This window comes from Melopsittacus undulatus, chromosome 6, assembly GCF_012275295.1.
Source record: "Melopsittacus undulatus isolate bMelUnd1 chromosome 6, bMelUnd1.mat.Z, whole genome shotgun sequence".
Taxonomy (NCBI): domain Eukaryota; kingdom Metazoa; phylum Chordata; class Aves; order Psittaciformes; family Psittaculidae; genus Melopsittacus; species Melopsittacus undulatus.
Window position 1 is genome coordinate 50,344,335 of NC_047532.1, and position 206,842 is coordinate 50,551,176.

Consider the following 206,842-nt stretch of genomic DNA (forward strand, 5'->3'; position numbering starts at 1 on the left):
AATATTACATCTGCTTTTGAGAAGGTATTATCCTCTCCATATAATATGGAAAAATAAATTCTACATGATACACAACAGATACCCCTAGTTGGCAGAGCTGCTTTAGGAGATTAAATCCACAGACTCACCAGTGCAGAGGGCTGGTTTTGCCTACCTTGTCCCCAGACTCTTAAATTGTATTGTAGGAATGGTAAAAGACAAGAATACATAAAAACAGTAAAATGTTTATTTTCTTAGAAAAAAAGAGATTCAAAATGATTGTGATCACACTCCCATTCGTGCTCAGCAAAGCCAATACTGCAAGCTTAGTCCTTGATTAAGATACCTATTAAACAAAACTCTTTTTCCTCTTAAAATACAAATTCCTGCTCCTGCATCACTTCCAGTATTTCAGTGATAACATGCTTTTAATGGATAATAGTTTCTCAACTTCTTCTCAGTAGAGAAACAAGGCCTGCCATGGCAAAAAACATCCCATCTCCAAAGCTTGCCATCACCAGCATTAATAAGTGCTCCGGCCTGAATGCGGACTGACAGACAGCTTAAGGGTGTTTCTTAGATGCTTGAATGTTCACTTATGGAAGCTTTGTATAACACTACCTCATCTGATAGAAAATAGGCCAGAAGCCTCAATAAAATCAACAACGTCTTTTGGATTAACTTTAAGGATTTGCTGCATATCTGGACACAGAAAAAAGTGAGAAGTTGCAACAAGTTTTAACTAGCAGCAACAAAAACAGTTCCTTACGAGTTCTTAGCAATATTCCTCATCTGTTCATTAAGAAACACTGTAACTGAATGGAGCATATAATGTGGAAATTATCTTCTTCTGTTATGTAGTGCTGTTCGCTCTAGAAGACTTCCAAAAGGTCTCGACTGGGTTGTAATCTATTTACACAGTAGTATTCCTGGTGTGAGTGGCAGAATTGGCACTATGTGACATCCTCCTCTTCTGAACAATAATCACGACCCTGCAAGGAGAAAAGCCAGACAATTTTTAAATGACTACTTGAAGAGAGGAATAATATAAATCAAGGGAGCCCTTACTAATGCGTATCAGTTCTCTAAACTTATTAGATTTAAGTTCAGAGCTGGGTAGAAATCCTAAAAATAGGAAATAGAGTTTGCACGACTTGTCCAACTATCTCTGGAAGGTCTGCATGGAACCAGGATAGGAGACCCTTCCCTTTCTGTCACTATTACTCTCATGAATTTCACCCCCTCTAGTGAATTCCGGGGCGAGTCCAACAAACTGATTTATAAAACTATTTTATGTAAAGATACATCTTGATGGGCACAACCCTACAGATTCATTGCGAAACCAGAATCTCTGAGGCAAAAGCAATGAAGCACACAATCCTATGAGCAACACAGCTCAGCTGCTGTGAACAGGAATACCTCATCCGATAACCTCATCAAGGGTTTAAGGTAAGAGCCAAAAGGATAAGCTTCACTAAACACAGACTTCTTAGTCATGTTACGCCTTCTGTCCCATCCCAGACACGAGACTTGCAGCAGCACCCATCTAGGCAATACCTGCAGAAAGGTCTAGAGAAGGTATATCCCATTCCTCACTAGTTGTTTCTTGCAAAGCAGCAAGAATTGGACCTCACAGGACCCACTGTCACTGTTTCTCTACACAGAAACAGCTGGAGCTGAGCTTTTCAATACACAAGCCACCAATGATAACCTGTGTAAAACAAGTACCTCAAATGTAATACCAAAAATCTCAACCTCTGGACTATTTCCATTGTTCCTATGTGCCAAGTGTATCCCAAGTGCTTGTGTGGAAAATCTGAGTAGCTGAGCAAACGGTTGGCAAAGAAGAAAAGGAGAAGCACAGATCTCAGCCCTGCAATAACATGTAAAGGCCTGACAACACCCTGTAAGCAGGAAAGACCAACTGAGCAGTGGTAAAATGTGTGAAGCTCCCCTCAGTCAAGGTGGGGTACCCAGTTGCCCAACAGTCAAACCTGTCACTGACCTGTCTAGGAGGTGTGGGGATCAGCTCTGCTTTCAATTCAGCAACCCCTGACCCAGAAAGGAAAACCAGACATTTTTTTTCAAGTAAAATATCAGACTCAGAAGGAATGCCAAATTACTTTGCAGAGAAGCCCAAATGCATTGTTTTTTTCTATGCCAGGGACCACAGTGCATCCAGACAAAACCATGAGACTAAGCTGTGGTGGTGATGAAGGCTTTGTCCAACATATCCACCCCTTGAAGGGCTGTGAAAGCCACCCATAGCAAATGATGACTGAGACTCAGGGCATTTCCAGGAGATTCATTTGCCTGGTTCCCCAGGCTACCGCTTGAGAGAGAGACCACACAATGCTCCACACCAGTGGCCATCAGTGATATTAAAGGCTCAAACAGGCCCAAAACACAGAAGAAAGCTGTTATGGACTTTTCCTTGCCCATTCCTCCTGCCATTCTGCTTCCGGGTTTGCTCTCTGGCAACCAAGTGCATTGCTCCTCAACAGGTTGCCAAGGAACTGCTTAAAACACACCATGCTGAAGAAGCCCTTGCCAGCGTGTGGAAATACCACCTCTCACCCACTGCCTGAAGGCTGCTGAGAGCCACGCTGCTGCTGCCAGACACTTTATTTCCATCTTCACACCAGCGGGGATGGAGACGTGTTGGTGTCTTAAGGATGGCCCCGGAGCCATGGACCTCAGTCACTGGTGGGCAGGGAGCTGCCACCACACCAAGCTTCCCGCCAGCCTGCACCTTCCCGAGAGCACACGTGGGCAGCAGTGGCACAGCGGAGATGGGGAGGAGAGTGAGAGCTGCCACAAACACCAGAACACCTCCCACCCCTTCCTGCAGTGACACAGCCTCTCCCACCTGCACCTGGCACGAACCCACAACCCCGAACCCACCGGCTCATTTGATGCCCAAGCTGTGGTGACACCTGATGGTGAGGCGAGGAGCCCTGCTGCAGCCCCAGCCCACTGTGCAGCTCTGCAGGGAAGGTTTGCACCTGCTTCAGAAGGGGTGGCCCTGCCAGAGCACCAGCTGGTGGGAAGGGGAGGATGTGCTGAGGGAGCGGGGGACCAAATCAGGCTCCTGCAGCCACTCAGCAGCAGGCTGAAGGCTTCACATCCCTTTCCCTTCTCCGCCACAGAGCCACATGGAGGAGCACGCCGTGAGGCAGGGGAAGGGATCCATATGTTACACACCAAGAACCATGTAGCAGCAAAGGCACAGCAGGCTGGCAGCTTGCATACAAAATTAGGGGTTTTGCTCTCACTTGGGATTTACAGCAAGTTAAGAGGATGTTGCTTTTCTTCACCTAGAGAAAGAACCACATCCATCCTCTCAGTAGTGGGATGCAAGACAACCTATGGGACCACCCTGGTCTGGCAAGTTTAGTTTGTCAGGGGTGGGAATCAGCTGTGACAGCAAAAAACCAGCCTGCACATAGTCCTGCACCCATCCCAGCTGTCCTACAACCACTGCCCTGGCTACACTGCAAAGGCCTACACCAACATGTGGCCCACATTTAATCCCAGCACAAACAACAAACATGGGTCTCAGCCTGACAAGGCCTAAAGCGTCTTGGCCCAGTTTAGCAGGGTTAAGCACATACTTGCCTTTAAAGACAAGGGAAACAGCACTTAAGCCCTGGAGGTGCTCATGAGCAGCGAGCTAACAGGTGCTTTAACACCTTCTTGAAGAAGGGCTTGTGATAAGTGATATCTCCTTGAGTAAATACACAGCAATGGGTATTTACAGCAGTGGGTATTTATCCTCCTAAAAAGAGCAAGAATGGAAGAAACTATACTACAAGGAAGCCCCAAAAATTAGAATTCCCCCTTTTGTCTAAACTTATTCCCTAATTAAATTTTTATCAGTAATACAAGGTGAGTATTCCTCAGAAAGATCAGCAAAGGAATAAAGTGCCCTGTGGGGTTTTCTGGGCGAGCAGATGTGTGTCAGGAAGAAAAAGAAGAAATCAGAGAAAGTAAGTGACAACCCCCCAAACAGAGCAGAATCATAGATGGAAAATGAGGGTACAGGATTGCTGACCAAACCCTGTCCCCTGCCACCCAGGGGAGCAGGCTCCTGAATGCAGAGGAACCACAGGCACAGAGCATGCAGCAAATAACAAAAATGCATGGGTCTTCCTTTAATAGCCCTTAATAGCATAGGCTGTTAAGTAAGTTTTAATGATTGGGAGTGTAAATGAACTGTACCAAAGAAGATGAGAGCAGGAACACATGCATCCAAGTTCAGGTAAATCCCAAAAAATCCTATCTTCCTCCCCTGCAGTTTCAAAATCCAACTTTCAACTTTTGTAGATGTTCTCAGAAAGACCTTAACACAAGTGTGTGAATTTAAAGTAGTTTAAAAAAAAACCCTTATGCTCCTTTCCTGCTTCTTGTACCCAAACCAGAAAAGCTCATTCCCCTGCTCTCTCGCTGCATCTGCCAGGGCATGCTTCATGGCTGGTGATACCCTCTTAGAGAAAAAAAAATAAAAAGAGAAAAAAGAAATCACAGGAAAAGCCCTTTCCCCCATTGTTGCGGGTGACAGGCCAATCAACAAAACTCCATGCCTCGGGAATGCAGAGGCCTTCCCACTTCAAAAGCCTTTTGTGTGGCTGGCAGGCTTGCCGAGGGAGAGAAGGCAGCTAAGGAGATGCTTCTTCCGCCACAGCTCTGCAGCTTGGCACCAGCATCCTCACACCGTGGCCCTGGGTTGGAGAGGAGGAAGAGGAGGCCAGCCGGCCCGGGAGAGGAAAATGTGCTGCACCAAGCAGCCCTTTCTTCTGCAATGGCTGAAAGAGCTTGTGGGACACAGTGGCCCCTTTCAGAGGGGATGGCCGATGCTGGGAAATGTTAGCCTGGCTCTGTGGTGGGAACCCTTTTCATCAATCTGGTTTTGTTTACAGTGCTCACAGAAAGGATGGGAAGAAAATGCTGAGAGGCAGCACTAAATAATTGTATACTGTGCTAATTTTTGTCCATTTCTGATTTTGTTAGAGAAATATCAATCGAGTCATTAAGAGCAATCCAGTTTGCTAATGAGTTTTAGGCTAATAATTCCACCCTTGCATACGTTTCAGTTAGCAACCCCCCTTTTTCTAACAGCACTCTTTAAATACGATACAAGGAGCTGCACTGTGTCTTCCTCCTGCATTTCATGCCCAGTTTTACTAACAAGGAGATGGAGCGAGGTGCTGCCAGGCATCCCTCCCATGGCCTCCAACAACAAACTGGTAGTCTCCAACCCAGCTCCCAGTAGCCAGGTGTGTGGATTGGCAGAGAAGCCCTTGCAAAGCCATTTCAACACCAGTGCTGCTGATCAAGACCAAGTTATGTCTCGACCCAAAATGACATCCCCTGTGGCAGTGGAAACAATGCCCAGGGACTCAGGATATCCACCAGCCATGTGAGTTTGTAGCAAGACATCTTCACATGCTATGACATTTCTTAATCTCTTTGTTTTTTCACAAGCACGTTTGCATTGTGATTACTTACAAACCACTGTATCTATGTAGGAAACAGCTTACGATGATGGGACCAGTGAGAATTTCCCCTGGTGCAGTTTTACCTGGATTGTTTTTGGTTTGTTTTTTTTAAACTACAAAGCCAGACTTGCTTCTCTTCTGGAGTTACAATCCCCATATACAATCCTAGAAACCGCTTGTCGACTGTTCAGTTATACCTCAGCCTTGGTATTTTTTCCTACAGTGAGACAGCTGCCTACACACTGTGCCATGGCTTACAGTAATAATATATACTTAAAGGAGACAGATAATTTCTGATGATTGTTTCACTGCTCTGTATGTAGGATTCAGAGAAAGCAGTCATTTTTCAGATCGTTCTCCATGATAGCTATCATCAATATGTTTTCACTAGCAAATGCTGAATGGGGTAAATTTACTGCATTCGGCACTTCATGCATCATAGCTTTCCATTTTGCTTTTATTTCATATTTTCATGCAAGCCCTGGTTGTACAGGGCTCCCTCAAGTCTATGGACTTGAGCCTGCAAAGACTGTGTCCACGATTAACTCTCTCTTCTGAGTCATCCTGTTCAATTAATGGGATTTCTTCAAATTTTGGTGCCTCTGGGTTGACTCTAGCAGAACCATCTAACCCTGTTGTGAGTCTGACTTTTACATTCTCAGTCAGTCCTACCTCAGCATTCAGTTTTGAGACTTTGTTCCAGCATTTTTCCTTTCCAGCAAGCTCCAGGAATTGAAGTATTATAAACATACACAGTTCCATACGTACAAGTTCAGCTCTAGCTCTCTGAGCAGGAACACACACTCACACAGAGATAGGAACAGATGTCTCACTCTGAGTATCTCTTGGTGTTTTGACACCAAATTTTGGTAGACAGAAGCTCCGTGCATTAGGGTTGGCATTCTGGCTTTTACCTTTGCATGGTATTTGCAGAAGGCAAGTCAGCTTTGTACAGGCAGCCAGGAACAGAGGTGCGTGCTGGGTACCAGCAGGCATTAGACTTTCAGAGAAATTCTGCAGATCATTTAATTAAGTCTTTTTTTTTATCTCCAGGATAACAATAATACTTCATAATAATAAATACTTTGTATTTTCAGTTGCTAAAACATCAGCCTGTGTTCTTTCCATTTCACACTTTGATTGCAGAAATTCTATTTCAGCTTACTTTCCTGTTCATTTGTTTTGATGAGTCTGAAATGCCCATTTAATTTTCCTCTCTAATTTATAGCATGCATGTTAGAGTTGTTGTCACTTATTTGTACTATGTGACCTAACATCCCTTGGGATTTCAGCACAAGTTGAAATCTCTCTGTTCCATAGTTTCTGTAGACACAGCCCATGGAGGCAGTGATGGACAGCATGTCTCCATTACATATCCAACACTACTCATGGCTAGTTAACATGTGAACATTACAAAATGTTTTGGGACCTCATCAACACAGGCAATGACCCCCATCCCTGCATATTTCATCTGCAACTGGCAAGCTGTTCAGTGATATAGTTCTTTTAACTGTTTGACTGCTGTCATCCATTTCCCTGAAGAAGGGATTCAAAATGGTACTTAGGAATCAAATAAAACCCCTCATATTTTCCAATCTTTTTGGCACTTGTGGCAGATACCTAGAAAAATAACATATTGTGGGCAAAGATTAATTAAAAAATGCCAATATTCTCTTAGGAACACTATTTCCTTAGACATAGGAATTCCCCAGAGAAAGCAAATCCCATGTTCAGTTGTGCATTAACTCATGCCAATCTCATTAACTGTCAGCAGCTTAAAATGCATGGGAGCTGTTTCCCTGACTTTGATAGATAAACCCATGTATTTGCTCTAAATAGGCAATCTCCTAATCTAGAAGATAAATTGGTATAAGAGCCCTGTAGAACACCTGTAAACATCTGAGAATATGATCCAAACAGTGAGGAGACGCAGTCAACTGCATCTCAATGTGACAGCTGGTGAGTGAATGCTATTACTGCCCTGAAACAAATCTCGAAAACAAAACCTGACCTCAGTTCATAAGTAGGTACAGCCATCAGATGGTCTGGTCTGTAGATAAGATAGGTCTTTGGAAAATCCATTTCACTGGATATTTTGTGTTTGACATTATAGAAAGCGGTGATGTCCAGGAAAAGCAGAAGTAAAATGCGTTCACCCAGCAAAATACAGAGTGAATGCATTTATTCAAAGGAGATGTAGCTATATTATGGATACGTAGAAATTCTACTTTCAAATGCATATAGGCCAGGTAAGATCCTACCCCTGTGAAATACTGGACTCCTCCTCACTTCCATTCAGGCAATGACCACCTCTGTAGGAAATCTGTTCCAATGTTTGATCACCCTCTCAGTAAAGACATGTTTTCTAATGTCCAGTCTAAACTTGGGAGTACAAATTACTTCATTGTAATTGGGGAAGCAAGTATTAGTATGAAGTATTAAATAAGACACACCATTCCAAAATATAAGTGTAAAGAGTATATTGGTGAGTGAGCATCAACTCAAGGAATACGCAAAAGCTGAGCTCCAGACTCAATCCAAGCAGCCCATTTAATTACTTAAGTCTCAATTTTCCATCTATGTTGTGGTGCCATTATTTACTACTGTCTCACAAAAAAGCAGAGATTCTCATTTTAAAGATTTGTGAAACACATGAAAGCTGCTATCAGACAATGAGATATACAAAGAACTATCCAACCTCTTCTTCAAAACATCTCCAGCATCATTATTTTACTCAGTGTATGTCCTTAGGCAGGCTTATCTGAATACACAGCTACACTACCCCTTGGAGCCAGGAGCTATTTTGAAAAGATTTTGCAAGCAATTAAAAGGGTATCCCAGGTGCTACTTGCATTAAGATTCCAGTTGTCTCCCACAGAAGTTAAATGAAAGAGCAAATCACTAAGGGCATAAACCCCCACTTTGTTCTGCTTTATCCTAAGGTTAATTTGCCCTTCATCTTAGACTGTTCATTTTGGATTTTCTTCTGCAACCTCTTTTACCTTTTTTTTTTCTTTTTGCACTTGAACTACTTAACCAACAAGCTTTACCTAACCAAGGGGGATCTCAGATCAGAGCCCCTCCAAGTAGTGAAGAACATGGAGTGCTGCAACAGGCAATGTTGGGTTGTCCTCCTCACGGAGCCAGAAAACCTGTGTGCCCTCCCCCCTCCCCCCCCCCCAAGTGAAAATGTATTTCTACTTTATTGTGTCTTACCTTTTCAATCTTTTCATCAAGCATTCTGAAGAATTCTTGCTGGCTTTCAGAGATGTGCATGCTGAAAGGCAAAGGAACAGTATGAGTACCAACAGTATGTACTCAATTTACTCAATAGGCCAAGGTTGTCGAAGGGCCACCTGTAAGCTTTTACCACTGTGCAAAATAAATCAGTTTTCACTTTCATCTACAATTACAATTTTTTATTTTTTTCCCCTTTTTTTTTCTTTGCCCATAATAAAAATATTACATTTAGTTTAGGGTATACATGCTACACTTGGGATGGTAACTTCATCCAGAGCAGACTATTTTCTTTCCCAGACAGACTGCGGAAAGTTTATAGCCCACTACCATTTCCTGGGCTAATGAGAGCCCTTTCTGTATCAAGAGAGAAGGTTTTCTAAGACTGCCAAACTCACCACCACAAAATGAGATGCCTACAACGAGATATGAGGTTAAGCCTTGCACTGGAAGATCTGTGTGCCCTGCTACAGCTGGGCTCTGCACTCAACACCCAGAAATGTCTACAAGCCCAGGCTGGTCCTTCCCTCCCAGAGAGGTAGTCCTTACTGCTCCCTAAGCAGACCCAGCAGATGATTCACTTCAATTAATTCTGCAGCACCAAGGGGCTCAGGGTTAGTTATATGATTTTGCAAAAAAAGAATGGAGGCTGGTGCCAGTGGTAGCAGTGATGTCAAATGGTTAGAAGGACACAGTCTTGGAGATTTTCTCTGACACTGAAAGCTGATTTGGATTGCTGAATTCCCACCCCAGTCCTCTCTTCCTCAGCATGATCCTTTCAGCTGTAATGAGCTAATACTTTTTCTAAGTGCCCAAAATGATGCACTTCCCTACAAAGCTCAGCATTCATACTTCACTTGCTATCAGGATGAGCGTATACAATGATTTGCTTATGCTGGACATAAATGAAGGCTCAGTTTCAGAAGGGAAGGTCTCAAAAATGGCATTAAAACCTAAAGCTGGCAATTCAGGAAAGGGAACAATTCAGCTTTCAGAAGCTGTGGGATTTTGTGCCCCCAGCTGTCTGCCTGTTCCTCAGGTTTCCACCTACACCTGAAATGGGGAAAAGATGTGTTTGGGGTAGCTGACCCCCTTGCCTGTATATTCAGGTGTCTCGGAGAAGGACCTTAGGACTGTACAGCCCTTTCTGGCTAGGTAAGTGCTAAAAAGATATTCTTGCCTTTGCAACATCATAGATTCCATTTCTAATAAAATAATACACCCCAACCATAATTTATAAGGAAACTAAATGAAGGGGGGGAAAATGGAATACTGTGTTGCCATACACATGAAAAGCCCCACAGGAGGTCTTCAAGCCCTTGCAGGCCGCAGTCTTCAGAAAAACACTGGGGCTGTTCAGTGAGGAGGAGGCTCCAGGAAAATCTTATTGTGGCCTTTCAATATCTTAAAGGGCCTTATAAGAACAGAGGGCAACCATTTTAGACTGAAAGAGGACAGATTTAGACTGTACATAAGGAAGAAGTTTTTTATAATGAGTGTGGTGAGACATTGGAACAGGTTGCCCAAAGAAGTGGTGAATGCTCCATCCCTGGCAGTGCTGAAGGCCAGACTGGACAGAGCCTTGGGCGACATGGTCTAGTGTGAGGAGTCCCTGTCCATGGCAAGGGGGTTGGAACCAGATGATCTTAAGATCCTTTCCAACCCTAACTAGCCTATGATTCTATGATTTCCCAAACCATTCTATGACTTTGCGATTTAGGAGGGTAAAAATGTTATCAAATACTATTTTCATTTTATGCTTCAGGCTGCTGTTACTCCATGAGTTATGTCTCTGTGTACTTGATGCGGCATACCTGATCACATAGCAGTTTTGAGGATGATCAAACACATTAAGTGTCTAAGAGGTTGGGGCAGGATGCAAGAATGAAGCCCCATGAAGGTATGGCAGGTATCAGGATGCAGTATAAGGGTGAAGGACCAATCTCTTGGCCTCTTTCAACGACACATGTAAAGCTGGCTCCCTACATACAGTGGTTTTTGAGTCCAGGGTTCTAGAAGTAAAAATCTAAATCCTTCTACAAACAGGAATAGCCCTCACAATCTTACTTTTACAGCCAATGTATCAAACTACCTCCATTGTAAATTAACTTATCATGTGGTACATAGCCCATGTTTTGTTTTGAAATACCACCTGTCCTACAGGAACAGTCTTACAAGATGCATCTAGTGATTTATCTATTTAATTTCTGCTCTTTTAGCTGCCACCCATTGCCACTTCTCCTTGCAGTCAGAATTACCAGGGCTTTTATAGGATAAACCTTTAAAAAAAAATTGCACATTATAACAGATATTCACTGGCTTGGTGCTTAGCAACTCAAACACATATAGCCAGTTTATAAACAGAAACCCAATGGTAGGTTGGGTAAACAGCAGAGGCTTGGGCAAACAGTGGAGGTTTTACCCAACAACCTCATGTTACATTCTGTAACTCTGACAAGTTTCCTTATTTTTGCAAGGACCGTGACAGAAACATTTACCTCTGCCAATGCAATGTCTTTAGGCTTTTTGGTGAAAGAAGGTCAGTCCTGATTTCTGTGAAGACTTTCAAAAATATCAGATTTTGACGAAAAAATGGACCCCTTGACCCCATGCAGTTCCTCTGCCTTCGATGCACTAGAAGAGATGACCCACTGAAAGAAACAGCTGTTTTTTAAGCCCAGGTTCATTAGCCTCCCATTAAAGCATCTTAAATACATTTCTAACCTTCCTGGGAAAGACCAAGCCACAGTTATAAAGCACAGCTTTGCTGAAGGGTGATTTTATCTCCACCTCCTTACTGTGAACTTCATTGCAATTACATCGGAAGCACTCCATTTTTCCTTTTGAAAGGAAGCTGAATTATACTGTCAGTTGATTAGAAAATTACTAAAGTTTCCAGACTTGAAACAGTGTACAATGAACTTGGTATGCAGCAAGTTTTAGTTAGTAAGTGCCCCAAAGGCACGGCATAAAGAACAGCATTTCTGCTATTGTTTAAATTCCAGCAGCAAAGCTTTATCACTTCTTTGTTATGAATCTGATACACGTCTTCATGTAATCTGTTATTTTCAATCCAATTATGATTTAGTGGTGATTTAGATAAGAAATGAGTTACTAAATATCAATGACTAGCACAAGAATTGAGTATTTCATGGCATATGTAACACTAACTGATATCAGCCAGGGTACAGCCACAGAACAGCAAGCAAAGGATGAAAAAAGTATCAGCTACAAAACAATCCTCATTTTAAGAAACAAATTGACAATTTTCAATGGAAGAAGTTTACCATTTCTAATCCTAGACAGTATAGCTTCTAACCTAAGCTAAGAGCTAGCAAAAACTTTCCTGAGAACTTAACTGATAGCATTTAGAAACATCAGTGCATATAAAACTTTTGGTTATGAGTAAGTTGCACAGAAAGCTGAAAAGTAACAAAGTATGGCACTCCTAAAATGCATGGCAAGATGCATCTCACGCAATTTTAAATCCTGCTTCTTAGCTGGGCAAACGAGAGGATGCTGCAGGGATGCTGGCACAAGTGCTGTCCAGTTGTGCTGCTGGTCTCAGAACACAGGTGACCATACCTATTTTATTTAAACTGAGCATGGTTTTAGGGCTGCTGGAACCACCAGTTGGTTTTCATTAGGCAATAATCAGGAATCTTACAGACACTGCTCAATCCTGAGTTTATTTGTATTACAATCAAAAAAAAAAAACCAACACCCCCAAAAAACAACAAACTTACTTTGCTCTGGGCTGATGTACTAATCCTGGGATCTCTTTATTAGATTTAAGTCTTGCATTTGAACTGGCACTTTTTTCCTGAAACACACAAAACACACACAACAAAGATACCATTAGTATTTATTAACCACACAAACTGCAACAGGCATTTGTTATCATGGTGTCACACTCTGCTGGCTCTTGTACCTGTACAACCAAGTAAGAAAAGATCATTGAAAACAAAATTAAAGACAACACAATGCAATGACCCTAGGCAGGCAATTTTTAAATGTCACTGGCTTGATGGCCTGGGAGATTGCCTCTGGGTTACCATGCAAAATCCATCTGGGACATATAGCCATCAAACACTGCGCTACATAGTAACTCTCCAGTGGTCCATGGAAAACAAGGTGTGCAGCTGCAGCTTGGCTCCTCATACAGTCATATCAATAATACCAACTGGCAGCCTTAACAGAGCAAGGCAAAGCACTGAAAAGACAGAACCCCAGATCATCTCAGACCTGTAGGTTTGCTCAGAAGAGAGGTGAGAAACCTCAGCACCATGTGGAATACCATATGTAGGAGAAAGCATACGTTGAACATGCCAGTAAGAAGAGGAGCAATGGCAGACCTGGCCAGTCAGAAAACTGGACACAGAGGGCCAAGAAAATTAACTGGGGTATCTTTACAGGCAGGGACAAAACCACATCCCCCGCTGAAGACCAGAACCATTTAAAACATCTAAAAAAGTCATGGGAAGGGAAGAGTTTAATTGAGAGCCTACGCTTCAAGGCAACATGTTGCCCTCACATCAAAAATGTCTGCAAACCAAAGCTTAGTGCACACATGCATCTATTGTCTGCAAAACCCGGAGAATGATACAGCCCCTTCTGGAAATTCCCAGCACTGTGTTACAGCTCACCCACTCCACAAATCCATCTGAATTTCTTAGGCACACCATACCCATGACAATTTAAGAGATACAAACCCAAGAATTAATGCTTTTGTAGGTAATTTTGGTGGTTTTGTTTTGTCTTATTTAGTCTTTTATGTTAGTCTGAATCATACAACATGATTTTTAAGAGGGCTCCTAAACCACTGAATAGAAACAAAAAAAAAAAAAAAAAGAGGCTGTCTAGCAGTTAATTTTTTAACAAATAATTCTACAAGGGCTGTAAACATCAACTGCCTCAGTGTATTTAACACTGTTTAATACATATCTTCTAATCCTCCTAAACAGAAAATAGTGTCTTGCATGAAAATAGTGAAAGAGAAACAAGCCTTTCTTCTAAGCCTTAACAAATATCTCTAAGTAACTCTATGTTTGTTACATCCTATCAGCCACTGCCTGCCCATACCATGATGTGGAGTCAAAGCAGAACAGAAGGCAAAATCACTTGTTTTCAAAGAATCTTCTAATTTTAACAATGTTAAGTGGAGACTACTATGTACCTGCATGTTGTGTGTGTGGTAAACATGCATGTACTTAGTCATATGATGACTATGTGCTCATACAACTGCCAAGCAACTCGTACAATTGTCAACCAAACTAAAGAGAGGGGGATATGTCTCATGGAGAAGACACCACACCCAGAAATCAGCTAAATGCCAACCTTTATCCTCAAATCTGCTCCACCAGTTTGACACAGGTCAGGGGCAGAAACTGGGAACAGTCTGCATTACATATGTGGAATGGTACATCTGGATGGTCCAGCCGTAGTACTTTCTGCAGCTGTAGCACTTCCTGCCCACCTACCACATCACAAGTTTGGGCCACCTTCTGTCTTTGCACACTGTCACCCTGGAGGCACAGATCTCTCGTCAGCAAGAAACTGATGTGAATCCACTGTGTTATTAAAAGGGAAGAGAAGTTCTGATTTACAGCTCCTGCAGTGAGAGCTGTGATAAATCAGGACAGTGCCTCTGTGGCTTTTCACACCTCAGCTTGAGGCTTGGTGTCAGTGCAGCTCTATCAGTAGCTGGAATCAGCACAAATCACAGCCTAAATAAACTTTTGTCACTTAGGAGCAAATAGAAAGACACAAGTAAGATATATCTTGCCTTCTCTCTGTAGGTCCCAGGGCAATATTCAGAATATTACTTGAGTCACGTAGGAAGAGGGAAATAAAATTCCAGTTTACTTGACTTCAAGATCCCAAAGTTTGCTTTTCCTGCTATTTCTTCCAATAATTAACATAAACTCGATTACCTATTACGTACAATTCTTCTACTTGAGCAGGAAGTATGTTACCTTCTCCATCTGTTGCCCAGCAGGAACAAAGAGAAAAAGAGGACTTAAGAGAAAAATAAAACTCAACCAGGTCTGGAACTGGCTTGTTGCTTTGTTTATAGCTGTTATTTACAGCAGTGAAATTTCACTGCACTGACTGAAATACTGGCTTCAATAGAAATAGATATTAAAAAATAATTCTTCCAAATACAAACAAAAAGAATATTTTTTTCCACATCACTTTGAAGACAAACTGACTCATCAGAAATTAATGGTCTGGATTCTATTATTGAGCTTACAGAAAAAAAAAACCCCAAACCAACCCAAAACCAGACACAAAAATAAATTCTTTAATGCAGTCAGACTGTTCTTCCAGGCTGACTTTGATTGAAAGGTCACTTCTTTCAGTCTAACCTCATTTTCTCCCTTAACATTAAATAAGATACCATGAATCAACAGAACTGTAATTGGTTTAAGAGACATAATCTACTGCAAATAGAAATTAATATACAAAAGTTTGGTTTTAATCTAGTTCTGCTTATAAGGATTATTTAAAGTAAATGCAGTAAATGATACAACACAACAGAAGTTTAAAAAGTGAACTCTCCAGGATGCTGTACTTGGATAGCAGCATTAGCTTGTCTATAGTAAAAAGGCAAATAGTGGACATTTTACTTCCCATTATTTTGCAATTAATCATTATCAAGATAAGGCTGTGATCAAATCAAGGTGATTTCATTTGATAGATTCATTAATTATTGTTAATTCCTCCATAAAGGATGTACTGTATTCAGAATTTCAGGGCATTAACAGATGGCAGTGACTCTGCTGCCAGATGCTATTAACACTGCAACAGCCACTACTGCCATAATAATTAAATATCTGTCAACATTTCCCTTGATGCTTCCCCTCTTACAAACCCATTTCTACAGAAATGTGAACTTCATTTGAAGTATTTCACTTTTTTTTTAAGACTGCCACAGATGGATTCAGGTAAGCTGCTAATGGTCCTTCTCAACTCAACACTCATGGCTTAGTAGAGGACTGATTTTTAAGAGATGCTTCCATAAGTGCTAACACATTTTATGAAGAGCCTATACATTATTTTATGCATTTTGAATTGATGGAATTGGCCAGGAAAAATTGAGTAAAGATGACAGCAGCAATTCTACTACCTAATGTAATGGCCAATTTTCACTAACTTACAGTTACATTTTGGTCTTTGTGTTTCCTCTGAAGTAAGAATAACTAAACAAATACAGGTTCAAATGGCAAAAAAAAAAAAAAAACCAAAAAAAAACCAAACAAACAAACCCACATAAACCAGTAAAATGCAGTATAAGTAAAATGAGGGTCTTAGTTTCAAGGCTATTTTTTGTTTAATTTGGAAAAGGCTGAAGTATCCAACTTCTGTCTTGGAGCCACCAATGTTTGAAGGTGGCATGCTCCCCCAGATTGGTATAATTTTTATGATTAATTTGTCTCTGTAGATTTACTACTAAAATATATTGAGGTTGGTACAGTCACCAAAGGTCTCTCCAGACAGTGATCATGTTTTACTCAATATAGGTTTACAGCTATTCAAATATTTATAAAATAATATTGATTTATACCAAGATGACACTTTTCTTCAAAGGAGCCCTGAGTGCCCTTCAAACTGCTTTATGGAGCTATGTAATTCATTATTAAAATAATGTTATTTGAAAAGAACAAAATCAAATGCACCAGTTAGAAATGGTATGAAAGATGAGATGTAAAAATTCAATATGCCAGCCAAGCACTTTTTATGTTCTTCAGCTATGAGGACCAGCCTCAGGTAATAGCATTTTACATGGACTGTCTTGGTGTATCAGGGTGAACGAGAGAGAAGTACTGACCTATGAGATTTTACTCAAGTTCCCTTGCTTTATACATACATGAGAATTTATTTTTTGTATTATAATTTGGCAGGAAGAGAGCATTTCTGCTTTCTCTAGCTTCCTGGAGGCAAAACCACTCAAAAATGTTATTTGGGGTAACTTTATAATGAAGGGGAAATCAAGCACTGAAAAATCTCAGATGCTGGTCAAAGAAGGTTATTCTTGGATGCAGTATCAGAGGAATCACATTCTCCCTGCCATAATCTGTATATGCGTCTACATCTGTGCTGTGCTGTCCAGAAGGGAGTCTAGGGTATGATTGATGATGAAGCAGGGAATGGTATGGATTGTGTATGTTGGCTGGCACTAACACAGGGAGCCCATTCCCCTTCTCCTCTTGTGATCCTGTGCATGGGATGAGATGATGAAAATCGTGAAATTATCTCACTATGGAGGCAGGTGCCTGCATGGGCTGAGCTTTGGAAACCAGGATGGAGAGGGCCTCAGTTTGCACATACTCCACATGCTCCATATGCACACTGGCTCCAAAATATACACTGGACACTGAATCTTTACACATTTAATCTTCATGGCATATACACAAAGAGGCACAGAGAAATACCTGGAATAAACAGCTCTTAGTGAGAAGACACCTATGAAAGATGTTATTATCACAGCCATCAGAAGGACCTTCTATGTTTCCAAAATAAGTCTTTCTTAAAAGCAACCTTCTACCAGCAATGGTGATGAGAAGAGCCAGTACTGGAAACAGCATCCCCTGATCTCTCCAATACACCTTCTAGTTGGCTGCAACAGCGGATGCAGTCACACAGACTCCTGAACACACAACTGTGACACAAATCACCAAGTGCCAGCATCACTGCACTATTGATGCCTGTCTTGCTCTTGGGCTCTTCTAAAACATTTGCAATTCACCACAGGAGCTCAGTTTTAAGGAGTGCCTTATAACTGAGGCAACAATGTTCAGCCTGTCTATTTGAGCAAATGCTCCCATCCTACTGCCTGAAGCACCCTGGCCTTCACAATGATGACTGGATAACACAGCTGTTATTTGTGGATCTGAATGAAGCTTGAAGTCATGTTTCATAATAACATTTTAGTCGTAAGTGGAATATTTAATAAATATTATTTCTGTATCATGCCAAAATTTCCGCAACCATGCATGAAGGATTTGCCCATCATGCCTACCCCTATAGATACCTCCATCCTTGTAGATGTCTAAAAGCTATCTGGACTTGGTCCTGGGCAGCCAGCTCTGTGTGGCCCTGCTTGAGCAGGGAGGTTGGACCAGATGACCTCTGAAAGTCCCTTCCTACCTCAACCACCCTGTGATTCTGTGATAAAGTATCTTTCTTAATAAATTGGACAATTGGGGTGAGAGGAATGTAGGTTTGTTGGGTTTTATTCCAAGATAACAGTGGGAGAAACTGAAGCCTGAAGACTTCAAAAGTTCAGTATGCATGGCTACTGAGGCATGCAAAGGGAAGGCAGATGCCTTTATTTTGGGAAAAGATCAGATTCTGCAGACCCAGCCAACATCATGCAGGGAGCCTGAACTGATGCTGGATGTATAACCCAGGTTTGCTAGAGAAAAAACCTGTGCTTTCACTAGAGGTTGATGGTTTTCTCTTAATTTGTCCCAAAGGCAGGCCTCATCCTGAAATGAGCTCCTCCTTCCCAGCTATTTGTGGGAAATTTTGCTGTAGCAACTCCAGCTACTGAAATCCAATATTGATTTGGAAAGCACACGCACACACAAAAAGAAACTCAAAATACTCAAAATGGGATAAAACCAGCTTAAAAAGAAAAAAGAAAAAAAAAGGAAAGTACAAATCCTGAGGAGCCTTCTGCAGGCCACCAGAAAAGCACCCATATGCTGCAATCTGAGGAATTAGATAATCCTGCTTTTAGTGTTTATTTACCAGTCATACATACATGGATGCACAAAACCTAAGCATCTTGCTCAGCGAGACCCAGCTTAAAATCAGCAACAGTCTTTCAACTGAGTGCAAGGTGGCTTTCAGCCAGGCCTTCAAAACACAAAAGAGAAATGCTTATTGTGCCTGTGCAAACTAAGTACAACCTACACGGAGATCCTTCACCAGACTTGGATAAAAAGAAGTCAACATAGAAATTCAGGGCCACTGCGAGTGAGAACAAAATAGTGCCATAGAAGAGCATGGAGTACAAGGAAACTGGGTGAATGTGGAAACCAAGAAAATGGGTGCTAGTTGAGAACATGCTACAAAGTCTGAGAGCAGTTCAAATGGTGCCTAATTTACCCCTCGAAGGTAGAAGCAATCAACCTCCTTGCATAATGCAGCACTGGCTAGAGGCAGGGCAATGGATTTGCTCCGTCTGCATTTCTGGTCTCATTTCAGTTCTTGCCATGCTGTCTCTCTCATACTGAGTTCCCTCCTCAAGGACATCTGATCTGAAGTTACTTGCTTTCTGTTCAGGTTGTCACCGGGCCTGCTTATTTTATTTTCTTGGATCAGCTGTTTGTGTATTTGGCTGAAACTGGTGTAGTAACTAACGTGTAGTTGCTTTTTAAAAATGCCTTTGAGATGTTAAAAACTGAGGGGGAAGGAGGGAACTATTAGAAGAACTTCTAACATTACCATTACGCTCAACTCAAGCTGCTGGATATGCCAAAAAATCTGAAAAATCCAACCAGAAGTGTGAAGTTGAAATAAAAAAAAAAGAGAGAGAGAGAGAAGGGGAAGAAAAAGAAAAGAGAAAGGGAAAGAAAAGACTGCATCTGGAGAGAGGTACAGGACTTCTCCTGCAGTATCTAAATATAGTTCACCCTTAGCCAAAGCTACTGGTCTTTGAACTTTGACAGAGAACATCATTAAAGAGCAGGGAAAAAAAATGAAGGGCAATATCCAGCACTAAAGGCTTTTCAAAAAGACATTAATACTTACTAAATCTCATAACTACAACTTTATAAATGTTCCCATCAGCTTTTCAAGTCCTTCTCCCTCCCAGACAATACTGAAAATATTAGAAAGCCTGGATTAATCGATTATGGCAATTTCAATTAATTCTGTCAAGTAATTAAGTACCAGGAACCCTGTAGATGAACTGAAGCAGCTGGCACCAAGACAGGAAATTAAGGGAGGTGAACAAATGAAATTATAAATAAGGAGCATGAATGATACATAAGTATGACCTTGCCATCCTAGACAATTCCACAGCTCTGTAGTTTTATCACCCCACACATTTGAATCCTCTCCTTTTTATCAGATTGACACACCAACGTCCAGAAAAAAAAGAAGCATATTTCTATCTCAAAGTTATTTCCTGCAGATGGATTGTTAAAGCTCAAAGTGTTCCCTACAGAAAATCAGTATTGTGATAATTAGAAAAATGCCTCTACTGTGTTTCTCTAAACATCGGGGTTTTCCTGGTTCCTTCAGCCTCTGTGGTACTCTGAAAGGTCAGCCAGGATAAGAAAATGAACATCACAGACATAAACAAAGCCAAAACACCTGTATCTATATTACCGCATGAAGTTTCATTTAAAACAGGAAATTATCTTGCCCCTTCAGCAGGAGTCTTATATACACAATAAAACTCTGCATGGAAACAGAAATAGGAAGCAAGATTTCCATTGGGAAGCAACTTGTAAAGTGAAGTTGAAGAGTATCCCCCTCCAGGAACAACTTTGCAAGAGGCTGAAAACTGTTCCTCACAGTTATATACACCAGAAATTAAGGTGATAAGGGATTGATTTAGAGCATGAAGAATCTTACATCAAAAGATAACCAGAAATACTGCAAACAAAATGCTTTGGGCAGAAAAGAGACCTGCTCTCCAACTCGCGTTAATGTACCGTATCTTTAATGGCTTTGGTACATCAGAGTGGTTGAAAGTTTTATCTAGCAAATAAAAAATAGATGGATAAAACTTAAAAACTGCTTTACTGATAACTTGGCAAGACTAGACTGACTTTTGAGGAAACTTCAGGGGCACCTGGCAACAAAAAGCACAACTAACCTTGCTCTTTTGCAGGTATGTCACTCTTCTGGATTGTACAGCCACCCTGGACAACAATACCTAGCTCAAAAATTAAGTTTCTGCTTATTAAGCCTGTGTCATAAATTATTCTCTCTTGCTCAATAAGCTTTTACATAAATATAGTTATTTATAGTTAATGTACATATTACTCACACTCTTAATTTTTCATGCATGTCTCCTGAAGGCTGTTTCCACCAAGTGGAAAGAACATGGCATTAAGCATGAGACAACAGTGTTGCGTGAAGTCTGTAAAACATTTATAGCCAGGAATAAATGGTATAGACAGTCTTGAAAGTAACATAGAATCATAGAATAGTTAGGATTGGAAAGGACCTCAAGATCATCTAGTTCCAACCCCCCTGCCATGGGCAGGGACACCTCACACTAAACCATATCACCCAAGGCTTCATCCAACCTGGTCCTGAACACTGCCAGGGATGAAGCATTCACTACCTCCCTGGGCAAACCATTCCAGTACCTCACCACCCTAACTTATGCAGCTGGCCTGCAGCAAGGCATGTATCCATTAGTTTTTGCTTCAAGAAGGCACTTTGCTGGGATGTCAAGCAGGTTATTGCTACTACAATTTTTGCAAAGCTTTTTTACTGGGATGGTTTTGAAAAGCTTTATGCCTTTCAAATATATACAAGAGAACATAGCTGGAGAATGGGATGTACCCAATTTTGTGGCTTTTTAAATAGCTGGGCCTAAAATTTCAGCAGCTGTAGTGATTTATAAAGCTGGTTTTCTAAAGGCAAACCTGAACTTTTTTCAGCTATTTTTTGGAACATGCTCTACACCCACCCTTTGTAAAATCAGTTCTCTGAGAGATGCCTTTACATAAGGCACATGCAAGCAAAGCCTCCAGAGCTCTTCCTGCACTGTCAAAACCAACCAAGACTCCCCATGTGCACATATGCCACCTCGCTGACTTAATAATAAGTTTTAGGGTACATTTTAGACTGGGCTTATTAAAAAGAAGGTGATCATCAAACAGCCACTTTGATGAGATTTTCGAAGTAACACTTGCTTTTCTTCATCTGCAAAACAACAGCATGTTGATGGTGTCTCCTCTTGTAGAGTCTGCAGAGTCCCTGGCTTTTGTCCATAAACTGAAAGTTTGACTACATTTATTGCATGCAAGCAGTCCCACAAAGAGCACCAAGATCCTCCTAGATGTTAGGACAACAGAAGTGCCTCATTAACCCAGTATTAATGGAGAACTTTGCAGGATAAATGAAAGATACTTTCCCCCTCTTGTTCAAACCTGATGTTTACGAAAGATGGAACAAGGGAAAGCAAAGAAAAAGAAAGTCTAGGTTTGCCGTTTACAATGAAGAGAAGAGGAAAACTGGAACTAATTTGAAGAAATTGTGGAAATTAAAAGACACTGTGAAGCCAAATGTAAACAGAATAAAATGGTAGCAAGAAATTTTGCTCAAAGCAAACGTGAGAACTGAGATGACAGAAAACAGAGAGTAGCGCTACTTATCAATACAAATATATTTGCATCAGGAAGGTTTTGGGCACTAACAGCCTACAGGGGTAAGTCTCAGGCATAAAACAAGTGCATAAATACAACCTTCTTCATATGTCCCACTAACATGCAAGCATTCTCACACCCATTATTCCCAGAATGTGTTTCCAGTTCCCACAGGCTGACATCATGCAAACACCTATGAATATGTGGAACATCATGTGCCACACGCACTACAGATGGACACTGCTTGCTAACTGTACTTCTCACTTGCAGAATTGTGTGGCTGACAAATGGAAAAAATTGCTGTTCCAACCAGCAAGAAATCCCTACAATGAGCTCTCATTCTCTCAGTACTGTCCAAGGTTCAAACTTTTAGAATTTTGGTAGACTGCAATTATGTAAATGCCATTGCTGGAACATATTTTCAATGTCTCTATTTTGCTCCTCTTCAAGTCTGTTTTATTTGCATTAATTCTCAAATTTGCACAAATGTAAGATTTAAGACCTGAGAGAATGAAGTTACAGTTCTTGCTACATGGCAAATTTCGGCAAATACGGATAACATACTGTCGTGGTTTAAAACCCCACCTCAGTCTCCCGCAGTACCACACACCCCTTTTCCCCCCCACCTCCCCACTCCCGGAGGGAGGGGGAGGAGAACCGGAGGAATATAACTCCCAAGGGTTGAGATAAAAACCAATCCAGTAATTAAGGTATAACACAAATCACTACTGCTACCACTAATAAATCTATGATAGAGGAAATAAACAAGGAGAGAGAATACGATACCACCTGCCGAAACAAGCCCAACTTGGAAGGGAGCTAAGTCCCCCCCTCCCGGCCAACTTCCAGTTACCTCCCCAAGCATGACGTCATGTGGTATGGAATACCTCCCCAGCTAGCCCAGGCCAGGCACCCTATCTCTCCCTCCTCCCAGCTTCCCCTCCTCCCTGGCAGAGCATGAGCTCAGAAAAGGCCTTGGACAAAACCAACCATTTGAGCAGTAACTCAAAACGTAGTACGTGCCACCAGCAACCGCTCCCAGCCTGAAAGTCAAAACACAGCACTGCACCAGCTACCAAGAAGGAGAAAAAATGACTGCTACTGCTGAACCCATGACACATACACATTTTAAAGAACATAAGAGTTTGAGTATTACTAAATATGATCCTCTCCAACCTTAACTGTTCTATGATTCTACATGTACTATAATACATATGAAAAGTATTATGGCTGCAGGAGAAGCCCTAAATCTGATTTATGTATTTTGTAACATCTTTTCATTGGTTGGTTGTTTGTTACTTTTGAACAGTAGAAAGGTTTATTATTATGTCACAAAGAACATAGTAGCCTGCTCACTTACTGAGTTTCCAGTATATAGATGTGTAAGAATAGATTTTGCCTGGATTCTCCAAGCAAATTTTTCTGAGAGTAATACTGAGAATAGATACCATATACATCAGAAAGACAGAGATCATTAACAGTTTAAAAATTTTATAAGCCATTTAAATCAGTAATGCAGGCTGAGCTTTAAGTGTTTATCTCTTTAAAGTTTCCTTGAAAAAAGAGCAGATAAAATAAGCCTGTCTCCTCAGTGTCAGCAAAAAGAGGCACCAATAAGTAAATATATTCCATCAAGGATGTATAAAAATAGCTTTGATGCTCAAGATGCTGCAGGTTAGAGAAAGATATCCAAGCTAATAGCGGGTAAAGAACTACCTGTTAAAATCCAGTAACAGGCCTGAAAATACTCATGTGAACATTTAAGATGTCCAGTAGCTAAGAGTCTCAAAATGACTGTATGTATGTTATGGCCTTTCTGTCCATTCTGATTTTAATGTGTCCATCATCTTACCTTCTGCAAAGCCACCCCTTTAGGTGAGAGGACATGAAAAAGACTCAAAATCAGCTTACCCCTCCTTTTCCAGAAAGCAGCAGATCTTTTCTCAAGGGAAGTATCAGTACCAGCTGAGGAAGGCAGCTGCTGTGCATCAGTCCCAGCAGCGGCATAGCCATGAGACAGGCCAGTGCTGGGATAGTTTCTGCTCTCTTGGGAGAGATTAGCCATGGAAAAGGAAGTCTTGTACAATATCAGACTGGCCAGGGATGGATCCTTCACTCACCCACAAAATTTCAATGGCTCCTTGATTAGACTGTGAAATAGCATTGTGAAACTCTACAAGATTAGTTTCCTGAAAGTGTTACATGGTATCAACCACTATGACTGGAAGATATTTCAAAATATCACCTAATTGCATCACCAGAGGGCATGTATCCAAACCACTTCAACAGATGTGTCTTACCTGTTACTCAAATTCCTATCCTGCAGGTTTTCTCAACAGTCTGCCTTTCATTTTGACACTTCCCTAAAAGTTCAAATGTTTATCCTACTGCCAAGCTCAAATCCTTGCCTGATGTCTTCTTACATCTCTCAGCGGTCACAGAAAAATAATTATTGTCATGCTTTTTAAAGCAACCTTTTATATACTGGGTGACTTGTGTTTCTGTCTGTATTTTTAGGCTGAACAAATCAATTGCTTCCACCTTCCATTACAGCTTACATTTGTTAAACCTCCTATTCTTGTCACTCCCCTTTGGGCTCTTTCCTATCTGCCTACATCTTTCCTACAGAGCACATTCCAATTTCAGTCACAGTATTTAAAGCCTTGCTGAAGTCAGGATGTATCACATGCACTGCCATATTTAAGAATAAGAGAAGTTCCTGTTTTTAATGCAGTTATCTCAAACCAGCAAGGTTAACCTACTGTATTCAGAGATGGCATTTCTCTGCAGCAGTCCTATCTGAGACTCATAAGCAAATGGACGTGGTTCTACCAACTATTTTTACTGTTCAGGTTTCCCTGAAAAAGGAAAGCAAGTTTATTTTGAAAAGCATTTCAGATTATATATGTGGGGATAAGAGAGCCCAACTCCAAATCCAGAGACAGCTCCTGGTTCAAATCTCTCAGACTTCTACAAACTCTCTCTGAATGTACCCATTATATTACTGTAAATCATTTTCTGCCACTGAAATATCATCAAGTTTTATTACCACATATACAGGGGACATCTGTAAACTGGGCATTCATACTTAAAAAAAATGGGGTAAATAAATACTGAAGAAGAAATAAGCTGAGTTTCTCTAATGGGTACATAAAATTTTTGGTACAGTACTCAAAATCTCTCTGAAGCAAAAAAGCTGGTAGGGATGAGCTATTTTCTAGCCTCATCCCTTTGATTATTTAACAAAAAAAAGTATTTGGTGCTAAAAGAATTATCAGAAAGTAAAATACCTTCATGTTCCATGACTCACAGTCCAACAGGTCTTCCTGCAGTTAACAAAATTCACATGAACAAGCAAAACAGGCATTCTTGAACAATTTCAATTTGGCTGTTTCTAATCAAAGCTAGCTTTCGAGTCTACAAGTTGGTTTCCAGCCATTTGCAGATGCCAAGTTTTAACACACACTCTTATTTTCTTTTCAAGTCAGGTGGGTGCAAAGACAGAGGAAACTGAGCAGGTGTCCACCTTGCCTGGTCTCCCAGTAGGGAGGACGGGAAGCCGGGAGGAAGCAGAGACAGGACACGTGACCCAAACTAGCTAAAGAGGTATTCCATACCACAGCACATCATGCCCACTATATAAACTGGGGGCAGTTACCCGGAAGGGTTAGATCACTGCTTGGGTTGGGCTGGGTATCAGTCGGTGGGTGGTGAGTGGTTGTATTCCCTTCCCTGATTTCCATTATCATTATTATTATTGGTGGTAGCAGAAGTGGTTTGTGTTATACCTTAGCTACTGGACTGTTGTTATCTCAACCTGTGGGAGTTACATTCTTTTGACTGTCTTGGAACTCCCAGAGTTTATGAATCATTTCATCCATTGTTGGTGGTACTATGTCGTTTCAGCTTACTGCTGCCAGTGAATGGGGATATGATGATGGTGCATTCCGTGTAAATTACCGCTACGTGGGTCATCCGGTGGGGGCACTGGGAAGGTAAGGTAATGTCTCCTTCACAGGTTGGCCACCCGAGAAGGGGAAAAAAAGATGTGTAATTGCTAATCTAAGTCCATCTGAGCCACTTCAATCTTAGCAGCTTTATCCACTTGTTGGTTGTTCTGGTGTTAAGCATTGGCAATATCAATTGTGGCATACCACTTGGCTGCCTTTGACCTCTAAAATTTAATAGTATTGTCCCATCACTGGAATGTTCAGAAAACGATGGACTGGTATGCTACTACCAAGAGATTCAGCACTGCCAAACACAAAAGCTTTCTGCCTAAGTCTGAAGTATACTCCAATGCATGTTCATAGGCATGGTACTTAGAACAAGGAGAAAACTAGAATGTAGTATGGAAATACCACCTAATTTTTCACTGCAGTGCTGTAGTATTAACATTCAATTACTTCCCTACACTTACTTAGTTCCATGCTGAATCTTATGTGATAATGAGAACTTTAATTCAAACAATATACCACAACAATGGTATGATAGTAACAGCAAAAGTATTTTTACTAAAGTTACCAAAAGCTTCACTGCTTTTCTATAAGACTGAGAGCACAGCAGCTGCCAACAGGCCATCTTCCCTGATTGCTACTAAGAACATTAGCAAACAAAATGTATTTTGAAATAAAAGTCAGTAAGCTGTAATTAATATTTCTCACTTGTTCATCTCTCCAGCAAAATGAAAAGCAGAAGAGACACAGCGATCAGGGCTCTCTGCAGATCCTCTAACTGTGCTCAATATTAAGTCATTTGTTCTGTCGATACTTTCAACTTTTGAACAACCCATAGCAGAGACTCACGATATGTACTCCTTCTTTGGCCTTCCTCTGGCCCACATTTTGTAAACTGTTTAAAACAGACTAGAGACATAGCAAGTTCTAGAAGATCATGACCTAGCAAGGAGCATACATAACCTTCAAGCAGGCTTATCGACTCTACAAGGAACACCAGCAAATGGATCATGTAATCTTTACAAAGACAACTGAAAATACCATGCCTGACACTTAGCAGCCAACCTGACAATGCTTACCCAAAACTTCTCAACATGAAGGATTGCAAAATCCGTTTTAAAACAAACTGAGGCATGAACTGTGTGTCAGGATCACTTTTTCCTCTATCAATCAGTGAAATGTAGAATTGCTGGCATTCCCTGACTCTTCATGAAAAGCACAGCCTCCCACATCACTTAGGCTATGGATGTGATGGAGCACATCTCTAAAAAATCATGTTCTGAAACTTATTGTTAGTAGCTTTCCCCAACACAGACTTTAACCTAGGCACATTTTGCTCCTGGATCTGCAAAGCACTTAAGGGTCCATTCCATCTCATGAAGGTGCCTAAATCCTCCTTAGGTCAATGGTGCCTATGCCCATAACGCTGCTCTCCTGAATTATGGTCTGCATGATTCTTCTAGTATAAGACCACATGTGCTGAAGACTCATTTTGCAGCTTTTAAACATCATAATGACAACAAATTACTTGATGCTGGAAGGACTCTTTGCAACACTGCTATGTATGTTTAAAACAGCTGGGTAACACATGCAGGGAAAGTAAACTGAAGGGGAAGACAGGCAACCAACCAGCTACAGTTACAGCATGGAGGCCAGCTCAAAAAGCCAGTGCTATGTATAGGCAGAATTGATAAAATAACCTTCACCAGAGAAGAAAAGGGAAAACAGCAGATGGGGGACCACAGAGATGGGGCCATATTTTATGATACTTAAACCTCACTTAAGCCAATGGGGATCAACTGAGTGTAATGAGCAGAAGGAAATAAGCTCATTTCAGCTAAGATTCCTCTACTCATTTCTTCCAAAGGAAAGACAGGCAGCCACACATCACCCTAAACTTTCAGTTATAAATAGTGGGTAGTAACATGGCTCTATCCTATTAAAGTTTAGGACCATTAAAACCTTTCTGCTACTATGTATAAGGGCTTGCTCCTTTGCATCAGCAAACATAATGGCCTGGCGTGCACTTGCTTACAGATGCACTTGCCTCAAACTTCTGCATCCGTGGTCTCTCTTCTCCAACCTATCTAGGGACTTTCCTGCCGCTCAGACAGCACCAAGTGAACTATCTGTTGATTATATCAATTCCAGACTGAGATGATGCCCAGCTATTTCCCTGGTTCGCACACTTCTGAAAGGGCACATTAAACAATTTGCTAACCAGCCAGCAGGTCAGAGACCACTCAGGATGCTGTCAAGGCTTAGCTGGGAACACAAACACTTAGAGGATTAGGTGGTCCCCTCCTAATCCTCAAATTCAGAGTTTAGTTTAAGCCCCAAATTCCTGGAGCTTAAAATCACTTTCAATTAATATTAGTTGAGCTTGCTGGGAGGCTGGCTTTTGGCCAGGCACAGCTGCCTACATGGACATTCAGCACATTCTCTCCTGGAACGATCAGAAACTCTGGCTAACATTAATAACACAATACATGCTCAGAGAACATTTATCGATACTGAAAGGTATTTATTGACCTCTTGGTAAGTCTTGCTCTCATTAAGAGTGCAGTTACATAGTAAATTGATGGCTGTTCGACTGAGGTCTTCCACTCAAAGGGTCCCAGCCATGCACTTCTGGTATGTTCCTTCTCCCAGGACTCAGACTTGTCTGGCCCTATAAGGAGTCCTATTAATTCACTGATCTGTTTGAAAAAAAACAAAACAATTTTAAGTCTTTTTCCCATGGCTCATTCACCAACTGACTCAAATGGCTGTGCAGCCTGCCACATGCCAAAGCCAAAGCACCAGGGAGGTGGCATGGCCAAGGGAAACTTTCCCCCTCTCTTGGCTACCACCACAGAGCTCACCTCCTCGGAAAGCTGCACATTGTTAGTTGTTCTCCCCTGTTCCCACTCTTACCTTGTCAGCCTTTAATTACTTATGTATGAATGCTACTGTGAGCAGGAACAAAGATGTCTCTATTGTGGTAGATTCATGGATTTGCATTCACATTAGACTTCTCCTTCCCTTTCCTCCTACCCATGAGGTACTTTTGCAGACTTTAAACTATGCCACTTGTGTCTTTGTGTGATTATAAGTAGCGCCCATTGACATGGCTACAAAGAAGGTTTTAGAGGAGAAACCATAGATGTATCAGGAGTAAGTTCTACATCACAGAGGTTCAATAAACTGGACTTCCCAAGTGAATTATGAACATAAATTTCACAGTGTAATTATCTTGCTGAAAGACAAAAGGATCTTCCAAATGTTTTGTTTAAAATTATTTAACATCTAAATATTGATTAAAACATTTTAGAATGATTATTTATCACAAAGCCCATAATATAGTGAATAATTTCAAGATAAGAAAACCATTCTAATAATGAGCAACATGGTTTAATTCTACATGCTGTACTCTGTCTCTTGTTATATTTGTTCTAAGCTGTTGGCCTACTGTAAAAGCCAGCCAAGAATTCTTCAAGCCCTGCCAGAGCTAGAAATACTGGCCAGAAATATTTGTCATATCATGGCTCAGTTTCCAGAAAGCAAGTAGCTGGAATTCCATAGCCAGGAAAATACAAGGTGCGAAGGACAATAAAAAATGGACTTATTTAATATTGTTGGAATGCAGCAGATCAAATGAATCCATGTGCTCTTAATCCTGTAGGACTGCAGCATGACAAATACACTTCATTTAGATACTTAGTCTGCCTGAGTCAAATCAGTCTAGAAGATTCAGCCACACAACTGCTAGATGCTATTCAATTAGCATGAGGCAATGATTTCCAGTCCTCAGCAATGGAGGCAGTCTTCTCCTTTAGAGAGCCAGGCAGTTTTATCTTGGATTAAATTTATCGATTTTTCCACTATGTATAAATAACAGTGTTGTCAGTCTATTCCAGATGAGTTCACTGACCACAGTATTAATGGATTTTGCTGATTTTTTCAAAGCACTCATGAAATCAAAACAATGGTGTCTTGTAACAAGGTGTAACTGCAGATGCAGCTTCTACAATGCATCCACCTCCAAGAAAAATGTGTTGGCACAGACAGGCCCTTAAGAAGTTGGGGCTTTATATTTACATACTGTAGGGTGCAATATCTTCAGCCACAGATAGCCCTATTAAAAGCTTACCTGTTGCACTAAGCCCTGCTCCCAGGAGAAGGGTACTGGAAAGAATTAGTATCTCTCAAAGAAACCATACCTCTGCTGTTTTATTCAGGGCTCAGACCTTCACTAATTCTAGTCAAGATAAGATCCAGTGTATAAACCTATCAAATTAGGAAATTGCAAAAACTTAGAAACAAACCCTAATTCATCTTGGATCACGAAATAATTAGGAGCAAAACCTAATTTTTCACCTTGAATCAGTCACAGGTGTGCAGCCACTTAGTCTCAAAGCCAGGAGAGCTGCTGCAAGATCGTGATTTTCACCCACCATACTTTCAAGAAGCAGCAATGCTCATTCATCCAGATAGCATATTTACTGATCTACAGAGAAAAGATGCCCTGAAAACTCTGATTGGAATCAGGAAGGTTCTCCAGATGAGTTCAAGTGTAAATATATCGGGGGTACTGATTCTGAAAGAAATGTATAGCAAGATTTTTATATTATCTGAAAGATGACATTACCCTTTTTCAAGCTCATTTTGACATCGTTTAATGATAAAGCTCACTACTTACCTATCTGTGTTAAACTGATCAGACTGACTGAGCTTTGACTAATACTGAAGGCATTCAATGCTCTTCATTCTGCAGCAATAAAACCTGCTTCCAAAATTCACCCTTTTCCTTTCAATTATGCTTCACAACCTAAGCTTGTATTTTAAAGAAAATATCCATTCTGTGGTATTAGTATTTTTAAGGAGAACATGGAAAATACTTTGCAATCTATCAGTACTTGAAACTTTGGTTTAGAAAAAAGAAAAGAACCAAACTCACATTAATGTAAATACCGTATTTCAATTATACTGGTTACAGTCAGCACATCATACATCTTGATTTTTGTAAGCTTTGTCACCACCATCTCTCTGGTGGGCATCTTCAAAAACAAGTTAGGAACATCATGTCTGTCTAGACCTGCTAGTTGAAAGCACTCTAAGATAAGTGCAAAGCTGGCTGAGAAGCCATGCAGAATGTAGTTTACAATGGCACATTGTTAAAATGAAAGAATATATCAAGCAAGATTTTGTTGGTATCTGTCCTGCAGTTGGATTTTCATTAGGGACTGAGATCACAGAATCATAGAATAGTTAGGGTTGGAAAGGACATTAAGATCAACCCCCCTGCCATGGGCAGAAATAATGAATAATAATGTAGAGACTACAACTGCTTTCCAAAACCACAGAGAGCATCAAGTCAGGATGGACTCTGCTTTGCAGGATTCAAAGTTCTCCTAACAAACTGGAAAGATGTACTGAAAAAGATGGGACATAATTCAAACAGGGCACAAGTGCTAGGTATAGGACTTTGGCAGGAACAACCAACTGGATATATACAACATGGAAACACCAGCTTATGCAGTAATTCTGCTGAATAGGGTCTAGAAGCTTGCTGAACAAGAGCCATCAATATCATGCTCTTTCAAAGAAAAACAAGTATCATACTGATGCATGTAAAAGGCATCATGCACCAAGAAGGTCTCAAAGAACCACAAGAGCAATTAGATCTACACAAAACATGACCACTGAGAAAACACTTCATGAACTACAGCTACTCAACCTAAAAGGTGTCAGAAGTGAGACACAATGAACTTCTGTTCTCCAAATTTACAGTGACCCCAACAACCATGATGACATACAACTTGACCATCAACTTAGAAGTTTGAATGGCAATGCTGTTAACTGTTTCACTACCCAACATTTTGGTGCTGGTATTCAGCTGAAGTCCCTGCTTCACAATCCCAGTATGCCTTTCCTTTCCTTACAGCTACTGATCCCATTCTTAGTCCACTTCTACAACTTTGTTCCTCACAACTTCTTTATTCACATAAGGCAATGAGCTTGAAGCAAGAGCAGAGTAATTATTTGGTGTTTCCCACTCTAGTGTTAAGTTCTTCTAAACTCAATTAATCATGAAGAACCTCTGGTTGCTCAGAATTTGCCAGAAAGATACACCAAAGTAATAAGCAATTTCACATTCTGCTTTTGAAGACAAGCTATTAAATTCACATGGTGTACTAGTTTAATCAGGAATAGTTAATTAACCTGTTCCCTTGATAAAAGTTTTTATCATTCTGCACCAGATATACATCACTTTCTTAGGATTCAGACTGTGGCCATGATGCTTATTTGTAATCTGTCTTTCCAAATTAATCTGTCTTTCCAAATTAATCTGTCACCATCTGTAAACTCAAAGTGGATCCAATACATTTTGTTTCACTGGTAACTGGGCCAAGTCTGGGGACACTGAAGACTGGAGGGTGAGTGATGCTAGAGAACCATTTCACAAAAAAGGCGTCAAGGGAAAGCTGAATTACAAATCCCTCCACAGTTTGTCACCCAACATGACACAAAATACTTTTTTATTACTTTAGTGCTATGTGTTATTTCCTTAAGTGAACTCAGCATTATGCTCTATGCCACCATCATAAAATCAATTTAATAACTTATATTCGCATAGTAGTCATCAGCATACATAATGCACGAGCCATAAGTATAGGCTATAAAACTAGGGAGATCTGTAGTGTCAGATTATTAAAAACATTAACATATGATAAGAATATAAGTCTGAATTTATTACAAGCCAAAATTCCCAGTGATTTTCTATTACATTGCCTGAGCTCAAAGACAGGCTAATGCAATGTTTTTCTAACAAAAAAAAAACAACCAACAAAACCAACCAACCAAACAAAAAAAAAAAACCAAAACAAACCCCAAAACCCTAGCAACAAAGAAACACCAAAACACATGCCCCCCTCCCCCCCCAACTTAAAACATAGCAGTCACGGGATCTAGATTTGAATCTCTTCTGTTTTAAAGCACTCACAGAAGTATGATACCAAAAAAACGTCCATCACTGCTTGGCTATGTGACTCAACTATTCTATGATTAACTGTATGAAAAGAGCTTTATGAAGTTAAAAAAGTGAACAAAATGGAAACTTGGCCAAATTTTCCATATTGGTGCAGGAATCCTTAACTGGGAACACTGATATTCTGCCACAAGAATCTGCTAAAATTTACCCCCTTGGAAAATGAGCAGTGTAGACAAAGAAGCTGCAGAAAAGACATGTCATCTCATCTAGCCTTTAATGAATGTATACCATCAAGTCAAATCAAGCCTTCCATACAGTCATTTGACCACTTTGATTTAGGTTTTCTAGAAGGCAAACTTATGAGTTGATGTCAACTGGCTCTTTTCACACCCTCACAATTCTACTGATAATTTGAAGGAAATACAACTAGAGGAGGCAGTTTAATATGGGACAACTGTATCCCTGTCTCCATTAAGACTCCACGAGCTGGCCCCAGAAAAGCCCTATCTATGGAGACAAAAGGAGAAGTATGTAAGGGCACTTATTCAGGTCACCTTACTTTATTTTTTTTTAATTTTTTTAAAAATTAAGATAGGAAAATAATCTATAGTGTTTTATTTAAGTAAGAAATCAAGTACAGCCAGAAGATCAGCCTCCAAACACAACCAAGCCCACAAGGAATATGCAAGTCCACTCAATAAGCCTTTGAACTGCCTCGTAGCTCTTGGGCCTTTTATGTGTTTTTCCCATTTAATAGTTAGATTTGTTTAGATAAACTCATAAATACAGTTATTTACATAGCAGGATAGAATGGTGTATTTAGGGATTTTAAGCAAACGAAAATTCTTTCATGCTAATCGTAAAACAAAAGCATGCCAAACTTTAACTAAAGAAACATGTTCTAACACTGAGAAACTTTTATAATTAATCCTTGCCTTAGATCATCTCAGAAAGAGTTATGAGTCTAATTAACATCAGTTGAGAAATTGCTCATGTTTCTGAAATCGCTGAAGCTAGACACTGAGTAACAGACGATCTGTATGCTTTCTATCCCATGACCAATTTATGGCTAAGCCCTGACTCACCACATTAAGTCCGAAAATATTTCTCCACATTAGCAATAGCTCAATGCATAGGCACAGGCAAAACAATGGACACCATCCGTTGTGGGGGGAAAATAATCCTTTCCAAAATCCCCCTCTGTGGATCAGGGATAAAAACAATGTATTGCTAAAATCTTTTGGCAGGGAGGATGGGACCTTTTTTAAAGAGCACCGGTACTATTCTTAGAGGAGTTACATGGTGTGCAGGTTGTGGCTAGCAAAGGCTTGGCTGGCAGCCAGTCGTGGCTGGGTTTGCTGCAAGGCAGAGCAATGCCTTTAGCTCAATAGAACAGTAGAAGTCTTCTGCAGATAATTCAATACACAATCCCATAAGAACAAGCTGTACTTTGGAAAGACATGCCACGTTGTCCTTGCTTCTGCCATTACCACTTCCACACTGCTGCCTAAATCTTGTTTCATTGCTGAATGTTTTCCCTAGGAAGGAAATGAATGTAAACATTGCTCCAGAAACAGTGTACCCATACAGATGTTAAACTTTGGAAAAGCTGGGAAGGACAGAGTAACTTAAAGAGCTAGGAGACCTCCAGAAGAAACAAGTCCCACAAATATACACGCTGCTAAACTCGTGCATCCAGCCAAGCCCTTACAAAAAATAAAGCATGATTTGACGTTGACTCATTCTTAGAGGCTATGAAGCAACTTGAAGCCAGGTATTTAAGAGCCCCACCAGTCACCTGAGAAAGGGCTGAGGATTTCCTACGTTCAGCTCACGTACACTTGCTAAGGCAGTGTGCTCTCCAAACCTATATAGAGAAGTCAATCCGGCAAACCCACAGTGTTTCACCAGCATTTTACCAGCATCTCTCCAACCCTGAAATCATCCTCTACTTTCCCCCACACCTCACAATCAAATCTGTCCCTCTTCTCTCTCTTATGGCAGCTACATTCCTCTGAATGGCTAAAGGAAAAAGGAAAATGGCAGCTTGATGGTGTGCTCCCCCTCACATTCATCCAAACTGTCCTCTCTCACCACAGGGTCTGACATTCAAATACTGGGTGTATAGGATGGCAGCACATCATGCTCAGCTGCATAGCATGCCTTTACCCCCTCCAGTGTTTGGCTTTTAATACCATGGAGTTTGGAAACTTACCCCTAAATCACTCCCCTGGAAGTACACAGATTTTGGAATAAAAGTGCTGGTTTAGACAAAATTTTTGGGAAGAACTGGCAATATCTGAACCCCTTTTTGCTGTGTTTGCAGGTAGAGCAGCTGCTTCTGATTCCCAGCTACTGCCTTCAGGTGCTGCTGCGATACAAGCTACATTTAAATATATATATATGTGCACACACACAATTATAATATTATTACATTATTAAAACACATTGGTTTTGTGTTCCCATGCATAGACTATCCAGCAGCTTGCTTATTTTAGTTAAAGCTGCCTGTCTTTGATGCTATCCCATGGAAAGATTACATATGAGATAGAGCAGCTCACAGAAGTACACAGCCAGTGCGGTTTGCACAGATCAAGTGTAGGAGATGAAAGTGGAGCACCAGAGATCTGTGTTTGAACTCTAATAATGATTCTTGCGGGAGCAAGGAGCAATTTAAGTCAAAAAATGTTTTCTTCCCAGTGAGAACAAACACAAGACTGTTTGGTAAGCTGCATATTAGCTTAGTTCAGTATTACTTTGCTACCTGTGAAAACTAGTGCTTCACATTTAAAATTATTCACGTATATAGATTTATCTTATAACATACCTACATGTAACTCCAAACTGCACCATTCTGTGTATGCACAACAGCCTGAATTATCTGTACAGCATCTTCCTAATACCAAACTGCTTGCTTTTATAAGCATAAATTTATTTTCATAGGGTTTTTTACTCCCTGACTTAAGTAATTAAAAAAAAAAACCAAAACAACCAACCAACAAAAAAAACCCTGAACCTGTGACGGTTATAATCCTATACTCATCCACCTTCTCCCAGTCTAATTTTCTCTTCCTCTTTCCACCAGCTGAAATGTGGAAATCCCTTCCAACGTATGTACTTGAATCACTCAGCTGCTTGCAGAGCAGATGGTCTTAGCTATCTTCAAAAGCAAAGGGGAACAATTGAAGCTGAAAAGTAAGAATACAGTTAAAAAAAAATCAGACTAAGCCCCTTCCAGCCCTGGTTTAAGCATACGTAGTACAGATGGACAGATACACTCATTGTTCATCCTTAGAAGCGGCTGAAGCACTTCTAGTTCAAGTGGAGGTAGATATCCAACACAGAGAATTTCACAATGACTAGCCAGAACTGGTAGCAATGCCAAAAGCATCAGCAGTGCCCCATCCTCTGCTGAAGAGGAAGTTTATGGATGCAGAGGAAATGAGAACCCCCAAAGTTTACACAGTCCCATGTCCAGCCCCTATCAGTCTATTTAAAACAGAAGCATAAGCTGCCACCTTCAGCTTCACAAGATTAAGGATTCTTTATGCTTAACTATATTTGGCAATGTTCCAGGCATCACAGAAACAACACCACAATTGAAAAAGTTTTTCATTTACAAAAAGAAAAATAAAAATCCTTCAATTTCAGTTGATATATTTTAAAAATAATACTGAAAAAAAAGAGCCTGCAAGCATCACCTTTATTTTGGCCCCTTCCCCTTCATAGGTCTATCATGTTTCTAGTTGGGTTTTTTTTGTGAAGGGGTGCAATGAGGCTTGGGCTGTAGAGGGCATCAGTAATATCTCAAGAACACCAGAAATGTCATTGGTCTCCCCTGTATGGGTGATGTGTGCATAGCTTACATGACCTTGCTTTCATCCACCACTGGGAATAAATCCCCCCATCTTGGTTCACTTACCTCCCCACTTGGATTATTCCATGTCTTCACATTGCCCTGGAGATTTCTGCAGTGCCTGTCCTGGCACCAGTAACCTCCCTTAGCAAGATGGGTCAATGTAGGCTGAAGAATGTTAACTTCTCAATAGTCCCAAAATGCATGGCAGCCAAAGTACAAACGAGCAAGCGCCTTCTGAGTTCTCTCTCTTGAGGAGACCTGGATTTGCCAAACCTGTTACCCCAAGCATGCAGTAATTATGGCTAAACAGACATTTAATACAGCTAATGAGCTTCCCCAGCAGCCATGTCGTTCTCTTCCACTTTCTCTAGAGGAGACATCATTAAACCATGATGTCTTCTGCCCACATGTGGCCTTTACTGCAGCACTGTCCCAGCAAGCCTAAACTGATAAAATGCCTGGGTAGCGCAGCCCCTGCAGAGATCCCTCATTTCCCAGGGAGCATTTAAAAAAAAGAAAAAAAAAATAATCCACTTTAAGATGTCTACAGTGTTTTAGAATAATTTTGTACTAAATACCACCATTTTCTCCATGGCAGATTTTAAATATTTACCAACTTAGTTCACATATTGTGATGAAGCACAATCAAAATATCAAGCAAGCAAACACAAAACAACTGATGAAGCAGTGGAAAATGTTCCAGCTCAGTAACAATGTGAGCATACAATTGCCTAACAGGTGGAAAACTTAACAAAAGCAGTGGCTATTGAAACAGGAAAATAACATTTCATACTCATTCAGTACAACAGGCGTTGATTATCTTTTTGAGCATTAGTTGATTAGCTCTCTCCTGCTACAACTTTTACTCCTGTGAGTATTCCTTATTCTTGATCTTCTACTGTATGTGCTTCTAAAAGTATTTTTTTTTCTATTTCTTACTAAATAATCAAGATAGGGAGAGGGGGATGGGAAAGCATGCAAAAACAATTTAGGTGATGAAGAAACTCACATGGATTGGACAGTGGAAGACACTGCTTATGTAAAAAAGGAAATAAAATGCAAGAGTCTCAAAACTCAATGTTGCAAAATTGATTGGGAGCTCCTGGTTTTCTAATCCTAGAACAGAGGAGAAATAGAGCTTTTCAGAGAAAAGCAGCAAATTCAAACTGGTAATATTAATTTGTTCATTTGTTCAAGATTAGTTAGAAAACTCATTTTTGAATAATGACAAATCTGCTATCACAGCTGCTATCACACACTGTCCATTGCAAAAGCTCAGACCTGCTTGTTGAAAGGCTCTGCCCTGATTCGACTAGAATGAAGACCACCAGAATGAAGCACAGACACACACAGGACCTGACTTATCTTATACAGGACAACAATGGGTTTGACCACAGCAATCCCTCTTGGATTAAACTAGGAAAGATCACATAAAGTCACCAGAATGTTCACTAAACACCTGGAAAGAAAAGCTATGAATAAGATCCCACCTACATCAGAAAGGCTGCATCAAAATTGTTTTTAGAGCTGATGAGTGCCCTCAGCTACTGCTATGTGGATTTAACACCAAGTAAAACATTGGCTGGTGGTATGCTACCTTTGCTGAACAAAACCTGTGTGTTTTCCTACGCATCCATAATAAGGTGTAGGTCTCATTAAGGTAGACCTATGGGCTACTTGGGATGCCCCATTTATTGTGGGAAGCATGTCTCTCCTCAGCTACAGCAAGCTGGGAAGTTCAGAGCTGTAACAGCCCTCTGAATCTCTTCTTACCTCTCCCTGTAGTATTTCTGTTCCTTTTCCCCTTTTTTGCTCACCTTTCATGTTTTGCCTCATTCTCCTTTTCCCCTCCAACCTCTTCCTAGGATGAGTCATTTAACTCCCGCTTGCTTTCAGCAGCTGCTAATACAGATTCCTTTATGGGGCTTTTGGTTTTACTCCCCCTAGCAGCACTGCTGGCCACAGAAGATGCCACCTTTCTTGCCTGTCACTCAAGAAGATGCATTAAAGTCCACCCAAGAGAGACATCCAACACAGATGTTGAGGCCTACTTTGCACAAGAGCTGTCAAGCATCATCTGTTTCACTGCATCTGAGATCAAAGCATCAACAACCTCAGAAGACTGCAGAAGCAATCTCTTCCCTAAAAAACAGGAACAAATCCCATCCTTTCATACCAGTCCTCGCCTTCAAATTTGATCTCTGAATGTATACAAAGCCATCATAATTAAGCATGAGCAAGCTGAGTTCCCAGCTACTATAAACCACTTTAAAGATTTGTTTCTTTATAAACAGGCCAGGTGATCAAAGTGCTGGCATTGGTCAAAGAAACACAGGATAAAGGTAGGAGAGAAGGAAGCATCTGTCACAGGACCCCAGCCACTGCAGAGCATCAAATCCCGAGAACTGACTGCTGGAGATATTTTATGTACAGGAGAGAGTAGTGCATTTGACTGGTTTCAAGTTCACCTATCAACTGGTTTTAAAGACATCAGTTAGCAAAGTTCATAGAAGAAAACACTTTCCACTGCAAAAGATAGCCACAATATAAAGAGTTTGCAGCAAAAACCACCTCGGCTTCAACAAATCAAAATTAGTAAATCCAGTACTGGTTTGGAGTCTAAAATGGCACATCCCATCTCTCAGCACCTTAAACTTCTTTTCCAGGTGCAATACTATATGCAAACTGAGAGATTGATATGGCTGCATGGTTAAGCATATAATGAAATACCTATGGATAAATTTGCTTGTTATCTCTTTGTATGTAAGTAGTCTGAAACTAGCATCTCACCAGATATATATATCCTGGGCATTATGTTTTCTCCACAATCACCTTAACTGAAGGAGTCTTATGCCTGAAAAGAAAGCTTGAGCAAATAATATCATCTACAACTAAATTTGAACAGATAAAAGGGTGAACTTCTAACCTTGCCATTATCAAAAGGAGGCAGGAGGACAGGAGACTGAGGCTCAGCAGTGGTCAGTGGTACTCTCACCCAGGACTCTTGGGCTAGCAGTCAGCACAACTGCCTGGATTTGTCACCTTTATTCTCTGACAGTAGCTTTTGATGATTTTAGGCATTTTTGTGTCTTCATTTCTGCCTGCATATTACTTTATCTTCTGTTCCAAAACAGCAGAAGTAATACTCAACACCTACTAGGCAAGGTGTTGAAAAGCAAGTATCAGAGGACACAGAGAGCTCCTATTGTTGACAGCTTTCAAAATCTTATTGCCCCTCCTTCTTAAAATTTCAGTTTAAGTTTTGAGACACTCAAGCTCTTAAATAATAAAAATAAATAATACAAATAATGGAAAATTACCTGCTTTGACAAGTGATGGGAACATCTTCGCAAGTTTTGTGAGAATCTTTTACACCAATAATGCAAGCCAGTCCTGAAAATTTGCTCTGGACAGCTGCCCAAGGCTCCTGGGCATTAGACCTTCACTAGGTTATTTTTTTTCTCCCAGCAAATGATAGCAAGACTATGCTTACATGCTGCTTCTGGCTACTATTATTTTAATATGCTTAGAAAGAAATATCATTATACTTTTTAAGTTTTCTACTTTAAAATCACTTTCATCAAGAGCCTTATAAATTGTATCATTCTGCCTCTCAGTAGGGCAAGATATGGGTGAAGACAGAAAGTTTAGCCTGAAGAAATGTACCTGGAGCAATTACTTTTTATGTTATTTTATGACTTGCTAAGAATATTTATTAATAGCATTCACTTATTTTCTAGATTTTCAAAAATTAACTAGAGGAAAAAATTCATCTTCCATCAAAACCATTTTTAATCGAATCCTGAAGAAAAAGAATATTAATACTCAGTGCAATCGTTTACTTTGATGTCTATATAATATGCAGTGACCAATAAGCGGAATGAGCTAAAACTGACGTAAATTCATTATGAGAAACTGTTCTTTGAAGAATATCACTGCAAGTTTGAAATTAAATGGGCAATATGGAAATAAGCTAATTGCATGGTGTTTCAAATAACTAGTTCTAGCAACAGTATCTTTCCTGTGCACTTCTATTCCAGCTTACAAATGCACCTCTTTCAAAAAACATTGTAGAAACTGGTTTATGAAAATTAAAATGTTGTAATTACTTTGCATTGAGTGATAGGGCAGCATTCATTTAGGATCTCATTCTTGAAGGGAAAAAATCCAAAAGGTGATATTATAATTTTAATTTCCCTGGGAAAACAACCTAGGAGTACATGCAGCATAAAATGCACCAATCCAGATTCTACCAATGAAGACTAGAAGGGAACACATCCAATAAACAATTGTATATTCTCAGCAGAATTTCTTAGGTATCATCTTACAAAAGCAAAAAGCAAAATTCTTCTTTACTTGCTTTGCCTGATCTGTCCTGGCACTGCTCAAAGTTGCTCTGCCTGGAGGAAAAGACAGCTTTGCCCTTGCAGCTGCTTGGGCAGGAATGTTCATGGGTGCTGCAACCTGCCCGCCTGCCTGCTGGGGTAGGGGATGCTGCCTCCTTTATACTAACACGAACCTTATCACCACTGGCAGAAAGGAGTTTTATATTAGGCTCATCACTCCTTCATTTAGTTACTTTTAAATTTTACTCACTGGTTTTTGTTTACTTATTCTGTAGCTGCCTTTCAGAGTGGTGGCTTTTGTTATATGGTTTATTTCTTGAACTTGAGAGAGGAACAGTCCAGATGTGGAGCACCTCTGCACTGGTCTGTGAAGAGCCTGTGAAACCTGTTTCCCACAGACCTCCCTTCAGGGCCTCAGGATTTGGCTGATTCAGCATCTAGGCAACCTGCCTTTCCTTGTGGGAAAACATGGGGGAGCAGCCTTGCTTTATAGCCCTCAACTTCACTGCTCTATTTTTCAGCAATCAGGATTACAGGAGATGCAATGGCTAGGTGGCACAGAAACCCTTGCATATTATCAAGCTTTCAAACACATCTGGCAGTGCTCGCTTTGTTCTTTTATTATTCTTATGCCCCAGGAGCCAAAGAGAAAAGATGCCTCAATTTCTTCTTTCTCTCAGAATGACCCAAGCTGTATTTTCCAGTGTGTTTGTGTGTTTTCTCCCTGCCTGGATTCCAACACAAGAGACAACAACATCTTCAAGCTGCCGAGCTGAGGCTTTAGATCTAAAAATAGAAGAAAGGAAAATAAGGTGGCAAGAGGCAGACAAGTAAATAGCCTCTCCTTTAGACATAGAAAATATCTAGATACCCATCCTTGACAGTGGATGAACCAATACGATGCAGTCATTACAATGCTCATACCTGCAGCTAACACCATGCCAGCGGTGGGACATGAGCTCCTTCATGCTGGATGATGCTGCATACAGCACCGAAAGCAAATGAGGGATCAACACAGGACTTAACAACAAAACTCTTCAGGATAGACAAAACCTGAGAAAACCTCTTCTTTCTAAGGCCTGGAGGGCTGTTAGTCTTGGTCATTTCTGGTTTCTTTCCCCTTCTAAGCAGAGCACGAACAAGTTCTATTCTGAAATCATGTGTTTCAAAACATGCTATCATTGCAAAATGGTTTAAAATAAATAATTAGGTAACTACAGCCTGAAATCTTACTACGGTACTATATGTGATTATGATACTAATTTTAATTTTTAAAAAGCTCTTCACCAATGTATTACAACAGTGCTGTAACACATTGTGCTGACTGTATTACAACAGTGCTGTGATAAATATATAATTATGCATTTAAAACACAGTAAATTCAAAGCTTATCTAGTACCAGTAAGCAGCAATGGCTTTAAAGACTTAAAAGTACTAAATTAATTGTGTTCCCATGCTTAAATTTGCACTTTCCCATGCTTAAATTTGCACTTTTAGAAAGGAAAGCACTACAAATACACAAATAAATTTAACCCCAGAGAGTGGTGGCTAGCTGATTTATTTTAGCTAGCTTATTCTTCATATTCTTTTATCTCCTAGATTGGACATCTTGGCAATAGAATTAGAAAGATATTTTCCTAAATTGATCTGGAATTCAGCCATACTCCAATATTTGCATTGCACATCACAAAATATTTATGATTTTTGTATCTGTAATAAATGTTTTGTATAATATAAATATTTAATAGACATCTTTCCTTTCACATATTACATTTTATATAGCAATTGCAGTTGTTTCATTCCTCATTTTCTGCTAGGGTTTTAATTTCATACACTTCATCTATCAGGTACTACAGTCTACTTTAACTATATAATTGCAGAAAATAACTGGTGTTAAATACAGAGCTATGGAGCCTGAAGTTTTGCAATACTAAGTATTATGGAGCTGGATGATAAATGGCAAAAAAAGTGGCTGGGCAGAGATGCTCAAGACATAGGAAATAACAGCACATGCAAGTCTGACAAAAATTACATTTGCAGGTAAGTAGAGTGGAAATTTACACTTACTGGGAAAAAAACCCAAACAACAAAAAACATCATTATTAAAGGCAGAGTGAGAGATAGGAAGAGCAACAGAGAGAAACAATTTTCTTTCAATTCCATCACAAATTTGTCTCAAGCTAACATGCAATTTCACTATGGAGCTTCAGGACAAAACGGAAGATTATGCCCAATTGTTTTGAGGGTTTGGATAACAAAGCATAAAAATCCCAGTAAGTAGAGCCTTCTGTGCCAATGCAGACCAGAAAAAGTTTTCTTTACAAAAACATCTAAAAACTGAACTGCAATAAATATCAAGTTAGCCACCTAACACACACAAACAAGTAGCTTTAGGTATTTGATATTTTCAGAAGTATCTGCGCTACTACAGACCGTCTCAGAGGAAAACTAATCAAGCTCATCAAGCCTCCTAAAGCATTGCTAAGCTGCATGAATACAACACACCTTCTTGGTTTATCTTTTCTGGCAGTAAAATTTTACAATGGAAAGCCATTAGTGCTGCAAGAGTATGGAAATGAGAACAATTAGATTTGTCCTTATTATGGAAAAATTATGAATGTAAAACAGGCTGTTACGATTGTAGCCTGTATATTTAACATGATAGTGTAGACCTGAACAGCGAGTCCTTTCCAAACTAAAAAAATAAAATAAAATAGCTCTTTAGAAAAGTTAAAATATATTATTTTTTTTACCTGCTTGTAGCAGGTACATTTTAAAATAGATTCAGATTGATTTTAAAGTATTAATAATCCCTAATTTTAGCATTTTAGCTTTCCAAAGCAACAAAACCAGGTAAGTTACATATGTGATCAGTTTTGGTAATATTTAGGGTCAAAAAACCCCATCCAGAGCTGCTGAATGGTAAACTGAAAGTTGGTAAAACTCTCTTTGCTTTAGAGAAGGCTCATCATAAATCCTCAAACAGCCTATAGTCCGCCCCAAGAAGATGCAGAAATGCAGAACTCATCTTTGTGGAATCACTGTGGATATGCAGGGAGCTGAGGTTTAGTATTAACACATGTGGGTCCATTACTTCACTTGCCATGCTGGCATGTCCAAGCTGTGCATGGAGACACGACCGTCTTGGCTTTGCCTAAGCCAACAACCTTCAGAGCCTGGCCCACAGTGGGCAAAGCCAGCTCACCTGCCTTGCCAGCCAAGCCAACCCTGGACCCCGATACACCACAATCACCCATGTGCTTCTCAATGCACAAATAACCATCACATTTGCTTATTTACCTCTACAAATAATAACACACTTGAGACCTTCCATGCATGCTCACATCTCACAGGAAAATTACCATAATTTCAATTTTTTCTTTATATATATATACAGCCCAACAGTTGTGATTAAAAAATGTACATAGTACAAACAACTTCTTCCTTTCGCCTGTTTACTAGTTCTTTACACATCTGAGTCCAAATATCCCTGATTTAGCTGAGCAGCTCTTAAAGCACATGGTACATAGTGCCAGCATGCAGCACAACCCCAACCCTCCAGCACCTAATCCTGCTACATCCCATTCCTGTCTGCAGGCTACAAGGGTATGTGTGATGCCAGCTCAAGACTTTTCCCACCCAGTGCAACATGTCTTGCTTTATTTTGATGGAGGACCCAGGCAGGATGCTCAGGAAGGTACTAGGAGCCAGAGAGATCCCAGTGGCAAGTAGAGAAATAGAGAAACAATCTGGGTAAAGAAGTGAATCAGGCTGAAAATAAAAAGTGACTTTGGCAGAGTCTGAAACAAGCTTCGCATTTTTATCTTTTCTTATTTTCTACACACACACCCCCTCCTATCCCATCACCTCCTTTTCAAGAGCCTATATTTTAATTCAAAGACTTGATTATGCCAGAAAATGTCTTCACATGCAGCATTTTCTGTTTCACCTGGCAGACAGTTCTAGTGCAGCCATTCTTGTTAATACATCTTAGGAGTATTTCTGCTTTACAATTTCAGACTTACTCAAGTTCTGAGCCTTGCTTAAGTCTCAGGTTGAAGTGGAGGAGATTGTGAATCACTGACAGAGCCCCATTTCTCCCAGACACCCATGGCTTGTACCAGCCCTTCTCCAGCTTTCTCCTTGAACAGAGTAAAAGCCTGGAAGCCTGAATACATTACCCCAGTACAAAATGGAAATTTGCCTAGTGTCTGCCATGTTGTCCCATTCTCTTTATCTACTTGTGTGACCTTTTTTCTTTCTGACTCAGAAATATCGCAACACCAAAGGCAGAGATGACACCACATCAAAGAGCCTAAGTTATAAGGGAAGCAGCTTTATTTTCACTTGAGCAGAGATTTTTTTTTAAAGCAAGACTTCAAAATACCTTAAAAAAGTAACAGTGTTGATAATGAGACAAAAAATTTCGATGGCATCTGAGTAAGCTAATTCAAAAACAAGTTATCAGAGGATAAGACACCCCACACCAGGGCAGTTCCCAGGGAACAGACTATAATGACATTCAGGTTACTCATCTCATCTGGGCCACATTTCTGAAGGAGATGTGAATTAGCAGCCCTCTGACAATAAAGAAACGTGGGATTAAGAAACAAGAGAGCAGAGAAAAGAGCCGGTCGATTCTCCCACTGCCTTTTCATGTTCCTAAAATTTCTGTTGCCTGGAAATGGCTGATGAGAAGATGGGATTATGTAAGTGCTTGCCAACTTTTCACACGTTAAGAAAATTAAAGCCTGAGTGATGGGTAGCTTAACCCATCTTCTAAGCAGTGAACTAAAACATGTTTACTAAGGAGAACTCGAACTGTGAAACCCCTTTCAAAATGCTGGAGTGATGAGGACTTGACAATTCTCAGGATTAAAAAACTGCATACCTTACAATGTAATCTCCTTATAGTAAGATGAGGAGAAGGAAAATAAAGCTTTTCTGGTGTGCAAGATGGTTTCTGTTTTAAAGTATATATATCCTGCCCAATTGAAGACTTTCTTGTGTTGTCCTTTTTTTTCCTTTTCTTCCAATAGACATGACAGAGAGCTATACCAGCGCTCCAGCTCCATATTAAGCTATGTTTTCCAAAAGCCAACTGCTCCCATTAAACATGATCCATCAATAATAAAATAAGAAGTACTCTGCTGTAGAAATGTCTCTTCCTAAACTTAATCAGGCTAACATTTAAGTGTTAGAAGCAAGCAAGCACTAATGAAAGTGCAAAATAGCTCTATCTAGTTTTGAATACAACTTCAGCAACTGTGTCACCTCAGCAGACCTAAGATGTCCTGAACTATTTGTTCTTATCATGTGATAAGATGGCATGTTATCTTCTGCAAATATTCTAATTTCATTATAGCTGAGGGACAGTTTAAAATTTAGCCTGCTAAACTTTTATCACTTTTTATATTAATTAAAAAAAAAAAGAGGCTTGCGCTCATTTGCTCATTTTTCCCTTTTCTCTGTTTGTCAGCAAAGCATTCGGGTCTCTACAATGAGGAAAAATTCTTGTAGTCACATTTCTTCCAGTTCAAAACAAACGTGCTTACATTGGCAATAAAGCTGAATGCACTGCAGATGCTGCTAGAAAAGGTGATATTCTCAGCAATGTTTCTGAGACTGGAAAAAAACCCAAAATCCTGCTTCAAGCTGAAGTTGCACCATCCACCAGGGCATCAGCAGTTCAAAATTGCAGGTGGCAAATATCTAACCTGGAGATTGAAATAGAAATTGTTTCCTGCTGTTCAGCCAGTACTTGAGCAACAAGGTTAGAGCAGCAAAATAAACCCTCTTTATTATAGGAATACATGTGTCGTTATGTAATGCAAGTATGTGTGTCTAGAATATGGAATATGAAGTATCTAAGTTGCCTGGAGCTCACTTGTATCTTCAGGAAAAGAAAAAAAAGTGAACAGTGGATTTTTGTACAGCTGCCCAATGACAGCAAAAGGCCAGTCCTCAGCTGGTGATAACAGTTATGGTTCCACTGAAATCTGATGATGACATTTCGCCTTTGGTCATACTGACAGAAGGGATTAAAAAAAGCAATCCTACATGAAGAAATGCTGCAATGAATGAGTGCAACCAGAAGCAAAATTTTTCACCCGAGTATTGTAATTGTGGGATAAATTTCAAAAATTTAAACCTCGAACCCCCCAGTCAGCCAATTACAAAAATCTATGTTCCTTCAGCTTTAGAAATGAAAAAACGACTTCTCCGAAATGCCAGATGTGACTCACCATGATTTTTAAGTGCTTCAACAGCATCCTGGTCATTTCAAATAGCACTAAGTTTACCTGCGACTTCTTTCCAGAAAGTGGAACTACAAGCTGGCAAGGTGCTCAAATCAAGGAAAAAGAAACTTGCACAAAATTATTCTTTCAACTACTGTGTCACAAATATATTGCTTTTCCTATTCTGAACTGCCTTCTCTGTGAATTTTAAAATATATAAAACCAGGAAGTATAGAGCAAATACCACCTGCGCAAGTAGGTAATTTTCTTAATGGTAGAGCACTGCTAGTTTACCACCAGCTTGTCTGCAATACAGACACATGCATTTCAAAGTGCGTGTATTTGGGTCTGTAAAGGAGGTGAGTGAGCGTAACTGTGGAAGCACTCACTCCAAGATAAAGTAGAGCGTAATTCAGAAAGACAAGCAGGAAAAAATCATATTTTGCACCTTCTATGTGAGCTTCACAGAGAGTTATGACATTTTGAAGAAAATCCTCTTGCCGCATGTAAGCTGTAGTTTGAATGTGCTGCACGTTGCATATTTCATTACAAAAGCAGAGCCATGTTATTTCATTAGATAAGTGAGAAGTTCAATCCTTACCAAGTTTTCTTGGTTCCTGGCTGCTATTTTCTGATCATCTTCTCCCCCATTTTTCATGTATTTGACCTCTTCCACTGGTTTGATCCTATACTCATCTGAGCACCAAGGAAAAAAAACAAAAAAAAAACAAAAAAAAAAGAAAAAAAATTTGAACCAGTGTAGTTCAGCAGCTGGGATAAAAACCAAACTAAAACCAAAACAGCTGACTAGAAAGGCCCTAGTTAAGCAAAGCAACTAAAATCACATGTATATAGTTTTAAAGCCTTAAGTGTGACTGATAACAAGGAAATTCTTCCTGACTGAAGCTTCAGTAAGAATTTCTAGCTCTGGCTTCCAGAAATTGTTGTGTAGCTATCTGGTCTGGTATAGCCACAGCACCACGAACAGGGGATGTTCAGTATGTACTCTCCCCCAGATCCATAGTTTTCTGTATAATACATTCAATACAAACAAGTTCTTGCTCCTGCATCATCCCTGGATTTCTATTATCAGTGGGCAAACAAGCGATGTACAGTAGTTACTACGCAGAGAAGTCTACTCATGGATGTTCCTTGCATTGAAAAAAACTCCTTTGAAATGCAATGCTGATGGATGCCATTAAGTTTAAAGCTGGGAGAGGGGGATCCCATACCTAAACCTACTGTACTTATTTATTTGTTTTTCCTGCACTGTTTGAACTGAGCTAAACCAAAAGGTACACACTACAAAGTCATATTAGCAGTTTCTGGAGAAAAGACGTTATATTGAGCATCTTCCTCCCCCCACTCCTCCCTCCGTCTGACCATTTTTCTTGCACATGGTATCCAGACAGAAATCCTGCATGAAAATAACTTACAAGAAAATAGAGATTCCTGATTTGTCCTTAAATATTTATCAGCTAGGTGTTTCAGCTCATCAAACAATAAATTCCCAGCTCCAGTGTCAGCATGAAAATATTATCTAACATACATGTGCTATCCCACTGTAAACAGCCTCACTAAAGGAATTTTTTCTTTGGTAGGACAAGATGGGATTTCAGGAAAAGTGATTCTTTTCTCCAGCCTGAGAATCCACTGCTTGCAGTACCAACACTACCTTTTCCCAACTACTTTTTGCTCTGGTTATCTTTATAGCATGTTAAGTCTATCGGATAACCACCCAGAGTTTTCTGCCCACAGTCCTCCAGCCAGGATATATAAAACAGAAAAGAAACTTCACCCCACAGAGGTGGAAAATGTTAATACAAAATCAAATGAGACACAGTACACTGGGAATAAAAGAAAAAACCTCAGCAAATTAAAAGAAACTGCACAAATTTCATTCTTCTTCTTTGGGTTTTCATGCAATTTTATCACACTTGCTAAGGAAAAATCAGAACGTAAATGGATTTTTCTGGGTTACTGTATTGTTAAAAAAAAAAAGAAGACAAAAAACCCCAAACAAACCAAAAAACCAAACATCAAAACTATTTAGAAGGAAGCCTATTTTCAGGAACCTGTTAACCACAGAGTATACAAGTTAAATAAGCCTATCTTTGAAAACAATCTTTAAAAAAAAATACAATATGGTTTTGCATTTGGCCTAGTCTGTTTCTATATGCCTTTTTTATTACAGAATCTAAATAAAACTGTGAGTTTATGAAATAGGAGCTCAGATGCAGTCTTAAACAGATGGAAGAATTTAAGACAATATTATTAGATCAGTAAATGTGAGCAACACGTTTTTTTTTCCTTTTTAAATGTAATTGAGCTAGTCTAGAGGTGTCAATTCATAAAACCAAAAAGGCTGAACACAATAAAGCCTGGGAATTAGAAGTACTTGATTGACTGCAATTATCTAACTTACATTTTTCTCACTGCTTCAGTGATCTCTGTTGTGATTAGCAGTAAAACCCACATGCAGAAAAAGCATAAAACTCCCACAATGGCATGTAGGGATTTGAACAGAAAAACAGATGAGAAAGAGAAAACAGCATAAAGGAAGTTTGCACAACCTGCAGCTAGTCCACATTAACTAAAAGCAAGAGGCATGTTCAACCCAGGCTTGTGAAAAAAAAGTAAGGTATGGACGTCCTGATGTTCATTGGCAAAAATAACCTCTGAAATATGTCTCCTGCTTAATCCAAGAGATCAATTGTGACTGAACACCAAGTGCACACCCAGGAAGCAGGCCATCCTATGTGGACTGTATGTAAGGGATGCTTTCTTGGAAGACATAGTCTCTTGTAGCAAGTGGAACATGATGAGCCCATGACTAATAGTATAATCAGATTCATAGATGAAAGTTTGAGACAGCTTGATAGGATGGAGGCAAGACAGGAAGGAGGGTTTATCTTGGAAACTTAATTCTGTATTTTTTTCTGGAACTGATCATATGAGAGTGCGGCCAAGTGTAGCTGTTTTGGTGCCTGAGCTGAGGACTTGCTTGTACCTGGCTTCCCAATATTCGTCACCACCATTGTGACAACACACTTGTAATTGCTGCAATATTACCACTTATGAATTTATGCTGCTTTTACCAGGTGAGTACAACAGAACAGAACAGGTCAGTTGAAAGGGACCTACAATGATCACCTAGTCCAACTGCCTGACCAGTCTGAAATGACCAAGTTAAAGCATGTTATTAAGGGCATAATCCAAATGCCTCTTAAACACTAACAGTTCCGAGGCATCAACTGCCTCTCTAGGAATCCTGTTCCAGAGTTTGACCACCCTCTCAGCAAAGAAATGCCTCCTAATGTCCAGTCTAAACCTCCTCTGGCACATCTCTGAGCCATGCCCATGTGTCCTATACCGCTCGATCTCAATGAAAAGATAGCAGTACCTCAGCCTCCACTTTCCCTCCTCAGGAAGCTATAGGAAGCAATTAGGTCACCCTTTTAGCCCCCTTTTCTCCAAACTAAACAAACCCCAAGTCTTTAGCTGCTCCTCACAGAACATGCCTTCCAGCCCAGCTTGTCATGCTGTGTCTAATGCACCCCAGGATGCAGTTTGCTCCCTGGGCTGCCAGGGCACACTGCTGACTCCTATTGAGCAGGCCCAGATCCCTTTCTGCAGGACTCTTCTTCTAGTTTTATACTTGTGAAAGCATCACTCTACCCTAGGTGCAGAATTTGGCATTGGCTTGTTAAATTTCATCCCATTAATCATAGCCAAATGCTAAAATCTATCTTAGATACCTCTGCAAGGCCTCCTGTCCTTCACAAAAGGCAACTGCTCCTCCCAGTTTGGTATCATCAGCAAACTTGCTAATCATGCTTTTAACTCCTGCATCCAGGTAGCTGATAAATATATCCAACAGCACTGGCCCTAGGACTGAGCCCTGAGGAACACTACAGGGTGACCAGTTACCAGCCAGCTGTAGTCACCCTGTACATTACAACCCTTTGAGCTCTGCCTTTCAGCGAGCTCTTCACCCAGTGTGCTGTGAAGCCACTCAACAGCTGTATAACTTGTGCAGAAGGATGCTGTGAAGGACAGAATATCGTGAAACCATGTTGGCTGTGCCTGATGATTGTGTTATTCTTTAAATGCCTTTCAGTGGTACCCAGTAGAATCTTCTCCCTAATTTTTCCAGGTACTGAGGTTAGACTAAGAGGTCTGTAGTTCCCTGGATCTTCCCTCATGCTCTTTTTGTGAATTAGAGTAACACTAGCTAACTTCCAGTCAGCCTGGATGTCCCCAGACTCCCAAGGCTTTGGTAGATGGTTGTAAGGGATCCTGCTGTAATATATGCTAGCTGCTTCAGAACTCTGGGAGTCCCATCAGGCCCCATGGACCCAGTGAACATTCAGCTGATACAACTGTCCCTCAGGAGAATGTCAATTCTAAAAGAAAATCAGGAGGAACAAGTAGAAGGCACCTGTTTCTGTAGATGTTAGTGGAGTCAGTCTTTTAATGGAAAGTGTCTCACAAAGTTAATATTAATGTCATGGCTCTACTATATGGTAGGTGTTTGAGCATGAGAAATATCTACCTGTATCTCAAAAAGCAATGTGAACTTCACAATCCTAAGCTCTGACCTTAAAGGCCAAGAAACTGCCTCTTGGGGATGAGGCACATTAAGGAAGAAGCAGGCTGAGTGGCAAACTCAGGCTTCAGTGCCTACATAAATGATTAGCAGACAGGAGTGCCAAGCAGCTAGCAACAACATTAAACTCCTGTGTTTTGAGCAAGAGGTGCATGTACCAATTGCAGCCAACAAGGCAAACACAGTGCTGGCCTGTGGAAAACAAGCAATTAAGATAATCTGGTTACTGGGAGAAGAGAGGACTGAGCCATGAACAGCTGTTTTATCAGATACATGCAAAGATGAAAGGAATGGATCAGTGATGTTGAGCTTGAAGTGATATTATTACTTATAAGCTCCTGTAATTTCCTATCACAGGCAAAATATTTTTCTTGAAACCATGAGTACAAATACAATATATTGGCAACATTTGTTCATATTAAGTAGTCACTTGCTGGAGGCAGGTATAAACAAATAAGATTCCACTTTCAAAGGGCAAAAAACCAGCCAAGTAATAATACAGCCACAGAAAGAAAAAGGAGGAGTCTTCAGCTGACTACAAGCCCTATAGCTTGCCAGGTATGACAAGGCACACCTGGAAGCATCCACCTTTTGAGCCAGACAACACCCTGAGGAAAAAACCCACCTCCAACTAATTTCACTAGCCAGTGAAGTAGGCTGCTTAAATATGAGTAACTACCTGAATCACAGTTAAAATGTTGATATATTTATAACTGCAACCTTGCTGCTATATGTAGAAAAGCACTGAATTTTGCTACCAGGTCTCCCTCTAGCATTTACAGTACTCAGTAACACAAATTTTACCCTTGACGTTCATGTTGAACTCTCCCTTTTTTTTCCCCCTCTACCTTCCCTCCCCAGATCAACCTAACTTGTAAAATTGCTTTATTTTTATGGATCACTCAAAAGTCTGTTAAGTAGAGACCTGACATGAGAAATGTAGAACAATTTATGAAGGCAATGGGACCAGTCAATATTTAGCATGTTCCCCCAGTCAAGACTGTTTACTGCTATGAGCAGACAACCAAAAGGACAAAGGATGCAAAAGAGAAGGGGATAGCGAGCAGCTTAGCTAGGGAAGATATGGCTAGTTGGTGTAACAGGGAAGAAGTGAGTCTGATGCATAACACATTATTCACTGAGAAAATAACATTGATTATTTCAAATATACTAAATATAGCAATTAAATTCAAATGATTATTTGCAGAAGACAGGTCTTGCACTATTATCATTGCACTCCCATATTATTGGGAGGACAACTATATATGAACTTTTTGACTAGGTGATGATAACTTTTATCTTTCATAGATAAGGTGTTCAGAAACCACAGATTCTGAGCTATTTTTGAAATTGTTCTTGTTCTAAAGTTACTGTCAGAATGGAAGTGCTGCAAATGCAAAAGAACAGATGTTTAAGAAACAGACAGACCTTTAAGTATGTCATGGGAAGGATGGGCATTAACAGCTTTAAGTGAATATGAAAATTAAAGACAGGTTAGAGGAATGTGCTTTTGGTACCTTCCCTAAAAGTAATACCTTTAAGCATTTACAAAAAACAGTTAACCAAGTATTGCTTCATAGGGTAAGAATGCACCTGGAATTGAAGAATCACGTTTTTATTTTTATCTTCTTATTTCTACTGAAGTAGATGCAGCATTTTGAGATATTTTGGCCTGAGTGATCAGAAACAAATTCAAGAGAAAACCTGAAATGCTGAATAAGGTCAAGTAAGACCTAATTAAGTCTGACAGTCAACAAGACCTTCAAAATTGTAAGAAGTTCAGGATAAAGGAAATTATACAAAGTTCTATGCATATTTACCTTGCTCTACCTTGCTAAACAGCAATACCCTTTTTCTTTTTCCTAAATATAGTTTTACATCAAAACCAAAAATGAAATATCTTTGTGCCTCTTTCCTCTGCAAAACTAAAAATTGGGTAGTGAACACGATAAAAATTTTAGGACACTATTACTATGCTCCTTTCATGCGTAAAAGTAAAAATCAAGTACTGTCTCCCATTATGTGCTACATTACATAAAAAGACAAAGTTTCCAACAACTTAAATGGGTGAAGAATGGGTCTACAAAACTGCTACAGCAAATACCAAGTTGAAGAAAAGGAGCCCAACTGAATCGAAAGAAAACCAACATAAAAAACCCGCAAATAAAAGACAGAAATATTATTGAGCATAACACCCACCAAAGGATATAAACGAGAAAGCAGTAACACCTCTAGTATGAAACTCTTTGGAAGGGCAAGGGAGTAAGAATTTTTAAGTTGAATATTCTACAAGAATTCTCAGTAGGCAAATCTTATGAATGAAGATCTCCATCTGGAAACAGATTATTCTATTCAAACATGTCACCCAGTTGCCATGACAATGTGACAAAGAAAAACAGCACTTATTAATAATTATTTCAGTGAAAAATTAGTATATCAACTTATAATATTGAAACAATAACTGGGGGGGGAACTGTGGCTGTTCCTATGAGAAAAATTTCTTCAGCACTTCCAGACGTCTCTATAAGTGCCATTACCGCAGCAACATCAGTAATGACTATTTCTGGCCCAGATAATGAAAAAACAGAAAACAAAGAAACAAACAACTCCCTGAACAAACTACCACCCCCCCAAAAAAATACCAAAACACAAAAAACAGACAGAAAAAAAACTAAAACCCCAGCACAACAGCAGAAGAAAAGCATAAATCCATCAAATCTATATCTGCACTCACTGTGCCTTTTGGAAAAAGCTTTTGTTAAACAAAGTCTTGAAAAAAATATGCTGATTTACATTGCATTCCCATTTCAGACATCTAAGGACAAACCAATTTGGTTCTGCTGTCATCAACAGAGATGATGGGTGAGTCTCCCTTCTCTATTTTTAGTGATGTATCAAGTATCAGGCAGGAGATAAGTGGTACTTAAGTAACACCGCAAAGAAGAAAGTTTCTAACCACACCTTCATTTTCCTTGCCTTCATGTTTTAATTTAGTATCTCTTGCCCTTCTATCAAAGGACATGCAAAGATTTAACCTTCTTTTGTAATAAAACATATGTCTATCCTATAAAATATGAACTTTTGTCTAACAAATTTCTTTGTAACATACTTATTCCTGCCAGGTGCAGAAAGCCACAAATCAAAGATTCATGTGCTCTTGTCTCTCAAACACTTGAAAGCTAAAAACTATATTTAGGTAAAGGGCTGAATTGCTCTTTCTAAAAATATTTGTTAAAAATCATAAGATACTTTTATGCAATTTAACAAAAACATACAACAGCAGGTAAGCCACTTTGATGCTAAACACAAAACATACCAAACATCAACTGCAATGCCATTGAGCTTCACAGCTACACCGGTAGGACATGAGCAGTGATGGGCTTAACTCTGGAAAAAGCCAGGCTAGGCATAAGGGAAAAAAAAAAAAAAATCATTGACCCCAGGGACAGTCAAGAAGTAGAATTAAACTGTTTGGGTGATTGCAGTTCTGTCATCAGAGTGCTCAGCCCTGAGTGCCATAGGTTCAAGTCCATCCTGTTTTAGAGCACAAGATGGATGAGATGAGCCACTCAGATTGTTCCAGTTCTGTTACTGTATGCAGATATCAACTGCCTGGATGACAGCAGAAGCTATGTCAAAGATTAAAAAATAAAAAAATAAAAATAAAAGTCAACAGTTAAAGAAGTTGCCAAAATCTTGTAGGCAAATGTTTCTTGAACAAAATACTCCGTAATGGAGGATATCCAAGTTACCTTCTTAGCTCTAGCTTCAAGTACACAAAGAAAACAGTGTCTACATAGTTCTTTTGATTCTACATCCTTATTTTGATTCAGTCTTAATTGCCAAGATCCGCAGTTGTGGGGGTGGATTTCCATCCACCTGGATGTGGGTTGAAAGTGAAACTTCATCAGAGATCAACCAGCACTGAGTGAGCAGCCCATTGTCTTCCTCTGTCATCAACCCTCTAAGCTATCAACTCACAGGCAATTCTAGACCCCAGCGATCATGTTGCTTTTACTAAGAACCAAATGAATAGAATAGCTTAGAAAATGAGCTAACCATTTTTTTTTTCTAAAAAGACTATCTGAAAATGCTCAGTCAGATTTCCCAAATGAAGTTATCTTACCTTATCCAACCTAAAATAGAACCACTAGTGGAAGATGAGACAGTGGACACTACCAGATATTAAACAGAGAACAGGTGCACAAACACCACACCAATTTTGCTAACAAAATACAAATCATCTGAAGAAAAGCTGTTTAGGAAACTGAATGTACCACACAGATCACAGCACATCTGGAAAGACCACCCTCAAGTATTTGTTTTTTTTTCCTACACAATCCCAACATGTGCCCAAAGAATGCTAACAACTGCTTCTGCAAAAGACAGCTGGTACTGCTAGGGTTGTTTTTTCTGGAGGAAAAAAGCAGGCTGAGACATTCAGTATAACAAAAAACAGACCCTACATGTAAGACTCCTGCAGTATTGAAAGGACACTTGCTCTGAAGCTAGGCAAGATAAGGGTAGCTCTTTTCTAAGCTACCAAGCAGTTCCTACTATAGCCCCATGTCACATCTAGTAGTTTATAAAACATAAACTCCAAGGGCAATGTCTACTTGAAAAAAATCAGCGAATTCCCTTCTACTTTATCACACTACCCCTTCCCAGGCCCAAATGATGACAGATTTCAACAGTGTTCTCCTGAGGCCAACAGGTTTGACAGGAGTGCAGCTCCATTAACATTAATGGACATCATCTTGATCTTTGCTGCTGCAGAAGCACAAAACCTCATATTGCCATACTAACCCATTCTTCATTAGTGCTGTCAGAAGCCTGCAGTACTGCAAACCACTTGCAGCTCTCAATCCTTTGGCTATCTCTGTCATCTCCCAGGATTCTGCCTGTGGGAAAAGGTGCTCTTTCCTTGTTTTTATAGGTTTAATTTTTGGATTTTGTACATGACTTGCAGAGACAACACTAGCATACACAGATGTGCAGCTGAATCAAGGTCACCATTACTTGTTTACTTCTACAACTTGTTTTCTTCTTGGTCAAAAAGCTCCAAAGGCTACTCTGCATTTAGACTACTACAGACTGTGAGAACTGCAGTTGTACATATAATTTTCTATCATATTATGCATAAAGGATCATGTTAACTAGCCTTGCACTAGAAGCACAGGCCCACTACTGTGTATCTTGCTAGGTCTACCTCAGTGGTAGGTAGGTCAGAGAAGCACTTTAGCAGGGGAAAAAAAAATGTAAGTATACACAGATGTAGCTGTGCAACCAACACCCAAAACCACTTGAAAAACAATTCCTGAGGACAAGGAGGCTCATGGGTTTGTGTGTGTGTTGTAGGGGAAGGAGCAGAAATTTTTAAAAGACCTGGACCCTACGAAGGAAGATGACACTCTGCTGCTGTTCTGCTCCATCACAGATCCCTGACAAGATCAGGACCCTCCAGCCAGTTCCACCAGTGGATGCCTCTGGCCAGGTACCTGCCACCAGTGGCTGGCTCAAACATAGAAAAGTGTACTACAATCTCAGAGGCCATATCATTACCTCAGAAAAAGACTTAAAAATACAACCTCAATATCCTAAACTAAACATGCAATTTCTGCCATGCTTGTACCATCTTTAATGATACAACCTCCAGATCTTTCAGACACCTGTTTGTATTTAAGATCTGAGGAAACTCCTTACACAAGCTGGTACTGAAAAAAGCCACAAGATTGCATAATTAAAGACTTATGTACTAGTCTGTAATTAAGAAGCCAAAAAAATAGTGCTGGTGGTGTGCACTCATAACTCTCTTTACACTACACAGATTTTTGCTTGTTATAACTATGTAACTCACATACACACACATATACATACACTTTTTTCACCTTTTCTTTGGTCTTTTTCTTTCATTTAATTACAACAGAACTTTGAGCCAGATACAGGTTGTTCAAAGAAAACCATTTGTCAGGTGGAGGAGATTACAGCCATGGTGCTTGGCAGGAAGGATACCCAGTAAATGCAATTATCTAGCCCACTAAAAAGACCAAATTGAGAAGTGAAAGCAGGAGAGGAAACAAGCAGCAGAGAGATTAATTAAAGGAACAGACAGGAGGAAAACAAAGGGTCTGTGCCTTGAAAATAGTGCTGTTCATATGAAGCCACGAGGTAGGTTTTTGGATCAAGGTTGCACCACCCTGCCTCAGCATCCCCATAGCACAACAGGGGAGCAGCACAGGGCTGGCCCCACACAGCACTCCCTGTATCTTGAAGGAGCTGGAAGTTCAGCATTTGCAATCACTTACTACATTTAAATACCACAAACTTACTTTTAAACAAAATCGTGTGATCCTGCCCTGAAGAAAACTCTTTTTCATGCTCAGAAACTGTAAAAGTAAAGCTTGAAGAACTGGCTTCACTGCCATAAACCTCTTTGTTGTGGAAGGGAGAGATGTGAGAAGAGGAATAACTGGGGAGCAAACCTGCAAATATAACATAAACTACAACACAAGAAGAACTTAAACTTATGATTCAATCTAATTAGGTGGCAAAAAGCCATCAAGCTTGTAAGTAGTGATGGTAAGACCTTCTCGGATGTGTAGGAGAGGTGGGTGACATCTTACCTCTCCACGCCACATTCTGGAAACTATCTTGATACAAATCCAAAGGATGTCACCTCAGCCAGCCTAGACAGCACAACGAAGCCAGGTCAAACAAGCTACTTCAGCTCCACTTTACTGCTCTGCTTTTAAATTCTCACTTAGAAAAAACAAAACAAAAAAACTAAATATTTCATTCTTTTCAGTTTTTCAACATCATTAATGAAACTCCAGGTCCCTGCTGACTCTCCCTGAGCCAGCATCCATCTACCTTCTCCACTGCAAAATACTCACCATTTTAGCACAGAACCTGTCAGGGTCTAGTCAGAGTTCAGAAAAAATACTTAATTGACAATTACTATGAGCATGCTTTTGTACAACAATGGAGGTCCTGCTCCTTACAGCCCCATTAATATATCAACCAATTGCTTCAGATACCAAAAACCTCTTGGGATGTGGGGGAAGACATTACCACTCCACACCCCAAAATTCCATATATACTACTGCAAATACATGACAAGGTGTCTTCGGTTTCCTTGTTGACAAAACAGCTGATTCCTCTTTACTTAACAAGTTATGCCATTCTCAGTCAGCCAACCATTAAATGAGACTGTTGCCCTGAAACGTATGACTTGAAATGGATTTCAACATCCTTTCAGGCATAGTAGTTTTCTTCTATTAACATCAGTCTATCAATTTTTCAGTGCCCATGCACCTCAAAGAGTATTTGTAAATCAACATCTCTTTCATTTTTACTAATTGCATTATGAAAGGGACAGAATAATAATACAGGACCAATAACATACTGAAGATTCATGATGAGCACAAATGTCTTCTCATTGCTAGTACTCTGTAAATCAAAAGGGAAGCGGGGGACTAATGAAAACTTCATTAATACAATACAGCACAAATTTCCAGTGCAAAAGATACAAAAGTTAATCGCACTACCTACAGGCCCATCCAAAGAGATTTCTATTTTACTGGTTACAATATTCAGAGTTAATTTGTTACCTCTGAAGGATGCTTATTTCCCTCAGTAGCATCCATGTTGCAAAAGCTTTATTTAAAGCAACACCTACCACCCACAGGGTGCTGATGGAGGGAGAGGTATAGTTGAGGCAATCAATGGTTATCGATGGGAACACCTAAGAAATTCCCCAAACCAGAACAATACTGGGCAGCAAGACACTGCCTGACTCACAGCCCTGTCCAGTCATAGGAAATGTCTGATTTAACAGCTCCATCCCCCCATATACACCAAGCTACAAATAAACTGCCAGTTCTCTGTAGCATATAGTCACTGCCCTTCCACATTGTCTTGTACCGTTAACAATCTCCTCCCTTGTCCCTACTGTCATCACAAACATAACCTGCTTATGAGACTAGAAGTACTCATCCACATTCATTGCCTGCTGTCTTACAACCACATTAAAGCCACTCTGTGCAAATAACACATAAACACATACATTTAAGATACGCTAGAAGAGTAAAGATGACTGGGTGGAAAAGAAAAAGAAATTTCAAAAAGTTAGTGATTCTCCATACCTCCTCCCCTCCTCTGGGCAACGCTGTTTAAAAGAAAGCAATGTATCAGTGTGTGAGAAAAGGCAGTTTTTAGTATCAGCTAAAAAAAATAAAATAAAAAAAAATAATAAATGTGTGCTCAGAGGACATATATCAGGCAAGTACTTTCAGCCTAAAAATATCTCAAGATGCACCCAGTTCCTAGTTAAAAATTGGATATATCACTTCATGACTTGATGGGATAAAATGTATATGATTTTAATAAAAAAAGCCATTAATTCAATTTAGGAGACTTCCTAAAAAAAAAAACAACAACCCCAAAAAAACCCCACAACAACAACAAAAAAAACCCAAACAAAAACGCTCCACATAAACCACACACCCCCCTTTTTCCTCTTTGAATAGACTAAAGAGAAAATTCCTGAAACCATAAATCCCGAAACAAAGGGAATCTCATGCTACTTCCCAGTAAGGCAGAACATTAAGTGCTCTGCATCTCTGTTGCCTGAACAGCTTCTTGCAGTGCTCCCATTACAAGAGAAATATACAATTTAAGAGCACCCTAAACCTAATCTTTTTTGCCAGTGCCCCTTATCATTGAGATAAGAAAAAAAGGCACATGGTAAGGCATGATTACACTCATTCAGCAGAAGCCAGGCTTTGTTTTTTATAAGTCCATGAAGCAGCATTATTAGAGAGAGCACAGTGAATCCTGGGCCTCAGACCAGGGACAACATAAGACCACCTAGTTATAGGATTTATTTAAAATACCCATGATGGCACAGTGTTTTGGAGAAATACCTAATGGAAAAATGCCTTATATGTTAGCAAATGAATGGCTGGCTGTAGTCCAAGCACATAAGACAACAAAGCACTTTGGCAGCTTTTTAGAAATCAAAGTTTCATAGCAACTAACCTATAAAGGGATGTCTGGCTGCATATGGGAGGGCACAAACATTCATTGGTCAAGTCATCTCTTCTTGTACTTAATAGATATTTTTCTTGTATTTAATAGATATTTCTACCAGTATATATTCCTACTATAAAATTACAGCCTTGTGTTGATGAAATGAGTATGCATCCATGAAGCTTCACAAGGCTTACCTGGGAATCAGAGAATTACCCCCCAGACTGAGGTCTTCCTGGTCAAATTTCAGTCTCTGGGTTTAATTTTTTAACTTTGTGGCCAAGTAATATGACATTTAGAAAATGACAAAAGGAACACAGTAGTAATTGAAAGTATGCGGCATTTTTACTATGATTCGTCCTTGCCTGTACCTACAGTAGGTAATAAATGCAAAGGATTCTGTCTTCAAAAGATTAAGTAAAAAAAAAATAATAAAAAAAAAAGAAAAACCAACTTGTCTTAAAAATAAATGGATTTCCTTCAGCACAAAGGCTGCCAGAAGACACATCCTGGCTTCTTTATAGCAAACACCAAAGGCGGATGTATGCCCCTATTTATAGTACACTAATTCAATTGTGAATGCGTAACCCATGCACCTTATTTGTATTCCACTTTGACTATATTCTTCATTGAGCTAAACAGATTGTGGGAAGGGTCATTCCCAAGAATAAAACTATGTTAACCCTGTCCACATATCAACTGCTTACAGGGTCTCAGGGTGCCCTCAAAGCCCTGCATCCTGATATATCTCCGACACAATCAGGCAAATTGCAAAAGGTGAAATTAAGAAGCAGAGAAGTTACAACATGCCTGTGATTAATTCTACACACACCCATCCCCCCCACCCCCCCTCCCCCCACCAACTGGGGATAACAACTGCTTCTCCACTTTGGTTCACTTTCTGTCTTTATACTATAAATCCCCACTAAAGGTACTGAGTCTGATTGCACCCATATCATGACAAACACAGCAGACACCAATCTGGAAACCCAGGCATCACTGCAAAGCAGATAACAAACAGTGGCTATACTAGAGAAGGTCTATATAAATACAGTGATCTTATACTAAGTAGAATGACTTTGCAGAATAATTCCTTCATCTAATACCATGACAAGGGGTTGTAAACATTGCAAGAGGATTAACCACCATGAGAAGATAAATGTAGTGTTTGAAGGCTATCTAGCTTACTTATAGACACCTGCTCTGCTTTAAGTCAAAGCAGAAAAACCTCAGCAACATTTATATGGCAAAGATCTACTATCTATTTGGGAAAGTAAACCCATTTAGGGTCTTTCTAATTTTTTTCAAGGGAAAGAACTGAAATAATAGAAGGCAGAGCTCCAAATATACACTGAGGACCATCTTCAACCACTGTTGCTCTACTGTCCTAAAACAATTTACGACTAAGTAACTTGCCAACACCCAAGTATTTAAAGAGCTGCTGAATCAGTGAAACTAGATGCTGAAAAACAATCTTGTTGAAAGTGGCAAGGTATCTTCTTGGAGTCTAGAGGAACCTTTCAGTTCATCTGGATGTTATTCCTAAGGACTACCAGACTAGCATTTTGCCACTTTCAAGTAAAAATAAGAGGGGAAGGAGAAGGAGAAAGGAGAGCTAGTTCAATCACAACCATTACATAAAACTCACAACTAACAAATAGATGCTGTCAGGGCCCTGAGCATACTAAGAGGCCATGGCCAACCTCATGAAACCCCTGCCTTCATTTTCTGCCCATGAAACTAGGAGCATGTCTCCATGGAAGCTTGGGCCTTCAGTCCTTGTCAGATCAGATCAACCTGTCTGTAGTACTGCTTCAGGTCCCATCTTCTGGAATGATCACAACCCCATGTTGTAGGTATCCTATCTCCTAACAAAGCCCTCAGGAAAACTCTAGCTTATCCCCAGCCCTTTCTTCAGCCTCCTGCTGCTCCTCACTGCTCACCTGGATCTGGTTCACTGCTGTGCCTGGTAATGCTGACAAACTCTCCCATCAGCAACTAGCTCTGCCACACCACTCTCAGCTTCAAGCTTTTCCTCCCTCATAGGGCAACCCTGCTACTGCTCCAAGAGAGATGCTACACCTGTTACACCTTCTACAGATGACTCTTTTTATTCTTTGTATATATCTATATGTAATTACTTGCTGGAGGGGGATAAAGAGCTTGTTTTGCTATTACTCTCCAAGTAAACCCATAGTCCAGAACAGCTTCTTCATTATACTGCAAAAGCAGTACCTTTTCCAAGAGAGCTATAATGACGAGACTCTTCTGTATTTTCACTTCTTTGTGAACAGAGTTTTATTTCATGTGGAACCACTTTCTTTGCACACACTGATCATGAATACATGACTAGACAAAACCTGAAGGTGGGGTTTTATTTTTTTCAAACCCCATTGCTTCCTTATGGGAATAAAATAGTAAATTATTGGCTTACCAAGGGTGTTCTCAGAGTTACACAAATATATCATAAACCTGGATAACAAATAGAATTTTATTACCTTTCCCACATTAACATAACACTCAAGTGGTTTTGGTGCTATTGTCTCTTACTTCCTGAAACACTTTAAGGAGTGATCCCTGTCTACTTAGATACGAAGTAGCCTATCACCTGTTTGGAAAAGCCTATCATTGTGTTGGAAAAGAGTAGATAAAAACCAAGATGTTGTTAAACTAAAAAAGAAAAAAAAAGTAAATAAAAAAAGTGAGGAAAACCATGGTCCAGTGTAATTCTGGAAGATGCTTTTGCACTTCAGCCCTATACTGCAATGCACTCATCTGCTTTTCTTTATCTTTTAATCATGGAAGCAAGATCTACTTTATAATGTGAGTTGCTGAAATAATGACCAATGTGAAAACTACCCTTTCAGAAGCTCAGCCAGAAGCTGAATTTAAGCAATAAAAACCTCCTCTGAAGGTTTTCAGGTGGTGGGTGCCTACATGCCACTTCCATGGATTAAGCACTGCATGGAACGAGTGCTTGTGGTTGTACAAAAAGTATCTGTTCATGTTTGAAAATGTCTTTTAAAAAAGGTTATTGTCTCAAAATAGCCAGTATGGTATTATGACACTGCATGGTGCTGATCCCCTTAATGCATAATCACTATTGTCCCTAAAATGAATAAGCTCTGACATCGCAGAAGCATGTCAGGACAGCCAAATGAACTGAAGCAATTACCATTTGAGTGTTAACCAGCTGACCAACACAGTCAATAAAATAAATACTGCCAGGCAGAGCGAGTTGTATGTTTGTGTGATGCCTGGTACAGTAAGACTTTCAGATCACAGCATGCATTCATGGTCAGTATGACAGAAGTTACATTCCTTAAGCTAAGGCTTTCCAGATAGTTTCAGTTCAGTGAGGATGGCCATGCTATTTTTCTGAAGAAAGAATTTCGCCTTCTCAATTTTAGCATTTTTTCTGACAGCTGAGGGAAAAGGAGAGATAAGAAGGCGTTATTCACTGTAAACACTTCTAACATATTTTCCTCGCTTCAAATTTTATCTAAAAACTTCCCAACTTCAGAATTTTAAATGGCCAGAAGATGACCCACAGAATTTGGTGGACAGGAACTAATTTTCTCATATTAATTACAGACATCTGAAGAGTCTTGCCAGGCCCACAGATATTTTGAAGTGTCCTGAGGAACAACATGAGACTGAAGTTTCGAATAAGATTATACTTCTAGGCCTGTCTATTAAGGAGAGTCTCCAAAACAAACTAATCTCTACAAAGATTTGGGCACAATATTTTTGGAGATCACAACGCAAATTTAGGAACGGTAAAGTCATAGTCTGAAATTCCCCTTGCTCTTCTCCTGTGTCTAGTGAGCATGTTTTAAAAGTTTCAGTTACTTTAGCATCTTTCGGCACTTACTTCAAATGCACATGGCACATATGATATATGACAAAACTCTGCTGTCTCTTGGGCTGTGGACTAAGATACCCACATAGATGAGACATGGCAGACACAAGGCAGGAAATAATTGACTGTCACAAGGCAGGGATTAGCAGAAGTGAGACAAAACATTTAGGAAGAAAGAAAACATCAATATGAGGTAAAATACTAACAAGCTAAAAAAAGATCTTGGGTTTTAAATGATGGTATTGGTGAACAAGAAACCAAGTAAAGCTACTTTCTTCCAGTTCAGTTATGGGTGCTACATAGTGGTGTGTTTGTTTTGGGTAGACAAGCTGAACACTTCAATCTGGTGAGAGAAAGGAGCCCTTCTGGTAAGACTGATTGCTGCTTTCCCAACACAGACTGACTACCATCATACATGACAGGTAAAAACTTGCCATAGCTAAATACTCCCAACTTTCCTGCTTGGATTTTGAACTATGGCATTTTCAAAATATCTGTGAGAAAGAATCAACACAGGAGAAAACTGTTAAAAAAAACCCCAACAAGTGAGGAAGAGCAGAGCAGAGCAAAGGGCATGAAGATCTGCAAGTGATCTGACATCAGGTCCCTCACACATTATCTCCATGCTGTCCATCTCTAGAACAAGGGTGGGTCTGTAATACAAACCAAGGAAGTTGTGAAGATGACTACACCACAGCTTCTGAAGCAGTCAGATACCATGTGCATCAACCAGTTTTTCAATCTCAGTACGATACCTCAATGCTAAAGATTTCATTTTCTAGCATTCTCACAGCTGCTCTGAGATAAACTGGTTTATGAACTATTGTGCTTTGCATTCAGCTTTATTTAGACTGGTTTAGAAACTTGAGCTGCTGTTATTACCAGAAATCCTATTTGGCAATAGCAGCACAGATACTCAGTTTGCCAGAAGATTCTTACCTGCCATGTTTACTTTTACTTTTGCAAAGCATCCAAGAGCTCCATATAAACATCTGAATTAGCCTCTTAGATTAATAAACAGATTCTAAAATAAGTGTTTTTTTCCCCCTACAGCAAATCACATTACCAGTCACTTTCTTATACAAAAAAATATGCCTATGTCCTCCACAAATGAATATCCCATAATTTTTTAAAAAGGCACAAATAAAATTAATCTACAAGAGATGTTACATTATTAAAACATATGCTGAAATCAACAACGCTCAAGGGCCTATTATGGCATTTTGTTCTTCATTGGTATTTACATTATTATAGGTCTTATGTATTGCCCTGGAAATCAGCTTTGAAGTAGAATGATGAATAAATGAAGATGCATTACCACTATCCTTATTAGAGGGATTTTAAAGTCATTAGAGACCAACAAGACATAATAATCATATTATACTCAATCTTCTCTAGAACATCTCCTTTGATAGGCCTGCTAACTCAATTTTTAAAATATATATTATAGCAAAATGCAACGTACCTCCTTATGGAAATTTTTGTGTTTGGCGTTCAGTTAGCCAGAATTTGTTCTTACAGAATTCATGAGTTTCATGGTGGGTTTCTTAGTTTTAAACACTAGTTTAAAATTTACAGTGAACCCTGGGTCAATATATCTGCTCAATTGGAAAAAAAACAAAACAAAACAATAAACCCAAACCAAAACAAAAAAACCCAAACCAAACTGCAGTAACTTTTAAAAGTAAAAAAAGTCTTAACACAAGCAATAATCTCTCAAACAGTCAACAGACTCTGCTTCAACCAACCCCACCAAGGAGAGAAGTAAAAGGCATCTAGAGGCTCTGAGGAAGAGCAGAAGCAGAACTGCACCACTCCAAGCAGTTTAGAAAACAGAACCTCTGGATTCAAATTGGTATCTTTAGTCAAGCCAAAACTGTTGATCAGAAAAAATATCCAAACACTGTATACTTGGGAATTATTTCCTTTTCTTCTAAAGCAGGATTGATAAACCCTAAGACAAACACCATGATCAGTGAGGAAAGCTTTGGAAATGTTAAGTGGTCTTCTAGACAGGCTACCTTCTGAGGGCTTGGAGGGAGGACTGCAAAACATGTTTAAAGCTTGTGGCATGCAAGCTGAATGACAACAAAAAGACAGAGGGCAAAGCTGCAGCCCTGTTGGTGCTTATAACTCCTGCATGGCTTCTTTGCCTGCTTTTCCCCCCGAAAGGAATAGGAAAAAGTGCTGAAGGACTATGTTCACAGTAAAGGAAGTCAAAGTTGGCAATTCAATAATGACACTGTTCTGGCAACTTCTGTGACATGAACACAAAATTGCTGTCCAAGGCATAGAGAGCAACAAGCTGCACAGGAATTACTTAGTTGCTTTCCACTCTTCCTTTGCTCATGAAGTCCAGTACCATAACCTTACCCCAGGCTTAGAGATACAACCGTATTTGCTCAATTCTGAGGCCACCTTCATGTCGTCTTCAGTTCAGACAACTAATGACTGTTGTATATGTATAGCAGACCTCTTTCACAGGAAGAAACCATGTTTAACTACAATCAGACATGTTTTCTCTCTTCCCCCCAGCAGTCTCATTATAGTTACAACTCTTTTCCATCAGTTACAAGACAGAAATTTATAACCCCAGGCTATAACTAACCCCCTTCTCTGCCTCTGAAACTTCCACCATTACTCAATCTTGATGGCAGAGATGGCCGAGTGATCCCTATGACTGTAGGGTCTCTATCACTGTGGGCTGGCAGTGGTAGTTGTTAATGTTAAGATGGAAAACAGGTGCAATGGACCATTCCTCAGTAGTTCATTCTTCAGTGGCTCCACTTGCTACTTGTAGAGTTACATTAGAGCAGTAGAGCAAAGTGGGAAAGCTCTTGAGCACCGAAGACAGAGCTTACAGAAAAATCATGTGAATGACTGTCTTATTGCCAGTGCACTTATTTGTGGAATAAGAGTGGTATGTGGGAAAGTGAAAGTTTCTCAGCTGTGTGGCTAATGCTTACAAGTACCCACTACAAAAAAAAAATCCCTAAGTGGCTAAAAAAAACCCAGCAGCCTAAAGCATAGGTAAGAGCAAATCTGGCTAGAAACAAAGGAAAATATTTTCATACCTCTCCTCACTTAAAATTACATATCTAATGCAAAAGCAAGATGGAAAGTACAGTCCTTACTGTTAACTCTTTCTGCCTGCAACTTGGTTGGGGATGATGTACAAGGAACAAAGATGAACACTGTTTTCATATCAGATTCTAGGCAAACAGCAAGGGAGAATATACTGTAAGCCACATCTTTCAAATCACACCTGCTGCCCAGGGAAGGCAGCACCAGCACAGAAGTATTTTCCTTTAATTCTGTCATTGCTGTTCCAGGTCCTTCAGGATTTTCTCCACTTAGCTCATACTTGCTACTTCTGAAGAGGCACCTTATGTCAGATAAGTCCTCAGGATGTTATTGATGTTATCACTACATCAGCCACCATCCAACTTCACTTGTATCTGTTTCTTTTACTTTCCTGCCTCCTTCCCCAAAACCACTTCTCTTACTAACTACCTCTAATTGTCTTTCCATTACCTTCTTACTCCTCATGAACCCTTCAGTTTTCCTGTTACTCACCTTAGCCTTGCTCTGCCTAGTCATTCTGCAGTTAATTTTCAGCCTCTATAGGCTACAGAGATACTCTGCTCTTGGCTACTGGCTGGATGAGACACTTCTGTCCCTTCCCAGAAATAAAGAAGGAAACATTCAGTAGTTCTTGGCACCTCAAACAGGACAGGCAAACAAATGATGGAAGTGGTGCAGTGCTTTTCATTTTGTTGACTCTGTGGATCCTCACGTTACTCTGGGAACTTACTCTGCTACAATCTGTCATCCTAGTTGAGATCATCTGTTCAAACCCATGCTATGCTCTCTCCTTGCAGGGAGTTGATGATAACAGCCCTCCAATATTGCCCTGACTTCCTCCTTGATGACTTAAGCAAAAACTGCAGAATGTGTTAGATAGATAGAACTAATTTGGCACTAACAACATGGAAGTTTAAAAGGAAATTAAATGGGCAGAATATATTAAGCTTTCAGACCTAACTCAAACAAGGAAGAAGGGGGAGCAGGAATAATATCCAGTCTCCTATGAAAGAGCTCTAGGTATTTGTCAATTCCAGAAGATTGTTAAGAAGGATGATAAATACGATATTAAGGTGCCGTTTGGTTTTTTTTTTTTGTCTTAATTTTGCTTGTTCAGTTTTGATTGGGTTTTTAAATATTTATTATTAAAAAGTTGTTTCAGGAACTACACAAGGCACTGCATACACAAAGCATGCAGCTTCCTGCTTCTGGGCATGTAAGCATCCTGTTGACTATTTCTAGTTCCCAAAAGGACAGCAGTAAAGCCAGGTACACTTCAGCTCACCTTTCTCATAACCCAATTCCTAATCTAGAGGCTATCCCTCAGCAGCAAGGGAGAAAACATGGCTTCTGTGCTCTGATTATCATTCAACAAGTTTTTCAAGTCAGACTCCAAATCTTTGCTAAAAAAGGATCAGTCATGGAACTGAAACTTTAGCAATGACAAATTGCATAACTAAATATATGCCAGAAAATGGTTAATAGCAGGGAGTATTCCTGATATTGATAGGTTTCTCTAAAATAGAGAATGAGTAACAGCCCTCAGATGGACCCCAGAATGGATAAATGATACTTCTTGACACCAGTCCAGCTGTGTAACATGGGAGCCTTTTAAAATCCCTTCAGCCTTCTTGATTCTCTGCCTTCAGAAGTTACTTTAAGTTTCTTGTCACTAAAGTTATGATCTTTGGCTTGCAGAATGCAGTTAAACAAAACAAAAAATAACCAAATAAAAAAGTCCTGAGACATACTATGGCCAGAATTTGCTCCTTCACTGAACATCAGCTAAAATATAAACTCAAATTCCTTTGAGAACCTAATAGAGCCTTTTGTTCGTGACAGCACTTAAAGCCAGTTTTAACAGAAGTAACATACTGAACTCACAATTCCAAAACCATAATCTCTCAGGTTAGCATAGAAGCACACAAAAGAAAATAACCCATCACTTTGTCCTGAAGTTTGCTGAACAACTACTTTCTCTTCAGGTTACACTTGTAGGTATTCTTGCTTTGGGAACTAATGCAAGCAAACTAGCCCTCAAATAGGCCAAAAAAAAAGTGAAATTAAAAGGAGATTTTATTTTTCTTTTTTCTGCTCGATGTGTCATTCCCACTACTACAGAAACAATTGCTATAAAAAAAAGAGAAGTTTGGCATACTCAGTAGCAATGCACCTATTTTAAGAATAACAGTACCAAGTTAGTTTATTCACAGCTGACTTAACTTTCAGATAAGTATCTGGACAGGTATTGAAATCCCCCTTCAGAACAATCTTCCAGAAAATTCCAAACATTTTAAAAACTGAATTATTATTTAGATAATTATCTAGAAAACATTTAGCATATATTAACAAAACCAGGGGTGGGTGGGAATTGAAGCTGACTATGCATTTTATCTCATAACACTTTATCTTTCCTGATGAACTGTGACAAGACCTGGATCATAGACCAGTCTTCCCACACAGTGAACAGATGTTTTCCTCCCACATTTAGAGCCTCCCAAGATGAACCAATCCCTCACAGGTTACTTCTAGTTTCATTGTACCTTCAAACCCTGTTTGCTATAGGATTCCAGAGCTAGTGTTTTATTGCTTTACAGAACACCAGTATTTATTTTTAGGAAATGAGTCAACTAATTTGGTATCTAATTGAAAATATAAATAGGCACATAAAAATAAGAGGGGTTGTGCAACTCGTGAACTATTCTAGGATTCATGGAGTTAAAGACTGTGCAGTACTGTACATCACTTAGAATGTTAATTTTCACCTGGACCTCTGTTTGAGGTGTCGTGGTACTGTCCCCTGGAGAGTCCAACTGCACTACAACTGAGATTTATTTTAACATGATTTTCCATTATATTTTGTGAAAGGTTAAGGCTCCCAAATATACCTTCCAGAACACTCTTGATATTGGGAGAAAGATGAAATTCTGCAACACTTACCACCAAACACATCTCCGTTCTGGTAGTTTTTCCCCTTCTGAGTTTCCTCTTCGTTTTGAACAGTAGAAACATGCTTGGCAGAGGCACAGCCCATAGCTTCATTCAGACAGCTCCAGCTGGACCGAAACAAATCATGTCTAGAGACGCATGCTCATTGTTTTAAAAATAATCCACCTTCCTGCTTGGTTGTCAAGTCACTTTTACCTAAAGAAGGCCAAAAAAAAGAGAGAAAAATGTTGACAAAAGGTGGCTTCTAAATGTGGATCTTCAAGAAGACAAATAATGGGGTTTCTGAAGAGGTGTAGAATACCACAGGTTCTCTTCATCATCTCAGGTTGCTAAAACTGTATTTAATAAATGTCTGACACAGGTAGGTCATGATCCAGGTATATCAATCCTGTCTTGGGACAGGAGTGCAGGAGTGGAACCCAAAGTCTCTTCAGCCCTATTCATTTAATCTGTAGCTTGACGAAAGGCACATGCATACAAATATGTTTCCCACAAAGCCAGCTATTCCCACAGAAGAGGGGATATTTTTGGAAAGAAGATAAGAAACCATCAATATCCACTCCTCCTGTTCATTTTACTAATCTACCCATCAAGCCAGATTTCTTACAGTGTTTTAGTGATTAAGAGCTGCTAATTGCAAGTGTTCAGAAAAAATACCCCCCTAAATCAATTAAAGATCTTATGTTAATAGATATGAAAGGTGATAGCCAGCTGTAGTATATTTTTTTTCTGTGTGTTCATTACTCTACTGAATCCATAAAACCTCCACTGCTCAAAAAGGCAACTATCCCCATTATAATATGGAATAACACTGAACAATCCAGATGTCACATAAAACAAAAGAAGGAAGAAAAAGCTAATTCATAGCTGCAATATTTTATGTGAAAACAAAACCAAAACAACTCTTTAATTGCTATGGGGTTCTGCACTTGAATAAAAGCAACTTACAAGTTTGGTGAGATGACCTGCCTCTCTTTTGCACCAGCCAAACCTTTCGGAATAAGAGAAAAGCTACAGAAAAATGAGAACCAACCCTTTCTGCTGAGTTGTTTAGTTCAGCTATAGCACAAGATTATACATACAGTTTCTTGACTCATTACTTCTGGGCATTTACTTTAAAAAGATATGGCTCATTTTACTCCATGCCAACAAAAATAATTTTATCTATAATAGCAGATGGGCCCTCTTACCAAGGATGTATCAGTATGCATCCCACTAGAAATGCGTAACTCCAAAGAAAATCATCTGAGATTTATTTCCCTGTGTGCTCAGCACAAACAGCACACCTGCTTGTGCCAAGGCAGCACTGGGACACATCAGGACATGGTCTAGGAGGGCTCCACAGCTGCCCTCAAAGTGATTTCCTTGCCCATTCCCAAAGCCACAGAAACAAGGATGTGGCCACCAGGTTGAGAGCAATTCTGCTTTACTGACAAGCAGCTTTTACCATGCAAGGGGAAGGACTCTAGAGAGATTCACCCCTCACGTCTATTCAGAGACCAGCTTCTACCTTCCATCTTGCTCTGCACATCTTTCCCTATTCAATTAGGGTATTCCACTTAAAGTGCACAACACATACATGCTCAATTCCTGTTCTAAGCAGCTAACCCTCCCAGACACCCCTTTGCCAGCATTTTCCTTTGTGTTCAGTATATTCTCCAACATGCTTTCTCCTTTTTTGTTTCCTCCTATATATGCACACTTGAGCATAAATTTCTAATTATAGCATTCTTCTCTCTTAGCAAGAGCTAGCCACTTGCTTGAAAGTGCAGGATTTTAAACCAGGCACTCATGCTGTCAGTGTCAGATACCCCTGAGCTACTTTTTAACCTCACATGGTTACTTTCTAAAAAAAAAACCAACAACAACCACAAGCACCAAAACAAAAATACAAAACAACCACAAAAAACCCACAAAAAATACAAATAAATCCCCCCAAGCACCCCCCAAAACAAAGCAAACAAAACAACCCAAACCCCTAAACAAAACAAGAAGAGAGAAAGGGAAGGGGAAGGGGAAGGGGAAGGGGAAGGGGAAGGGGAAGGGGAAGGGAAAGGGAAAGGGAAAGGGAAAGGGAAAGGGAAAGGGAAAGGGAAAGGGAAAGGGAAAGGGAAAGGGAAAGGGAAAGGGAAAGGGAAAGGGAAAGGGAAAGGGAAAGGGAAAGGGAAAGGGAAAGGGAAAGGGAAAGGGAAAGGGAAAGGGAAAGAAAAGAAAAAAGAAAAGAAAAGAAAAGAAAAGAAAAGAAAAGAAAAGAAAAGAAAAGAAAAGAAAAGAAAAGAAAAGAAAAGAAAAGAAAAGAAAAGAAAAGAAAAGAAAAGAAAAGAAAAAAGAAAAGAAAAGAAAAGAAAAGAAAAGAAAAGAAAAGAAAAGAAAAGAAAAGAAAAGAAAAGAAAAGAAAAGAAAAGAAAAGAAAAGAAAAGAAAAGAAAAGAAAAGAAAAGAAAAGAAAAGAAAAGAAAAGAAAAGAAAAGAAAAGAAAAGAAAAGAAAAGAAAAGAAAAGAAAAGAAAAGAAAAGAAAAGAAAAGAAAAGAAAAGAAAAGAAAAGAAAAGAAAAGAAAAGAAAAGAAAAGAAAAGAAAAGAAAAGAAAAGAAAAGAAAAGAAAAGAAAAGAAAAGAAAGACCTTGTTGTAGCACAAGTCAGTATTGAACTATGGAAGCTTTCTGCTTCCTCAAGCAATTGCCAAGGATATTTTTCAAATTTTTGCAATGCATCTACTTGTCAGCTGTATAGACAAAGCTATAGCACTCCTAAGCCACCAACTGCTCTCAAAATTCCTCTATGCACATCTGAGCAGTCAGTAATCTGGATTAGGCCATCCTAATTACAGTGCCATGTAAATACCAATACAATCATTTTATGCAAACTATATTGGTTATTCTTAAGTTTTTGCAACACAGTGAAGGTTGCAGCAGACAATTCTTCACGTGTCCAAACAGCAGGATAGCTTGCATTAAAGTAATAGGTTTTGTCTCACTACTGGAGTCGGAAATGAAGATCTTTAAGCATTTCAAGCACCAGCTACACTGTGCTTGCTCAGGAGGCAGGTCACACAGAGAGGTATGGGAGATGGAGGAGAAATAGCAGGCTGGGAAGGGTAATTTCTAACTGGCCTGGAAATAAAACGTGGACTGATTTTCTTAGAGGATGCAAATCTGCTTAAAGATTGCTTTTAATGCACCAGCTGAAACAAATGAGGGGGTAAAATGATCAAGTTTTTACCTCAGAGTCTGTTTCAGATTTCAGATGAAAGCAAGAGCCCCAAGGTAAGCAGAGTCTAAAAACAGTAACTTTGATTGCCAGTTTAAAATATAACCAGTTATATTATCCCATGGAAAAGGGTATGTCCAGCTACATGGCAAAGAGTGAGGGGAAACCAAATGTAAGCCCAGAAAAGACAAGAAGATGTGTAGCTGGGACTGCTAACAGACTGTACCTGGGGAAAATCACTGCACACTGTAAAAGTGACATCTCTCACAGAACAGCTGAGCTGCTCTCACAGAAGTACCTGTTGAATGAGTTATCCTCTTGCCTTGTTCAACTATTTTTCCTCTTTCTTTTTCTGTCTTTCAACAGGGACCATTTAGAAAAGGGAAAGAGATGCTTAGTAATAAAAAACAAATGTATTTCATAACATAGCAGTGGCTTGGTTTTTAGAAGAGGATTTTTTGTGAAGCCTTATACACAGCCAACATGCAGCAATACAAATCACAAAATACTTAATCGTTGATGAGTACCCAGGAGCGTGATGGTCCCATCTCATGGGACTAGTGAACTGTAGAAGCAATCGGAAACAAAGAGATGCAAAACATCAATGCAGAAGAATAAGCTCTTTGGGGGAGGGAAGGTAAAATAGCCACAGTCGAATCTCTCTTGCAGCATCTTGGTAGCACACAACAACCTAACTAAAAATATGGTCACATTCAAAGGCATGCTATGATTAAAGGAAACAAATGGGAATACAAGAACTGAAAGTTTCATCTTTTACATCTAAGAACAGTAATCATAGCAGTGTCTGAAAAAACTACACTACTAATACTTGGATTATAAAGACAATTTCTTCTGGAGCCAATTACTTGGGCTGAGAAAGCTACTCCAAAATGACCTCCAAGATAAGTCTAACACACATTTCTAGGCAAAATTCTTGGACTACTGTTCAAATAGTGCAGAGCAACAGACAAGACTGTGACATGGATACCTAACACAATCCAGAATTAGAAGAGGATTTAAAACAAAGAGAGAGAGAGAAAAGCAGCATTAATTTTACAAGAGATGAAATCTGAGACACATGACACTATGATGCTCTCCAGCCTTACACTGCCCCCAGCCTCAGGGAAACAACTCTTGCCCAAGTACTGAAGCCCTCAGTGATGAGGTTTGGGTATCGCTCAGAAATGAGGTAGGTGCTGGTCCTCATTCAGTGGGATGCCTGCAGAGGTTTTTGACGATGTGAAACACAGTACTTCAAGTGGCAGCAGAGTAACACAGCCATACTGCCTCCTCCCCCACTTTTGCACAAATACAATTTTCCCTTTTGTTTTCCTAAGCATTTGGGGGTATACAGATTTTTAGAAGCCAAAAATAAAAGGAATAAGAAAACCCCAAACCATTTGCAGTTCATGTTCACCACCCACTATCATTAATTATCAAGATTTGAAAGACAATTTACAAGCTCTAATCTGCAAAAAGCTAGTGAGAAAAATCTCTTAGGCAGATCAAAAGTGTCTACACCACCCCCGAATTAAATGCGACAGGTTTAAGATTAACATCTTATGTGCAGGTCGAGAGAAGGCTACAGATGCTTTCAGATGCTGTACTTTGTACCTCAAGTTTCTTCTGAGCCAAAAAAAACGGGGAGCTCCATTCTTAGCATACTAACTGCCTTTGGAAACTTAAGCAATTCCCTTTTTCTTATTTTTAATTGGTTTGGTTGGTTGGTTTTTTGTGTTTTTTTTTTTAGGCATGCCTGTGCTGTGCTTTTCATTTTACCAGCTCTTTCAACACTTCATTAATCAACTCATCATCCCTTCACCTCTTATTTCTGGCAGTCACATCCAAGGCTGCATCCTCAACAAAACATATTTTGCTTTCACAGCTGAAAAACATATACTTACTAGCAAATGGAGGATCTCCAGTGTTTTACAACAAATGTATGTTAATGCTTCTATCACCACAGGTGTATTTGTTTTCATCTTTATTGCATTGAGATAACCAATCTTTCATCTTCTTCAGGGTGTAGATATATCTAAAAGTTTTCTTCTATGCTGGCCACAACGGAAATAAGGTTAAAATTTCACAAAGCTCAAGAGATCAAAGCAGTGAGCTTTCTGCAGCCATCAAAAAAACCCTAAGCTACAAAGAAACACCACACTGTCTTTTCCTAAAATACAACAATTTTTCCTAAAAATACAATTGGCAGATCCCAAGAATTTAACTTGATGCTATTAATCATACTTATTTCCTATAAGAAATAGGACAGTTTTATTTCCATTTGATCCCCCCCCCCAAAAAAAAAAAAAAAAAGAAAGCAGCAACATCTTCTGAATTTGTCCTCCATGACTTCACTGGAAGTTAGCACCTGGAGCCCCTCACTGTGACATCCCTCTTCCTCAGCCACCTTCCACCACATCTGCCAGAAAAGATGGGGTTTGGGGAGGCTTTTTCAGCTGCCAAAAGGCATTTTTCAACCAAAAAGACAGAACTTTTGCCTCTACAGTACACCAATGGCCTAAGGAGAGTATGAAAATAAAAAGATTAAAAAAACCCTTTAATATAAGCTCTCTTTCTCCAAATTATTTGAACCTGCATTGCTGGTGAATAGCACAGTTATATTGAAAATGAACTCACTGACTTGCTAAATGAACAGGGCAAGGTTATGGCAGAATGAGAGTTGCACACACTCAGGAATATACCTTGCAGTGGCAGAAAGGGAAAAAGAAAAAGTCAAAGTGAGCAATGATGATCTGTTCCTTTGAACCCATAAAACATACTCCCTTCCGCCTATTGATACCAATAGCCATGAAAGCATTTTCTCCCCTTTTATGAATTGTTTGTCTCTTCGATGCAAAATTTCAGTGTTTATTACCACATTTCAGCATCCTATTGAAAACATACTGTTCCGGACAGCTGGGCAAATACAGCAGTAATCTCACTGAAAGGGGAAAAAATTAGCATTGTGCTATAAAATCAATAGTGCACGAGGAAACTGAGAATGCACACCACAGTTTTATAGCATTTTACTCAAGCTGCACTAAAAATACCATTGACAAACTAAACCAGCCCAGTTAGTCAGATGGTGGAACTGCCATTTGCATGTATCCTCTCCTGGGAAGCCATGCTCAGCAGAAATCGTATTTGAAGTATTCACTTTTCAAAGAGTAAACAAGAATATTGCAATTTGACAGCTAGAGACCTGACAGAAAGAACATAAAAGCTCATCTACCTAGATTTTCCCAGCAGGGAGGGCCTGGTTTGAATTAATGCTACTGATTCATATAATTAGGTTATTCTTTCTATTACAGGACAGACTTTGCCCTGCTGAGGCTTATCTTACCTTTTTTATCAGAAAGGTTAGTGTCTTATTTTCTTTTGTTCACAATCAGCATTTCTGCTGATCCAATACATTGGTTTTGATATACTAAAGCAACAAGTAATATCCAAAACCACACTAGGGATGCTATGTTTCTCACGAAAAAGCAAGATTTTCATACACATTTCACCTGCACAGCCTGTTTTAAACCAGTAGTGGTGCCACAGCTTCTCTTCAGCACAGTAGGCAGTGGCACTCTACCAGAATTTTCAAGGAATCGGGACATTTATCCTATGTACTTTATAAAAAACAAACACTTCTTAGTAAGTGCTAACATAACAATAAACTGAGAACACCATAAATATTTCCTGCGTCTATATGAGCCATTGCTATAGCTGTTATAAGGAAATTAGAGAATCACAGTAGAGATTTCTACAACACACACACAAAATGTTCAGACCTGTGTTTGCTACCAAAGATGTTTGAGAGATGGTGGGCCAACACAGCATCTCAGCCCATTGCCCAGTACTTCTCTTTTGGGTTACAATCAGTGCTGGATGATTGAAAACCCAACAGAAACCAGCATAGGGGACCCAGTAAGACCCTTCCCACTGACTTTAGGTGGCTTGAGGTCACTTCCTAAACCTCAAATTTCATGGAAGGAAGACTGTTTTGTGATTTATTTCCAAAGGGATTTTGGAAATGTAGTGCTGGTGATCACAACCCAGCCATGCAAACTGGTGTGTTAAAGATACTAGACAGGACTACAGAAAAGACAGGTTCAATTCTCCTTAGTCCAACTTTCCTATATATCTGAGCATAGCAGATTCTCTTGGAAGGCATGCTAGGGCACATGAAAAAGAGAAAGGTGCTTAGTGACAGCCAGCATGGCTTTACTAGGGGAAAATCCTGCCTGACCAATTTGGTGGCCTTCTATGACGGGGCTACAAAAGTGATGGACAGGGGTGGAGCAGTTGACATCATCTACCTGGACTTGTGCAAAGCGTTCGACACTGTCCCTCATGACATCCTTGTCTCTAAATTGGAGTGTCATCAATTTGATAGGTGGACCACACGGTGGATAAAGAACTGGCTGGATGGTCGCACTCAAAGAGTTGTGGTCAACGGTTCAATGTCCAGCTGGAGACCAGTAATGAGTGGTGTCCCTCAGGGATCGGTGTTGGGACCGGTCTTGTTTAATATTTTTGTCGCTGACATGGACAGTGGAATTGAGTGTGCCCTCAGCAAGTTTGCCGATGACACCAAGCTGTGTGGTTCTGTTGATACTCTAGAGGGAAGGAATGCCATTCAGAGGGACCTTGACACACTTGTGAGGTGGGCTGATGCCAACCTCATGAAGTTTAACCATGACAAGTGCAAGGTCCTACACCTGGGTCGGAGCAATCCCAGGCACAGCTACAGGTTGGGCAAAATGGAAATTTGTGGTAGTCCTGTGGAGAAGGACTTGGGGGAGTTGATCAATGAGAAAATGAACACGAGCTGGCTTCAGTGTGCACTCACAGCCCAGAAAGCCAACCGTATCCTGGGCTGCATCAAGAGGAGCGTGACCAGCAGGTCAAAGGAGGTGATCCTGCCCCTCTACTCTGCTCTCGTGAGACCTCACTTGGAGTATTGTGTGCAGTTCTGGTGTCCTCAACATAAAAAGGACATGGAACTGTTGGAACAAGTCCAGAGGAGGGCCACGAGGTTGATCAGGGGACTGGAGCACCTCCCATATGAAGACAGGCTGAGAAAGTTGGGGCTGTTCAGCCTGGAGAAGAGAAGGCTGCGTGGAGACCTCAGAGCAGCCTTCCAGTATCTGAAGGGGGCCTACAGGGATGCTGGTGAGGGACTATTCATTAGGGACTGTAGTGATAGGACAAGGGGTAACGGGTTGAAACTTAAACAGCAGGGGTTTAGACTGAATATAAGGAAGAAATTTTTTACTGTTAGGGTGGTGAGGTACTGGAATGGGTTGCCCAGGGAGGTAGTGAATGCTCCATCCCTGGCGGTGTTCAAGGCCAGGTTGGATGAAGCCTTGGGTGACATGGTTTAGTGTGAGGTGTCCCTGCCCATGGCAGAGGGGTTGGAACTAGGTGATCTTAAGGTCCTTTCCAAACCTAACTATTCTGTGATTCTATGATTCTATAATCTCCAGCACCTACAGTAATAGAGTGCCCAAGTACCTATAAAGAAAACCAACAATAAGCTCTCATATTTAATTTTATTTCGCCTTCATGGTTTAAGAGCAAGATGTGATTTACTGAACAAGACACGGTAAAAGGCCTGAGGTAAGGAACAGAGATTTATATAATGTTTTGTACATGACTAAGTACAGGTCTGAGTATCATCTACCTTTTGAAAACTCACTCTTCTTGCTTTGCTTTACTGAAATTAATTTAAACACGTAACCATTACACTTAGCCAATCAGCCCCACCATTTAGAATTAGATTAAAATTAAATGATGTATTAGCTGTAGCTGCTCCGTCAACAAAACCATTTGCTTTGGAGAAAAACCTTGAGAGATAATTACCACACTGTGAAAATTCACCCTTCTAAATTTCTCCCACCTTCTTCCCACCAGTGATGGGGGATACACCTCCAGATGTAAACACTGACTTTGGCCTGAAGTTGAACTCTTTTTAACACTCTCCCTCTCCCAGAAAAGCAGTGGCTCCATAAGTGTCTCCTAAAAACATGAATCACATACTTATTTCAACAGTAAAAGCATCAAGTACTACACATTGGTGATATTAGACTTGCAGATCTGATCTTTATTCTTTATTTTTCCGCACCTCTATTTCCTTTCCGCATTACTTCTCAATTTTTCTCGTGTGCTACCATAATGGTGGATATAACATACAAACATGGATCTGGTAATTGCCTCCAGCCATGTGAGATGCAACCTCTTCACTACATGTGGTGATAATTAGCATCTTTCAAAACTCAGTAAGAGACCTTTAGCATCATCATATCAAAAATCCAGCAGAGCTATGCTCCTCAGCAAAGGGAATTGTAGACTCCCTGAGAGATGGGGTGTATACAGAAGTCTCTATCCCATGCACCTGAGGTTATGGTGGCAATCCAAAGTGATGGTGAAAGAAAAAGATTAATTCTTCACCTCCAGCACCAGGGTACAGCATCTGCTATTATAGAAAATCCCCTTTGATACCCAAGACTGAAACTGCAGTGAAAGCACTAGTGCCACAGACCCCATCATCTCTCCCCCATTTCCATCTGTATCGATGAAGGATGACCGCAAATACAGCAACAATTAATCTATCTCCCCAAACAATCACCTCCAAACATACAGCATGGGATTATCCCACCTTGCCTACTTTCAGTCACTTTGAACACATGCTCTCCAGTTAAACTGTGCACTTCCAGATTTTACCTGGAGACCCTTCCTTGCTCCCCAGTAAGTCTGGCAAAGCAGCAAGTTAGGCCAAATTCATCACTGCAGGAAACAGGGGAACAGCTGCAAGCTGGAGGGGGACTACTGAATGTCCCTGCAGCAATATAGAGCACACAATTTGCACCCCATGTCACCTCCAAGGCATTTTGCATCTAAAGAACTGTGGCAGGAGCTCATGTGCCACGTACACCGAAATTAAAACAACTCAGCTATACCGAAGCCAAGGGGATGAGATGCCAGAGACCTGCTAACGTGTCAGCAAGGAAACATTTACCATATGCACTTCTGCTATTTCTGTGCAATTAAAGCATGAAACAATTTAAAGGGGCCTTCTCTTTTGCAAATGAGCTAGAGAAAGAAGAAATCTTTCTTCACTAACCCAGTAACACTTAGACGACAGAATAAGTGCAGAGATGCTGCTCAAAATCACGGGAATTGGCTCATCCAGGTCAGTGAAGAATAATTCCAGCACAGGCACTCATTGCCATGCACAGCTGCCTTCTCTATAGCTGAAATAACAGCTACAATCTAGCTTAAAATAATCAGTTAAAATTACTGATAAAATCTGAAACTAGCTTATTTCACTCAGCTTTTCTGAACAATTGTAAATGGCACAAGTAAGAATGAAAGGGATACACACTGCAACCTGCATTCCCAAAATTATACTACTGACTGCTCCCTCCTGCTTAGCAGGTTTGTTTCACTGGATCAAAGAAAAGAAAACAGGATTTTTGGTGCTGAAGGTCACAGTACCCAAATGTTTGCATTTGGCTTGATCTGAGAGCCTTATGCAATACCCTATCTGATATCACACATTATCACGCACCCAAGTTGGGTGGGCAGCTGAGAAACCAGCTGTGCTGAGGAGCATGAGAGCTTTGAAAACCTCTGGCCGAGAGCAGGCAGCTGAAATAGCATAGGCGAGAGAGGGGCTGGGCTATGAGGAGGAAAAGGAACATGTTGCCACTCCTGTGACACCTGCTGTGATCCATTCCCTTCTTTGATTGCATCTCCCCATCCAGTGCTCAGGCATTTCCGGAGCAGGACATCCCTGCTGGACCTTCAGTGCTTGCAAAAAACACTTCCTTACTCCACTCCCTCAACACAGATTTAGGTGCTTACCCAAGTTACAGCTCTGGGTAGGAGCATTTTCCCTGGTAAATGGATATGTGCATAACCAAGCCTGAATACTCAGCAAATGAGATCTAAACCACCTTCCAGCCTATGATATGAGTAAATGAGCAATAAACTAACCAAAGCCAATTGAAATAGTTTTAGTTCACACTAACACAGTTAATAACTCAAACACAACCAGCAAGCTGGATCAGTGGCACAGCAGCAGTGAATACCGCAGATCTCTCCCTGGTGATGCTGATGGAGTGTCCGACCTCCCTGTGTTAGAAGAAGGAACAGTCAGGGCAGCAACTGACTCCATCAGCATTAAAAACATAGAAATCATCTTCTGCCTTCTTTAAATGAGCTAAGTATTATTCAGATTGTTAGCATCCTGCCCCTGTACTTTGGTCTAATGTTGCATACCCCAAAAAGTGATCATGTTATTTTTCTGTGTGAAGAAAATTGGCTGGCTCTTCCTCAGTATCTCATATACCACAGAGTGCTCTTGTGCTTTGACCCACAGTTTAGGGATCTATTTGAACTCAAGAAAACAGTGTTTAAAGCCAACTACATATAAAACAAGTTAAATCTTTCAAATTAGAAATGTTATGGGACAACACATCAAGCCAAATTTTCTATTTTACTGTGTAAACTTTTTCTGGATACCACTTGAATTTATTTAAACAGAACACCATGCAGAATAATAATTATGAAGCAATTTGGAGTACAGGAAGAGGTTTAAGAACACTTGTAGAACATTAACACCTCGCCTACAAATCCCAGCTCAGCAAAAGCCCTGCAGATGTGAAGGACAGTTAAGATCAAGGGCACAGTATCCTTTTGGAAAGGTCAGTTACAGTTTGGGTGCTGTTACCCACAGCTGCTCACTGCTGAGCATCAGCTGGATATTAACATCTCTAGCTCTGATCTGCACTGATCCACCACATTTGGTATCTGCTTCAATTCAAAGGTCAGCCAGCTGAGCAAGAGCTCCAACCCAGTGGTCCATGTCTGCAGCGGTTACTGCTCCCACCTGCCTGTGTTGTCCCCTCTTCAAGGGATATTTGCTTGCTCCCAGTAGAGTGAACAAAACTACTGCCACTCTAACCCGGAGGTCAAAGTCACGTCCATCTGTGCCCTGACTCCTCTTGCAAGTTGCTGAATACAAAAATGTTTGCGGTTGATACAATCAAGACTTGAGAGGGACTGATCCAGCTGCTGTCCCAAAATGCACCCACACAGGATGGGTACATGTGAATTCACCCAGTTCATCCAAAGCTGGTTTGAACTTGCTTTTGCAGATCAAGTGTTGCAACTCTCCAGGTCAGGAAATCTTTAGTGCAATACCAATGCATGCAAAATACCACACCAGTGACTCTTTGCATGCACAGCACGGACTCCGTGATTGCAGAAGGCATTATTAAATAATATTAAGTTGTTTTTCCAAAGTGTGCATGTGCCTTCGCATCTCTGCGGGAACAGCGAAGATTACAGACTAATGAGTGCTGCTCACAATCAAAAACTGAAAGTTGAACTGACTCAAGGTCTGGGAACCATCCAAAACCATTTGGAGTACTGTGGAGCAGGGGATCATACATCAGTCTAGCTGCAGGACTGTAAAGTTTCTAAAGTCAGGGAGATGAATTGCTGGCTTGAGGTGCTGCAGTTGTGAAAGATGTATAACTGAGCACAAACACGCTGGAGGAAACAGTTCTGAAAGGAAGCAGCAAATGAAGTGTTCTCCCACGCCCCCTCACAGTCACCTGGCCACACAGTAGAGCTCTCACGGTGATTTTTCTGCCAAACTGACATGAATAGAAGCAGGGGGAAGGGGATGGACAGGAGGTGGAGAGGGGAGAAACAGCTGAAAATATTACAGCCTCACAGGTGGAAAAGCAAGGAGAGAAACCCATGAACAGTATAACACACATTCTGCTCAACTGTAGGAGCATGGAAGAAATGTGTAAAAAATAATTGAAAAAAGGTTCCGAATACCATTGGATGATACAAGTAGGAATTTTGTGGGTTGGCCTTTTTTGTTTGCTTGTTTGGGGGGGGGAGGGGAGGGGGTTGTGTTATTTTTTGGGGTTTTGGGGTTGGGTTTTTGGGGTTGGGTTTTTTGTTTTGGTTTTTTGTTTTTGTTTCATTTGTTTGTTTGTGGGATTTTGTTTGGGGTTTTTTTATGTTCTTTTTGTGGTTTTTTTTCTGGGTATTTTTGGTTGGTTGGTTGGTTGGGTTTGGGGTTTTTTTTTTCAAGAATTGAACTGCCAGAACAATACAACTGATTACAGGATCATACCTCTTGTGGATAACCCACGCCAAACCACAACAGCACAGAAATCTAAAACCACTACAGATCTGCAGATACACATCCAGGAACAGAAAACTGATGGAAAGAAAAGTTTATGCAACATTGTTCAATTTGCAGCCAAATAGCATACATACTCATGCCCTTGTTGCTTTTTTAAAGTCTTTTCAGTCTTTCGTAATCCATATTTCTGTTTTCTTCAGAAGACCTACATTATTTTGTTCCAATCCTGCATACATTTGCATTCACAGAGCCATCACCTGCTCAGCTCCTCCTCCAAGGATGCAAATGCATCACCCAGGCCAGCTTTCCACTGGTCCACATTGGACCTCTTATTCACATCCAAGGGGAGAAGATACATCCATAGACATGTGGAAATTTCACCTACTGTACTGTTTATCATCTTGAAACCAGAAGAACAATCCTGATTCAAAAATTTTTTCCAATTTTTTCTGCTATGCTCCAAGCAGGTCTCCTTTCTCATGTAGATGAACTGAGCTGGCCCTCCACAAGCTACCTTGACTCCTTTTCCTTTTGCCCATAATGAACTCTCCTTACAATTACTTTCTTATTCAAATGCTCAAATACTGCTCCTTTTCAATTCAATGTCAACTAAACTAAGATGTTAGTTACTTACATACTGTCACTAGCAATAAGTAACCAAGGAACATGCACCTCTGCATACTACCCACACAGTCACAAAGAATTGCTAAAGCCAACTCAGCAGCCTTCAAAACTTCAAATATTTTGACCTACTGCTGATATTTGTGCAGAAACTACATGAAAACCACTACAATTCAATAGTACTTCTACTCAACAGCATAGCATCATTTTTTGTTTTTTTGATAAACTCTCTAAAGAGATGTCATATGGCTGTAACATCTTCTTCTGGCATGTTCATTACTTTGAGATGTAGTGTTGGTTAAATTTGATTTATTTTTGTTCCTTCTTTATTTTGTTGCTACTTCCCTCCTCACGTCCAGTAAGGACGAACTGAAATAACCAGCTGAATTAAATTGTTTCTAGCCCTCAAGGTTCACCATCCCCAGCCACATCAGTTCCATCAGGGCCATTTCACCAACCAGGGTCCATGACTCTCTGTGACAGTGAAACTTGAACGCAGCTGCATCCAGTGTTAAAAGTCAGCCAACCAACTGCTGTACAATGTTAAGCTCATTGGCCCCTTTACTCCCACATTTAACTTTTTGTGCATGAAAATAGCAGCTGCTTTCCTGAGAGTAAATTCTGCAATATCTTTATAGCTTTCCTCTCCCCACTTCAGGTTCAAGGATTTCATTTTAGAAGTAGAAAAAATAAGTAAGTTTATGAACTCTAACGGCAGGCAGGCTGTCTTGGATGTGCTTTTATTATGTTATGAATGCAATACTGAGACTAAGTTCAAAAAACAATGGATTTTATATTAATTAATTAAAAAAAAAGGCAGAATCGAATTATTTCAAGTTGCAGTACTTCTCCAAAAGCTAACACACAAAATCAGAGTTTACTAGAAACTCAAAAGACACAAACCCATTCACATTAGAGCAAAACAAGGCAGAGCAAATCTCAGCCTTTTGCAGGAAACCTGCTCATTGACATACAGCCCACCTGGCTGTGGTCTGCCACAGTCCTTCAGGCAAAAATCATTGCATGTCTTTTTAATGCTTGGGGGTTTTTCTTAAAGTAAGGCAGCACCAAGAAGAATTTGTACTAACACACACAAATTCTATCCAGCTCTCTAATCTTGGTTTTCCCTTTTGCAATGCTAAAAACATACACAATAAAACCATTCCTCTTTCCCCCCTGCCAAGAATGTGATTGCACCACACAAACTCAGCTTTTAAACAGTGCAGCTATATGGTTCCAAGTATAAACCAGTGATGTACAAGGTCCTGCACAGATTGTGCACCTCCTTCCCAAGGCCAGGAATGTAGATGGTCACAACCGACCAAAGGAGCCTGTAACTGAAAGCTGATTCAATGTTATTTCTAAGAAAAAACATATAACCAAATCCAGTTCCCCAGCATTTAACTCAAAACAACGTAACTGTAAATGCTGGCGTCATTTATAGCACCTGTAAATCATATATTGCCAAACAACTGACGAACAGTCTCATGAAATTCAGCTCCCAGAGCAGTATGTACCAAAACACTATAAATCCTTCAATCAGTATTACTGTACTTTTCCATCCCCATGTTATATGCAAATTCTGCCCAACTGAATTATGATACCGTAGCTGAGCACTTACCAATTATATTTTAAACAGACTATTTAAAGGTACCTACATCCCACTGCAAAAAACGTCATTAGAATAGAGACAGCAGAAAAGCACCAAGCCCAGAAGCTAATAACAGGATTCTTCTCCTTGTTCCTCTTCAATCACATGTTTATAATTAAAAAAAATTACATGACAAATAGCTACTGTTTTGTCATCTACAGTGAATCGTTTAATACATATGTCAGTGTTCATAAATAAACCATACTGCATCAGGATAAAGTCGAGATCTTTGAAACACCAATGACTAAATCCAGAACATCAACGAAAGAGCTTGAAGCTAAAAAAGAAAAAAAATAAAGCAAGGAAAGAGACAGTATTTTTGGTTCCTCAGGGCTTTGTGCAGAACAACGTGGAAAGAAGAGCTGTTGTGCATGCAGAGACCTTCACCACTGCAGCTTCTCCTACACTGACATGCTAATGTACAAGTACCAACATAGGAAATTCTCTTAGTGACCATCATCTGTTTGGAAGAGTGACAAGTTTTAAAATATAATGAAATAAAAACTATTTTTTTTCTTCCCTTTCCTAACAGAGAAGTTAAGTCTAAATGCTCAGATTTACCAAATATGCTATAAACAAAAACTAAAAAATGAGAACATTCTATCTAGAAATCTTCTGACTTTCTATTATGATAAACAGCTTGCTGTAACACTCCCTCGTCATGTTATTTTGCTGTTTGACAAAACCTGTGGCTTTCCTATTTATGACACTGTCAGCCCTGGAAGAGGTTTTTCAATACACCAAGCCCCCACAGCACTGCATTCTGCAGCTGGAGCAAGGAAAGCTTGCTTTGAGCACTACCATACAAACTCAAGAGGAAGCCAAGCGATGTGAGAATCAATTTGATAAGGAATTCAGTAAAATCAGCTTTATGTTACCAGCGCCATTCTGCCTCCTCAGAGCAAGATTATGGGAATTATCAGCTGCTCGCAGGGATGGAAGTGACCCTCCCAAGTCCTCCCAAAACACCAGGGAACAGAGAAATGTCATAGCAATACGGGAAGAAGTTGCTTAGCAACTCTCTTACTCTGACAGACCAGTTGGCTGAAGGAAATTAAGAGAAATTAAACACAGAAACTTTGCTTTCTACAAGGTCCTCAGATGACATGAACCACAACGCTTGGGTGACTTTTGTAGGCATGCAGGGCAAATATAACAAGTATCAACAACTACCCGGCAAAGAAATAAAGCTGCAAAGGAAACTGGGGCAGAAAGCCTTGATTAGGAGGCTCCATACTGAAGGCGCACAAAAGCAGCCACTTGGATTTCATTACCCAAATGCCAATAACTGCCCCCAAACATCCCAAAAAGTCAGTTTCTGAGCAAGCACCAGAGATAAGACTTTGAATACAGCCAAGATGCAAAACCAGGAACTGCAATTCCTCAGACATTTGCCAGCTAGCACACACAGAAGGCACCAGCTCTAACGGAAGCTGTAACCCTGTCAGCTTTGTTTCTCCTCTCTTCTTAGGCAACAAAAAGATGTTACACAGGCCTCTGAATTCAAAGGACAAATGACAGTATTTAAGCTAAAATATGACAGAAGGAATGATGGGAATGACGTGGACGCTCACATAGCCCAGAGTTAAAAGCTGGGCTTACCAACAGCTTCACATCTTCACTCTGGACAACCCACTTCCTCAGCATGCATGGATAACCAAAGAGAGATTCGATAAAACAATGGTTTTATCTGATGCAAACAAGTCTTTCTGTAGGTATAGTGGTTTTCAAAAAAAAAAAAGTATTAATTTTTCCTATTATTTGACACAGAAGATCAATCTGCATATGACCAGCACATTTCAATCTATAATGTAGCTGATCAACGTTTAATGGAACATTAATCTTGGTTTAAGGCTGCTTAAGTGCCTTATTAGGGAAAAGGGGGGGGAGGGGAGCATGATTTTATGTAAGCCAAAGTACAGACACAGAGAAGGACCTTAACAGGTCTTTTATTTGTGTATAAAACCCAAGCCTGGCATTTCAGAGCACAGCAGACTTTTTCAGAAGGAGGGGAGCAAGTAATCGAATTTTTACATGACAAAGTCCACCATTTTTATCACAGCACTCAGATTTCCTTGGTGGTTTGCAAGTGAAAAGCCAGCCCAGGATGGAGACCTCCCTCTGGCCCCCCCTCCCTGAGCCCCAAGGATTTCACTCCCTGAGAGTTGCCACGCACCCTCATGGAATACCAATGACAAGGGATGGTACATCTGGGAATCAAAACAAGGGGCTCCAAAACAGGCTAGCAGATTGCAGGCAAGAACCTCACTTTCAGCAGGAACAAATTCTGGTTTGATTTGCTAAAATAAACCAAGACATAAAATAAATACATTGCCCTGCTCACTTCTCACCCACTGCACAGCTGGTAGCTAATGTATATATTACAGGCAGTGTCTGAGGTGCAGAGCATGCCTATGACATTTTTCCACTCTCCAGTTTGCAGGGACATTAAATTTTTTATTCAGTCAAAATTTACCAGGGAAAAATAGTCCATTTTCCATCCAAGCTAGCTAGAGGGAGAAGTGGGAAACTTTCTGCAACAACCTTGAAAATTACAGATTGATCAGCCTTCAGAAATTCATGATAGTGTTTGAAAACAACTACAGAAACATGTTACATCAAAAAATTGTAACCTGGCTTCAGTCGTGTAAAGTCAAATGTCATATATCTGAACTCTCAAAAGCCAGCGACAGCATCTTGGAGGGACTTATTGCAGAAACCTGGCAAGACATTTGTAAGGAACCTTAGAAAGTCACCTGGTATGCCAGAGAGAAAAGAAGGAAGATCTTTTTAAGGGCAAGTTTACCCTTAAAAGGCTTCACTGACTGTCAACACAAGGAAATAACTCTTCCATAAGAGCCTCACTGTGAAGAGCTGAGTGGTCCTACAGCCTGCCTGCCTTCATTCAGTCCTCATTAACTCATGTCCAAACACATAACAATAAACTTCAGTACAGAAAAAAAAAACCCAACCCAAACCAAACAGACCCACAAAATAGACTTCATTAAATACAGAGATAAACCACATCTCCAGAAAAGAGGGGCCACAGAAGAGCTATACATGATGGGTGGCACTAAACTGGGCAAATTAATCAAGACTAGAGAAAACTGGGAAATCCCACAGGACCAGAGAAGAGCCAGGCAATTAAGCTGCCCAGTAGAAGAATAAACTTATTGTGACAAGCACAAGGTAACACAGATTAGAAGGAATAAAGTACCACTGTGACCCAGGCTTTACTGTAAGACAGCTCAATGACAACCTATTTTGGGGATTTGGAAAACACTGTAAAGACATGACAAAAAATAACACAAAGGTACATTATCATATAATATTTTGTCTTGCCTTTATTTCATTATTTACCATAGGACCTTCTGCATACTGAATTAAAATATAAAACAAATCCTAAATCAAAACAGCAAAATGATTAATTTATACTGATTTGACAGGCTGAGAAAGTGGGAGCTGCTCTGGAGAAGAGAAAGCTGCGTGGAGACCTCATAGCAGCCTTCCAGTATCTTGAAGGGGGCCTATAAGGACGCTGGGGAGGGACTCTTCATTAGGGACTGTAGTGATAGGACAAGGGGTAACAGGTTGAAACTTAAACAGGCGAAGTTTAGATTGGATATAAGGAGGAAGTTCTTTACTGTAAGGGTGGTGAGGCACTGGAATGGGCTGCCCAGGGAAGTTGTGAATTGCTCCATCCCTGGTGGTGTTCAAGGCCTTGGGTGACACAGTTTAGTGTGAGTTGTCCCTGCCCATGGCAGGTGGGTCGGAACTGGATGATCTTAAGGTCCTGTCCAACCCTGACTATTCTATGATTCTATGACTTACATAGGAAGATAAAATATAACAGATAATCTTTCTTTTGGTGATCAGAATTATCTCTTACGATCACCTTCACACACATTTTTATACATATGAACAGTCAGCAGGCTTCACCCTGGTACACTGTAATTTGGTAGCTTTCTCAACTTCTAAAAATCCCTCTTGAAGGCATAGCACCATTTCATAGCAAATTTTAGTCAGTGGAAAACACCTGGAAGAGCTGTCATGATCTGGGATAACAACATGCAAGACAGTTCTTGCATATTATGCCTGTCTCTTATACAATCTCTGGTTAAAAACCTGCAAGTACCTTGCTGCTGCACGCTCTTAGTAGATCCAAGCTGCAGCTCCTGTTCCCCAATTTCTACAGACCAGGGTATCTCACTTACAAAGGTTAATTTTTCATCATTGGTGTGAAAGACTCCATATGCACATTTAGATGCATGCCTTAAGAGGGAAGAATTTGTAATCTTTAACAATAACACTGTTGGCTTATGCTACCAGACAGTTCCTTGCTAACATCCCTTCTTTAAGTCTCCACCTCAATGCTAAACTTCCAATTCCACAAGTTGCCCCATCAGTAGATGTTTCCCCTGTAAACAGGCCTCATATTTTGCACAAGGAGGCTCAATCAAAATAACAGAGCAAGAAGGACTGAAAAACAATTGTGATTCCTACATATTTCCCTAGACTGAAGGTGATATATTCTTCCCCTTGGATTACTTTCTGTTGGCCCCACACACCTAGTCCATACATTTCCACCTATTTCACAAGAAGAGTTAATTGACTTTCCTGTTTTCAAGGAGTATTCTGGACTGGGGTTTTAGCCTAGAAAAATTCTGGAGCAATGCTCCACATCAGCTTTTGGTTTTTTCCTTACACGTTTTTTGAGAGTTCATAAGATGTTTCATAAGTAGTAGTGCTTGTTAGAGGTAAAAACACAGCCACCTTCAGTTTCCCTAGACCCCTCTTATGCTTGGTTCAGAGAGGAAAATTTGTATCTTCCAATTCCCCAAGATAAATCAGGCAAATCTAGTAAAAACTAAGAATGAATGACCAAGCAGAAGATGTGCTTACAGACTACCACACTCCACAGCGCAGGCTGCAACAGCACAGCTTGTGCAGTATATTTTCAGGTCCCTCTGAATGTGTTCATGTTCTCCTCTACACTCTTCCTTTAGACATGAAAATGTTACAAAGGTGCATGTGCATGTATATATAGATAAATGTGCGTACACATGCACACACATAAATATTTATCTCCTATAAAGTGAAATAAAATATTTAGAAGATACAATGCACACATCTTTGTATTTCAAAAACAAGATTCCTAAAAATGCCCATCCTTACCTCCTCCTCCTCCCATGGTGCTAGGCTCTCCCAGATCAAACAGATTTAACAATGCTCTGTGCTAGGGCTCCTGCCAGATGGTTTTGAGGGCAGAAAACATCTCTAGTCCTCTTAAACATCAAAATTGCTTCCCAGAGTTGCTGTCTGGCAAAGTTTAAAACCATTTTTCTGTGACTTATCCTAAAATTGTCTTTTTTTAAAATAATTTTCAGTGTTGTTTTAAATACATCCTCTGTTTATAAAAGCTACATTTATTTATTGGCTTTAATTTAAGCCCCAAGTGACCTTGATTAATATTAATCCAAATGAGACTCCTCCCCCAAAATAATAATATTGCATGGCATTTCTAAATTAAAGTAGGATTTTTTTTTTTATTCTGCAGCTTTCTTCCAAGGAGACATGAAGAAATGGTTGCAGGATAGGAAAAATGGGGTGGGGGAGGAACAGCTCGTAACACTTGCAACATATGCACATCAAACTCCCTACGCCAGGGGACTTTCAGCAACTAGAGATAAATTTTCAGTAAACCTGGGAAGCTTCAGTTTTTACAGAAAAAACTGAAGCCTTCAAATTTATGTAATTTCTTCCTGATGCCAAGCAACAGCCAGCCACCTCTGTCCAATTGTGTTCTGATGGTTCAGATTAAGAAAAAGACATGAAATCACTGCAAAATTCCAGATGCACTATGCCAAGAAAAGAAATAGCTGCACCCTGTTAAGGTTATGCTTGCCATGCTGTTTTCAAAAATGAGATTAAAAATATCAAGTATCGTTAATTTATTTAACAGTCTGACCGAGCATCAGATTTAAGTGTTAAGATATATCTTGTACAGAGTAAACATCTTTGGTGGCAACTAATAGTAATATGGGTTTTAATCAAAACACAGTTGTCTAAGAGAAGAGTTTGATACCTGCTACAAAGAATGCTACTTTTAGCACTGTACTGCTTTCAAGTTTGAGGTTTGTTTGGTTTCGTTTTACCAGGGTTTTTTTACTGTCAAAAACAAAGCACTTGCTATGAACTTATTATGCAAATCAAAAATCTTTAACTCTGAACGCTACCAAAGACTTTAAAGCATTAACAAGCACAAAGCATATTCTGAGAAACCTATGTAGTTAAAGAGCTATTTTACAGAAAGTTTCAGATATTACTAATATTCTTACCTAATCGTAGCCTTCTAAAGAGATTTACTGTTAGAGCTTCATATTACAGTGGACAGAAAAAAACATACATGAAAAATAAAATTACAAAAAAAATGCTCATGTCATTCATAAATATTATCTATCCTATCCCTTGCAGAAAATAACAGTTACTTCTAGTAAAACAGTGGGAGGGTAGTTCAACTTGAAATCATAAAAAGGTTGTATTAAAAGTTTTTGCTTTGTTTTTACACTCGCTTTAAATTTTCCTCTCATCTGCTGAGCAAAAGCTTGTTATCTTGCCTTAGGTAACAAAAGAACATGCAGAGTTTGACAGTTCTCATACAACTTCTCTCTGTACCTAAAACTATTTGTCTCTGAGTGCACATATTTCACAGTCTTTAATTCCTTTGATTTAGTCCCTAACAACAGTCCTTCCAGAAGATGAAGAAATATTCACAAAGAACCTCTTTGATTCTTACCTGCAGACACAGCTGCAGCTGCTCAGACTGTAACGCCCTATTTACAAAAATGGGGTTTAACAACTGCAAGTGTCGAATAACTTGTCTTTTTTCATTTGGTACAGTACCAGTGAATGTCTAACAAAGGATGCTGATTTGTCATCATACAATAAAGATGAAGAGCAACCATACCACTAAACAAGATCAAATTAAAACATTGACCTCCTGTGCTAATAAGAAAATGCACCTGAGCCTATCTCCCACTCAGTGGCCAGGGGAAAAGAAAGATCAGACTGGGATCCAGCTGACCCATATCACTGCTGAAGCTCCTGAGTGATACAAGAAGACAGCAGATAATGTTTTCAATAAGTCTTTGAGACAGTTCCTATTCTTTATTTAAATACTTCTTTATCTTGATGCTATTTTATCATTTGGTTTAAATTTAAAATACCTCTGGCCTAAAAGAAAATTCATCTGAAACCACAGCTCACTGGGGAGCTAAACCCTGACTCTGTTCAACAGGATTCTTCTATTGCTTATGAACAACACCAGAAGAGATGCTACAAGCAAATTATAGAATCACAGAATAGTTAGGGTTGGAAAGGACCTTAAGATCACCTAGTTCCAACCCCTCTGCCATGGGCAGTGACACCTCACACTAAACCATGTCACCCAAGGCTTCATCCAACCCGGCCTTGAACACTGCCAGGGATGGAGCATTCACTACCTCCCTGGGCAACCCATTCCAGTACCTCACCACCCTAACAGTAAAAAATTTCTTCCTTATATCCAGTCTAAACCCCTGCTGTTTAAGTTTCAAGCCGTTACCCCTTGTCCTGTCACTACAGTCCCTAATGAAGAGTCCCTCCCCAGCATTCCTGTAGGCCCCCTTCAGATACTGGAAGGCTGCTATGAGGTCTCCACGCAGCCTTCTCTTCTCCAGGCTGAACAGCCCCAACTTTCTCAGCCTGTCTTCATATGGGAGGTGCTCCAGTCCCCTGATCAACCTCGTGGCCCTCCTCTGGACTTGTTCTAACAGTACCATGTCCTTTTTATGTTGAGGACACCAGAACTGCACACAATACTCCAAGTGAGGTCTCACGAGAGCAGAGTAGAGGGGCAGGATCACCTCCTTTGACCTGCTGGTCACGCTCCTCTTGATGCAGCCCAGGATACGGTTGGCTTTCTGGGCTGTGAGCGCATACTGCAGCTGGCTCATGTTCATTTTCTCATTTATCAACTCCCCCAAGTCCTTCTCCGCAGGACTACCATGAATTTCCGTTTTGCCCAACCTGTAGCTGTGCCTAGGATTGCTCCGACCCAGGTGTAGGACCTTGCACTTGTCATGGTTAAACTTCATGAGGTTGGCATCAGCCCACCTCACAAGTGTGTCAAGGTCCCTCTGGATGGCATTCCTTCCCTCTAGCATATGAACAGAACCACACAGCTTGGTGTCATCGGCAAACTTGCTGAGGGCACACTCAATCTCTGTAAATACCAATTTGAATTGTGTAAACAGATGATACAAATCAGTCCTCCTCCTACAAACAGATGTTGTTGGTTTATGTAACACCCATCTTCTTCTAAATACCACTGATGTCTTATTTCACATTTGGTTTTGTTCCTTGGACCTGAAAATCCCCTTCCTGGCGTCTCTGTCGCCTTTTTCACCATAGTTTTCATCATGATCAAACTGTTCTCCTAGAAGCATTCTCACAGGTGTGTGACAAGAGACCAACCCCACTTATCATAGCCTGGGTTATTACATGGTGGACTTTTTCTATAAAACTGTGTACCCTGTAAAAATCACTCTCTCCTAACACATTATGAGCAAGAGTGTAATTCCACTAGGACTTAAGGACCCTTATGGAGAATTGTATTATTTTAGCCAAAAGTACTTTAAATGTTTCATGAAATGTGAAGAAAAACCTTGCTTTCATCAGAGAGTCTCCAATTCAACCTTCTGATGAGACACGTTTCCTTGTAATGCCACCCAAATGCATTTGACTAGCACTGACCCCTATAACTGGCTGCACTATAAATCCTTAGCATTAATACAGTTGCTTCAACACATAGCTTGGTTTGCAAGTGACAGCCTGGGTCATCAAATAGATTGGGTTTTATTTTCTTGAGCCACTAAACAGTGAAAGAGCTCTTTGAGTTCAAGATGAACATTCAAACTTATTTGAAACAGCTTGTGCAAACCAGTGCAGAGGACTGCACACATGTAGCAGGACTGGGAGCAATATTACTCCTACACAACTCTTCTCCCATGAAAACATGGTTCCTCTGTGCATCCTTAACAGCCCAAAAATTTGCCATGCAAAAATGGAAATCTTAACTAATTCTCTGGATGAAAAAGAAGCTTAGGGATTTGGATATCCTAGAAACGATGTTCTTACAGAACTGTGTACATGTTAGACTCCTTTGCTTATTACTTCTTTAAAATGGCATTTAAAAAAAAATCAGTACATTAGATTTATCCTATATATACTGCATTTGAAGTCTGATGTTTTCATACAAATTATATAATTAGGACTTGGGCACAAAGATAAAAAAAAATGTATGTAGCTTTTTTCATTGTATAACTGCAGATAAAATTTTTAAGAAAAAGCTGTGTTTCTGCCAAGAAAAAAGCTTGTAGTCGAAATTCTTCAGGGGGAAAGTATCACATCCTGTTCAGCCTGCAAAACTCCAAGTATTCTTGAAGGCAAGCAAATAGCTGGGGAGCATCAGTTAAAGGTGCCAATGCTATTGCAATCAAAACAGTAACCATAATAAAAATAAATTTTAGCAGACTAGGTAAAACACACTTTAACACAGCATCTTAAAATATGATACCTACCAGGCATCACAGCAGCAGAGTTTAGTCATTGTGCTTTATAAATAATCTCTCATGAGCCAAGAAGTATGAGATTATATAGTCAACAGCTACCATGAAAATAATTACCAAATTGGTTTTCACTGTTGACATGTATGAGGCATAACCTTTTACTAAAATAAGAAAGTTCTTTTACTGGAAATAAAAATTATTTCAGTGCTGATATAGTAAGCTGTGACTCGGCAAAGATTACTGGTCTGCCCTATATAGAGGTATATCTGCATGTAAGGTGCACAAGAGTTTTTCAGCACATTATCCATTTTTCAAGATAATTTGTATTTTAGGGAAAAAGAAAAGGTGCCAAAACAGTAACAACTGCCCCCTCCTTTACAAACCAGCCATAACTTCAACAGCAGAGCCAGAGGCTCTCAAGTTGTGAAAAGTAAACATGCAACAGGAAGGCAGACTAGAGAATATAAGCTCTGCACAATGGTAAATTGAAACTGCAAATTAAACATCCTCTCTAATTCTCAAAGCTACCTCAAAAGCTGCAGTATGAGCCCATTCCGGATCTGCAACTGCAACGTTTGGATTCTAGATACAAGCAAGAAGTGTTTGTTGCCAGCAATAACAGGATTGGTGAACAAAAGGAGAGGGAGGATAATACTACAGAATTTCTAACTTAAAAGAAAAAAAAAAAAACAAAAACACACACCCCAAAAAAAAACCCAAAACCAAAAAACAAACCCAAAGCCACCGCAAAACAACCAAAACCAACATTTGGGTGTTCAACAGTTCCTGATCCCAAATGCTCAGAGAAATACAACCTCTCAGGTTCACTTGAAAAGGCATGCCTTGAAGTACCAGAGGTTATAAAATTCAGAGAACAGGATAGCAATACAGCATATTTATTTGGCGAACAAAAAGAAACACATAGAATCACCTTCAAATTCCTCAAACCTCTGAAATAAAAAAAAAAGTAGAAGCATTGTCTAGACTATATAAACACCCATTACTGCATTTTTATTCACCTGATCAAGGATTACTTTAGTTTTCTGCCTTTTCCAAAGCTTTACTATGACAGTGAATCCATATTAAAAAAAATAATTTGAATACTTACAAACACTTTTCAACAGCTCTGCTCAACATGACATCCTATAGGGCTTCCTTTCCGATACAAGTGTTTTAATTCATACAAGTCAACCAAGATGTTCACTGAAGTGAAACTCCTTCAGGAAAACATTCAAATGAGCTCATCTATTAAATTATATATATGTACATATATATATACCTGCAGTTGTTTAACAAGCATTTGAGTTTCGATAGGGCATCCTTCAGTACTTAGAGGGAGCATGTTCCCATACTGTTCTTACTAAAGAAGTATCACTCCTCTGGAATAGTTAACGATTTTTGATGTACAAAACCAGTGTATGAATATATTTAGGATACTACTCATCATTAATGACAATACTGCATTTATACATCATCTACAAGCATGGAATTCAGTGAAGGAAAATGACTGCAGACTGCAAAAATATGTTTAAAAATGGATGCTGTTATAATTCAGAAAACATTAAAATCCAAGTAAGGAGAAAACCCCACCAATCTCAACTCTATGGTGTGCCTGTTACAAACTTAAAAAAATTATACAGGCCTCCTACTGCAGGAACTCCTGTTAAAAAAAAAAGATGGTCTGAACAGAGGAATCAGTTTGTGCATCCTTGGCAAGACTCACAAGGGCATCCTGGCTCTTCTCTGTTTTACTCCAAATATATAAGCCAGTTTTGGCCAAGACCTTTTTCAAGACTGTGAGGATGCCTTCCCTGGAGAGACGTGGGGGGACCTCTTGTTAGATGTCTAACCCCTTCACCCTCTCCTTGTACATACATTTTAAACCAATGAGTTCAATTTCATGGGCTGCGACTCCAGATGAAGACACAGAAATGTGCATCCAGGTCGTGATGACACATTTATCAGCCTGCGCTGGGAAATCCTACTACCAGGCTAGCCAGGAACACAGATTTATGCTCCGAGCATCCTGTCTCTTCTATAACTTCTATGAACAAGAATAGTTACCATGAGCTACCTATACTGTACAACTGGAACCAGGAATATCAAACACACACTGCAGCAGTGCCAAGGAGTAATGGATCAGGAAAATTGTGCCCAAGGCTGTGAAGGAGCAAGGCAGCAAAGGACAGGGAAAACACATCCAGCAATAGAGAGATCTGCTTTTCTGTGGGTCTGGAAGAGAAAGGCAGTGCAATTTTCACATGGCACCACCTGAACACAACTGGAGGGGGAAAAAAAAGAAAGTGGTATTTTCAACCAGAGGGGTAAAAATCAGTAAAGCCAATTATCACTGCTTTTGTGGGCTTCCAGTCCCAAAAAGCAAATAAAATCATCACGTTTCATATGCATGCACTTTGTCTATAAGAAAGGAAGATGTTTCCTTTGTTAAAAAAAAAACAAAAAACAAACAAAAACAAACAAACAAACAAAAAAACCCACCACAAAACACCATTGTTCTCACCATCAGCCTTTACTTTCAGTCACTCCTGAAAACCAGCATCCTGCATAATTCAAATGCACTGGCAATATTTCGTTTCAGTACTAGAGACAGCACTGCCAGGCAGGTCAACACCTGAAATTAAACAGGCTCCTTCACAAGCCTCTATGCAGATGTGCAGGACAACATGCTACATTTCACATTACTCAGTCCCAGAATGGCCAGCATTCATATAATTATTAAAAAAGCGATTGAGAACTGTGCGCGGTTGTTCAGCCTTTTAATGCTGTGAAGGCTGCATTCACAAACGTCTGCAGAAACAAGATCTCCAGTGTTTGTTTAATTCTTGTACTTGAAGAGTTTCAGATGACAGCAGAAAAAAAAACAAGACCGATAATGGGAACCAAGAATTTTTTGGGGAATAATTCAATGTAAAACTGTTAATTAAATATGCAAACTACTTCCAAAAACAACAAGACAGACAAAAAGTAAAATGCTGTGTCTATTGTAAATAAGTGAAAATGCAAAGAATAAATATATCTACCTTTCAAACTGGGATTTGACCTTCTAATCCCTTGTCTACAGATTTCGGATTCACCTCTGTCTTAAACACATGTTCTGCGAAGGATGTTCCTGCAAGATTAAGACAGGAAGTAAATATTTCAGCATTTAGAAAAGGGGAAAGTTGTTTGTTGTTTCAGTTTTCTTGAAGTCCTCAGAACACAGAAAACAGCTTCTGCTCCTGTTTAATGTAAAGGATTTACCAGTATGTAAGTGAACAGTGCTTCTTGTTACCAAACAGGCAGCAGGGAGCTGTGACAAGCTCAAAACAATTCTAAGCACAAAGCACAGGGTTTCAGATAAGACAGGTGAAAGGAGGAGTTGATCCGTTTAAAGAAGTTTGTGTGGGAGAGGAGAGAGAGAGCTGCATGAAATTTCATTATTACTTAAATATCTGCATGATGCAGGAGTAGCAGGGAAAGAATCCCACTGTGCTGGACACTGTAAACATGGAGCAAGAGCAGTCTCCTCCAAAACGCCTATCACTAAAGTATTACAACAAGCTAAACAAATAGTAGTACAAAGTCAAACAGAAGACAATTTCCAATTCTTATTCAAGCTAATTTGATTTCTGTTGAACCCACCAGAAATTGCAAAAAAGTTTTAATGGTAAATACTATGACTATTATTGTCCAGCCCTTATAAAATGCTGCTCGTTTCAATCTGGTTTGCAGAAGATGGAGGATACCACAATGCCCATTTTACATACAGGCAAACAGACAACATAATTGCAGCAGATTCCAGATTAAAATAGGTCAGCCTTCAGCCCCTCAACAAATGAATCATCCTCAGCTTGAAAGATGGTTTTATAAAAGCAGATCCAGTCAGTTGAGGTCTATACAGCAAGTCTGTAGCATCAGCAAAATGCACCATGCTCACAAAGATGGGTGGATGGGACACTGCCAGGCTCCTGACAAGCAGTTTTATGGGGAAAAGGAGATAAACCTTTTGGGGGGAGTTTTATGGGGAAAAGGGAGATGCAGAAAGATCAGGATGAATCTTATATACACAAACCGACAAGGAGAGACATGCTGTGATTGACACTGTATGTAATAAATACAACTGGTAAAGAGTCTAGACAAGCTTTCAGTGTGTAAATTATATGCAACATGCTGGAGGGGACTTGCAGCAACCTATAATCGTAAGATTCTACTTGAAATTTAAAAGAAAGACAGTGATATCCTCCATGGCTCCTTCCCCAAGCAGATTCTGCTGATTTGCCTAACCACACAAATCAGATAAACCCTGTGGTTTATTAATGCCTTTCAAGTTTATTCTCAATAGGTAAACTGAGAAAAAACTGTGGGTTTGAGGGGGTTTTGCCCCTTAAGAGAAAATGGGTAAGGGAGAAGAGCGTCTGTTTCCCCATGTAACCTGTTCATCCTTCTTTCTCACCGTGACCTATGAAACTGAGTTGTGCCCAGCACCATCACTGTGCTGACCAGTGCACACTGGATATCTGTTTTTTCCCCTGAGAACAACATGAAAATAGTTTCCCATTGCATTGTTCCCAAGCATTTTTGCCTATACTATTAAAACACAAAGTTAACTCCTCCTGCCACAACGCTTCTTCTCTGTAAACACTTCACACAAAGCACGAGTCCACCAATTTAAGTCTGTCCAATTTCAGAAACACTTCAGAAGTGTACCACAGTATGAATGCAGCTCAGTCTCAACATAGGGAAGAGAACTGTGGAGGGATTACTAGAATATATAAAGAAAACTCAAACTGTAAGAGCAAGAGATGCCTCCTCTGAAATCATTCCTCTTGGGTGTGGAGATAAATCATGAGGTTTTCACTTGACACAAAGCCATCAAATGTAACTCACCCATCTCACAAGCTACCTCTTTGTGCCTGCACATCTGTGATGCTCCAGCCACGGAAATAAGCAAAAATTAAATACTTGCCTGCACAGCCTAATCTTTGGGTGATTTACACCAAAAATTTTCCTTTTTGCCCCTTTCTTTCCTTTCTCCTCTTCAAAAGAGAAAACTTGGACAATCAAGCTGTAAGCAGACCCATCTAGAAATGTCAGAATTGCATCAGGAGGTTCTCTGATGGGGAAATACTGGCATGACAGTGAGTATTTAACAATGGGAAACAACAAACCTGAATCCCACTAAGAAAAGTTAGTATTTAAAGCAACGTAGTACTTTCCATCTCCTTATCAGTACTGATTTTCTTCTCAGCCAAAGCACTTAAAACACACACACTTCAACCACAACCAGCTTACAGGCTCAGAGTTACATGCTTGTCAACAGTTTCTGGTGAAAGATGACCAAATTCACAAGCAAAGGCTTTTGGATCAGCAGCAAAATGGCCATCTTGCTGTGAGTACTTCCAGGTGAGTACATCGACCATGCTGGGCCAAAAGCAGCATTGTGTATTTATCTTATTAACAAGTTTGTTTATCTTAAGTATGTCTGACATTCCCATCGTTCAACATCAGATGATGCTCTCCAGCTTTGGTCTCCTCCCCTCCTTCAGGCTTCCAGCAAAAATTAGACCTTGAATTAAGCTTCCAGTAAAATAACTACAGTTGGCAGGTATTTTTCATCAGTGATTTGGAAGCCAAGAAGCCAAAGCAAAACAAAAGAAAACAGAATCAAGCGCTACTCAACTTTCCTCAGAAACATCTTGTTCTGTAGATCAGGTATTTTCACTGGTGGATGATTTTGCTCTACCACTGTTTCACAGGCTTCATGAACTTCAAAAAAGCATTAGCTGGACAACTTACTAATTTTTCCTAAGATAAAACAGGGGAAAAAGCATCTTATAGAATCACAGAATCATAAAATGGTTTGACCTGGAAAAGACCTTAAAGATCATCCGTTTTCAAACCCCCTGCCATATGCAGGGACACCTTTCACTAGACCAAGTTGCTCAGAACCCCATCTAACCTGGCCTTGAACACTGCCAGGGGTGGAACATCGTAAGTCCTTCAATACAACAACAAAATGACATCAGAGAGGAAAAAAGCCTGCTCAAAACCAGTGGATGCTTTTTGTGGGGAAAACAATGAAAACAAAAAGGAAAGCAAATCAACACCAAAAGACAGAAGGGACATACGCTGAGTGGTTTACTTCCAAGTCTTTTGTCTAAATACCATCCTTTCTTGCATATTACACTCGGTATCTCACTGCTCCTTACTCCATCAGAGCTCTGAAAGTGCCCACATCCCATACTTCAGCTCCTCACTGCCTGGTTATCAGCACACGAATGCTCACACTACCATGCTCACAGTGCACATGCCTAGAAGCAGGACCCCTGGATGACGTTTCTCTTAATAAGGAATTGCAATAACAGTTTCTTCTCACCCAGACACAGGTGAGATGGTTTGGGTTGGTTTTTTTCAAGTTGAAATGTGAATCCAGAAAACAACAGAAAAAAATATGTGGCAGCCCTTTTTCAGTTTCCTCAAATCTCTGACCAACAATGACATTGTCCCCAGCATTCACAAGATGTCCTCCTACTCCCTCCAAACCATGGTGCTTTTGATTTTTGGGTAGACTCATTTGAAGACAAAGAGCCAAAGGACACAACTGATTCACACCAGGTGGAAGAGTCAAAAGTGAATTTGTGTTGACCACCCAGAACCTACAGGAAAGCAGCACATGCAACATCTGATGCTGCAAGACAGTCCCCACCCAGACCCTTGGGACAGGTTCTGCAGCTCTGAAAAGGCAGTAAAGCAGTAATAGGCTTCCACATCCCACCTTACATTTTGCCACATAATACAGTTATATTTTTCTAGCAATTCCATGGGGGACTATTATAGGGGGAAAGAAACACATGAAAAAAAAAAATCACTCCAATTTGCACAATATCTGGGGAATGATAAAAGGAGACAAATAGGGTTGAAGGAAAAAAGCAGCAGCTTCCACATGAAGAAGCACAACACACAAGAGCCCAAGTCCTTCACCTGATTTCTAAGAAGCCTCCATTACCATCATCACTTTATTTTGCATGCAGGTGATACGCTAACAAGCCCTATAGATAACTCAGTCCATATATAGACATTAGCTAAAACACTACTGCCAGTACCCAGTCAGTACAGTGGGCACTGATTCTACTTTACTGCATTAAAAAATTGTAGCAAGAGGTCACAGAAAAAATTAGCATGAGAGAGAACACCATTTTCAGAAGTATTTTAACTCAGTTCACCTCCAGTTTATTTTTCACCAGAAGTAAACGTCAGAAAGCCATTTCCTTTTGTCATTGCTAATTCAGCACTTGCTTTATTCCCACACTTTATCATTCCCCTTTCCTGTTTTTGTATTCATTGCTGCCTTCGAAAAAGGATGAGTAGGGACAGGAGGAAGATCAAGACAGGAGCCCTTGGCTTTCTGAATGGGTGCCTCAGGAAGCAAAGCATTTAACACACTGAAATGCTGACCTTTAATTTTCAGGTCAGTTAGCCAAAGATGTGATGTACAGAAAGGAAAAAGTTACATCCTAGCAATCCCTAAGGTTTCAAAAAAATAAACAATCTTGTCTGTCCAGAAAAAGAAAATCATTCTCACTGCTTCTTCCTCTGTCCATACCTACCATTTCTTTCTCATCCCACACTCTTAAAAATACAGTATGTTTAACAAAAAGTGAGCAATATTTGATTACAAACATCTTTTGCCAGCATAACTCTCAAACTGCCTGAGGGCTTAAGATACTCAGGATGCTTCAACTAATAATTGAACACGACACTGCGTTTCATAGGTGGCTTCAAGACCTTTGTCAGAGTTTTTTTTCCCCACATATACATAGTGAAATGGATGGATCATTCTGGAGATGAGTCACTACTGAAAACAACAGAAAAAATTCCCATGAAATGCTGTGGGGTTTGTGCTTAACATTCTCCAGCGCCTTTTTTGGAGTATTTGGCAAGTCTCTGGCAAATGCTCCTCCCACAGAAATCAAGTGACAATTTTATTTGTCCGTTAAATAAATCTAGTATTGCTTATATATTCATTTCAATCTCCATTTACCTTTTTCTGCTGAAGTCTGTTCCCTCCCAAAGCTGTCAGAGGAGAAAGAAAAGCCACCAAGAGCAGAGCAACTGCTGATACTGAAAACACAGTCAAGATGGGTTTCCAAAGTTCCAGACAACAGGATATGCTGAAGCAGATTTGCTGCTGTAGCTGTTTCTGAACATCACCCTAGACAAAGTGCTTGAATGCATACAACACTTGAATGCTTAGATTGGCTTTCACTTCTAAACGGTTAGGCAGCAACATCTTTCAACTAAAGGCCAATTAACACATATAAAAGGGGCAAAGTAAAATTTAAGGGTAAGTGAATCTTGCACAAGGCAAGGCAAAGCAAAAGGAGCCAGTAGAAACCAAACCTAAGCCCAGCACTTAGTGCTGTCATGGTCTATCTGCTTTATACCTGCCTGCTTCTCCAGAAGTCTTTACATACTCATACACATTTCCTTCAGAGCAGACATCACAGTAATCACTGTAATTCAATTCAGTCTGCATAAAAATCACTAATGAAGTCAGAAAATGCAAAAGGTACCAAACCTGGAATCACAGGTATTGTCTCTGTCACCAGCCTTAATCTCAGGGACATCAGGGGACTCTGGGTACTTATCTGGGCTGCTGGCCTGTGCTGCAATCTGACTTGCTGCGTCTTCCATATACACTGCTACTTATTTAAAAGCTACGATAAACATTATTACTAATGTTACACCTTCAGTTATCACATATACTTTATGCTATGGACACATGCTTTTGATTAGAGTTACTTTACAGAAGCATGTGCATTTATATTATTACTGATCTCACATCTGTACAGAGTATATAATTTCTTTTGCATCAGCGGATACCATGACTAAGTAGCCTTAAGAGTGAAATGGGTATCACAGCAATCAATGTTTTGTGCAATTCATCTTACCCCCAGGATTTTGCACAGTTCCGTGGTAATGAGTGAGCGGCAGAAATGGGTGGGAGCTGCAGACATGCATCTGCGGCCACAGACCTGCATCTAAGTGGTGCACAGCAGATGGCCATCCACAGATGACTTTGATACCCGAACACCATTTAATATCACTACAAGGGATATGTAGTTGTTTCTGTAATGAAAAAATGCATGTATACACACACGGAGAGAAATAATCAGTGCTTCACGTTCACTTAAAACAGCATTCACATAAGGAGAACTTTTATTACAGGTATTTTCTTAATATGCTTCCATCTGTCTTTTGTATTTTCACTTGCATTCACTTCAAATGAATAAAAATACATACTACTTGGCTTATAAAACACTCACTTATAAAAAAAGCTGATGTGAACTTGTTTGAAAGACAGAAACATGGAAAAGAAACAGCAGGGCTGTAATCATGCACCAGACTCACACTTGCTCAACTGCATACCCAGCACAAAGGCATGACTGAATCCACAAATCCTACATTTATATTTGTCATATAAACTGAAAGCAAACCTCAGTCAGGTGTACTGGCAATTGAAACTGAGGACGGGGCTTTGAAGGATAGCATGCAGCGACAGGCTGCAGTACTCACACTCATCTTAAAGAACAGAGGCATTTCAGGTGGCTGGACATTACAAACCCTTTATGCTTAATGAGCTGCTGCCTAACCATTTCTGTAATTATATGCTGTCTTCAGCTACGGGAGGAATCTGATGGAGAACAGAATACATTGCTATATTACTATAAAAATTAAATCTGGATTAAAACAAGTATTCTGATTGGCTATGGATAAGGTGAGGAGGCAGGAAATGTGAAAAATGTACTTGCAGACTTTGGAGGAGAAAAGTGCAACCTTAAAAAAAGCAACCAACTTTAAGTTCATTTTTCTATTGGCTTAAAAGAGACTAAAAATAAGGGGGTTTTAGTAAAACAAATCATTAAGCATAATGTCATGGGTTCAGCAGTAGCAGTCATTTTTTCTCCTTCTTGGTAGCTGGTGCGGTGCTGTGTTTTGACTCTCGGGCTGGGAGCAGTTGCTGGTGGTGCGTACGTTTTGAGTTACTGCTTAAATGTTTGGTTTTGTCCAAGGCCTTTTCTAAGCTCATGCTCTGCCAGGGAGGAGGGGAGGCTGGGAGGAGGGAGAGATAGGGTGCCTGGCCTGGGCTAGGTGGAGAGGTATTCCATACCACAGCACGTCATGCTCAGGGAGGTAACTGGAAGTTGGCCGGAAGGGGGGGGGGTTAGCTTGCTTCCGGGTTGGGCTCGTTTCGGCGGGTGGTATCGTATTCTCTCTCCTTGTTTATTACCTCTAACATTGATTTATTAGTGGTAGCAGTAGTGATTTGTGTTATACCCTCTGGGAGTGAGGAGGTGGGGGGGGGAAAAGGGGTGTGTGATACTCTGGGAGACTGAGGTGGGGTTTTAAACCACAACACACATAAACATGAAAATGAGTTTTCCTGTTAAACAGCATTCATACATCAATCACCAAGTAACAACACGCAAGGAGCAAGTGCACTGACATAATGCTCAAACTTCGCTATTTCAATTAGACTGTCCTTTAACAGATGATAGTCCATCATTTCTTGGAGACTGCAAAAGTATCAGCACTTCTTTTAGCACTTACCTGAGAGGAAGACAAGAAAATATTGTAAAAGAAATGAAAGACAGGCAACCCCCCCCCTTGCAACCCAACAGAACAGGTGCTCCTTTTTATGAGCAAGGGAAATATTCTGCTATCATGCTGAACTCTTGCTCATTTGTCCCCATGTACTGTGTAGAGGTGGTGTGCATTTTTTTCACATAGAGGAAACCAAACGGCAAGTAGCACAGCACACACAAAAGTTCCACCTTTATCACCCTCTGCTTGTATATGTGTGGCAGAAGTAGGTCTTTTGCTAATTTTGACATCAAGCTTTCATTATATTCCTCTGCTTTCCAGAATTGTTGTTATCCAATAAGCTCAACAGGGAAAGTACAGAAACAAAGAGGCAATCGCTTTTTCAGAAAGCCTTCTGTGGAGCCTCCAGGTCCCCCAAGCTATTCTATGCAGATCCCACAAGCCCAAACAGACTAAAGATAAGCTGACAAAGCAGAATTATTCTCAACAACTCCCTTGGGTTGGATTAAGGGTCCACTTCAGCCTGCACACAACAGAAACTGAAAGTGGAAACCTGGGAAAGGGTGCAGGAATACAGATCAAATAAACAGTGAAATCACCATGTAGCACTCTCTCCTACCCCAGCTGAAGCATATGGACAACTTTTTCCTCTTTCATTCAAGGTGTAACTGAAGTTGTACTAAATGCAATGCATCAAGTCAACATTGGTCAATCATCATGGCTGTGGGCTGCCAATCAGGCTTTCCTGTATATTTCCCTGTCCCCACTCAGCCTTGGCTGCTCATCTCTACCTTGTGAGCTTTGGGAAGCCAAGGTCCTTGCCAAAACTCACAAGTGTGCTTCTCAGAATTACACCTGATCTCATCAGGAGTTTCGTTGTGCCAGCATCACACAGCTAGTAGCATGGTGAAGGCAATTTTAAGAAAAGTAAACTGAAATGGGAAATGGTGTTAGTGCTGGTGAAAGGAAGCTCCATAATTGGATCATTTTGACTTATAAGTAAAGTTAACCAAGGAGCCACCTTTAAGGTGGGATTTTTCTAAGTTTAAGCTTTTATCATTATATATTTAGAGACTTTAAAATGTTAAACCGACACCTAAGACACCCATGATGCAACTTTATGTCGCCTAGGACTTCGCATATACTACATAAACAAACTTCCTTACCCAAAACCAGCACTAATGCGCTAGGTCTTTGTCGTGGTTTAAACCAAATCCGCACAGTTTGTTCACTCACTCACCCCCTTGCTCCCCCAACTCCCAGAGAGTTAGGAAGGAGAATCCAAAAATGTAGCCCCCACAGATTGAGATAAGAACAGTTTAATAGCTAAGGTATAACACAAATCACTCCTGCTACTACTACTACAAAAAAATAACTATAAAGTCAATAACAAGTGAAGAGAATACAACACCTCACCAGCCACCGACCCATAACTCATCCCACCCTGCCCGACCGAGCACCGACCGATACCTCCTCCATCCCCCCAGAGCTCCAGCCCTTCCGGTTAACTCTCGGTTACCTCCTGGGTATGATGTGCTATGGTATGGAATACCTCTTTGGCTAGCCTGGGTCAGGTGTCCTGCCTCTCCTTCCTCCCGGCCTCCCCTCCCCCTTGGCAGAGCATGAGCTCAGAAAAGGCCTTGGACAAACCAAACATTTGAGCAGTAACTCAAAACATGCTTGCTATCAGCAACTGTTCCCAGCCCAAAAGTCAAAACACAGCACTGCACCAGCTACCAAGAAGGAGAAAAAATGACTGCTACTGCTGAACCCAGGACAGTCTTAGATACAAGTTGGATATGCTGGAGCAGGTACAGTGCCTCACCTCCATTACATCTGCTGGCCTACAAGACAGTTCCTGTTCTTTGGTGTCCTGCCAGTATTTCTGTCAAACACACTGTGTGCCAACACAAGTGGCAACAGGAAACTCCACAGAAATTCATGCTGGTTTGAGTTTTGCAGGTCTGCTATGCAACACAAAATAGAAAGGGTGGTGGACATAAAACAGAAATTCAAGCAAGGCTCAATCCTTAATCAGTCCTACAAAGGAGATGCATTAGCAGAACCATTAACCTGTAAAAGCTACTGAAATAATGAAAGTCGAGGTATTCCCACAGCCAGTGTTTGCAAAGTCAGCCACTGCCCCCTCTTTCCCAACAGTATGTTAGTGCCACAATGAACCTATGATTTCTTCCCTCAAGTCCCATCCCAGGTTCAACAGTGATAGTTGATCCATAAAATTTTGTCCTTGCCTTTGGTTGTCCCCAAAAGACATACTCCTGGATCAGCCATAGTTAAAGTACCATGATGAAATGGATTCTAATCAAATACATTTTTTTCTTGTTGCTTTGCCTTTTGAGCACTTGTCTATTAGTCTGTCTTACATTTCTTGCATTGCCACCTCTAAAAAGAAAACAACATGAATCCCAGCATCCTGCATCACAACCTACAGAACATGGCTCTGGTTCTGAGAATATATTCAAAGTTTTTATTCATAATACACACCGTAAGAACAGGAGAAGGAAACATTTGATCATTTCTGCCCCCTGAAACACACACCTTGAGATAATAATGCAAAGCACACGTGGTCTTACACAATTTCCTTTTCAACAGCAAGTGCGCCTTTTGGTTTTGTTAGTCTGCCTCATTTTCTCCTGCTACTTTTCCAGTCTTGTGCCATCAGATGCTTAGCTCTTCACATTTCACCTCCAGCACTCTACCTTGCCACCTCCTTGGTTAACACATTTATGAACAGAGATATTATTCCTGCTCTCCATACCATTTCTCTGCTTATTGATAACAGCTCTTGATGGCAATGAACCAGAAAAAAACATGCCCAGGTTCTGCTCCTACCCCAAATAAAAAGAATTGGCCAACTCCACCTAGGCAGCAGTGCTAAGAGAGAGACCATGCAACATGTCCTTTGCTGGGCATCATGATGGCCAGCATTACTCTGAACTTCTTTTTCGATATTATTCTTTAGAACAAACTAAACCAAATTTGTCTGCAGGCTCCAGGCTATACAAGGTAGCCTGGGATTGTAGGAAAGGATTGGGGTGATGGGGAGTTGAAGTTGGGTGACAGCCAAAAGTCAGATGTGCAAGGGAGGCGTAAACCTCCTAAAGAGGGCAATCAGGAAGCCAGAAAGACAAGTTTTCAGCTTTGTCTTTTCACACATCTATGATTATGGCTTTTAAAGTCACAAGAATCCTTCTACAGCATTCAACAGTATTAAAAAACATCATACCTCTAAACATTTAGAAGCTAAATCCTAGACTTGCTAAGCTCAACAACAAAATTCTCCATTACTTCAGCAGTACCCAGTTTTGACCCCAGGGTATAGAATGCAAACACACACAGGAGCTAAACATAATCTGTGCTGACATTTACATAATTTCCCTATATGTAAACAAATCAATGTAGCCACAATACTTGATTGTACTTCTGTATTCCATGACCAATGAGTCAGAATTGCTTGTGTATAGTTATTAGCAATATAAACCTACAATCAATCAGCACTGTCTTCACCCTACAGAAGCAGGAAGAAAACAGCTACAAAAGTCATCAGGAAATAGCACCAAGGACACCCCAGCCACAGGACAGAACTGGGAGCATTAGTACTTGTCATCAACAGGAATAGGATACTCTTCATAACTATGAACTTTAATATCTGGAAAGCAAATCTGTTATGAGAGCATAATTAAGCTCCTAAAGTTCAAGTTGACCAAGGGATTTAAAAAAAAAATAAACCAGATTTCAGTCTATTTAAAAATAATAAATAAATTTCAAAGCTGAGAAAAGCAACTTGTTTTTATTTTTCTGACAAGGCACAGAACACAATCAGAGTCCTATCACACTGCATACCATCACAGCTGCACGGAATCTGAATGGCCACTCCAGTCACAGCACCCCATAGCCCCTCACAAAAAAGAGCTGTGGTCTCCCAGCTCCCTCCCTGGTATACCATTCACTACACCATTTCCTGCTATTCCAGCAATATCTGGAAACACATGCATTTTTTCCTCCTTACCAAATGCTTTGAAGCCGATTATCTGGTGCATGCTTGTTCTCCTTTATATTGCTTCCCAATATTACCTAAAACCTTCCTTGTGGGCACTCCATCTCAGCCTTTCTGGTACAGATCTATGAGAAAGCAGTGAACAGTATAAAAACCAAGGGAATTACTAAAGACAGATGTACACAGCACCAAGGGTATACTCCTAAATTTCCAGGTAAGTACAACAAACACAGCACCTTAGACCACAGTAATTTCCATTACCTTTAAACTTTGTCCTATAGTACCTCTGGTGACTAACCAAATGCTCAAACTTACTAGACATGCTGGCTAATGACCTGGTACAAATGATGAACTAGAAACTGGTAAGCCAACTCATAACCCTTACCACCAAAAGGCATAATTCTTCAAGGATGAAAGTTAATTCCCCTCTTCTGTTTTCCATCTCTTCTTCAGCATTCAAATAGAGATGCAGAACCAGTCGCTCAGTCAGAAAGGTCCCTGCATCTCCTCCAACACCATTTTACTCCCCTCAGCACTGAGACTAGATCAGCATTCTCAGACACACCTCAGCTCAGCTCAGAGCTCAGTTTGCACTTGCAAGAGACCTTATGGATACCAGCTACAAAGGTTACATGCTACTTTTTTCCTTTAACACCCAACCCATACTCAGTATTTTCAAAGCAATAAAACCATTTCAATACAAAACACAATTCAGGCACATTCATGAGGTGTCACAAGAGCTGGCAGCAGGTAAAGAGAAAGAATGGAAAATTATAGATAGGGAAGAAAGGAACAGGAAATTGAATATCTGAAAAAGCACAGAAGCCACAAACTTCAGAGAATCAGTCCACAAACAGGTCAGAGCAATTCACCAAGTAGCAACCAGAGTGAAACCATGAAGACTTCAGAGCTACCTTCATTCTTACTTACAGCTTTCATTCTTGAGGATATTCAGTCACAACCAAAATCAAAAGTGGAGCTGACCTCACATGCTTGGGACACCCATCACAGATTTTTTTGGGATAGTTTCCTTGGCATGGTTAATTCACCTTTCATCCCACCTCTGCCTCTCACAAGCACTGCATTAGAACTCTCCTGCTTATGAGGTGCTTGAGATTGAGACTGTCTCAGGAAGCACCTAACACTCATTGTAGCCAACAGCAGCCTCTTATGTGCCTTTTCAAAGCATACGCTGATGCAAAAATTGCCCAGAAAAGAGGTGCTGCTTCTGTGTTCGGCTTAAGGCAAAAAAATACAGGAACAAGACAATTATCCTGCTGTTTACCTAAAAAGATAAAGGATGTGATAACAAGAAATAGCAAGCAGGTTCTTCATGTGCTTTCTCAGGATAGCAGTAGCTCTTGGGAAAGCAGAATGGAAAAGAAGGGAGAAGATACTGCTATTAGGATGCTATTCTCCAACACAATCTTTGGACATTGGTAGTATCATTCCTGTATCTGATATATAGTGCTTTATTTCAATATCAGACATTTAGACTGGTGGGTTTTAGCACCTCAGGGTTCATTTTGGAGGGCAGGGAGCAGGAGAAAGCCAGCAGTAGAACAACTACTTGTCTTACTCTCAATAATCATAACAGGAGCAAAGAAACTCCTCACTGTGCACTGCAAGCCAACATAAACCAAGAGTCCTTGACCTGTGATGCTTAAGGAATGTTCTTGATGAATTTCACAGTCTTCTCCGTAGTCTCCTCTGGACCGATGCTGCTGCCCAACCTGTTCTGCCTACAAAGCAAGGCCAGGACAGGGTTTGGACCTATTTTTCACCCAGCAGCAACAGCACTATGTGCTGATTCTGCCATATTTTCTATTGCTTCAACCTCAGTGCCCTCAGAAGACTAAAACCCACAGGCTTTGCATAGCCAATCTTCCCTGACTCAACAGGAACGCTTTCCAAATCTCAACGCTGGCATGCGCTGCGCGTCTATCTGCAAGAACAGGATCTCTGCTCGCAGCCTCACACAGGCCGACTGGATGGCAGTCAAAGCATGGGGGAGGAAAGGCTACGCATTTGTTTACACCCTCCGCAGCTGAAGGGTGGGAAGAGAGCTGGGAGGGACAAGCAGGCAAAGACAAGGCACACATCCTTAACTACCACTTTCGGAGTGGCTGAATCAGCACCGGGTGGATGGCTATTTACTGCTGACACAGAACTGCAATAAATCACTACCTTTCTGAAGCAACAAGGAAGTTGCAGGGGCGACCGAGTCATTCTCCACCCTGACGCTATTCCAGCAGCAGAGTCATGTACATCCCCCAGCTTTGGGCTGTGCCCATGGCCCAGAAATAGCTTTTAAGCCAAATCCTGCATTCATCATTCAAAGCTGAAATGCTCAGCAAGAATTCATTTATGTATTTGACACTGCTAAGAGTAAACTGTGTGTAAATTACTCACTTAACAAAGGAGTCTAACTACAAGAGTTACACCAAGTACGCTATCTTTTCTGACCCACATAGAAGCTAATAATTTGAATTTTATGGAACCACTTTGCATAGACAACCAATCTTAATGGCCAACAACGTGATGTACAAAAATTAGTAACTGAAAAGCAGTCATCAGCACTGTTATTTGTGTTACAAGTAACTCACAAACCTCATTAAATTGTAGTATTAAATTTCTAATGACCTTCTGAAAAGCTGTTCACTTTGAGTCTTTTTTGTAAGGCATAAGCTTGCAGAATGCCAAGCAATTGCAGAGGAAGTATGTGATAGTTACCCTGTGGAAGAGGCCAGGCAAAAAAAAATGTCACAAAGTTGTCACCCTGATCTCCCTTTGGCTGAAGAAGTGACTTTGACTTCATGAACCGCGCCCCTCCTTCCAGCTAGTCACTTGACCAGGCTTCTCTCACAAATTTCGGCCCTAGTGCCAGATTAATCCTACTTCATCCAGTCTCCAGACATCTAAGAAGCTCCAGGCTTTTTTCTTTCAAATCACTGCCTTTTAAACTATTTCTGTTGCAGCACCCAGGCATTGCTGTGGACAAAGAAAGGCTCAGAGGCTAGCACAGAAGTGTAAAGGCAAACAAAAATAAATCACAAAGCCTGGGATTTTCATAGTCTTGGGGAAATTAGGTCCCTTGAATCCCAGGGCAACTCAGTGAAGAATCAAGAGCATAATTTTCCATTATGCTTATAAAAATCCCCAAATAAACGTACAACTAAACATAGCTTCACAAGGCTAAGCATTCATTATTCTCCTAAATGGTGTTAGTAAGCCTGAAGCCTCTTACTCTCCCTTTTTTTTAAATAAGGAAATAGTCTCATTCTTGCCAACACATCAAAGATTCATAATGCTAGTAAGAGGAAAATCCACCTCTCAGAGTCAGGTCCTGTCATTGGGGAAGAACAACAAACCCTGTATTCTGAGCTGACAACCATCATGATCTGCCCATTAGTGTTGCATCACTCTTCCCTGGTTTGTCATGCTGATAGGGTCTGTCTGTTTGTGTTGGGGATGACAGACACTCCTCGCTGCTGACGTCTTTGCTCAGGGCTGTGCCGTGGTCTCCGGTACACAATCTGCTCCAGAACATGCAGACTGGCTGTTGCCATTTCAAAAGATTTCCTGGCATATTTCTGTAGACTCAAACAGGAAGATTTGGGGCAGCCAGAGGCTGATTTATCATCCTGCGGGTGTAATTCGCACAGCTCTTCCAAACAAAACATTTTCACTGTGATAGCAAAGGCAAACTGAATTTGTATGCTGGTTAATTAGTATCCTCTGTGGCAATGCTCTAGACAAAAGAAATAAATGCTGCCCTCCTCCCACAGGCATCAAGACTTTTTAATCTCAAAGATACACCTTATCTGACATGACCACAGCAGGATACAGCTTCCTCTTTCTTTAAAAAAAAAAAACATAAGAAAACCAACATAAATTGCTGCTCACTGGAAGGTTTTGATTTTCATTTCAGTAGCACTGGGCAGACACTTTTTAAATGATAGGCTCTTACACCTGAAAATTAGCTAGCAATTTAAAAATATAAATTGTAAGAAAAAACAACTATGTCTTTGACTTTTGTCTTTGAGTAATAAAATACCAGAGACAGTACTAGAAAACCCTGGTTGGCTTGCTTTCACCTGCTAATAAAACAAGTCCCTGAAGTACTTAGAGTTTCTTCTCTATGCATTTCTATGGTAGATAAAGGGGAGAGCTGACAGATATGCTCCCCTGAATTCAGTCCAACTTATTCAGCATCTTCAGTTTTACTATTTCAGATTCCTGAGAAAATAAAAGCTCAGATGAGAAAGCTGAGCCTGTAGGCATCCACCAGACCACAGCTACTGTGTGTATATAATAAGCACAACTGCACCGGAAGAAAAGGAACAGTATCCTCTCCTTCAGCATCACATGGCTGACCACGATAAGCAGCCCAAACCACATCTTTAAACAAGCCTACTTCAGAGAACACTCTGCTGCTGAAGGTGGCTTCCTGGTGACAGAGTGCTACATAAATCCATCTGCAACAAAAGACCAAACTCCTGCACATTCTGTCAGTACATTTATTACACATCAGCTGCATTCCCTTTACGATGCAGCCCAGATGAGCAGGCCTGTAGACAAAATTAAGCAGCAGGATTCAATCTGTGTATCGTCAGAACAGAGAAATATCTTAGTCATCCCTAAAAGTTGAAACTGAAATGGGCTTACAGCCTGTTAACAGCCCTTAAAAAGACAGCATTTGTTTTGTTTTACCAGCCAATTCTTCATTCAGACTGTTTTCCAGTGGAGATGTGCAAATATCCAATATTCATAACTTCACTGAATAGCAATTTAAAAGGAATTCTCCAAACAGAAAGGCAAACTTCAACAAGCTCGTTTCCCCAGGAACGGCACACCAACATCAGCACATCGTCCTGAAACCTGCAAAGTTCACAGAAAATGCTACTGCCAGAGTAAGAAAGAGGAGAGCAATTTGTTCCTTCCTCTGCGCCTTCCTGCTAAAACAATCTCCCTGTCCAATATCCTAAATTGTGCAGGCTCCGCAAATCTAATTAGCCACGACTCTAAAACGCAGAGGTCTGTCTGCCAAACATGCATAATCACATAAAAGTTATTTTCCTTTTATTAATAAAAACTTGGGATGAGATGAGATAAAAATCCTAAGGAGAAAAGTCTAAAAGGTAAGTCCCTCCAAGTCATTGAATAAAGAGCTCTCTTTGTGTGGATAAACTCCTCTGTTGGGCAACTTGGGTAAACTTTTCCTTGTTTATTATAAAAGCACAAGTTCACCAAGGTACTTTTATGTCCTGATGTATGAAATTATTCCAGCTACGTATCATTTTACAGAGTCAAAGGGGTGAGGCTATGGTATTTATAGATACATCCAGGGCTAGAATTTTGGTTAGCAACAACATAGTCATGGCCTCAATGACTAACACACTTTTGGGAAAATGCCTACCTGTATATATAGATCCTGGATTTTTTTTTCCTATAATATACCTATTTCATTTGAGCTTGCTTCTTATCTTTTTCACACTTCATGGATAGTCTATTATTTTCTGCTAGAGGTACAGAGACAGAAGAAAATCAAACTGAAGCCACTTCAATAGTAAGAGGAAAGAGTCTGATGTAACTCTGATGCTTTCAGACACGTTCAGTGGTTTGGGGCTGGATTTCTTCTATTACCAATAGCACTCCACTCAAAAATGGGGCCTCAGTTTTACTAAGCATATGCCACACATTAAGAGATTAATCTCTGAAGACAATTCAGACAGGCAGAGCTCTGTAAGAAAAATCAATGGCTTTCCCTGATTGCAGGTAACAAATTAAGAGCTCATAATGGTTTAAAACCCTATTTCTCCAACCCTCCAATCCTAGGCCCTGCCTTAAAGCTATTCATGACTGGACCGATACTCCAGTTAAATCATATGGCACTGGTATCTCTTTACTCCAGAATTACCTTCCTTAGGAGCAAGTGACAGCATACATGCTGTTAGATTAATACTCTGTGGGAGATCTAATCCATATGTATATACTGTTGTTGTATATAGCATCATTATGTAAGTGTGCCTATTTTTAAAACAAACAGAAAATGTTTGTCTAGTCAATCTCTACTATTATCCCACCCATAAACCAGTAAACTGCAATTCCAGCCACTTTAATCATGGTTTTACAGGCTTGAGAGTGGAATAATAGTAGAAATTACAAGATGTAGATTTTCTGTTTGCTTTAAAAACATGGACATCTTCCCCATTTTTACCAGAAGCTGCCATAATAAGAAATAAATTACCAAGCTTTGGAGGGATTCTTTTAATGCCCCAAACATAAATGCCATTACCACCACCACCAAAGCCTAGTATAACAAACTGTAACCTAGATGGTTCCTGTAACCCAGGCGGACTCCACACACCAGTACAAAGGCAAATACTGTAAGTCAATTCACAGTCAAAAGATCCTGCTTCCCTACCACACAAAAGAAAAATGGAATTTAAAACACAACTTTTTAACACCCACCTATTTCTGAAGCAGTCCAGGATGGCGTGTTGAAAGCTAACCTAAAGAACAATTCGGGGGACAAGTTCATTGTTTTTACTGCATTATGCTGCACTTACTTGAGTCTGTATTCCTTAACTTCAAGCTCTTTAACACAATATTTAAATTCTGTTACCTGCATCCTTTCAGATTCCCTAAAATGCTGCACCACATACCTTGCGAAGGATTACTTTGGTAAGAACTTCAAGCAACACTGCTGAAGTCACCCCATGGCACACAGCAACTCTTGTCTGACCCGTTCTGAATCAAGACTTACTGGAATCCGCATGCACAATGTACCTCTGCAGAAATCGCATCACTTGTTGTATTTGAACATTTTTTTTCATGCAATCACTTAAATGAAACAGCAGTAACAGTACATTTCTATGAAAGGAGACTGTAAAAGGGGCTGACTGCAAACATATAGCAGTTATCTTTATATATGTTCTAAGACCCATTAACATCCCCATACATAATCTTCTATGTGAAAATCTAAAAAGGAAAATACTCTTCCAGAACTCAGAGAAAATCACAGGGTAGGCAGTTCAAATGGCAAGCCATAAAACAAAATAAAATAATTTTCTGGGAACACAATTATACCAGAAGTTCACTAACACAGGATGTTGTGAACACTAATGCCATGAAGTTTCTCAAAACAAATTAGGCATTTTTCATAGAAGACAATCCATCAGAAGCTATTATACACAACACTGTGCTGGTTTTAGTCAGAGCTGAGTTAATTTGCTTCCTAGCAGCTACTATGGGGCCATGTTTTGGATGTGTGCTAGAAACAGTGTTGATAACACAGGGTTGCTTTAGAATTGCTGAGCAGTACTTAAGAGTCAAGATCTTTTCCACCTTTCACACCACCCCACCAGTAAGTAGGCTGGGGGTGCACAGGGAGCTGGGAGAGGACACAGCCAGAACAGCTGACCAAAGGGATACCCCAGACCATATGATACCATGCTCAGCATATAAAGCTGGGGAAGAAGAAGGGGGGGATGACATTCAAAGTGGTGGTGTTTTGTCTTCCCAAGTACCCACTATATGGCTGAACACCTCCCTGCTGATAGGAAGCAGTGAATGAATTCCTTGTTTTTCTTGTATGTATGGCTTTTGCTTTACTTATTAAACTTTACCTCAACCCACAAGTTTTCTCACTTTTACTCTTCTGATTCTCTCCTCCACCCCACCATGGGGGACCAAGCAAGTGGCTGCCTGCTTTGCTGCCAGCCAGGGCTAAACCATGACACTGTCTCAACAGAACTGATAGACCAAAGAGCAAGGACTGCTGGAAAGGTTTACCAGCAGGAGAGTAACTCTGTAGCTTCAGCTTCCCTATGTATCTGTAAGTAGCCACATCAGAACGGATACTGATCTAGACTCTAGTCTGAGCAAGAATAACTGCTCTTATTTAGTACATAAAATTGAAGACAACAAGATACCAACCTGTTAATAAATCAGAGCTGAAGTAGACTAGCACCAGTAAAAGAAATAGCCTTAAAATTACCGACTGCATATCACATTCCACACCATTCCCTCTGAACATCCTACAATAATACAGCCTTAACAATATTACTTATTCCCAAAAATACCTCCTTAGATTCCAGTTTACCCTAAGTGTGCTTGTGTACATTTAATCCCAAATACTTTATACAGCATAAAGATCAGCCAGTAGTATTGTGATAAATATGTGCAAGTGCATATGAAATCCCTTTGCAATTAGATGCCAGTTTGTGTAGTATTAAACAAAGCAAGGAAATAATAATTTTAAAAACCCCAACCTTTCCAGTGTATTTTAAACATGTGACCAAAACAGTCATGTTCCATCATCTTCCTGAAGGATGAAAAAGCAGCATCCTCAAAGGTATCCTACCTTTCCCTGAACAGAACAAGAGGAAGGTTGGTAGGGCTAAAGCTTCACGTCAATACAAAGGCCTCTAGAAAACTGGCTGCTAGGAGTCATTATTCCTCCTTTCCCCCATAACACTATAACATACTAAAATAACAGTGGGCATATTCCATGCTACAGTATTTTTGGAGCATGGTGCACTTAAGAGAACCAGAGCCCACATGAGATAACTGCATGGCAACTGCAGACAAGGGTCCAAGCTGCACGCGCAGACGCAGAGAAGTTCCTGCTGTAAAGCCAATAAACACCTTCCTCTCCTCCATTGCTCCAGATACTTCCCCAACATCCCAGGTTTCCACCATCCCCTTTCTATATTGCCCCTTGACTCTCCTGGCAGGGTCCCACTTCTGATACACCAGCACTGCCTGTACTGTCTACTCCTGCACTGACCTTTGCCGTGCAGAATGCACCTCATCGCCTCCTCTCTGAGCACATTCAGGGAGACAAGCCTTAAAAAATCTCTCCTGCAGCAATGCTGCTTCCACAACAAGAAGAAATAGTCAACTGGTTGAGGGGCTGCCAGCTTCAGCAAACACGTCTGGAATTAAATTCTTTTTCATTTAAAAGCTTCCAGTTGAGCACTGGTCATCCTCCTAGAGCCAACACCTGCACTGCAATTAGCACAGAGCCTGCACAGCACCCTAGGCATGATTGGGTTGTGCACAAAGACGTTTGCTGAGGCCTTTGCTTGTCAACTAAATGAAGCTGAAAGTAAGTTTGCCCACGCACACAAGGCAGCACCTAACACACCACAGAAGCTCATGGAGTACGGACAATCAATAGTAAATACATTTTAATCCCAGTTAGTTTACCAAAACCTAATTTATTACATTGCTGTATCCACTCATTGTGGTTTTTGTCCAATATTTGCAATATGCTAACTGCAGCATATCTCTCCAATGCAAACAGTTGCCCTGATCTATGATGTTATATATATCATTTGTTCACCCAAAGTTGAATGATCATTTCAACCTTTGTTAATCTGATTGTGTAACAAACTACAGCAGCCTTAAATAACCAAGCTGCTCTCTCCAGCAGGGATTAGTTGAAGTCACTCATTTCAGCATCCCGGTTCTTTTCAAAAAGAAAATGAAACAGATATTGGAGAAAGAAGAAAATAAAAGCACCTGGCCACTGCCTTCACAGCTGTCTACCATACATATAATGGAATATCGCAGCGTGCAGATGCAATGTAGTAACTTCACACCTGGTACAGGCTGCAAGCACAAGGTGAAGCAGAATGTTTTCAACTGCTGAACAATATTGCGCAATTAAAGCACATTCTGCTAGATCTTATTCACAGCTCCAGCGCAGGCTCTTATGCAAACTATACAGCATGGATTTTCAAAACAAGTAATTGCACGTACATAAACTAAGGCTGTAATTTACATGGCAGATCCCATAAAAGCTTATCTACCGCATGACGTCACACCCATAAATTACAACTTAAAGTACCAGAGCCAACCTACTGCTGTCCTCCCACCCCAAAATGAACAAACATAATTAATATCAAACAGGGCTCATCCATGCCTCCACTTCTTGGAAATAAACACACATGAAGTACCTCCCAAGACAGAGTAGTATTTAAAGATTCTTCATACAATAAGAAGATTAATAATTATTATTGTATTGCATCATCACAAAGTATTAAACAAATCAAGCTGCCTCATCATACAACGCTTAAGATAATAAAAGGTTAAACAACACCAAGCAGTACTGGTGCACTCCACTCATATCAAAGGGCGAATATCTCCAGGCCCCATACATGGTAGATCTTCAGAAACATACAGCCTTACTGCTATCACCAAATAGCAAGTTAGAAAAGCAAAATCAAAACACACGTATTTCTTTGAACAGACTCAGGACCAGAATTTTCCCAATTGAAATCCAACCAACCTGGCCATGAGGAATGTGAAGGGCAGGCAAATGGTAAACTGAGTAAGGGGAGGAACATGTTTTTGGCATCTCTCACTTTTAGTTCACCAATCCATGATCAGCTCATGAGAAATCAAAAGGCAGTATTGGGAGTTAATATGAAACCGCAGCCAGCTTTCTACAGCATGCAACAAAATGAATTCTCTTGACTGATACCCATGGTGACAGCCTCATCATAGAAGTAACAGACAAGACAGGAATCAGCAAATGACACTGTAACCAACACATATCTGAGTACATTTGTAAGAGAAAGCAAGCTAGAGTATTTCTGCTCCAGGCACAAATATCCGCTCCTCCAAGTCCAGAGATAGTCATCCACAAATCTAACAATCATCCCAGTGCCCCTACAATCTGCCTGTGTCGGGGTACTATGCACACAGCAGGCCCTGCGACAGAGAAGAAAGAGGCTTCACTGAGTCTGTCCACCTCAGCTTGGTCTGTGCCATCTGTATCACGCTCAGCCCGCACCAAATTCACCATTTCTGCATGTTATTGCGAATCTGACATCACATCAGTGCAAGCACAGTCTGACATCTACAGTTAACTCAGTGATGGTGTAAGTGCTGCCTGGCTTATAGGCATTTGGTGTTGCAATACGCTTGCTGCTGAACCCTTGAAAGCGAAGACACATATACACATAAAATCTGCTACAGAAAGCCTCGCAGTGACTTGTGCCTTCTCCATGAGGCCGGCAGAACTGCAGCTAGCTACATCCCTCCTGCGAGAGGAGGGAAATGCAGCAAGAGACCCCCTGACTCACTCCACGTCTGATCCGCTGCCACGCCAGCACCCCCAAAACAAACAGATGCCGTTCAAACCTCAGGCTGCCTTCCCAGATGGGAAAACCTTATCCATCCCGCAGCCATTTCGCCTTCGAGCTGCGAGCCCCCCGTCCCCCCTCCAGCCCCGGGGTCTGGCAGCAGTTGGCGAACTGCGGAAGAACGCACCCGCCCCCCGTACAAAGCCCGGCGGGGTCATGAATAAAACATCGCCCGGAGGAGGGGGGTAAGGAGAGGGTGTCTGGATACAGAGAAATAAGGGAATAAAAAGGCTGCGCGGCGACCAGGGGACGCGGTGGTGGACACGACCCCACAGAAGGGACCCCCAGACACACACACCGACCCCGGCCCAGAAGGGGGGCGTCGCCCGACCCCGACCCGCCCGCCACCGGCCAAGGCCCGGGCTTCCGTGGGGGAAGCGGCGGCCCCCGGGCCCCCGCCCGTGGCTGCCGGCCCCCCCTCCTCGCCGCCCACCCCCGCAGTCACTCGGGGGACACTCACCTCGGGGGCCGCCGCTCGGAGCGTCTCCTCCAAGGCAGAAAGCCGCCGGCAGGCGCCGGGCGCGGCTGGGGGCCCGGGCTGGAGAGAACGACGAGGCACGGAAGACCCGGCTGCTGCAAGTAAGTGTGCGAGCGCGGCGGCGGCGGCAGCCGGGCGCGGAGCGGCCTCTCCGGGGAGCCGGGGCGGGCCGAGGCGGGGAAGGGGCGGTGCGGAGCGGGGGGCGCGCCCGGCCGTCACGGCGGGGAGAGGCCGCGGAGGAGGAGCCCCCTTCGCACCGCCCGCCATCCCCGACTCGGGGCTGGGGCCGAGTATCCGGGGCTGCGAGCGGCAGGAGCGGCGTTACCTCAGGCGGAGGCTGGTGCTGGGATCCCCTTCCAGACCTCCGCCTCACGCCAGCCCGCCTTTCCTCCCCGGCTGAAGAGGCTCAGTGACCCTCTATCAGTTTCGGTCTGGGTGTCGGTGGGAGGCAGAGGGCTGTCGCGGAGGATGGGGATCCATGCCTGTTTTGGCAGGCCAGTGCAGAATTGTTTGGGATGCTGAAGAAGACGTTTAAAAATAAGGCGATTACATTAATTAAAATGGTCTCATAACCGTCCACGACGCGGTTGTAAATTAGTACTAAACGTGTGCCCTCTCAAATGCTTTGTTTCAAACACAACAAACAGGCAAGGATAACATGTCATTTTTATAGTTATTTTGGAACCCCTTTAAAAAAAATTCCCACTAGCCGATTTGTCCTTCCCACTGACTGTTGGGAATGAAGTCGCAGTGATTATGAGCCCTGTGCTTTTTAATTATTTGACAGAAATCTTGTTTACATGCAGGGGTGGAAAAAGTGCAGGGACAGGACTTTTCCAGGTCAAGCTGTCATTAATACACTGGCTGGTTTTAAGTGCAGTGTTTGTGTGAGCGGTTCAGTGCCCTGAAAGGACGACCGTGAGCAGCGCAACGACATTCCCACTTCCTCTCCTAGAAGTCTGTATCCATCCCAGCGGGTGGTCTGGCCCCTCCTGAGGAAGAAGAAAGGCTCAGCACATTCAAGCATCCACAGTACCTCAGGATAGGAGTTTGAGTATATTGAAGTGGGAAATCACTAGGCATCTAGGCAAAGTCAGGCATGCAAAGATACAGACCCCTGTGCCTTTGGTGTCCTCCCACGCAGCAATGGGACAGCAGAGCAGTTCAAGCATCATGGAGGGTGGGTTCCCCCCCCCCCCCCTCCCCCCCCGAGAATGCAGTGGCTATCAGCTTTATTGCAGCATGCACCCAAATTTCTGCAGGTAAATCTGTGAGTTTGTATTCACAGAGGCATAGTTTTTCATGAAAATGACCATGGACTGAAAAAAAAATGGAGGCTGAGGTGAAGCTTCTTTGAAGATCCAGTTATAAAAGCATTCTCACATTGCTTCTGCCAGGAAGTGCTATCATGTGAACTAGAGAGATTCCAGCAAGCCTACATTCTTTTCATCACTTACACTTTTAGTATATTTCAATAATCCAGGCAGATGTGTTTTCATCTAAGGAAATTTTTCCTTAACCATCAGGAAAATGTTAAAATAAATACAATAAATAACAGTTTGTTTGCCAAATCTTTGGTGAGATCCCATTTGCAATCATTTCTACCTTCATCCTTCTAGCAATCTAATTATTTTTTCTCTGCATTCACTACCAGAAAGGTAGACATAAACAACATCAAGAAATTCCAAAAGAGAAAATATATTGAACTAGAGGTTGACAACTCTGAAGGAAAAAATAGTTACTTCCTTGATTTCTTATGTTTGTTTCATTCATTTTTGAGATGGGACATTGAATACTGGAGAGTTAGTTTTAGAAACTGGAAGATGATAAATAATGGAAACAATTTCTGATATCCATAAGATATTTGGTATCAAGTGTAGCCCATATCAGTGAAGCCCGGGGCTCTGTCCCTGCCTAGTGGTGCCTGAATCAGGTATTTGTTCATTACCCCAAGAATAAATTATGGTTTTAATATCAAAACCAGGGGCTGGTGGTTGTTCCTGCAAGAAGATGACAACTTTCACCCTGACATTTTTGTACAGTAAAAAAGAAATCAGCTTTCCTGATTCAGTTCTCCTGCCACTGTGGGAACTAATTGACTTGGATCTGGGGGAGCCATGGACTAAAGAGTTGCTAGAGACAAATATTTGCAAAGACAACATTCTTATTATAAGAAAAAGAAAAAAACACACAAGCTGCTCAAAATTCTCAGAAAGGAGAAGTATGAGGATAGAAATTAGTTTTGAGAGAGTCAGTGGCCCCAGAGGCTGAACTTGATTGTCTTTTGAAAGAAGCTCCATCTGTGGGCCAGATTCTGTCACACTAGATTTTTGTGTCCCTTTCTTCTCCAAGGCAATTGCTTGTGTGCCACCAAAATTTATCAGAGCCCTCTCTGGTATCAATGAGAGGTTCTATGTTGACCCCAAGACAGCAATGCACTAGATAGAGCAGAGTGAGTGATGTGCACAATTCATTTCCAACAATGCCAGCAGGCTTTAAAGCTTGTGAGTTGATGTCTCAAAGTCAGAAATTTCGTACTAATAGAGGTTATTTGTTGGCTTGATCTATGCATTGTTTCTATCCTGATGAATCCATTTGTTTAGAGCATGATTTTTACCCAGGATGACACATATTATTTCCAATGTGGATGCAGTTGTGGTGGGAATATGTACTTATTTTCTAATGTTTGTACTCACATTATATTGTGATAGAGCACTTACATTCACAGAAGAGCATTTTCAGTACAATAACTATAAAGGGATTGTTAAAAGTATTACAGCTGGTGTGTGTGTAGAACAAGCCTTGATGTGAAATGTGAAACGTGAAAGGGAACTCTAGAAACAGGAAGCCTTTTAAGACAGCAGTTAAAATAGTGGTATAGAAATATCTGTTTGGCCCATTTATAAAGCAAAAAAAAAAAAAAAAAAAGGGAAAAAAAGTTATTTGGCTTTTATCAGATTCCTGCAGTGAAAATGGTGGGTATGTGTGTGTGTGCCATGTGTGTTGTCTAAGTTATGTCCATACAGTGATGCTGTAGGGATCTGTTTCTTTTTTGCCTAAAAATGGGAAAACAGTCCACTCATCTATGCCAAAGGTATACATGGCATACCTGCATCCTACTTGTTACTGGTAAAAATTAAACCTTTCTTTTAATCATGTTACAACTTTCTGCTTCAAAACCTGAAAATTATTGCAAATATCAAAGTTATTTGATTTTCTGAAAGGTACTGGTCATTTCCTGATACTTTAAAAAAGGTCTACATTTCTGCAGTGAAATTAGATAAGTCAGGCTCAGTTATAGATATATAGGTGAAATTGCTGCATTTTTCCAAATTAACATGAGTTCAGGAGAAAAACTAAAATGCTGTACAAACTAGTGCCAGGAACTGTTTAAAGATTCTGATTGATTTGTATCCTCTAGACCCTGCTTGCGAGATGTTAATGTAAACTCCACAATGACAAATTAATTTTCCTTTTAAGATTATTATTTCCAAAACATTGAACTACTCAAAGGTTTCTGTAAACATAATCTCTCAGGTTGGAAAATACTGTCACTGCGAAAGGACTCTGTCAGCCAGGGTGACGAAGCCATTCCTCCATCTCCAAGGACTGAAAGAGAATCACAGTGAGGCTCATGGGGACCAGCTAGCTGATGCCTCTGGATAATGAAGAGAGGGCACAGAAAGACACAAGCTCTGCGTATTCAGTTTCTGATTCTCCATGTCCTGAAAAATGTGAAGACGTCACATAACAAAAATTTTTACAAGATAGCAAATTTGCTGAGGTGGGTTTCATGCTGTAAATCAGCAAGCTTCTCTTTGAGCTGTTCTGCTGCTTGACAAGTGACACAGGAGCAGACCTGTGAACTTCCCAGCTCCCTTTTAATGGTGCATTAACATCAAAGTATATCTTTACATATTTAGATGATTACAAGTTAGTGGATGTTTGTTTTGTACATTCTGGCTCTGCTCATTACATTCACTATCGTTGTTAAAATGGAAATGGTGTTAAGCTGCAATAAAGAAAAATATTCTTGGCTACTAGAGAATGCATTTAAACTAATAAATAGTTATCTTAAAATAAGTAATGCCCTTGGAAACATGAACTGCTCTCATTCACCTCACTGAGCAGTACTCCTGTTTGGAGGGCAAAAAGGATTCTGAAATATTTAAAAAGAGTCAGAGATTAATTTGTACTACTTAAAGCTACATCATTCTCCTCAATTTTGGTTTTCACATTTTTGGCATCACAGAACAGGATCTACATTAAAAACCTGGGGCAGAAAGCAAATCCAGTTGTAGGAGAAACCTATAGATATGCCTGGGAATTTTCAGACAGTCTTTACTGATTCCAATTTACTTATTTACTCTTCAGATTCAGTTACTCTCTTTATACCTGAGCTTGCAATTAGACAAGGTAAGACAAAATAGATAGATAAGCCTTCAGATAAGCCAGACACATTTTGGATGCTGTATAAACAAGAATAAAATATCTCTATCAGAGCATCCAGTTCTGAGAGCCTAATTCCAGATTAATGACATAACAAAGCTGTCTAATAAATTCAGGCAAAGGCACAGAGAGTAAAGAATAAGTGGGCACTTTCATTTTTAGTTGTTCAATATTTAGCAAAGATAGTGCTAAAGTTAAGTTTCTTAGCCTAAAATATGTTTTGTGCTGGGACTGGAGTTGTAGGTCATGTGTCCATAATACAAGATAAACCAAGCCAGATCAACTTGATTTGTGTGCCTGAAGGCACAGTTTGTCAGAAACCCCAACCATTTGCTGCACTAATTCTCTAACAAGGCAATGTATGATCTGAAAACACAGGAAATTAGTGACAAGCATGACTGGCTACTATGGTCTTGTTTGGGTCACCAGCAAAAGATCCCTCTGACTTTCATAGTGCAGAATTGGATCCAAAGTAATGAAGGGGATTTTTCATGTATTTTAATGCAACAGAAAGAAACAAACCAAAACAAGCAAACAAAAAAAAACCTACCAAAAAAAAGCCACCAAAAAACAACAAACACACAAAACCAAACAACCAAATAAACCAAAACCAAACCGTGTTCCAGGTTCATAACTAGTTGAAGGATTGCTTCAAACAGTAAAAGCTGTCATAGGTGAAATCATCATTTGTGGTTATTCAAGCCATTTATCAGCACTGAAGCTAGGGACTTTGCACCATGTGCAAAGTTAAACCTGAACACAACTTTTGTTCAATCAACATTTCAGGTCTCAACATCTCAGATGAGCAAATAATGATTCAGTAATCAGCTTAAAGCAGAAAGTGGGCATGAGAAGCAAAGCTGCAAGCCTTGGCTAAGAGGCCGTGTTTTAACTGCTGGCACAGCTCTGTCCTTTTCATGCACTGGAAGTGGGCATTAAAAATAAATATATAAAAGGATTTGTCAGTATCACTTTTCACACCAGAAAATAGAATACTGCTTTCACACCATTGACTTTTGAATACTGTTGTCCATATGGGATCGGAGATCTCATTCACTGTTATTCATTGTATGTTATTGCCTTTTAATTTCCAAGTTGAGGAAATAAAGAAAGTACATTCTTTGTCATTATGCTGCTATTATTGCAGAGAACTTAATTGCATTCAAACCAAGATGTTATGATTCCCTTAGAAATTGTAACTTGGTCTAGAACACTTTTGGAGCAATTGTTGCTACACAGCTTTAAAGAAAACATTAAACTGACAGTGTGCATTATAGTTGATAAGGGAACTATTATGTTGAGTTTCACAACTTGGATGGGTATGTGATTAATCACAAATATATTTTTATTATAATTCTTATATATAGGCTATGATACAGAGCTGTAGGCCTGGATTTTTCTGCCTTATCCTAGGCATCTCAGAGTTAGATATCCATGCTACAGCTAGTCATCCAGGGCTCCTTTTGAAGTCAGTGGAGAGAAATGAGGACCTCCAAAGGCTGATTTATCTTAAGATAAAATTAATGACCTCCCAGAGGCTTGTGTTTTGCTGGGATAGCTAACACAAGCACAGGCAGCTAGGTTATAATGTCTAAACAATGTGAGGTGTATTCTTCCTCAGGGGGCAATTCAATAGTCTTTAGGAAGGCAATCGTTCCACCATCATTTGGGGGAGCTTTCCCCCAGTAAACCTGTAAGAAGTTTTGCCTTTCTTGCTTGCTTACTTTGTTAGTCTCTATTTGCCCACTCTCCTCTGGAACAGTCACTGTTCACTGGGTAAGTGGAAATGCTGCGACTTCAGCACTAATTATTGAAAAGCATTTTCAGTTCATTATCAAAACAAACTCACTTGCTCCCTAGACTGTTCAAAAGTTTCTTTCTTGGAGGAAGAAGAAAAAAACGTTAGTAAAAAGAAGGATGTTCCTTCCAAAAAGGAAGTGGGAATATTTCCAGCAGTCTTGTCTTAATTATCTCTGTAGCTTAGAGACAGAGAAATTGGGATAGCAACAGGGAGAATTAAAAGGTAGGTACCTGAAACTACACTTTGAAAAAATTGACAAGAAAGTTGTAATAGAAACTTACAATGATTAAAAAATGGAAAAATCACTTAAGAGTTCACTCTATATAAGTTTAGTTTGGTTTGAGGCCAAATCAGAATTAGTGTTTCCATTGAACTGTGCAAAAATATTACACTGTTTGGCTGTTATTTATGCATGTTTAAGCAGAATGAAAAAATGGGCTTCCCATCATTTGGAGCTAATGTCCCAGTAATGGGGAATATTCTGAATCTGGAAATTCAGTTTCAATGTCCAGCTCAAAAATTTATATATTTCAGGGAGCGGTGATGATGGGGCTCATCTTTGGTTAAAAATGGCATGGAAGCATTCTGGCTGCCTTCAAACCAGTGAAGGACAGTACTCAGAAGTACTTCTTTGTTACTTGTTTTCACAAAATTCAATTATATTCCTTTTTTTTTTTTTGAAGTCTAAAGACTTCACCCCTCTCTGAAGCGAGGTGATTGCCCATTCTTCTCACCAACTTCTTCTGATGCTGAACAACATGTACAGGTGACAGGAAAACCAAGTTATGTCCACAGGCTAATGTGGGGAAGGATTAACATCTTGCCCAGTCTTCCCTGACTTTTTTGTATAACCTGTCTCTGAAGGACTACACAGAAGATTTGTTGGTGTCCCTCATTCTCATGCAGGATACAAAAGAATTTGGTAGGGTGCCTCATCTCCTGCCCTCCACCATCATAAAAAGTTCAAATTTGGATCTCTGCAAGGAGGAGGGATGGAAGCCTGCTTGTGGGTGAACTTGTACTTTCTGGAGCAAAAAGACTGTGTATACCCAGATTATCTGTCACCAGTGGCCACGGGGAATAGAAGGGAATTTGACTTTAGGCCTCAGATAGTTGATGTTACTGTAGTTTTGCAAAACCAGCTGAGAGTCACTGACAGCTTCCATAAATTGCTGAGCCATAGCAGAGGCAGGCAGGATTCAGGCACATGACTGTGTGAAGCATGTGGATTGAATATTGTCCCAGGTGATCAAGCTAAATACAGAGATAATGCAGCCTTTTCCAGCTGGGGAATAAAGATGAAAGTCTTACTAATAGTGATAAAAGAGAAGAAAGGAAATCTGCAGCTTTTATGCATCAGCTCCAACATCATCTGCAACCTGCTGCTGGTGGGTTGGGGTGCTCCAGCCTTCAAAAAATACAGAGCCATCTCCCCAAAATGAGTACTGGCCTGGGAGTCTGAAGAAACTATAAGCCAAACTAAATATTAACCTACCTCCAAGCATTGTAGCAGTGTAATTTTTTATGACGTGCAATGCCTGAAATGTTGCAAACATCTGTTAGTGAGTTTGTTGTTTGTTTTGTGTCTTTGTATATATGTGCTCTTCAGAGAAGGGAGAGGGAAAGAACTGCCAGTCTCTGAAGTTCACTGTAACTCAGAGGTCCAGATGTGATGCTGAAGAAAAGTTGGATTGAGCCAGAGTGAGAGAAAAGGCTTTAAAAATAATTAAGCATGCTGCTATTAATGATCAAAGGTGGAGCATTTCACATGAAGTTTAGCAAAACTTGCTTTTTCTCATCTATGCAATGATAAAGGGAGATTTCCTGACTTTGCACAGCTACAATAAATACAAAGTGTTATTTTCTCTGTCAGTTGCTGTGGAGCTGTACTCTCCCCACCATGAGCTGCTGTCAGCAGTTCAAAGGTGTGGAGCAAACATAACCTCCAGTTTGTGCTATTAGTGACTTCTACTGTTGACCAAAAAGTGAAAGGCAGCTCTCAGTACCCAGTGTCCACTCAGCAAAGCCTTTAAAAAATGAAAGAACGTTGTGCCATCACCTTTGTTTGGAACCTTTCTCATGGTCCCTGCACATCTCTGTAACTCCTTTCTGAAAATAGGTTTGAGTGGTCTGAAAACTGATTAGATCTGAAATTTAAGGGTTGGCTGAAAATATCATGGCTCAAGGTATCTGTCAGCAGTGAGCCTTGGTGGTTGCTTGGCCATGGTGTTTTGTGGTCTGAATGGATGTCACTGTGTCTTCAGTTGTCTTCTTCATGCTGATCTAACCTGCAGCAGGCTTTGAGGTGTGGATGAGCAAGACCAGATATTTTATTAGCTCATTTAGTGTGGTGAGGGTGGAGGAAAAGGACTGACCTACTTGTACTCTTTAGCAGACATCAACACTTGTGACTTTAGATGCAGGTGGAGCAGTTAAATGAACAAAAAAAAAACAGTAACTAAGAGACTGCGCAGATCCCAGTTACCAAGAAGCAGAGGATAAGTGTTTTTCTCTTTCTGTTTCAATGAGGACCAAATCAGGTTCCTAACTGTTGTAACACACATCCCAATGACTGGGGAACGAGACTACTAGACTCATCCATGCAGTCACCTGTGCTCTTGTACTTCCTTTCAGAAAATAGCTACCTCCATTAATCTTATCCCATTTAACTGCATTGTTACCTGTTAACTATATTTTCTATACTTTGACCAGAAGGGAGACTGAACACCATACCTAACATCATTATATATTTATGTGTACAACTAAAGAAGTACAGGAGGAGGTCTACACTTGCCCAACTCCATGGCATTGGACAGGGAGAAATTTAGCCCAATAATTTCTGAGACGGGGTAGGAACATCCTCTTCCCTGCCATGCACCAAAGGCTGTGTTTTGTGTTCAAAATGCCTTCTTTAAATGTGAAAGACCATTTAAAAAAATAAGGAGCCTGCTCTTCGATGGGCATGGTGGGGACTCTGAGGTGCAGATCAGCTTTGGGGTCCCACCTGGACTGTGTGCTGGGCTCATTTGGGCATGGCATCAACTTCAGACACTTGGTTTCTGTGTCCCTAGTGAAACAGGAATAAATACTTCTTGGTTCCTCACCCAAACGGTGCAAAGTTTTATTGTGCAGTATTTGAACAGTACTTTGAAGATACAAATTCTTAGCATTACAATTTGTTTCAACATGCATGTCCTGCTAGTAAAGTGCTGTGTAAAATCCCATTCACAATGGTATTAAGAATAACGCAAATGATTCAGAAATATGACTTGTGCAGAGCCCATAAATGTTAGCAAATGTAAGCGAAACCAACAAAAAATGTCTGTATACAACAAAACTGTATTACGAAAGAGTCATAACAATATATGCATAATATAATTTGTATTGTATGGGAAGCACTTCAGTATCCTCTCCAGCAGAAAATCATATGTAAATCAAAAAATCTTTTCCAAGATGTTCTATAACCTCTTGTGGGCTAGCAGATGAGTTAGAGATTGTTACCCAATCTGCCCTGGAGCGGCCCAGGAAAGTAGATCTGCTGCTGAAACTATTTTCCAAAATGTATAGACTGTAAATATTTTATTTACCTTCCAAGGGCGAAGTTCATACTCATAGCAAAGAATGTGTATGAAGTGTGTGCTTGAATGTGTATGAAGTTTTATCCTCTTTGGTTTGGTGTGACTGTGAAAATAAAACATCCCTGGAAACCATGAGATTTGAGGAGCCTTTTGGTTCCGTCCCATTCATCACAGGGATGTACAGTGAGGTTTCTCAGGTACTGCAGTGTTCTCTCATGCCTGTGACAGCATGGAAAATTTTTCGCACTTTAACTCTGAGCTGAGAAAATACAGATGAACTATGAATACAACGTATTTTGGTATAATTTTCAATTCACAAGGTAGCGTCCAGCATAAACTGCAAGCTTCTTTCTGCTTTTACCTTTCTTATAATTGTGTCTAATCTACCTGAGATACAGGACATCATTTCCAAACACTGTGCTCTCTAAGCAATGTGTAAGGGTAATGAACGGGAGGGGTTTGGTATGTGCGTTCTCCAAGTCTCATTAGAGGTAGCACTAATATTTATTTGTTCACATTTCAAATGAAAGGGAGTCTATTTAATAACATCAGTGATTGGGTCAATATTGGCACAGTCCAAGTGCCAAGTGGAAAGCTGGATGATGTTTTCATTAACCTCAGCACTCTCTCTATAGCTGCAGTTTTTCTCAGGAGACAGCGTTTGCTGTAGAGTGACAAGGGCTGTGGAGGAAGAGCATTTAGTACGACTGTCTCCTAAAATCTCAGGTTGGTTCCTGAAAGAGATGCTAAAAGTGCCTCCAAGCTTTAGTCATCACTGTTGCCTCTGTCCCAGAAACCAGCTTGCCTGTGCTTGGTACATTAAGCATCTTCTCTTCCTGCTCCTGCTCTATCTGCTCAGGTTGAGCCACACAGATCCTCAGCTCCATGTGAGAGATCTCATTTCCCTCCCCCCACCTACCGCAGCAGCTTTGTCTGTGGAGCAGCTGATACTTGTTTGTCAGCTTGATGTGACTATAACCTTCCATTCCTAAAATGCCCCTCATTAATACCCTTGTAAGAGCACACTATGGATTATGTTGCTTATGTAGTTTTCTGTGGCAGTCATCACAGTATTTTGCAGATAGAAGTGGATTTGTTCTTAAAATTGGTCTGAGGAAGGGAAGTGTACCAATTCTAATGTTAGAGATGGAAAAGCTATGGCAGGGAAGTAAGATGACTTGCTCAAGGAGTCTGTGGAGGAAGGGTGGGAGGGGAAATTCCATCTGCCAAAGAAGGAATTAATCCAGACTACAGGAAGCATGAGAGATGACTCAGCTGCAGATGATAAGAAGGTTGGAAGGCAAGTGGAAGCTGGCCTGAAATCTGGATGGATGCAAGAGAGACAGAAATTGTATTTTCTGTATATACTCACAAGAAAGTACCTACACATATGCAGCTGAAGGGAAAACCAGTATCTAGGCTAGGACTTATCTGTCAGAAAATAAGAAGACTTTGAATTACAAGGTCGTCTCTACTTGGTTCAAGTACACTGCTGGGCAGCATGCTTAGAATAGGGCTGCCTGCTTACAGGGAGTCTGAATTCGAGCCTTTGAGCAAAACATCATCTCTTGGATCAATAGTTCTGTTCACAGCAGAGGTTACAAGGCAGGGTCACAAGAAAGAAGTAATCTCTTCACTACTGAAAATTCTCAGTTTCTACATAGAGTAACTGTTGCTCTTTTCGGCCTGTTGTATGTTACTGTGCTTAAGCTCATGTTACATTATATATTTTTTATCTTTTAAAGTGATGGTAAAATAGTCTTCCCACATGCTCTTAAGAGCTTTTATCATTCAGGCTTTTTTGCATAGTGATATGATGGCAGAGATTTAGGTGCTTAGAACTACAGAAGCAATTAGACTATTCATATGAATTTAGTAAAGTTAATCTATACTGGACCAACTCTGTAATTTATTTAAGTCAATTTTGTTTGTCAAGTAATTCCCAAATAAATAGTTCCTAAGAAAATTATTTAAACTTTTAACTCCAAACTTTGTATTCAACCACTAAAACATACTTCTAGCTGTGTGTCATGTGATGGTCCCACTCAGTTCTTTAGTCAATAATGCAGATTGGTATCGGTAGTGAAAAAACTGTGTCTAAAACCAAGAATAAAATGTGTCAGTGAAAGGACAAAAAGTCTCTATCAGCAATTACTTAACTCAGTGTCTGTTGTCTCACTGGGGTCAGGATTTCATGGTGCTCTTAATAAAGATATATTGCACTGTATGAGTAGAACTCTAGGCTTGTATCTTCCAGCATCGGAGGAAGTTACCCATGTCTTCCTTTTAGCTGCTGATGGAGCAAATATGTCAGTGCAGAGAAGTACCCAAAGGTACGGTGTCTCTACCGGAATAGTAAAGCCCGGTGAAATGTGAGCCCCTATGTTTTCCCTGGGGACATTTCAGATTGCTTCTATTTCTATGTGGGCTGCAGATTGTGAGCAGAGGTAGCTTCACAGTAGCTTTTCTGAATCACAGAGGGCAAAGCGGAAGGCAAGTGTAAATCTTCAGGAGAAGGGAACTCAGTTGTCTGAGTTTGGAAAGCATTAATTATAGCACAAGGTTTCAGGGAAGGTTGTTTCATTGACTGAAAGAACTTCCTTGTCAACTTTGCAATAGATCTGAACTAGGTTGTTTTGGTACCATAAGGTGGCACAAAATGTGTTTCTAGAACTCGTATTTGTACACATCATGGTGCTGCAGCGTGCTGCTGTTACTCTGTCTTCAGCTAAAAGTGAAAAGGAGGAACACTTGCCTCCACTGCCTCCATGATGCTGTACCTGTTCAGGGCCAGCCCAAAAGTTTCCTGAGCACTTTCAGCTGTTGTCCCCTGTGTCAGTAGCATCTCTCATGACCACTGCCAGAAGCTGTGTTGAAAAGTGCTGTATAAATAAATACAGTATTTCTACTTGATGTGAAGCACCTGTCCATCCTGGTATTCACAGCTTCCTGGCAGAGGCATTAACTGATTTTATTAACAAAAATAACCCTCCCCTTTTGGAGTCAGTTTTAATTTACCTCAGCCCTGCCACAAAAATTTCCTTTGGATGCCAGTGGAGGTGAAAGGAACTTCTAGAAATAAAGACCAAATAAATATAGGTAAAATATAGCTCTAAAGGATGTGATATTTTAGATGAAAGGCATCCTTCAAAGCAGTCCAGTGTATAGTGAACATGATTCCTTAGAAGCTGGCAAGTGCCCAAACCAGCTTCAGTATTTAGATAACTGAACATCCCTCTTTGAAACCTGATGGCTGGAGAAATTGATGAAAAAATAAAAAAATAATTTGCAAAGGAAAGATGGACCATCAGACATACACATTTTGAGACCTGAAGGAAGAATCTCTTCATAAAATTACACATTGAATTAGCTTTATTGCTAATTCAGTGTGCTAAACAATTCTCAAATGATGTTATAAATGTATATTTGCAGTCCCTCACTAAACTACTTGTCAGTTTCATTGCAAGTCTGTCACCAAATGTTTTAATACAGTTTAGTTCTTTTAGTCCACAATGACACTCTTATCCCAAGGCATTGTTAGTAGCACTCTGATCTTCATTTACAATCAGTTAAAATAAATTTTGACCGAGCATGACAAAATCCTGCACTTCCCTACATGTAGGTGATCTGTAATTTCCACCTCTTCAAAGTGACTGTCAAAGCCAAGGAGCAAACTTGGGATGAACCTGAGGCAGGAGATGGATGCTTGTAAGAGTGATGGTGCAGTCAGTAATCTTATTGCCTAATTTAAATTAGACATTAGAAAGCTGGTTTGCCTTGGCTCTACTTGGAGTCAGTGAAGCCTAATTCACACATTGTAGTCCAGCCAAACTGTGCTCTCTGGTGAAGACTTTTTTTCCTTTTTTTTTTAGCATCTCCTGAGGCACCAAAGCTGGATGCTTGAAACCAGGCAGCGTAAATAACCTCACTGGGGGAGATAGGTACCATGCTTAAGCAAAAAAGCTTACAACACCAGCCTCCCATGAAGCAACATGGGACAGGAGCTCTGCTCTTCACATGAGTACAGTCTCACATGAGTGAGACATGAGAAGATGGAGAAATCAGTCAAAATAGAGGATGGGGTTTCAGAAGGCAACACATGACCAGGAATGGGGTAAGGGAGCTGAGATCTAGCTTAATAACTGTGAATTTATTAGTTTAAAAAAAAAACTGTGGATTCACTCCTCAGCCCTCACTGAGTGTTCTATTGTGCTTCCACACAGGACCAAAAGTTTCCCTTGCGACAGGCTGGAGGAGCCTGGACTGTACTGCACAAGTGCTGTGAGGTGGGCTCCAAACCTACCTGCCAGCCATCCCTTTTTAGTCCAATGCTGCAGCAATTCCTTTCTGGAAAGAAGAGAAAGTGAGTGAGTGAAAATTCCATTTTGCTGGTAATTTAATGTTGTAAAGTTCAGCTTATGGATGAAAGATCATATGGGGGTAGAAGAGGAAATGCAATTGGCAGTTTGACCTTTTATTGAATATGGGGGGGGGGGGGGGATGTGATATGGGATGTGGTATTTTAGAGCAAAGCAACACATTAGGTATCAGAGAAGATAGCACTGGAAGTGCTTCTGACACACCTAGGTGAATCTCTGGCTGAGTTTAATGAACAAATGGGCAAGAAGGTGTTGCAGTCTGCTTTGGGGATCGAAAGCAAATACACAACACAGACAGTATGTTTATAGGTAGCCACAAACTCTAAGCATAAAGTGAGCAGTACCATGAATAAGCTTCTCAACATTTCAAAGGTGATGACCCTGCTGTGAGCTCTTCCTATGCCCAGAGGCAAGGCTGTTTGGTTTTGAAGTCTACAATGGCAACTGCACCTCCCCTGAAACCACAGGTGGGATTTTTGCTTTCTGAGAGCAAAACCACACTGGAGTTATGACCTTGTAGGAAGACAAGTGAAAATAGACCCAGTCATCAACAAGGAAATCAGATCTGGGAAGGAAGTTTGGTTAAGGTCAAAACAGAAGGACGCTAGATAAATTCAAAATACACATAGCCTAACTATAAAGGTGTTAAAGAAGTAAACTCCTGTGGGGCAAATAAGAGGAGACTTATAAATATTCTCTTGACATACCAAAAAAAAAATGGTATATTGGGAGGAATATATTTCAAGTAGCTTAATGTTATACTTAAAGATGAGCCATCTTAATCATACTCATTAACAACTCTTTGTAACAGGCAAAATCACATAGTTAGAGAACCAGGGAAGAGGCCAGATTTTATAATCAACCCTGAAAAAACCCCACCAACGAATAGTAAAACCATTGTGGAAAGAGGAGGAGCAAATTGTCGCTTTGGACATAAGCAGACCCTTGTACCAGGTATGCATGTTGTTCATCTTTGATCTGATTTGTGTGGTTTTAGTTTCACTTCAAGCTTGCTATCTCATAACATGTAAAGGAATATATATTCTAGACAACTACCTCATTAGAGTACAAATTTGTTGCATAGAAAGGTGGATGTTTTCAATGACATGTAAGAATGCCGTAGCTAAAAAGCATTAAAATAGCTACAGCTTGTTAGTACAGAGCGAGCCTACATAAATACACTGTGCAAATTGCTGTTCTTCCTCCCAGTGGGCTGGAAATTATTGCTTGATTTTCTTCAAAATGAAAAATGTGCTATGTTAAAGATATGATCTTGCATCTTACACAATTTTATTTTCCTCATGGAAAACTGGAGAATAAACTCTTACATTTTCAATAACATTTTCACATATTCTCTGAAATCTGAATCCTCATCATTGCCCTGCCTCCATATCACTTTGGAAGGTGGACATTAAGGTTTGGAGTGGGGAGGGGATGGCTCAAAACTCTTCCACAGTGTCATTAATAACTTTTAAAATGTCTTTTAAAATCTCATGGATACAATATGTATTTCTGATTTAATTCTTGATTTTGAAATAACTGTTCATTTGCAAACTTCTGAGTGTCTCCCACTGCAATGTGGGATCAGCAGCTCTTTAAGATTATGGAGCACCATTTCAGAGATGTTTAACTGTGTTAGAGGAGGAATCTTTCAAATTACAGGTACCAAAAATAGTCACTTTCTAATTTATACCGTATAAATAGATATGTATATCATTCAAGTATGAGAACAGGGAATGCTTCAGCATTCCCTGTGTATGGCAAAGATACAACTAACTTGCAATTATCTTCTGTTCTCTAAGGATATCAAAGAATACAATATTGTGGCAAAGAGCAGCTCATTGAGTACATATGACAATCAGGAGCTTGCCAAAAGCCTCACAAAGACAGGCTTAGTATAGTTAGTTCTTGTGATCACATCAAGCTATTCATATTTTATAAATTCAGATGGCTCTCCTTATGGGCACAGCCCGACTATCAGCTGACATTTGATGGGTACTGTTGTTACCATTGCCACATCTCTGACAGTGAAGGAAGGGTACGGTATATTAGATGAAGTATCAGAAAGATGCTGATGCTTGCCAGCAGTGAGGGCCAGTCTGGTGATCATAAATGAAAAAAAATCAAAGGTTTGGGAGAGAAGAGAGCTGCAAGCCAAGAAGCATCAGTCTAAGCTATAGTTCCCTTTCATTTTGCAGTACAGTGCTGGCATGTTGTACCAGCAAGACCCTTTAAAAAGGAGATCTGTGTCTCCAGATTAAAGATACATAGATGATGAAATATGCCGTGACGTGAGGAGTGTGCTATGTCGCTCCTAGCTACCAAGGACATTAACTGAACTCATTTCCTCCTCCCTTTTGCAGGAGATCAGCAAAAGGGAAACAGCAGCAACTTGCTGGGGCCAAGGGCAGGATACATCCCAGAGAGGACAGTGTTCTTTGGGGTGTGGTGTAGGACTGGCATAGAATCCCTCTGGGGATGTTTACATACCTTGCATCAGTTTATGTTACTTTCTTGCTATACGCATTGACCCTGAAAAAGACAACTCTGCTGCTCTTGCTGCAGTCATTTAACTCTTTTGTATTTAATATGAAGAGGCCATCTGGAAATCTTCTGTAACTGTATAATTTTCTGTAATTGATTTTTTCAATATACTGGACTTCCATACAGTGACAGCAGGCCTTTGAGCAAGGCCATCAAGAAATTAAAATGAGGCACTACCTTGGCAGCTTCTAGGACACAACTGGGGTATCTAGAAAATTTAGGAGATTAGAGAGAAATATAATTTTGTATGCAGTGGAAAAATACTAAGGAGGAAGCAGAAATTTTGAGAGCTGAGCAAATCATGTCAGAAATGACTGTGACTTCTAGACCCAGCTAGGGCTGATTTTTTCACCTGTTGTTGTATGTATCTTAAATAAAAAATCCACCTTCATAGAGGAAAACAATTTCCTATTATGAGGGTGGAGAAATACTGGCTCAGGTTGCCCAGAGAGGTTGTAAAACCTCTGTCTTTGGAGATATGCAAAACTTGACTGGACTCGAAACCTGCTGTAAACAGGACTTACCTTGATAAGGAGACTAGAGTAGAGGTCCTTCATTTCCAATATATGTGATTCTATGCCAACAGTAATGTGGTCTTTTTCATCTTCATATCAAATCCTAGAAAAGGTGGAGCTGTACACTGTTTAGTGATGTATTACCTTTTAATATAACACTTATTTTAATATATAATTTAATAACAGGTCTCAGCAACATCTGTTTATATACTGTCATTCATAGTTAAAAGAAAATACCAATATTCTGGTTCAATACCTGGTAGGTGATTAGGTATACAGACAGGTACATGCCCTAGCTGGAAGCCTTCATCAGCAGTTGCATGTACAACCATAGCCCAAGTAGCAGTAGCTAGAGAGGTAACAGCAAATATGATTCCAGCCCTCAGTTAAATTCTGAAACTCAGACCTGTCAGGAGATTGCATTCATTTGTTTAGGTAGATGTCATTATATCACACAGAGCAAACACAGGGATGCTTAGTGTCAGAAGGACCCTGCAGGGCATCATGAATGACATGTACCTGCATGTGGATGGCTTCATGCTGGAGGAGGGGAAGATGGTGAGTGTTTAACCCTGCTCAGCATTGCCATGTAGAACAGGATGTGAAGGATATGTTCCTCACTCAAAACAATGTGAATCCTTTTCTTTTTCTTTTTCTTTTTTTTTTTGTTCTTTTTTTTTTTTTCAATCTAGTCAAATAATAAAGATTGGAACTTGGCTTCAAAACCTGGGCTAGCCTGTCTACAATGATGAAGTGAACTAAGTTACCGTGGTCCTTCGAAGTGTCTTTGAACCGTGGACCTTGGAAGTGTCTTTGGGATTTTACAGTATGAGATTCTGAGGCTGCCCAGTCTCTTTTTGAAGGATGCCTTTATGCTTAAGCTGCAAAGTTACATTCATTTTTTAAAACTTTATCTTCTTATGATTACATTCCTGTTAAACCTGAAGTCAAGCTGCTTCTACTGGGGTGTCAGCTCAGATGTGAGTGAAGGGCCAAATGAAAACTATGTAGAGATCATATTTGACAAGGCCAGTTTCAGACAAAAGAAATGTTAAACAAATAGACTTACACAATGGGAAATGGTGAACTTCTGCTGAACCTTCCTGATGGCTGGGTGCCAAAGGAAAGTTTGAAGCTACCCGCATATTCTCTTTTGGAAATCTCTCTGGTATTAATGCCCGGCATTCGTATACCATTTTAAATGGAAAATGAAGAGTGTTTAATTATCTTTCCAGGTTATGACAGCTGTTAGAAATTAAAATGTTGTGCTTCACAGAGTTAAATACTGCATGCTGGTAATTAGGCAGTATAAACCTAGCCGTATGAAGCCATAAACAATAAATGAGAGTAGATGATTTTTACAACACAATGATAGTATCAAAGAAAATTAAATCATTCAGGTGCATCACCCTGAATGAGGGTTGCTTTTGGACTACAGTCTGCTGCCACAAGTAGTAAAAGTGGTTGTGCTCTGGGTAACTTTTCAGAAATATCTGCTTGGCTAGGCAATGCAAGGCAGGGGCTGTGGGTCAAAGCAATGCCTTTTTTTAGGCTAGATGAAGTTAGAAGAAGATTTACAGCTTTCAGGACTACAGATCCTTCAGATTTTAAAATAAAACAGCAATTTCTCTGCCTAATATAAACGAAATCCTGACCAGAAATGTGAACTCTTGCACTCAGGAAAAGGCTCTAACATCTGACCACCTTGTCATTACCTTCTGGTATTCCACTCTTTTTTCTTTTTCTTTTTTTTTTTTTTGGCCTTTAGAATAAAGCTGCAGTCTAATATTTTAAATATTCCTATCATTGCTATCTGCAGTAACTGCAAAGAACAAATTACTAAAGGGATTGATCTCATCAAGTGAAATTAACTATTTGAAATGGGAAACTGCCATCACAATTTGATGACACAAAATTGTACAAAATACAGCTCACTGTTTGAGGCAAAATGAAAACAAAACTTGGGCCAAGTTATTTTAAGGTGTGTCCTGGTCCTTATCCTTTTAACTCAAGATGAGTCTGAGCTTTACACCTTAATATTCAAAGGCAAGTATCATAGGAGGCTGAAAGCTGTTTTAAGTGCAGGTTTGTACCTTTCATTGTCCTGGTTGAAGAAGGAGGGATGCCATTTCTCCCCTTCCCTCTTCTATGATGCCTACAAAATGCTTGGCCGTAACTAGAGCTTAGGAGCCCTCAAACCATAGCTTAGTATGCTGGTGAAGACAGACTAACTCTACCTGCATGCTTTTTAGTGTCCCCCAGCTTTTAGATGATCAGGTCTTCAGAGTGATGTTTCTGCTTGGGATCCTGAGGAGCTTCCACAAACCCAGCTATGGGTAAAAATTACACCAGTGAATTGCTGGGTTTGATGAGAAATGTTCCTGCTCTCCTCACCTAGTACAAGTTCCTGAAGTGAAGAAGGGTGGCTGATGACTTGGTTCCATTGGTGGCTTTAGGGGATGCCTTTACATTATGGGACAGGGCTTGCTAGTCAAGGTATGGAAGTGCCAGTGCAAATCCTTCTATGTGGAAATGCCTTTGAAATACCCAGAGGATGTAGTGGAAATCTAATGAAAATACCAATTATACAAAATTGGCCTGGCAAGTAGTTTGTCTTCTGAGGAGATGCTGGTTAAAATTTCATTGTCACATAGGAAGAAGAGCAGGATAGGTCAGTCTTTCTCATTAAATTCTTGTTTACAGAGATGTTTTGATCCCAAGGAGTTATAAAAATAAATTACAAAGCAGATCAGCCTTTCACATGGCCAGACAGAAGCAACTGGCTGGTATTTTAATACAAGATATACCTGAATCTGTACACTCCTTGCAAGATGATTTCCCACCTCCCATACTTCAACTGACACCAGCTGAGCACTGCTCACTGCAATGACATACTCAGGGCTGTTTTCAGGAACAGATTCTAAACATTTCTAGCTACAGACTAAATACAATTTAGCTTGCCAAGTGCAGCCTCTTCCCTTGGTTTGCCAAGTGCAGCTGAATGTAAGATGTATTTGTACTGAAGCAGGAGGACCTATGAAAAACCCACCCAGCTTTCTGTCCTTTTTCTCTGCAAAAACACTAATTCATGGGGCAAAAATTACTGCAGGAGCTAAGCTAAACATTCTTTTTCTGTGTGAGAGCCTGTTACTTAGGTGCTGTCCTATTGTGATTAATGAATATGGGCTCTTCTACTCCCTGACTTCTCTGCCATTTATGGTGCTAAATATGCTCAGCTAAAAGTAAAAACATTGAGGCTGTTTTCTAGCTGCTAGCTTTAAATTTAATCAAATTAATGTACTACTTCTCAGGCACCTTCTCTGTTGTAAAGATTTTATCTGCATCATCAGTTCTACCTGCTCCAGCCTATTAGCTTCAGCATTGTTGAGAGGGTTTGGGGTAGGAGAAAATCCAGCTTGAGGTCTCCTGGCTTCCAACTGTTGCTGCTGAGCATGCTGGGACAAGAAAGGAAGTCTCTGTTCTCTTCAGGCAGGAAACTGTAAACTCACAAGAATCACACTTGCCAATGGTAAGGTGGCCTTCATCAGTAAAACGACACTTGCAGCCAGGGCCATGTTATGACCCTTCCCCACACCATGGTCATGACAAAGTCGTAAATCAACCAGATCATTTCTGAGCCCAATGCACTGGGGCATCAGTTGCAACTGAGGTTTTGACAGGAGTACAAGAAGAATGGTACTGACTCTCAAACTTTGGTAAAGTTGTATTTGCTATCACTGCCCAAAAGTTTCCACTCCACCTCTGAATGAGCAGGTGACCAACATCTGCTATGCAGAAGGCAAAGATGAGCCTTAACACATCCATTCTGAGAAAAAAATGCTTCTTGAAGTATGGGCTATACTAGGAAGAGTTTTGGTTTGCAGTATGTTGGATAGGGAAAAAGAAAAAACCCTCTTATCATGCCTGAAATGGATTTTCTACCTGGATTTCTGTAGCTCGGTTTTCATGGCTTTGTATAGTACAGTTTCAGGCATCAGGAGCTAGAGCAGTGTGGGGATTCCGTTTGGCTTAGTGTCAGCAGCTTCATTCTCTGGCGAGATAGGCACTCCTCGCCATCACTGTATGTGAGGTGGGCAAGAAATCTCTGAACATATTTTTTTCCTCCTGGTTAAGAATCAGAGAGCCCAAAATTGTAATGGAGATTTAAGCCAGCCAGTTTTCTAATCCTCTCCAAGAAAAGGAAGGAAAAACAAGACAAAACCAAAAGTTTAAAATTAAAAGAAGAGCTATTATGAATTCTTACTAAACTAAAAAAAAAATAAATTAAATTAAAAAAAAAATAAATAAATCCATGAACTTTTTTCATGGAGCCTGGTTTCCTGCAGACTGTCTTACATTACTGCACCTCTTGCACTGCCATAGCCCACAGTCCAACAGATTTCTCAAGATACATAATCACAGGGCATCCAGAGACTAAGCTTTCTGCAAAACAGCTTCAGCTCTCCTCATCTCCTGTACCTTTCTGTTCAACAGCTCCTCTCTCATGCAAGTTAGAAGATGCAAGCTGTCCTTGTCTTTTCCTGTGTGGCAGCATTAATAACATAACTTTTCTCTACATGCTTCTCTATTTTTATGAAATTTAGAGAACTTAAATGTTTTAAGAAAATTACTTACTAGCTACCTTGGGTTAATGCTGACCATGGTCTGATGGTAACAGCCTCATTTCCACAGGAAACCAGGCTAAAAGACTTCTCGCCTGCACTTGAAAGCTGCCAATTTGGCAAACTGCCAGAGCCTGCCTAAAAAAAGCAGACCTTTCCATGCTTCCTCCTGCAATTACTTTCCCATGGAGCATAAATGTGAACTGCCAGGCCATTGATCTCACTACAAACAAGGTATTGGCAACAGTGGCAGGAGATGTCTATGGGGATGAAGTGTCTGTGAATGACACATGCTGGCTGCTCATCACATTGATCTGGTCCCTAAATGAAGAGGAGTCAGTGAAAGTGAGTCACAGGTCATCTGACATATTTTCATTAGGAACTCTGAAAAAGTCACCCACTCAAAAGTTAGGCAAGGCATGGCATATTACAACTTTATTTCAGCTTCAGTTCCCTTGCAAGTGCCTCCAGCTTTTGAATATAACCTTTGCTTTAATCTTTAAAGGATCACTTAATGCCAACTCAACACAATAGTCTGCTTCTTCTTTGTTATTGGGTGACTGATCCTATTTCTCTGTTTTGAGATTGAAAGGCTGATGGGAGAGGGAACTATAAAATCCTGAATGTGCTGGTGAGTGACATGGCTCCTTCTGCTGCCTGTGCTGATTCAGCATTAACCCTCAGCACCCCTGCCAGGCTGGGGACTGTCACTGTGACTGTCCTGTGGACAGGGAGCTAAACTCCTTAAGGTCAAAGCCATGGCTCTCTTGGGTTTGAGTATCCATTTGCCTAGGCTCTGGCTTTGAAGAGAGACCCTACACTCCTTGCAGCCACAGTGGCAGAGCTCTCAGTGACTGAAGTTGCACCTACGAACAGCGAGCAATTCTGTAAATCAGGCAAACATGATCTCAAGCCAATCAGCAGAAATCTGGGGAACCATTAGCCAGCAGCTGTCGCTGAGAAACGTATTGTGTGAAACCCAAGTAATCGTGGAAGTGGTGGCATTTGTGGACTTCCCATTACCTCGATCATATGGTCACTCCTTACCTTCCTGCAGGCTCTGTCTCACTCTGCAGCAAAGAGGAAAGAGTCCCACAAGACAGAGCTTCCTTCCATCTTTACAGAGACCATTTTACCCCAAGGCTGACACAGAGCACATCCATCCCATACACTGCACAAAATGCCACATGTGGAACAAAGCATTAATTTTTAAACCCCGTAATGTCCATAATTGAGCTAACAGCCTGTCCCCACAAAGACTTGTGCTGGCATCACCTGGGGACAAGAAACTGGTGCAGAGGAAGTCCTTGACTAGCTAGTAATAGCAGTATTTGAGACCATTACCCACTTCTGCATCTGAACCTAGTGTCAAACCACACATTAACCACATCTTCCTGAAGTCTGTCAGTGCAGCAGGAAAATGTATGTGAGCCAGTGATCAATAGCTGAAAGAACTGATTTAAGTTGTATATGAAACTTTAATGGTGGCACTTCTGAAGTGCTTGAATTTTTAAATCTAACAGCACTAATTTAACATTGATGTTTGTGTAAGTGTTCAGGCTTTATATAAGGAGCCCGAGCTCCCCACCATACCCTGAAATCTCATTCTGTGCTCATCAGAGCCTGCCTGAACCACCAACAAGACTGAAATCCTTCAGTGTGCTCCCCAGATTTCTGCCACATGCATTTGTGGAGTAGCTGGTTGTGGTTGCTGTCTTCTGGAGGGGATCAATGGGCCACTTTGGTAGAAGCATGGTGGGATAGCTCAGTCAACTGGAGGGTGTTTGTGAAGGATAGCCCAGGATGAGGAATTGTTCTGTGTGAGAAGGCAGAGGGAATGGACAGAGAAATGCCCCGAGATGGGTGATGAGGCAGCTGAGAGCTTGTGGGTCAGGATTTCTGAGCAGCCTGGCACGGGTGATTTTATCGTGGGTGTCAAAGGGTGCAGGATGAGCAGCACAAAGTCTAGCTGGATACCAGTCAGTAGTGGTGTACCGCAGAGGTGAATACTGGGGCAAATCCTGTTTAATACCTGCAGATGACACAAAGGTGGGAGGAATGGCTGACGGACTGGAAGGCTGTGCTGCCACCCAGAGGGACCTCCACAGACTGGAGTAATGGGCCAGCAGGAGCCACATTAAGCTCAACAAGAACTGCAAAATCCTGCCCCTGGGAAGGAACAAGGCACCAGTATGTGCTGGGGGCCAATCACCTGGAAAGTATCTTGGCAGAAATCCTTCCATGGCTTCCATGTCCTGGCTTGGGGTGTCCAAGTCTAAGGTGAGATGAGACCATGGCATTAATTTTTAATTAGTTTAGACTGAGGTGAAATTAGTGGTAAATTAGTTTTCACTGCCCATACATAAACAATGCTCCTCTGGTAGGTCAGGACTTTCAACTTTATCATCCACTGCTATCCTCTCATCAAAAATAACTTGACAAATTAGTAGCCAAAGGTCTCATCATACCATAATACAGAAATTATTCATTGCCAAAGTCTGTGTGCACAAAGATGCTTTGCAATTCACATCCTATTATTTCCTGCTTCACTAGTTTTTTACTCTGTCTGGAAAGGACTAATTACGTGGTGAAAAATCACACTTGGTGAGTTTCATAGCTTAACCAGAAGAGTCTGTGTTCAAAACATGGCACTTAGACCATGAAGTTGTCCCAGTAAGCAATAATCATAAAAAAGCTCTGGGGGAAGCAGTTGTTTGATTTTTATCTTGGTTTTCTAAATTATGCATCTAAGTCATGTTTCTAAGTTTACTCTCCATAGGGAAAGGCAGAAGTTTAACTGGCTTTTCCCTCTCTAACTGCTTTGGCCACAAAAGTTTCCATTGGTGTGATAAATTCTTTCCAGATGACAGTGAGCAGCCTCAAACACAAAAGCCTCATCTGCAGCCCCCTGGAGGAACCTTGCCCCACAGTGGGATCTTCAGCTGCTGTGCTTTAGACCTGTGGTAGTCAGGGAAAGGAGTATTTATTTGCCATGTTCCCCTGGGAGCTTCAGAGCCATCACTGCTATTTATGGGCTGATAAAGCTTGGCATGACGTGGGTATGTACTTCTTGGTTTTTTCCACTTGCTTCTGGGTGCCTGAGGCACTGCTGTTCTGTTGTACATCTGCCCAGTACAGCAAGCATTTCTTCATGAGAAAAATAAAAGGAAAAAAAAAAAAAAAAAAAAAAAAGAAGTGTCCTCAAGTTTCACAGTCCTTGGGACAGATCTGAGCTGTGTGACTGTAATTTTGCAATTAAAATTGGGCCATGGGAGTTAGTCTGGAGATGATCAAAGAATATAGCTGATGTTTCTTGTTCATTAGATCCCTTTTCCTAGACAAAAACTGTAAAAAAAGCCCAGCTGTTCCTAGGGATGATGACCAGTGGCTAGGCTGCAGGAGGTGTTGCTCGTTAGCAGAAGTACATGCTAGACACAGCTGGAGGAGAAGGTGGATGGGGCATCCTCAATCTTCTCAGCTTCACCCTTGCAGTGATGATGCTGAGCCCACCCAGGCAAGAAGACCTAACCACTTACCTAAACTGGCTTACTGTGGGTTTTCCAGGCCACTGAAGCACAGATACAGGCAGCAACAGGATGCCCATGCGTTCCTGCAGGCAGGAGGACAGACTTACCAGCAGTGCTTCTGAAAAACCCATCATGCTGTTTGCCAGCAAGGGGTGCAAGGCTTGTGTTCAGGGTCCCTGCTGCTCCCTGGCTCTTCTCAGGGGTGAGATTGTCAAGCTCACGGTTTTCTTTTTTTTTTGCTTTTGCTTGATTTGTAGCTGGTTTCAAAGAGAGTCTATGTCATGGTTCTCATTCCCTTGACTGTTTTCCCAGTGACCCTCACGATATGCTGCTTTGGGTTTGTGACTGAGGTCATGCTCAGTCAAAATTTACAGGTGAAGAAGGATTATAACACCAAAATCAGGCTTACCAAAACAGGATCCACCTCCTAACAACTTCATTGTCAGTTGCTCTAGTGTTTGGGACACTTCAGTGTCCAAACATGTCTGATTAGAGAGACAAAAATAGCCTTTTGTAGAGCATTGGCTTGGGGTAGCATTTGAGCCACCCAGCTCATGGTAATCTCAGTTCAGCAACCCTTTATTTCAGTAGGCTTCATGATCATTTCTCTACAGAGGTGTTCCAGCCTCTGCCTTGCTACAGCCAAGCAGGGCCAAAAGAGCAGAGGACAGCAGGAACATCAAAATAGCATAAGGGTCTATTTTCATTTCAGCACAAAGACAGATCCCATCATGGCTAATCATAGCAGTCATCCCGGCAAATAGAGGTCAGAATGCAGATAAAGGGATGAAGTATTGGCTCAACCCTTCACTAGTAGGAGCTCCTTGGATCAGTGGAACATCTGAATGTGTGACAAGTGCCATTTTCTAGGAGAACCTCTGAGTCATTCCCAGATTTCATGTCTCCATTCCCCAGGGCTTCTGGAAACAAATGGCGAGTATTTTTCTTCTGATGTTTTTATTATTCACATGCCAGGAACTGGCAGGAAAGACTGAGCACACTATTTTGGGGGGGGGGGGGGGGGGGAGGGGTGGTGTTTCGGGTTTCTTTTTTACGTCTCATGGATACTATGAGATGACTCAGGACATGAGAGGAATGTCATTTTCCAGCTTGAAGGGCACAGCACATCAGAGCCCAGGGCAGTGCCAGCATATTGATAGTGATGACTTGAACTGTGAGGGGCCTCGGATGCAGCCATACCCGACCCAGCCCTGCCAGAACTACTTGTCATCCTGACCTTCTGTTCCAGTTTGAGGGCAAAAGGGCCTATTTTTTCCTTTCTGTTAATTTTAAAGAGATAAATATAGTCAGTTAAATGACCTCTTACTCCCATGGAAATCTTTAAGTTTAAAGCTGAACATGTGAAATATAGCAGTAGCTCCCTTTTATTTATAGGCTGCCCATTGTTTTGAGGTATGTATGTTGTGTGCCTTGAGACGCAGTTAATTAAGACAAGGTCAGCTAGCTTTGCAAAACAATGACTTGAGTCTTTATTTTGCTAAAAAACTATTTTGTAAGGAAAAAACAATGTTACCAGCAGCAAATAAAGAGTGTCCAATGTTGAAACATGAGTGAATAGAATCCTGCATAAGGTTTCCCAAATACATATTTTTGTTTGAAAAGAGATCTCAGTAATTCTGGCCCTACTGAACTCTCTGGGGCTGAGGTCTAAATTTCACCCTGACTGTGATAAGACTCCCAGGCCTCCACTTTTACCACCCAGAACATGAGCTGCAGGCAACAAGATATGGTCATCTATAAGAAAGAAATTATATTTCCCATAGCAGCAGTTCTGAGGAGAACCCAAACAAGAAGTGCTGTCCAAAAATAGGCTGTGATATAAAATTGGCTTGGAATTGAGACCCTTCCTAGAACTGTCCAAAGCTTTTTATTTTCCCCATAGTGAGTGCAGGACTAATAGAACACGTGTTCATTAGTCTGCAGAAGGTTATTGTAATGAATAATGGATGTGACAGCAACCCCGACGTAACTCAGTGACTCTGAAGCTGCTTCCTGGTTCTCCCATCTTTGACTTTCTGTCACACACAGAAAAATAAAAATGAAAAATGATTGGGACTTTGTGAAAACAAACAAAAAAAAAAACACACACACAAAAAAAAAGAAGAAAATGAATCTACAAACTAGGCAGCTTTAGGAAAATTTAAGGAAAACTTTGCTTAAGTGTCTGGGAAAGGAACCGGATTCTGCTGCCTCCTTGAATAGACATGTTTTTTCCCAAACTTCAGCTAAAAAGGCTGTGAAAGGATGACCATGTTTTCCATGCAATGAAAGTGTGTTGGCAACTCCTTTCAAGAGAGTTACAGCGATGTTTTTGATTGAGATGATCAGATCACAGAACAGTTGAGGGTGAATATCTCTCCAGGTGCTTCTGAAGGTGTCTAATCTAATCCTCCTGCTCAAAGGAGGACCAGCTGTGTCAAGTTGCCCAGGACTACATCCAGACAGTGCTTGAATTTCTTCAGGAATGGGGACTCCACAACCTCTCCTGACAGCTTATGGTCTTGTTGATCCACCTTCACAACAAAGAAGTTTTTCTTATGTTTAGGTAGCATTTCATGTATTTATTTTGTGTCTGTTTCTTTTTGTCCTGGAACCACGGAGAAGAGCCTGGCTCCATCTTTACCCCTTTCCATCTATTTTTATGTAGGATGGAGACAGAAGAATCCTCACTGAAAATGAACCTGAAGGTTGGACCTGAGAAAGATTTATTTGGAGAACCAAAGTTTAGTTTGCTAAAATGCAAACTATAACCATCCTTTGGTTGCACTGAAGCATATGGCTTTTGCTATGCAATTGCTGCTAGTTCATATAAGCAAAAAGGCAGCTTTGCTACCAGAGGACTGCTTGCTGCCCCTCTGGGTCACTCTGGTGAATCACGTGGGAGGCTTTTCAGCAAAGCTGCTGCTGCCAGAGAGCACAGTGATACCCTGAGGCTTTAGATATCATCTGTAACTCCACAAAAGCCCTCTGATCATCATCTTCTGTGTCAGAGGGAAACACAAAAGCCTATTTGCCAGATTATATGAAATAATTGTACTGGCAAGCCAAAATCTGTGCCTGTTTCCCCTGGAAAAAGCAAAAGCAGCTTTACCTGAGTTTGGATTCACCCCAAAGCTGCTTCAGGCAGAGGTGATGCCGGGCTGCATCCAGAGATGGGAAGTCCCTGCCCCCCCTGCAAGGGCCAGTGCCTCCTGTTTCTCTCTTCAGGCAGAAAAAGGTGATTTGGGCAAGCAGGTGCTCTCAGTGCCACGTGGAACTGTCAGGACAGCATCTGCACACACAGGGAGGGCACAGAGACATTGTGAGGAGAGATGAGCAGAAACCAGAGCTATGCACGGAGGGACTACTGCCAGGGATTGGATGAAAGCAGTAGGGGGCGCTGGCTCGCCCCAGGCTAAACACCCAGAGAGACTGCCCAGCTTGGTAAATTCCTGCAGAGACACCACCAAGCATAGCCAATGGTGTGGGAGGGGAACAAGAATCTTTTTGAAGGTATGAGGTAAAGAGCTGAGGCTAGATTGCAAATATCTGGTTAGGCAAAACTCAGAGCAAATGGCTACAATTTGCGTACAGTGCCCTGCTACCTCTAGAGGGGGACAACTTCTCCATTCATCACCTTCTGAGACATGGCTGTGCTGGATGAAGGGATGTTCCCGGTGAAGGAGGTTGGACCAGCTGGGTGCTGCTTACTTGCCTGTGGTGCTTTCACACAGAGCACCTGGGTGAGAAAGAAGGGGACCCACGAAGCTCAATTTGTATGAATTTTGCATGGAGCTCTGTGTTTAGGCTAGTAGTCTGATTTATTCTGGATTTTGATTTCTCTGGGAAGAAAAACACTTGGTTCTGAGGTAGCTTTGAATGCTACTTTATCTCCTGGTGGCTGTTTTTTCTTTGACATGGGACACAGTTCTGTACTTTTAAGTGACATGCCTTGTTAGAGACATAGATTGAAGTTCCATGTGCTATGGAAAATGTTCCCTCAGCTATGATACAGAGAGCATGCTATGCAATTCCTGCTAGGCCACTAGCAGAAATGCTCATGGGAGTCATCACAACATCAAGCTTTCAACAGAGGCTGAAGGGTTTGGTTCCCAAGCTGAAACATCAGGACCCTGTCTTCCGGCTGAGTCTAATGAGGTACACCTTCCCAGAGCTGATTAGAATTCTTGAGTCTTGTAGATTAACCTTCTTAGAAGGCTTATCTTTGAAACGAGCTTCACAGTTAACCAGCTTTACTAAACAGACAAAGTACATATGGGTTAATGGATGCTCATGGTGAAACAGGTTGTAAGACAGTCTCTTTGGTAAAAAGTTCAAAACCATAATCTCTTTGGAGGACATTCTCCCTGTGAAATTAAGGATTGAGCTGAGTGGTTGCAGACTGAATTCCTTTCTGTAGATAAATGTGCTCTGCTTACCCTGATGGGGTAGGCCCTAGGTGAATGCTGGCTAAAGCAAAACTTGAGCTCAGGTACTCTGTTTCAAGTGCCCAGCTTTGAATTCTGATATTGTGGGATCACCAAGTGTCATAAGTGCAAGCAAACTGATTACAGAGCCTGGGAATTAAACCATAGAATCACTGAATGGTTTGGGTTTGAAGGGACATTAAAGATCATGTAGTTCCAACCCTCCTGCCATGGGCAGGGACACCTTCCAGTAGAGCAGGTTGCTCAACTTGCCTGAATCTGGATCCAGCCTATCTTTGGATCTGAATCCAAGTGGATTCAGACCATCACTCTGATTTCCACAAGAGGAAAATATTTCAGAGCTGCACTTAGTTTTATGTAGTTTTTTATCTTTTACATAAAAAGAATAAAGTCCAAGAATGGAATTGGGCTTGTTTTGAGTTAAATTCCAGGTCAGTTGTGGTATTGAAAGGTATTTGCCTCTTATCAACATTAAAGGCTGAATGTACAAATTCCTTCTAAAAATACTTGATGTTTTCAAATATATTAATTGTTTTACTTTTGTATTAACAGTCAAAATTGACTGAGCAGCATCATTGTCTGGTACAACCACCCACTCCCTGCAGTTTGAATCTGTTGACTCTAGTTTGATACCACAAATCCTTTCAAAATGCACAGCATGCTACTATATCCTTAAAGTTCAGATATGTTTCAGATTGCTGTTCTTGTCCTCTGGAGACAGAAACTAAGCACAAAATGTACCAGCTTGGGATGTACCAAAGTAGATCTGTATCAGAAAAATGTTACTTGCTTCTATGACAACATTGGAGAAATACAAGAAATAAGACACTACACATCCCACACATTAAAAAGATGAAACTGCCTGCTATCCTGAAGTGACCATAAAGCTTAATCATCAGCTCCAGGACTTAAAAGGTTAATGTTCTTTATTCACATGTTTGCGTGACTAAGGTGTCTTATTGCTAAACATTGTCAGTCTGCCCTAAGTTCAGCAGAATGACATCTTCCACCATGACCCTCAACAGAATCTTGAGTTGACTGTAGCATTGGTGCCTCCTATGTAAATTTTAGGAGCCCTGGAGCACAGGGAGGCTGGGAGAAATGAGCTGACGGCTGAGGAAGGCTGTCAGCAGCCGTGTCTTCTGCTCTCCTACAGGGAAGAAGACAACTTTCCACTCTGTAAACAAGAATCTTATCTGTCAATGGTTTGGTGCTACAAGGTTCAAATACTATCTCTGCCAAAGGTGATCCTAAAAGCAAGGTTCAACTGTTTGAGTTCTCCACCTGGAATACAGGGTCAAGGGTTTGTTGGGTTTTTTTGTTTTGTTTTTCTCCTCCATCCTTTGAAGATAAAATGGTTTCCTTGAACCCTGCATACTGTAAAAATAGCATAAGGGTGAGAAGAACATGAGGCAGAACTCCTGCACCCATGTAAAACTTGTTTGAGCTTGGCTTTTGCAAGAGCTACCTGCTATTTTCCTGACCTCCATGAGTGATGTCAGTGTTGGTCAGGAAGGCAAAACACCACTTTTGCTTCAACAGCATAGACTCCAGGACCCCCAGATCCACCAGGCAGCTTGAGGTCTTCCACCTTGGGGCTCATAGCAGATGTGACTAGCTTAGATGGCAGGAGGTGAGATTCCCAGGATGCCTGGACCAGCAAATGTAGCTTGGGGGGGCAAGGGAAAACATGACTTGAGGTACCTGTGGGGTGGCCCTATGACAGCTCCACCTGACACCCCACGCTGCCCATTTCCACAGACCTGGTGCACCCTCTAAAGCCCCTGGAGCTTCATGGGGGCCGCAGGCTTCACAGTACTCATCTCACTGCTTGAGATGGCCTCAGCTGATGTCAGGCAGCAGCAGGAGGCTTCCCCAGGAGAGGACAAGTACCAGCAGTTAAGGGTACCCACACTGACCACCTGCACCCAAGTGAGGTGACAGGGCCAGGTGCCCACAGCAGCAGGTCCAGGCTAAGGTCAATGCAGAAAGGACAGACAGCAAGTCAGGAGGAAAACCCATGGCACAGCTCAGCCATGGCCTGGCAGCTCTTGGGCAGACAGGTGAGAGTGGTCAGGGCAATCAAGGCCCATTAATGTCCTCAGTCCCACCTGTGGAGGAGCGACACCAGGTGTAACTGCACTCCTACACACACACACACACAGAAGGTGTCAGTAGGAATTAAGGATGGAGTTCCACAGGTGAGAAACACTGTACTTTCCTGACTGGGACCTGTCTCATTAGTTCAAAGGACAAAAACTGTCTGCTGCCTGAAGGTGACTGCAAATGAATGGTTTGTTTGGGCTCCCTCCAGGAGCTCTTTGAGATGGGGAGGTTTGAAGATAATGTGCTTAATCAGTTTTCTGCTTAGTCGGTGTAGGGAAGTAGAGGGTTAGTTTGCCAAAGCTGTATATCTTCTTAGCTCTCTTCCAATGCTGCTCGAGCCAGTGGGAGTGGTGGGAGAAGCTTCTATATTAATGACAACTTGTAATTGTGAGCTTGGCATCTTGTGGATCAGAGATGAAATAATTTGTGTTTCTGTCCACACACGGCTAGAAGCAATGCAAAGGAGGCAGCTTTAATTAAAACCAGCTGCCATAGATCATAAAGCAGCCTTATCAACTTGCAGGCGCAGCACACCATGTTCTGGAGAGTGCCAAGTTGTGGGGAATGGAGATGGCCCACAGCATTAATTGTAATAACAAATCACAGGCAAGGAGCAGTGGTATCTACTGCAAAGCAAGCCTATTGACCCTGCTTCTTACTGAAACAGATTTCCTTGTAGTACAGCTATGGGGTTGAGAAGTTTGTGTGAAGCTTCTGTTAGCTATGTGCGAAGAAACTCATGGAGACCTCAATGCACAAGAGACTACAGAGTTACTAAATTCACTGCCTTTAAGAACTTGAAAATCATGAGTCAGGCCTTACTCATAACTTTTTTGTTTTTCCTCTTTTCCCTCCTTTTTTTTAATACAAGGAAACCTCAGGGTCTTCCTTTGCTTACTGGTTTGTGAACATTGATTTATTGTTTTCAAACACTCAGGCCCTCATAGTTGGGGAATTAAATATATTCCTAAATGGAAAGCCGGATTCACTTACAATAGCAATCCTACAGAAGCTGGTCTTTAACTGCAAGTTTCATAACTTTTTGGGGATGAACTGAAAGCTCTGACAGTCTAATGGTAACACCTAAAATGGACCTTCTCTGTATGGACTTCTTTGTAGCACAGGTTATCACCACTGATGTTAGGAACTGACAGCTGGTTTTAAAAACCTCCCAAGCTAAGCTTTTCAAACCAAGCAAAAGGTTTGAAGAGTCTAAGGGAAAAGCTGGAAGAATGTCTCCAAATAATGGTTGTGAAAATAGATGTTTCCTGCCTCCTGCTTGTTCAGGAGGAGCCAGACCTCATGCAGCCTGTGCCAGCAGGAGGGGCAGAGCAGCTGGTAAAGCATAGAGGTGCCCTCTGCTCTTGCCTTGGGATGACACAAAGCAGTTATTTTAATCCTAGGTCTGAGCTGCTGCCGAGCTTTATCTAAAAAAAAAAGTGATAATAATAATAAAATATATATATATATAAAGGAAGACAAGCATGTTAAGTCGTAGGAAACTTCTGAGTACAGTTTAGCCATGTGAATAATGATGCATGTGTTTCCATTTACCCTTCACACCTCTGGTCCCCAAACCTAACACTTTGGACTGACTTCTTCACTCTGGCAGAGGCATGGTGTCAAGCATATCAAGTGCAAATGCCCCAGCACTGTATTTTGCTGGAGTGGTGAGGTGTTGGATCAGCTGTAGTAGGGAATAGCCTGCACACACAGAGGACTCAAAACTTCAAATGTACTAAAGTTTCTTATCAGAAAACAACAGCTACCTCTCTCATCTCCTTCCCTTCACCTTGGAAGACAACATAAGTAAAAGTTTTTCAAAATTCATCTGTTTCTAGTAAATGCTGCACTTAAATACCCGTAACTGTGGAAAAATCAGGGTTGCAAAGTGCCTTTTGGAGAAGGTACATTGCACTGGTCTAGAAGTGATGTTGGATAAGGTTCATCAGCTGTCCCAGCTGCATTTAACCAACCAACATTTCACCTTGTTTTAATGCTATTAAGCATTTTGTTTCAAAGCTGATCTCTTGAAACCAGGCCTCTGTTTGTAAGGAAATGGTACATTTCCAAACCAACATGAGTTGTGCTTTCTCCTGTGCTCACCTGGGTTTGGAGGTCAGTATCTGAGTCTCAGGTTTCACTGCAATAATTCAGCACAGGTTTGTGGACAACCTTTTCACCTTAACAGTTAATCTCTTCTGCTGGCAACTGTTGCTGTTTATCAATCCAGATTGAATGTCCTTTCCTGGAGCACGTCCCATCTAGGAGAACCTGGTGGGATGGGGACAGCTGATTCTGAAAAAATGAATCTCTAATCTCTAAATCTTAAAAGGTGTTAAATCTCTGCACCTAAACCTCATTGGGCTACACCATCCAATGCAGCAGTCTTGCTGTCAAAGATGATGCAGACATTCGGCTTTAGTGTTCCTCAGTGCTGAAATAACTTCAGGAAGAGGACCAGGATGCGAGGATCAGGGATGCTACCTCTTTCAGAGCTGGCCTGGATGTTGCAACTTAAGGCTTGTAAAAACTTACCATGATGGCAGGTTGCCTGCTCTCACACGTTCTTGCAGCTTTTGGCAAGGATTAAGTAAAGGTGATGTGTGACAAGCACAGCATCACTTGGGTATGGGGTTGTGAGCAGCTGGGCCAAGAAGAGTGGGATTAGTGCCTACAGGAAGGTTTCACCTGGAAAACCAAACACTGCCTCAAGCAGCCATAATGGCTTTGAGCACTGACCTCCTGTTGCTGCTGACTGTAGGCACTCCACATGGCTGGAGATGGTCCCTCAAATGGGAGATGTTCCCATTCTGCTCAGAAGGAGCATGAGAAAAGATGGAGAAAGGATAAGGAGGGAAGGAAAAAAAGTGGATGCTCTGTGACCCTGCCCTAAAAGTACTAAAAAATTTAAACTTAATGTTTACGAGTGTCTTGAGGACTCAGGAGATTCAGGTAGGCCACAGCTGGGCACATCATCGGGCATGAAAGCTCTCCCAGCTCTCATTTGCTACTGATGTAGAAAACCAGCTCCTATCTCATCCAGCTGGTGAGGAAAACGTCTGGTATTTTACCTAATACAGATCACAAACCTAGTAAAGCTCTAAAGCTTCTAACATTGAAGTTGCAAGGCAGATGGTAGAGGTGCTACTCCAGTGCAAATCACAGAAGAGGGTATGTTGGGGGGACTGGAAATCTGTTAGGGTCATGGTCCATTCCTCTCCCCATCAGGCTTAGTCCATCAGCATGGGATTTGGAGACAAGGGGTGTCTAGTACTGCTTCCCTCTGTGGAGTCACATGTCGGTTTCTGGTGGTCAACAAGTGATACTGCTTTTATTTAGGCCTTTAAGATATCTATATACCTTTAGATTTGGTGTGCAAAGTGTTCAGTGTATATATATTTTTATTTTCTCTTTGCAAACTCTTTGTGGCTTTGACCTTTCAAGGACTGTAAAATGAATCAGTGTTTTTAAGAGTGCTGAGCCAATGTGGAGACACCTGGGTTTTGTTACCTTTTTTTCTTTCAGGGATCTTCAGCAAGCTGCTTAGTTTCTTTGACCTTCTTTCTTCATTGGATTAAACACATGTTGAACTTTAAAAAAAATGCTGTAAGAGACTCAACAATAATGTAAATTGTGAGTGAAAAATTGAGATTACTTAGAGTATTAGCATAGTGGAAATGGAAACTTCATGCAGGATATCAAACATACAGTATATTTAAAATACACATAAAATTGGTGTCTTGTATTCTTGCAGAACTTTCAAATGCCTCCTAAGATTGGTAAGTGCTAGCTAGCTTCATAGGGGGTGCCAAGGACACTTACCTGGAATTTCTTTAAATTTGCTTGGAGATTGTGTGATGTTCATGAGGCATGAAGTCCTGAATCAAATTTCTTATGATAAACAGCACATTTATCTCAATGCATTTGTGACCGATGCAGTCATGCTATTCTTCTGCTAAAGATAAATCTAGAGTGGGGCAAAGCAATGATATCATACTCTGATTAAGGACCTGGATAACACGCTGAGAAGGGCAGAGGACAGCCTGTTCTGCCAAGCCAGACTTGCTGCATCCCCATTCTTGGACAGGGCTTGCATAGTCTGGTGGCATGGATTATAAATGTCTGCAACAGGTCTGCCTACACTGCTGAGTTTACTAGGTATAAACAAGTCTCCAGCTGCACATGATGTAAGCTTGGATATCTCTTAAGCAGCCCTATGAGCTATGGTACCTCACCTCTTCTTGCAGGAGGACACCGAGCCATCCTGGGGACAAGGACTGCCAGTCCTGGTATGATCTATCTGAAACTAGCTTTTAAGAAAATATAGCAAGTGTTTTCAGATCCCATTGCAAAAATAGATGTTTCCCATGTTTGCTCTGAGCATAATAAGGAGAATGCCATGAGATGCAGAGTATTCATTATTGGAGCTTTGCTTTGCTTGGCACAGAAATTAGAGATGCCTGAGAACAATCTCAGATTTATTTCTACCTGCTGGGCACAGATTATTTCAGAAAGAGCTCAGACCTGTGTTTGTGTAATGAAATGCTGTGCTGACCTCCTTTGGTGTGAAAACAGCCTGCACAACTGCGCTGTCCTGGAGGGACTGCAAAACACAAGCCACTTGTTACCTCAGCCTCCAAAATTCTGGCTGAAGACATGGTTGTAAGTACTAAGATTCCAGATAGGCTTACAAATAAGTTCTCTTATGGAGACAGTGAACAGCACAACTAATTACTAATACACAGAAAGTTATACAGGTGTCAATATAGACTTCAAAGAGACATTTGAGGTAAGAAATAAATGAAAGAACCATTAACAGCAAATCATCCTATGGGTATTTAGATAAAGAATACTTGAAATATTAAAATAAAAAAAGTTAAAAGATTAGAAAATCATTTGAAAACTATATTACTTTCTCTTTACCGGCATCTGTCAGCTCTTGAGTTAATAAATCAAACTTTTGCCCACTAAAATATCTCATCAGAAGTGTCAGTAGCTAAGGTATGAGGTTGTTCTTCATCAGAGGCTTGGTGTGTGTGCATAGTGGGAAAAAAATTATGATTTTGAGTTTGTTAGGCATCAGAGGACCCCTCTAGAGAGCCAAATCCATCTGTTTTCCCAGTCTCTGCCTCATTTCTTTGCTTGGTTATGTGACTTCCCCTCGAGAACATTTCCTCTGAATATTGCTCGTAAATATTTCCAAGAAAACAACAAACTTTTGTTTGGCTTCTGTCTTTATTTTGTTATTTGTTTTGTTTTCCCTGGATAGTTTTTCAGCAGGGAACATTACTGCTGTTGGCCTTTTCAGCAGGTTGGAAGGGAGTGTTTATTGTTTCTGGATTTGGGTAGTTTGTTTAGATGGCGGTTGACTTTGCTGTTGTCTTTCCCCTCCATTTTTGGCAGTCTGGGGAAGTTGGTGGTTCCCTGCTTTTTTTTTTTTTGTTTTGTTTTTTTGAGTGTTTGTGAATTATTTATATAGGCAGGCTTTTCTGGGGGGTGAGGTTTTCTTTGGGTTTTCGTGCTTGTTTGTGGAGATTGTTAAATCTTGGGGCTTTTTTTTTTGTTCAGCTTTTGTTATTCTGAAATTCAACTTGGTAGCTTCCAAATGGCTTTTGTGGCTGGTAGCTTCAGTAGCTGTTACTTGACAGTCTGATTTACAAAATTTCTTTGCCCTTCAGTCCCCGGCTACCCACTGCTCAGGGAGAATGAGGCTCACACTTGCTTTCCTCCTTGATAAAATCATGGAGCATGTCCACATTTCTGGGCAAAAAATGTAGGTGGTGGTGACTGAAAATAACCAGCATGCACTTGGAAAGGATTAATTATGCATGACCAACCTGATTGCCTTCTGAGAATAGATGACTGAATCTGTGGATGAGGGAAAACAGTGGATGTCACTTACCTTGACTTTAACCAGGCTTTCAGTGCAGTCTTCCCTAGCTTTCTTGTATACAAGTTCAGATGTTGTGGTCTGGATAGGTGAACTACTAGATGTGTGGAAAAACTGGCAGGATCATTGGATCAGAGTGTAGTGGTTAGTGGCTTGTACTCTACCTGAAGGGTGGTTACAAATTGGGTTACTCAGAAATACCTCCTGGAACCTGTCCTGCTCCTGCTTTGGGAAGGAGGCTGCCTAAAGACCTCTTGAGGTCCCTTTTGACCTGAGTAATTATATTATTCAAGCAAGCTGGTGTCAGCTAGATGTTGATGTCAAGAATACACAGTGCAAACTGCCTATTAAAATTGTTTTGTGTAAAAGCCTGGTTGTTTTTTGGCCAAAGGGATGGAGAGAGACAGATCTGTTGTTATGAGGATGATTGCAATGATGGAAGATGCACTGATGGACCGTTTGTGTACTGGCATCCTTGTTCATTCCTGAAATAAACTTACTGCACACAAACTACATACACATTTCATTTTTTTACTAAGCTGTTAAGAGCAGTGCTTTGCAGCCATGTCTAGAGCCTGAGCAGGAGCAGTAACCATCTCAACAGATTTCCTTGCCTTGGTGGCAATTAACAACAGAGGAACTTCTGCTTCAGTATGCATAGGAAGGATGAAGGGAAAGCAGCCTTCAGCTGGCTTCTAAGCATTCAAGGCCCATTCAAAAAAGCTTGGAGGTAGTTTGGATCAGCTCTGAAACAGAATTGTGCCTTTAAAGCAAGCCTTTTGGAAGGGATGATTAGTGAGCCCACAGCCAGGTCATCTCAGACTTGCATTAGCACTCTTCCTTGATTTTTAGGTTCTGCATAATTCTTCATGGTGCCCAAGCAGTGCCTCTGAGGTATATTTCCTGTAGTGGTGAACATTAAAAAACAGCAACAAAAGAAATCCCAGACACGTGTCTTCATTTGCTCTATAGCCCTGCAGCTACTTGGTGGTCACAGTGGATGTTTTGTCCATCTACCTTAGCCAATTTCCCAAAAAAGTCACCTCCAGAAAGTGTCCTATCCCTAAAACATCCCTTCAAATAAGTTTCTTCCTTTTTTCTCCCCTTGCCTTTCCAAATGTAATTGGGGTCTCCAGTGTAACAAGCCAACTTAAAAAGATAGAACAAAGTTTACAATTGGTTGAAAACATGGTGAAAACTTGAGGTTTCTGATTTTTAGTTGAACAACAACTCAATTTTAAAGCTTAAGTATTTGGGCAGCTTTTTTTTCCTCATTCCTTTTCATTACTCCTTCATTCAGTAAGGGTTATGAGATGGAGGGCACTTCCTCCTGCTGTGCTTTCTTCACCTTCATCTTCCCAAATCCACTATGAAGATCTGGACTAAAAGACTATGGATCCTGCAAGTCTGAAGCAGTATCACCTCTCTTGACACACCATCATCCAAGTACAGAAAAACTGGTCCTAGCCTTCTCAACAAAAACCCTGACCTGGAAGTATCAGGCTTATTTAAACCTGAGCTTCTCTGAAGCTGGTTTATCAACTCTGTCAAAGGCCAAAATTCCCCACTGAACTCTTCTTCTAGGTGGAGCCTGATTTGGGTTTTCTGGCATCTCTGTAAGTAGACTCCTAAAGTCAATATTGCAGCCCATCGCATGTTCTAACAGGAACCTTCTGGACAATAAAAGATTTTTTACTTTTGTTTTTCTGCAGCAGTGATACCTTTGTTGATAAAAGCACTTTTATCCATATTTATCAATCAGGAAATGGAGAAATGTGACCCTGTGGTCTGCTGGGCTTAGGTAAATCAAGGTCTATCAGTGCTTCGGTTTTGATTATTTACAGCTTTCAACTCATTTAGGTTTGTCTTCAGTGGTTTGTCTTCCAGCTGCTTAATTTATCTGAAGGCTGATGTGGTGTCTGATCCCTCTGTTTTGGGTTCTCTGTGCTGGCAGCAGGGAGAATTTAAACCTTAACATCTGCTCAGTTCTTCCTCTGAATGAAGCCTTCCTCACTTCCAGCCCTAGAGGAGCTGGTGAAGCCTTATTTAACTGCAGTCTACTGAAATCTGCCAGTGAAAGATAACTGGGTGAAAGAAATTGCTTGTGCACAGAGTTTGTTTTTCCACTACTGAAATAGCTTTTTTGGTTATCAGTGGTAGAAATTAAGGAATACTCTTTCACTTGTATCCTTTTGGACTAATTGTCAAAGCAAACTGAGAGTTTCCTCCTATCAAAAATTGCAGTTATAGAACCATAGAATAGTTAGGGTTGGAAAGGACCTTAAGATCATCCAGTTCCAACCCCCTGCCATGGGCAGGGACACCTCACACTAAACCATATCACCCAAGGCTATCCAACCTGGTCTTGAACACTGCCAGGGATGGAGCATTCACTACCTCCCTGGGCAACCCATTCCACTGCCTCACCACCCTAACAGTAAAGAATTTCTTCCTTATATTCAGTCTAAACCCCTGCTGTTTAAGTTTCAACCCGTTACCCCTTGTCCTATCACTACAGTCCCTAATGAAGAGTCCCTCCCCAGCATTCCTGTAGGCCCCCTTCAGGTACTGGAAGGCTGCTCTGAGGTCTCCACGCAGCCTTCTCTTCTCCAGGCTGAACAGCCCCAACTTTCTCAGCCTGTCTTCATATGGTATGTGCTCCAGTCCCCTGATCATCCTCGTGGCCCTCCTCTGGACTTGTTCCAACAGTCCCATGTCCTTTTTATGTTGAGGACACCAGAACTGCACACAATACTCCAAGTGAGGTCTCACGAGAGCAGAGTAGAGGGGCAGGATCACCTCCTTTGACCTGCTGGTCATGCTCCTCTTGATGCAGCCCAGAATACGGTTGGCTTTCTGGGCTGTGAGCGCACACTGCTGGCTCATGTTCATTTTCTCATTGACCAACACCCCCAAATCCTTCTCCGCAGGGTTGCTCAGAATTTCCTTTTTGCCCAACCTGTAGCTGTGCCTGGGATTGCTCCCACCCAGGCGTAGGACCTTGCACTTGGCATGGTTAAACTTCATGAGGTTGGCATCAGCCCACCTCACAAGTGTGTCAAGGTCCCTCTGGATGGCATTCCTTCCCTCTAGTGTATCAACCGAATCACACAACTTGGTGTCATCGGCAAACTTGCTGAGGGCACACTCAATTCCATTGTCCATGTCAGTGACAAAGATATTAAACAAGAGCGGTTCCAACACCGATCCCTGAGGGACACCACTCGTTAGTGGTCTCCAGCCGGACACTGAACCATTGAGTTCTTACTGAACAGAAGATTAATTACATTTTCATTGGATCATGTTTGTATCTGCACCTGCAATATCATATGGTACGAGTTGATTTCTAACCTGATGCTTTCTTAAGGGACTTAAATGAAAAGTGAAAAAGAGGTCTGATTCACCATTATCTCAAACAATGAGAGGTGGTCGGTGTCTCCATGGATCAGAAGGGACCATCTGCTTCTAGTATCACTAAAGGATGAGCCTCTGTGTCCTTAGTCCAGGAGAACTGACCTTGTGGTGTGAAAGGTTACAATGAGCAACTCACCTCCGCCCAGTGTTTCAAGGAAGAACCAATGCAGCAAACCTTCCTTACTAGGATAGCTTTACCTGCCCCCACTGGCTGTGGTGGACCTCTGGGATTTTGTTAATTGAAGAAGCTGCTCAGCACCATGGCACTAAAACTTGCCTAAATTTAAAATTTAGCACTAGCAAGAATCCCTTTATCTCTGAAAGGAGAGGGGAAAATGTGGGGTAATGCTGGAGAGCAGAGGAGGTGGCACAGTTACATTGAATCTGTTTATTCTTGCATTATATAGATTATGTTGAAGGCTTTACATTAAACTCGGTGTATTGTAACACTTTGTAGGTATGTGTTCTTGTATATAACCTTAATAAATCCAAATCTGAGGCCAGTATGACTTGGAAAAAACCCAGAACTTGGATCAAAGCAGGGTTTGAAAACAAAGTTGTCAGGAATTGAAAAGAAGATGCTGTGGGTTCGTGGGGGTCAGGACCTCAAGCCCTGTTCCTGAGTTGCAACCTGGGTTTCTCCCCTTACCCACAGTGAGATCTCGCACCTGGGAAGATTTGCTGACTTTTCATTACACTGGTATTTACTGAGTCCTTCTTTTTTACTCCCCTAAAATACATTTTAGAAAAGTAAAAATGAGCAGGCAGATGCTTCAACACCCTCATGAAAAGATGTAGAAGTATTATAAGCTGATGTCACTCCTGTCTCCTTAAAGGGAAAGAAATATCTGTGGTATAAATATGCAATTAAAATTAGTAGCTATTAGAGAGTTTCAAGGAATGAAATAGGAGTTTGCTGTGAGGTAGAGCTGGTTTCCCTTTTGTCTATGTTTCTAATTTGAAACTCTTTGACGCTGGGATCTAATCTTAATAGTTGATGCTCAGCTTCTGGTTTTGTCATGCAAGTTAAATGTCATGGGCCAGACTCTGAGGTAAACTTGTATTTGCTTTAGACTTTTGATGCATGTTGGTGGTGTAAGGATATCCACACCTGTAAACCCCTGTATACAAGCAGCAGTGTATGCTTTTGCATGAATTGGCTTCATCTGTTCATGAGCAAAAGGTAAAGATGTCTCTTGTGCCTATAGGTGCCTGCACACATACAAAGAGGAGATGTTAGCAGCTTAGGAAGATGCTTTCAAGCCCTCCTGTTCCAGTGATGGGCATTTCAGTATTGCAGGACACAGTGGAGGGTCTGAGCATCCATCTATTCAAATCCATCTCCCTTGCAACTCAGTGCAAGTCAACAGATTGATAGCAGTGCTTTGGTGCAGCATATGACGCAGGGACGAAACGGAAGTGATGGAAGATGGGAGATCAAATCACACACAGGGAAGACTGTATCTTAGTTACTAATCTCGGCTCTGCCTGTTTCCAGGTCAGTAACAGACTGTCAGGCTTGTTTGGAGGCATTTAGCAGCCTTTTTCTAGCACCATAATTTGGAGCAATATTGCTTGGGAAAACTGATGTGAAAGCATCAACATGAGTACTGTTTTACATAGCCACACTAGCTCTTTTTGCAAGCAGAGCCAAGCACAGGGGAACAGGGTTTTTTATCATTTTATAGGAAAGATTTGTACTAAGTGGAGGTGGTGCTATGTTGCATCTTGGCCAAGCTTGCCTACACAGCTCTGTACCTGCAGAAACCCATTCTCCATCCTTTGAGGAATTCCACAGTCTGTCTAGCTACACCTGCACTGCCCAGCAACACAGGTCAGAGCCTGATGGCCAATCCTGAATGCAAGTGGTCTTGTGCAGGCTGCATCTGTAGGATTACACTTTCCTTCTCTGCTTTGTTTGATGTCTTTCTCTCCAAAATCAGGGAGGCTTTGTTTGTGCCACCCTCTGGTGTTACCCCAGGGCTTGTGCTCTCCCAGTAACCAATTCTGCAGTGTCATTAAGGCTGTTCTGAACTCTGAGGTACTTCAGTGAATGCAAATACTTTTGAAATTAGCGCCCCTATCCAGATGCCCAGCTGCACCCCAGTTGCTCAGTGTTTGCATTCATGGCTGACCCAGTGTTCACTCCCCACTACCTCTATGTCATGCCTTTCTACCATGACATTTCAGAACATGCCAGTACAGAAGTCACCAAAAAGTGTGTATTTCCTTTAATTCTTTCTCTGCCATGCCTTTGGAACCAGCTGTCATGTCTGCAACAATTCATGTCCTGAGGTACAGCTGTTTGGGACAGGCAGAGAAACAAATGGAGATTTCAAGCTCCTGTGTTCCTCAACTAGAGCAGCAGATATCCAATTGCTTGTGCCCACAGCCAGCTTCAGTCACAAAACTGGAGTGCTTTAGAAAGAGTGCATTTTTTCTCTGTTTTCCTTTATTCTTCACATGTCCTAGTCATATTTCTAGTCTAATTTTGGCATATTGTTAATAAAACCAAAAGGTTAAGAACTGGCTAGAGAGGCAGTAATAGCAAGCTTCAGCCTTGAAAAGCACTTTCCATTCAGGGATCAAAGCCTGGTGCAAAGCATGTGAGAGATTTTTAAGCAATCTCTCGTGCCTGAGTAAGCAATTATATTTGGTACAAAGCAGGATCTTGTGCACCCGACAAAGTATGGTCGCTTCCCCTCCATGGCAGAGTGGAGTCTTGAACATGACTAAAGAATTCATAGAATCATAGAATAGTTAGGGTTGGAAAGGACCTTAAGATCATCAAGTTCCAACCCCCCACCATGGGCAGGGACACCTCACACTAAACCATGTAACTCAAGGCTCTGTCCAACCTGGCCTTGAGCACCGCCAGGGATGGAGCATTCACAACTTCCTTGAGCAACCCATTCCACTGCCTCACCACCCTCACAGTAAAGAATTTCTTCCTTATATCCAATCTAAACTTCCCTGTTTAAGTTTCAACCCATTACCCCTTGTCCTATCACTACAGTTCCTAATGAAGAGTTCCTCACCAGCATCCTTATAGGCCCCCTTCAGAGACTGGAAGGCTGTTATGAGGCCTCCAATAATTGCTGTTATCAGATTTGTGTCTAGACACTGTTGGGTCTTTTGCATTAGTTGTGCTCTTTGATCCTTTCTAACAACAATGTTCAGTGTGTGCTTCAGGTACTTGACTGTGTATGAGTGATCTGGGACATGTGTATAGCTTTGTATTCAAGTGTTTGGATAAATAGGGATTGGACATCATGAATCCCTCTTTATGTAGGAAAAACCTGCATGAATTTTACTTATTTCTGAGCTGTGTAAGTTGAATTCCAAAAGGGATAAAATGCTGGACTGCAGTTGGCTTCTCAGCTATTCCAGCATACCCATCCCCGACGCTTCAGGAAAATGAATGTTTGCTCAACCATCTGAGCAATCCATGTGTCCATGCCTGCTACTGTCATCTTTTGTTAACTTGTAACATCCATGATTTTCCCCCGATGAGATGGTAATCTCCTTGGGGCAGAGACCACAATTCACCCAGAAGAGTTTAATTATCCCAAACACCCTTTTCATTGCTCTCAAAGAGATTTTGGTTTCCATAGCTCATATTCAATGAAGCTATGGCTCAGGAGAATGGCCCTACCAACATCTATTATGTGTCTGGTTTGAAGACAGCACCTGCAGCAGTGCCTGACTCTGGTACTGCTCCTCACCAGTGATGGGACTGCAGATACTGTCCTGCACCCTTTTGAAAGGAAGAAGGTCAGCGATGCTGTGGTGGATACAGCAGAGCAAGCCAACAGCAAATGGGTCACTGTAATGCTCCTGGCTGCCAATGGAATCAAGGTGGGCTGCCAATGCTTTCTGGTCTGCAAGTCTTTCTGAGTATTGACAATGCAGTTTTGAAGCTCCTTTGTGCACACAGGGTCAACATAGGGAAAAAGCAACCTTACATGTTCCTGTTTTCTCTGGTTGTCTTTATTTCTACTTGTAGGGTGGCCAGTCTTTACAAACAAATGTAGGAGGCAGGCTTGCTAAGCTGGGTCATGCAGGGTGACCCAAGTACGGGTAATGACCCTGAGATGAGCCGGCTGTCCTCAGGTCCTGCTGGGAGCTGGGAACAAGCTTGTTCCCAGGGCTGCAGGCTGGGTGGGGGCGACAGAAGAGAGCATGAACCCTCTGCCCTGAGCTAAACCCCAAGGCAGCATGCTGAGTAATCTTGTTGGCATGCCAGGGTAGACCCAGTTAAACCAGGACATCTGAGCATGTCAGTGATTCCTCCCATCACACTGTACTTGAGTGCTGGTGCTTCTGGGGACTTTGCTCATAGAGAAATTATGATCCAGGCTTTTTTTTAAAAGCTTAAGAGAAGTGTATATATCTCCTGTTGTCTTGTTCTCTGGAGGCTTCTGTTTTACTGGACAGGTGGTGGGCTAGAAAGCTTAGGAGGTTCTTCTTACTGCAGGTCAAAAGGTAATTGAGAAGAACTGCATTTTTACTTAAAGCAGTGACCTACCTTCTGCTCGGCATCAGACTGGCAAGTATGAAGAAGCAATGCAGTCTGAAACATGAGAGATGTCTAGAAATGGGGGCCCAGTCCTTGATCCTACCACCCCTCTGTTTTTTTTCAGGGACCTCCTGAGCCTCTGCTTCACAGCCTGTAAAATGCAGAGCTACCCCAAACACTACTTTTACCCATACTCGCACACTCTACTACTCATTCCAAGTGTGCTTACAGTTTTTCCCTCTGCAGTTCCTGTGCTCTGTGTGCATTTCCTCCTGGCCTTTAGCTGAAAGCATAGCAACATCTCCTGGAACTGGGTGGCTATTGCAAGTTCGGTTGTCAAAGTATCGTTCTTAAATCTGGGCCAATTCACTCAGTGTGAGAGACTCCAGATTTGTTCCCATTGTGCAGAAAGTGGGGATGGCTCAGGAGTAGCATGTTTCCAGCACATCTCACCTTAGTGAGGAGGAGGAAAGGACCAGCTATTGGAAACTGCCTGTTCATTATTCAAATGTCCCTCAGGAAAATTTATCACATCTAATGAGGCAGACCACCATGTTATGTGATGCATTTAGAGGGAACAAGAGAGAGACAACTGGACCACAGTCATCTACCCCAAAGTAGACAGGAGGGATTCACCCCACCGCCAGTGCGTGAGCTACCAAAAGTCTGGATTTAATTACCAAGGAACTGGTATCCTGTAAAGAAAAGTAATTGGGGATTTGGGCCACGGGTACCCTTGAAATTGGAAGAAGCCACCAAAAGAGGTTCTCTGCCCAGAAATAAAGCAAACTGCTGTCTTTGCTGACCTCCTTTATAACTAGACAAAGAAGCAAATGCAGAAGGGCAACAACTGCCGCCTTTGAGAAACTGTAAGAAGTAGCAGCAGGAAAGTTGGTTAGGATTTGTCTCTCAGATACATCTTCACTGTTTCCAGTGGCTCCATACCAAAGCACACCACCATGGCACACACAAGCTCTTGCGGCAAAGCCAAGCTGGATGGCAGCCCAAGCCTGCCTGCAGGTTCCCTCCCTCCTTCTTACAGAGAAAAGCAGAAAATATTGGAAGGCAACTGTTGCTCACATGCTTAGAGGAAACCAGAAGTCTTGGTTGTCATTACAACACACATATTAAAGTGGAGGACAGTGACTGTAGAAAGTGGGGCATTATGAAGCAGAAGAATTTTTCCACTTGTGTAGTGTATCTGTCATTTTGCAATGTCTCGTGTTATCAAGGAAAACATCTTTTTTTTTCCCCAGCATGACTGGTCAGTGCCTGATAGAAGGTAAAGACTTTATTCACTTGCTTCATGTTATGGCTTCACCCATCACATGTCAGTCACTGGTGATTTTATGTGCAGTAAATGGTCCAACTCACCCACTGACAATCCTCACTTTTTTCCCCACCCTGAACTCATCAGAGAAGCTGTGATGACTGTTTGTCTTGTTGAAGATGTATATATTAAAAAAACAAATCACCAGAAAATAGAAATTTCCACCACTGAATTAGACCAGCACTCCTCCTGCTCTAATATCTTTTCAGCTGCAATGACTAGGACAAGGTATCTTCAAAATAAAGATGTCCAGCAGCATCATATGTGGGCAACACATACAGAAGTTTCCACCAATCCCCTATTAACTGGGGGATAAGCAAATTCCTGAAGCAGGAGGTGTCAAATCATTCCATTTTGGATTTTGTTGGACAACTTGGCCAGCCTAGGCACAGAGAGGCAGCAGGTGGCCTTTTGTGAGAGAGACCACAGGCTGAGATGGTTGAGGTGGCCAATCCATCAGGGGGTTTTTGTGAACTGGTGGCAAACTTGCTCTCCAGGCCATGATGTCTGATGATGGATTCATCATGCTGTGAATAAGCAAATCTTTCTTCCTATGTTGTGTTTGACGGATGGGGAAAATTGCCATTGCTTTCTAACTCTCTAGAGTCTTTTTTTTTCTTCAAATAGAAAGAAAGAAAGACAACAAACCTGAAATATTTATTTTGCTTTTCTGCTGAAAAACATATATTCAAAGAAATATATGTCATCATGAAGGCATCAACCTGGCCCAGACTGGGCAGCTCAAAGTTCCTAGACAGAAATTTCACAGCCTGCATTTCTTGCTGTTTCTGTGCCTGCTCTGCCCTGAGCAAAAAGAAGGGTTACATCTTCTTTAAACATAGTTGTGTTGTTTGGTTTTTTTTTTTGAGAGAGAAACATCTTATCCCTTGTTCTAACAGTTAATCAATAGGACCATGTTGCAGAAAAAAATGTAAGAACTGGGAAAGGGAGAACAAAGGTGGCTATGAATGTGGATTTCTTGTCTGATGCCATACAAAGGAGCTGCTTGTACGACAGCAAACCCAGCGGCATTAGCAGCCAAATTATTTGTTTAATTTTAGCTGCTGTTCTCGTTGCATCTTGATTTGCTAATTAGTATTTTAAGTGCTTATAAAAGAGTTTGGATGCGTTCCTTCAGCTTTCACACACATCTCCATTGCTATTTCTTCTTCCTGCCCTGTTCATCACCTAAGTAACATTATTTCTGCTTCCAGATGGGTTGAATTCTCTAAAGCGGGAGGAAAACACAATCTCCTTTGCTTATTCATGCACAGAGTGCTCTTATTTGCATGAGAAGAGATCAGTCTGTGGAGCAACACTCCCTAAAGGCTGGGGAGAAGGGAACCTATCCTCGAAGGTGGGGAAATAATGAGGCACAAATGTAGAGAAGCTGATTTTTTTTGTTCTGCAGCTACCCTGGGTTTTTATACACCATTTTCAGCGTTCAGCCTGCTCTGTGCAGCTGATATGTGGAAACTGTGGGCTGAGAACACCACTGGCAATCTCAGTTGGATTTCATCAGGCAATTGCCTTGCTGATGTATGCACAACTGGTATGATGCACAGGAGGACGTCCTAAATGGCTGGATTCAAAAAATAGGCATGGATTTCTGAATGAAGACAGTGACTGCTGTACTGTCATGTGGCAGCTCACTAAATCTGGTATAGCAGTAATACTGGCAGGCATGGACAAAGGTACAGCAACAGAGGGGGGGTTGGGCAGGGAGGGGCACAGAGGGACAGACCTCTTGGACATGAATATTAGCCAAGGAATCTGTTGCATTGCCCCTGCAAGCAGATGAACTTTGAAGTATACTGACAGTAAACCTTAAATGATGGGGTTTTTTTGCAAGTAGTATCCAGCAGTTGTACAAAGGACCAAATAAACCCCGTTATTTCACAGATCTTTTAGGTTTTTTGAATGTACCTTTCTCTAAGTATACAGATAGTAACTTAAAGACCATTTTCAGTGGTGGCAGTTTTCAAACCACACAGTCACCCAGCTGCTATTTATAAATGGTGTCTGGGAGGTTCGGCAAACAGAAGAGTAAATGCAATTTTGTATGTGCACAATTCTGGATATTTAACACACAGAGGCACTTACCAAACGTTTTGTGAGAACAAAAAGCCCTTTCCCTGGCTGTTTACAGATGACTTGCAAATAATAAGTGACAGGTTCGAGTGTGGCTGAACTGAGCATCTGCTGAGAATTCAAATAAATGGTCTCAAACCCTGCTTTTTCCACAAGATCTGCTTTGGAAGACGTAAAACTGAGACATGTTGCAAGCTAATGCTGTCCATCAAAACAGTGGTAAGAAGGAAACCTTTTCTCATTTCCATTCTCCTGACTTGCTCTTTGGAAGTTGATTCTTTAAGCATTATCATTTCTGAAAGCTTTTTGGTGTTTAGGTTCTAGCCATGATCTCATGGGCTTTGATAAGCTTTTCTGAGCTGAAAGGAGCTTGTGTGAACAATGAAATGAAGATGATAGCTCACATCTGTATGCCGTGTGCCCTAGGATGTGTCAATCCATATGATGAATAATGTACATAACAGCACCTTTGATTTTCCCAGCATTGATTTTCATCTATTGCGAATCCTCAGTGGAGCAAAGTCTAACTTTCCAAATTTCAAAGGATCTCCAAATGTATCTTCTGTACTAATAAAGTGCTGCAATGAAGAACACAGAATTTCTTACAAAACCAGGCTGGCCCCAAATCCCTGCATTGAAAATGTCTGCATCCAAATGAGCTGATAACAAAGTCACCTGTGAGGTCTCCCTGTCATCATAGCTAATAAGATAATGTCCCCATTAGGCCATTCAAGGCAAAAAAAAGAGATTTTAAACCACAGAAACATTACACTTCAATATAAGCAGTGGATATTCTGTAAGCTTGTTTCACCTTTCCTTGTTTGTTCACAAATTTAGAATCTTTCATGTCCTATTCAGAAGTTGTTTGGGACATTTCTTTCTCTGTAGATAGGGTTACTGAACCCACAGGAATACTTGGCTCAGACTTTACAGTAGGTAAAGTGAGTAATCAAATGCTATTTAAAATAAAACAAAACCAAATTAAAAATTAACACTTCTTACAGAGGCATTTCTGCACAGCTGGTGTAGCATATGCAGAAGCCCTCAGTGATGCTAAGCTTTTACAAGGCTTATTAGACTTCACCTACCTCTGTTGTGTTTTCAACTTGTGGAGAGAAGCCACTTCAAACTCATGCTAACATTGGTGTGGTAGAGATGTCATCCTGCTTCTGAAATATATGTGGGCTTCAGCTTTGCTACTGGGCCAACAGCATCCCAAAGGGTGGGTGAATCATTAGTGACTGCTTTCTCTAACACATAGTTGTGCATCAGTATTTAATGTAAGATATATATCTTCATTGTCAGATGTAAGCCATTATTAATTTTTTTCACTGTAGCTCTGGGGTGTCAATTTCCCCCAGAAATGTCCACTAGAGAAAAAAGAAGGAACAAGTGATGGTTGTGCTCTACTGCCTTGACACAACAAGGGAGTGGAATAGTAAAAATCTTAAATTTACATCTTTACTACAAGAATTTTTAAAATCAACTTTATTCACTATACATCAGCTCCTAGCTTCACCCATGAATATCTTAGGGTAGAGAAGTTGACTAAATTTAGTCCAACCTGATGTTGCTTTGGTGGGAATGCGTGCTATATCAATCTTTGTCCTGCACAGAGCAGGGACATCTATGATGTCCCATTCTGTGACACCATTCCATGATTTTGTCTTAGGGGCAGAGCCAAAGCAGGCATTGCTCTGCCTTTTGTGGGTGGCTTTGGGATTGTGTCTCTCCTTTTGGTCCCCAGGCATAGTAAATAACCAAGAAACGGGTTATTGCAAAAACCCTTAGAAGCCTGAGACAAGATAGATAAGCACCTTTCTAGATTGAGGTCAAGTGGTGAAACAACCTTGGGGACATGCTTGTCAGCCCAGCTTCAGCTTGCTCATGGGTAGAGTGAACTTGACTGTGGATAGGCATAACCTTTGTCATTGGTTGCATTTAGTTTGTGGATTTTTCTGTAATTCAGTACCAGTAAAATGAGGATTTCTATCACAAAAACCTGCTAGGGCTCTTGTCCTTTTTTTTGGACAACCAGTTTCCAGGGAGTCTGTGCTCCCATGCGCTACAGTTTGTGCCTATTGCCTACACGTGGTCACAACTGTAATCAGACTTCTTCAGGAAGGTGTGCACATACTCAGTGTGTGATTTTTGAGCTGACAGAGGATGGCTGGCCTAAACTGAACTAAAACCTGCTCACGTGGTGTATGCTCATGTCATGCATCCTTTGGATCGGAAGACTGATGGCAAAAGTGCATAATAATAAATTAATAGAGGAAATAGTAGGGGGACTCAGAGCTCAATTGTTTGACAGCAGTGGTCTGTTTGCCCATTTTTCTGACAGTTTCCCTGTCAGATGTTATTATACAGTCACTTCCAAGTCTGAGGGATGACAAAATGGCTTAGCATATCCAAACTAGATGATGTTGAAAACAAACATCTTTGTCTGTTAAGTATCTTGTTTTGGAGCCATTCCTATCCTGATGGCTGCAAGGGCCTGTTGGAGGCCTAATGCTTTCTGCTTCTTCCTTCTGCAAAAGGACCAACCTCCAGTAATAGCATCCCAGACCTGAGAAAGGTACATGCCAGTTTGAGCTCTTATCCCAGGACTGTCACTTCCACTGCTTTTCTGCTCATGAACTTGCAGCCCACAAGCTGTACAGATGGAGATAAGTAGCTTTAGGATTCACGTATTCCCAATCATGAAGACATGAATAACTCATAATGCACTACAGTGCATTAATCAGCAAAGGATGTAGTGACTGTTGGAGTCAGAGGGAAGGAGGTCTGTGGGCTTGAAATACTGTTGGGTTGCATCCATTCTCCCTCTGAAGTCAATAGGAGCCAGCTTGTTACACTATTAGTTTTTTCTTACATTTGTCTCAGATGAACCATTTAAAAAAATGGTTTTAGATAGCTGTGCTGAGAGCATCAATTTTGACATGTGAAAACTTAATCTTGGAAAACAGTCACATACTGTGGCAGCACTGTGTATTTATAATAAGATCTGAACATATCCACTATATGTGTTGGTGGTGTCCTCCAGACCTGTTCTTTTTAGGGTTTTAGGGTCAAACCTTGCAAGGCACCACAGAGGCGGCCAGGTTTAAGGAGAAGAATATTGAGGAGTGTTGGAAACTACGTATTCACTCTGATTATCAAGGAATTCCCATCTTGAGCAGCTGTGCAAGCCCACCTAACTGACTCTTGCTGTAACATCATCTCCATGCTGAACACATCTTTCCTTCTCACCTTCCCGAGGCTTCAAGAGGACGGCATGATCTGTGAGGTCTTTCTTGCTGTTTTGCCCCTTCCATAATGTTGGCTGCAATGGTGTCAGTGCTCAGAAGTCACTCTTCCTGGCCAGTACTGTCTTGTTCTTCTAGCCTTTCTCATTTATATGTTTGGTTTTTTTTTTTTCAGCTGGGATTACCATTTCTTCTGTTCAAACAGTTTGGGATTAGGACATTGGTTGAATAGCTAAGAGGAAGATGTCAATAGAAAAAGTAGCCCTGCAAGAATTCATGTTTACCGCTGGCAAAATACAGTTTGGAGATCTGCATTTGGTCCATAACATCTTGGTGTGCAAACCAAGTAATTGGCACACCTGCCAGCAAGTTTCTGTAAAATATTGCGTTTCCTAGCCCAACCCTGGTTTGTAGACCAGTCTTTCCCAAGATTTACGCTCAAACAAAGAACCAGGATCCTGTTCCCGCTGTGCAGGTGGTGGTTTGAAATGATCCAGACTTAAACAAGGAAGTCTGCAGGCTGCCAGAGAGCACGTTTGCCTGAAGGGTTGTATCAGCACAACTGAGCAGTGAGTGAGGGAGGGAAGGACCAGTTACATCTGCTGATAGTTCAGGTAGAGGTTTCCCCACCCCAGGCTGGTATATTGACTAGATTACTCATGTTGGAACTTGAATTAGTTCATTGCAAATCATCTCTTAATAAACACAACTGTAAATGCAGGTGTATACCCAAGCCCACCCACAGAATTCAAAGTTGAGTCACCAGTTAGAAGACACATTTGTCTAAAATGAGATCGATTGTTATTTGAAGTGCCATCTTTATGTATACTGGCTGTTCCCTGTTGACAAGTGGATTAAATCAGGTCATTCACAACAGCCTACATCTGCAATAATACTGGGGGCATGCTCTCCATCCTCAACAAAGTACCACTAGCAAATGAAGCTTAGTGTCTCATCTAAAGGAAATTCATCGTAGGTCAGCAGGAGGTCAGCACCCACAGATCTGTGAATGGAGACTGGGAGCAGGAAGCATAAGTACATTCATATTTGTTGACACAATCTCTCCACTGATCGTCACCACATCTCATGTTTCTGCTGTGACCTGGCATGTATTTGCAGGCTTGTGAGCTACGACACAAGTGATTCGCAGCAGGGTGCTTGGGATGTTTCCGATACCCAACTCTGTATGTGTGATGCCTGAGTACCCCTATGCACTGGCAGCCATCAGGGTGGAAATGCTGTGCTTGTAAAAGAGCTGGATTTGACTCTTCTGTCAAGATCTCACATCATTCCCTACCTCTGGTGAAGATATGCCAAGACCATGTTGTAAAGGAAAAGTCATCCAGATGTCTTAACACTCTCCCATGATAATACTTCTTGGTACTGCTATCCACAGTGCCTCAGCTGAGATTGAACATCGTGGAAGATGCATTTCAACCCAGTTCAACAATCAGGCTTGTTCCAGTACTGACAGTAGTAGTCATTTTTCTAGGCAGAATTGAAATTATAAATAAGTTGTGGGTTAATTTGCTGCCTTCTTAACAACATTGATCCTACAGCTCATCCTTTAGCAGCAGTGCCTGGATATAAACTATCCAGAAGTAAAATTATAACTCAATTTGGATGCAGTGCACAGCCTTCTTATTGCCAGACTTTCAATCCCATCAAGAGTTTCAGGGTTACTCATGCAAAAATAGCTTGTCTGCCTGAGTGAGCATACAAGGGCTGTTCATCAGTATTATATGCAGAAGGATAAGCTCTTGCTGTCGTAAGCTGGGGAGCCGGTTAGGCAAATCTATCTTTTCAGAGCCATACAAACCCATCTCATCAGGAAATCCTCATGGAGCTCAGAGCAATGTAGATGGGCCCAAGCATTATCCCCATCTCCCATCAGGAGTGCTGGCTCAGCTTGGTCAGGCCCTTACACTGTTCCAATGAGACAGAGACAAAAGACTTCCATATTTGCTGGTTTTGATAGTCATCCAGAAAATTTACAGCTAGTTTAGCATTTTGGGGAGGATATTAAAATAGCACAAGTTTTAACACTCATAGTAGCAGGACCATACAGATGAGCCATGAAGATGCTAATCTTCAGCTCAATGGGTGACAGTCTCTCTTTAAAAGGCTCCAGAATTTGGGCAGCTATATTTGATTGTACCTGCTGCTTTTCCCATCCTATCTTTATGGAAATGCAGCCTGTCCATATGCAGGAATTGTAGGGAACCACTCTTTGCAAAGCTTCTGAGCAAAATATTAAAGAAAGTGGGTAAAAAAAGCAGGCATATCATTCACAGTTGGAGCAGCCATGCAAAAAACAGGAAGCATGAATAGTTAAACTGAACAGTGAGAAATAAGCCAAAAGCTGGTGTCATGAAGCTGCTGAAGCGCATAGAACTATAACGTAATGATTTTTTTAACTTAAAGAGTTTGCCTTCCTCTCCAAGGGATAACATAAAGATCTTTTCTCACCTTACTGTGACAAGTTACAAATGGAAGTTAAGAAGATTATTAAACTTGGCCACTTGTGTCCACCTGAGCAACAAAAAAAACTTCTAAAATAAATTGTTTCATGTAAGTAGGACAGTTCAACCTTTAATTTTTAACCCTAAAATGAACTTTTACAGTAAAATCTGTCATCCAGAAATCACTTCCAGTGGATAAGCCCTAGCAAAACATTCTCAGGTACCCAGGTATACCTTTTTTGCTTATTACAAGTCTGCTTTTGATGTAAATAACCCCTTGTCTCATCTATACATACATGTTTTTATGCACAACCAAACACATAGAGGTGAACATAGGACTATTTAATCCTAAAATTTAAAGCAGCTTTTAAATCATGTGATGAGATACAAATACTGAAATACCAGGTCTGCTACTACTGGTGTGAATGTGAATACTGAAATACACCTGGCTTGGAGCTGGACTGGACCTCTCAGATGTCAAGCAAGGGAGATCTTGGTTCTATTTCTTTCCAAGTCACTCTAGCTGAGTCATTTTGCCAGGCTTTTAATTATGCAAAGAATAAATTTGGAGGCAGCTTTCTTCTGCCTTTTCAGATAAGTGGTTTCACCAAGAGATAACAGTGAGCAGAATTTGGCACCTGGCTCTGTTGGCACAAAGGGTCTTTTTTTGCCCACACAGACTTCTGCCATGGAAATCTGTGCTTATCTGAGCATCCACTTGGGTGGATCTAGTTGCCATGTCAGCAGATTAGTGCCTACAAAAGACCAGCAACACTGGGCAGTAATTTAGCATCTCCCAAAGTCTGTGAGCTGAATTGTAAGGCTGCTTATTCGTACTCTTCATCTCACATCTGAAAAGCTGGATCAAGCCCCATTTCACTACAGTCCCTCTGGCTTCAGGAGCTGGAAAGCTAGTGAGCAAGTCCTTCTCCTCCTGAAGTGTGTGTTGCTGGAGGCTATTTTACTGAAGAACAAAATGGTTGTGTGTGTGCGTGTGTGATATCTGCACAGTGACAAATTGCAGAAACCATCAGGAATTCAGGGGGCTCTCTAATACCAACCTGGCAGCCTCAGAATAACTTTCACTGTCTGATAATTAGACAAAAATACAGCCTTGTTATCCTGCTTCGCAATCTTGTACTGGCTGCTTGTAGCAAGACAACTGGTAATCAAGGCAAGGGGACCTTACCTAGGGAGAAGCAGGACAGGGCTGCCTCCAGACATAGGTATTTCTTGTTCTTGAACAGTTTTGTATCCAGAGGGCTGAAATTAGCTGAAATCAGATCTATAAGAAGCATCTTTTGAGTTCCTATGGACACAGTGAATCACTGCAATCACATTATATGTCTTTGGGGACTTTGGGAGAAACAAACGTTAGTAGTAGAAACTTGGGTGGAGGCTTTGGAAATAGCCTCAGTGTTGGGTTAATGCTGCTAATTGAAGTAAACGCTAAAGCTAATGCAGACTTCAAGGGCAGTAGTTACCCCAAGGGTAAATCTTGAAGATAACTAGAATACTTTCTCTATATTTCAATGTTTACATGGAGAAAAGACTTCATAGCTGCATATTTACTGTGACTGTATAGGAGGGAGAGTGACATCTGAAGAAATATATGCAGGCTTTCTTCTCCAAAGAGAAAATCAAATGGAGACAAAAATGACCTAAATAAACATTGGAAGATCATAGGAAACTATTCCTTGGAGGCACAGAGGAGGAATATATACACGCAGATAAGTGTTCTGTGCAAATGTTGAGTACTGTTCTTTGGGAAATTTCAGTGCATCAAAGGAGCCTAATATCAGCTCTGGAATAACATCAAAAGAAATGTTCTCTGGAGAGAAGAAGTAGAGGGGGAGAAAGACATTTATCTGAGCAGAGGAAGGTACAATAAACTCTCCAGTGCTAACTACTGAGGTGTTTTCTGGCTTTTCCATGGTTTGCTTGCTGAACTCAAGACAGCATGAATTCTTTCTGCTCAGATGCTTGTGTGTGACGGAGACACAGAGAAGTAAACTTTGTGGTGGGGCCGGGAAATTTGACAGTACTTGATTGGGTCTGTCTCAGCTCAATTTTCCATTACAAACATAGACTGAGGTAACTACACTCGTATCCCGCTCTATTCCCATATTGGAACAGTCTGCTGCCATCAGCCCACTGTGTTGGCTCTCAGGTGCGATCCCAGACACCTTTGCACAAAACCCAGCACTGGGGAGAAACAAGGGTATTGATGGGACTTCTCCAGCCGTCACATTATTCTCCTTAATTCCCTGGGGAAGAGGTGCAGGAGTGGAATAGTGAGTGAGTACTTGGTGTAAAGCTCTGGGTGGTAAATACGCAGTGCAGACTTGGACACATTCCACCTTTATGCACTCAGGAGTACATATGGTCTATTTTAAGTTCCAAAATTAATTGAAATATTAGACTTTGATAACACCTTTAAGCATTAAGATAAAAGGTGGTATTTGTGGGCTCTATATTGTTTGCTTGAGATCCCAGATAGGAGAGCAGCCCTGAGCCTGAGCACAGAAATCCCAAGTTTGGCTACACCAGATGAGGGAATTGGTTATCTGCCACATGTGAGCTGGTCGTGGGTATACTGGGAAACACTGGACTCACAAGTGTTCCCCTATTGTCAGTCTACATATGTGGTCTGGAGATTGCAAGGAATAAGAGACAACAGAAATTGTCATAAACCCAGAGAATACTTTGGTAAGGAAAAGACACTGAAGCAAATAAATGATGGAATTTAGGAATACCTCAAGAATATGTACACCCTGGAGCACTGATCTCAGTGTGCAACTGAAAATTGTATCATAGCATGTCAGTTTTGGGGCAGAATATAGGGTTTATTGCAAAGAAAGAAAAATCCAGGGGGGAATTTGCTTGCTTCTCCCCACCTCCATTGTTTACTGCAGGTAAGCCAGCTTACAAGAGCGAACGCGCAGCTTCAGAAATTATTGCAAACCCTCAATGAACTACTGGAAGTTCGTGATGCACTGATGGTCGAATTGTGGCAGAAAGAGAACAGCATCTTAAGCAAACTGCTGATCTTCATATGAGCATGTTCCCATGTGAAAACATTGTAAGAACTAAATATGGCTTCAAGACCCTGCTGGGTTAAATATATCATCTTCAGACACACCAGTGTGCTTTCTATGTGAATGAAATTCCACTGCAAGTTACAAAGAGGGAATTAGCTTTTAAAAATAGTTTGGTGCACCTGAATTCAGCTTGGATGCTTCTCCCCTTTGGCTTGGCTGGATGATAATGGTGCATCAGGCAGTGGCTTGTTCATGTGTGCTCCCCCCATCAGTCCATGATGGCTTGGAGTAATTGCTGAGCTGTATTTTTACCTTCAGGTTCCTCCGGTTCTCATGCCTGAGCCTGACAGCACCACTCTTTTTGCATACCGTGGGTGAGTCAGCTGAATTACCCTGCTGCAGGCCAGCAGTTTGGCTCCAAAAACATGGAAGCAGTGAGCAAAATTTGCCCTGCATGGAATTATCTTTCTTTGTGGAAATAACACCCACCCACCCAAATTCTGCCCCAGTGCTGATATGCTGTGATATCCTTTTAAATCATGTTTGAGGTCAGCACACTCTTGGGTACATCCTCATCAGACATTTAGGGTGTTTGGATGGTCTTTTTTCTGTGTGACTGTAGCTCCTGCTTGGCCAGCTGAAGTCACTGAGCATCTCTCTAAAAACCTACATCTCTTTTTTTAGTTCCATCACTTATGCTGGCATAACTAACATTTAGTAAAATTTAGGAATACTTCTGACTTTGAGGGAAAGCTGTTCCAGCCTGCAAAACCAGGTTCAGCCCTGGTCTGAAACAAAATCATTCACAGCCATGTGAATGATTTTTGTATGGATGTTTTCATGCTGGATTTCTTCCCTGTTGTTTCCCCATCACCTTATTGGGTTTTTTTATTTACTATCTCTGTGTTTATGTGCTGCCTCTGTGCAACTGCATGTAGGCAGAAAGCAACTGCTACAATGGAGTGTGACCCAGTTTCAAGCCCTGTAGTGCCCTGGCCTAAGCAGTGTCAGGCTGGGCAGCTGGAGCAGAGAGGGCCTTGGGGAAGATGCCAAGGAGGAGGAAAACCTTTCTGCAAGTGCTTGCCACAGAGAGATGTAACCAAGGAAGAGGAAAACCTTTCCAAGTGCTATAGGAAAAAGGGGAATAGCTGTAGGATGCCCTGCAGTAAGGCAAGGGAATGGGTTGTGCATCAGCATCTGACTAGCAGAGCTGCAGGCACTAGCCAGAGCAGCACCAGCACTGGCACAGGTGCAGCCATCCACGAGCACAGCAAAAGTACAGCTCCTGCCTCCTGTGCTCACATGGATCAGAGGCAGCCTAGCTCCTCTCCCGGCAAACGACATTTACAAAAATAGAAAGTTGGAAATGCCACCACATGGCAGCTAAGTATAGCCCCACCAACAGACGTGTCACAGTGCTCGCTCCAAACATAAAGGCAGCAAAAGGGGACACCCAGCTCCCCACTGGGGTGATGTGGGATAAGCGGCAGAGACACTGGCCATGGCAGGAGGCTTTGCTGGGAGAATGCCAGCTGCAAACATGAGATACACAAGCTGGGGATTTGCTCAGAGGCAAACTCCTGGTTCAGTGTGAAAAAATTAACTACAGAATGATGCAGCTTTCCAGTAAAATCATGTTTTCTTCCCTAGTGCTCATGCATTGTGACTTAAAAGCACTAGGTTTTTTTTTCCACAGGACTGACATCTGTGGTAAAATATGACCGTTATGCTGATTTAGACTTTCTGTTTGCCAGCCCTAATGCAGGGAAGTAACATCACGTCCCAGAGGAATGGTTTCTCTGGCTTCACGCAGTAAATGCTAGTTGATGCTGATGGCTAGGAGCACAACAGAATTTGGCAGGGCTGGGATGCTGCTACATCCAGGTTTGCTTACCAGGAAAACAAGACACATGCATGACTGAGCTGAGAATTTTGCTGTTCTTGGAGATGCTTGGCATTTCCCACCCCAATAAAACCGTGATTACAGTTGTATGTTTGCCAAAATCTGATTCTGGGGACTACTTCCCCAAAGGCACAGAAGTGGAGGAGGGTGGACATGATGTGACCTCCCAAAGATGCTGGTGCTGGAGATGAGGCTGGGGCTCCCCACGATTGCTGGCTGTCAGCTGTGGTGGTTGAGACCAGTATCACAGCAAAAGAGGGAATTTGGGTCTGTTATAGGAAGTTTTAGGATTACAAAGTCTGGCACTAGGAGATCCCAGAATTCAGCCTTCCTGTGCATTCTTGATCATAGAATCATAGAATAGGGTTGGAAAGGACCTTAAGATCATCTAGTTCCAAACCCGTCTTATTCGGGGCTTGATCTTGTGGACAAGTATTGGAACAGTCTTTTATTATGGGTTTCAATACTACCTTTTTCCATTCAGTAAATGGAGAGTTACTGAGTTGTCCTTCTTATCTTTCTCATTGGCGTATTACTTTATATGTTATTAATCAAAGGGTGTCCAGATGCAGCACTGAATACAGGAGTCCTGCCTTTGAGGTGTTTCACCAGCATATCAAAATCATGCACCAATATTAGTGAGCCATAAGATTTGTAATCCTATATAATTAGATGAGAAAATTAGGCAAGGGTGATGCTGCTCCCTTTTGCTGCTAGAGATCTGAAGAACAGAGATTAAGACCATAAGTGTCTATTAATTTCCAATGCTCAGTTTCAGATAACAAGAGTGTAACTTTTTAATTTAATTGCTCACGCCTAACAATTAGACTGCACATCACTGGCTCAACCTGCTGTGGAAGCAACAGCTAAACCACAAACTCTCCACACCTTGAGGTAAACCTCATTTTAGGGGCCTGAACTAGGATCTAAAGAGAAGGGACCTGTTCCGATCTCTTATGCGCTCCCACCTCTTCAGGATGCAATATGGTTCTTCTCCTGAAGACTCGAGTCCTTAAGTCCACCTTGAAATAAATTCATCACAACAATAAAGTTCCACCCCCTCCCCCCCACTTTTTTTTTTCCATCTCAGACACAAAATATGCATTAAGCAATGTTAAAGATAGCTACAAGTCAAGGTTTACTGGCTGAGGTTTTGCACAGCTCCCCAGTGCTTGGTGTTTCTGGGATGTGAAGTTGGGCTCTGGCTGAGCGCTGGCCCCCATAGTGCTTGGCACCTCAGTCCAGCAAACTGGAAAAAGCATCTTTTTTTTTCCATAGGATTGTTTTCCTGCCAATATATTCAAATCTCACTGTTTTTAAACACCTTTTCAGCTCTGGTGGTTTTCTCTTGGATTTTCTGTACCCTTCTCAGATGCTGGCTGCTTTAGTATTTCTGTGCAGTTTTGCTTGGGTCTGTTATTGCTTCTTATCTAAAAGATACCCTGTCCACACCAAATCACCTTGTAAGGGCCTAGTGACTAAATGATACTTTTTTCACCTTTTCCTTCCATAAAAGCTGCCCATCGTAATGACTGCACGAGGGCATTGGACACTGGCAACACAAAAGCCATGTGCGGAGAAACTTTTTACTGTAAGCTGAAGCAGAAGTAAAACAAAATATCCCAAATCCCAGCCTCCATCCAAATAAGCTGTAACTTCAGACATCTCTGATTGGATTCAGCTTCTGAGCCTTGGACTCACCTCTATTGGTGATGGTGTGTTGCTTTGATATGCATCTTCATACATGTGTATATATAAATCCTGTTCTTTAATACCTCCTACAGCACCAAGCTGTTTCTCTTTTCCCAGAGTCTCCAGATGGTGCTGAAATCTTCAGAGCTTTGAGGGTTTATTTGTTTGTTTATTTTTAGATAACCTCCCACACTTGGGCCCTAATCAGGATGGCTCAGCCTTTCCATTTACCAAACAGTCTTACTTTTAGCTCATTTTTTGTCCTCGCTGCCGGCCCCCTTCCCAGGCAGGTCTGCAATGAATTGTTAAGGTTTATTATTAGTGTTAGTGCTGAAGTTCATTTTCTAACTGTCTGTTGTTCTTCCCGTTCCCAAAATAATTTGCAATTTCCTCTGTGCTGCAATTTCAGTTATTTATTTACTTCCACACTGGATCAAGACCGAGTTTTCCAAGGAGCCTTAGTTATTGAAAAATAAAAGAGAGAGCCACCGATCTCATGCTGCTGGAAGAGTAATTCATACAGAGATACCTCATTCTTTTGAGGCTACTTTCTTTTTTACTTGCTTGTTTGCATATTTTCTTAAAAAACAAAACAAAAACAAAAGCCAAGAAAACAAATCTCTCCACACCCCCCCCCCCCCCCCCCCATTCCTTGTTGTTGAATATCTTTTGGGGTCTGTACAAATGAGTTGATCCCACCTCTGTGCTTGGAGTGAGCTGGGATGGGTTTGACATCCAATCCTCGTCCCAGCTGCTTTGCAGTTCTTCCAAGTGCTGCTGACAAAAAGTTTTCCTCAAAACTTCCTTTTAGCTCAGATGCCCTTTGGGCTTTCAATGGATCTTCCTTTTTCTTACTGAGTCACTAAAAACAGGTAGGAAGTCACGACTCCTCATCCTTTAGTATTCTGATTTGTCTTGATGAAGCTACATTCCCAATTTTTTCTCATGTCCCATTAAAAGTTTTATAATCCTTTCAGTTATGTCAGCTCCTTTGTGACATAGCAATGACTACATGTAACAATAAACACCTCTGTTACATGTCACCCCCAGATTTTCTCAAAGGTTGTTTCTGCAGAGGCAACTTAATAACCAGTTCCTCCTGTTAGCCTTGTTTTTTTCCTTGCACAATTTTTGGCTAGCAAGCTGACCTTCAGTTTATACTGGTTCAACTTTCATTTTACTCTTGCTGATGCTGCTAATTTGAAGGGAAACTAGCCACTTATTAGCCACCTGATTTTTGCTCACCATTTGTAATGCTCAGGGTTCACAGTCTAAACCATGGCATCATGCTGATGAGAATGGTGAATGATGGTGGGATGTCTGTCTCTCTGTGATGCCTCCAAGGATGAAACCCAGAATTTCAAGGCTGCCTCAGTGCTCGGGCTGTACCTCTTTGGGACCCCAGTGCCCAGAAGACCCTTGCTGTGGTCTGGGTGATGCTGGGTGACTGAGGACAGTCCAGGTGTGCCTCAGACTGCCCAGCAAGATCGTGCCATCTCCATACTTGGAAGTTTTCAGACCCAATTGGTTCAAGCTGTAAGCAACCTGTTCTGACCCCAGAGCTGACCAGTTTTGAGCAGGAGGTTGGGCAGGGTACTCCCGGGGTCCCCTGCAGCACGAATGGTTGTGTTAAGCTAGAACTAGTACCTGGGCAATCTGACAGGTGGCAGAACTTCATCATACTGAAGGAATTCAGAGGAAGTTTTATTTTTACAGCTCGTGGGATGGCTCCTACCAAAGAGCAGCAAACCTCCCTGAAACCTTCAGCCACACTCTCCTGTACCAGCTGCAGCCTTCAGCTGTCCTTAGGGAAACTTAGGGAAAGCTGTCCTTAGGGAAAGAAACTGAGACTAAAAAACCTATACTGTTAGTGAGGGTTTTTCCCCACAGTTTTTGTTCTTTAATGAGCATGCATGAAGAGAGAGAATTGGGGACTACAGATGAAGAGGGGCAGTAGCAGAAAAGGACTCCATCCATTGCTCTGCTCTGCTTTTCTGTTGGGTTTGTTCAAAGTTTCAGGTCTTTTCCCCAGCACTTTTCCTAGGTTGCCCAAGCTGCCCTACATTACTATCAGGATTTTCCTCTCACATTCCTAAAAAAATACTTTTTGGAATGGGAGAGAAATTTTTCTGTGCCATCAAAATTCATCTCCCTGAATCCAGCTATAGAAGCTGCAAAGCCTGCACAGCACAATGCAAACACCCTTCCTCCATCCCAGTTCTCCCACTAGAGAACAAAATGATTTAACCAAATAATAAATGTTGAAAAGGCAGATCCCTGCAGACTCACAACAAAGGCAAGAAAAATGCTAGGCTAATTATTATCTTCCTTTCCTTGTGCAGGCCTTTCTGTAAGCCTGTAGCAATTAAAGATGCTGCTGGGAACCAAGCTAGGTGGGAGTTAGTCTGACTTAGGAAAATGACCACTTTCCCTTTTGCTATACTATTTTCTGTAGAATATAACATATTTTTAAGCACAGCAAGTATTTCTAGTCTCTCTTAGCCACTTCTTTCATATGGTATTATATTATTTATGTCACCTTATGTTCTGGATTTTTTTTCCCTCTGGATGTTTATTCTGTGCTTTCAAAAGAGGCACATACAAATCTAGAAGGTAGACTGCAAGGTTCTGTGCAGGAGGTTGGCAGCTGGGATTACCATCAGGCTGCGGTTACCTTCCTAACACAGTGGATACAATTTTATTCCATTTAAGGGGGAATTAAATGGGAAAGAGTACAGACTGGGGCAAGTCTTGAGAAACCCACCGTGCTAGCTGTTTAGTTAGAGGCTACCACAGTATCTAGTATATGCAGACAGCAGAGGCAAAGCAAGCTGGACGGCTAAAAGACTCTTTTGTGGTGTTTTCCTGTAACACTTGGCAAGGCTGCCTTTGCTTCATACCCAGACGCCCTTGCTGAGGCACTGTGGTGGAAAAATCAGCTGCAGAGGATCCAGACAGTAAGAAGGGATTTAAACACTCTGAAGTCTTGTTCTCGTGTTTTTCTAATAGATGGAGAAGTAGGTAATAAACAGTGTCCTGAACCCTCTACTAGTCAGCCTAATTAAGTCATGTAATGCTATTAATAAGTGGGGAGGTATAGCTGAGCCTCCAGGGAGTGCCAAAATCATCTTCTCTTTCACTCCATTATTTAAAGTCTATTGCAATGGGAAATCTTGCCCACAACCTTAGTGGTGATATTGTAAAGTGGTCACATTAGACCAACTTGTGGAAGAGATGCTCACCTGTCAAAAGGAAGGGGATAGCAGAGTAAGCATCTCCTGAGCTGACCCTTCTGAGGCTGGGCTGGGCTGGGCTGGCTGGGAGGGAGGATGTGGAGGGCAGGGGAGCCTCTGGTCCACAGAATTCGGTACCTGCTGCCTGTGGAAATCTGCAGCACATGCAAACACCTTCAGATGCATTTAGTTTCCACTACTGCAAATTCATCTGTCTGTGAGAATAGAAAATTACTACAGCAAAGTCACTTGCAGACCTCTATATTAATGAGAATAACCAAGTTATTGTGGCCTGTACTGCTTAGAGCTAAAATTTCACCTTACAAGACAGCATCACACTGGGAAGGGACATAAACCCAGTACCCAGCAAGGACATTGTGTGTGTGTCCATGTGTCCTGGCTTCCAGGCAGGAGAGTGAGGGCAGCCCCAGCCTGCACAGCCTTTAGGCCAGTTCTTTAAGAAGATCCAGGACTGAACCTGCCAGCACCCATGAGCACAAGTCTGGTTTTCAGACTGAATCACCATCTCTTCAGCCTCAACCCAGGCTAGCATTTTTGTAACACCGTTTCAGTGTTCAAGAAGGGAGGATGTCCATCAGAGGGGTTACTGTTTACAGGGCTTTTGTCCTTTTGTTTGTGAGAACCAGGCAGCTGAGTGTGGGGGGAGTTTTGTAAAGCTCTGGCTTTCCCAGAGAGGAAGGCTCCTTCTGGCAGTCTGTAAGCGCCCTCTGGTGCAGACACATCCATCTAGCTTCAGCCAGCTCTGCCCTGCAGATTTATTCAGCAAATATCCATGACGCATGTTAATGTGTGTGCTCTGGCTGTTGGAAAGGGTGACAGTTACCCTGCACTATGAAGGCAGCACTCTCCAACAGAGAGAGAGCCTCCCCTGCAGGTTGGACATCGGCACAACACTCGTGAGAACTTGCTTCAGATTGCACGAAGTTTTGGTGGTAAATGGGATTGGTGTTGTGGAATTAACTCACCTGGATTAGGCCAGAGAAAGGCATAGATAGCTCTTTGGAGAGCATCTAGGCACCTCAGAAGAATTCAGGGTGGTAGAAGGAAGGTTGGAAAGAAAGGGAAGCTCCCAGATAACATGATAAGATAAATTTGAGGGTGATTAATGGATGGGGTGCTATGTATGAAACACTGTCCAGGAGGGCAGCAATAGTAACATACTAAAAACAATAGTAAAAAAATCACTGGCAAGATGACTAGAGCAGTGAGGAAGAGAGAGGAGGAGGGAAGAGCCATGAAAAATATGAGCAGAGCAATTCAGGTCTGGCAAACTGATCTCGATGGCCAGAGAAGAAACATGGGGAGAAGCTTGTAGCTAGGTGGGGATGCAAAGTATGATTGATGAGACAATAAACCATCAGGGCAATAAATTACATCAGTCAGGTGTTGAGAATACAACACACAGCATGTAGCTAATCATGAGTTGGCGCGCTCATTAATTCACCCAAGCAAATGGGCTGTCAGTCAGGTTTGCTGAAGGTAAGTGGCTGAGTCTGGGGTTTCTTGGGCGCACCATGCCATCAAAGTGTCAGTATCTGAGAAATGAGGGAAAGAAAATGGAAAAGTGATTGACTCCCTGGGATACCCTGAAATAAAAGGCACAGCTGCAGCTATTTTTGTAGAGTTAGGAAACCCTGGTTGCTCATAATTATCTTCATTTCCGCATAGGGGTTACTTGCAGCATGGTGATTTGCTGTTGGTTGAAATAATGTGGGATCCTGTGCAATCCTGGTCAGTGTTGTTTTGCCTGCTGGGTATCTGCTGAAGCTGCGGCTGCTGAGGCAGGATCTGCACCAGGGAGGTACCAAATTTCTCCCAGTCCTGCAAAATCAGGCCTGCCAAGGAATGACACAATGATACAAGAGGCAATAAGAAAACTGCTGAAAAAGCAAACCAGGATGGAGATGAAGAAAAGCACACATCTCTTAATGGGAGGGATGGAGAGCGCTGAAGTGATCTACAATAGCTTCAGCCTTGCAAAGTGTGATTTACTGACAGGATGATTAAAATTAAAGTAGCAGGAATAACAAAAGTAGCGAAAGGCTATTCAGTATGGGAACGTTCAGTTAGTACAGCCCAAATTTATCTATCTCAATTTATTTGCTTTGGCTAATAACTTAAGAAAGTTTTAAACTATTGGGTTATAGTGGAGGACTGGAACATCCCTGGAGAACTAGAGGAGGTTAACAGTAAGCCCATTTATACAAAGCAAGATTTACAGGCTAGTTGATGGAGTTTATGTTCCTGAAAACTACTGGGCCAACCTATTAAACATCTAATTCCTATGAACCTGCAGTACTAGTAGGGTGATTAATAAATTCATATGGACTCTCCACTAGAAAAAAAAAAAGTTTAAATTAAACAAAAAAGTTTTCTTGGTTTCTGACCCAGAAAAAAAGAAAGATTATGATCACTTGACTTTAGTACTGTTATTGATATTGCAACGTTGTGCTCAAGATCCGGTGGAAAATGTTGCCCAGCTGAAGAATGGGCTGCAAGAGGAGACCATGTCTTTGTTCTAGTGATTTCTGAAAACCAGAACTGGTTTGTAGGGATGCTGAGGGCCATTTTGTAGGCAACAGGCTCCTATTTAGGGGGGGGGCTTGCAAGCAACACACTTCATCTAGCCACTGTTTGGTGGGCAACTGTTATTGCAACCATATCGCCATCACGCAGGCATGTCCTGTTAAGAAGGGACAGATCATGAGCCGAGGCTCTGTTGTCATTTACTTGTCCAGCTGCTGCACACTGGGCTTACGCACAGCACATGCACAGCCACAGAGGTGCAAGTGACTCCAATGGGAGCAGCCTGCTGCCCAAACACACACACGTGTTTCTGCTTATGCATCATGGAGAAGGGGAAGGTTGTGGTAGTTAGTTGCTTTCAGCAGCTCTCTGCTGCAGTGCATGTTTCTTGGTCACTTCTTGCAACCACAGCTCCTCTTTATAAATGTAACAAGGCTTCCTCTTTCTTGACTGGTGTTTTTTCACATAAAATGTTTTCTGTGCACTGCAAACAGTCAGGCTGAATACAGGACAGTTTGGGTATCTGAGGCATTACAGTGCCAGTAATGCCTCAAGGAAACAATAGTTTGCATAAACCAAAGGGGATGCTCACTTACATAACTGGGCATCAAGTCTCACCGTCAAATCCATGCGAAAACATCATTTTATTTTTCTATCATTCTTTACTCAGTGGGGAAGCTTTAATGCAAATATCTCTCCAAAGAGAGAAAGACTTTAAACAATAATTTCTCAGAAAATGATACTCTTAAAATTTTTAAATATACCTTCTGTTGGCCAAGGGTGATCAGTTAAACAAATCAAGCTGTGCTTGGCAAATAAATCTTGAAAAAAGAAAACTTTAAAGATGGCAAAATGTAGCCTGTAAAATCTTCTGGCCTGAAATAAAGAGACGAATTTGCAGAGGTGTCAAGGCCAGATGTTATGGCTCATGTTCCCACAGATGTTTCACAGAGACTTAAAGCAGAGTGATGTTTGAATACTTTAGGCACAGCACCAAGGTACTGTGGACTTAGAAATGTTAATGTGCTACTGCTATGAAGTGATACACTACTAAGGGAAGTCTCTTCCCATCTTTATTCAGTGCTTGTAACAAAAGAAGCTCTGGTCTGTGTGCTGGTGAGTTGACAGAGAGAAATATTGCAGTGGAATGTAAAGGAACAGCACAGCTGGCTCTGAATTTATTTAACATCCCCTTGTTTACATTGCAATACAGATGGGACAAACTGTGCAATGGTTTTTGGTTTGTGTTTTTCTTCCCCCAGAAATAAAGAGCCACCACTATCTAAGGAAGCTGGAAAAAGGCTTATATAATCATTTCTCAGTGGGACACATGGCAGAAATCAAAGCCTCTGGGCACAGATTTTCCAGGTCAGCTTCTGAAGACTAGGTAAGCACTTTTCAGTATATAGAAAAGGAGGCTTAAGTTATGGTCTTCTTTCTCTGTATAGAAATACTAAAATGAAAGTTAAATTCAAGCGTCAGTCATGCCGCAAACTGCAAAATGGCAGTTTTTCCCAGAAATGCAGAAGAATTTGCTTTTAGGGTTAAGCATGTATCACTTAAATATAAATTCTGCAAAGTGTAGCATTTGTTATACACTTCTTCATACAAAATCAGCTCTTTTACAGCACATACACTGGGGCTGAAGTATTTAACAGCTTATAACAATGGTGGTATGTAGAGTAGCAAAGCGTAAAATTTACTTTATGGAATAAACAGTAAAGTACATTAAATATTGAAGTTAAGGTCAAACACAGCATGTTAGGAGTACACAGGTACCTTTTTAAGGCAGCATGGCACTGGACCAAAATAAAAATAAGATTTTCCTCCATGAGGGGAGTAAGACTAAGAAAGAGGGAATTTTTCTTTGCCTTTCTCCATGACTGAAGCCCACAGACCCACTGTCTCCTCTTGCTGTATGGGGAAAAAAAGCAAGCATTTTGTTTCTGCCTGCATCAAAACACACACAGGCTCATATATGGTTTGCCCAGTTACTCTAATAGATCAGGGTACACATCCATACATTTATAACCCATCCACGCTCAGTCTATGCAGGATCAAGATAACAGCTGAGAACAAAATCTTCCAGAAGCAAACCTCTCTGAGCTGGTATTTATTAGCTGCTGGAGCTCTCACCTCAGTGAACTACAGCTCACATGTGAGGAGTTAGTTGTAAGAAACAGTACTGTCATAACGTACAACAGTGAGAAACGCTACCAATAAAAAGATGAAAATGAATAGCACTGGTGCAAGGGACAGTATCACAGAGTTGCTCACATGCCGAGTAGCTTCCCAGATTAGTGAGGCTGCGATAGGCTTAGCAAAGCACCTGGACATGCACAACAGTCTGTTCCTCATAGATTAACATGTTCCCCAAGTCAGCATGGTTCTCCCCCGCAGGAAACAGTGCTAATGGTGAAGCTCGTAAAAATATTTTCCTCTTTGCCCATAGGTGCCATGCAGAAGTCTTGGTAATAGTGCACCCTTCTCCTCCAAGTTTGTTGGCAAAGGTGGGAGGGATGGGTGTGTGCTACAAGGCCAGGAACATCCTGAGAGGGCTGAAGTCTGAACAAGTCAGAAAAGCAGTTGCCTTCCTTGCCTTGACCTGCAAGCACTCAGAGGATCAGTGTCCAAGAACAATGCCTAACATCACCCAGGGTGTGAGGGCCTTCCTGCCCTTGACTTTCACTGTATCATTCTGCCTCCCAGTGTTTTTGACCAAATTAGGTTCAAACTCTGCAACTGTAAGAACACCCACTCTAGCCCCAGGGATAGTGAAGCTTAAATAGTCTTTCACTTCCAGCTTGGATTTTTGGAATCTCTCCCATTCTTATACCCATGGAAAAAAAAAAATAAATAAAAGGAGCTCTTGAGCTTCAAATTTTGAATGCGTGGTCCTTGGCCCCACAAATGTCATACAGACATTTTTGCACTCAAGAAGCTGCTTCTGAGATACTATTTGATTTAGTTTAACCTGAAGACTTCTGTGAAAGACATGGAAAAATCCTGTAGAAGAAATTTCAAGTTGTTTTTTTACCTATTAACTTACCCCTAGCTGAAGCACCTCTTGGGTAGCCAATTTAATGTGCACAAGCCATGTCTAATAAAAAAATAATTAAGAGAAAAAAATAAGGAAATCCTAGAAATTACAATGGGTTCAGAAGCCTGATGCAACACAAAGCAGGTAACTAGTGCTCCCTCATAGCGCAGATTATTACACACTTTGGCAACAGATAAAAACAAGCCCCATTGTTGTGCTCTTTTTCAGAGAGCTTTAAGCACTAACATCACAGGGAAGCACTAAAAGTATAGTAAACCTATTTCAGACAGGAAATTCCAGAGGACAACAGGTCACCATTTAAACAACTTCATCACACTGAGATATAAACACAGTGCGCTTTTGGTTCTTAGACAATTGTCCAACACTGTATGTGAAACAGGTGCTTAATTGTGCTTCCAGATCATGACCTTTATCATGGTGCGCATCCAGCTACATGGGCAACACTACCCTGGGTCAACACTTTGAGGTGTGGTTGATCTAGTCATAACCTACGACCATGTGAAGGGCTGGCCTCTGCTCATAGATACTTATGGCAGATCCAGAGACCCCTCTTCTACTAGTCTATGCTTTGCTCTAGTAGCCTCTCTTATTGTTATATATTTTCCCTCTGCAGAGAAAGTTTTAAAATAAGGTATTTCTGTGGAAAATTCTCTTCTCCAAAAGCAAAGAAAGTAAGTGTTCAGAAATGTAAGGTGGGAGGTAGCAAGAGTGCTTCTCACAGTGTTAAGACAAAGATACTATGTAAACTACAACACCCTTAACTTGGTATCAGTACTTCCACCAGAAACCCCTTAAGATTTACCTTTAACAAATACCTACAATATAGGTAAGGATGTGTTTATTGCGTTATGTACCTGACCAGATACAAAGAAGAGACTAGCTTTGGAAACATCACACAAGTATTAGTCACAAAGCATGACCCATTTTGTACTTTTGAATAGCATTTCATTACAGTACAGCTGCACAAGCCTCTGTTCTCCCTGAAAAGATGCTTGATATGCAGAAGGCAGACTTTAGCACACAACTTATTTACATATGTGAGTTCCTGGATTTGTTTATGTTTGAGGACAGTAGCTCAAGAAAAGTGTTTGTCTTAATCACTTCAAAAGCTTTCTTTTCTTTCTCCACTGTTTATTGTCCATATCTTCAGTATCGTCAGGAGGGTCTGGTAGTACAAAGCCATCAGTCATTTTATAGTAGACTACTGTGGAATCTGACTCAACTATGGCCAAAGTAACTGACAGCGGGGTGTCAGGATCATCCTGTGGGAGTGATGCTTTCTTCATGATCTCTCTCATCCTAGAAGAAGAAACAATCAGTTAGAAAGGAGTCCACAACCACCCAAGGAGGGCACAACGGTAGAAGTGCACTACTGCTATTTTTGCTCAGCTTGGGTTTATTCTGCAAATTTGTCTTCACAAAAGCAAGTATAATATCTATTCTAATAAAAATCCAAAGTTGTATAATCAAGCAACAAAATCAAATTACAAATAATCTTATAAAAACGTACTCAGTTACACACATCTCTTCTGGAAATGGCTCAACACATGCTTCTAAGCTTTGCTTAAGATGTACTGCTGTGCACATGCCTCAACCATCCTTCAACTACCACAATCAAAGCAGGGCAATCACTAATAGCCTTGTTTTCATTAAATTAAAAAAAAAAAAGTTAAAAAAAAATCTAATTGACCAACACATGGTGTTCAGTTAGAGGACAAAATAATTAACACTTGTTCCATTTGCAGAGGTAAGTCTTCCAGTCTCTGTGCTACACTTCTGTGCCAGATTGTGGAAGACCCAGGAACTGAAGCCAGGTTTCTCTACCTCCCTGTCTAGACTAGAAGCCACAAGACTTCTTCAAAACAGTCACATAAATAATGTCGTCTTTAAAAATTCAAGACAAAGTTAAGCATTTTTCCTGTTCAGCTTATTTCAAGAATAACATGTCAGTTACTTGTCAGTACAGAGCTGAGAACAACACTTCTTCCCAGAATCTGTTGTTTGAGCAAGTACTGCAGGAGCAGGGTGCCCAGGGGCAGAAGAGTAACACTCCCAATCACAAGCATTTCCACAGGGAGCTTTCTCCTTGCGCTCAAGATCAGGTGCAAGAGGGTTCATCTGAGATTGCCAGGAAAGTTTACAGTTTGGGGAGAGGTCAGCTATGCAGTGTGTGGGGGAAACTAAAACAAAAATCGCCACTCACTTCATGTGCCCCTAAGATCTCATTCACCATAAAACATGCATTTCTGAAGCTGGGCACTGTAGCTGAAAATAAGGCTCTTTCTAATGCACCAGCTTTCAAACTTTAATCATTACCTTCCTTTGAAACTTCTCTGATCCCTTAATAAAAGCCAAATGGAAAGTGGCAGAGAATAAGCAGCAGCCTGGAAAGACTATGCTGTTAAGCCCGTGACCCTCTTAAGTATCCATCTGTGTTCTCAACTGTTCATAATTCAGCTTGGCTAAATTCAGAAGTGCCTTTTCTTTTACTTTCACCACTGGCCCATATACAATACAAGCAAGGCAATACAACATAATTAGTTATTTCATGCAACAGATACTAAGGCTGTGAAAAGCCATACTCTGGTTCTCCAACTATGAGCACATTCATAACAAGAGAACAAATATAGAGATACTGTACTGGCCACCGACAGAAAAAAGACACCTGCAAGAGATTCATACTGCTACTGGCAGAGACTCTGAGGAAAGAATTATACATGGCTTTTATGAAGCAGTAAATATTAACATCTCTCCTGGGAATGCAAATTAGAAATAACAATAAAAAGCCAAATAAAAGGGCACAGCTACCCAGGAGAGATTATTTTGAGACCCAGAGAAACCAAACTTGTTTTGAATATGGACAGTCCTATATCTGGAAGCAGAATCAGTCAAGTGGCCTGTATTCACCTGTCAGCGAGGGCAGGAGCTCCTTCCTATTTTCTCTAGTAACTGTCACCATTTCTCCTCCTAGTCTATCAGTGGGACAGATGTTACAGTGAGGTCTTAGTTCTAGATTTACTACCACCCATAATTTCTTCTTATACTGCCAAGCACAGACATCTGAACTTTTATTTCCCCTCATTAAGCAGACTTAGAAGATACACCATGATCCCAAAACTGGCCACATCCTGACAACAAACTGACATTTCTTTGCATGCTTAACTTACTTTTCAGGAGACTGAGTTTCAGGGTTTATATAAAGAGCACAGATACTTAAGCCAGTGCCTCAGGATGATCTTCTCACACTGCTATCTACAAAACCCAATGCCTTCCACTGCACGACTGGAATCAGCCTCTATCAACATAAAGAATTAGAACTGCAAATGCAAATTTCTCCTCTTGCCACTTTTCTCAACACAGGCAGCCCCAAAAAAGGCCTCTCATTCATGCATAACACAACTAGCCATAATGCAGTACAGAACATCTGCAGATTAGTGGAAGGGTATCTTTTAAAAGAATAAGCTTCATAATTCAGGAAGTCTGTATCAGATGCCTGTTTCCTCTCCTTCCCTGAAGGCATCACTGTTAAGTCTCTGCATCCAGCATGTTCAGTTTCTCTGCAGCAGCAGACATTTCAAAGGAGAAGTCAGAGAACATCTGAGTTTGTGCCAATTTCACTGCACTTGCTACCTGCCACAAACAGAAAGATGAAATATTACAGGAAATGTACAGGTTTTTTTAATCCTTTTGACTATCTATCACTGCCTATGGAGGGGGGAAAGCAGTAAGAAGTGTTCTTGGCCCACTGAAATTCAAAGGAATGCAAAGGGAAATGGCTTTAAACTGAAAGAGGGTAGATTTAGATTAGATATTAGGAAGATATTCTGTACTGTGAAGCTGGTGAGGCACTGGCATAGGTCACCCAGAGAAGTTATGGGTGCCCTATCCTTGGCAGTGTTCAAGGCCAGGCTGGATGGGACTTCAAGCAATCTGGTCTAGTGGAAGGTGTCTCTTCCCGTGGCAGGGCATTTGCAACTGGATGAAATTTAAGGTCACTTCCAACCCAAACCATTCTATGATTCCCTGAAATACATACAAATCCATCCAAGAGAGGAAATTTCTATCTCTCACCATCTTTTTTTATTCATAAAAGACTTTTGTACTAGGTAGGCCTTCAACACACATCAGAAATCTGTACCATCTTTCCTACTGATCCACTCCTAACAAAATAACATCTTATTCCAGAGAAAGAAACAGGTATATGGCTGGTGAACTTCAACTGTAGCTTCAGGTTTTAACTTGTATCCAAAACGTAAAAAAAAAAAAAAACAAACCAAACAAACAAAAACAAAAAAAGAGTATTTCAGTGGTTTGTCCCATGCAAGCACCTCTGAGAAGCAGCAGTAAAACTGAACGCTCAGAGATGTTTTATGGTGGTTACATAGAGCTTCATTAAGCTGAAATGGAACTACTGCCTTCCATACCAGAAAAGCCAACAGCTTTCAATCTGCCCTTTATACTTGGATGAATAATTCACTGCAGGCTCTGCCAGCCCAAACAGCTACCTCTCCTCTATGCAAGGCAGGGCTGGAGAGTCAGCACAAGTTGGTCTCTGTACCACTACACAGAGATCATTACTCTGTGCATCGGTGTGTACCACTGTACCTGACTTTTGTGGATAAGCCGCATGACAACAGAACCAAGGTAGAAGAAACCTCCCATAAAGCACAATACCTTGAATTTAGCCAACAATATTAAACCAGCACAGCATGGTCCACCTAGCAGCAGGGCACGCCACAATATCATCTTAGTGCCTTGAAATACAATGTGAAGAATCACATGCTGGTGGGAGAAAGTCTTTTCTTTGCTGTCTATTTACAATATGTGCCTCATTGGTCAGGAAAAGGAACTGAAACCCCAAGGAACATAAAATTATTTTTTTCCATGGAAACTGAAAAACAAACCAAAGCATGCAAAAGGGAGGAATCAGAATTCTGCAAAGCTGTAGAAGACACACCAGCTGTAGGACGTTCAATCATAACACTGCATAACCAACTCAGCTGTGTATGAGCCACAACAATCACTTTTAAACTATTAATGAAGAGTTTGCATTTCAAACCAATTAATTGCATTTTCAGTGTGTGATCTGCTGTATGAGTAAACTCAAGTGATGCTTATAGCAGAAGAGCTACTGACAAAACTGTGAAGATGATGCATGGCACACTTCCAGTGCACTTAAAGTAACAGTACTTACAAGCAAAACCACTTCAGATTAGAGGAAGATCTGTTTCACAAACTACAAATTTAGAAGAGGATAAATCACTTCTCGTCCTCAGATTTGCTTCTAAGGATGTTTCTCAGCTATTTATGTATTTATGTATTATTTTTCTAAAATTAAGTTACCATTTTAATGAAATAACCCTTTCCTTCTTAGACTAAACCAAACTTTGCAGTCTCCATAACCTCATGCAACTGACTTCATGCTTCATTTCTAGCACTTCTATACTAAATAGAAACATGTCAGTGACACAGCATTTAATCTGATGTGTTATTAGCAGCATTTTACTTGGACAATGTTATTTGTCTAGGACAAACAACACATAACTCCATCAGATCCAGCATCTAAGTCCCTGGTCCCTGGAAGGGTCCCTGGAAAGCCACAAGGCTTTCAACACTATCTAGAAAATCCAGCTGTCAACACTGAGTTCTCCTACACTTGCTGAGCTTCCTTTATGCAAGTCACTGCTGCTAGCTCTGAAGCAGGACTAACTGCTTCTTCCGACTTGAGGAGGCACAACTCTGCAATGTACTGACAATTGGGCACTTGGTGTGTACTAAAGTGTCATCTGCAACAGTTAGCAGCAAAGATGTCTCAGCCAATGGACTGACAAATTCCTCCTCACGTATGAATCACTTCTAAACTTAAAGGCACACAAACACAAGGTCCTCCAAACCTCAGCCAGCTGTGTGTGCTTGTCAGTGGTCCAAGATAAACAGAAGTTACATCTTATTCTCCAGGTCTTTATTCACAGAAGATTCAGCAATCTTCATTCTAAGAGCACGCATGCACAGCATGAAGCCATTTCTCAGACTGTATGAGACTACCATTGACACTGGTGGTCACTTTGCTCCAGACCCCATAATTTTGTGATTCAGTGCAGCCTTACACTGGCAGGGCAGGATGATCAACTTTCAGAAAGCTGTTTGTAGAAGTGGACAGTGAGCTTAGTAAGCGGAACAGCTTTTGCCTTAAGCAGTTAATTGTCATGCATAAAGTGGACATGATGAAACCTTATAATAAGCTATGGTGCTCATATTTATCATTTGCTTAGGTGTTTCTACAGTAACTTTACTACAGCCTTCTAAGGACACTATCCTCTGAGCATCAGCCAAGTAGGAATCTTCATGAGACACCTGGGAAGGCAGAGCTTGGCTGAAGTTGCTTTGAGAGGAAAACCACACCTGCAGACCCAGGTCTTAGTGCTTAAGCAAGGAAATGCTGCCATTTGCTAGCTGCTTTTGCAGTTAGGACATTTCCAGCCCTAGCAATGAGGACAGGATGTTTTCACCTTCCCAAGCCCCTTCAGTGGCTTTCTTTCAACAGTAAGTGAGCTGCATTCACTTGTACTCATATCTCTTCCTCTACACCTTTAGCAAGTAACACAAAACCCTGAAGCATTGCTTTGAACAAAACAGCAAAGTACCTAAGTAGAAAAAGCTTTTCTGTCTATGTATAGCTTGGGAAGTCAAATGAAAATGTTATCATTTAAGACATCAGATACCTAACAAGCCTCTTGCTATCAATAATCACAACAAAACACTCATCACTGTCAAAACAAAGAAGCAGCAGTACTGTAATACTGCCTCCAAATCCTTCTGTAGGATGCCTTCTTAATGGCCTCCCTATGCTTTGAGCTAGCTGCTGTCTATACCCCCTGGGCTTTGCCTACTGTTCCAGCAAAGGAGCTGAGGAGTTGATGATGGTCTTTTCCTACAAGGACAGACCAGGCCTCTTTGCATCAACACTAATGAAATGCCAAGCATACATATGCACATGCTTGTTTAATAACACAAGCATAATAATACAATGTAAGCATATATAATCTTCATCTGACACCACCTATGGTTATCGAACACATACAGGCTTTAATGGATTCACCTGGCACTACAGCCCAGTATTCAGCTCTTTTTAGTGACAATATGCTCTATGTAGTTGCTCTGTACCCAAACCTAGTCACAAACTGTACTTTCAGTCAATGTGATGCATTCACTTTTTGCTTCTCTAACACACATCCTTCCAGTAAGGGATTCCATCCGCACTGGTGCCAGAAGCAGAGCAAACAGTATCACCACAGTACAAACAAATTCAGAGGCTCCAAATGAAAAGCTCCAATGATACAGTAAAAGATAGGACATACATGCAGTGCAATCTCTCACTGTCATTAAAAGTCAACTAGAACGTACTTGCTGGCATTGATCCAGTGACATGAATCAAAGTTTCCAGCCTAGGTGAAAACCTCTTACATTAAACAAGCATAGCAGCTCAGCACAGATGTAATTTCTCAAAGATCCCATAACCTAATTTGATGCCTTCTATTCCCACCTAAAATCTAGTCCGAACTGTGAATAGCAGTGTGTCCTTTTCACACACAGTGATCTGCTTCTTGCAGAGAGGCACTCAGCATTCCATGCTGCAAGACTTCTCAGCAGTTTTCCTCTGTTGTGGAGAACACACCATATTTCTCTTTCAGACCAAGCCCACAGGAGCGATTGATCAATATTTACAAACGAAAGATTTTTCCAGCACATACAGTACTTAAATCCATCAATATCTAGTAAATTATTTTCTTCCCCCTCACAAATACACACTTAGGGGAAAAACGTAATAGAATGAAGATGGAAGCCTGTTTGCAAGAGGCTCATCTGTCACTACTAAAAACCTTAAAAAAATAAAAAAAAATAAAAAAGCAAAAACCATAGCATATCTAAAACACCATTCCTAGAGTGCACACACATCTGCTAAATGCAATTCATTAGCTACCTACTATTGTGACAGGCTGCTCCCCACACAGCAAGAGGAAACAGCAAGATCTGTAAAGCCAGCCCTGAGCACATGGTCCCAGCAAGAACAGGAAGAGAGGAAACTGAAAAATGTAATACCATATGATGCAGCTGAAACAGTTGAGGTCTTCAGAGACATCCTAGGAAAGAATGGCAAATACCAGCAAAAGAAGGCAGCCATTATCAAGAGAGTAAATGATACTGTGTGTTTGAGGCTGTTCTAAGGGCCAGTTAAAATATACTGTAAAATTACACACATGGAATTTCTCTAGGCTGCAAACATTTGCAACATCACAAAGTCATAGCTGCCTTGTCCTCTGCTTGAGAATTACTTAATCTTGCATGTGTTAGGAAAGCAAGCAAAAAAAAAAAAATCACAGCTCAAGGGACAGTTACACATTAAACTCTGGGTAAGTAAAAGGAATTTCCAGTTGGAAGTAGCCAAATTATACTTTCAAAACAAAAAGCAGACCAAACCAAACACACCAGGCTTATCTGTAGATTAAATGACAAAATAAAGGTTTATTTTTAGACACAAATTCTCCTGGACCTTTCTTCTTAAATACTTTAAAGCCCAGTGACATAAAAAAGCATTGCTAGGTTTTTCCAGACTACATAAAAGCAACACAAGAATGTTCAAAACATAAACTGTGAAGGTCTTATGTTCTAACCCTGTCTCTCAAACACATACTTTCATATCCATTGTTATCTCTTAAAGCATATGCAACTTTTAAACAACATGAAGTGTTTATCAGCAGGAGTCAGTTGCTGTGGAAGCTGACATCAATGGCATACCACTTTCAGAGAGGGAGAAGCAGAGACTGACACAGCTTAGAAAATTAAAGAAATCTCAACTTTGAGTGTATGCTTGCAGCACCCAAAACAACACTGCTCAGGGCTGAGGTATTGCTTTCCTCTGACACTCCTTTGTCAGATGGGAGAACCCCATCCCCTTTTGACCAAGCCATCATCAGCCTGCTAAATATCTTACTGATAATGTGAACCAAACACTGACCACACCCTTACCTCTCATGGCTCAACAATATGTGCACAGGTACTGGCACCATCACTTGGGGACTGTCCTGTTCTTTTTCACGTGCATGTAAACATACGAGCTGCAGTTCTTCTACTCCAACATAATTCACTTCATGCCAGTTTCTCCCTAGAAAGGTTCAGCATCAGTGAGAAGGACCAGAATACAAAACACAAGTTTTAATCATTCAAATATCCAATTTGGTATTTAAGTTAACATCTAAGATTGTTTCCCTCCCTCCCCTCACAGGAGATTTCTCATGAAAGACAACTACCCTCCAGAACCGTCAAGCTTGCCTTCTGAGACACAACGCTGTTAAAGAAACACAAGGGAACAGTACTAGTCTGCTTACTCTAGAGCTACACTGTTTGATGGCGACTAGGGATCTGTCTGACAAAGCTTTGCTTCAAAAAGTCAAAAAGAAGATAAAAACCACACAGTTTTAGTCATCTGCAGCATAAAACTGTAATCCAAATTTAGACTTTATCAGTACCCTAAAACTGTGAAGGAGCAGGTGATTAAATTTATGCTAAGGTGTTAAAATATATGATTAACGATAACACACAGTTCTTCCCTTCTGGTTGAAGGGGTAAGTCTGAAAGTTTTTTGCTGCAGAATTACAGGAGCCTTCTCTTGGTTACTGAGGCACCTTCTTCAGAGGTATAACATTAATAGACAAAGGGCTTTCTGGTCTGTAAAATCCCTCCCTTCCCTGACCTTGAGAACCACCAGCCTCCAAAAGAAAACAAAATATTTTTATTAGGCCTGCCTACACATAGTCCCTTTTCAATAAAGCCAACTTGGCAGAATTGCAAGCAGAAGTTCATATACCAAGTAACTCTGCTCCACTCCTACAAGACACCAGAAGACTACACTGCAGTTGTCATAATTACTGCCACCAGACTCCTAAATTATATTCTTAAAGGAATCCTTACCCTTTCCAGAAAACAGCAATCATAATCAGGCCAGTATACAACACCCAGTTGCTAAAATGATATGTTTAGTGAAACACTGATTTAGTAACTTCAAAACATTAATCTACAAATGAGGACTCTATTACCAGCACAACCACTGAACTTGCAACTTCACTTTTCCATGTTCCTTTTCCTTGCCCTACTCCTCTTTTGATTTTTTTTTTCTCCATGCAGAGTGTCTTTGCCCTGGAAGAGAATGGGCCCTCATCTTCTTAAAGGCTCCAGACAGGTACAGGATAGAAATCTTCAGTGCCAAAATACTACCTGTTTCTTAGGTAGCCATCACCACTAAGTTTCAAAAATAGCACCACAGACTTTGTAGGAAAGGCCCTGACAGTGGACAAACTTTAACAGGACCTAAAGGCAAAAAAAAAAAAAAAAATAATTATTCACTGAATTACCTTCTAAGAGGTCCAGGTAAACCACAAATGCAGCATAGATTTGAGAACTGTCAGATATATCAAGAGATATCATTTCTGTGAGCTGAAACCCAAAAAGAAATGTTGGTGAAGGAAAGCAGAAGTTATATTAAGAATGTACAGTCCAAACCCAGAATCTGTAGAGCTATCCAAGCCACTGAAATCTGAAGCCAGCTTTGAGGAACAACAGCTATTAAAAAGCAAGACTTGTTTTCTGATAAGCTGGGTTTTTCCACATTCACTCTATTTCGGTGCTTAAGAAAGCAAGCCAAATAAAAATAAGGAATCACAACTATTTCTGGAACAGACCTAGCTTTGTGGAGAAGGGCTATGAATTTTACCTATTTTTGCTACAGCACATCAACATAGGATGACAGCCAAATTAAACACTGTTTTCAAATGTTTTTAGTATACTAAAAATTAAGAGGGAGTAAAAGTTTAGGACGGTTGCATTTTCCAGCTGCAGTTTCAGCATTTACAACCTCGTTCTCTGCCTCAAGTGGTATTCCCCAACAACCCTACTGCTTCTTCTCACGGGCCGGGAGCTGAGACCCCTCAACAGGCCCAATACAACCAAACACAATACATTAAAATCTCCCGTCATCACCTACGTGAGGTACCCCTCAAAGCCATGGTGGAGGGAATCAGGCGCCGGAGCAACGGGCCTGTGCAGGAAAGCGGGACGCCCACCCCGAGTGACTAAGGACACCCCACCGCCCGTAAGGGCCCAGGCAATGGAGGACCGAAGCGCTTCTCAGCCCCAGCACAGCCCACATGCCTACCGTGGGGTGAGTCGCCATCCAGTTTCCGCCAGCCCCCCCGGCCCAGCCGCCCTGGTCCCCCGGCTCCTGCCTGCCTGCGGAGGTGCTCCCCGCCGGCCCGCAGCTCCCCCCAGCCGAGCCGGCCGCCCGCTCCATGCTCTCCCCGGTGCAACACAATTGTGCTCCGGACTGCGCCCCGCAGCCTTACGCTCCCCGACAACCGGCGCTGCTCCCGTTCCGCTTCCACTTTGTTCCGCTGCGTCCCCCATCTTCGGAGTCGAGTGTCTTTATTCACGGCTAGAAGCGCTGCATTAAAGCCTATTTAAACGCTGTTTACGGCCAGACTGACACATACACCTTATCACTGTATGTCCTTTGGCAGTCCCTTTTTCTAATCACAAGGTATTATTTTGCAAGGAGGCAATATTATTCCTTCATGTAACATTAGTGAAAGTCTCCTTGGAGAGAGAAAGATACCTGGAAAGTGTGAAGGGACAAGACAAAAGCAAAGAATATGGTATTAATATATGGTTTCCAGAGCTTTTATAGAATGGTTAAACGATTTAGATTCAAGCTATTGTTACTCACGGCATCTTGGGCTGCTTTAGTTAGAAATATCTCTGACTTCCAAAGTGAATACAGTTTGCAGTATTGCAGGACTGGCTTACAGGCTCCATCTGCCTGGCACCTCTTTTGATAAATTTCAAACACTGGCTTAAATGAAGTCAGCCTGTCTTTACAGAATTTTGAATAGCTTCAAGCTGGTGTCCCTGCACACACACACACACACACACAAAAACAACACCCCCCCCCCCCAAACAAACAAACAAACAAACAAAAAAAACAAAACAAACCCAAAACACTGTGTGCTGTCTTTAACAAGATATCTACAACAGACCATATTGTAACATCAGATGAGAGTCTCCAAAGCCCTTGCTTGTATGCTGTGCTTGTTCTTGATCAGGCTACCCTAAGGAAAATCTGGCTCATACTGGAAACTGCAAAGCAGCTACACTGATTAGAGGAAACACAAAGTATGATCTTGAGATGATCAGATTGACACAGGTCCTAGTGAATAGTTATCAGTGTTGCCTTTACCTCATCTTGTTTATGGGCTTAATGATTATTATATAGTAATGCATCAATGAAAATTGATCTCTATTGAGTACGTAATTCAGTGAGTGGTTTGTAGCCAGCACTTCAATTACCTGGGCCCAAAATAAAAATAAAACAAATAAATTAAAAAAAAGTCTTTGAGACTTTCATGGAAGAGTGGGCAACAATGTTTCACTCGGCTGCTGCAAAAGAACTGCACAGATTTGAGTCCTCAGAGGTGAAGAAGCAAATGTTTGCCTCTGTTCCTGACCTCTGCCTACTACCTGATTGTTATGGCAGCCTCCATAGTCTGTGCAGTGCTACCAGCCATCTGAGCTGGTTTTCACAGACACAGTGGATGAGGATTTCCCCATTTATCATACTCATAATTACTTTCCTAGCTGAAAGGTCAGCCTTCTGGAAGAATCAAATTTCTTGTAAAAGAACCAAAATATCCTAGATTAAGATGGGCCACTGATGGATAGTTTATGAATTGTATCCCTGCTCATGGCAGGGTCTGGGAACTAGATGATCTTTAAAGTCCATTTCAACTTGAGCCATTCTATGATTTCAGCAAAGGAGATAGTCTTGTCTATATACTCTTGTAGGTCCATATATATGATATACTTTATAAGAAAGATGGATCCTCTGTTTTCTGCTGCATGGCAATCAAGTCTAAATTACAAGAAAACTGCCTCTCAGAGAATTTGTTACCTGCCAGACAAATTCTCCCAAACAGAGGGAGTATGCCACTACCAGAGAGAGTTCTCACAGCTGGACTGCTCTTGTTTGCTGTGGATATTTAGAGAAGTGTGAAACAAATGGCCTAAATTTATTTCTATGTGACATCTGCAAAAAGCTGTTTCTTCCTCAAAGCTAGAATATTTCACCACAGAGTGGTTAATTGTCCTGTCACAGCAGGACTGAGTTTTGCCTTGAAAAAATACAGTATATAACTTTGGCCACTGATAAAGAAGCCAAAATATATACAGATTTCTTTGTATATACACATAAAGATATATGCATTTATGGATATAAGAATGATGTGAATTGTAAGGGTAACTTTTTACCTGAACTTTCCTAACTTTTACCCATGCTATGTGGCTGAGAGTAAGAAATTTAGCTGAACTGTTTGCTTTCTCTTATGCAGAGAGGCATCTCGTGTTTCAGGCATCTGCCGTTCTCTTTCCTGGGTAAGGCCAAATTTTTTTCTTTTGTGTACCAATATGAAGCAGCCAGCAAAGTGAGTTGTGTGACTCAGGGGAACATAATTTTGAAGAGAAAACTACCATTTGTAGGATAGTGCTGAAGGCATTGTTTTTGCCCCCAGCAAATTGTTATGGTTCTGGTGCTGCTCACAAAACAAAAAGAAGGGAGTAGTTTGAAAAGATGCTTTTGATTTCACTGAAGATATCAAGAGCTGCACAGGCTAAAAAGCACACTCAACCTCCTGCAAACATGCTGATTGCAATAATGTGTGGATCGCACCTTTACCTTTACACTTTGCTTTGCACTTTGCACGTAGGGCAGAGCCATGGCTCTGCAGTCTCTGCCTCTCACATCTTCCTTTGTTGTAGGGGGGAAATAGCCACTCCTTGGCCCTGACACTGACTTGGCCACGGTAGCTCTGGGCTACAGGGGAAGACTGTGCCTGCATTCCCCCATCTGCGAAGGGAACACTTGGT

At 41.1% G+C, this 206,842-nt stretch overlaps 2 protein-coding genes across 6 annotated transcripts; both read right to left on the minus strand.

The window, feature by feature from the left end:
- Nucleotides 1-204: 204 nt before the first annotated feature.
- C6H1orf21 (chromosome 6 C1orf21 homolog) lies at nucleotides 205-122,634 on the minus strand. Of its 5 annotated transcripts, XM_034063709.1 has the most exons (7): nucleotides 122,454-122,634; nucleotides 99,253-99,341; nucleotides 70,953-71,156; nucleotides 48,029-48,123; nucleotides 12,461-12,537; nucleotides 8,694-8,754; nucleotides 205-971 (listed from the first exon to the last, which is right to left on the minus strand). In XM_034063709.1, exons 3-7 carry the CDS (start codon nucleotides 71,044-71,046, stop codon nucleotides 933-935), a joined length of 366 nt encoding a protein of 121 aa, XP_033919600.1. In that variant the 5' UTR covers nucleotides 71,047-71,156; nucleotides 99,253-99,341; nucleotides 122,454-122,634; the 3' UTR covers nucleotides 205-932. The 5 variants fall into 5 exon arrangements, with proteins under 5 accessions (XP_033919600.1, XP_033919598.1, XP_030902573.2 ...); XM_034063707.1 differs by lacking the exons at nucleotides 205-971; nucleotides 8,694-8,754; nucleotides 12,461-12,537 and adding an exon at nucleotides 28,514-28,709; XM_031046713.2 differs by lacking the exons at nucleotides 205-971; nucleotides 8,694-8,754; nucleotides 12,461-12,537; nucleotides 122,454-122,634 and adding exons at nucleotides 28,514-28,709; nucleotides 110,847-110,946.
- Nucleotides 122,635-190,963: 68,329 nt separating this feature from the next.
- TSEN15 (tRNA splicing endonuclease subunit 15) lies at nucleotides 190,964-204,221 on the minus strand. The gene is made up of 4 exons (XM_005146543.4): nucleotides 204,084-204,221; nucleotides 203,284-203,365; nucleotides 201,902-202,037; nucleotides 190,964-194,173 (listed from the first exon to the last, which is right to left on the minus strand). The coding sequence occupies exons 1-4, from the start codon at nucleotides 204,216-204,218 to the stop codon at nucleotides 193,972-193,974; spliced, it is 555 nt and encodes a 184-aa protein (XP_005146600.4). The 5' UTR covers nucleotides 204,219-204,221; the 3' UTR covers nucleotides 190,964-193,971.
- Between the last annotated feature and the right edge of the window lie 2,621 nt (nucleotides 204,222-206,842).

What these genes read in the sequence shown, in the direction of transcription:
- C6H1orf21 (XM_034063708.1), bottom strand. Translation starts at nt 71,046, where the DNA reads ATGGGCTGTGCCTCTGCCAAGCATGTTTCTACTGTTCAAAACGAAGAG. An exon ending in GAACGGAGATGTGTTTGGTG is followed by an intron (nt 48,124 to 70,952) that starts GTAAGTGTTGCA and finishes CTTGGTGCTCAG; the next exon opens with ATGAGTATAGGATCAAACCA. An exon ending in CCAGGAACCAAGAAAACTTG is followed by an intron (nt 28,710 to 48,028) that starts GTAAGGATTGAA and finishes TTTTTCAAACAG; the next exon opens with ATCAGTGAATTAATAGGACT.
- TSEN15 (XM_005146543.4), bottom strand. Translation starts at nt 204,218, where the DNA reads ATGGAGCGGGCGGCCGGCTCGGCTGGGGGGAGCTGCGGGCCGGCGGGG. An exon ending in GGATGGCGACTCACCCCACG is followed by an intron (nt 203,366 to 204,083) that starts GTAGGCATGTGG and finishes TTTGGGTTTCAG; the next exon opens with CTCACAGAAATGATATCTCT. An exon ending in TTACCTGGACCTCTTAGAAG is followed by an intron (nt 202,038 to 203,283) that starts GTAATTCAGTGA and finishes GAACCTTTCTAG; the next exon opens with GGAGAAACTGGCATGAAGTG.